The sequence below is a fragment of the Varroa destructor genome, unplaced genomic scaffold (genome assembly GCF_002443255.2).
Source record: "Varroa destructor unplaced genomic scaffold, Vdes_3.0 BEIS01000005.1, whole genome shotgun sequence".
Classification (NCBI taxonomy): Eukaryota; Metazoa; Arthropoda; class Arachnida; order Mesostigmata; family Varroidae; genus Varroa; species Varroa destructor.
In genome coordinates this window covers 13,171,212-13,459,569 of record NW_019211458.1, presented here as the reverse complement: position 1 = coordinate 13,459,569, position 288,358 = coordinate 13,171,212, and the positions used below count along the sequence as shown (strand labels likewise).

The following is a 288,358-nucleotide window of genomic DNA, read 5'->3' as shown; positions in this document are numbered from 1 at the left end:
GGTGAAGCAGAGAAGGAGTTGCGAAAGACATAGGGTCAATTATTCAGCTAAGTGGAATAGGCGAATAGTACGATACTTCTGACATGAACGACAAGTAGGCAAATTACCCAGAAAAATCCGACAAATTCTGACTCAATAAAACAACAGTAATTCATAAATTATTAGAAAGATCGCCATTCGATAAATCGTTAAAAGAGTATGCAACAAACTTCAGTTGTTCTATTCTATTGCAAATTTCACAGAGATCAGAAATGTTAACACGTGATACGAAACCCTAATAGAACATTTAGTATCATCAGTGCCTTTGGCCCTTTTCAATTATTTTCTGTTATTGCTAAGATATGCATTGTGCGCAGTTTTGGGAAACGGCAGGCAAATTATACAAACCAGATACCCTAATGAACCTGTGCACGTGGATCGGACCCAACGCACCGTTTGCCGCCCGGACAACTGTGGCAGCTTTTTCCTGCGTCTTTTTTTTTGCAACAGAAACAACGTAAGATGTTATTTCTACTTTATACTGTATATACCCGAAGTATCTGCTACTGAGGCTATGTGCAATCCACTAGAAATATCATATCGGAATCGTCTAATAGGGTTATGGATAATTAACTAAAGTGTTTAAAGTAGCGAAAGCCTTATCTAGATAATTCTAAATGCTTTTTTTGAAAATAGATGCAATTGATAACGAAATTATTAGCGATTCCGCGACGTTATGTAATGACAAAATACCAAAAACTCGCAGCGACGATAACAGTTAGGACACCATTAAATTTCGAAGGCTTATGCAACTTAAGTGGCTAAAAATTCCTTCTATAATTCGAATTGTCGTACTTCTTACCTTGTTACAAATATTACAGATACATTCAAGTCCAAACGAGCTTTTTCTTAAAATTATCTGTTGAGACCAGACCTGCTTTATACTATTTTAAGGATCATTGGAGGGAAAAGCATCAAAAAACGTGGCTTTCTTATCTCTGTATATTGTACTTTCCTCTAGAGCTGCGTACATTCTGAATAGAGTACGGTTCAACAGCTGCAAACCCCTTCCCCCTCATCTTTTTGGTTCATGGAATCTGCTGGCAGACAATGAGAATACCATTCTCAAAGGAATTAAGCACAGATCACGTTGACATGTCCTATTTTTAGTCCTTCAGTAAAGACCCGTTCAGCCCAAAAAAGACACAGGTGCCTTTTACTAGCGTATGCTGGGCCTGTTCGCTACCCAACAAACTGCATATTCTTGCGCCCATGGTATCTGAAGGCAACACTTCTATGATACATTAGGGTACATTTCTTATGTAGCAATACCGCCATCGCTGTTTCCGGATGGCAGCAGCATGTAGCGTCGTCTAAACACCCGCCGATTGAATTGAAGCGTAACAGGTACCTGTATTACAATGATTTTTCTCACATACCATGCAATGCATTACGCATTACTCACGCTTCACGACGGACCAGTGGTAACGTGCTTCCCTAGTGAAATTAAGGATTTGCGAGGTGGTCTGGATTTAAAGGCGAGCGTAGACATACTTCGTTTCGTGCTGCTAGCTGGCCGTCTGAAGCGATATTCAATAAGACCAAAAGTACTCCTATTCGACTTTTTTACACACTCTATAAGGAAGAGAAAGCAAAAAACATCATAAGCCAATATTAATTTTTATCATGTATTCAAAAGCAGAGTACTGTCGATATATGCAGTTGACATATCTCATCTTGATTAGCTTCTTGATACATGCCTATATAAAACCAGTAAGCATACGATACTATACGGAGGGAACATATTCCAAATACATATATGACTGCCCTATATAAAGGATAATATTATGCAATATTTCAGAAGCGAAATAGGATGCATTATGTTTTGAAGAATGCTACAGTATGCCTCTGTTATTGATAATTTTTCAATTTAGCCTTTTTTATGGACTTATTATGGCAGTCCAGCCTGTCTGAGGCCTATCTAATACATAAGGCAATATCCCAACTTCAACGAGGCTTCTTTACCGAAGGTAATAATTATAGTACATATCATTACAACTGTCAAGCTACACAAATTGCCTTTCCAATAATATTGACAAACGAGCTGCAAGACGGTGAAGAGCAGTATAGATTATGAACATTTCTTTACGTACAGCGTATGAAACTGGATATCTTTAACTCGCGTTTGACATCGAAATTGAATGAAGTAAGTGGTCCTAGAATACGATTTAGTTTAGGAGCTTATTAGGCCTGATTTAGGCATCGCTATCTTCGCTCTTGTCGTATCGCATTTTAGCGTTGCTTTCGTAAACAGTGCTTTTGTAACTCTCTATAGGGACAGGCAATACAGCCGCATCTAGTTCATAAATTTGAGAATTAAAGTTCATCCGTCATTTTTGGTAAGGCAGAGAATAGCCAAAGAAAAAGTTCCGCAGTTGTATAACCTGACATTTTTTTCATTGACAGATGTTCAGAGTTCAAAAACTTTCAGCTCTGGAATGTGGAATCGAAAAAAAAATACCGACATGATAGCTAGATCAATAGCTCACCTGCTTACTAATTACCTAGTGCTGATTTGGGTAAATGTGCATTTTGTGCATATGTAAGGTTGTCTGGGAAGGCACGCGCTCCGGGAACATCGTCTCTCTTTTCAAATACTTGCCATAAAGTGTCTGACATTGGCGGCTGTTCCACTTCTTGGAGCGCCGTAAGATTGCCGTCTACTAGTTTATATATTAAAAATCGTACTCTCCTAAGTGTTTCAAGAGCTGTCATATCCTACTCGACGGTACAGCTGGGTCGAACAACGCAGTTGTAACCGACGATCCATTGCGATTTATCTTTCTTCTTATTAAGATCATAGAATGGATCTCCCTAGATCGACTCGCATATATGAAGAGATCGTTGTCGACCTACACACAGATCATATGTGGTTACCTTCAATAAAGTTTGGTCGAATCTGCGCTTTTCTCAATATTTACAAGCTTGAAAATAGAATTTCTTCTATATTTCTTGGTTCTGAGCATTTTAACCTTTGTTTTGGTTAAATGATACCAATTTTCAAACTGCAAAAAGGATGAACGTATATTTCGAGTACGCCTATAAAGGCCTCCGCTCCAATCTCCTGTACCGGTACTATTTACATTATTTATTGTTTTACATCAAATACTTAATCTGTACTTTATTATTTACATGTATTTCTGGTGTTTGCTTAAATGTTTATCGTCTAACTATATTAAGAGATCAAAAACAATAGGAGGCTTTTTTTCTAGCTTGTACGTGTTGTAAGCGTACATGTAGGGCCTAATTAGATGTTCGTTTACGATTAACCGATGTGCAGCGGCTTACCACTGGGCCTGCTAGCAGTTTCTGAGGTACCTCAGAAACAATATTTGGCCACGAATCCACGTCAGTGTCTGAGTAAATAGAGCACAATATTCGTAGTTATTCATTTGCGAAGGATTTTATGTATCCATATAGAAACGCAAATGTATGAATTTCTCGAACAAGCCATTCTTATTACTGTAGTAACTTTTCTTTCTTCCGAAGCCTAGAGTGAAGCACATTTAAAAAAAAAACGACATATTCGAAATACCAGCACATCTTATATATTCTAATATTCATGATAAAGGTGTAATTTTCCGGTAAGATTAACGTACTCGCGAAGCGGACTGTTTTTTATTTTCAAAATGTGGGGTATATGAAACGCTTTCATTTTAGACTGCCAGTCTTCTTAAGCTTGTCAAATTATCCTAACTGAACCCCCGTCCATCTGTAAATGTATTGTGCCTTATGTATTGGTAACACGCTGCTTAGCCAAAATACTGTGAATTAAAAATGACCCTTTTTGTGAAATGTCAGTTTGGTAATAAGGGCAAATTTTAAAAAAATATGAGTGAAATTCAAGGTAAATAGCTAACTATTTCACTACGTATACTCATGGTTTCAAATGTTAGTTCAAGAATATTAAGAAGCATGAATTAGCGAAAAACGCTATACAATTCCCTTGCCTGAAAGCGCACTTCGACATTTCCCTGCCTATTGTAACTCGTGTGAGGTACCTCCTCAGACTTAACATATCGTTGAATCGGTCATTAGGCGACCTCTAATTTTACAAGTAGGTTTACAAGAGACACCTCAACTCAGTACGTTCTTTGATGAGACGCATTTTGTAAGTGGCAACAGACTAAAGTGAATCTCATTTGAGGACTGCAGGTTGCAATGTGGGAAAGTCTCAAGTTGAAAATACCAATACTTGCGACGTTTAAATTAAAATCGGTCTTATTATTTTTAAAATACAATGATGCATCGGCTAGGTAAGCCATCTCTACTTACCGTCTGATTTGATTGGACGGCTAAAAAGGCAGCGAAATGTATACTTTTATTAATCATGTGGATCATTTTTTCCTTAGAGACTTTGCCCGGTGGCATAGATTACTATATCAATAATTTATGTAGAAAAAGCGCGCTTTTTCAAATGTTGGCCCTCAGCTTTGTCTCTGTGACACCTACCTAGTACGAACTTCTTCGGAAAGTTCACTCTTAAATTTTGTAACAATTCTCACAAAATGGCAGAAACTTGTCTTCTTAACGGTGGCACATCCACCTTGCTTAGAGCAATATTTCCCATTTATGGAAAACTTCCTTGGCCAAGCTTACGGTGCATGGACTTCTAATTTCGTCCCGATCGGGTCGAGTCGGCAGGAATCACAGACTAGAAACGGGTTGAGTTAGTTGGACGAGTCAGGAGCGCCCAACAAGACCACTGTATCTTTAATCCCGTTGATACACAATGCAAATGAATAATAGACTTGGACGAAACGGTAGTCCGCGCGATTAATCGACTTGGGAAGCCACGGTCTCCAGCATTTTCCCTAAGCCAACTGCAACACAGAAATTCTTGTATATTTTTTCTGAACCTATAAACAGCATTTTATTAGGAAGAAACGGAGACGTTTAAATATCGAAACGATGTCTTTTGAACATTTAGTTAGACGTTACGCAAATCTGTGCTTTTACTTTACATGTTCTAAAATGGGACAGAAGAACACATCTGTAAAGAAAATGAATGTCATATGCGCTAGAATCTAGGAGTGCATCGTTTGACTTTATAATCGAAGAGAATTTGTAAATTCTTGGCCTAACTGTTTATTAGGCCATATTGAAGTTATTTTTTAAACAGCATAACTTCTAAAAACAGTACACCTAACACACTGTATGTGAAACGCATCTATGTTAGTTTGGAATAATATCAAATAGATCAAACGCTACACGTTTAGAACTTAATCAGTAAGTCTAAATTAGTTAATCCTCTAACCGGTGTTTCATTCATAGGTGGCCAAAGCAAATTTTTGTAGCCTCCCTGCTGGATTAGAACAAAGCCGAGGTTATACAATTTACTAATTATATATCGATGTTTTTTCTAGCGTAAAAAAGGGGCAAGGGACACTTCTATTAAAAAATCTCAAATACTCAAGAATTTCAAAAAATGACAGACGAAAAAATGTATTTGTCTTTCTTTTCTGAGTTTTTGTTGATGTATAATTAGAAAATGGAAGAAAATAAATGAACTGAATATGTTAAATGTATCAATAGACAGGTGCGCATAATTTCGCAAAAATAAACGTTTGATGTCCAACGTCTTCCAAAGCAGCCCAGCTTTTTTAGATAGCCGGCTGTTCTATAATTTCCGGTTATCAAAGTTCCGTACACACCGAAGGTATTGTATTAAGTTTCAAGCATGGCACGGTCGCGTAGCTCAAAAAACTTCATCGTGTTTTTTTTTTGTCTCACAAGTGAGTGTAAAACGTAGCCGAAAATGAACAGCTATTGTAATAGCTATCACACATGGTAACTTACGCGCGAACGTTACGTGATGATCCTCGTTCTAATAGACCTTATACGTACATTATGCACAACCAGCGCTAATGCTTAATTAACTATTATTCATACCTTACCCTTAGTAACACTGTAGCAATTCATTACGCACACAGCCATAAGTTTTCCGATCGAACAGCCTGCGTAACCATCACCATGGGCGACATACAGTTTTATAACCTCGTTTTATATCCCAGGTAAGTGAAAAAAGTCATCAAATATGGAGTAGGAAAAAATTCATGATGGACTTCACAAGGCATGGTGTAAGAGCAGTGGTTCCTGGGATCGATTTTGGAACGCTAAAAAATATTACGGTACGTTTTTTTTCTATATGCCAACAAAATATCTTGAAAATACTGTTTTTGGATTTAAATTGTTTCCTTTAGATTTTTTTTTATCGATTTATTTTTCTTTATTAGAGATTTTTTTATCGCGTAACTTTTCAGCAATGCCAACTTGATTTATATTTACGCATACAAACTTTGGCCGTCTTACCTATTTACTAAAACACTATTTCTTTTTATAGAGTTGTCTTTTCATACAGTAGCATAGGTTCTTAAAAGCCTTATAGGACCAAGAACTGTGTACAACATTATGACAGCAGGGATACTATGAGCGGTCCGGCGGTGCAATATTTGAGCTCCACAGACTGCAAGTGAAACGTTCCCTTTTTGTTCGTAACGTCGGCTTCGTTCGACCCAAGCGGCATTGTTCTATTGGCCTTGACCTTGTTCTGCGCTAGCCTAAATACTAAAACGAACCGACAAAGACGTATCGACTCAACCATCTTGTTATTCGCTGGTCCGCTTCTACAACAGCACGAATAGGTACACCATCTGCCCGCTTTCGTTTTACGAACGCTCATACCGACATTCCCACGTGTAGGGCTCTATTAGGGCCTAATTGGATAGCCTGTTAGACAACGCATCATGTACTTATTAATGCTGCTCGTACAGATTAGTAACATGACTATTGATCGGAAACCAAGCGGAGGCAGGTGACTCGTCAGTTGTTCGCATACGTATGTTGGAACCTAAAATGACTTCCCCGAGAGACAATGCTATGCGTCTTTATGGAGGCGATGGGTGGAAAAAGGATATGTTACTTGTATAAATTTCTTAAAAACACGAACATGAGTTCAAATAAACCCGGCCGTGAATTTACACCAGCGTAATTTTACCCTGTCCTTCCGAATACGCTGTGCATCTCTTTAAATTATTTCTTAAAAATCTTGCATACATTTGTCTATTTTGTCATTTGAATGTGACGAACTCCAATGATAGTAAAAATAATAATACATTATGGGTACTTCATGACTGATGTAAATGATGTACCTCGAAATAATTGCATTAGCCTGCAGTGGCCACTTATATGTACGTTTCATGGCTAATATATAAAAGAATCTCACCAGGATCTCTCACCAGAATTAAAGAGCCAAGCGTTATCTAATCATCAAATTAAACTAATCCTTTCAATTAATTTATACCATTATTGACACAAATATAGAACTGATAGTTCCTTTGCATATTCTTTACGTCAACAATTACATTTATAGTTGAGTAACGTTATTTAAGTTCCACACATTGTTTAAAAAAAAAAACTTCTCGTGATTTCTGTTTGGTGCTGACGCCGCAAAACATTACTTCGGACGGCTTGCTTCCAACGCAAGACCAACTGCGTACGCGCCTGGATTCGAACCTGAATCATTATGTGTCCCCAAGTCCAGCAGCCACAGACGTCACTCATTGCATATCGCGTGGACGGGTGATTCTTGGCTCTCCCTCAAGCAAAATCTTCGCGACGCAACGACAGGCAGCTTGGGTTACTTTGAAAAACCCTTTACAGCAGTAGTACACTGTCAACAAGCCACGTGTCAAAGGCCCCTGGTAAGGTGAAAGTGCAATGCCACGTCGTCAACTTCGTGGATGCGAATTTCTATATATCCTTATGCAAATAGCTGGTTTCGTAGAACTCTGTGCATATGTTACATGCCAGTTGTGAGTGGGCCTTTTCTCGAGAGAATAAAGTGGCAGTCTTTCGACGAGCTTTGGATCACCGAATTGCGTCCTTGTACGTTGGCAGACATTATGTTGCATTGAATAAAGCCAGCTTTGAGCGCTGATTTTAGGCAATACATTGACTTATGTATGTGCAGGCCATTCTTAAAAATGTACATCGCGGTGTTAATAATTTTGAACTTACTGCAAGAATCTGTCTTACCACTTATTCTGGAGGACTTTGGTAAAAATAGCGCGTTTCCGGCACCTAACACTGTGATGTAAAGGCACATCTTGACGACAACTTTTCAGTATAACTCGTACGCAAAGGCCTTATAGAATATCCCGGTTGATCTCGAAACCTGGCGCCAATGGATTTCTTCCTCTATAGACACCTCAAGGATAAATTCAATGCCCAAAAAACGACGGCAGTGGAGGATTTAAATGCCACAATTGAGCGAGGATGCGTTGCAACATCAAATGCATTTTGTGAATCGATAACCCATCATTACCAGTAGGTGTGTTCATCAGAACGGTAATAATTTCTGGAACGTTCTTCGTAGATTCCTCTACAATTTACATTAGAGTTATATATAAATAGAACAGAATTAGGACAAAAACACTCGAACTGTATATAGTTGTTTTCGAACACCTTGTATATCCGAAGTGTTGTTTGTGATCGATCTTTATAAATATATGAATGTAAATAAGGTAAAAGCATATACTCGGTGTCACTAGTGAAGCAGTCGAGACGATGAGGTCAAGACATTCACAAGAGTGAAGGAGCGCATGCATAGTCAATAGCTAAAATCAGATGACAATTTGGATCCCAGTAGTTCAGTGTAATGCTAAATGGACAACAGCAATCTGAAGTTATAGACCTCTAATCGAAATGCTAAATCCATTGATCAGTAATTTGTTGATTGTCCATCACAAGGCGTTTTCTTTCGAGAAGTCAGGTTTCATTCAATTAGCTATTTAACCTAACCTGAATGATTAATTACTGCTTAAATAAACGATGTGAACTGCACCCAAGCACTGACTGGGTCATAGACTTTTTCTTTACAGTCAGGAACGCACACTGTTCCATCTCAATGTGTGACATAATAAACGCGGATAACCAATCCATTAGTCAGTCTTCGCACATCACACAAGTTAGGGTTATGGAAAAGCGGCCTGTAAAAGAGGCCAAGCTTATACACTGTGTTCGCCACAGACGGTACCTAGATATTTGTTGTTATTCGAATAGGAGCCTGCGACTTGCATTAACGGACGTTAAATAGACTACCGCTTCGCTGATGTGTGGAAGAATTCGCGAACTACGCTAAATCATAGGTTGTCTTCATACAATCATGGTAACATTTACGGCCACAGCGCTATGTGGTGCCATCCTTCCTGTTCGCGATATACACACAGCTAATAAAAGTATACTCTATTATTTGCGTTAGACATGGAAACATGGCTTGGCCAGCGTAGACTTCCATTTTTTCCTACGGTTATCACCCTCTTAGCTGCCTTCCGGCGCTGGTTATGGCGCTGTCATGAACCGCAGGCGTTGTAAGACCTTTTGACGATGAGCCATTCAGGCGACTCTTTCTGAATATGTATCTAACAACGTAGTAGGATCCATTGTCGCTAACTCACCGTAACAATTTCAGAGGCCTCCAGGAACCATCATCGGCCTGGGAGCATAAGCGACGATTGTTAAAAAAGACTGGCATCAGCTTCTGCTAAACAGAACTTGTAACTTTTCACAAAACTGGCATTAAACCAGTTTTTAATTTCATTTAACAGACGTACTTTCACTAAAAACCATTCCCTTTGCGTACATAATTATTACTGCTTCCTGGGGTGTAATTTTCGTTGATTCAGAAATGTTTCCATGTTGATAGAAGAAGCAAAACAAAACTTGGGTTCTATGGTCTAATTAGGTCTGACCAAATGTACATGCAGGCTTGTCTGGGCCATTCCATCAGGGATATACAATTGCCTAATCAAATAGGTAGCTTGCTGCTTCCATTTGTTCTATTTTTATATAGCATATTACTTTCAATCAGCCGACTATATCACACACAACTAGTATTAATTAATGCGCTCTTCCGGCCTTTAGAACCACATCCTTATCATAAATGTTAGCCGGAAACTCTCCAATAAGACTGAGTTGAGATAGAAAAATTTAGGTCTTGCAAGTATGACATATATTTACCAATATCAGTGCCGACTTTGTTTAGCTGGTTCTTTTAGCTAAACCAGGATTTCCTAGGACAGGAAATAGCCTGTTTGCATCTTCGTTGCTCGCGCTTGTAGTTCCCCTTTATACACGCAAAAACACAGTTCGATTGAGCCTCGACAGCAAGTAAATTGGGTTACTTGTGTGAATTATTAGGGTAAAAGGTGTAGGTAAACTGCAGCCTATTACATTATTCTATGACGTGTCTCTCAATTTGCCCTGCAAATACGTTCCGAAGGGTGTGAGTCGTCTACGTATATTTGTATCAGCAGAGCCTTAAAAATCACCCAGCTTTTCCTTAGGTACAATAAGAAAATCGTGCGAGATTTCTACTATATATTACGTATAATGATAACAGTTTGACAATGAAATCAATACACATGTCTGCATATGGAAACACCTATTTTGTCGTGTACACCCAAGTACCTGACTGAACGTTTATCGGCATCGAGGTTTCTCTCCAAGTAGCGAACTAACATCTATTGTCACGCTTAATATCCAATTCAGAAGCGTTAGGCGTGTCGTAGTGGTTTTCGAAGGGCTAAATTGTGTTGCCATTACTACCAGTAGTCGTGCGACCAATATCAACACGAGCAGCAGCAATTTTCGGTGGTAAACAAAATGTCGCCAAAAGCATAGAATCATATTCATACAGGGGTTTGCATCGAGTCAATATTCGGCAATCTTGATTATATATATATATATATTATATTATATATTATATATGATTATATATATAAGTTATAAAACGTGAAAAATTATAAGAATATAGTCAGTACTATAAACTCTTTCATGGGGCACGTCTTATTCGTTTGATTCGCATATTCGCAAATTAAAGTATTAAGCTTCTGCATGTCTATAACGTTAACAACGAGCTCTGTCTTTCGGAATATTTACAATCTGTTAACGGTGCTATCGACAGGGACTTTTCTGTGACATCGATTCCTCGTTTAGCATGTCCGATATCGCCGTTAAGCATTCCTTCACACGATTGGCTCCCAGCAAAAAGCGAGGGGTGTCTATGCACGGGCTCTAACATAAAACACAACGAATCCCTAAAACTAACAGGCAAATACGTCACCCATTGAGGTATCAGGGGGACTGAAGCTTAAGGTTCCATTTTGGTAATAGTATTGCTTTCATTTCTTGCCAGGGTTAGTTACATCAACGGAAAAAAAACAGAAACACGCTGCGCCCCTCGTAACTGCTTCTGATTTTTTTTATTTCGACTGATCAGGCGTCTATTCACCTATAGTATGTCTACACATTTATCGGGAGTACTGACCAGAAAGTGATGTATTAGGCTGTTACAGAAGACACGAGTTTAGAAGCAAAAATATCTTCTAGTCTCAGAAATCAATCGACAATGAATGTGGCCCGCTACGTCGAGTTCTTCAAGAGATCCATTCATCGTTAGCAGGGCAGTCGAACACACGCACTCCGGCTAATGGATGACAGCGCCAGACCTCATCGCCGTGTCTCATTATGTCCTGAATTTTTGCCATCAAAGGAACGTTAAGACGGAATCCTAATACTATCAAACTTCAACAGCTGGTTGGATACACGAGTCAAGAATTTTGTGCAACTCGTATCGTTTCTTTCCCAAATTTTAAAAAACTTACCTATATGGGACAGTTGGTTATTCCTTCGCATTTCGTCAACTTTTAGTTGAGCAGTAAAGAAGCAAAGTAATTATCTGCTTTTCTTCTAACCATAGTTTCGTTCGTCCCTAACGTTTATGTTTATAGGCAAGCTGGAAGACAGGTGTTATAGAAGTCATTATATTGAGTTATATTAGATATTTATTATGGGGCCTATATATTAGATATATATTATGGGGCCATTGCATTTCGAGTGTATATGAACCCGAATTAAATTCTAAAATTCTAATTCGATACTGTCATTGAAAAAATTAAGTGGCCACTCAGCTTAGAGGGAGTCCTTATATATGCAAAGGTATCACACACACAGCTAACGAGTCGTATTTCCGCCCTCGTGATAACGCATATCATTGCCTACGTGGCGAATAAATATTTTATATATTTAGCCGGCACAAGGTACTGTTCGAATAAAGCAGCAAACATATCGGTGACCTTGCGCGAAATCACGATGATGGTGGCGTCTTCACTTCTCCAACGAGGTGCAGCTAGTAAATATGCCAGCATTCAGGCCATCTATGGACTACAAATAATCTAGGTTATTTAAAGAAGGATAAAGCGGATGAGGAATAGAAGTTAGAAGACTGATCCACAATGTTTGTACTGTTTGTTTTCCTGATAATTTATTTATACATGGCTCAAGCTATAGTAAATACCAATATCTAGCCTGCTCTAGTTATTCTAACCCGGTACTCTTCTGCAGTTATTTCATCAGCTTGTTCGCTCTGACGATTACTAGGCTTTTTTTAGCATTGGCTAACTGACATTATTTCCAGGGCGCACCTGAATAGGGTCAACTGGCCCCTGAGGGACGTACCTGAGTCAAATTGGCCCTTGGCCAACTATAATGGATATTGCGATCGCTAGAGTAGACGAACCTATTGACCATATTACTGGGATATTATCCAAAGCTAGAATTAGGCCTGTACATGTTCCATGACTTTATCTAGGCCTAGGTGTTTTTATTTCCTTATAATAAGTAGTTGTGTATATCAAAGATTTGATTTTACATCGTTTCACGCTTAACGTATTGACTTTGTCGACACTGATGTTTAAGGATTTGTTCATACACTTTTTTTTATTAATATATACTTTCATTTGTCTACTATTGACTATTTGATAAGCCTCGGTTATCATATCCGCCTTATATCTGGAACGATACCTTTTTCCCTTTTTGAATTATATTTTTTGATATTATTTTCATTTACTTTTTTGACATTTGGCATTGCTCCTTCAAGATAAAATAACGATTCCGTGGATGAAAGTAATTTCTACATTAATCGCTTCGATGTTCGAACGGACATCCATGGGAAATTCTCTCAAAAAAACAAAAAAGGAGTGGAGTTTTCTCTATTTTCACTAAGAAATGTCTATTCTAGGTATATGGACATGTATGGCGTCTTAAGTCAGCCAAAATCTTTTTACATAGAACACCATGTGAAGTTTTCCTTTTCCAAACAGCAGTTTCGTAAAAAGTGAAATTTACATAGATTAACATGTAATGTGTTCGATCCATGGAGAGTCCCAGATTACTATGAAGTCAAACCCTTTTACATATATTTCTATGTAAAAAAATCACAAAAAAAAATTAAAAAGTCTTGTTTATGTAAAAAATCAGCGTTCTAAACCGTTCTAAATTTACTCGAGCCGAATTTTCATCTTATCACCGTATGGGAGAAATAGCTACCATTTTTGCTTTTGTGTTTTTTGCGCCAGTAGATTCGTATAACGAATAAAAACATATATTTTATATTACTCAGCGTGTCGGGATCATTTAAAGAAGAATCTTTTTAACATGGATTTCCGTGTGTACATTCTGCTGCTATTTTTCTAGGAGAGGAAATGTTCAACGTGAATAAGCCCCTTTAACTTAAACTCTATCTCAGCCCCCACAACGTCCTACAGACATATATAGATGAACATTTCCTTTTCAGAATTACCTTCTACATTACTTATTGTAGAATGTAAAAAACTAAAGAGGCTGAAAAAACCAAACAGGTTTTTAAAACGGGGTGGGCATATGTATACGGTAGGAACAGGTGAAATAAACTCCTCCAAGAAAAGAAGCATTTATCTAATCAAGTTCCTGTTTCTAGGCGCAGATCTTCCCGGAATAATCGGTTTTGAGTTTGACAAGCAAGCTGACAAAGATAATTTTAACTGTATCTTTAGATAGATTCTCAAATCTGCGGACAGCTCTTTTCAAGTAGACAACTTCCAGTATTGTTACTGCATGAAAAACATCTTTGTGACTTATGTCCATATGATTATCATGAGTATGATACCTTCTCCATGTAATAAAAATATTTCGCCCGTATTTCGAATCTCTTCCTAACGTCTCTACGCAGCTGCGTATCTCTATGAAGAATCCTTTCATTTGCCATTACGGCTAAACGGTGGATTCCACGGTATCGCATGAATCAAATTATATGGCTAATAAAATAGCTTATACCAGTGCCATAGGTCATTTCCACTATGCGGTGGAGTAGTACACATCGTAAGTGTGACGAGACAATTCAATCTGATGATTCCTCAACTTAATTGTATGGATAGATCGTTATCTTAATTGCTAAACAACGCCTACTCTCTAACATTTTCAAAAATATAAAAAGCGCGATTTTGTAAGAATAGCTTTGTGTTCGCGATAATTCGATTTCGATGAAGAACCTGTTTTCGTACTGTACACAGAGGGACGTAACGTAAACAGAAAATGCGAAACGAAAGGGGTTTAACAAATTACGATCTAACACTTTGCGATACAGTTCAGGCTCGCCTTGCCATGTATCGTCTTAGAAGCAGTGAACTTAAATTACTTTATCGAGTATACTATACGAGTATCTCGAGTATACCTTTTTAAACCCAATACTCAGTTAAAAACAAGATATCACCGGGTCAAAATTTTAGATAAACGAAACATAATCTGTGGACTTCATCCCGTCGAAGAACCTGCTCCGCTCTGCGTGGGCCACATAGCACAAAGGCGTATGGTTCATGTAAATAATCTTTTAGAGTATGTCAGTACTGATAGACTTGGAACGTAGCCTTCCATAGTACTTATACCTCTACATTATAATGGAAATTACGAAAGTAGCATATTGTGCTTTTTGCAACTAATAAGCTATCTTATTGCAAGCACATACAGGTACTGTTTCAGATATCGTGCATAATGCACGTAACGCTCATATATCCTGCATGGTTATGACTTACAAGTGTCATAGCATGAGTAGTAGGCGGACAATTATATCTAGTATTCGTTATTGTCGGATGAAGATTCGACGATACGAGAGGTAGGTTATAATTGCGTGCAGTGGTGTTGTCGTCGTACTACCAGCGGCTGAATAGAAAACGCGCACGTTTAAGCCATCGGCCGTTCGACTGACCTGTGCTGGGCACGACAGCAGCATCGCTGGCATATTACACGTTATAGCAGCTCATATTGGCCGTTATCAAAGCCTGGAACTATTCGGTTCGTCGGTGACAAACGGCGATAATCGAAGACGCTGATAGTTCGCGACGGTTCTGGTCATGAGAAACTGGCATAGTCGAAAAAGCTCACCTCTCTTTTAATTAGCTGTTGACTCATACCAACGAATAAAAAAACTCAACAAACACGTGGCAGAATTTTTAACTCCGCAAACCTAATGGGTTATCACCCAGCGAGACTGATGCAAGGAACTATAGCGGTATCTGTCGAGGTAAACGGGTTTAGGAGACGGGGAGAGCTCTAGTAGAGATTAGGTAAAAACGTGAAGCTTATTGAAGCACCCAATATTCGTACTGAACTGGTTTAACAAACTAACAAATTCCTAGTAATTACTCGAAACTGGTTTTTCACGAGCGTCGCTCTGCCAGCCAATTTTGCCTCATCGGACCTCGGATCCTCGGCTAGACTAAGCAAGTAGAACGACACTGCTGATTATCCGATTCGTTACGTCGTATCCGGTCAGTTATTGTACAAGGATTGACTAGCGAATTAGTTGGAAAGCAATGGCCCTGACTTCGCCTACATCGCAGTAACAGCCATTGCTAAACGAGTGTTTTCGAAACAGGCTCACTCAGTCTGCCATCATCAAGTTACCGAAATCTAGAAATGGAATCACTGACAGTTCAGTGAATTGCTCCGTAAGCACACCTCATAGTTGGTAGTAAGCAAAAGCTTCGACACTTCGGACTAGTAGGCTGGTTTAAGTTAACTTAAATACGATTTAACATTAGTGCAGCATTTATCAGTGCATAGGTGTCGTGCAAGTTGACAAAACAATAATTCTGCCTTGCTGTACGAGGACTGCTAATTGCAGTTCTTACGTTACATATGTGAATTAGGATTATGACGATGTCTAATGGGCTTTCCCTTACGATCAATATAAACCATGCAACTTTCGACTATATTACCTTCGTCCGTAAGAGGCCCGTCCTGGGGAGCCTCGTAGTATTTAGCTTGTTTTTGGGAAAACTTTGCGATTGGATGAATAAAGAGACCGTAGAGGTAATGGACTACTGAGAACACGTATACCTACCAAGTTTATAATCTATGCTTGTAAAACCGTTTTTGTTTATAAGCCTAGTTATCCTGACCGCCTGATTGACGTATGTGTGGCTGCTGGCAGTAATACAAACTAACGATCTGTTACCGTTGAAAAATACAAGCATTTCCAGCATCTGGAGCTGCATGCGATAGGTGGAGGGAGAAAGGGAGGCGGAGTGGAGGGAAACATGTAGAAACGTTTAATGCAGTGCCCACTTCTTAATTTGATACGCAATACCCTCCAAATTCTGAATGTATATAAATCTTGCTACGGCCTAAATAAGCACATCACTCATTAGTATTTTTTATAGATATTTTTTAGTTGACGTTTACTCTTATCTACTAACAATATAGATAACAATATATTAAGGCCGATATGTATTAGTAAACATTACAGTGTCAGTCATCTAATGGTTCAGTCTAAGATGTAGAAGATCGATACAGATAAAAGCTCCGCTTGAAAACACTCTATATCTGACATGAACAAATTTTCATCTTCTTCTCACCTATATATCAGAAGCACATGTGTGTTGATTCGTGGTTTATGAAACTTGCTAGAAGCCATCTTGGGCCTCGCATGCTCGTGGATTTATTCACGTAATGATAATGGCTATCGTGCTTTCCCTACCATCTTTTAATAGATAGTGAAAATGTGTTACCGTCGGTACCATGGGCCACTATTTTTGCCATTCTTACTACGTCACAATGCGCATGTCTTATTATATTTTGATGCTGCCCTCGAAACAATATACTATCCTAATTTTTTTTGTCCGTTCGAAACGTTGGCGAGAGCTAGCCTCTTCGACCGTAATTTTCTTCTAGAAATCGCGGCTGAGTTGACGTCACAGCTGAGACAGCTGGCTGAAAACGACAAGGCAGCGTGATTTTAGGCAATACAATTTGTTTGAATGAAAAGACCTAATACATATTTACTCCCTGCTGAAGAATCGTTTACAGGGTATCAAAAGATCTCGACTACCTACATACGTAGGCTGTAATGTTTAAAAGTGATTTATTATTCTCGCAAAAAATGCTGCAACGGATTCATTGCCCAATAAAAACCTGTACAGTCCGTTGGCGGCAGTTTAAGGCAATGACGTTTTGTGACTAGATATTAATAAAAAAAAAAAAAAAAATAATTATATCATAGGACGCATGTCATCATAGTCTACATATGAAAATCGAAAGTAGATTTGTTGAAACATGTCACCGACAAAGTCGCTATCAGTGACGCTTACTCTTCTAGTATAACCAGCAAGAAACATACGAAGTTAGCCAACGACTTCAATCGTAGCCCAAACTCTGGAGAACTAAATGGCAACAATTTGTAACCATTTTGGTAACAGTTTATCGTGAAGGAGCACAAGGCCGGTCTTTAGGTGACAGCAGCTATACAGCGAAAGTCCTGCCTAGCGTAAATCGACACGATAAGATCTACTTGGTGGGAAGCGTTTAACGGAATGAAACTTACGAATTCCTAGCACAGTAGGCCAAATAGGACTATACCATTCTCCGCATAACGAAATGACCTGAAGAATCGGAAAAACTCGAACGGAGAAAGGTGGGAATAAGCACCTCCATAATCTGACGCACGTATCTTTCACATCCACGCAATTATGATTCCGAGCTGAACAGCTTGGATACCAGGACGTGCCTAAAAACAGCAGGCAGCGCCATCGCTTTCCACCGGACACGCTTTGAACAACGTAACATGAAATTGCTATTGAAGGCGGAAAGACATTAGATAGTTTACTCTGATAAACGAAACAGTTTGGTTTTTCGTTATCATGATTGCCCTCGAAATCAATCTTACAAACTATACACGTTATTTATTTCCAATCGTATAAATAGTTAAGTTCACCATGAAGATACTGTTTCAATAGAGTAGACAAGCTACTATTCATTTTTAGCGTATGGCCTAGATACTTGGTTGAGATCCCGCCGCGCGCGACGTCTGTATACTCATCGCATAACGTACAACGCTAATTACGCTAACGTGTATTAGGTAAACCTAGCTTTGTTAGTCATTGTTATTGCAGAGAAATAGAGCAACTGAGGACCAGCAGATAAATCTTACACATTCTGTGAACCACATTAAGTCTGAGATCATATTCGATAGCCGGTCTGATATAGAGTTAGGATGGCCATACGTTCATTTGTTTCAAGAGTTACATCAGTCCTCTCTTCGTTTTCTTCGTCTTAAGGACACGAAACTCTAGCGTCGCACATAAATGACAGCCGGTGTGTGAATCTAAAAAAAAAATACTTAGCATACATTGATTGAACCCGATCTGAAGACGCATAGATGAAATTTCTTTAAGTGCGGTTTACCTAAAATCATGACTCTCAAACGTCATAGATAAACATATCCTTCTGATAGATAATGGCCTGATCAGCTCAACGTATGTGTCCTACATAGCGCGTCCAACGTATGGGATCAGTAAAGATGAATTTATTATCTGACAGATTTCGACCGCAAAGAGCATGTTGTTTCAGGACAAAAGCATTAGATGATAAACAGAGTATGGTGATGTATACTTCTAAATACGAAACAGGCGTTTTTGCGTATGTATTTCATATTCTATAGTTCAAAAAAAGCGAGCACTCAAAGCTTTTGTATTCCACGGTAGCGCCCTAAAGGCGAACTATAATGTAAAATGTAATGGATACATTGTTGCATTTTGTAAGCGGGGCATGCGTGCAAACCTTTGGCAAAGTTTCACATTTCTTGTATTTTTATGAACGTAAATATTTACTAGAGGATAATAGACCTATCCCATGATGTAACAAGAAATGCTAGCATCATTCATGTTATTTTTGGTAAAAGCACTGAGCAGAGTTTAAGTTGACGACTCATGCTATATCTGCAATTGTTCTAAATCTAATTAAGCAATACTGGAACGTTTTCTGCAGAGTGACACCGGCAAGACCCCGTAGAAATTCGACTAAAATAGAAATTCTCTGTGTAAACAAATAATTTTTGCCAGATGGGCCGCTGGATGGTGTGATTCATCTACAAATGCTTCGGAAAAATAATACAAAGTCACTGACAATTTCTCTTGGAAAGCTCGCAAATATCAAAACTCGACGGAGCGTATGTGAGAATCATATGGAAAAATCAGCACCAAGTAGTTGTTATTATTAGATGGTCTATATTCTTTTTAAAGCTGGCAGTTCTTACTTGGTAGAGGCAGTCCGTAAGCTCACTGTCGCAGACAGCTTTCTTTACCAGACCAACTCCGCAACCACGATATCCGCTAAGTTCCAATTAGCACTTACCAACTATAGACACGCCTATCGTCTTCCTTTCACCGTCTTCAATAATTTAGTCTATCTAGTAAAGAGCGTGTATTAGTAAGGCATATAAATATGTAGATATGCTAGCATTTGTTAAAACATTCGCCTTGCTCGAAAACTATGGATAACTTATTATCATACTAATTTGCCTTAACTGCAATGCCTGACATGATATCTTACAGAACTTAATTTTCTACTACTTGCAAATACACTTCTTCCATGGCTCATCATACCTCTATGTCTCGCAAACGGAATAGTGAAATCTGTGCACTGCAAATCCGGTGGCTACATAATAGTTGTTTTTGTTAGAGCATATCTGATAGTAACAAGTAGCCACTGGCGACGTGAAAAACGTAGGATCGACTTTAACTTACGTCTATCTATGGAAGCATGATAAGTCAGTTGAACGTTTTATAGATATTCTCAGCGAATAAACTGTCGGCCAACGGACACGCTAGACCGTTTCAGCGTTGAAACGGCTAGCGCGTCCGTTGTCCGGCTACTAATTCTAGGAACACGAGTATCACTGCTATATATCGAATGCCAATTTTTCCGCAGATTACCTAAACACTGCAAATGGCAGTCGGTCCCATCTTCAAATTGGCTGTAATATTTATCGATAGCTTTCGCGGTTTTCCGACAAGGGCAACTGCTATCATCACTCTTCTAACTTAACATATGTCGGCTTAATTTTAGCAAACATGTGGAAGTACAGCATAACATACATCGGGAAAGATCATACCAGCTGTATGTGCCATTTTTTTTTTATATATCAAACGTGTCCCAAACTATAGAACTATAGAAAGTGTCTGCTTTTGATACCATGTTGTAGCTAATTAGATTTACTAAGAACGTGTATATTGCAAGGGTCAGTTCAGAGCTACCCCGCTTCAGACTGACGTAGGTCTATAAACGTGCTCCGGCAGTAGACTAAGTCGAAAATGTAACTGGCCTGAACACGAAATCTTCAGACAAATACAACATTGAACTGATTTGTACCTTGCATACGTCTGGGTACTGAATGAGCGTATTGCTACATGCAGAAACAAATGTATGGAGTGTCCAAGGTGAACAAGTGAAGGTTCTTTGTTTCCTTATTCTATTTTAAGTTAAAATATGGTGCAACCCGGGTTCCAGAACTGAAACGGTATTCAGAATGACCAAGAAGAAACCCTGCATTAAGCCCTACAATCTACGAAATAGAAATATCAAGAGACTTTTCACTTGAATCAAGCCTGAACTTTAAAGTATAACCTGGTATGCCAAGCTGTATGATTGTCTAGTAACAAAATGGAAAATAAATAACCACGATTATGTCAGCTCTAGCCCTCTAATGTGTTAGTCCAAATGTAGTGAAAGCAGACGTAGTTAGATCTGTACTTCAATGAAAAAAATAGTAAATTTACTTTTCGAGTACTCGCTTTTTACGTCGTCCCTCAGGATACGTCCAATAGCTGCGCTTAACCGATAATTTATCAAGCTTCCTATAATTTGATGCGGTTCCATTCAGCTTTTCGAGTGGGTATTTTTCAATCAGCTATACACAGAGAACTTTATTTATTTTAGGCTCGATCTGCTATTATTATTATTAGCATGTATCGGCCTGTCCGTTCATACTAGCAAGTTTATATTACACTAGTAAGTATACGAGCTCTAAATTGTTTTCAAGTGTTTTGAAGTGTTTGATTGTCCATTTAAAAGAGCCCGCTCAAGTGGCCTAAGCCCACATGGAAAACTAAAGAACTCTAGAGGCCCTAGGTAATAGATACGCAAATATTTAAAAATAGGTCCCAGTTGTGTTTTATGTATGGCTTTTCTTTTACTAGTAGTGTGTAGAAAAAACAGTAGAAAAAATCATCACACTGCAAACAGGCTTCTCATTGAAAAACGTACGAGCACGTCCGACTGAAAACAATCGTACTATTTTCCTATTTTGTTTCTCTTTTTTTTCTTCTTCTTAATATTGATTTTGTTCAAAGAAAGCATTCACTAGCTTGTAACTAGTAATACAATATAAATACAGAGAATTTGACTTGACTAATTATAGTCATAATTGGAGATCAGGAAGGCGAAATCCCTTCCGAATTGTTGTGATACTAGGCGCGTTAAGCCATTGCCTGTCAAATATTGTTGCCTTACGATTCTGTTTCTCCTCATATGTTCTGCTATCAAGGCTAGATGTATACATTTTACATAGAAGCCTTATCTAGAAACGGTTTAGATATAATTGTTTTTGCAGGCTAGATGAAAGTGTCTCTTCTCCTATCTTCTTGAGCCTATTTATGCAGATGAGTTTACTTCGAAGGACCCGTTGAGACGAACGAAGAGGTAAAAAACGATTTACGAAACTCAATCGAGATCATTCTTTATTTTAATTGGATTTGGTAACAATATATAAATGTAAATTTGTACAACATATTGAAGTTACAAAAAAATAGCTGCACCTGAAAAATGTTTTCGCTAAAAGCAAGCTAGTTTTATTTGCTCAGCGTGCATATTATTGGGGTGAGCCTTTTTCATTTAAAATTATGTATAGTGTATCAACTCTCTGCGGGTGAATCAGGGGCAATACAACGAAATAGTAAAAAGCCTTGCAAACGGTCTAGTATTTGGCAAGCATGTAAAAGCGTAGATCTTTGATGCGTCATCCAGAACCTCATTTCCTATTCTGAGACCTCTTTGGACATTACTATAGGATCCGTAGGGTGTGTGCTCGATTTCGCGGCCCCGCAGACTCTCTCAGAGTCCTTCCGGTCTTGTCGCGCTCCGACTGTTATGGCACAAGCCAAGTACCCCCCCGGCCATCTGTTAAGAGGTTAATGTGTAACTTCAGTTTGTGATTAGCGCGACTCGTTTCCAGGTATTTCCTAAAGAAGTCCGTGGATTTTAACTGCAATACTCATTAAATGTTCATCTATGGCGTCTGTATTTACTTTATTACTACATACTTTAACAAGTGCCACCTGGCGTTAACGCTTGTTGTCGTACCTAATATGCGGTATGCAGTATGGCTATCGGTTTACTGCATGAGACATTTTCATATGCTCATTCCGTCCTGTACCTCAATAGGCCAGAAAGGTCGTTTTAACGAATGGTTTGTACCAGAATTCCAGCTGACATGGCATTTCGTTACGAAGTTCATTATTTTCTACTTTCAGACGAATGCGATTGATGCCGGCGTTCGTTTTCATGTGACTTTTCACCTTCTAATTTCCTCATCTTTACTTGCGCGTCTACTGTGTTCTTCGAATTGTCTACATCGGTACAAATCATCGTTGTTCTAATTAGGTCATCCGACCGATGGCTATGCATTTTTTGCCCCCTTGCTTGGGAGTCGACTAGGGCCAAGCAAACAATATATATATATATATATATATATATATCTACGATAGTCGAATACCAGCTTCCGATAAAGCAAACTGACCCTGAATTCTAAGAAGCAAAGAGTTGTCGACCTGTATATCGTAACAGATGGTCGGATCGGACCCCCTGTAACAGTTTGCGTAACGTATCCTTATTCAAACATTGTTTTCGAGTAATGTAGCAATACACTTACGTAGATAGCTCAGAATAAACAATGATATTGTCTTGTCTGACTTACTATTATTTGCAGCCGATGTTTGTTACTCATAAGCTCTTCGAGCCAATATTCGCGTAGATACTTTCGCTAAAAATAACATAGAAATAAGTAACTTGCTCAAAGAGTTTAGTAACTGATAATCAAATCGGTTTCATTACGACCCACTTCTACGTCGCTGGTCGGCGTTGCAACTTAGTAGGGGGTTTTACTTGAATTATTATGAAAATTTACATTGGACGCTCTTTGATAAAGTTTGATAAAGTCGTTCTATATTTATTTACGATTTGAACTATATATATATATATATATATATATATATATATATATATATATGAATTGAAGCAAAGCGAGACCATCGACATCCAGCTAGTAATCGGTGGTTTAGCCGGCTAGAGTAGAAGATCATTAAAGCCTTAGCGACCGCTTTAGGGAAACTGGTAATTACTGTCACATAGCTAATTAACTAGTTTTAAATAGTGTTTTTTAATTTGACATAATTGCAATATATGTTCCTTAACCTCAAGGAAACTTTATTCTGACCCATCATCTATGCTAGTGATCTGAACGTGAGCATACTCCTAGTTATTATACGATTGAAGTGAAACAATAGGTGGGGTCCTTTAGTTGATACGGTCACCTATGGCTTATGAGAAGCTGATGTGATGAAATAGACGTTATCGTTATCCTATTGGTCGATAATTATTTCCGTTTCTGGAAATATTTTTCACTGTTTCGTTGTGAACGATATTCAGTCGGATATGAAAAGTCTACTCGTAGTGACGTATAGTGTATTTTCGAAAAACTTCGGGTAGACTATAGGGGACTAATGCGTGGAGTCAGCAATAGAGATCAGTTACAGCAAAGACGAAACGTAGATTTCATCATTTTGCTGATACTGAATAGAAAACGGCTAGTGAAGCGGCGGGCGCGTATATATAGATATGATCAGGGGGTAATTATGTACTAATCTAACAATAAAACATTAATAAATGTTACATAATAGTATGCTCGTTTGGCTATAAATGAGGATGCATCATCTTATCCATTACCTAATTCTCATTGATTCACAGATACTGACACAGAAAGATCCATGGCAACATTGACAGCCTTTCAAATGTTATCAAATTCACTTCCGACAAAGAACCAATATAGTATAAAATACTAAACAACATCTCTATATAGAGTTTTAGATAATCACACTGTGAGGTTCCACGTTCTTAGATACGTTTCGTTTCTTGAACGTTTAACACGTTGCTCAATGTTGTTATTACTACTATATCTTAAGTAAAAAAAAATAAAGCGAAACTTAAATACGTACATTTGCTAATTTAAATGATCATATGGTTGCCTATGCATAGCTCTACAATAGCTGTTTGTAAATATCGATCCTTTGCGCACCGTGTACTTCTCTGGGTAGGACTACATCAACAAATCCAACAGAACTACGCGCATGACTCAAAGCTGCACAACATAATTCACGCAAATGTGTTTACATACTATGTTATGGAACAGTCCAACTAGCCTTGATTAGAAATCTCTAGCTTTAAAGGGCCTTGCAAACTGTGGCGCCCGTGTCTGTCAACCCCCCAAGTGAGAATTAAATAAGCCCTCCGCTTTGCTTTGCTACTACGAGAGCTTCTCTTCGTACACAGGTCAAAACATGTTGTTTGAACAGATTACTGATACTCCACCGAATCTTACGCCAGCTGCCTTCCGGACGGTACAGTCGCTTGCTTCGAATGGCTGCCGTTTCTGTGCTTCTAGCCGCTAGTCGCCAGCTGGGCTTCAAGCGACAGTATCCTTCTTCGAACACCCACGTGTGCTGCTAGCTTTCTTCCCTTTCGCTTGTTACAACATTCAAACAATAGGCCTGTTACGGAATATTAGAAATATCACATGAAAGCGACATACACATAGTCCTATAATAGAAGGACGATTACGCTCGAACAGGTAGCGGTTACGAAACATCACGGGCGTCGTTAGGTGCGAGAAACTCGGTGTACTAATCAAAATGATCTCGACATAGCACAGTAGCTTTCTGTAACATTGCTATACACCGCCTGAATGGCACAGCTTCCGTGCAAACAGGGTGCAAAAAAACTGAGTATTGCTTATTGCCAGGCAGATGAAGCGGGAAGCGTCCTGAGGTCGTTGATGCGCTGGCGAAAACGATATTACATAATGATTTCAGATGCAATGGAGTAGAGTCTGCAGACATCTTGTTGAAGCCAAACAAGCAACGTGGGTTGTAACAGAGTCAGGAATCAGCCGCGTAACGATGCTAGACAAACGTTACTGAAACGGAGTGAAATATCAGTATAAATGTGGAGTTTTTTAAACCAGAGATGGTTTACCCTAATCTGCTCCCAACCTAAATGCTCATGGCTTGAATGCTAGATGTTGGGAAGCTATGAAATCATAGAGAGCTGGAAGAAACGGTGATTAACGAACCGGAACTTTTCTAAGAAATATCTTATACAACATTGATACGTGATAGAATAATAGAAGTGTTTCATACATGCTTACCTATACGTTTGTTTTTATCTTAAAGTGAATTGGTTCCAAGCATCTTCGGCTGGTCTTTAAAAATCGGACTACGAAAAAACCATGCTACTGTCAATACGATTTGTTTGTTAGCACAGACATTATTGCCCTAATATAATATTATTATCCGTCATATATTTTCACAGGTGTATAAACAAAATTCCGTTTTGGATGGGCAGATACGAACATTTTTAACTGGCACGCGGATAATAGGATAATGATGTGAAGTTACAGATGTTCACAGTTTAACAAAAGCGATGAATCAGATGATGATGCATACTAGTGTGATAACTTACTTTCCAGTTGATACGTTGCCGACGGAAATAGTACGTAAAAAATTTAGATTCGCTAATAGTTGACGCATTGCAGAACAACATACACAATGTTGGCCGCTATACCGTAACGTAACATTGATCAAGAAATTCTCCGTCCCTAAATTTGGAGAAAGAAACATACACTAGCTAACTATTTGTCTAGGCACAGCATGTGAAGGCATCAATTAATGTCAATTTGATAAACTTGTACGCTTCCTACACCCGGTCGTTGAACCGATACGAATGTGTTCCGTAACAGTCGGTACGACTGTTACGTTTATCCTACATGGGGCCTGATCTGATATAACAATCGACAGGACGAATGGGGCTGTCGAGTAGCTCCGCTGGATTTGGGCATCAGTAACGTGTACCAAATCACATTACACATACAACCGAACACGATCTGTCGACATCGGCATACTGCATAGAGCACCCGAGATGAACTCTGCACCACAATGGACGTTCAGTATAACGGGCAGATAGCCTGAGGTGACACGACCAGATATATGTAGAAATGGTCGTACTGATGAGCTACCCATTGTAGCAGCAAAAGTAACAGGCTTTAGCTTGTTTTCAACGTCCCTGACAGATGTCGACGTGAATTTGATCTGTCTTATGTTTAGCTTATGCTGTCTAGAATATTGGCCGTAACGAAATACCTCCATGCGCCCTGACATCTATGAATTGTCTATACTGTTATAACGTTCCCTTAACTTGGTCGAGATCCCATACGGGAGAAACAATTCATTAGGTTATGTACGACACATAGTGCTATAATTAGGTTGGCCCTGACACGGGAGCTAGTTGATACGGCGGCACAATGACTAGACAGTCAGCAAATTTCACAACAACTATCATTCCCCTTCTGACCTACAAAGGAGACAGGCCTTCGACCAATCGACTGTCGACATCGATGCTCAGCTGAGAAAACCGAAGCCGACCGGGCTTGTTTGTGCAGCGCCAAACGAAGTACTGTCACAATGTGTCCTTCACGCAGGGATCCATCGTACTTAGCTTGCCCATGCGGTAAAATGGTACGGTGAAGCAAAAAGAAAAACTTACGGCAATACATTTAGTCGAAACATGCCCCAGCTAAATAAATAGACTAATGCTGCATATCTATTGATATAAGCTGTATGTATAACTATGGATAAATGTTCTAGTGAACAAGCCGTGCATTTGAATAGATTCGAATAGGACTAAGGGTGCTGACGTTTTTTCTCCTTTTTAATAGAAACAGTAGTACTTTCCTGTTTCATATTTTTTCCTAACCGTTTTTTCCGAACTAACTTAGAGAGATAAGTGAGCAAAAATATTTAGCAGTAAAAGAAACAGCTAGGGGTCCATAAGCTTTGTATTTCCTATGAATGCTCTTTAGCTTATGCTGTACTGGTAGGTGATGTTTCCAATATCTAACGAATATTTGCTCGTTTCGACCGTTAGCCGCCTAGTCACCCAACACTTTACGGAATATTACGGTAGTTTATCCTGGTCTTCCAGGTCGGATTGGAATTGATTTTCCAGCTACCGGTAATGAATTCTATGGCTTGGGAACCGAGTAACTGTTACTAGGACGCCAAGGAAGATCTCCGGGTTTCGGGCTGTATGAAGAACTAATCAAGAAGATAATTTTGTTTGCTCCATAATCTGCCCTCGGATCGATCGACAAGATCAGCAAGGTTTTCACGTTCAGCGAGATTAATACTCATATCTACTAGCATCCACGAAAAAGTCGAAGACACGATTGACTTGCGTGTCTCTACCGTTCTCGTTTGTGCTTAATGGCCTATTCACCTGTGACAATATTTGAATCCAATTTCGATAGTGTACAATGGGTTTATGAATCTTTTTTTTGTTAAAATAAAGAGCCAACAATACGCGAATATACCCTTTTGGCTCGAGCGTATTTAAATAGAATCTATACGCAGCTTGGTTTATTTAATAAGCGTACAAATTCACCATTAATAGCTAGCTAGCTAGCTACAACGGACCAGTTGCCGTGAGAGGTCGAACGCTGTCATACAGTGCACGTGCTTTACCTCTCTGCACTAATCCTGCTTGCTTAATGCGAAGTTTCTTCGTCATTGTTTCTATTTGTTGTTGATAGAACGCTCGAGCCGTAGACGACGATACTAGACAACAATCCCATTAACCTACTGAATATCCACATACAAATGTAACTGTCTGCGATTATCGTAGAGAATCTATTTTTCACAATTTGGTGTAAGAATGTATTCGTAAAAACACGTAGAAGCCTGTTCAAATCGTGTGTCACATTTTTTTTTGCATTACTTGACCGATGTGAGCAAGTATGACTGTTTCTATATACATACATACATACATACATGCATAAAACCTCGATGGGCAAAAACAACTGCGCACATTGAGATAGCTCGGATTCTATCGCTACCCTCGACTCTTTATTACTCTGCTCCTCACAAAATGTCTAGCGGAACCCGTATCTGAGTACAAATATCCAACCTGGATCTTTTGAACCAGCGGCCTCCAGTGTTCCTACTAGTGGAACCTACATCGAACATAGAATTTATGGGGTGAGCTGTCTTCGTGCTTGTCGTTCCAGAACGAAGATGATAGGTGTAAACAGTTCGACCTTGTGATTTTTCATTGCTCACTACAACTCGATCGCTGAATGGCAATTGGCCCGTAAACGATCTCACGTCTTGAAGCGTGCATCTCTTTGCGTCCGAAGCGCAAAAATGAAATACAGTCATTTTAAAGGCTAGCTAAATATTCATACTGAACAACCTAATGCATTGACGGTAGCTCCTCTGGCTAATCTGGATAATATCGGATCTGTGACTAATCCCGAATATTGTGTCCACGAATAACATAATTTCCAATAGTATATCGAGAAACAACACTTTCGTAAACAAACGAGTCAACAACCTGTTAAATGTTGATTTAGGACAGGGTGCCGCGTAATTATGCCCCGCGCTATTATATAATTATTATGATTTTCAATGCAGCGATACTTGCGCGAGAGCAAGCGTACCAATTATTTGTATTCGAGCAATTCGTATTGATTATACGGTTCAGTATTACGAAGTCTTCAGCTAACTCAGCGTTTAATCCACTCCATGCCGAGTTTCTAAATGAGCGCCTCAGTGATGAATCTTTGACGGGTAGAGACGCGTTAACCAAGCCGCCAGGTCCGATTTCGACTATTTTTTTGCTTTTAGGCCAGCTTTCCTCACGACGTAGCCTGCTCAATATTAAAAAAAAACACACACACACATAGACTTTAGAAGCATTATTTGCATTTGGTTACGCCAACAAGGGCGAAGAGACAAATCAGTTTACAATTAAAAACGCACTTGAAAAAAGCTGAACAAATATGCAAGTGTCTACGGTCGTACACTGTTGATATAAGAGTATGAACAAGACCTGATATTTGTCGAAGCCAATAAAAACACAACTCGGACAGGCGCTACGAGGTGCATTGTGTGGATTTACATGCGCCTCGTCCATTGTGGTTTAGCCGTTGCATCTCTTGGCTCCACCGTTGGTTTCAGTGGACACACGCTGAACTATGTCCGCGCAGAACAGTAAAGGCACCCATTCACAAACAAGTATTATAGTTAAAGCAAAAGTGTTTCAAAATGGACCAATACTCACAGACATGCAAGTCATTTACGTTTGAAGCACCACGAGACACAAAGAAGAAGAGGGCTATCTTCATAGACATATCTGTATACGGTAACAGTAACCACATGTAACAACACAATTATCACTAAATCGTGTTAGATATAGACAAATTTATGTCAGTCATTTTTGTGTATGAACGTATCTAGGCGGTATATTCAAATTAATGGGCCTGGTCAAAGAAAATTCTCATTGAAGTACTGCAGTGTATGACGTTCTTCGGTTCCTGATCCATATAATACCACGTTTTGTACAGATGCACGTAACTTCTAGCAAACTAAAAACCTAACGCACCACGTAAAATACGGCCAAATCTAGATGCTGCAAAGCGCGCATATCAACAACACGGTACAGCAATGCTCTCCAGTTGAACACGAGCGTCTGTAAACATTTTTAGTGAACTTCAGGTAATTCATGTTGTGGCGCACGGAAATATAGAATGAGAAACACATTCTAATGACGGTTAATCAAACGTTCCCTGCTTATAGTTCGGTAAAAATTGCTTTATCGTACAAGCCTGAGGCTTCAACTGGGTATCAAAGCAACGTGGTCATAGATGCTCGGTGTCAATAGAACAACTGAAATGTCCGCCGACTTAGCTGTTCCGGCAGGTCTGAACGAAAGCCTCTTGGCATCCCTATTCCCCCATTGATGTTCAGCCATTAACCGAGTCTACATTCCCCAGTTCCCATTCAAGCCCCAACATACAGTAATATCGGCCAGTCCGCAAAGTAGTATAGGTCAAACTCGTTTGCGCTGTACACTTCCTTATCGTGCTACTATTAAGTCAAGTTATTATAGGCTTTTCGTTATCAAGATATTCCTGGTGATTAAAAATCGTCCGAACTAGGATCATAGCTAGGTCCTGTCAGAGGGGGATCTACGGAGGCTTCTTCGGCGACCCCAGAAATAGCTGCTTTTATAAGGGTATCTGGCTAAAGTAAAAATTAAAGCAACATTTTAATAATAGCTCGTACGATAGGTTAAAAAATAGTGCGTTATAGTTATTTCTGCTTGTGAGGCAAAACCCCACATGTAGACCCCGCTTTTAACTGCTAGGTAGGTGGTTAGGAAACCTTACGCACTTTTCCCCAGTCGATGTCAGCCACAAGTTTCAGCTGCACCTAGAAATAGGGTAAACGAATATACTTACGTCCTTGTATTCGAGTCCAGCCGTGTTCGACGACCTGTACAAGATCGGTTTCGAAAAAATGAAAAGCAGGTTAATTAATTATTCTAAGCTTTTACCGAATGTTTGCCTAAAATTTGGCAGCTTCTTACTTCTCTATTATCTATTTAAACAGGACAAAACGAAGCGCTCCTGTAATTCTCTGCTTGTCCAATCTTTGTCGCTCACCTAACATATACACACAAAGCCAATATTTTTTCGCAGTAACCTTTCTAGGTATAACATAACGAAAATAAAAACACTAAAGGAATCCAGCCAGGTAGAATCCAGGCCGGTCACACCACGGAAGCGGCAGCGGAAACAATATCCTAAAATAAGTAATAATAATGATAATAAGTAAAAAATAAAAATAAGTAATAAATAAAGCTTGTGACAAATCTCGCACTTTATGCAAATATCTAGCTGGCACCAGACATGCGAAGCTACTGAAGGCAATTTTCGTTTTTATTCCAGCTGCTTCGTCTGTCAATCTCCGTCTGCAAATATCTGTCAACACGTATCCATGCGGACCGAAATGTTTACCAACTATCGGCAGTCGAACATTGGCCGCGTTGTATACGCGTCGTGTACAGTGGAGCTGCTGCGGTCACGGCGGTAACAACGGCGCCAACAAATGCTACGAATTACTTTCTAAGCGCCCTGACAATCTGACTGCCAAGTACTAATACCAAAAACGTAGCATCTAGGCCAGATAAGTTTTAGTTTAGTCTGTATTGGCTCGTTTTGAGGGTCGGAAAGGATCGCTGTTAAATAATTAATACTCAATGTAAATTCCGGACACCTTCTAGAGCATTGACTAATTATCTAAATAACAGAGATAATTTAAAATGTTGTATTAACTCAAATGGGTAACCGGTACAGTTGTTCTCATAATATTGGTCGACAGCTAACGGACAGTCAACTACGATAGGTTGTAAATAATAAAGATTGTCAAGCGTTAAGGTAATAAGCGATTATATTGAACAACTATTGTTTGGTATTATGCCCGATTTGGACGAAAAAGTATGAATCAACGGGTCGCACTAATGGCCTATAGCTGTTCGTAAGACCGAATTTTCGTATAAGGAGTTGAATGCAAGCGGACTAAAAGCTGGCGGGTTCTGATCTTACAAAAAATGGGTTACACATTACTAACTAGAACATATGAAGCTCCATACCGCACATGTCGCGGTACTATAAAGCACGAGGCGATCGTTCACTGTACCAATAGCATTGTGATATAAACAACACGTAAAGAGATACACATTTGTTCGTTTCATCATTCACTAACGCTATACGTAATATTTTCCTCATCTTCGCTCAGATGATTCCGCATGTTCAATAACCCCCCTGCCAATTCACTTCTAAATGTTCCGCGCCATTTGAGCTGTTTCCATATCGAAATTCAGCCGGCTTAGCCGAATTTTTTTTTTCATTTTTACGCTGCGAAATCACGTTCACTATAAAATGAAAGAACTTTTATCGCTTGCCGAGAATCTTCATTAAGGAAAAAAAAAACTGAAGAGACACTGCTCTTTCTTCCATTTGTGTCAGTTGGCTTAACATATCAGGATGTCTCTTTCAGCTGGTTTAGTATGGCGAACATGGGGGTGACCAATGAGCGGACGGCTTTTCCTTATAGAAGTATATACAGCTTCACCCCTTGTTTTCATCCCCCGAGGCAGGCTATTACGTTTGGTTAGAAGGAGCTTTTTAGTAAAATATTTAATTGTTTCGTGTCGTTGCTGTCCACCTCACTTTCTTCTCAGCCGACTGCCAGCTTCGCAAAGTAAGCTTCCAGCAATGTACTTTCTTTAAACTAATAGATTTCTAGTTAAACCTAAATAAGCAGTCTTGTTGAGCATTTATGCTTACGTAAGGAGACTCAGGAACGTTTTTTAGCGATAATCATTATACAGGGGATCAAACATATATATATATATTCATTTGTGCTTGGAAAAGCACTTCAAAGTAATTAATAACAATACAATAATAATAAGAAAATAACTAACTCTTGTGAACACAAAATTGTAGTTTTTCCCGAACCAAAAAGCCTTTTAAAGGAGAAGGAAGCATATTTTTGCTGCCTTTTAAATCAATGGCCACACAAACGGATTTCTGTGACGGCAGTTGGCGGGGAGCTTAGCGTTCGCCGATGCGACATTTCGTTGGTTGCTCGGCTACTCGTAACTACGTCGATCCGATAGCTTAAGTTGTTGTCCTGTTCCGTTGTTCTCCTGCCAGCCGATGATGAACCTTGTTGTTACACATGTTGGCCCAAGAGGGGCACAATCGATGCAAGTGACATGTCGCTTTTGTTCTTCATTGTTTTAAATTATCATTTTTATTGATTGACTTAAATCGACGAAAAGTCTTTGGTACGTTCCTGCGAGTATACCATTTACAGTTCAACAAAACGGCTCGAAACGTATCAACGATATCTGATTTCTTACAACACCTTCCGATTATTCTAGAGCTGCTTGTTCCATAGATATTTGCTTGTGCCATTCGAAACATAAAAATTATCTTAATATCGATCCTCTTTACAGAAACCTTCTAAGTAGGCAAAAAAAAGCAAACCCATTTCAAATTCATGTCTAGAACTCGTGAGTCCTTTTAACAGAAAAGAAGCAGCCGGACCATCTTGGAGACGACGCCTTAGCTGAACCACTCTGCAGTATGCCAGAAGACAGTATACCGCATCGTACAAATCCAACCGTTCGCGCACGTCGACCGAGAATTTAACTATTCGCATCGAATGTGTCTCAACGCTCCCTATAAAAATGGCAGGCCTTGCCTGATTTCCGATTACTTTCCGTGTGTCGGATTTTACTGCTCTTACTTGCGTCTAGGAAATCGTATGCACACAATATTATGTTTTTCAATTACCAATCGCTTTACGATCATTGGGTCTTCCTTTCCCGGAGAGATGACAGAGCGGAAGTTTCCGCGCGCGTCTCGTGGTAGAGAAGGTTGCCTGGTGCACAAAAATTTGACCGTTAAGGTATGACGGCTGTGTACATACCGTAAAAAAAAGGCTGCGACGAACGCACGTGCACGCGTGCTTTTAAATTGGTTGCTGCTGATAGAGAATGCTGGTGATATTTACACGACTCTCTGGACCCCCATTTTACGGATGGCAGGTTTCTGCAGTTTCTTTGCTGATAGCGAATCTTACCGGAAATGTAAATGCGACATAAAAACAGCTCGAGCTTATATTAATGCTGTGTTGGAGAGATCTTGCGGAAACTGCCTGACTCTGTTTCTAGTAATCATTCCAATAGGACTTAACAGAATGATTATAATGATCACTTATGCTTGACGTACTTTAAATATAAAAATGGAAGAATTTTTCACGTTATGCGTGTTCGGGAAAAACTTCTTTCGCGCCATGGGCGCCTTCATAGCCGCAAAACAGAGTCGTAAAGCATTCGGCGTGTAGGGGTGCGTGTGATCTTTCAACCTTTCCATATACTAGCATTACATAAAACCAAACGCGTTCGAAAGTCAGTTCACTCGATTTTATTATGTAGACTAAAGAAACGGCGAAAGAAACAGATGCAGATTTTGGCAGTACACTTTGCCATCTACTCGAAGCCTCTCACCTACAGGTACACTAGAGGTCAAAGTGTCTGAGCATGGGGTAAAGGAACCGCCTTTGAGGAAGGGGATAGGCAAACTGGACCTACTAGAAAGGCGAGAATTGGAAATATGTCCGACAAAGAAGTTTAAGTAGAAAAAGATTAGCGCGTAACACGGCAGCTCTCATGTAGACAGTCGATGGAATCAGTGTACCCTCGATTCCTTGCCTACCTGTATTAAGATAGTCTTTGTTGTCTTTTACCGGTCCAGTTGCAGACAAGACCGTTCAAAAATTAAAAAATTAGTTTTTGATTTGCTGTAATTTGTGAGCGTACATGAAATACAATTTTTTCCCACGCATTTGTGCTGATAGGTTTCTCGATATGCGCGCAGGTGTTTCAGAGTGCTTCGCTCTTGCTCTCGGACGCTATTAGACGTATCAGGATCGGCATCAGTGTATCAGTCGTACGACACAGTAACGCAATCGCCAACAACAGGACCTTCGTCTGGTTGAAGTTTATGTAGAAAAACAATTAATAAGAATTCTTGGTTACACAGTTAAACAATTTGAGAATATTTGTCAATTACTGGATGATGGATAAACTATTGACGGTTTAGGCCGAAAACGCGGCAAACATTTTTTTCTATTTTTTTTTCTGTTTCAGAACAACATTATTTCGCCGCCTTGATTGGTGACTTTCTATCGTTCTTCTGACAAAAAAAACACAATTCCATCATTGTAGAACTTGTGAGGTTTTTAGGCGATAAGTGTTTTTAGCATCCATCCATCAATTGAAACTAAATTAGTACTGCTAAAAGAGTCGTGCGGAGACCCGATAGTGCAAAGCCAAAGCTACACGGCAGAAGATCTCATATTTTCCACCCAAGATTTCTATTTTTGCCAGGTAGCTAAAGCTATATGTGGTCAGGCATTATTACAATAAAAAAAGAACACCTTTTCTTTTTTTCTACTTCCGATCAGTTTCTTGTCGATGGCTTATTATAATCCTGTTAGTTGTTGACCGTGGAAGTCCGAATCAAGGCGGTAACAACTCTTAATACGTTATTCCTTTCTTCGACATCAGTCTAGACTTTGCCACAAGTTATCGAGCAACTTTTTTTCCGCATATTATTTTCACATATAATCTACCTTCCATCGCCCTAGAAATGGCTCGAATTTGTTCGTTGTTTGTTTGAAATGGACAATTCTTTTGCGTCAATTCGTATGGGACCCAAAATCGAGCTTCAAATGGTTGGAAACCCTTTACTAATAAATGTTTGATTCTTTGGCAATCTAGTCATATCTAGTCATGCGTCCTTCACCTGAAAATTCCCAGTACGACCGCGAGAGATCTACCTTTGAGCATATAAACTTCCATCGGCATGTAGATCTTTTATCGATCAATTTTCAGCGCAATAAAATTGTAAAACATAGAAAAACTTCACTCATCTTCGAGGCACTCAGGATTAAGTTTTGATGAACGCACTCCAGCGATTTTAGCCCCTCTACTACTGTCAAATCTCGGTCCTCAAACAACACCAACCCCAAACCCACGCGGCTCGTAGTTCCTAAGATATGTGGCTTTAAAACCATCTAGCCAGAGAAATTATTAATTTTTTTGACAACCCAATATTTGGATCGTCTATGAAACGAACTACTTTATCTGAGCTTTCTGTTCATTCTATGCTATATTTCTTTTATCGCAAATTTTTTAGATATAACTAGACAGCAAAAAAAAACAACGCAAACAATAAAAAAATATACTTTGAAAGAAACGTATGTAGCTATCTCTCACTAGTTACTTAGTTTATCCTTTAATAAAATCGCTTACACCTGTTTAACGAAAACAGGCTTCGATTAATAAAATAACAAAGCTTTTAAAATGAAACGACCGAGCGAGGAAGATCTTCGATTTGGATCGAGTCATCTCTGACGTTCTAGAATCGGCTTAGGCAAAGAACGTTACATCTAAAGTCTAATGTTCAGCCTCTTACGAGCCACTCCTTATCGTAGACGTGATGGCTGCTACTAGGCGTCATGAAGAAATGTTTGTTTTAATTATGCTTGATCTTCAGAGCAGTCGGAAGATCTAATACACGAATTTCCTTTCAACTATGTTGTGTCTAAAGATGATGATATGACGTATCGAAATGGCTAGAAATAAGATACGTACTATTGAAGAAGACGAAAACAACTGGATTGAGTTTTCCCGATAGGTCAAGCCGCAGATATTTTATCTATAGATAACATTATTAGTTCTACAGTAATCAATATTTGATGATTATAAACGCGTTCCAAAGTAAAACAGGTTAATATGGAATTGTCCCGAGGGGCGCTGTTGTGAGTAATATCGGTCAACCGGCCGTTATTAGAGTCATTAGTTAATTATCCTGGTATCAATATCACAGTTTGCAAATCATTACATGAAGTTGAACAGGGCATTGATTGATGCTATGATTCAGTATAGTGTGATTAGTCAGTTTTGCGGACAATTACTTGAAGAAATAAGCAAAGCTTGATATACCGTAGGGCATCTCTGGCAATAGTTATGATCTGATTAGTAAGGAAGGCACTTCTCAAAGAACTACGCAGGCTTATGACTTAATAGCTTAGTAGCTGAAAACCTAAGACATTCGACGGAACGAAGGCTCAGAGTCTGCTACGTGCATTCATCCATAACCTTGAATATAAACTGATTAGCTTTATCAAGAAGCGTTTATATGTCATACGCAACGGTTTGACGCAATACTGTTGATTATGGATAGATTACCTCTTAGAATCCCTATTCTCCATTGAAACTGCTAAAACTTATTTTAAATCTACGCAACAAACTCATAGAGAAAATCTTTAATGGTCTAGCGTGTAATTATAATTTGTAAGTAATGTACATAGATGCTCATTTTTAATACCGAAGTTGATGATCGGACCCATCAACACAACCTGTCTTCTGCTGAAGTAACAAAAATGTGTTACTATTTTTCTTAGCAGTAGTTAGTGGTGCGTTCTTGGCCTTTTTTTGTAATCAGCAGAACATGGGGCGAGGCAATCTTTATTCCTGCAGGCGGAGTATAAACACTAAATGATGTCAATAACAGATCTAGTTGCCACGATGTCTCTACGACTCTATAGGATACTATTTGGTACTGGCACAAATAAATCGATCTGACGCTAATATTAATGCCCACTCGTCGTTTGAATCTAGTAGCAGTTCTGCGATAAAGTCAATATATGTTCCTGTAATAGGGCGCATCACATGCAACTTTAATAGGAATGATGGAAAACAGAGTTTTTTTTTAAAGTTTGGCAATTTTTTCTTGTTGTCGAATGATTTGTGTGTGGCCTTGATCAGTCTAAGCGTTCAAAGGTATGTCGTGGGGGCTTGGCTGGCAAACGCTGGGTTTACTTCGTATAATGAGAGAATACGAAGAAAAATAGGAGGTCGAGGTACGCACTAAAAGACGGGAGACTGAGAGACGGGAAAAGGAACCAGAGGCCAAATGGAGAGTGTCGTTCTTATTCAAACAAAATTGAAAAAGCTTTGCGATTTTCTCTTACTCTACGAGGAACAACAACGAAAGGTGGTCCCTGGCCAAAATACTGAGCTGCCTATACTCACTTCTATCTCGTAACCCGGCTCCTTCAGAGCGGCATTGCGACGATATCCTGAGCCTTCTTCCTTTCACCCCCTTCATTCCTCTCTCTGCAGTGGCGCCTTACTCATCTCCTTCTGCCAGGTTACAGCGGCTTTCCCTTCGAGTACAAAGCAGGCAAAAACAAATAAATCGCGAACGAGGACAACCCGGTGAGAATGAAAATGCGAACAAGTCGCAAACCTGCTGCCTGTGTGTCAAGACGATCTTTTCATTTTGCCCTTATTTTTCAGTGATACAATTTGACTAGTAGATTAGAATAGCAAATAAGCTAAATATATCATTGATGCTATAGAGCAAATAGCCGATGAAAAATACTGCTTCGAAAACGCACTCCGGAATCTAAATTTGCTCTTCGCGTGTTTTAATAGAGAATTAGGGTCTAGTTATGTTGTGGGCTGTATGCCCTGTTCTTATAAAAATAGACGATACCAAGAACCTATCTATCAGCTTGATGGCCTAAAGCCGTTCGCAAGGCTAGCATGCTGTTACAAACCTAGAATTCTATATATATGTATATATAAGGGACGATGTTTGTAGGACTTGTAATTAAAAAACTTTCAACTGGTTCGTTCTTTGCTCCAAAAATTTTCCTAATTTGCACTTAAAGAACACTTTGGAAGATTGAAAGAGACTGACCCAGCGGGAAATTAGTTTCGTCTCGTCTTGTCTTACAGTTCGTTTTCTGGGGACGTTTTCTGTCGCATCTTGATTGTTGTAGCAGCAAGATGGAACCTTTAGAAGCTAGGCTAAATCTTCATAGGTTCAATAACGATTAAATCAATTTCTCGAACTATAAAACTAAAAGAAAATATAGCAGAGTAAATATCCAGCAAAGCTCCGCTACCGTGTTTTAACTTCAAGAGTTATACGAAAGATGCCTTTTCTTTAGTCTTTAGAATCAACCCAGATAACTGAGGCTTAGAAACAGCAAACGCTTATTCATTAGTCAATGTAAGAGTGAAAATTTTTTGTGCTGGGAGTTGTTCCTGCTAATAGAGCATCTGAATGATCGGTGCGGTGGCTTAAGTATCCACGCTAGCCACAGCATCTATTAAGGTCAAGTCAAAATAAAGTGTGGAGTTACCAGTGAATAAAAATATTTAATTAAATATATTTAATATTTGCTTCTTCATTAGTTTTAATTAGCATTAACACAGAAACGAACCGGCACATACAGGTCAATTTGTATGAACAAATAAATTTTTTTAAAAATACACTTACTGTATATATAGGAGTCGGCCATTTTTGTACTCTGAATTGAGTAAATTGAAAATTGAAATTAGCAAAGCGCTATTATTTTATATACTAAGTATGATGGTCCATATCTTAAGTAACTCTCTACGTTGCAACTGTTTCAAGCAGTTAGTATAGATAATATTGTCTAGATTAATAAGCATGTACTTCGATTATATATCATATACTCATATACTACTGATTAATCAGGAACTTGAGATTAATCACGACTTTTTCGATTATACATGTCATTGATACTAATCAGATTTAGAGACCCTCAATTGTATCAATATTTTGGATGTAAAACTCGAATCATGTTGAAATGAAAATACTGACCTTTTTTTTTTCATATTCAATAGACAAGGAGTTCTACTATGGATTAGTGGAGCAGGTTAAACTGAACGCTAGCTGAACCTAACACCGGTGTAGACGTAGCACCAAGTTCTCTAAAGTGTTCTATAATAAGTATAGACTCATCCTTAGGAGTGTATTAACGGTGACCATTTGGGCAACCATAACGGTAGCACCTTTGGGAATGGGATAATCGTGTCGTTTTGGTGTACTGCTTAGTAAGCCCGATTATTGTTCCTCGTAAACACAAGTTTATCAATAGTAGTGGGCGAACGACCCAATTGAAGGCCACTTGTGTTCAGTTCAAGAGAAATCGGTTTAGAACCACGTCATTAGTATATAAAATGTACATACAAAGTAGAAGAGGCTAAGCGAGGATTATCGCAAGCCAATTTTAGGTCTATTTCTATGTTCTCTTGAAAAAATTATTAGTAATTGAGCCATACCACTTGCAATCATCACTTACAAATTATAAGTAGATGTTTTTAAACCAAACATTTCAACTAAATTAGTGTTATCTTCGTTATATCTTAAATCTTTAGTCAGGGTTTATTATCATTAGAATACTGGAGCTGCTTAAAACTTGCGTTTTGTCATACAGGTTGTTAAGTAACTACTGAGCTATAATGGAGTATACTAATAATTTAAATCGTTCACGGGAAAGCAATTCTCCACGTTAGATAGGGATATGTTAGGTCATACAGTGCATCTGTTAAAGATCATACGATCTCGTTGAACAATGTTGCTTGATTGTCACTAAAGGTACAATCAGGTCTACACGATCTCTAACCCGTCCCAAGTGCACCAAATTTCCTTTCAACGTCATCCTTTCTTCTACGATTGTTTACGAATACTGTCCATACTTATAACAAATTCTGGTCTGCAGTGCCTCTTTACGCTATCCTCACATATACGCAAATGTACTACTCTAGTCCGTCTACGTAGTGCGTTCTACAAAGAAGAAATGCTTCCGTGTATAGACGTGCGCACTGCAATGCTTCCCTGCTGTTACACGTTTTCACGTATGCATTTACATGCTTATGTAAAAATGGAACAAAAATTTGAATGTTTCTGCTTATCTGCTGGGTGATTCTAGCAGTAGCGGCAGCTGTAGTCTGTGTACTTTATGTTTATGGCGATTTTCCAAGCAGAAGAGGCAGCCGTATCAAAAGGAAATGCTACTGCCGTCGTAGTTAATGCAGCTGTCGGTGTTACTACAAGTGAAGTGTCTGCGTATCTTTTTCCAACGATCGTTGTTGCCTCTTTTCTGTGCCTCAAATCTAGTCCTTCAATCCTAATCTTCCCCGTAGGCCCCTTTTGAGGCCATAGGCCGGTCTGTCATTCACAAAGAAAGAATTTGGTCTTATCCAGCTTTTCGTCAACTAGGCTTCTTTACATTCGCTTTCTGTTTACGCCACTCGTTTCCCCCGCTCTAACTGTGTCGTTACGTTCTCTGTATTACGATTTTTATTTCTTGTCTAGTTTTCCTCGTTCCTTGAGCTGTTTCACAGCAAACTATGTACTTTATCTCAGCTGTCCTGTTTGTTTAGGCGAAAAAAAAGCCTGATTCTTTTGTTCTGTCTTACTCTTCTTACTGCCTAATTTCTATCAACACTGTTTCAGCCCTCGATTTCTCTATCACCCTCTTTTAACCTTTGTTTTTTATGCTTCACTCACTGATCTCTCACATTCATCCTTGTGTGCTGCTTTTCCTTCACCAGCCAGCTCTCCAGCAAGTCCTTTGAGCGTCCGAGGACGCTGCTCATGCGATTCATTTCACCTACTGTTGCGGCCTTTTGTTCCTGTTCATCCCAAATCTGCCATTGCTATTCGCGTGACCTTCCAAACCTCCGGTTAGTTTTTTGTTTAGTCATACGGAAGTTTCTACAGGGGCTATGTATGCAGAGTAAAAGCATCTCGCTTGATCGTTACATACACATCTTATGCGCTGCAGTTCTGTTTGCCGCTTTGTTTTTTCCAATGTCCTGCTAGCAGCCCTGCCTCGTCGACTGCCCCCACCTCTCTCTCTATTTCCGTGTCTCTCATTTCTGAAGTTAGCTTTTTGCTAGCGTCAGCGACGCCGTCCGACATTATCTAACCTGCTAGCTCGGAGCGTTCTCTGGCTGCGGCCAGAGAGGCTGTAAGGAGACATGTTCGTCCAATCTTCATTTACCATCGATCCGCTGGAAGGGTCCTGGTGTACGCTAGCGAGGCTAAAATGCTAGTGTTGTGAGCTCACTTCTTTCCCTTGCTCCTCTCTGTCTGCCCCTTTGTTCCTTACATTCTTTCGGCAAAAACTACCTAACTGTATATTTAACCAACCTATGTGGGTAACGAAAGTTAAAGAAGGAAGGGACCGCCAAAGTAGACGGAATTAAGAAATAAGGGGTACCTGACTCTTTCCTTGTAATCCGCTTTCTATTACAAATATGACATTTATTGTGATAACATGCATTCATTTCGTTTACAGCAAATAATACAATCCGACAAAGTATTCTGATGAATTAAGTTGGACATATTTTGCAGGAAAAGGAGTTCTATGCCCTTTGTTCGGAAGTGTTTTTTTTTCTTTCCTGTAACTCGTTTGATTACAGTTCTCAAAAAGGACAAGCGATAAAAAAATGCCGGAATTTGCCCCTGTATGACCCGACCCGCAATATCAGCAGTTTTCCACAGAGACTCCTTTATCGACCATACACATTTTTTCTATTACACTCACAATGTCTGCAACATTCCGACCTATCAGAGAAGACAATCTTGTTTTCATGAAAGAAAATGCGGTATGAGCGATTCTCCATTTATCATAGGTCTAATTTTGTCGTGGGTTCATCGGACTTCACTTGACATGTATATGTTGCTGGTGGTTATTGAACTTGTTGCAGAGTTCAATGCGCGTATTATAGCGCTCGATCAGTACTAAAGCTGCACAAACAGTCTATGGTAAGTTTTTTTTTTTTGATCAAATTATCTATGATCCTGAAGCTAGAGTATAAGTTCCGGCTTTAAAGTAACTCTAGACACAGCTACAGACATTACTGCGTTCGCGAACCCTGCCTTGTAACCGCGCAACTTTTACAGGAGTCCCCCCGACTTTTTTTCATTGTCCCTTTACTGTGGAGATGTTGTCCTATGGAAAAATTTCTCGTGAGAAAGTTCAGATTCGAAGACGCGACCCAAGCAAACTTCGCCTATGATAGCATCTTTGCTATTTCCCTACCCATCATCAGGACCACTTAAGGCCATAATGATACCGAAGCTGATAGATGATGGCCTATGCAATGTTGGTGTTCTTATAGATTCTCGGAGTGCTAATGCGCATTTAAAAAAAAATCTCGTCTATCTGAGTTTTAGAGTGAGATATGATGAACAGTTTAGTTAATTACTTAGAATTTTTTTCGTATAGAGTGCAGCTCCCTAAATTTCAACAGTTATTATATAACCATGCTATAATCCGCATAATATAAACGTTAGTATGTTACTACTGTGCAAGAAACAAATCCATGGCGAGGGTTTCCGAGTTAACAATAATAATTGTTTACGAAAAATTTCCGATGTTCTTCAGCGGTGAACCCTCATTACGACCTTTGCTTTGTGATATTGTTTAAGCTTTCTTATGAGTTTAAACATGTGATCTCATAAAATTAAAAAAAACTAAATTATTCTAGTGTTCTACAGTCTTTACAAGGCTTTTAGAGTTACTGCATATTAAGCCTCGGTGTTATACTGATGACTAGACCAAATGACGAGGTGGGAATCCGTCGGAGAAAAGTGTTGTACCTCGTAATGAAAACAAGCACGTGTATATATATATGTAGAATGCCTGCTCTTCAAATGCTATATATTCGGCATTACATCCGTGGCCTCTAATGACCAGACAGAATTAAAATATTACGCACCCCAAAAACTTTTTCCTATCAAGTCTTTCGTCATCTAATATTATAACACGCCACTGGATAGCAAGTCATACCCAATTCTGCCTTTTGTAAAAATGCTTTTCTTTAAAAATGACTTGAGTAAAATTGTCGCCATTACAAATGATCTCCTCTTTGTAATGGAGACAATGTTAAGGTTCGGTACTTAAATCATGCCCACAATATGCGGTCATTTGCAGGCAAAAAAACGGGTTGACTCTGTAGCAGTTGCACATGCAAAAGGTCCTTCGAAAAAACACAAACCTTCTGGAAAGAGTCCAAGCCTTCCTCAAATGGTCAGCGTAACAAATAGTGATAAGGACGCTTCGATGACGCCCGTGTCGACCTTAACTGTTATAACACACTATACGATCGACTTCCTTTCTGATAATGTCCATCCAACCAGCATAACATCGACCGGAAGAACAAGGTACCGACTTCACTACACCCGTGGAAATGGTTGTATACAAATAAATCTATTAGACTTTATTTACAAGCGAGGGAGTTTTGCAGTGTCATAGAGTGAAGGTAATATATACGTGTATATATATATATATATATAGCCATTATAACTTAATATATATACATATATATATATATAAATGCAGCCCCTTGCATTTTAATTCATTTAGAAGCTATAGCATCATATAGAGGCAGGTATGCTCATTGTTGAGCATACCTGCCCAAGCCAAAAGCACCCGCAGATGTTCTTATCTGCGGGTGCTTTTGCCGTATACAGTAGTTTCGTTGTCATCTACGAAAAAGGAGATCAAAAGTAGCTTATACCATGTTTGGCTCATTCATGACTATGACGTAATTTTCAATCTGACGATTGATATAATAAACAATTTTTGAGAAATAGTAATTCTTACAGTGGTCAGCAATAACCGACTGACAGGAAAAAAGTTTGTTGGTCTACCTTTAATGTGAATAACTCGATTGACTGAGCCCATCGAGTATCAAGAAACGCCGGTAAATGCTCTTCTGTATAAGTAATTTTTTCCCAATATAGAGATCTTCTGCATTTTCCGCAAAAAGAAGTTTCCTTCAGCAACCTCGCGATTTCAGCTAATAGAGAAGTACAATATACGAGGGAGATTACACTTGAATAGATATTATCATTGCTTCTTTTTCGGTAAAAGGCTGACTGATCTAAAACTGCTTGTATGTCCTCAAGGGAACATGCCTAAAAGCTTGAATTTGCATGACTAGAAAATCAATGAGAGACACCTGACTATTTGGAAGAGAAAAATAAGTTTATTATTTACCGTCATCATTGTTATTAATGTTATCCGAGACATTATGGTTGTGTTTGTTATCACTTCATCTTCATCGTATCGTAGACACGGCGTTGTTGTTTTCATACTCTGTTATTAATATCAGTCATGTTTGTTTTGTTAGATTTGTTCTATTTGCGCTTGTGCTTGTCTGCGTCACACGCGTGTTCGCCGTATATATATATATATATATATATATATAGTATCATTATGTATTGACGCTGGTTTCGTTCTCAAGTTTTTCATTTATTATCCACCATTTTAGTTTTCCATATACCTCTAACTGTATGGGCTCGTATGGGGTTTTCTGACGGAAAATGATGGCTACAACATTACAGGAGATAGGTGCACCAGCTTGATGCGGATCGCTGCAGTGGCAAACGGTGTTCGATTCCCTTTAATGTATTATTATAATACACGGTACACGTGTCAGTATGTCTATTCCGCGATCTAGGACTCTTTCCCGTAATTGGGCCTCGTCTCATTTGGCCCATCGTATATCGACACACACTTCTACTTAATCAGATGGTTACGTTACTGACTATGCACAGAACAATTCTGTGCCTCTCTCACTACGACTGCCCGTTTCTCGATCTTCGGCGAGTTTTGCGTTTTATTTACTTTACCCTCGGTTGAGATCGATTTAATAAAGCTGGCTGTACGATCGGGATCGAACATTACTTGATTATATGTCATACTATATTTATGTAACAGAGTTTGCCCTAACGATAACGTAGAAGCAATTGCTAGCGCATTTACGCCTAGCGGAGATGCTGAATAGTTTACAGAAAAGTAAATAATTATTCTTCCATTAGGGTTTTGTTTTTCTATAGCATCTACAGGGTCTGTAAGTACAATTTACATAAAGTTGTTCACCTATCTGTGTTTACGAAATCTAGAAAGTTGCAATGTTTGTCGGTAAATAGTAACGTTAGAAAACACTATAACTCTCCTCAACGGAATCGATTAGGACAAACTCTCTTTTTCAAGATTTTCTGTCGCTTTTTTTTGCTTTTAATGCGAGCTAAATAAGGAGCACACAATTGAACACCATGTTGACCGTTTCAGTTAATATCTTATATTCCTCGGATATCAATGGAATAATAGTACTAACAACAGTAATAATAATAGCAATCATCATCACTATGTCTTCTCGTGATACTCATATTAGCATGTTTCTAAACATATATATACTGTCGCACTTCTTTGCCCCCCTTCTGTTCTCCCATGTAATAATAGTTGTTATGATTACTTGTTATGTCCATTACTTCGATTCCATCACAACTTACGTTCTACAACACTCTGGACGCCGTTGGATCACTCAACAGCCACGGACTGTGTTACCATCCGCTATACGACGATACACGTACGTAACGGCCAGACCAGCGTAAATGATTCTCTATTATTACCGTCTGTACATTATTACAGTGGATCTAGCTTATGACGACGCATACGAGACATGTTGATTAAAACCACAATACGGCATAATATATTGGACAAAATATCGTTTATAGCGAGCAACGATCGTCGACCGTTTCACTTGTGGGCATACAAGCCGTATTTAAATAATTTACCATACGAATACATAGATAACTCGTGTTGCTAGTTGCAGACATTATTTGATATATTTATTGTCGTAAGAGGAACAAATAGTAGCAGGCGTTATTTCGGAGTTTTGCATGTTTCCCTGACTATTTTTCAATGGGTAAGAAAAGAACAGATTACCTAGATCCTTTTTCTAACCAACGTCCCGATAGTAAAATTCGATAGGATACCTTCCCATCCAGTCTTTTGTTGTCATGTCTTTTGTGTCATGACGGCGACGGCACGCACTTTTGACCTTAAACAACTTAATCCTCATAGCTTCGAGCTGTTTGTTAGTAATATAGGATACTTATCTTACGCTGTACACGCAGTTACGCAATCGATATGTCGTTTACTGTGTTAATAACCAGTTGCAATATAGCAGGTAGCAGGAAACGTTGCTTTTCTCCTATGTAGGACCAAATATGCACGAAGGTCATACACTATTGCTTAATCACAAAGCCAATAGACAAAACCAGAAGAGTATGTAATTTGATTGGGAAAACAAAAACATGATCGACGTGGTATAAGTAAAATCTTCGAGAACGATTATATATGATAGTCTGGCATTTAAAACGGAGCCTCTTACGTAAATAATGGCCTCGTGCAAGGACATCTTTGATAGATTACAATGAACTCTCGCTGTTTGACGCAATCGCTTTCCACGACTACGATAAATGCTTAGTTAATAACCTTTGGTGCGGTTAATCTTTTCCCCTATAAATCCAACATAATGTATATAACATAAAATGATAATTATATTAGTAAAAACTTTTTAATATTTTTCTACGATAACTTAGACATTTCACGTTGTGTTGGAAAAAAACTATCAGCTTATACTTAATGCTTAACTAAGCAAGGTCTAACCGACTCACTCTTACACATTAGTAACTATGTTTGAATTAGTAAAAGAACAAAGTGCAAGAAGGGTTGTGGCCTAAGCTACATGTGCTCAGCTGTCAGACGGTCGTTGCAGCTGAGTTTGCCTGAATAGGCGGGATGAAGAAGATCCTAACTTAAGCAAAATTTGAAGTATATTCAAATTCTTTTTGTTATGACTCCAATCGCTCTTAGCTGCTTCGGTCGAGCTGAAGGTGCGACAACTAATGCAGTTTAGACCTATTTTCTCTCTGGAGTCTTTGGTTAGGTAATGTTGTTTTCGATACTGATCTAGCGACAGCATTATTATAACGCTGAGCTCTTGTTGTAGCGATAGTAAAATGAAAATTAAATTGCAGTTATATATCACAGTGAACGTTGTCCAAATCTTCTAGCCAAACCGAGAACCGATGGCTGTAGCATTCTATTTTAACCAACATAATGCGAAAATAAAGCCCTCAACAAGCATGTAAGAAGCAGTAGGGGCATGAATATGCCCTTAGGCAATCTTGGAACCCTAAGGATAGAATAAAAGATGCTTGACCATCTTCTACAATCCATTGAAAGAAAGATCTACAAGATATTTTTTTTATCCCGAGGGCGTTTCGAAAAAATGAGGCAAGCATTATCTAATGAAGAAAACCTTGAAGGTTCTTTTTGCTCGTTATGCTTAGAATCTCCGTCTCGATTGAAGACAATGTTATTATTGAGAAGGTTCAGCACTACTTTGCTCTTCACTTAGAGCTAAGTTGAAGTGGTTCCAATTGGCAATCACACACGCCACCACAGCGACACCTAAACAATGATCGAATTTCTTCACCACCTCGTTGGCTATGCTAATTCTGAAAGATAGTTCACGAACTAAGTTGCGACGTGTCTGCTTGGTCAATTTTTCTCATATAGTTCCACACGTATAGTTTCGAAAAACCGAAAATACCCATTCGCCGCCCACTTAGCGCCAGGCTTCGCTAACGTGCTACGCCCTGCTTATGATACGTTACGTCGAACTTTGCTAAGGGGCAACGATTCTGCCAAAATTAAACGCGTACCATTATTATGAATAATACATAGCCCCAGTCATTCATTTGATTACCACATCGAAACGTAATTATCTTATACTCGAATAACTGAAATCTATGTTAACCGATTTGTAAAAAATATCTGACGGTCGCATTTTTCTTTTAACAGATAGAATGATTAAATGTAGCAGATTTTCGATCAGCCTTCATTATACAGACTTTTCTAAGTATTCAGTGGAAGCAGCGTTTTTGAGGATGGTATCATAGTCATGATTACTATAGGCCGATACACGTAGTTACTGATATATAAAATAGCCGGTCTGACCCTATCTTCATGTTATACGACTCAGCTGGCCCTACGAGAAGAAAACCGTGTTTGAGGACCTACTTGATGTAAGTAACATAGGCTGAAGACTGCAGATCCTAATCAGCAGCAAAGTTTGTCCTGGATTGCATCACATTTGACTGTCGACTCGCTGGTGCGATCCTTGTACGACTGTTTTCCCTGAGTCGATCCTAATGACAGCCCGCACGTACGTTTATAAACGTTTCGTGTCAACCTGCTGTCAGCTTAACCTTACACCTTTATACGGGGCAATTTTAAATTGAACTGATCAAGATTTGACCATCTAGTTTCACACTCGGAATGTGTTTGTTTAAGTTAGTTAAAGACTGAGCATAATAATACCATATCCTGGCATACAGAACTTAATCTGCCTCGAGAACTAAAATTCACAAAAAACTAACAAAACGGTGGCTAATACTTTCTAAGCATTGTAACAAATTATAATTTTATATATCTACTATCTTCCTGCCTGAACTTAGCTAGAGCTAATTCTAAGTAGGCTTAGATCATAAACTTGTAAAGTCGTTTTCGTGAATTTCTGTGACAGTCGGCAATGTAGACCGCAAATCCGTCTGGAGAAATGACAATATCGTGAGGCATCTTGAACTCCTAAAACGATAAAAAGAAGCACGAAAACAAATAGTGCCGGTTACATTCAATTTCAGTGGTAACAAGTTAAAAACCTGAACCTAGAGCACTGCTGGACGTCTGCGCCCCGCTGATTCTGCATGAACACAAAAGGTCTGTGGCTGCTTTTTGGGTTGGATCTACAACGCCTAAATCCTAAATCTGCTCTGTATCGCTCATGACATTTGAAAACCTCGTGTGCACAAAGACTATATTACCACGAATATTGTATCTACGTTGCATTGTGATTATTGCAAAAGTTTTCGTTACAACTAGATCGTAGATCCACTCTGCGCATACTGCATCATACAGTTTACATCAACTTACGAAAACATCATTTGTAGTAAGTTCGTCTGCCTAAATCAGCCTGCTGCTGTCCTTACAACTAATTCTACGGTAATTGTGTGTTGCTTACAGACATCTAAATGATATAGGAGCTGCCCCGATTGAACAAGGTGCTTCAGTAGGATGCTACAAGAACAGCTTAACATTAACATTTGAATAACAGTAATAACTTGCGTAGCTGGAAGGGGGTTCAAAATGAGTGAACTCTCTAATTTAGTTTATTGTGTTTTTTGTATATAATACAAATAATTTTATTGTGTTTTTTGAATGAAATTGGAAGAAGTAGGCACTGGGGAATGGAATCACGAGCTTATGGCCCTTTTGACTTGGCCTTCAACTTCGAAGCATCAAAGCACAACCTGCATCCTGAATGTTCGAAGGGAGAATGAAATCTATAAGAGCAGGACCCTGCTAGAAGCTGAGTGAGTCAAACATATCTCGGTGGATCTTTAGATAGTATTCCAACTGCAAATGTCTGCAACAGAATAGTCTTGAATCAGGCGATGTTTATTTTATTTACAGGTATACTGCTACCGTTCCAAGCTGAAACAGAACGTAGCTTCAACAATATTTCAAAATTTAGGACTTCACAAACCCTTTCAACAGTTATGTGATAACGATACTTCCTCCGCTCACTAGAGTATGACCATAAAACACTATGATGCTTAAGGCAAAGCCCCGCTTTGTGAGCTTTCTTTATATTACATTTTCTTATTTACAAAATAATACATTTTTATATTGCTCGGTTGGAAAATTATGCGTTCAAAGTGTTTTTAATATAGCTTTTCAACTGATAAGGTAGCATGAATAGATTTCTTTCCGTGCATAATTCAGATCGAGAGGGAATAAACTCCACCTCAGAGAGTGGTTCGAATGCGATGATCTTGGCGTCTACTGTTTGCTGAGTGGTATCCTCCTGTCCGTTATTTTGAAGTTGTTCAAGTTCCCGTACAAATCCTGTTGGCGGCTGGAAAAGATTTAATCCAGGCAGCTGGAACGGTGGTTGATATAGGCGAACGCCGAATAGAAGTGCTCCTAAAGATTAGAACGAAAAGAGATTTATTTAATATCTGTATCTTTCTTTCTAACATGAATTTTTAACATTATTGAGATAAAAACGCTTATTGCTGCCGCTATGAGTAGGTAGAGAGGCGCATAAATGGTTAGTAAAGACGTTCATATCAGTACGTAAACGGAACAGAGCACCGTTAGCTATGAGGTTTTTACCAGGTCATATAACCGTTACGGTGACAAGGAAGATGTCGAAGGCATGCTTGTACGTAGCACAATAGATGGGGAACTCTTGGAGAGGTTGGAACAGCAAGAGAGCTATATTCGAGTGTAATTCACGTTGACAAATCACGACGCGGATAAGATGGAGTTGACAAATAAAATGATTCGAGAAGTAACCTCTTTAAAAGCCATAACCGTCCACCGAATATCCACGTAACGTGAGGGTATGTGGGTGTGTGTGTATGACTTATGTATTTTAGATTTTTGTAGCGAAGGGCAAACAAGCGGATTTCCTAGAAAGCGGCTGCAGTTATAAAGTGCACCTGTAGAGTTCTGAGTTATCAATGAAAACCAGCGACTTGCCTTGGCCTTTTTAAACCATGCATCGATCGACCCAGAGTGACCTAGATAGCAACAGTTATGGTATGTTCTTAAGAACGTCCTTCTGTTCTTCCATTCTTTTTTAAACAAGTTTAAAAACGGAATTCTAATTAAACAATAAAGGTAAATAAAGTAACCACTAAAGTATATTTAGAAACTGAAGTTCTACATGTGTAAATAAACAAAGCAATTGAGCAATTTATAGTGAGTCGACCCAAGCTGATGTCATTGTTCAGTCCTGATTAGGAAAGAACTTCGTAGAAGTGCTTGCCGAGGGCCGACACGCTGTCTTATTAGCAAAAAGATAAAAGTAGCTTGACCTTCAGCCGATTGCATTAATCATGCGCGCGACGTTAACTTCTACATTAAATTTCTTACGATTGACTTGATTTAGAAAATCTTTGAAAATTGAATTATTTTTGAATCATTGATTAGCACGTAAAAAAACCGCTGATTCAACACAGAAAAAGCGTAGTGTGGTACCAGTTATCGCATGCGGTAGAACATGAACTTTCACTATGTGACGTTTGTTAGGTGCTCAGGAGACAAAAGTAGGTAATTTTAAGTAAAACCTAGCCCATATTTCATATGTATGTAAGATATGTAACATACGTGCTATGCCAAACCATAGATGCAACTTTAACGTACTGTCGTTCAATTGTCCGTTCAATGATATTAAAGTTCTATTCTGACAGTATTCTCTCGATGAAAATGTTCGTTTGCAAAGCATTGAATTATATGCTTAAGCTAGAGGTACAATCTCGGAGGCAGGGCGTTAAGCCTTAGAAATCGCAATAGTACCCCTTAGGCTCGGCTCTCCTAACAGCTCTTCCACATATCGAAGGCCCAATTGGTCAAAAGATAACAGAAAAATCTCAGAAAATAACCCATCATTAATTTTTCTGTCCGAATAAGTCCATCACTTATCTCTTTCGACCATCATGCTTAAATGTAGATACGTCGTATTTGCTTCAATCGTTACAATCGACCTGTCCGGTGAATGTGCTAAAAATACGATCGTATCGACATCCGAGGGACATCTGCGTATTTTCGACACTTCTGAATGATATGTCGGATTGAAAATCCGCTATAAATGGACAAGTCGAAAGACGAGTATACATCTACAGACAAATCAAAATTACATACTTCAGATAAACTACTAATATTTTACCCTTTGCAGCGATGGCGTATGGCTTCTCTCCCTCATCAAGACTGTAGCGTCTTCTGACCCGTCCCATGTTTGTGAGGTTTTCGATGCCAGCGTCGAAACAGATAACACGACCCCCCTCACGATCAGCAGCGCAGATTGTATCATTTGCCTCCAGAAGTGTCAGAGAATGAACGACGAGCATGTTTTCTGTAACGACCGAGGTAAAATTACATTAATTTAACTAAAATTTATATCGAAATGTCAAGTACGCGTACACAGTCAAGCGATGATCCACCCTCGTTTTATGGCCGCCAACGCAACGATCAAAAAACGTACTTATTACGATTATACTGTTACATAATATTATGGCCTATAATGCATTTGACGAAGGGACGACGATTAAAGCGAATTTAATTCGACTAATGAAATGGCCATACCTTCCTGACCGAACGCTTTCAAGAATGTCCCATTTTTATGAAATGCGACAACTCGTTGGTTACAGTACCCGTCACTAACAAATACAATTCCTCGAGTGGTAACAGCGACGTCTGTGGGCTTACAGAAGTGCGTTTCGTCTGACCCGGGCACAAAACGATCTCCCAGTACGAGCGATGCATGATCCTTATAGCCGCGGCTGAACTTGAACACCTGCAAAATGTAATTGTCCACCAGCATAACCATCGATCGTATCGTATCCCATTAACAAGAAACGCCTAAGTTGACCATAATGAACTAAAACGTTTCTGTGATTGTTTTAGTATCGTGTACAGATCTAATAGATGAACCACCGCAAATTCAATGTAGCGTCTACCGTCATTTACAACTACGGATCAGATAGTACAATGTAAAGATTCACTGTGTTTTATTATCCCTGATAGAGATAGTTCTCATTTAGTGAGCCACAACAATCCCTAGCTTTATTATTGTACAACCTGTCAAACCGGCCATAGTTGATGACAGATCTAATAAAGTTACAGGAAAAGCGTCCCATTTATTTAGTATTTATTTTTTTCACCAAACTATCCGCGAACGTGGTTGTTAGATATGTAAAAGAGCGCGCTCCTCCAAAGGTCTGCTCATATTGACATGCAACAAATCAATGACCCAGCTCAACAGATAGTAAAGAAATCAAACGTTGATGATAATGTTCACATATGTCCATATATTCAAATATAGATAATTATATGCAATGGTTTATGAGGTACGCCGGTCTCATCAAATTCAAAGGAAATTAAACTTACGGATAATAAAGACCTATTTTGTGAAATATCTCATTTGTAATAAGTGATCGAGAAGGAATCATCCTAGAAATATGTATGTACGTATGTTTAGGGAGCTTTGCGGCTTCCTCATACTACATATAGTACCGCCTTTGCATTGCTACCAGCCTCTAGTGAGGGTCTATGCCGTATCACGGAAAGTAACTAATGTCACGCCCCACAATCCCCTGGCCCATGCGTAGAAAATGTCGAGTCGAACATTCAGAACATCTCTCCATCGCGTTTCTATGCATATGCATATTACGTAAGCTAAATACGGATCAAGAAAACATTGAGCATTTCAACGCTCAACGGCTAGCTTTTATACGTATGCAAGACACTTTACCCAAACTGTCACGTACCCTTGATTTAGGACCATAACACATATTTCATAAAATTAGCAACGAAAGCCTATATTGAATGATTTGATTAAACATGAAAGCTGCAGCTGTTACCTAATAATTGTACCCGACGCTGGGAAGATACTTGTGCGACTAACAGTAAGTATCTCCGACAATCTCGAAACTCCTCTTCATCGATTATATAATATGGTACAACACCAGAGGGACGCTGCACTACATGATTCGTTCTTCTTTTCTCTAGGAATTGCTTCCTCTAATGACTATACAACACTGCTTCCATCGGCAGGAATACCGTGAAAATATACAATATTTTATGTGTCCCTCAGACGACAGGTAGCCCCGTCGGTACTACTCGATACAGATAATATACTACCGTATTCGAAGGTACGCTCACCGGAGGCGCAATGAAGCAAGCGAAATAGACAAAGGAACAGATAGACAAATAGCTACTCCGTGTGAACAGCTTAGCCGATAGACCATCTTGGTATCCTTGTGTGATGCAAAAAAAAAGCCAAGAGAAAGCTGCTTACATAAGTAGATTCGTAGGCAGATGTATTTCGTCTTGTCGTACGCCCTCTCTGAAGTTGAGTAAGTTCCAGTTTTTAATGTATTCAATAGCTCATTAATAAATGACTACTGCAATTGCCGTTGATACAGAACCTACTTAGGTGTTTGCCGACTTCCTCAAGAGGAAATGAGGATCTGATCTTAAACGTTGTTGAACTTTGTGGCCGTATGTGACCGTTTATCGGACTTACATTTCACATAGGAACCTTATGCTATACGGACTTCGATGTACGGCCATGTGGTCTATACGTGGCAAAGTTACATTTCCGACAAGTCATTACTAGCGAATAAACACAGTAAAAAAAAAAAAGGTAAATTTAAAAAAAGTTTCATATTCCGTGGAAATACAATGTCTAAATTAGTCAACATAGTTGACGTGAGGTGCGGACCAAGGCTAGAACTATGTCGCGCACCTTCTTGTTATATACAGCCAAAAATGTTCCCTTTTTGTCAGCGTTCCCCTTGCTCAAACAATCTGGCAAGGCAGCAATGAAGGTGCGGGGCGGGCAGTTGAAGGATTAAAAACCTTTTCGTTTTTTGACCTCTCCATTTTTCATTTTTTAGGTCCTGCTGTTTTAAGTATATTAATTTTGTTTGTCTATAACAATTGTTTGTGAAACTGTTCTACATATATTTCCTAATATTGAGATGTGTTGCCAACTACTATTTATGAGCTTTTTGGCTATTACCAGCAAATCAAATAAAATTTCAGTGATTGAATAATAATGGTTGCCTGCATGTTCGTGATTTGGCTGAACCAGACTAAAATATCGGGGAAAAAAAAAAAGCATTGATTAGCGTATGTAAATGCGCTTGCATTTGATACGTATATTTTCTTCGGTACCAATGATTGCAGTCGTCATAATACGTTTTTTACGTTTAAAAGATACAGACCAGATTCGCAAGAAAGCTTTGCAAGCACCGAAAACAATGCTTACTTCACAAAAACAAACCGTTCCACCCTTTGTCGTCCGTATACAATACCTATTACTAATTTTCGTATCGTTCTTATCCAAACGAGATACCGTTTCAGGGAACTTCACTTAAGAACGTTCAACCTTGAAGATCCGTCGATTAAAAGATGTCAGGTAAAACAAGAAAAACCGTTCGGATGATTTGTGGTAAGCAATAATAATCGAATAGATCGAACGACGCTCACGAAGGCAAATCAATAACGACTTACCAGCCAATGATCATAATGTTTTCATTTATTGCTAACTGGGTTACGAACTAGCGTTCGGACCGTAAAGCTAATACAATATTGATAATGATCATTGTTCTATGCAGTAAAAAGGTGTACAGTTTATGAGAAATTTTCTTGAATTCAAGTTTACCCGAATACCTTTTTCAATGGTTTTTTGTTACCTACAACGAATATATGTAGAAACGAGTAAATAATTGTACACCGATGGGTACTAACAGAAGAACTTGGGCTTGGAGTTTGGGGGATCAAGTAAAGGTAGCTCGAATGACTAAAAAGCATTCAAGCTGACAACTAGCGTATGTAAGCTAACCAACATTACCTTTCCAAGAACATATATTTTTTTTTTGTTAATTCAAAATTACAGCAAGGAGATTGACTAGAAAAATCATTAATCGAGGCTGCTATATCGCCAGCGGTAGGTAAACTAGTAGCACTTGTACAATCCCAAACAGGCAAACGAGTAACATGTCAAAATTGTTTAACTTACACTAACTATACTTATGCAACTGCAAACAACAAAGTCAGTAAAGGCTATTAACTTCAACTTACAAAAATAGTGGCCGTTACCAACATAGTTTCCCGAAAAAAAAAATTGCCGGAAAATACAGCCTTATTTATTGATGTTTTAGAATCGTTATCCCCGGGCGACAATAGCACTACTTCTCTAAACGATTAAAAATCCAATGAGGCAAAATCATTGTTCGGTGAGAAAAATGTGCCAGACAAATTGCCTTTCAAGTCCTTTGCACTCATAACTGCCTAACGGTGTATATAAACATGTTCGCTGCAACTTACCTCGACTTAGACCGTTTAGCATATATATATATATAGCTCGCTCCTTGTCGTCACCAACGTTCAACAGCCATCATTTGGTATCCACCCCTCTAAATAATGCACAAGGAGAGTGAGGCCGTGCAGCACAAGATAACAGGCATGGCAGATGGCAAAATTAAAGACACAGCATTTACCTCGCTTGCTAGCGTGTGGCGCAGTCTTCTTAATCATCAATCGACCGCATCTTTCTCTTCCCGTTCTATTATACTAAATGAGGACCTAACCAATCGAGCCAACATTTCCTTCAGCTTATAAGGCTTCGCTGTGGCCCGCTCACCCTTTAGCGGAGCATCAGCCTGCGGCGTCGGCGCACGAAACGAAAACAAAAATAAAAAACCTTTCGACCTTAATAGTTTGCAGGCATTTCTGCCATATTCTTATTTCTAGTCAAGCCCCTCCCATGCCAAAAACGTCCGAACATCATTGTACAAATGGGTAAGACCTTTTCATGGCCCTATAAAGCAAGCGTGGTCTCATAAAACGTACGTAAACGCATCCAGCCAGTTGCGGCATGTTGTAATCATGCGTTTTACTTCGAACAAATTCGATTAGTCCCTTAAATCCCCATTCTAATTATACGTATTATAGAATACACTATTACATTAAATTAGGATGATCTTAAAAATTTATATTCGTTGCTACATGTTAACAGATTTTTCTGAGAACTAAACGTTTCCAGTGCCTATTTTTTCTTTTTGAGGAGCTGTCCTTATACGTAGAAGGATAGCGCAACAGTTGTCTTTTTATCGCCTATCCATAATGTATCTGAAAATTATTTTTTTCATTGTTAGACTGTCTATTTTTAGTCAGTTGAATTATAAGAGTTTGAAGGATTCTTAGGCAACGCATCGACCTGTCCTCGCTATTACAAAATGAAATATTATTTAACACTACCATTTTGTCACCATCCGAATCAGCGCCAGCAGAAGTACTCTTTTTGGATCTTTTAAGTATAAGCATTTTCTTCAATGTATACCAGCTCCTAGCTCTTGAAACTTTATCATTTATGTAGGGGCATTGTTCCAAAATATAATACGTTATGTGACCTAAAAGGCGCTCGATTTATTACGATCCCAAATGAGGTCGAAACGTTGCAGTGGATGATCTATATGCCACATTGGCTACTGCCAGTTGCTAGATCTAGTGTACGGAAGGGTTATCGTTGTGGTTAGTGATGCGGCTGAGGATGAAGTACATACAGTCTGAGATGAAATCGTATATCACGGACGACTATCTATACCGTTCTCGGGACTTTGTTGGGCGGCTAGTACTATGCAGCGCCTGGCAAAGCCATTCATGGAAAATATTAAACAACGGCATATTCTTTCCTCCTTTTTCTCCATCTCTATCCTCAATCACAACAGCTATAGGGCAAGACAGAAACACAAAGACAAAGGCAGCAATCGAGAATTGCGGTTGAGAGTTACGCCGGGGCACGTGCGACCTCCTGTCACGAACTATAGAGATAACATCGGAGGCTATACGAATCTGCGACGTTTTGAGGGCATGGAGTGACTGGATTATGGCCGTGCGAACTATATAATGAAAACCAAGTTGCCACGTACTTAGTCAGGTCTTCAAGGTTGTTTGAGGCTTAATAGGTATATTTATATGAATCAAGCATGAAATATATATATGAATATTAAAAACTATATACACGTCTAATTTTTTTAATAGTTCCTTCTTTTGCAAACGCGTGGGCAGAATAAGTAGGAAATCGTGCAGTGATGAATACATGGTTGTAAGATGCACACCCTTAAAATGGAGACATCCCGAGCTTATTGATTTACTGTGACGGATGGTGAAGCCCTTATCATGGTTTTTGGCTAACGGATTTTACATATGTTGATGAAAGCTACGAAGCTAAAGAATTTGTAGATTCATACTTCGGTACGGTGATACCAAGCGTATCCAAATCTGTATACTTGTCGTGAAGTTGCAGAGCATTACCTAAGTGGCAGCCTAAATAGACGCGGTTAGTTTCGAGCCCTCTATGCTCCGTTAGCGTCTATTTGTTTTAGCATTATGAACCCGGACAACTCTATCGTTTCGACTGCTGATTTTTTCATAATAAAAAAGAACGTTTGACATTTTCAGTAATTGTATTTTCTTGTTCTAAGATAGCAAGAACGACTTCCGACAAGGCGATTCGTCGAATACACGGTATTATGCAAAACAGAATGCGTTTCGCACTAGAAAACGTTAGGAGCTTAAAAGTGAAAATAGATAAATAGTAACATTCGATATACCTGATGCAATGCCACATCGGTGACCCAGATGTTATCTTCGAAGTCGATATACAGTCCGTGAGGTAGGATGAAGCGTCTCCGTCCAAATGCCTCCAAAAGGGAACCATTTCGCGGGTCCAAGACCAGTATCGCCGGCTCATCAACAATCTGCAACATTATGAATGAGAGTTGACATTTAAAGTTTAATACAAATCAATGTAACCAGTTTATTTTCGAGGTCATTGGTAAACAAAAGGCGCCCTCAAGGTTCAAGTGAATCCGCCCCCCCCCCCCTCCCCCACCGCTACCCGCTAAAAGCAGAAACGCTATATATACACTTTAGTGTCGTAAAGTAACAGTGGTTACTTCAACGCTTTTTCAATGCGAAATGAACGCGTTTAATGTACATATTAGGCTCTGATGGATTAACACTATGGTTTAAAAAATAGCGCTACGGTAGAAAAAATTCATCAGCGTGTATTTCAGATCTTCGTTAGCACAAATTGGCTCGTACAGACAACAGATGAAGGCCGTTCGTTGTATCGTTCAAAATACTTTCCTTTCGTTATACGTTGTGACTATGAATACTCCAAGACCGTTTCAATGTCAGTTGTTTACGGCAGGCCAGAGGTGCTTTTTCGAAAACTTACTTTTATTTATCTTATTTGCTGACGTGTATGTACTAGAGTTCAAAAACGCATTGTCTAGAAACTATCATATTCAAACTTCCTATTTTTAATCTTGTAAGTTCACTAAGTGAAATTTGCATCGTCTTAAGAAGATGGGAAAAACGTTTCATGCGCAAGCAGAACATAATTTACTTGGGAAAAGGCGGATGTGCCCCTGGCGTAAATGTGAGCCACAAGACTGTTACTGAAAATAATGATCATATAATCCAAATCGACGCTTTCTATATTGTGCGTGTTCGAGTCAGGTATAACGATGTTTGAGGCTTTCACGAAAACAGGCCGGTGATTGTATTATAGCGTTGTTCATCCAAAAACGAAAAATGGTAGTTTATGTTTGCGGTGAAGGATGATTGCCTGTGAAGTCTCGTTTGATCAGCGTACGACTGATGGCAGAAGCACTTTTTTATTAATCACAAGCAGTTCGATCGTTCTTGACAATATTTGGCAGTAGACACCCAGAATAAATGATTAGATTAAAGGCTACCTTTAAAGCTGATGAGCACCAGTTACCTTTGGCAAACACCAAACACCACACAGTATGAGGAAATTATTCATCAACCGGATGAGAAACTCAGTTCGAGGTAGAAAAAAAAAAAGCGTCCCTCACCATATATAGACACCGGAATCTTGTTAACTTATATTCAGTAAACCTTTAAAGCTACTTTTAACTTATTAGAATTGTTCGTTCGGTAACATGATAGATAAGTGTATGAAAGTGGTGCATGCTCAAGATGCATCGATAGCTTGTACGTAAATAACTGGGTTGCGATACTGGGCTTTCGCCAAGGTCGAACATAGTTAATGAAAGAGTGTGGGCATAGCGTTCGAGAAATAACCGGGAGCAAAACAGAGAATGCGAGCAAATCTTCTGAAATCGAGTTTTTTCTTTTTGTTTTTCGCGCGCTTGGCGTTGTTTTGATTGCTTTTAAATGGAGCGTATAATCTTCAATATGGAAAGTATACGATATGACCATTATTCAATCTTATCATTGATAAGTCACTAAGTTTTAGGTACACGAGTATTAACGCACGAAATCGGCAATTAGTTCGTTTTAATCATTCCATTTTTCTAAACACGACGCTCCGCAGTTAAAAGCGATCTTTCAATGCCGTTTGGTGTTTCCTCAAGGAAATGAAAAGGAGCGATTTAAGCGTTGACTGACCGATGCATTACTACCAATACATACACGAACGCATAAGGATTCAATCTTACAGCCTGCTTTGACCGTCTCTGACAAAAAACCGTCTGCCAAGTTAAGTAGATGATACGATCGAGAAATTACTATGAAAAGGTATCGTCAAAGCGTTCTGAAACCTACCTTATGGTTTAATCCATACCAAGTGAAAGCAGCGTATATATAAATGGGTAACGATCAAATGTACATGTACAAAGGGACATCTGTTGAAACTCAAATTGCATTGAAATTTTCTACAAGTTATTGGTATTTCAGCAAGAGGCTCGTTCACAGTTGTTGTCGTGCGCTCCCATCGTTGGTTGCTGTATTGACCTTAGTTCGGCATTGAGTTTTCATTGATACGCCCAGTGATGTTATAATTTCAGCTCATAAATAATCGTATGGATTAAGTTAGCTTTGCGTTAGTTAAACGTTTCGCGAAATAACATACAAAAAAAAATAAGTGGTACGCTCGACGGCGAGAGAGGCGCCTTGGGGAGAAAAATCATCGAACAACATAACCATCGGTTTCGAATAAGTAATGGGCTATGATACGAAATAGCAACATCTCATTATCATAGCATAGAACGAATGAAGTAGACGTTGTATAGGGGAATTATTTTTCTATTTCTATAGATTCTAACTTTTGATTGTAATAACTTGAATAAGCGTACATTGATTAGTACATGTATAAAGCTGCATTGGTCGTCAGTGGCCGGATAGTCAACGTTTTGCTGACTTACGTCTCGCCAACGAAATACGTTTCACAACGGTGTGCATCCTCTTAGTTCTGTGTGTGCAACATCCACTTCTAACAGCTGTACTATTTCGTTCGATTTCGTCAATGTTGTGAGAATCGGAAATTAATTGTGCAATCGTAAGTTAACATGATGACGTATATCACGTCATCATGTTAACTTACGATTAGAGCAAATAACAAGTAACTCGTTTTTTTTCCTCAGGATATACATTGCTCTATGCCAGCCGCAAACCGATGTTGTCTAAACTTTTCATCGGGTCCAGTATTTCAGAGTAACATATCGTTCTGTGATCAGATATAAAACAGTCTGAGAACATGATTCGAATAATATGACCTTTTTAGTTTCTGTTTGGAAGCTAATGGCTAACAAAAAAATTCTGCAAGAGGGCCCCGTCCATTGTGAAGGCAGTCTTCATTTTCCTGTCCTGACCTTCGGGGACAGGAAGAACCGTTTCTATAACGAGAACGTCCGCTTGCAGGCAATGCAACGCAACCACCAGCGCGTCTCAATGCCTATTGTTGCATCTAACAAAATGTAGTTGTGATATACAAATATACTGATAATTCAACTTCTAAGAACCAGGTAAAATTTTGTTCGAGAGATTTTCATGTAACGCCGATGCCACGCACTCGTCGCAAAGGGAATAACTAGTAGGATAGTATTGTTCGAAACACAACAAACGGCGACGCGAGATCGTAGTATGACTGATCATTTATTGATATGTAAACATATGGTTCAACAATAATGAGAACGTATTAGAGGCTAGCCAACGCTAAATATGTGATCCGATTTGCATTATCTACTTGTGAATTTTTCCAAGGCCGTCTCGTCTCACTGCAGTAAGAGCGACTGTACGATTGTTTTTTTCTGAACTCTAAGAGAGCTCAGAAAAACAACTTACCTACAAAGTTATAAGAGAACTTTGTTAAGTCTTTTCATCAGATTTATGTAGCGTCGTCGACGAATGACAAGCGACGCCTATGCAAATTCTGTACAACTTTATAGGGATTTAAGGTTCCCACTCGTGTTTCGACAGTCAATACCGGCGTATCAATGTCGGCGTTGTGTATCAATGTATAGAAACGACTATAGATGAGGCGAAGGCGTCATGTCCTACTTTTTGCTGCCCTGGTTCACTCTCCGCTTCTATGTGCAACATAGTAAGACACAAGTTCAACCAAAGGGGCTGTTGCGCCGCGAGTGCAATATCCGCGTACTTCTACAGTCGTCATACCCTAAGATCAACTACACAGACAGAACAGACCACAGAACCCCTCCGAACTAAGCAGACCTTCTAGGTTTCCTAACAATACTCAGCGCTACAGTCTACGAAAGAGAGAGCGCAAAACTATACCGCAATATCTACTCTATGGAATTTTCTCTGAACCAGCAAACCTGATAATGTACAATTCTCGCTAAAGACCAGGAGGCGCTGATGGACCGACGAAAAAAACAAGCGGAATGTTGAAACAACTTCCGATATAGAACTTTTTTCCTGCTGTTGCTTTTTGTCCTTTTTCCTCACCTCATCCAAACTAATGCCAGCGAATTATCGAAAGGATGGTCCAGCCTTGCAGTAACTAACTTCGACCGGTCAGAAAGACAACACCGGCGCCTCCATTGCTGATGCTGGCGCCACCATTGGCCGTCTACCATCCGCTGCCCGTAACGAGTGAAGGCATATTGTAGATTCGCGTAGAAGCAGCGGGAAGGGCAATATAGTAGCCGCAAACGCGAATTGTGACCGTAGGTATAGGCAGCAGGAATTTCCTTTTGCGCAGTTAGCAGAATTTACTCCTTTTCAGTTTGTTCGACGACGTGATGCGATACATGACCAATGTGCGTATTGATATTTGTGCATAGGATAGACCTTGTACAAGGTGTCGAGATATGAGGAACATACAGCAGTGCATATGTTTCTTTAACCTTATCGCGGTAAGATCGCGAATGGCTACTAGTGCAACTTCTTTGTGAAGCTATATTGTCAAGAAGGGCACCATGTAGTCGATTCCTAGAAGCTTTCACACCAAACATTCTCCTAGTTGCCCCAGCAACAGATGTTATTGGTCCTACTAAAGTGTACATGCATTGGTCTTCAACTAATCTGATATATCTTTAGGCGTACTTAACCCTACGTACTCTGTGACCACGTCAGCTCAAGATAGAGCAAACGGTTTAAATGGCCTCGACAATCGTCGGCCACATTGCAGAGCCGCCAATGCCACTTCCACCATCTCCTTTTAACTGCCTGATTCCTGAGAGATCAACAGACATATCCGAATGCTGAGACCAACGCGGAACCTGGCTATCGGAACGCCTGACTTATTGATTATTCCCCAAGGAAAAGCGTCTGAACTGAACAAACTTAAGGCTTCGTACATCTCCACGTAGACGGTATGGCACGAAGGCGACGAAGACGGCAATGGCAATGATAAGCTGCGTGTCCGCGGGTTAATGTGGATAAGCGTGCTCGCCGTTCTCTCTTCTCAGGCCCCCCCATCTAAATTGCATATCTCCTTCTTGTGGCGCCGCTGCTCTCAGCGAAAACGGAGTTAGCATTAGGTCTAAAAATTGACAGTCACCCCGGTAACAGTTGCTATTTGAGGCTGCAGACATGAAATCCAGTGGTTGTTCCTGAACTAAATAGACGAACTCATCGAAGCAGCATGGATGACTTGGCAAGCTTTCGACACGCGTAATTCATAATCAGCTCGGTATAAGGATAGTATCACTAAGCTAGGAGGTTCGATGGACGACGACGTGCCATTCTAACCGCTGATATTTGGGAGCACAACACGACAGGCGCTTCGTGTGCTCATGCAAATTTCTACCCAAAGAGCTGACCCCGCTGTCCGTAATTTGCTCATAGCCCATTAGCGTTCGAAGCTTCCTACTCCATCTTGACGTACCCTCGCGCCGCTGAATCCCCTTCACAACAATAGCTTTACCGAAACTGATAATGACGGTGATGGTAACGGTAGTCAAGATGCCGCTGCAATAGGGTTGCGTAGAAACCTGAACTCAGCTGACACTCGAAACTCCGGTCTGACATGAGTTCTTGCATGACTCCTTGGGTATAGGTGAACGGCCAAGAGGGATAAAAAAGGAATCGGGTAGCCTCAAAGGTTGTACGCCGCTGTCGCGCCGGGTTGGCTGTCGGTTACCGATGTACACTTCACGATGCATACTTGCAGCTGTTTCGGGCTGCACACGCAGTTCAGATAGCTGGATGGAATTGTTTGATTCTTACTTCAACGTACGATCTGCCTACTACTAGCACAGCGACAGAACTGGATGACCAAACAAATAGAGATTAATCTTTCGCCTGACGTAAGCCAATTTACAAAGCGGAATGAATGTCTATATTTTACCAGTAAACCCAGTAAAATTCTTTCAGGACGTTAAACCTGAAAGTTGAACTAATGCTAGAACAAGGTGCTGATACATTAAAAACGCACAGAACATGTCCCGCCTAGATTTATTTGCTTCGAAATGCACGAAGGTTTTTACACTCATCGTGTGCTGTAAATACCACTAGTAGACCCTTGACTATGAATGCTAGTTCCCTGCGTAGAATGATACGGGATTTATCTTAGAGCCGTGCATCATTGTTTATGAACAACGAGTATATTTTTGCCTTGTTTATTATTGATTGATATATGATGTATTTTTAGATGAAGCCAAGTGACTCGAAGCGGTTACCGTCAACCAGTATTTAAAAAATGTAACTCTATCCTGGCTAACGGTTTCACAGTCTGAATACATAAATATAGTTAATATAGATTTACTTTGAAGGACCTTTCGAAAAAAGTACTAGCCGTTTTTCTAGCTAGATGATTTCAAAGTCACATATCTCGCAAAGTAAATGTGAAAGATATTGCTCGTAGTGGTCCATTAACTAAGGAAAAATTTGATGAAAGCTGAGTAAAATCGCCACTTCGCTTCTATTAGATATTGCCATACAACTAAACATAATACCCCCTATTTTTTTGAAATTGTTTAAAATAATTGGAATTAAAAAGAAAAACTGTTCAACCCTTTGGAAAAAGCTGGCTACAAAAAGCTTTGGCCTGAACTTGACGTTAAAGAACTTATTCAATCGTAATTCCATTCGCATAGAAGCGTAACAAAATTAAGTCACGCGTGAGGGAACATGGATCTTGTTCGGCAATGTTATGCAAATAAAAAATGAAACCCAGACTGAAGCAGTAATCCTATCTGTTTAATGGGCTTGAAAAGGAATAGTGTAGGATCATTGCTGCCAGCTAGCAAAACGATTGACTCAGGCCTCTGCTAACAAGAATACAATAAGCCACTGAAAAAATTGATCGGGACCAGTGAGACCGTCGAGTTCGTTGTAATAATACCAGACAAAGTTAAGAGAACTTGAATGGAAATTTTTAATCCTCTGTGTAACTCATAATATCTCGTATCATCAAGCTATCGTCTATTTCGGTTCTCACAGAACTTCCTTAGCGGCGCTACTTTATTTTCACTTTATCGCCGAAACTTATCGCAGTCTTTTGCCCACGATCGACAGAAGTTATACAGTGGCGCAATTGGAGTGTTACCAAGAATGACAATTATCGATAAAAATTTTACTTCAATGGTATTGTTTTAAAATATAAAACTATATTTGTTTCCATTTTGGTTTGAAATGGATAGTACATTTTCCACAACCTGATATTAAATATTGTTGAGCTTCATCTATCGTGAGCAGCCCCTGTTTTTTTGGAATTGTTTAAAATAATTGGAATACACTTTACGGCAAACATCTTCTGCTTAATATTGTTTCTTCGCGACGGCCAAACCCATCACCGAAAGACCTTATGTCCGCTAGGCGCAATAGGTGCTAATTCGAGATGAGTATCGTGCACTGCATCATACAGCCGCTCTGAAGTCAGAAGCAGGCCAACCGCATAAGCGTCCTGTTTCATTTTTCCAAAGCGATTTTTAAATGCATGTATAATCAAAACAACGACCTAAAAGGCATAGCAACTTTAATACGTATTTTATAGTAACAAAGGAATCCAACATAGGACGTTTATGGTACATTTATTTTGAAAAGTGTACTTTGTTCGCGTATCGCTATAAAATACGAGGCATTTTTGGTTCTTTAGAGACATACGTAAACGCACCAAAGGAGCATATGCACCTTTTATATCAGCGTCGACTAAGCGTTTGTTGCGGTGGGTCCATCAACGCACCCCCCATCCACAATTACCGCTGTCCTCTCAGACTCGCATATGAAAGGGATAAGATAATTTTGGCGAACATTAGCTCCTTGATAACGCTGCACGAGAAAAAATGAAAGTAAGGCCGGCCATAGTTTTCCTGAACATAATAGGGTGCTGAAAATTTGTATAATGATGCATAGAAGCACTACACACATTCATATAGCGAAAAGAAGGGCTATGACATCAGTTAATAATGACGGCACGCGAAATGCCGAATTGTTTCCGATGGCCTTTCAAAGTCAATCGATGAGATGCATGCATACAATCCAAGAAAGTTCTTGGCGATAACGACATAAACAGGACTTGAGTGATGAAAAAACACGGATTGTCGCGTTCTGAATAAACTTTGAACAAATAACTTTTATTTTTCAAAAGACTCAAAACGATATGCCATTGATGAAGTGTATGACTTACTATTCCAAGCCAACATAATTAAGTTCCATCATACAAGAGCGTCTTAAATTCAAATGGTTTGTTTGATACGGGGTACTGTTTGTCTTTGATACATCTGTCTGTATCTGGTATTTGTCTAGAGCTTTATCGGTCCGCCAATCTGGCACTGAGTTAAATAGTACGCTGTGAATAAGAAGAGCCCATGGTTGGTTTATGCACTACAGTGATGCCCTTCTGACATTTGTTACTCATGACTGAATAGACGAGTAAACCACTAAATGACAAAGACTACAATTTACGTCAACGATGGTAGTGTGAGGACTCAGACGGGACGACGAAGCATGCACAGTAAAAGTCTTCAACTGAATCCCACGATAGTAACAGCTAGAAAAGCGGTTATAACAATAGTAATAATAGTTTCGTCAGGCAGAAAATAACAACAATCACGCCAATGGCAACCACGACCATGCCACATTCAGACGTCAACGTCCGAAATTACCACAAACCACCACTCCCTTGTTCCTCTTTCCGTTCGGCAAAAGAGGGTACTATTATGGCCTTCGGAACGATTTGTATCCTTTGGTGCGCGGCACACAAACATGGTATAAGTAACGGAACGTTTAATTATGCAACAAAAAAGTATAGACGGGATGGATTTTTCGGACAAGTATGTAAAACCGATACTCGTTCGCTCAATCGAAGGAGGTTTTTCTGCCGCTCGGTGACAGTTTCGTAGGGTTGATCCGTACACGCGAATTGAAAGAGATACACTGCAATGGGGTTATCGATTGCATGTAGGCTGCCGACTCTGCAGAGGAAAGATTCGCTGTTACTGTTTAAGCTATATTGTTATTATTGATTGACTCGCAATAGATACACACAGCGCGAATGGGCCCCGTGTCTTTCTCACAGTTCGTCGCTGATCATATTATTTAGCTGCTACTCATTAAACGGATAAATAATAGTTTCGTTTAAGTAGGAACGTTTTTTTTGTCTCTACTTCTTATATGGCTATATAAAGATCAGCGCAGTAAGGACAGAGTTTGTAGTCTCGATGGTGATAAATGATCAGCCGCTTAAATGAGCCTACTTTATCCTTTTCTCAGTTGCCTTATAAAGTAACTTCTTTTAGCTGCTATATACCTGTATAATGGCTAACGTTTAGAAGATTTAAGTAGAAAGAATATCTGATGACCTTTTCGCTTAGTAATACGCCGCTGTATATTTAAAGTTTATGCACTTAGGAACTTCTAAACACTTAAAACATCCGTATGATAAAGCCGTCGTTAATTTTTTGTAGCGTACATTGTTATATGAAAAAGGAATAGTATCTTGCATACTGTTTCCATCGGCGTAGCACAGAATACCAGATACCGAAGTACCCCCAAAATAAATTCGACCAATACGGAGCAATATCAGTCGGCAATGTTCGTTCTAGTGAAGCCAAAACAAAGCAATATCTTGTTCGTCTATTGTATGAAAGAAACGATATACGACGCCTCAGGAGTCCGAGATGATTTTTAAGCTAAAAAAGGTATTTCCCGTTTCACCCTTGAAGCTGTGATCGTCTGCTTGACATTGAGCATAATTGATACTACGCGTATAATTACCGAGAAGGACAAGTGCCTTGGCGGTTAACGTCCGCCGGGCAAAAGGCGACACATCAGAGCCTTCCCAGTGTCGCTCGACCCACAAATAGGCATCGTAGCAAGAAGTTCCACAAACCGAAACGAAAATCATAAGCGTATGAAGAATAAAGGCTCTAATGTGATAGGCCAGTTTTGCTATTTTATCAGAGCGTCAAATATGATTGTATGCACCGCATACAGAGCCAATAAATAAATGGATGTGCGGAAACAAACGCAACAGTATTCAACGTACAGGTTTTCCAGTGTTCGATACCACGATTCGCCTTATAATTTAAAGCGAACGTTCTGCAATCGATAACGTTTTAAAATGTCTGAAGGAAAGAGTATCCAAAATCGCTTTGTAACACACAGGACAAAATTAAAGCATTATCTCAATGAAACATAAGATAGCGAGTTTTTAACATGGCTTTTTTCTGTCAGGGCGTTCAACGTTAGTATCTCAAGAAAGTGACTTAAATCGGTTATTTATTTGTTTAATTAAAACAAACTTTTAATTAAGATTGCTCTCGGCATATAAAGGAAGCAACCGTCTACATAAAATGTATGGCCTGTTGTAGTAAAAAATGGTCGTCGCTTCGACTGTTTCTAGCTTAGCGCTCATTGCAACTAACCTTTAATTTATAGTGTATTATTTACGAAGTTCTTGTATAATATTCAAAAAATACGTTTTATGTATGAATAGAAAACGCGTTCACAGGCTAAATACGTTTTTTATTTGGTTGTTTTTACTATGTGAACAGGTTGCTGAAACAGCTTCTTGAGAATACTATCAAGGACTTGCCCCCTCCCCTTCCCCACCAAAAAGTCTGGTCGAGGCCGATTTTGCTGAACTTATTTGGTGTTTACGAAACGGACTGGTAAGCATACTTTATGGTAGCCATTTGCCAACGCTAAAATTGAGCCAGCAACGGCCACCCGCTCATGGCTACTATGGTAGCGCGTTTCAACAAATGCGCATTACCCCCAAATCAGGCTGGCATCAACCTATTTGGCTGTAATCATGTGCTACTTATGATACTCGCTAACAGCTTTTTAGTTTAGAGTATATCGCACCATTCCAGCCATACATATTTCACAGTAGAATAGAGCAGCCTCACAGTTTTAACTTTAACTGTTAAGTTGCGTTTAGACAGGCATATTTTAAGCGTGCAGATCGGAGTGCATTATACGTAGGCACAATACTGAACGAAGGCGCGTTTATTGAGGTATTCTTCTATAATAAGGTAGTCGCGCTTATATTTACTTACCTGTCCTGTATTAAGCAGCAGAATATATAGCGAAACACTTCTTAATCATATATATATCAGAGTTGATACACAAAATTTGCTCCTCCTTAATGTATGTATTGCTCGATATTATCCGAAAACAACTTCTACTTACACACAATCTACAACGATTAAACTATTTACTAGTTGTATCAAGTATAGCTTAAGAGATATTACTTTCTGCGCTTGCCAAATTAATTATCTATGACCTTCTGAGACACTTCATGTGAGCACAACGCGTTTATTTCAATTATATACTTTTACGTACATATTCGTTTAGATTAATTAAAGGGCCTCGACATACTCGAAGTACTTTCGGGCAAACTACTTCCTTGTGAATATCACAAAGGAGACGGCGGAGGCAAATTGCAGAAAGCGCTTGCTCCGAAATGGGCCCGTTGGGCTAATAATGAGCTTCTCTGGCAAAGTAAACGCTATAACGCCCGTCAATCTATACAGCGCCCCCAAAACGACGCACCCGCTAGTCATCTTTAATGCGAAACAATCCCGAGCAGCCTGTGAAACTTTCTAAACTAGTAGTATTTAAAGCACGCTAATGACATGTGCCCAAGTATAGATGCAGAGCTCTACGTGCGAAAACGTGTTCGGTTGTCTCGTGCTCCTGGCTTTTGTGAATGTCTTCCTCTGCCGAGATCTGCCATTCGGCAATGATACCAAATGCTAGTTTATAAGCAATTTGTCTAATGTTGAAGGCCAAAAAACGTTCGCAGCTGGCAGAGATTGGCTAGCAAGTTTTGCGCCTCAAACTGGCCTTACAGCTCTATAAAACGAGCCACAACTGTAGCTGACTGCAAGTCCGTTATGTTTGTCTCTAAACGGCTTGTCTCTACTGCGGAACGACGGATGTCCTCTATTTTCTAACTTCATAAACATAATAGCTTTGTAGTATTCTTAAGTTATGTAGTAGAGACCTTGCAGTAGAGACAACGTTTCTTATGACTCGAGCTGAAACGGACGCGCCTTTTGGGAACAACTTAACTATGGGCGAGCAACCGACGCTTTCTGAACGAGTATAATAAATTAAGATTATTAATAACACTGTGATAAGCAGCTCATGATATTTTCACAGTTTTTCGGTTGTGCTTTATAAAGCTACCTGCGAAATAGCATAAGCACTCCTAAACTAACTGGCAGTAAGTAATTTGCATCTAATGTACTAAAAACCGGCTTGTTATCCATATATATATATATATATATATATGTGTGTCTCTGTGCGCGTTCGCTTCTCAAATGCTTGAGACACTACGAGCAGCGTTACTTGCAGATTTTATAATAATTTCATATATTATTTCGTTTCATAGCACTGCTTTCTCGTCAAAAGTACACTTTGCGTTAATCACCGTTATCTGACACTATCGTTTTTCTTGTTATAGTAAGGTTATTGTGGATATGGAGATTTCTGACTGCACACGAACCTCCTGCGGCACCGGAGACGTATGCAACGCTTTGGACATAAATTATCGAAGTATTCGCCACGCTATCGAACGCTTTTTGTTGGATAACGCCATGGATTGAACTTCTCGTTGTAAATAGGTACTCACTACTATTATTCTTCATAGGATCAGTGAAAAAAAACTAAAAAATAAAAACATTTCATTATTGTTTAACATCATAATTAACAAAATAACACCATAACAACAACAATATTTGAAGAAACGGAAGCTGTTTAAAGTATCAAATATCAAAACTTGAAAAACAAACATTATATTATCGAACAGCAATGTTCTTTCGATACTCTTCAACCAGAGGCTTAAGAACAGACCCCTGTACATTTCAGCTAAATGTTCTACAATGACGGTACTATTCATCCAGAAGGCATTAAAAATCGCCTTCCACATGAGACAGGCAACAAACTAATAGCCTGCTTTAATATTTTTATAAGGAAAAAAGCAACAGGATGACTTTGGACTTATCAGACTTCCTTAAGTAAATCTCTTGTCGGGAATTTCAGGATTTACATCTCCTCCTCCCACACACACACAGACACACACACACACACACGCACACACCCACACGCACATCAGCTAAAGTTGAGGCGCAAATGCTCACCTTAGGAAACGAAATGTACATTTTTTTAGTTTGTTTTAGCAGGCGGTAGGTAAAGCCATCAAAGATTCAAGTTTCACATTGGGCATAGAAACTGCACATCTAAGCCGCGAACGAATCACTGCTCGATCGTTTACGCTACTGTGACACGGACAACGCGGATAAAATACGCAACGAATCCAGCAAACGTATATTCTGTAAATACGATAAATTACTCTTACTAAATTTGATACTACTACTATGTTTTATCTTTTCATGGTGAAAGGCTTTTCTAAACATTAGCTTGATAGTTACAATGACACGTAAAAAAAACAAATATCAATTTATAGAGATATTAGGTTAAATAATATCAGTTGAAAAACGTTTCATTCTGAAAGTCTCAAAAAAAATTGCCGCCCAGAGCTTACTTCTTTGTAATGTATTAGCTTAATCAAATGTTTTATATATGTTAACAATTAGGACGCCTCGTTCGTTAGGTCAGACCTGGATGTAGTGTGTTAGGACATGTGTCTTTAGTCAGCGAGGCCAGCGACTCGAACAAGAAAGGCAGCTTTCCGTTTTAAGTTTTTGCAGCGTTCTAGGATGGCTCCGAGCAAAAGAGACGCGGATTTTCTTCGGGGTTTAATTTTTCTAGATAAGATACGATAGCGAGTTAACCGCGGTCCTATATTTAAGTCAGCACAATCGACTACTACCGATGTGGACGGATACGTTAAAAAGGTAAAACGGAGTTTTATCAATCTTGCCAAATAACAATATCCATGAAGGATATGGTAGCTGAATTTAAACATTTCCTTCTTAAATCAGTACCTTTCATAGATCACAGCTTATAGCTACGGGTTAGTCTTAAGTAGTAATATAAGTTACCGGATTAGTTACATGAGATAAGTGTCGAAATTAGATCAACGTTTCAATTCTATTTAGTGTTGAAGCGAGATGTTGTGAACTTACAGTAGTGTCAAATTGCAATGACAAAAGAGACCCAAAGGCAAGTACCTCGATTTCAACTTTGTCCCCTAAGTGCCTCCCTTTTTCGCGAAGTAGCTTCTTGCGCTATAGATGCACTGACCGAAGACAAAATTAACAATTCTAGTAAAAAAAAAAAAAAATATTATTTAATAATAATTGTGCTAGTAGGACACCTGCCTGCGATCGATAACCGTCAAATTGGTTGGCACTGCCAATTCGTGTCGAAATAAAACGATCCCAGGCCCAGACGAAAATAGAGAAGGGCAATAAAAACAACTATCTTGTCAAAGAGGAAGAGTTCTCATACGAATATGACCATGTTGAAAACAATAGCCCGGCTAGGTTCAAACAATAATGATTTTCTGCCAATTGAACTTGAATCTACAAGGAATATTGGTGGTACGAGAGTCGTTTAGATCGCCGTAAACTATCCATGTTTAATCGCGGTTCCTGTCATTGCTACTAACGATTATACCTAAAAGTTGAGAAAGCGTTGACTACCAATAGCATCGCTATGAGAATTTTACAATCGACAATGTAGCCTGAAACTCCTATAAGGTCACTGTAAGGTTTTAGTTCTGAAAATTAGAGAAATCTATCACAAGAGAAACGTTTGCCGAATCTACGGAGTGACAACGTATATTGATATATAAAAGAAGTAATGCAATATTTAAGTATCAGTAATCTCAGTTTAGAGGTAACCTGATAGAAGCTTTGCATCATATAAAGATTTAAATGTCACAAGGAGACGTGATTCATCCTTCTTGGCGCCTAGTAGACGATTGTTTTTGAACAGTCGAAATCCTGGCGTGTTAATGATCAGCAACTTACTTTCATCGACAAAGTTTGCTGGCCATCACTTCTTCAAGATGAGCATCGCCACAATGATGATCCGTTATGACTGACCGCCATCTTATCAATATACAAAGCCAATCATGGTCAACTAGCCTAGTTTTATCCATTATTTAGAGAAAAGGCGAAGTAAGGTGCAACTATACGGAAACTCCTTTATCGACAATGTAACATTTGCATAGTTGTTACTACCGTTATCGGCGAACTTGTAATACAGTGGCTCACTTTTACAGAGCGGTGCGCCTCATACCCTGCGTTCCGAATAACTCGTAAAAGGCCGCATTTTCTTTTATAATGAAAAATTAGTCCTACACTGTGAACAGGCAACAGAAGATCAAGCCATTGTTGATGGCTCAAATATCAGTGTCGCGAAACAAAGTCATCATTGCAGGGAAGTATGAACATCGAGCACTGTGAGCACCAGGATTGCAACACAGGGGGCAAAAGATGCTGCTTCACCGGCGTTTCATAGACCTGTTGGAAGGAATTCAAGTGGGTTTGGCCAAGATCCACTTCTGCTAGACCTTTAGTAGGGGTACAGAGTTAATGCGGTATCGACGGGCCAGTACAAACAGCCTTGAATGTGATGAAAGGAAAACAAAACTTGAATGTAAATAATCGATATTTACAAGGCGCTAAGTTCACCCCTCTCTCTGACATAACACTGAAAGCATCTTCAGAATAATTATTTAAGTTTTCTTTTTATATAATTATCTCAAATAATATACGTACGATTATGGATGTTCGTGTCGAATATTTCAGCGACTTATTCGCACTGATATGGCACCATGCATGAAAATACCTACGTGTTTATATTGTATGCCTTACATTACAAAAATCCCTCAGTTATCCATTCGAGATTAAAAAAAAAACAAAACGGGGAGTTACCTGCTCTTTCCATAAAAAAGAAAGCTAGAACAGAAGTAAGGACAAAGTCTTTTAGAGCTGTCATGGTGTCGCCTCTCGCGCGTGCGTCGTATATCTTAGGAGCTTATAAGTACTTACCTGTGTTTGGTTCTGAAAGACGTTTTTGTAGTCGAAGCTACGCGGGTCCCAGACGTTAGATCCTCGATGGAAGACAAATACCTTGCCCATGGAATCGACGTGTACGCCACACACTTCGCCTAACAGCTCGGAGCGCAAAATCTCGGCATTCGGCCACGAAGGATCTTCACGGATGAAGTTCGGCTGGTCCTCTAGAACCTGCGACATAACAAAACGAAATGCAACGTTATAACGTCTCGTATCTTACCGTGAGCACTTGAGGCGTCTTTTCAGTCCCATTTTCAATATAATGAAACGTTCAAAAGTACGTAGGTGTATCAAGCGAGAGAAGATTTTTGCGCATTTATGTGCTTTTCGATGCACATACAAACTTTGAAATTGAATATAGAAGTGAAAAATAGAAGAAACAAGTTCGAACAATAATACAGTGTATTTCTAAAAGAGTAACAACATCAAATGATAAACGTTTGTGCCAGCCAACAATTATTGCTAAAATAATTTATGTCTCTATATCAACATATATAAATAGCCAATATTCAGTAATTACTATGCATTGTGATTAGTTATTTATTCTACTGTATTAGATGAATGAACCGACTATTTGTCTACGTTGTCATCTCGGCAACGACCATTACACACAGGAGTAGAAAACACAAAACCGTGTCGCCCGCCATTATTTAAGCTGAGATATATTCCTATATATTATCAAGCAAAGAGTTCTTATTTTGATTTTCGAGCTTTCTATCAGCAACATTAAGGCTGTCAGTGTCGACGGGTGGCTATTGTCTAATAAAAGCTATCTCGAACTCGAATTTTACTAAAGCCGATCAACAATCTACAATGCTGTAGCACCGATTTCAGTGTATTCTGAGAAAAGTTGCAGACCCTAAACGTCGTAATTATCCGTCGTATAGAGCTTCAAGTATGACTCCATTGTTTGTGACTAATACCAGTGAATACTGGGACAGGGTTTCGGTTTTGCCTTTTTTTGCTTGTACTCCTTTAACCGTCCGTATTCGTTCTTTCCATGTGTTCAATTTAGGCCATCACCTAGAATAAGGATGCTATATATTGCAGCCAGAAAATCGGCTAAAGCTTCAATCCTGATGCATACATAAATCTACACGTCTATTGTAGGCTTAAGTGTATACACGTGTATTATGAACCAAGCTCCTTTAATCTATTCCTGCCTCGACCGGCTCTGTGCAGCCCTGGTTCCCTGATCTGAATAGCTTGCAGCCTTATACTGTCGTAACCTAACGAAACATGTATGTTGACTTGTGCATTTTTTCTCTTATCATACGCCTTCAATATTGCTAACGCCGAAGCAAAGGACAGTATCAAGATGTAAGTTATGACGCGGAGGGTGTCCAGGTTCGCCAAGTGGAACTTACAGATAATCCTAACTTTTAAGATCAATTCCAACCACAAACTTTAGTGGACCGCAGTGACATAACTTTGGGCCCAAGGGAAATGGCAATCGAATAAAGTCTATTGGTATGATCAAGCAGCCCGCTATATGTGGCTGTACTGTTCACATGTGCATGTTTCACATTAAAATGCATAGCAAAATGTTGAAAGACAATGGAACAAAGGTACCGGCAACGCACAAACCTTGCCATGCTTAGGACCTTTTGAGCGATGGATGAAAATCGGACCATTTTTCAAGAGACAAAACAGAGGCCGTAGACGGAGAACAGCGAATAGAAGCCGACGACAACGAGAAGATATGTATTACATCGCACCTCGCGCATCATCAAACTCTAAAAAAAAACGGAAAACTACCCCCAGCATCGTTATGATGGTGCATGGGTAGCCCACGAACATCTACTGGCGTACGCATTCACCCAGTACTGGCGAATGCGTATCACATCACGGCAACTACGACTAACAAAAAGAGCATAATACGAACGGGACCGGAAGTCTGGGGCTCTGATCGGGCATCAAAGTCGAGTCGGCGAAATACATTTACATATTTATGTCGTTGTACAGGCCCTGCCGTTCGTAGAGTAACAAATGGCGGAGGGGAGGGGTTTTAGGGTTCATCGCGTAATGCAGAATAGAAATGGCATCTAGCGCCCCCGCTGTGCCAGCTATTTGGGCAAACCAGGCAGAATAGTCCACAAGCTCGGCAGGAAATTTTCTAGCGGAACTACTCCATTATTGTGTTTTGCTTTTATTCAGTCGGGGCACTGCTTCGTGACAGCCGGAGTAACGACCACAATGGTTAGCTTCAAATCGCTTCTAGCAAAGGAATAGAGAGGGAACTTTCAGTATCATTCCGGATAGACTTTTCTTTAGGGTTATTGCTCGATCCGGATTTTGCCGCAAAATTTTAAGGTGATGAAGGCGGACAGCAACGGCAGTATCAACAATAGTAATAGTGCGTTGGCAGTGATGGTAGAAGAAAGTCTTATTATCTGCTCCTAGCTGGCGAGAGAGCACGGCCAGTAAACAAAAACGGTCGCATAGAGAAAAAGAACACATAAATGATATTTTGAATTTCGCTAACATCAGCTTTGCAAAGTGACAGGAATCAAATATGGCGAAGCGGGATTTTTTGTGCAGTTCAACACTTATTTTAAGCGCTCAGTTATAAAGCTAATTCCAGTATTATAGAGGTGATATTCTTATATTATCCAACATTGAATCCATAGATGCTTAGCAAAAGTCAATGTCAGTCATTCCTCCATCAAAAGTTTTTCACGTATCAGAGGAGTACAATTAATTTACTAGCGTTTCAGGGTAATTCAATCAATTCTTACTGACAAGCATCGGTTCGCTTTACTCACGTCTCAGCTACTACCTGGTCCTCTTCCAAAAATATATACCCTGCACGAAAGTAACGGCTACATCGACAGGAACAGCTGCAGATACCTGCCGCCATTAACGGTGTACCTCACTGCAACTGCACACCATGCGGACAGGTGTTCAGTCGCACAGAAGTTCGAGTACGGGACGACAATAGCACGTACTGGTTATTTTCGATAGTAAAATGCCTCTACACGGCTGGTGCAGGCCAGACGATTCGTGCTTCCCTTTATCCTTTCGTAAAGTTCCGTATCTAGAGCGGAGTGAACGTGTGAGTATATCGAAAGTTGGCGTTGTGAAACGAAGTTGAGGTACGGACAAAAGACGTTTAAATAGACTTTAAAGCAAAATGTTTCTTGACTCCTTCGGAACTTAGAGGCCTACATTGCTCGCTCAAGCGAATAGAAACGCCCTACAGTTATTTCCTTTATCGATAAATCGACAACAGGGGTTGTTTCGACAACAACTAGCTTTGCCAGCAGCGCCTACTACTACTATTATTATTGTTACCCACGACAAAGATTCGACATTGAAAGACCGCCGAATGTCGGGAAGTTGCAAGGGCGAATGGGTGATCGAGAAATCGTGTAACGATCAAAATTGCGCTCGTACGTTTTCTACTCTCGATAAATGAAAACAACTACGGAGAAAATAAGAATAATAAGTATCGAGTTTATATACGAATACTAATGTAATTTGTATTCGCTTCTGACGGAGCTGTGCATTGTTGCGTAGTTCACCTGTAGTTTATGAGGAAACTGATACGCGCTACTGCCTTCGAACAGCTGTCGGTATATAAAAATTTATAATGCACACTCCTATGTGTAGACACTGAGAAAAGGTATAAAGCCAACGGTAAAAGACGTTCGAGAAGTTTTAGTTTGGCAACTCAGGCAGGGCATTTGCCAGTAGTACTTGTTTTTCAACTTTTTTTTAAGAGTTTCTTAGATATCACAGACAAACTAACTAGAGAAGTTACGAAACGAATGAACCCCACTACTTAGCTATTCTTTCAACACCTCTCATTGAATTGTGCTCACAAAATCCTCTCGAAGATATGGAGAATAGATCTCGAAATTTGGACTTCGCCACATCGACTTGCTATTTCATAAGTACAAAAAATAGTACGTGTGACGTCAAACCTATCAGATATATGGCATCATAAAGAAAGGTAAATGGGATCCTCAAAACATTTCTGGGGTAATTTCTTTAAACAAAAAAAACTCAGTTCCTCGTGTTGACAAACAAAAGACGTTCATAAAACTACTTTAACTATTCAGGTATTTTTTTTATGTCAGATTTAGAGATTTCGATATTTTTTTTTTCAAATATAAAAATATCATCGATAAAGCAAAAGGTTTCTAGAACTGATCATTATCACATATATTATATTGTATTCATTTCAACACCGTGACAGCAGTACGCGTTTACTGAGATATGAACCTGTGATACAATCCAACGAGTCTTGAATAGCATTATCAAGTTAGTGTTCTGATACATAGAGCTGACTGGATTCATTCGTTTGTCGTACAAATGGCGCTATCAATACGAGTATTTGTTGTGTTTCGCCAACTTGGTGATTGTGTCTTTCGTATCGAACAGGTAGGTCGTCCGAACAAAAAGAACAAAGAAGTATTTGGGATTGTTAGATTCCAAATATGAAATAGTACGGCTCGAATAGGAAGCTAAACAAGAAATAAAAGAACATAAAAAGCGTTGTATGATGTTTCGATACGGTATACGTATATGCCGGACGGAAATCAAACAGCGTCCAGATGCAGACGCACTGCTCTGGGTGAACAGCGTCGGGTCAGGATGTGTCGCAGAGTAGGCGCATCAGAGAAGCTACTACTAAAGCGGCACACAAATCTGGACCTTAGGTTCATGAAAGAGACTGCTGCGGAAGAACTGTCGCCTAGATAGACCTAATCAGTTGCGTTAGACTGCCTACTCGAGCAGTATCGACAGGGACATCAGCATCGGAACCAATGGAAGTAGATATAACGGGGATAGTCGCAGAATTAGAAACAACGGCAATGCTGGGCCTCCCTTCGACGCAGCAGTTCGTATTGCAGCCAATCCCTGAATAAATGTTAGGTGTCCGTTTTTTATAGAAACATTAATAGAAACCCAAAAGGCAGTAATGTTGCTTTCTTGGATGGACAGACAAGTAAGCTCAATTTCAGGCAACTGCCAAAGTGTATCAGTAAGACACGCGCCTGTCGGCAGAAAAGGCCGCTGAATAGCTCAACTATGTTATACGGGAAGTGGGAAAAAGAGACATCACCAACATAATCGATTAGGAAGGAAACAGCAATCAGCAACGAAGGAATAGCTACTGGAGATCAGCCGCAGTGGTGGTGGTGCCAGTGGTTGTTTATAGCGAAATCGGCGAGAGGACATAGATGGCGGGGAATACGAAATCGACCCGCGATGTTCTGACGTATGCAACTGTCTAGTTTAGCTACCGATTATCAGTTGCATTTCGGCTGTGAGCTGTAACGCTTAGTCGATGACTTCGTTGTATCGCAATGTTGGACTAGGGAGAAAAATAACAAACGAATAAACAATAGCGAAGCCGGTGCCGAGAGCAGATCGACGGGGTGCTAAGACAAAGGCAAAATACCAAACTTGTACCCTTTACGACTACAAGCGGCCTCTTGGTACAAATACTGCTGACTAGTTTGATAGTGTTTGTATAGAAGGATTCCGATAGGGCCCTTACATTTTACGCAAAACATATGCGACGAAGAAGTACAAATCAACAAAAAAAAAAGAGGCCGTACAAATCAAGGTCTATACATAACTAAATAGCTTTCTTTTCTCTAACCTAAACAAAAATTACCAATAAGCCCGAGAAAACTTGTTTGCTAATTTATCCAACAAAAGATATTTCAGCTTGAGCTAAAGCAAAACGCTATCCGTTCGCCTCGTGAATATTACTCCGAGATTCTGTAGGGAAACGAACCTGATTATAGGAATACACATAACCAGTATGCTCTAACGTTTTCCTGTACTATATTCATGCACAAACCTTAGACGGAATTCATGAAATCGAGTTGCTCGTGATTTTATGTAATGAGATGTGATGTAATAGTCCGCGTGTAAGATATCCTTCGGAGTTTTGACCTTGTAATACCAAAAAAAAGTCAACAAGGAGATCTGAAGCCAAGAAAAGGTAGCGGCAGTTTATAACACCGATACACTTTTTTTTGGCGGAAAACCTAAGCGTCTTATTGCAGCAATGACTGTCTATCGGTCGGCTTTTGGAAATAGCCCACCGATGGATACTTACTTGCATATAACTCGGTTCAAAAAGTGGACTAGGGACATTTGAAGGGTGCTACGCCCTTTTAGTTATGCAATGTTGCTTTGTAAAAGCAGGCTCTCTATCGGTTCTGCTACTGGAATGACCTACACTACGCGCTAGATCGTCGCTATAGAAAAGTGGCTTATAGAATACAAGAAAACTCGATTCAAATAGAATGGTTGAAAAAATTCGATTATATTTTGTTAATAATTCCCAAACACCCGAACAATTATCGTAGGCATGTCTGGAAAACAACGAGCGTATACGAAATCCAGGTGCAGGTGTCTTTGGGGGCCACATTATCGTTGGCCAGCGACAGAAACGGAAGTGGCCCAAGTGGTGGGCGGCAAACAAAGCGACACCATTAAGCCTCTGGTTTGGTACCAATTCTTATTAAAATTAAATTATTTCGGTATAGTATATATATATATATACTAAGTCAATGGACCTTAGTAATAATTGCTCCGCTTGAAGTAGGAGGTGTTATTCAACGGTTGAACAAGCATTAGTTGTCAATACAGCCCGCATGACCTATGATCCAATTATTCCTTACCTTAAATTATAAATAAATCAATGTAGGTAATGATAAGAAATAGATAGTGTATACCTTTCATGCACTTAACGGTAATCAATAAAGTTATGATGTGTATTCTTTCAGAAAAGTATAACCCGACAACAATATGGCTCATTTAAACTAGAGAGTTGAACGATGAGGGGAAGTACACTCGACATGTATAGCTTAATGCTAGAAAGAGAAACGGAAGACGTTCTCGTTTCGTTTGGGCAACTCTGAAGAAGCTCTGTTTATCTTTAAACTCACTGGACCATTGTCTGCTTCCGGTTGCTGACTGACTCTGGGGTCTTAAAAAAAGGTAAAATTATTCTAATGCCCTTACGACAATGTTAGAAAGTTGACAAAGTAACGGTAGTATCTCATAACTGCAATATATAGCGTTTATGAACGACAGGCTATATGAAAAATTTCCTGAAACGTGTTACTGGAGCAAATGGTTATATTTATACTTAACCCTGACCTTTTCAAAGGACATAATCATAGAAATAACATTTACCGTTGGTTAAGCACGGTAGAACCAGCATCTATTCGAGCTACATCAATTTCACAATGCTCATACAACAAGTCACCGTTAGAGCATGGGTAACGATTCCTACTGCAACTTCCAGACATGCCCAAGTTGCCTAAGGAATTGGAACGGTTGGTATTGGATTTCATTACAACAAAAACAAACACATCCCGCCTAAGTGGATTATTGGGAGGAAAGGAACTGTAGCTTTCTAACGGACGCTTGCCTTCGTCTGTAAGCATCACCTTGTCTACAAGTTCTTATGAAAACTTAAACGACCCTAGTAACTCGTCCGGTCCAGTAAACGAGTAACCAGAGAAGATAGTTCCGTCCACTGAGCAGACGGACGCCTGCAATTTTAACTGACTTGATTCTTGTGGATTTATGTTATCTAGCGGCCCTGTTTTTTGTGCTCGTATTTTGCTTTTTGAACGTAGGCGCAATGCAACTTAAACCACCTTTATTGTTGATTCACGGTGTAAAGCGGTCTTTACTTCTTTTTTAGGATAGTGGTAAACTAGTTTTTAAATTAGGCAAGCGGCGTATGATTGCAAAATAGCTGCAATTCTCTGGGTTCTCAACTGTCTGTGCAGCCACCAAGGTATTCCTGCAACGCTTTCAGTCAAGAGGAAAATGAAGCATTCATTGAATGAGAATAAAAGGTGAACCTATTGACATAGGCCAAAGGCCCGCCGGTTAGGTATAAAGCATCTCTAGCTGCGATTCCACCTGGTGTCCGCAATTTCGTTGCACCTATCTTTGCTAGATTCGTAATTAGCCCCATCCTTACGATTGCTATGTGGACCCGGTCAATGTAGTTCCTGTCCAATGAGGTAAGTTTCTTAGCAGGTCTGAAAACATGAAAAGGTTAAAGTCGTCTCCTCATTGTTTCGACACAGGAAAGATAAGTCTACTTCAACATCTACTGCTGTTCCATTAGCGTGCAGATTTGTTGCCAGAAGATTGACTACGGTGCTAGGGACATCTGGTTCGATTAAGATATCTGACACTTGATCTACAAGGACTGAGTTCAATACTGTCTTGAAATTCGTAGGAAAGATAAGATTTGCTTCGCCTTTTCGGGTCACAAGGGAAACAGGCCCCCTTCGTTGATACGGCATCTGCCCAGTACATAAGTACCAATAAGGCCATCTAGTGCGGAAATAGTACAATGGCAATTTTAGGGTACTCAAATTGAATCTGGTCTGTTCTCAAGGACCTATCGTTCCGTTCGACCCGGCCTACTCTGTCAGAATCGCCTAGGCATCCCAATAATATAATTGATCAAAATTGAGCTGATTGGATAAACTGTTGAGCTGTTCCTTCTCAAGCTTCATACGTGTCTAATATCTCAGTATATTTCAGTTCTAGTTAACACAATCTTAGGTGTTGAACAAAAAAATCGCAGGTGTTCTCTTGCACAGAAAGGTTTGCGGCACCCTGCCGAGAAGTTCGGCGATGCTATCATTTACCACCAGGTCCGTTTTTTGCCGGAGCGGAAGATCGGAAAGTTTATTATTGGAGATATCGACTAGCTCACTGTATCAGGTCACAGCCCTGAGTTACTTCTGTTTAACTTCAGGCTGGCCACTTGCTTTTCAAGCAGCAGTGTACGATGTGAGAGGGGCATCGCGCAGTCCACTGTTTGGGTTTCTAGGGCTTAACTATCCCCACACGTCACACTGTGTGTGGCAAAAGCTCTACGCACCCGATCTAGCTACCTCGTTACCCCGTTGGTCGTCGAACCCACTTCGTGGTTCGTATTGCAGAATATATGGAACACTCCATTAATAGTACTCGTCCAACCTCATTTCACAGCCTTTATAAACAAGCTCGCACAAGCCTGACTTGTTTCTTTGCGACTGCATGGGAGAAGTAGACGCGCGGGTGGAAACTTACGAGACGTTATTATGTTCGGGTAGAGGAACATCTGGTGTTATTTGTTGATACACAGCTTCTATTTGTGTTGCCCATTGTAGCGCAAAGTACATATTGTGGTCTGGGCTGCAATAAATATAACTCGTATATGGTTCGAAGGAATAATCTAATTCTATCAGCTTCAAACTACTCCAAAGTTCTTCAACGGAATTCTGTCCGTTTATGACAAATCTGTCTAAGGACTTCATACAAGGTCGGATCATGCTTTCATTGATAACATGCTCATAAGACTAGCACGCTGAAGGACTCGGATAAAGGCAACAAGTCCTGTTCACTCAACTGAGGATTTATAGTCGCTTAGAATTGCTTCCCTCACTTCGTTGCTCAACTCATTCGACTCGTGCTAATCACCGGCAGTAGATATTATAGAGTATTTGGCTGACTAGACCAAATCAATGTGTTGTCTACATTGAATACTCAAATCCGCTGTGACAGACCGCCAATCCTATTGTCGTTCTACGGTAAATATCGCTTCTGCATTCACAAAGGCAGCGATGTAAATAGTCATAGCAAGCTTCCTACATAGGTTGGTTATAGATAAAATTTCGACTGTGCATTGCGTGAAGCATAAGGTAGACCTACAGCGGTTAGGGCTTCTAAGATCTGCTTAATTCCTAAATTAATTCGAACCAAACGAAGAGAAATAAACTAGACTTCGTTCGATATGTCCTATAAAATTTCCTTAAATTACTAGAACTATTTAAGGCAAAAAAATGCTTACTTTAATCAAATGGTTAAACGACTGTTTAAATGTATAAAGTTAGCCGTACTAAGGTATGGCTATCGCGTATTTGATTTTTCTGTCGTATTCTATTGCGCCATACAGATTGCTATATATATATTTATTATATTTGTTCGTCACAATTGTGTAGAGGCACCCAATTTACTAGCTCAACAGGTAGCCCTGCAATAAATAATTACTGATTGGGTGATTACGTTTTTCCATTAAACTAATTTGTCGTGGAATTCGACAGATAGTGATACTTACCACATGGTAAATTTACATTTTCACAAAATGACAGTGAGCTTAGTGCGCTACTCCTTGTCATAATGAGATTTACTTAAAAAAAATAGCAGTAGTAGTTAGTTTTCTAGGTAGACTGTACATGGTTGCGTTCAGACTCTAACCAGACTGTCAACTACGTAACACGATGCATCTTTGCAGATAACAGTAGTATTAATACTCCGCACTGGAGGATATGCTTTAAATTGATCTCATAATGTTTAAAACATATGTTCTATGCATAGGGTAATAGATCCATATAGTATTCGTAAACGCAAAATCCATCCCGCTGCACACGTCATCAGTGGCGCTCGCGAATAGATCTTATGCTGACACACGTCTCACATATGAGAACTATATCAAACCGATGCGATATGAAGAAACGCTTTTTATATTTTTGAAGATTTTTGAATAAACTCTTATGGTACATCGTCTCAAATAGGAAGACCACCAAGAAGTTCTCTTTCAGAGTGCCCTGATCGCGTAACATTTGTAATCGATAGAAACCTGAAATTCGGTGATTTCTTTCTCTTCGAACCCTTATACGCCTGACAGCTTGTTATCCGCCTTCGCCGGTTGATTTTGACTTTCTAGTTTAATGCCATATGGCACTTGAAACCGTGTGTCTTACCGGCCGTCGTTCCTAAAAGTCAACTATGTCCCGGTTGTAAGCGGCGCTCGTCGCTACGGGGTTTACGATCAGTCGTTCGATCTGCATCTGCACGCCTATACCACACCCCACCTTCGAAATATCTGTTACTAATATTATATTACGTTATTAGTGTTCAGTCTGTGGAGGCAGGTGTACCTAGTCTATGTTTGATATGACTTAATGTATACATGCTGGGCAGTATTTACTTTTAGATTTTTCTGGTGATCGACCACCTTCTAAGCAATTAATTAGCTCGTATGACCTCTACTCACATTGCGCACAATAGACCGTAGACTCAGAGTTCGGGGCAACTGTCCTAGATCCTCATCATAATAGTACGCTGTTGTCAGGCCGGCCAGTAACGCGATGGCTATTGGCCAGAATTGGAATACCGCTGTTTCACCCCACATCACCGGCCGAATTTACTATACACTGGGAGTCGTATGTCACTATTGAACAGAACAGCTCGATAAAATGACGACACCGACGAGGATTATCAAGTATTACTTAGTTGCTGATCTAACTGGCACTAAGTTCAGCACGTGCGTGTTGGCCTGCAATACGTGACGAAGCGGCTGTGCTATTAACTCGCTTTTTATTTTTGCCGCTAACCTGATTCAATGTGCCGTTTTGCTGGCAAAACTGCCGACCTGTCATCTAATAATAACTGGTATGCTTTTGATGACGTTAGACCGCTTCTAGTCGACGACCGTTAACCTATCGTGATTTGTTCTCTGTTTTCTCGCACCTGCAACAATGGGAAAAATACTGTTCGTAGGGCACTTGATGCACAACACACAAAATAAAGCACGCGTTATTTAGTCCATGAACGGTTATTTTATAGTTTTAGTTGGTTCGTACACGTTTGTTTACCGGTCGTTTTCGAGCTTGTTGTAGATATTTTAACGGACGTCACAGCGGTCCGTTCAATGATATCATTTCTTTGCCCGGCAACTTGATTTCTACAGCATAACCTCTTGTCTGTTTTTAATCCCCGGCGTTAGTCGCTGTACTGGAGAAATTTCCAGTTGTGTATGGCCCGACAGTACGATTTTCACAAGGAAACGATGGAAAAAACAGCAAAAAACTCGTCACACTCAGACTTGTGCAGTTGTACAAGGGTTGCTGCTGCTGCTGCTGCCGCCGCGGCTGCCGCCGCTGATTCCCGTTTGGTCGAGAGTTGACCTGTTCCTACTCACCCTTGCCGCGTACACGCACGCATTCACAGAGCGCAGAGAAAAAGCTGTTGCAGCGATAGATATATGGCTGTGATATTACCGATAGTCAATTGCTGACCGACAACAGCCGCTATCGTAGCCGTTGTTTCGGGCTAGTGAGGTTTGCACCTAGAGCCGGGCTAAAGGAACAACCTCGACTGGCGTCTGACGCATCACGACCGACCAGTGAGTCGGCCACTCACTTGTGGCAACGTCAGTGCAAGGCTAAAAAGCAACCGCTACTCGGTTCACTTTGCCTTCGTTGTCCTGCAAAGGGTTTCTCTTTCCGTTGCTTCCGCCAGCTAAATTACCAGACTAGGCTGGACTAGTTTTGTTCGTGGCGTTTTCGTATCGGTTGTTCGGCGCAGTCCGGTTTGATGTGGGATACGACATCCGCAGGTTCTCGCTATGGGCAATAGCAACGGTCAAAGAGCTGGCCGACTGGTCTTTTCTTGTGTCTCTCAGATACAGGCAACAGCCAGAGTTTAACACAACGGCGAGTGATCGGCCATCTGTTGGAGCGCTTGACGTCACCGGACACCGATGTCAGGGAAGGGTGAGGGTGCTGCCGCCGTGCGACACCGTAGAGAAACACCCTACGGAGGAGTGCTCTAGGATCGTATAATGCTGTGAGATCTTCCGATGCTACAGCTGTGTTGACCTGTTGGGGAGGCTCATACTAATGTATGTTGCTAGCAGCAGCCGAAGTGTGGTAACCCACAGCGTAGGATTAAACAGCAACTGTAGCATCACTATACACAGCTGTGGCTGGCGACGTCGTCGCGTAGCTGCTGGCGCCACCAACAACCAACGATACCCTCGCCCAAAGTTGCGCGCGCACACTCGATGATACGCAATACATCAGCACCACATATCCGTGGATTTGCTTGGCGGCAAGAAGCTATTGGTTGGAGGGACGAAAAGATGGCGCTTATAACGAACTAATCGACGTTTCTCATTAGAAGCTCGTTAAGTACTGCCGCGGTAATCATAACACTGAATAAATATATTATAAAACGTATTCAGTCGATGAAGCATGCTTCATAATGCCATACCTCTAGATGAAGGATAAACGCTTGTTAACCATATACAATTGCTGAGAATATACATTGAAAAGTTGAACGAAAGTAACGTAAAAAAAAAAGCGTCTCGACGATCACGATGAGATGGTAATGCGCACTATAGCGTCCCTTTAGAGCGATGAAAAATGAGCGTGGCATACATGGCGTGCTTAAATCGACGAGACAGATCCTCCCGCAACTACTGATCCTCAACAAGCTGGATCAGTCATTGTAATATCGAAGGTTGCTCAACGTACAGGTATGCGAAAGAGTTGTCGTTTATCAGAAAATATAGTCGAGCATTATTGAGTGGTAGATTTGTTGTAGTGTTATCCAAGAACGAGCGAGTAGATTCGTCGGGAACCGTTTGCTTCGCTGCTTCCAACAGTGGTCGTTGCATGTATTAGAGGCTAGCAACCCTAGAAAGCAGCGCATGGATCTGCACCGCCGTACAAACATTTAAGGGACCTAGAAATACAACAAAGTTAAAGGGGAAGGGGACTGAAAAGATTAGGGAAGCAGAAATAAACGCAGGTCTGTTCCCTGCTTATATCATACAATCAAGTGCACTGCAGTCCTGTACTGCTGTCAGGATATGTTTGAAGATTGTCGCGCTCTGATGCCTGAAAAATGATAGTCTTGTGCTGCATAAATAGAAAGATCATGCTGACAGTAGCGTGATGTGACGATAATAGTAATGAAATGTATTTAGGGAAGCATGGGGAAATGTATTTCACGTTCATCATTGATTACGGCTGGTGATGGCCGAAGCGGCGATAGCGCGCGGTATAAAATCTCGTAGATAAAAAATTGATGTGAAGCAGGGGCTTCTGAAGCGAACGAAAATCTAGTACAAGGCAGGGAAGGTTCGTTAAGTGCGTTGTGGCCGAATGCGGAAAACGTGGAAAAATCGACCCGCTAGTTAATGTAGAATAATGATGAATTGGAGACATATAATACTGATGAGATCTATATTTACACTCTGAGATCCTTCGCGGTGGACGTCTGTCGGATTTTATTGGTTGGAAAAGGGATCTAACTGGTACGCAAGTGAATAGTTTAAGTCCGATAATATTCGTAATATACTGTATACTGTTGCATCCTATTGTTCTATTGAACCTCTTCAATGATCCCTGTTAACAACAAATCGATCCTACGAAAGCATCGTGGGATGTTTCATTGTCGATTTTGGCGAAAGAATCCGTTTCTTTCTTAATTTCAAGGAAGCCATGTTATCTTGGCGTGCTACCGACCCCAGTACGAGGTTTGCATGCCAATGTTTTCTATATCATCTATGCAGCAAATAAATACAAACAAAATAATCTCGTTATATGATCTTTTAACAAGAAGAGCGTATACCTTAAAACGGTGTGCTTGTGATCCGTGAGGTCGGCATTGGTGTGAATTAAAATTTCTTATGTATTGATATATCGTTTTAGCGGTACTGAACCTTTATTTTGAACAGTGTCCTGGAATAAATTAGAAATGCTAAATAAATTAAGGAAGCTCACTGATGGAAATAAGGAATACAGGAATAATCTATCTCGGATAATAGAACTTCCGAAAAAATTGAATAGGTATAAAACATATTTGATGAAGTAGAATCATCTATTTGTAAATAAGAGTTTAACAGGTACACGAAATAAATCGCAACACAGTGTTACTGTTCTTTCGACTTATCATGATGGGAAACGGGTAATTGATTCTTTCCTACTGAGCTGCCTAAGTCCTAGGTTATACTAGCCAACACTTAACTTAGGTGGCTGTAGCCTTAGCGGTTTTGTTTTCTTGGGTGCGAGGCTCTACACGTTGGCTATTGGCATCAAAGAAAAATCGTATGATCTTAGATATGCGCTTGGAGATCGTAAACGAAAGATCTCTAAGATCGCACAGTCATTTACAGCAAATAGGATTAATTTTGAAACGATAAAGAAGTATCCTTTTAATCTTCGCAACGCTGAACTTCACATTTTGCGCATCCTCTAACGTACGGAAATACTAACGGTTCTTCAGTCATAAACTGACAAAGCTGCATTTGTTTGCCGATCCTGTACGTCACGACGAATGCACAGAAATGATCTAGGATCCTTTATAGCTTAAATTGGCTATGTTATTTACAGCATTTGCTTTATAGCAGCTTAACATATATATATATATATATATATAATTCTGATATCATTTTCAGGGGGTAGATTTTAGCTGATTGATATATACCCTGGAGAGCAGTAGCGTTCTATATTCTGCTAGCGCTGATAGCAGCTTTTGCTGACTCAGGGGAAAGTCATATTTAGCTTTACGTGAGATCCCTATCCGCAGATAGCCGTCCAACAAGACTCAACAGATCCCGGCATAATTCTGGTTCTGTATCTTCCACTCAAATTTGCATGATCTTGAAAATGCTTTAAATAGGTAGCTAAACAACCCTTCATGGAATGTATAGTACAGGAATACTTAGTTATTCTTTCTTTACCTCAGCGCTCATAGGACCATTCAGTTGAGACTTCATATAAGTGCGTATTAAAAAACCATTTATTGACTTCTATGAATAATATGCTAATACACCCCATTGATTTATTTGTTTTCTCTACATATCGATATATTTCTGCACGTCCCGTCTTTTGCAGTATAAATACAGTATCATGTCACCTGCTTTATCCTTTAAAGAACTGGTTTCCTATCCAAAAATAAAAATTCGCAATTCTTTGCGAAGTTAACCAAGCACGCTTTGAAGGCTTTAATGAATTGTCTAAACTCGATTTTATCCATGAATTACAGATATGAGGCTGCAACGCTGATTAAAATATAACAGGCACTCTAGCAATGACTGATTACTCTTGCGCTTTTCAATATCTCGATTTATTGTCATATTTGAAATACTACCTATGGCGTTTGGCCGACTCATAGCGTGTACTTTAGCTAGTCCACTCTATCACCAGCAAATATCTTAGCGTACCCATTATCCGTTATGTCCGTGTCATTATCATGAAGGAGTTTATTATTTACCGTAGAAACTAAAATTCGAAATTTCCCGACGTGGTTTAATGAAGAAGAAGAAATGAATGAAAAGTTTCTCTTTTGTACTCAATAGAAAATTGTTGCTATAATATACTGTTGTAGCCGTTCGAACAATCAGAACAACGTCGAAACAACATGTAATCCTCTCAAGTTAAGATAAACCCAACATCATCATGGAACCGCCTACCTTACAAATAGCTTCTCGCCTGCTGCGTGTGCCGAAGTGTTCTGAGTGTGGCCTGATCTGAGTATACCTCTATGCAAGGGGAAAAATTAAAATGACAGAAAGAGAGATTACCACATCACATAACCAGGTAATTATTTACAAATGATTTATTCATTCAGAGCTTGTGCCTAAAAGGACTTGCTGCTGGAGTACCGGGCATTCACAAATAATAACACCTATCTCCATCGCTGTCCTTCTTATCTCTTGCCTTACGCAGACGCTCGTGCGGTGACCACGCTCTGGGGCAAACATCCAGCGTGCAGGTAGCCCAGTATGCCATTATCTGTATACCTTGCGAATATGCTCTAAGTACCTTATCCGTTTGCGAGATGTACCTTAGCTTCCGGTAGCACTTCCGCTTGCTCTGACTTGCGCTTATCTATTTCTCTCTTGACATTGCTGACGATGTAACGAGACGCAACCGCTTGCTGAAAAAACATAACATTGCATTTGAAAAGAAGGTGTACCATAATGTGCTCGTCAGAACAGGCGGTTTTCCGTAAGACCTTTTCCTGTTATTACACCAGTCACCATACAGTAAGTTCTTGACCAGAGTGTGGCTCAGATAAAAACGCCTTTGAGGCATGTAGACCAATCTAGTGCATTTGCATCAAAGCTAGTAACGTATCTGCACGATACAGCATTCTTTGCACGAATTAAGTAATTAGCCTGCATTGAATTGTCAGCCCACAAATGTTTTGGACGATGACGTCTTGTTCTCATTCAAGAGTTACTTTAAACTTTACTTAAAGAGCATCTTCTCGCTATCCAATTGCCGCTGATTTTTTTAATGACAGGATTTGTAGAGGATTTCCAGCCAAGGATCGGTCATTAAAGAGAAAACGATTTGTTGTGACGCTAATACTTAGGCTAATACTTAAGAGCCACAGATTTCGGGGTAGCTGGATTTAACTCGGAAGTCTCAACAGGTTTGAAGATTTTTGCACAGTAGACGCTTTCAAAAAAATATAGGGCGTTTTTTTTTATCGGCATTGTAAGAGTAGTGCATCGTGAATAGGTCATACTTCTGACAGTACCTGAAGCCTTAAATGACGTCTCAGTCAGAGTAGCGTTACATTTCAAGGTGCTCGTCTTAATGCACTTTTTTAAATAAAACATATTGTAGGGCGTTGTCAAGTATATAAGATTGCGTTCATACGAATGTACAAAGACAGCCATTTAATCGAAAGCAATTTTCGAATGACACCAAGAAAAAAACAGCTGAGTTTGTTTATGTATATTTTTCTTTATCACAAACTTGGTATGATTTTATTTAAATATAATATCAATAAAGTAGCTTCTGTAGGCTTTCCTCATTGTTGTTTTTGCCTCATTCAATTTTTGGCCAATTTTTCAAGCACATCTAACTTTATCTCTTAAGTGACAGCGCAAATATTTTCCTAAAGTTTGTCTACCGTCCGTGAGTTGTAGTGGACCGAGAATTCTTGGGGATATCTACAAAAAGGAGTTACAGCCTAGAAAACACTATCCGGTGCGGCATGGAGACTGGGGATATCATTGGCCATTTTTTTGACAAAACCTTTAGCCTGTAACTCTGTTCACTTGTAGGAAACAATCCCAGACTCTTTCGCAAGCCAAATTGTTGAAAGTTATAACTTGTTTTCAAAACATGAACTTTTAGCAGCATGATTTGCCTCATGTTGTAACAGATAGCATAATTGCGTCATTAATGAATGGCTTCGGTGAGCGACTGATCTCTAAACGGGGTAACGTGGAACGGTTCCCTAAATTCTGTGACATAACTCCCGCCATTGTATTTTATGGTAGCACCTAAAAAGCGAGGTGCACTACAATCTATGGACCGTGGATAAACTTATGTATATACGCATTTCCATTTTAGACATCAGGCTAGGTATATGTCAAAAAGAGGCCAAACTTTGAGTGAAGCCAATAACAGCTATAAAGAAAGGCAAGGAATCCCACCTTAGTATTTTCTAAACAATTTTACATTTAATTAACATTTTGAACGTACAAAGTTTTCAATAAAAACAAAAACATGTATTTTTTGCACGCATCATTTTGAAACAATTCCCGACTAGGCGCCTGCTCCTGCGTTTGTGTCACTGTCAAGTCAAGAAGCACAAGTTCTTTTTCCTATTGGTCAACAGAGATCAATGAAGAACCGATTTTTCAGCCTGGTTGCTCTTGTATTACGCGAAAATTATTTTTTAATTTGAATTTAACATCTCTTGACTCTTGAACGATTTCAACGACTCAGAACACTTGAGGATCTGAAACGAAGGATGTTCCTCGAAGGAAGCAAGGTGATTTTACACGAGAATTATGCCTAAGCCTCTACATTTCCCGCACGAAGCTTTCCGAACCAAACTTACATAGTGCGAACTGACACTCGTTAAAAGCTTGCTTAGTATTATCTTTAAAAGTACGTGAACATCTAAGTACATATTGGGGGCGATGTCTGTGAGTTGCATGAATCCGTTTGGTTTGACCTCTGTGCAACGAAAAAAGATCGAAGCCGTAGAAATATGTGAATTACCTTGAAGCACATACATGTAATATCGTACACAATAATTGCTTACCAGTTGACCTTAATTTATATAGCGTAATCGCCCAGATAAAACTGGCCTTTTTCTCGGAGGATATTCCTTATGGCTAATATTACGCTCCTTGAACTTCGTTTGTCCCCGAAGTATTTCTGATGAATCGTTTTCCTCCTGCGTATAGAAGCCAATATTTATGACAGAAAGGCCAGATTATTTATTTATTATCCTTTCATTTGTAAGAGTCCAGTTATTATAAAGGAAGAGGCACGTTATATTTGAAATCAGGAACAATACTGCTGATAGTTGTATCTCAAAAGAAACGTCGCCACGTAAGCTTGCATGATACAACCAAATTAGATCAGGCTAGCGCATAACAAAATGGGACGATTATCCTTTTACCCACTATGGTTAAAACATTTAGTTTTATATAGATTTATTATACAGAGTTTAGGCGAATAAAAGATACAAATAGAAAAATGTCTGTTAGACAGCAAAGTGGAGTTTGTCCTTACAATATACATCTTTATGATCGTTTTCTGCGCAACTGTACTGCTGGTTTGTGTGAAAACGTAATTAATTCTAATCTACAGAGTTTTCATGATACCAATAAACAAAGCTCTGGACAAAGAACTTTTCGCAACTGGACAAAGAACAAAGGACGTTACTTTGGATTTCAGTAAACATTTTGTGCTGTCTTGTTTTTCCATATCCACTTGCCTTGTTCACTGTTGAGTTCTGTGTCCTGTGGTTTTATATGTGGTTCTTAACGATCGATCTGTAGGCCAGAAAAAGGCCGACGATGTTCAGACAACGTTCCTCTTATTTCCCGCTGGCCTGTGGCCACCTTTCAGATGTTACTCCATTTCATCATTCACACGTCGTTGCCTATACCTCTACCTTTTGGAACTTATGATTGCACACAATAGCTAATGTGGGCACACGAACAAGCGAAGCACTTAGAAATGACTCGTTTTTTTAAAGTGCTTTTTGGAGGCGCTTTATCTTAGGTGAAAGGCAACCAGACGCCGGTCCTGAACTCTGAAGTCCAAGTAGCTGGCTAAATAGGCAGCAGGAGCAGCAGCAGCAGCAACTCCACTCAAAAGCACCTAGCAACGATCAGCAGTTCGGGCTGAGAAAATTCGCCCCATCAGCTGTTGCAACCAGCCAGTTGGTAACTATGGCAATAAATAGTACTAATACTTGTCGTGGCAGCAGCAAAAAGAATGTATCTTGGTAAATGTACCTGCTCTTTACTGCCGTTGCCGCTGTCGATGCCCCCTTTAGGGACGTTGCTACTGAAGTTTCTTAGGTGTACATCCTTTCGTAGGCAACGTACCGACGGCGTATTCACTCGAATGACGTCCAGTGAGTATTTGCTAAGTTCATATTAACCGATAGATGACAGCTGCATTTCTATATAGATCGAAATATCTCACTGTTTCGTTTCAAAGAAAATATTAACATGCGTGCAGTGCGAGTTTGCCAGAAAACGTTTAGCCTTGGCTAAAATCACGCCCACATTATAGCCGTTACATCTAAATTCCAAAAGAAAAGGTTTTTCCTTATAAATGAGAGGATTTTACCAGATCGTATGATAATGCTTGAAGTTTCTATAGTTTAAATTCTATTTAGATGCCGCTGAAGCCATATTTAATTTAGGAAAAGCGAAGTGATGTCTTCTAAAGCAGAATTATATGCTCATCGTGAGCGACAATGTGATACGGAATAATTTCTAAAATTAGATTGAGTTTACGACGCGACGATCCGTAGAGTTCTAAGTATATTTTCTAGGCTTTATTTTCAAGTTGCTGACTATCCTCTATTATAAACCTTCTTAACTAATTACTCAAGTATTCTTTGACAGTTCGGCCGCGGCGGTTCCAAGTTGATTCGAACAAAAGTGCAAATTATAATTAGATTGGGCAATATGGCGCACACGTTGGATTTCCTTAAGGATAAGTGAACGAAAGCTGTACAGAGGTATACTGTGAGTCGCAAAATCGTCGAGTTAATATTCAAGTGTATCTATTTACAGTCGGTTGCAAAAAGAGCAAATTATTAATTGGAGCAAAAGTTTTCTTTATACGTAGACCACGAGCGCATCGCTGCGAGTAGCGACTGGGAGACTCCTTGTCTGTTAAAACAACAAATTCGTATCCTGTTTACCTCTCTTCCATTTTCCTTTCTCATCAAACCAATGAAGCTGTCCCGGCCCAGGTATGCTACTTTTGATAAGCTGCGGCAATTAAATACCTTTATAGGCTAGGTGTATGACCCTACTAAACTGTCATACATTAATGACCTTCTCTTTAAACGACGATCGTTTAAGCTCTTCCTCTATCCATCTCTTTTTCGACATTTTGGCAGCAAACTCTTGTGAACCCCAACTAAGCTACCCGTCGCATCTTTTGTCCTTCTTCGAGCGAAACAAAATGTACCGCTGTCGCATCGAAATATGGTTAAATCCTTACCAAACATTTAGCCTCGCTGTTGATATATCCTAAATTTGCCGTCCTGATACGAGTCGCACACGAGTAAAACGCAGCGAGAAGCAACAGTTCGTTGGGGAGTAGAATGACGACTCACGTTGCGAGCGACTGATGTTGGCAACGATATCAAGGTTGATTAGAATATGGACAAGAATAGCAACGATAATAGCAACCACACTATAGTGCCGGCTACAAAAATACCAACACCAGGCCACACAACGGTAGCTTGCGTTAGCAACAAGTAAACAAGGTACGGAGATGGTAAGTGCATAAGTTGAACGACCACACCTATAAATTTGAATTGATTTCAGCTAATAATACCGTTAGTTTAGTAGAAGTTTTCGTGCATAAAACACGACGAAATACCAAAGAATAGCAGACGAAGTGAGCCAACACCGAAGGCCCATTGGAACCGACGCCGCCTGCCTTCAGAGCAGAGAGGATGGTTTATGCGACGCAGCTATAAAGGGCCGCGGACAACGTCCTGCGTGTTGCATAAAAGGCAGCTTGAAGGCTCGAGAGTAGCGAGCATGTTTGTTGCACCGTTTAGATTAGCGTAATCTGCGCCATAGCTAAATTTAATGGCGTAGTAGAGGGGCGCGGATATTGCGGATTAGACGATGCGATTGGACACTGTAAAGGGTTAGGCGACCGGACGACGGATGTGTTCTATACGGGATAGGGCAAAAGTAAACTTAGGATGGAAAAATACGTAAATTGTAGAGGAAAAAAGGTAATCTCTTAGTTCGAAAAAAAAAACGCTATGTTATTACTTGAATCTGATGCTGCTTCGACGCTAAACCCGTTCTGTTTTTAATGTAAGGCAATTATTTCTTTAGCTAGGTCTTTCCCTAGTGCAAGCTCGCTGTTGTTCGGCCTCGTATACATCCTGACACAACGGAGATTATTTCAACAGACCCAGAATTAGGTGCGCGCTAATGAGGAATACATAGAACTATATATCTATAATAATGTTGACAGGCGGGCATAGTAACTTAGTGATTTCCTGCCATGACTCATCAGCGCATTGCTGAGTTCCTTTACTTTATCTAGCTTGTGAAAAATTTAAGTGCCACCACGCAGACACCATGTCTCCGGCATTATTACAGACAAAATCGTTAGTTCGTTATATGCCAAGAATATAACTAAAAAAGCAAGCTAATTTGCGTTTATGAGGCTAACATCTTTCTTTTATCGTTCATTTGTTTTTATTATACTAGTTGTTATAAAACTTGGTCCTGTGATAAAACGCGAACACGTTTTGACGTTATATAGAAACAAATCGAGGCAAAATTAGTGTTACACTAACGACAAATCATTATGATCAAATCAAGGTAAGTCAATCTGTAAGGTACAGCTAATAGTTGATTGTTCCTCTAACCATTTAGAGTTTTGCGTAAATCATCCGTTAAAAGACTAATGTCAGTTTTTGAAAGTTTAATATAGTGGATTCTTCAAAACATTCATTGATACCGTTAATGGAAGACCTTCGTATTAGATGGATAGCAGCAGTGCGTTATGGCCAGTCAGGCAATGACGGCACACCTCAGCCATCAGTGTTTCTATTATTATGTGCGGATCTGTTCTCTGGGAACTCTACGGATCGGAATCATGAAATGTGCAAATCATTTGGGTCATGCAAAGCTATTGTTATTAGCTTATACAGTTATATTATGACAATCACGATTAACGAATATAAAAACATACAAGCATACTAACACATGCTAAAAACACAGCTGGAAAAGGTAGGTTAAAGCACACATATTCTAGGTACAAGTCGTTTTTTCAATATGGCTAAACATCCTTCCGAAAAATTAGCCTTCGGAGCCCAACTAATACGCCCTCGAAAAGTGCCAGTATGAAGTGTCTCTATATGTGTACCTGCAAAAATTGATTTTTAATACCAGCAGCATTTTTTCGGGGGTGTCCAAACACAACCTTGTCGAGCATGTCTCAGTTCTTGTAGTTTCCATTCACAGTACGTTTCCCTGAGTAATTCAGTCAAACATTTTGCGTGCTTAAATTATTATGAACTACAGGTCAAAGTAACGGGACACTTCCATTGCAGTTGTTAGTTGCATCGTTGCGTATGGCTTCGCTGACGGGACGCGGTTACTGATAAACCAAAATGGCTCTCTTGCGAACTCTACACAGACTGCACACACCTAACGAGCTGTGTTATGTGCTGCGACAAAAAGCTTTTTTCAGCTCCGGGTTGCGTAAACTGAAGATTAAACGGATGCAGTCAAAGATTATAACCAAATATAGTTTCATGCACTCTCGCAAGTGGCTCCATGCTAGCTGACGTTTTACGGGCAGAAAAGATAGAATGCCAGTACTACACGCTACACATGTTAGTGGCACACAATGATATACATAACTTTTCACGTGATCATCATGTGACGTGCTAGCTGAGGGTATCTGGACCTCTACAATGGCAATAAAAGAAACGAATCTGATTCGTTTTTTCGAGATAAAGACTCGTTAAAGGTTTCGGCCGATACGTAGTGAAGTGTCTTCCTAACTCTTTTACCCTGTCCTTATCGGTTTTCATTAGCTGCGAACAAGTTGCCTGTATCAATTACCTGCATCTGCAAATTGATTTTGATTCATCAAAGTTCTGCCCTTAATGCCATTCCTTCATTCCTAAAAGTTGACCTCATATATAAGGACCACCAGATAAAAACGCTCGTATAACTTGGATACACTTTCCTTTTACATTTTATTCCTGGTCATAATAAAAAAAAAAAAAAAAAACTAACTTGTGTAAGCAAAGTTGCACGTGATGGCAATGTTTTAGAAAGAGCCGCTTTAGACCTGAAAATGACTACTTATCCTTGTGGTCCTCAGTTTGTTTTAGTGTTTACCTATTTATTTAACATATGTATCAATATAAAGTATAAAATTGATATATCGATATGAAAATTACTTTAAAAAGATACTTTACTTTAAAAAAAAGTATCTCCCTTGCTTTGTCATAAGTGTTGCGCCAAAAACCGATTCGCTTTAGTATTGTGGACTGGAAATCCATATTATAAATTTGTTACCGTCTGGAGATTTCAGCCGCTGTGAAGATATACGACCTCGAACTAAATGTCTACAATATAGCATTACTGAGGACACCGAATGATTCACTGCAAAAGGCTTATAATCATTCAACTATGAACGACTATAAAGTCAAAAGGGAGCATGTTCGTGCACGTCCATACCGCTATTTGATTAGCACGATCAGGTTATATTTTTAGTGCGTTTTATCTCCAACGGTCAATAAGGCTTCGCACTGTGTATGTTTGCCTGCAGCTAACGAGGTGCTTCTTGTGAACAGCTTTATAAAATCGAGTTGATAGGCTCAATCGACCAACATTTTTGCGTTATAAAAAAGCATACTTGCGATACGGTTTACATTGAATCGCCTAATGGTTAGACCCGGCAAATAACTATAACGATGCATAAACTGTCACAGATAACAGCTATCCACAATTTGAACAAATCTTAAAATTGCATGACTAAAATCACCGATCGAAAATCAAGTCAGTCACTGTTTAAGTCGTACAAATGTGAGTTCAGACTACGAGAGAAAAAAAAAAATAAATTGTAGCACGTACCGCACGATCAGGTGCAAAATTAGATACGAGGAGCTTGTCATGGCCAACGAAACCAAAATTCTAGCCTAAACACTCACTCCGCACTCAGCCATTTTTGCTGTCGCCGTGTGAGGGATGCAATTGCGACCCAGCTAAACACAAGCAACAATAATGATTTTGACTATAAGAAGTGTTAAAGCGAGGATACGGATCATAGAACAGTGCAGCTAAAGTGAAAAAAGCATTTATGCAGACAAAATTAGCACAAAGCTCTATGATTTATTTTAATAGTTATTAAAAACGTGAACAAATTGTTGAATAAACGTTGTTAAAATTAGCGTTCATTCCAACCTCATCATATAAACTTTTACGAAAAGAGCGTACCGCAACTGTAGTTCATGATCCACTAACTCGGACAACGAAACTGATTAGGTAAGGTAGGATCTGCACTGAACGAATTGGCCCCAGGACTTCGCTTGCTAGCTACAGCAGATAAACAAATCTATGAGACATCTATACTTTGTTAAATGCCGAAGGTATCATACAAGTATGTCAAAACTATAGCTGGACTACTTGCATCTACCATTATTTATCAAGCCTTCCGCTAACAATGACTCTAACAGCCTAAAACGCATGCGGTATCGGACGTTTGCGCATCGGAAAAACAGCGCAAAACGAAGGGTCAGTCGGCCACGGCTTTTTGGTAGCGACCTGGATGTACACAATTAAAAAAAGTGGCCGCTCGTTGGTAAATCTTTCGGACACTTACGATCTGAAACTGTAACGGGGCCTTAGATACGTTCTACACCACGCACCATGAGACTGCGTCAAGAAGAAACGACTACAGAGTATGTCCTTAAACAAGCCACCGTTCACCATCTTAGGAAAAAAGACACATCGTCCATTTTTCAGAACCTTCATATATCGACACGACATATCCTAAATGCAGAAATACGCGATTTGTTCTCGCCCTTTCCGCGCTATCATTATCGCTCATATATCTAGAGAGCGGAGTAAAAACTCTGATAGTTTATTTATCGTCACGCAACGCAGAACTGGCTCAAAGGTAAATGTTAGACTTTGATGATTAGGCATGAGCTCAGAAGACGATCTGTCCCTTTGAAAAACAGCATGCGTGCTTTAATTATCTTTATTTTGAGAGCTTTTATAGTGCTTTTTTTTCGCACATTAGGTTTGTTGAGCGTGCAATTTCGATTAGTGCCGACAAATCTTTGAGGCTTATGGCCCTAATTTTCAGGGGCTCAGTCTATATTTCTACTGCGCCTGACTATCAACATTTTGCTAGATATTGGTAAAAACATTCAATATGCAGAGGTTTTTATATATTCATAAATCTGCATCCTGAGATTGTACAGTCATTGCTCTAGATTAGTCACGAATAGCTTAAACTGCTTGGCTTCCATCTGCTCGAGTGCTACAGGACGGAGCTGTGTGCAATTCCCGTCGATGAGGAAAAAAGAGTGACGATACGTTATCACGAAAATATATATGAAGCCACTATTTATTTTGACTTTCGTTCCAGCTCCGCTTCGTATGCGCTAGGAGAATCAACACAGGTTGGCCGTACCTCTTGAGCAATATAATTTTCACTCCTAATCCAATTAGGACACCTCACTTGCTCAAGCATTTCACGCATAGATGCAACGTCTATTGTACAACGAACGATGATGCTTGATGTAACTTATCACATACATCAAACTTAAATAGGTAACAAATTCGAGACAAATCGCATATTTATTATGTTTACTTTTCCCTAGACAGAATGACGGACAGGTATAAATTTTAACATTCGTTCACTTCACTGTAGTACACATGATAACGCCAACCAACTAACCGGACAACACCAACAAGGTCTAGACATTTGCGTTATGACGGCGTTACAATAGGAGAAACTTGTGACGAAATGATGGTCTGGCAGGAGTTAGAATTGCGAAACAAATATATTGAAACTAATCTGCTGATAGGGAGATTCATGACAGCCTAATATACTATTTATATTGTTTACGGCTGTTTTGTCTTCGAGCTGCTGTTATTATTATTGACTAATAATAATTAACAATAGAGGTAAGTAGGCCGATGTCACTTCTCTCCGACTAGGAAAAGTAACATATTTTGGCCCTAGAGATGTATTTTTATAATATTTTATCATATACAGTCACATCAAGTATCTGGTATCGTTCTGCGCATAGATCTTTTTCAACAAAGCATTATATTAAGCAGAGTTCTAAATGGAATTGAAATGCGTATGATACGGAATTAGAGCTAGACACGAAAATCGATTTTGGTACTATGACTGTCTGTCATCTGAACTCTGTTTATTGGATTGCTCTCAAGGTACATAACTAGAGATTTTTCTATACTGCTGAAAATGCAGTATGGTCAGAGGGACGAGCTTAACGCTAGACTGCCACTTTAAATCATGTAGCGGTCGTATCTGCAGTATTCGATGACTCCGATGGCACAAAAGTGTGCTGTTTCAAAGATTCATTCGGATAAAACAACATTCGAGCAGAAGACAGATAGATATTGATAGAGTAAATGTAATATAAGTTGTAAGTTTTAAAAATAGAACCGTCGATAATTTGAGGAACAAAAGAGGATTCGCTTAAAAAAGTTTATTGCTTCCATGGGGTTTGTCGTCAACAATAACTTCATCAAATGTATTGTCATTAATAAGAATCAAGTGCTGAATTACTGCATTTTAATACTACATTCTTCATGTATATGCATATTAATATATTAGTATGCATGTTACATACCTTTTTGATTTTTCAACCTATACATTGAAGTAATTGCTTGGTATTTGTTTTAGGGCACGCCAATAAAGAAGAGCAGATGCTTCGTTACGTTGCATTCGAGCGAAAGGGACGTACTAAAAGTAGATTTTGACCTATGATAATCCGTAAATTGATCTATATGATAATCAGTCTCTATCCGTTTCTAAGGACTCTCAAATAGTCTGTTCCAAAGAGAAACGATACCGTTACCTCACCGATGAAGAATTCAATCGATTGCCCAAACATGGAGAAATCTTTCAAACAGAACACTCACTGACAGGTTAATACAGGAAGTCTCTGAGCACGTAGAGGCAGGTTGGACTTGTTCGATATTCGGCCTGGGGGTGTACAAGTGAACATCGCGAGCACATCAACTTGTGTACAACTACTGTGTCAAGCAAATTAGATTGTGGACTATATGGCGAGTCACACGTACACAATGCTGGTTATCATCCTTGGCGTTTGTAGTTATGCGTTAATTCCGTAGTCGTTATAGCTGAAACGCAGGCGGTGCTCCTACTTTGTCATAGCCTGATTCTGCTTTTACGATGGGGTTTATGGCAAAATTACCAATGCAGAAGCTACGAATAACTCATTCGAACTTCTTTAGAGAAAAAAAAAAAAGTGCAACTTTATACGCATCGCAGTAACAGATAAAAGTGTTGCGGTACATATCTATCACTTGTGGTATGCTTTTGTACTTCAGGAAATAATGCAAACAGACCGAGCGAGGATTTTGTGTTGTTTTATAGAGCGACAGAAGCAGTTCACTATGTTCAAATATCGCTTTTTTCTATTGATCTTCCAACTGGTTTCAAACCAATTGGCACTGGTCACTGAAAATTTTTGATTACGTTTGTATAAATTAGGCAACTAATACAATTGAAATTGTTATTTTTTGTCTTTATACTATTACCACCATTATCATGCTTATCTGTTTGCCATGTAAAAATGGAAGTAAACTTAGTTTACGCTGGAGCCAGAAGTTCCAACAAGTTGTACAAGTCTTTACACCTTGATTTTGATTCTCCTATTTTTGATTGAACGTTGCTGAGAAATCGAAAGCAAACGCCCTTCTAGAGCGAGAAGGGCCATTGCATAACGATAAATTGACCTCCAAATACTTTTTCAGCCTCACTCGTTTACAGTCGATGGATTTTAGATGTCTGCTTATTAGCACGTCCGTAGGGTTTTTATGCCTCCAACAAAGCTCCATACGATCTCTCACATTCAATTTCGATATCATCTCATTGTGAAGCTAACTTCGAAAACGGTACGCTCATCTCGTGCAAACAAACGCCATTATATTGGCGGGCCGTTTTGAAAAAAGCTGATACTTTTAAAAAGGATTTTTTTTTTATTTCTGCTAGCCTGGCGGGGGTTACGCTAATAAGTCGGTCTGTATAGGGTAACTCCGCATTTCGGCGGCCGCCAACACTATCTTCTATTTGATTTTCTACATTTAGTGAAATATTGCCAAATCTACCTGGCTGTGTAAGCACCTTTCTATGTGCCTATAAGGAAACTTTTATCACTATCAAATGTACAGATGTACAGACATACACGTCTTGTCGCAAGGAACTACCATTGATACGTCGACGCTTCATATCCAAGAACAATGCGTGAAATCACGGAGTATTTATCATTACGGCGCAAGGTAAACGGACGTTTACTTTAACTGTCGCAGTAATACAATACGCATTCACATGATAGCTATGTGATTCTTTCCTCGCTTTATGGAAAATTTTATAAGCACTGATTTTGCAGAAAAAGCATATACTTATTATATTGGGATATACCTAAACAAAAGCCATTTATCTATACTGAATAAATGTGCTAACATGTCCTCTATTACCTACAATAACTCATTTTGTATAGGTAGAAATGCTATGTAATATTCCAAGGGTTTGTCTTGCTGCTTCGAAAACGAGTGATCATGCTCTGCTTTTACTACTTGGGAGGGGTGGACTTTGCATTTTACCTAGATAATTACGTATATTGCATAAAACCAAGTTTGCATTGACTTACTGGCCAGTAGATCGTTAATAGTCGCCGGGATGTTATTGCCGTAACATAGTTCTGCTTGCCGAGACTAACCAAATGATTTGCCACTCGGCCACTGTCGTCGTTCGTAATGACGTCTTCTAACTAGAGTTTTACTGCGGGATATCGTTCCATCTTGGAGCGGGACACCGGTAAAAGTTTGTCCTGTCGCGGGTGGCCTCGCGGCATCATCAACTGCTGACCGTGTTCGGTCAAATCAAACTACCAATGTTTCAGCTGGCTAAAGCAATTTCATTTTTAGAAAGGTCCGACTAATACACGGACCCACATATACATTTACTGACATGGTAAGTTGCCGGTATGTACAGAGGCAAAGGAATGGACAAGACGATAACGGTTTCCTGTTCCGGCAACAGTTTTTCTTCTTATAGCAGGATGATATGTAAATAAACTGACATTTTTTTCTTTTATTTGACTGAACTTATTATTAATGACTGTTTTTTCTTTTAATGTTGAGTTACGCTCTATCGTATACGTCAGGCTCATTATTGGCCTTATAGTCTTACGGGTTATTACCTCGAACCAGCTGATGTAGATGAATCTGGCCTAGAAACCTGAAATCTGGCTCTATATAACAGCAATCATAATAATATTAGTATTTCTGCTTGGTATAAACGACATTTATTAAACTTTTGAGTAATACATTTTACTTTTATTATTTGGCGTCAAACACAAACGTTTCCGAACTCAAATGATATGGATGCGAACTAGGACTATCGATGTAAGTTAGTCTTTTGCAAATTCAATAAAACTAGGAGAACCAAATTTGAGCCTATCTTGGGGGCTAATACATGCTGTCAATTTTATTCATTGATGACTGCCGCTGCTGCCGCCGCTTGAAACCTTACTTCTTTTCGCCTTAGGCTCTAGTAAGTCACAACGGACAACGCACCGCCCGGAGACAGTAGTTTTCATACTTTAGCGACCAGAATGTGCAGAGGTTGTTAAAACCCACATTTTCTTACTAACGTTGACACCGCAGGAAAGGGGCGGTCACTGGGGGTGCTCTGTTCTGGAGACACCCCTAGTTGTCCCCTTTCTGTTTTTTCTCCTACTGCGCCACTGACGGTGTAACCGCTTGCACCAGGAGCATCTTTTAGCCAAGCGAATGGACGCCTAACCGTCTTACTCCTCAGTTCTTTTTCTCTCTCTCAATTCCCGTTTGGAGCGACGAGCAGTTCTCCTTTGCTTGGCAGCAGTTTGTCCTTCATTGACAAAATGGTAGGCAGCGACGGGCGAGTGCTAGTGACGTCCCATTTCTCTGGAATACCAGCAGCAGGCGCACCACTAGCATTGTGGTCCTATGTGTGCGTGTGGCATGCTTGCTCTGGTTCTATCCTACTGGCCTGCATCGTGTATAAGAGTGACTCTGTACGCATTTTAGTTTGTGTGTGTTTGTTCATGTGGGCGTCTGAGTATCTAAGTCGACTGGGAGCGGTGGTGCGATGGTAGAAAACACGCTTGGTCCTCGGCGCCGCCGCTTTCTGCCGCTGCCTGACGTGTGCTCGGTCCTAGAGGCCACCAAAACAGCAGCAGCAGCGTGGAAAAGTCGGTCAGGAATGGAGAAACTGGAAATAGCTGAGACCTGAACGAAAACGACAGGCAGCTTGGGTTGCTGAATGGGAAAGAGGAGAGCACGCAAGTGGTCTCGAACGACAGTCGAATCTACCGTCCCGCTGAGATCCTTTCCTGTAGCAGCCCAATAAGTGTGCCTGGTGGCCGATAGTGGCTACCCGGACGCTGGTTGGCGCTCGATTGCCTCTTTCTCGAAAAAGAAGCTAGTACAGACTAAGCAATCGAAGAGAAAAAGGGAGTAGGGGCGTTCAAGGACTCAATGAACGAAAGAATCCTCTGAGCAGTAATGGGACGTTAGCAAGCCACGAAGGGGCAGAAGTAAACAGGGAGGACTGCACTCCTGCAGTAGTAACGGGCATCAGTTGCCTTTAGTTTAGTGGTTAATGTATGGGGCACTCTGGGCTTCTGACCAGTATTGTGCTATAAACTACTTACGCGATGTCTACTAGTGGTCAGAGGCTCCGCCGAAATTATTTCATTAGCCGTTATATCTACCGTAAATCTATCTTCAGACGAGGTCACCGTTCAGCGCTACCATAACGACTACAAGATTCACAGCCTTCGGTAATCGAATAAGAATACGTTCTTTTCTTTTAGTAAGTCTTCCTGAAGAAGCGGCGTCTTCTTCATCACAGCCTATAATACACTCATAGTTATAGGTAGGTTGACGAAAGATCCATACGAGCAGATGCGAACTGTCGCTCACAACAAAGTTTTTACAAAGTCGTTACAATATGAGTGAGATCGATGTAGCCGGGAAATTTATGGAGTGCCCTCGTTTGCGTGTATTTTCGGCCCTGTCACACAAGCGTTTTGTGCAAATAAAATGCAAAGCAAGAAGGTTGTATTACGCGACGTTATTGCATTGTGCGTGTCGCATTGAGCTGATTTCTATAAATCAAATTTTAAGTAAGGAATTACAAGCAAGGTCACAACAGTAACGCATTTTTTTTGATAACCAAAACGCCCGCAGCGTGCGACTTACTGTTTCCGCAGCTGGAGGAAAAGCTTGACCATACAACCGCCAGAAGGTTGCGTCAACTAGAACTATATGAGTCTATACTTGCTTAAATATGTAACAGATGCCTCAAGCGTTAATAGTTTTAGCGCGCATTGACCTTCGCACGTTGAACGCGGGTGGCTTCCGAACGAACCGTAACACAAAAAGGTACTAGACATAGAAACTCTGCATAACTTTACTAATTACTACTTCGAATAGAATTAGCATCTATTTTTTGCTATGTTAGCAAAATCAATGCAGGGAAGGCAAATCCGTTCTGTTGAACTACTACAATGGCTATATTTGTACATTGGTTCATCATTCGTAGCGATAAAGGTTTACTGTTAAAAGAAGAAACGTTTGTAATTTGATGTAGTAGGTCCAAAGCACAACTGGGGTTTAAACAGTTTTGACTACGTTCGTTGAAATGGTGGAAAAGGCGGAGTTGATTTTTCGAAACAAATTTCTAAGACGGAGAATTTTTAACGGAAGTGTCGACGGTTAGACGAATGAGACAGCAATGTTTCAGAGGTTTATATGAGATTTTGGCTGGAAGAACTTCTTCCTCGTCTTGCGAATTTTTTTTCTTTTTCTTTCTTTTTTTTTCACAGATCCCAGAAGAGTTGTCAACAAAATGAAATGCGGGAGTAGAAGTGGCTCTAGCGGTAATGAGCATTGTAAGGGTGAGTGGATCCCAAGGGGTTGGTGCCGTTAATCGATTTCGTTTCAATAGTTCGGTCTAATCCACCGTCAATATCTCTGCTCACTAACTGTCGTATAAATGCAATACTCTATTATTTGAAAAATCAGATGTAAATCAGCCAGAAGCACATGTAGATACTAAAGAACCCAAGTTTAAACATTACGAGTACATCCAACTTTTTATGGCGAATTTTTTTGGAGTTTTCAAAACCGATATTATCTATAGCGCAAGCAGATGTGCAATTATATGCCTTTCATTATTATTCTGTTAGTGTTACCTCCTAGTAAATAACATCGTAAATATTTAATCAACTATATTCTCAAATCGAGATATCTTACATTCCCAATGTTTTTTTACATTTACGGACATGGCCCGCTAAATTAAATTAAAACAGAGGAACAAAGCAGGTTAGTGTAAGATAATCATGTTCGTTCAGCCCCAGTAGAAATACTTCTGCGACCGACCACGGCTATAAAGAAACCCATACGTCATCTAAAGATGTCTGTAGGGTCATTCAATAGAAATTAGACTGGTATTATATTAGTACATATTACTTATGCAGAACATCGCTGTACGACAGGATTACGATAACTGGTAGGTAGTCTCGAGTCCTCGGCACAACATACACGTGTGGAATAATATATATATATATAAAAACCAGACGGGTAGCCCTATGCTTGGACATATGTCGAAATTGGGTCCACTAGTAACTAGTGGACCTAGTTTCGCTAAATAAAGATAAAGAACGCTAAAGTCGTACTTTAAAGTACAAGAAAATATTTCGTACTTCGTATAAGAAGTATTTTCTAGATATTCCGAAAGTAAGATTTTGGGAAATTTCCTCCATTTTCCTTCTGAAGGACTTTCAGTATCCCCACAAATTAAAAAAATTAATTGCATCCGGCTCATTCTCGAACATACTTATCGCTGAAGTGAACTTCCACTGCCCTAAAAAATATTTATCCTTACAATAGCGCGGTAACGCCGAAAAATTCGTAAGAGCCACCAGCAGTGGGGGTAGTGGTGGTCGGTCATCTGAGATTATGCCGTATTGACCATACATAACAGATCTGAAATTAAGCAAATCAAAACGTTTATCTAGCGATTAGTCAAATCCTATACTTGCGGAGGGTGAGCTTGTTAGTGAACGGAATTGCGTATTTTACGGAAATTAATATGCTTAGAGATAGGGTTGTAATACGTATATGAATAATTCCGTGTTAACGAAATCGGAAGCTCTTCGTTTAACACAGAAGAGAAGTATGGCTTTGGGGATCTTCCGTACGAAAACTGATTTAAATAGAGTTGGAGTTCATAGATTACCACACCTGGCCATTTCTCCAAATGTCTTCTTATAACTCTTTATATTCTCCTCATTAAACGATATAGGTCTGCCGTCGCCGGGTTTCACGCCATCAAGACGATGCCTGGATAGAAGGTGGATTGCGCGGAAATCACGCCAGCGTGGGGAACATGCATTGTAAAGTACCGCTCGTAAATCATGAACGCCAAAATCCCACGGAACCCTGAAGCACAAAACGTGGAAGACCCATATGATAAGCATTATAGTGTTCACTGGAGCGACTTAGTATCCTCCTGAGCATTTGAAAACAGTTGAAACATTTTTTTCTTTTCATTTACTATAAATCGGAAACCATCTGCAATGGTAAAAAAAGTCTGGAGATTTTCACTGGAAATTATTAATATTTTTTACGAGAAACGCGGATATTATGGGACACGATATTATTCGGGTGATTGCAGATGCATAGTAATTACCGAGAGAAGCGCCAATCTAGCACTAAATGAAGGCACTCACGCGTGAACAATTGTTGGTTTTTTAAAAAGAATAGATGTCGTGGGAAGTTCTCCAGCATTGTAGTACCATCGGTCAGGCTTGTAATATCGATACGATTCAAGCCATAGGCGCAGAAAACGTGATGAACGATGTCCTACGATAACCTGAGTACCAAGATACTGTTTTGGTGGTACACCTGTCAAAATATAACCCATCCTTGATATGTTTTCAGACTGGTTCTTGAACTTAAAAGTATGCTATTCTAACTCGTGGACGTACTTTAGTAAACATCCTGGCTGGCAGTAACAATCAAGAAATTACAACAAGATAAGAACAATCAAAACATATACAACGCGAAAGTAAGTAAATGTTTTAATCTGTTACGCACTACGGTGTCCAAGGACAGTATGGCATGAAGTATGCTATGCCCGACTTTGGAAAGGAAGAACAGAATAAGGCAAAATAGCGGTATAATAAGTATTTTAAAAAACCAACCGATGGCGAGTTCAAATCGTCTGTAGAAGTCCAAGTGTTTAATTAGAAACACATCGGTATCGAGGTAGATGCCACCGTAGCGTTGCAAAATCCGTATGCGAAGTACATCAGACGCGTGATGCAACGAGCTCAATTTTCGACCCCACACATGCGTTGGGACACTTACCGGAACGAGGTTAAGGTTTGGAATTCGGGTTACTTGAGACCAATACTTCCCGCTCTGGAAACGGTAATTAAAGATATGAATAGCTCAAATGGCGAGATCGTGTAGTACTTTCGTTGACTATAATTGCACTGGCTGCGAATTGAATATAGTCGTGGTTACTCCATTGAAAAAAAGAAAGACTAATCTTGCCTTTAAGTAATCGCAGTAATCACAGTGTATGAGAATCCGCTCTGGTTTTTGAGCCAACCAGGCCGCTTTGATGCAGACAAGTTCTTCGAAGGTCAAGTCGCTTTTGTTACCGATCTTGATGAAGTGAATGATGTTTGGCACTATAGGGAAGGCAGCACCCAATACATTATCGAAATTATCAAAATCTATGCCGAAGTCACCGTTCAACAGTAAGTAATTTAACCAGGAGTTCTGAAATGTAATTATCAAACATAATGACAATGATACTGTCATCTCACACTTTGAACTAGTCTGTTATAAGCATATCACTGATCTTAATGATGCTAAGTAGTCCGCTTGCAGTTATTGGCGTATGATCGGAAATAAATTTATCTACACGCACTACTTTTTACTTCTAAGCTTCCGAGGTATATATATTAGCTGCTGCTTCTCCTAATTCAAGACTCCTAATTTTAAGTTGTAAAGGGATAGACCCAATACGCTTAGCTTAGGTAAAAAGAATCAACAAAATGCACCCGAAAACTAAAATTACCTGGTTATCCCATTGACGTAACACGACGTAAACAGTGGCAATCAGCGTAAGAGCTATAAGGTACCTTTTCCAGGGTTTAGCATGAACTACTCTCAATAAACAACAAATAATCCTGTTTTGGAATTTACAAAATATTCGAGAGCTCATCGCTTGTGACATAACGTAATACCGCGAAAACAGACCGTTGTTTATGCATAGTCTAATCAAAACAGAAATTGCGATAACAAAGCGTTATTCAAAAACTTCAGTCAATACTAGGCATATAGCCATTGTGCAACACTGCTACTGGGCCTTGGAGGTGTTTCATCGTAACAAAACATTGGCTCAATGAACACAACTTATTCACATCATTTTTGTTAAAGTATAGTTACTTCCCTGCTAAATACATTTGTTTTTTGCTGTTCGTTCATACAATTTACCAATAACTAAAGCAATGAGACAAGGTAACGTATTGTTCTTGTTACTCGTAGTAAACAGACACAAATAGACATTAACGGAGTAAGGTAGTGTTTCAAATTTATAGCAATATCAAGCGTCACGCGATTTTTATAGCTTGTCTTTGCGCATATTCGTATGTGTTTGTTATGGCAGGTTGTGTTCTGCATGTCTTTTGTTATGATTTCGCTAGTTTCTGCGTGTTCCACCTGCCGCTTTTCGTGTTCAAGTGTCGGCTGGTGTTTGGCGACAACTGTGTCGTTTCCTCCTCGCCACTGAACGACGCTAAACTTATCGAATGCTACAAGCAGAAAGTCTTTTCAGTCCGCCAACGACGATATGAAACAGTAATTTCATTGGCTCTTCTGCTTCGTCTACACCAACGACAGAAGACGTCTTGAGGGAAGAGAGCCACTTGTATTATTTAATTGTATTATTAGAAATTTTTCTTTAAAGATTCTTTTCCTAGAAAAGTTTATAGACCAACAACTACATGACAGTATGGTGTTGATCGTTTACTTAATTAAAAACCTTCTTTGTCCATACAGGTTATGTGGTTTAATTGCTTATTCGGGAGTACGGTTTGAAAAGGTTTTTAGCCTTAAAAAAAAGTATGATTACTTGGCTAGATAAGCATGGTGCTACTTAGAGATTACTGATACTCAGGATCTATTTGACGATGATGAGGATTTAGTACTAGGATAACACACAGTATTCTGTCCACCAGCATAGCATGTATTGCTGACACTGGTGACTTACGTCAACATCGGTACGATGTGTTGAAGTGCTACAGTACAGAGAAGTTTCTGGGTGTTTATAAGGTATTGCTGTTATTTCAGATAATTAAAGCAACGCCTTTTATTACAAAGCTCTCGAGCTAGCAACGTAACCGTTTATAAACACAAAACGTGTTATTGCGGAAACACTTATTTCAATCTTCTGCCACCAATTGATAAAGCATTGCAAGATGTACCCCTTTACTTATTCTAGTTACTATACTGATACATGATAATAAAGGTAGATCTTCTTTCTGGTTCTATAGATTTATTTCTACTTTTTCTAAATAAAAAAAAAAAGGTTTTGTTTTACATTTGCAGTTTTCGCAATTTTTCGCAGGGTTGCCCATTATCGTCACACGTTACGAATGAGCACGAAATACCTCACTTCTCGCATCATGTAAGGTTTCTTTACAAACCCACTACCAGCTATTTAGTGGACTACTATTAGATTAATACAGACTCTCCTTAAACCTAATATTAGATAACAGATTGTGCAATATTTTCAGTTTGACGAAACTCCCGGTAGTTTTTTATAGGAAGGCATAATCACATACAGTTCCGTTATGAACAGCGCTCTGGTTGTAGGATTATTACTACTCAGTAGGCGTAAAAAGAAGAACCGAATCTGTTATGAAATAAAAAGTATTATAAAAAGTTTACTTTCGAATAAAAAGCATTGTTTGATAAGATAAAGCGCTATCATATTGCAAAGCAATCGAAACATTCGTTTTTTTTTGCAAAAATGAATCGATCTGCGCTTCTAAGGACCTTGTTCTTCTCTGAAGCTCAGTTCTCTTATCTTTCATAGTCAGGGATTGAAAATGTCGTTTCCTCTATACATTCAACGTACTCGTCCACCTATAGAGATTAGTAGCATCCTTATTCTGCATGAGCCTCTTTATAAATAGATTACGTTTCCAAATCTTCATTGAAGGTTCATCTATCACAACAATTAAATAACAATGAGCAATGTTTACGGTACTCGCGCTGGTGGGGCTAGTTTGTGGTCATTCAAGACCAGCTCTGCCGTACTGTATACCAATTGCGCTTATTTCCCAACTTTTTGCCATGAGCTAGTACTCGTACAATATCTACTACGGTTTAAGCATTTGCACACAAGTCATATACCATTAAGCAATGTACGTAATGTGCTCAAGGCGCCTTGTTTTGTCGAACAGATTTGGAAATGCAAACAAAAAGCTGTGATACAAAAATGTCGTGTATACGTAATTTCCAAACTAAATCAGCCGTCCCCTAGTAGAAAGGTATCCCTGACATCCGTTATCGCTTTCCGCAAGGTTTCACTGACCCGGAGCGCTTGTGTGATTTTTTTGGAAAGCATAATATAAAAATTAGACAGAAATATTTTCTCAGAAGGTAGTCGATATATAAATAAAAGCAGTCTATTGAGACAATTGGCTTAGTTTACACCTTAGTAGTTTGTCTTTTGTTAGCCTAATGAAATTTGCGTTTAGTTTTGTGGAAATGCCCACTTATCTCGTGCAACTTAGTAACACTGTTTGACAAATCAACATAGTAAAAACGGCTACGATACTTGCGTTAAAGAAATAATACTGTACCTTCATAACTTAAAGTTATACAGCTGCTTTATTCATGTAGAGATTTTTTTTTAGCTGAGAGAACTCGTTGCGGCACATGGCTCAACAAAAGCTCATTTTTTTATACTAGTCCAATCGTATTTTCTCTTAGTGCATAGGACACAGAACACGTTCTTTTGATAACTACGCTGATGCTAGAGATAGCTAGTGCATGATTATTTTATAAAACTGAGTTGACTTCAGGTACAGAACGACAGGCAATGAAGAGCACATTGAATTATTTACATGTTCTTTTACATTACAATCGGCATTTCATATCTTTTAGCGAGTTTTAGGAGGAGGAAAAAGTTTTGAACCTAAGCCAGAGATAGTTTTTGTAAACTGTAATAAATTTTAGATGTAACGTAACAAAAAATTTATTGTAACTTGTTGTGGTACATCGACATCAAGCGTTACGCTTAATCCGATGGGCACGTAGATTACTGTAATCAAAAGTTTGAGAGCCTCATTGATGGAGACAGGCGTAGCAAAGGTTTTGATACCAGTTCGACATGCCACAGTACATATATCTTAATTTCTTATTTTACACTTTTATTCTCATCTCGACGATACATCAAAGCAAAAAGCGTAATTTGAAAAAAAGATAAAAAATGAGCTGCTACGATTTTTAAATTTGCCTCAAAAACGTCTCTCATAAGAAAACAAAGCGTAAATTAAGGTAATATATTGAGAACGACATATAGGTAGTAACTTATTTGCAACCAGCAAAATCTTCCCGATCAAGAGTGCCATTTTTTGAAACCGGGGCCAAAAATAAACGCAAATCTTATCGCGCGCTCGTCATTTCGCTAACCGTTCTCCCATACGTTTAAACGTTAAGGAACTCTCAATGATTCACTAGCAGATGGGTTGTACCAAGATTACGACTTTGGAAACTTTGGAAAACAGGCAGCGTATAGCAGTTCGGTCAACCAATGCACTCTAAACTCCCATGAATTTCAAGAAAAAAAAAGTACACATTTGTTTTCTTAATTTTCGGGCAATGCAAAACCATTGAGATGCTGGATGGCTTCAGAAACGACGCAGTTAGTTAATGGCCATACTATCGCTGACTATAATTTGCCAGCGAAAGAATCGTTAAAGCGCACGCTGCCAATGTAAATTACTAAAAAGCAGATATATTTCCTCCTTCTGGTCCATACGAATGTGTGTACGTTCGCAAAATTTCAAATTTTTATTTATTATACTATCAAAAGGACAATAAATACACCATGTCTTCCGTCCACACTTATTCATGTATATAGATGAAGTATCCAGCTGCTTATCTACACACGATAGATAAAACCCAGAGCAAAGGCAAAATATCTTTATTTGAAAGGCAACGCTATGATAAGCCATGTACTCACGCATACGCTACGCGAGGCATTTGGAAAAGAAATCACATCCAAGATATTTCACCGCCATTGTAGCACCATTTTTGAGGAAGGTACATTCGATGTGACTTATAATACAGCTTCAAGACTCGAGCAGAGTGATGACTTGATTGCCCATGTAATTATATGTGACACACCTTAAAGCACAAAATCAATGTTTACTTATAAGATTGCGTTTATTATAACCTGAATAACCTAAAGAGCCCTCAAGGCATGTCCGAGCCTTTTTCAGGATATATTTTAACCTTTAGCCCTATTCATAGCTAATCTTTCTATTTAATCTTCTGAACATTTGGATTATTCGAGGCCATCTACCTGTGTTTATATGAGTTTCATAAGGTTAAACAGTATCGCTTCGTTATGAATGGCCGGTGAACAAAACGACCGTGAATTCAAAAAGTAATAATAAACTGCTAATTATATATTTTTGAAAATTTTATATGCAGAGTACGTCAGCTACATGACACACATCTTCGATTTCCAAATCAAAAATGTTTGTAGAAGCAGTTGTCTCATTCAAACAAATTCAACATCTAGGAGATCTTCCGTTTTTGACCAATATTTTCTTTGCTTATAAATCAATATATTCTAGCATCTCGCGAATAGACCAATGCTCCTTGAAACAATATCATGGTAACGCTGACGATTAGTATAAGTATCACACTGTATCATAAAAGTACATTGTGTTTTCACAAATAAAAATGTGTACTGCTACAAATGAGGCGGTCCATAGACTGACATACTTATTCTTATAAACGATACCTACCGATATTTTTCAGTTTTGTACTCGGATAATATTCGATGGAAATAAGGAAGGGAGCATAACTCAGTCTAATTTTCAATAATGCGGCGAGACCTTATTTTAAGATCATTGCAGAAGTCGCAGTGTATCAGAATCCGTGTCAACGAGTGAGCCTTGAGGTAGATCAGATCCATAAGTAAAGACTCAGTTTGTTCCGTAATTCTGATGAATTATAAGATATTTAGGTTTATAGGGACACGCAATCGTAGGACGCTACTAAAAGCACTAAAATTCACTCCTGTCGACGGGGAGCTCTATAAAAACCCAAATTAATTTTTCATTATTAACCATTTTTATTGTTTGTTGGTTAGTTGACTTTCAATTCCAAAGGTCTCACGATTGGCTTATACCATTAGCAAGAATGACCTAAATTGACTCAAAACCTTTGAAATCTTTGTTCCGACAGACATCGTGCTCTCTATTGTTTCGTAGCTCCTATTCTGCCGCAAAATAAGGCAAGTAGTTAATTTTGAGAGATAACATCATAAAAACCTAATTATCCCGCCTTAACGAGACCTTTCTTAACGGAAAGAATAGACGTAATAGTACAGCATAAAAGGACGCATTATGATCTTACCTGTTTAGTTTTTTAAATAGCATGACCATGGCATTGAAGACAGTCAGACGTAAGTTGAAACGGAAACAGCGCAACTTCCTAGAAAAAGGTAAACCTCTCCCTGTACGTTTAAAGTAACTTGCTACATGGATTTAGCGTTCTACTCGATCTGTGCACACGTTGCAGCCTGGAATAATAATTCTGTTTTACTCAGTCAAATTGCGTCCCAAGAAAATGAGGTGCATTGAGACCATTCATGAAAGTGGCGATGTTCATGATAGTATTATTACTGTATGTTGCCGGATATTGAATGCAGCAAAGGCCAATTGATGTCGTGGCTAATGGCTCGTGGCTAACCTTTTTAGGTTGTAAGCCTTGTTTATATCATGCCAACTCACGAGTTAAGCAGTTAACTTTGTTAGGTTACTGACTAGTGCGGCTATTTCAGATGCTCTTGGGAACGCCTTCTACTTATCTTTATTTTATATCGGAAGATTATGTATAATGCAAAATGATTCTATATAGCAGATGTTACTGTATGATGATTACCACGGGTGGGATGGCTGCAAGACGCGTGTAGATTTTGAAAGCTGGGTCGGTTAGATACTTTGTCAAACCTAAGGGTTCAATCTGCTAACATACTTATCATTGATGCCTCTCTGGGCGCTTTAAGTTGTTGACAGGATAGCTTGTTTATTGAACAACTGTCAGTGGCTGAACTGCCACTGAGCCAGCTTCGCAACAGGAATCGCAACGGCTGGTTAGAAGGAAAACCGAACTTCGAATTTTCGAGGTTCAACATCGATGTTCACTCACCTCATTAAATTTTAAAATGTCCTTTGTGTTTTATAATGTTCACTCACCTATTATATTTCATTAGCGTGAATGCCAGTGTCATACTCGCAAATAGTTAATTCTTGTGGTACCAGATTTGCTCCATGCAATCCATGCATTATGGCATTTAAAAATATCCTGAAAAAAAAAGACTTTTTTTCCAGATATATCCTAATTCTTATAGATTGCCACTGTTGTACACTGTACCTGTTGTTATATCAGTGGTATAGCAGCTCGTGTTATGCTGCTAATAGCCATTCATCTGCAGGTCATGGAAAACCGGTCGTGATTCACTACATAACACACACCCGTAATCATTATGGCAAAAAAAATGCACACCACTTTCTTTACTAGCGCGCGAAAAAAATTAAGAGGACTTTAGCATAGGAAATTTAAATTAGAGTAGTTAACGAATGAATTCGATCTTGAAATGACAGTGGCGGAAACAGCTCACCGTGTGTAAGTTGTATTCGGTGGAGGATCTACTACAAGAAGCACCGTGAATCATCGGATTCAAAAATTCTAGGAAAGAAATTTCGAACCCAAAAATGAATTTTGTGGCAGGACCCATGCGATGGTGAGTAGTGACGTGTTCTGAATTGTGGTGGGAGCCGAATTATTTCAAAAGTTTCAGTTTAATCCATGTAAAAGTGCCGTCCCGTTTACCTTGTTAAACTACTAAAGTAAAAAAGAATGACAATGGGTGCCCCATAATTTAAGCGAGGATACAGAAATGAAAACCCAGAGATGCTTGATTCTCTTTCTCGTCGTGTTACAGTGGTAACCCATTCTTGCATTAAATCGCATTTTATGATGAAAATGAGTCTTTTTACGATAATCGTAAACAGTTGCATCAGTCAATGACGAATTGAACCAGTCAGAAATGACAATTAAGCAAATGTACAGTTGCAATGGATGCTATAGCGTCTATCCGGTGGTCTTGTGCAGGTGTTATCCATCTCGCTTCGTGAGTCCAATTACGGGTAAAGCAAGAATGAATCTTGGACGGGGATAGAAAAGAAAGCAGTTTTATAAACGCTTCAACATCGTATTTCAAGAATCATTATGGCCAAAATTTAAAAGCTAAAGAAATCTCAAAAAGTAATATCGGCATTATATGTTGAGATTAAAATTTCGACATTGTACCGAAACTGCTTTGCCACACTTGACTGAGTATCGTATTCCAAGTTTTTGTAGCAGCGGACCCTTCAGAATGGCAGGATAGCACTGGTGTAACCACTATATGCTTCGATTAATAATAAAAGAACTACTTCTTGCTAGTGAATGAAGTTCGAAAAATTAAAGTTACCTATCACTTGTTACGTACTTATCGACTCAACAAATAACAGGATTATTAAGTCTTGAGGTGGATAATAAATAAATGAATAATTAATCCAGTATTAACAAGATTGTATAATAGTGTATAATCAAACGTTATGTAAGCTCATAAATTTACAGTTTATTAAAAACACCTGATAGGTATTACGTTGATCCATACACAACCCCATTTTTTGTATATTCCCATTTTTGTATATAGCCCATTTGAAGCCGTTACAGAAGCTATCAAACAGAAGGGCGTCGACGAACGAGGCAAGATCATCTTTGTCTACAGGAATTCCAGGCCTTAAATAACAAGTATTATAAAAGCTGTTCTATCAAAATTCGAGTGGATTGTTTTACGCTCAATATATTCTACAGACCTCGCGCCTACCGATTACCACGATTGCCAATCGCTCGCAAATAGATCAGTAACCGTGCGTTTAAGACACGAGAAAGTCTCGGACGAATTCGTCCACATCAGGCGTAAGAATTTGTGATAAAAAGAAAATTAATAAATTAATTCCAAACTAAGACAGCGTTGTGGAAAGTGGTAACCAATACATAAATAAGACATCATACATTAATTCGCTGCTAGAATTCGGGTTGAGAAAAGGTTGAAAATGGTCCTGACGTATGTACCGATCTTAGAATTAATATTATGATGAAATTTAGACAAGTGCATACAGAATCTCGCTGTCGAAGCGATCAGGTCGCCGTAGCTTCATATATTTACTATTACACTTTAATAGTAATTTTAAATTCCTAGGCCTTTTTACGTCCCTTTTATAATTTTGAAATCTGTTATTGTGATACTTATAACGTGAAAATAAGCGATATTAATATCAATTAACAGTAAAACTTATCAACATTACAAAGCACTGACTTCAATAATAAACTGCGCAGCCAGCTAAATAAAAGCTATATTTTGAGTAGCGAAGTGTGATGCCGAATTGGTTTTGGGTAAGTATCCGAACCGTCTACAGTTCCTAAAGTTACCACGGAAAAACGTCGAAATCGAAATAGATTCTGCTGAGATCTTAGAATCTCTATCTTGAAATATATTAGGCGCGTCCAGTAGGTCTCCAAATACGGATTACCATGTGCGGGTAGGCACGATTATTATGAACAACTCAACATTTTACATGCAAGATACTCCAACTAGTGTTCAGTAGCCTGTAAGCGTTGTTATAGCAATGATAAGATGGGTCCCGTGAAGTCAATGCATTTCAAATATACCTGGTGGTCATATGTCCACAGGCAAGCCGCTAGCTACCACGAATATTTAACTGATATTGGCTGGTGGTGAACCCAAGAAAGCAGTTTAATACATTTTACTTTGGAGATGCGTGCAGTGTACTCATGAAAATTAACGGCTGTGCTCGAACGGGTAGAAGAAAAGCAAACTAATGATCTTACTTTTAGGCACTTCGATAAAAAGAATACTACTGGGTTGTGCTTTTCTATTTTCAAGAAAAGCCCTCAAAGCGTGATTATGAATCAATATCTGTGTTTTTCGTAGTCAGTGCAAAAGGTTGAAAATGTTTCTATTCATTTATATATTCTTCTCTGTCTCACTACTAATAATCCGCTGATCACACACGTAGCTGTATATGAGATATAAGTTGTACTCGGTGACATGGAAGCGTACACAAGCAGACGTTGCCAATAGGTGAATGACGAGAACAGATTCCGGAACAACTAAAACTATTCTACATTGTTCATGCGATTATGCATAATTAGTATTATCAAGTCACTATGACCACCTTCTAAAAGAACCTAACCTTTTCTCGCCACCTTTGCCCTATCTCTTCTTAATTGTACATTACCTTTTAAGTCATCCTAAAACTTCAAACGTGTCACTTTGTTATACAACTTCTTAATTTTCTTCACGTTATCGCTTGCAAGTATAAAAAGTGCCGACGAGTGGAGTATACAGAAAGGCAGTGACGTACACAAGTTCCAATGTAGACAAACAGTGGTGAGTTTGCTCATATAAGATATGCCATAAGATACAAAAAACGCTGGGACACTAAGTAATCCGATGAGACACTAATTTCCTACTTTGAAATATAGGAATTACGGCCGTGTACAGATAACAAGAGGTGTCTCTAGCCCTAACTTGTCGGAAATAATCGTTACGTTTCGGCTCATAAAAAGAGACTCAAAAACGTCAAACTAGGAACTTGCAGGCCGCATCTTTTGTTAGGCAGTGTTATACGCTAAAGAAGAAAAAGCGTTCGAACACTTTGCATTGCATCTCTAACTGAAGTAATGTGCGAAGCCGCAAGAACCGTGCTCAATAGTCGATACACCATAACTTTTATCTAGACGTCCTCACCTCTAGCTGTTATCACGACAATCGTTATGTTCACAAAATAGAATAAGAATGAAACTCATGAAATTCTAGAAAATTGTGAAAGGTTGTCTAAAATCACACTACCTGTTCCATCTGCTGTTTTTGTTATTTTCTTTAGAAAAACCAGCAAGACAAACACCAGTAACGATGATTTTGTTGCATTAACTATTCGTGAAAAATTCCGCCCTAGGTAAGGAGAGCTTCCAAATTTTCCGTTTTCCAAATACCGGTCAGCTAAAAAAATGTATTGAACATAAACATCGCTAACTAATTCTCGCTAAAGGGGTATTGATACGATAAATCCAAGGGTCTCTCTATGCCGAACTTTACGTCCGATATCGCCGTTAAGCATTTCATTAGACGCCTGGCTCCCAGCACGAAGTGAAGTCTTTCTATGCTCCGGTCCAGACCACAACGTGTTACTAAGATCGGCAGGCAAATACGTTACCTGCGCTATCAGGGGACAATTTGAAGAGGCTACAATACAGCTAGCATTCCTAAACGTTTTTGTCATTAGAGGCTCAATAGGAATCTTTTTTCCCCTATATGTCTTTCTTACAGGCCAGATCTTTAATTAATTAATACTACAGGCTGTTTGAAGGCACTAGTGCCTGCCGGATTCTTCGCTCATCGTCCAGTCAGCCTTACCGTAAATAGCCTTTTTTACCATTAGGAGTTCTTACACCAACCTAGTAGCTCTACCCCAGCCAGTTATCTTGTCATGAGGCGATGTGGTCTGGTTGGCAAATGTGTTTCTCTTTGAATGCGTTGTGATGGTGCCCATAACTAACAATGGTGGAACCACGGTGGTCCACATTTTAGCGGTGACGAAAATGTTTATCAATATTCAGAAATAAAAAAAATGAAGGGGAGAAAAGGAATTGGCGAAGATACGGTATCATTTTCAAGGTTAGTAACTGCTTATATGGTTGCCGTGCCGTTTCTTAGGTCCCAGATAAGTCCAGCAAAAAATACTGCAGTTAGGCTCTTGATAGGGGCAGGTCCTTAATACTATACCTAAAATGGTGATTCTGTTTGGCATAAGCTAAAGCTAGTAGTGTTGCAAAGCGTCATACCATCATCCAAAGAATCCCTTATACATTACAATGATTAGGTGAACTGAGCCGCTAGAGTTGTAACAACTTTTGTCTTTGACTGGTTCATTCGTGCATTCTTGGCATTTAAGACAACAAAAGACTGTTATTTACCCACCACTGGGTGCGAAATTCAGCCGATAGGGATGCGCCCAAGTGAGGGAATATGTGCCTGTGCTGTTACGCTGCGTCAAACTTCTACAATTGCATATCTAAACCCAGTTGTTCCCGTGGCGTGGAATAGAGAAAGCGTGGGTGTGTTCCGTAGTCCTGGGGTAGAGTCTAAAGCTAAAGCACCTCCTCCTTAGTTGTGCTCCAATGATGATTAATTTCATTTGCCTAGACGTATTGATCTTGGGATGCACTCCATATGTGACAACGGATTATAAAAGACCTTTTGATACTTTTTAAGTAGTCCTTCCTAGGATAATCCCATCATCTCTGCTCGAAAAGGTTTTTATCCTATGATTTTGACATTATGTATGATAGGGCAGACGTTCTTCTAGATGTTCTTAAACAACAACAGGTCAGCAGAAGAGAAGTTGTTTAGCTGCTTATAATAATAGCAAGGTTATATTCCTTGTAAACTCTTTCCCTAACTTTCGGTCTCTTATTGATCCTGACCGATTTTTTTTTTACTTCGTTCGCGACTACTCTCATCGGTCTAAGGATGTGATACTATCTTCCTTATTAGTGACGGAGCGTGTATCGTGGTCGCCTATAAGGGAGCAATCTGAATTCGAGAGCTACCTGCACCAGAAATGCATCCTTTCCTGGAGTAGCTGAACTTGAAAGACAAAAAGCAGTGAGAACTCTTTTAGGTACTTAAGAGTCTTTTCCAATTTCTTAGATAATTCTTTAAATCGTTCTGCCAGCCCGCCCCGTAAAGTTCATTTAACTGTTTTTTTGCCGTCTTTGGCTAGTTGCAAGGGGCAGCTTTGAATCATGTTACCAACTAATTGACTGTGTCTGAGAATTTCTATGGGTAAAAACTTCTCGAATAACGTTAGAAGCTTATCTATCAAATCGCTTTTATCAGTTACTTCGAAAATGCTATCATTTCCCCTATTGTATCGATGTCAGTTTCCTCGAGAGTTAAAATTGACTAGATGAATTTCCGATCTTTCTCGCCACGGACTTCAAAGGCGGGTACGCGTGCTCGTAAATGCGTCTTGTCGTTTTAACCAGTCGTGTGCACTCCCGGACTTCATTCCTGATGTTATTGGGACAAATCTGAATTCCAATGTGGACATTTTCATGAATGTACTTCCTAACTAGATGTGTTTCATCTGAGAGAATATGTAGTTGCCCGGTCAGCGTTATCATACAGTTCACTTGGAGCTCTATTTTTGCTTCTATTGGACTAGCCCATTCACTTCTGGTTTATGTCCGAGGTGTTTTGTGTCCTAATTCATGTAGCACGCCTGATATCTAGTAGTACCATTTATAATTATTGTTATAGGATTCTACTAGGGGGTCCATCATTCCTGTCATATTTTAAGTCTCTCACTTATACATATTTAAGTAATAGAACTTGTAAGTAAAAAATGACGATCCATCTTGATTATGAAGTGATAAGGAAAACATCGACGATATTTTATGGCCCTTTATTACTGACCTCAGCATATTCTTTACACACGGATCACAAGAGCCTCCTTTTCGTGTTACTGGACCAATGTTACTGGTACAGCCAGTCTGTTTCTTCAAGAAGGGCTCGATATGAGCCCGTTTACATTTTCTGGAACTGCTTCTTTGTTCCGGGCGCTTTTGTTACTTTGAGAACGTTGAAGCGCACTGTTTTTGAGAGGGGACGGCACTCTCCGACAGTGACAACGTCGCCCAAGGAAACGTCACGGAAGCAGGGCGAGAGGTGCACAGACATGTTACGATGCCGACGCTCGAACCTGTAATTTAGATAAACAAATAACGGAACCATTAATCAACTACAGATGTACCATCTTGGCAGAATTAATTCGTATTTATTCGTTCACATAACAATTTGCGAGGCATCGTTTTCTATTATGCAGTATGTTCATTGATATTTTCATCGATCACTATGAGTCCAAATAAAGTTGTTCCTTATGAACATCAAGCCAATGCCTATGAACATTATAGTTATAGCTATACCATCTCAAAGACGCAGACTATAACATAGCGATGCCTTTACGAAATACTCCGTATTTGGAAACAAGACCGAACTCATACTTTGCCAAGAATAAAGCCCCTAGACGAATGGGCTAGCAATACTATCGCTTGTCCACTTTCGAACCAAAGAGTTGAGAACGCTGTCAGCGTTTTTTGATTTTTAAGAGATTCGCAGGATTTGTTTGCCTTAAAATGTGATTGTAGTTCGGCTACCATCGATTTACCCACATAGCCCCTTTGACGACAAACAACTCGGTTTGCGAAGGCTATCATAGGATGTATTGCCAATTGTAAAGTCTTAACTTTCCGTTTTGCAAAAGATAATATACCACTGGGCTTTATTCCTCATTATTATACTCACTAATACTTTTACTTAGCATAACCTCAGCTTCAGAAGGGACTGGTAAAAAAAATCAAGCAAGGTTGTCTGTTCTTAATATATTTACCTGTTATATTTACGGACGTAGTGCAGATAGTCTCTGCGGATAACGATTGTCCGTTGCATTTTCATCTTGATAACAGTTCCTTTAAGGATACGGCCACGAATGTTGACATTGCCAGTAAAGGGGCACTTTTTATCGATGTAGGTACCTTTCAATGCTTCAACTGGGGTCTTAAAGCCCAACCCTACGTTCTTCGAGTACCTTTAAGGCAAAACAGTCGCTTTAATTAATCAGTATGATGTATGTGCATATATAACTAGACAATATTTTAAGATAACAATCACACAAATCATAGTAGAAATGAAAATTTTATACAAGTTTAGTTTTAACAACTGTTATATGCTACCTTCCTTTAGTGACAAACATGCGTATACATACGATTTCGACCTAGCGCTTAGGCACCTCTCCAGTGTTTAAACCAGTGACGCACGTATGTTGTAGCAGAACAAAGAACTATGAAGCAAACTCCGAGAAAACTGCAAATCTTCTACTATAACATAGCTTTCGAAATCACGTACGTTCAGTAATCGAGCGACGTACAGAAAAAACTAAAAGCGACTTACTCAATTGTCAACATACGACTAAATGTTTGTTTAAAATACAAACCTAACATGGCGAACGGTGATGGGCTTACGCGCGGACGTAGCCTTACGATTAAGAAAAACTGTTTCCTGCTTCTGATACGCTCTCTCGTTCTGCACATCCGCCATAGTGGATTTTTACGCTAAAAAACAGCATGAACAACAACACACTTCTTGTAGTAACATATACAACCAACTGAAAAACACATTACATTGTAACAAATAAAAACCACACTGACATTTAATCAAAAAAAGTTTATTGAGCTCCGATTTAAATCTAAGTGCGAAGCCCGTCACTGTAAATTACAAATACACCTTTTTTAGTTAATGCTATGAACTTGGTTTGAAAAAAATGATTATGCTCGGTGTCAAACAAGAAGAAGAGCGCACGGGAACAACTACTGTCTGGTGGTACAATAAACTACGTATGAAAATATTAAGCCGTGAAGTCAAATTCCAACAATCCAATGTGTCGAGTTTTCGGCATAGATACCATAGGTACCGTTGACTGATACGATTTTTATCACAGAGCTAATAATTGGCCTGAATATTGTATTAAGATTGTTAATAAATGAGCTTATATAGAGGAATGCCAAATCAATCCAAACATGCCGGGCATTGTCCAGCACAGCGCTTAGAACACCAGGTTCATCATTAGATTGGCCTAGATTATGCACGTATCTTCAACTCAGTGGCACTATTACGATTTTTGATTCTGCCCAGAACTTCATTGGAACAAAGCCACACTCAAAAATCACACAAAAAAAACTCACTTTCTTACAATCCACGTGGAAACCTACCAGCACTTCTCTGTGTACACGGGAAAAGACCGGAACATGCGCAGGCCTACACCCCGAGGCGGTTTTTCGAAAATGAGCATAACCATATATTAATATTTGTTTCAAAAGACAACGCCCGAACGAAGCACTATAACCTGTAAAATTAAACCTTAACAGGTGAAACAAATGTGACAGAGAAAAGCATAGATCTACCTTATAGACAGGAATAACTGAAAATATAAATCTTGAAAGGAAGTGATCTAAGGATGACAATTTCGAGGAAAACAATCATGATCGTTGCCGAAACCCGGGAAATTTCAAATGAACAAAACCGATGTTTTGTTCACCCACACACAAAAGCGTTCACCCGCCAATTCGGGCTGTTGAGCTTAGCGTTATATTTAGAAAGTATGCCTTGCTATACGTTTTAATGTAGGAACTGTAAATAGGTTCTTTTGCAAAGTAAAAGTATCAGGTTAGAATGCATATGTCATAACTATGATCAATTGTTGTTGCTTGTTGAATTCAGCGAAGAAACCATATTACTTGAAACTTTCGGCGAAAAAGAAATACACAATTAATCGTAATCGATGCTTTTCAGCAATCATATTTGGAAGTAAAATGTTGACCTCATTTATTGTTTTTCGATAAAAGAACATCGACAATAAGTACATCTGTATTTATCTAAGGATAGACACAAATATCAAAAATTGTTAGGTGAATTAATCTTTAAAATTTGTATTAGTTTTATGTAAGTGTAATCGTATGTTTTATTTACTTCTCGCTGCAACTACCCTTTATCAATTACAATTAATAACTCAACTTAATTAACCTAACTGACAATCAACTGTGATGTCTACAACATAGATAAATCGTAAAAGAAAAGAAATTAGTTGAAAACTTATATTTAGATTAACATATATCGATCTTTAGCTAGTTGTGCATGTCTTTTTGCCTAATTGTATATTTACAGGGCAATCTCCAGATGACAGAGGATCACATCAGCAGGTCGAATTAATAATGTTATTTTTTCGGAGATAGCATTGACACTTTAGCAGATCTATTTTCTGAGTAACGTAAGTTGAATTTGGTAATGTATTTTTTACTATATTTGTTGGCGTGGACAATGCAATATGCATAAATTTAGTAAAACTGTGTTACAAGAACTGGGCTAAAAACAGATATCTAAGAGGTCTAGTGGAGCTTGAAGCGGTACAGAGACCGGTTTCATAAGCTGATTTATCATAGCTCGAATCTGCATATCTGTGTGAAGGTTTTGTCGAATGGATGGGTAAACAAAACTGCAGCTAATGACGCTAGGGCCACATATGGAAACCGCATCGCTACGGGCTCATGACTTCTGATAATAGTGTCCAAAGGATACCAGAGCCAAAAAGCTACGATGCATTCAAAGCTGAGGATTGAATAGAAAAGGCTTTTTTTTTAATTAAGAAACTTAGAAAACATAAATAATGTTAATAAATAAACAGTGATACCATTGAAATATAAAAAAATCAGGGTGTCTATTTTTTAAAAATGCAGCATCAACACTTCACTGTTAGTTAATCAAACAAATTCTTATTCAAACGTAAAATTATGCACTATATAATTATGAATAAGGAAAATTATATAACTAAATACGTGTCTATGGCAGATCTGTCAGTCTATATATTGACCTACACTGATGCTAGCTGCAGTGCAAGTGTTTCTTTGAGTGAACCTATCTCTCTTAATGATCGTATCCTTCCTCCATAGATGCAGTTTTCTTTCATTTGTGAGCCAACAACTGAAGTACTGCCGTTCGATAAAAATAGCTTCGTTTTGCTGAAGATTCTCTTCTCAAACCAGTATCGTTGCGTATTTTTCATTATAGATAAAACGCATGGTATATGATAGATTAATAAATAAGAAAATACAGAATTTCGATAAGACAAAGCGTAATTAGGGTTCCTTAGTTGATATAATAAATAATATGTTCACTTTAGTTACCGAATTGGCTACAAATCAAGACAGGACGAACATTTATTCAAGCCAAAAATTAAGCAGATATAGATTCCGTACAAAACATTTGTTAATCTCGGGGTGTGTTCATGCCTCCCCGTAGCTAGCTTGTATATTATATAAAATTATATAAAGCTTGGGGGTATTATATAAGATAACCAGGGTAGGATAAAATGTTACATACACTGACAATAATATGACGATACGCTAATCCCCCAGAAGGATAATAAAATGTTTGTCTACTAAAACTAAAGACACGTGGGGTGCTATAAGTTCAAAATACTTTTCGCGCTGGGAACCAACTCTGGAAAGAGCAATTCCTAACAGCAGCAATGAACGACAATTTGAAGTATGTAGTCATAAGCTAATCTCATAGTTTTTTTCAACCTCGGATATGCAGTGCAATAAAAGCATGAGAACCAAATCATACGCGTTTTTATGTAGAATGGTAAAATCCAATTGCTATAATGATATATATATATATATATACATTTTTGAACAAACGAAATGGACTAAAAGTAGGACGAAATTTATGCTCTCTATTTAGTTTCGATGACTAGCATGCTATGTGCTAAGGATGCCTAACGTTAATAAATAACTTAGCTTAAACATTTTCTTCAAATATAACACATTCCTTTGTGAGGTAAGATAGAAAAAATCATGGACTATACGTACGAGATCTACGCTGGTAGCTATGATAACATATATTTATTTGTTTAGCTAATAGTTTGCACTCTGATTGTACCTATGTACAGATTCTAGTCGTTGCACTATTACAACAAAAGTTTATCCATATTATAAAAAGAGTAGTCCTACGGATAATTAACTTACCATATTCAATCTGTGAGTACATGCTAGCTGTTAAGTTATTGACTACTTTTAGTGTACAAATATACTCTGCTGAATGCAAATCAGTGTTAGATCTTCAGAAAAAATGGCAATTAAAGACCTAGGTAGACTCTAGATATAGCCATATCAGGACCAACCGGGTGCACCAAAAAGAGCGGGCAATTTTGCTCTCCCATCGAGTATCACTTCTCGGTAATGCCACAAGTGACAAATTAGCTTTGATGTCGTGAAACCGATAGCAGTTTCATTGCAAAGGGTGCTTGTCGTCACACTTTATTTGCACGTTTTGTAAAAAGTCGATTACAATAGATATGCCGTTTGTTTTCCCGATTCGCGAAAATTCCAAAGAAATTAATTTTTCAAAAAATGGCATGAAGATTCTTTCGGAGCCAATATAGACCGTAGAAAAAGTAGCTCTACCTGTGAGCACACGTCCACACTGTTAAATGGTGTGTTCAGCCCCCGAACCGCTATCAGGGCTCTCGTGGGCGCTCTATACGAAGAATCCGCTTTCTCCAAGTCTCATAAAGTAATATATACCTGATATGCTACTTAGGACTTTTTTGGACAACCGTTTTATTCAGATATTAATTGTTAAATATCCTAGATTATTAGGTGACCATTGTATCGGATCACATTGGAGCTCTTGGAAACTTTAATACGAAACCAGTTTGCATGATGCCTATCATATCTGCATATGTTATCGCAGATATTTGCGATTGTATCACAAGTGGGCTATCGGCGAGAACAAAAAGTTGTTTTCCAAAAAGTTCCTTTCAGAAGTTTACATTTATTGTGTTGAATCTATTACGTAACACAATTTCTATCGGTAGACAGAAACCATTAGAAATTACTTCAGTAGGTAAAACTATAAAATACTGTCAGCTAGGCTTATGATCAAAGGTCAAAATAGGATGTTTATCACCGTATTGTGACCTTTAAACATATATTTGTTGTTGAAGCTATTTCTTGAATATATAGCAAATTATAGTTAAAAAATTTTATATTTTTTATATGTCTATTTTTGTATAAGTTTTTTTGTAGTTAGCTTTCATATTTGGTATTCTATGTTCGATCAAGGTTACTTGATATTTTCATTGACTTTGTGTGTGGACCAAACCGTTTACTTCTTTCGATTACATCCGGTAAAGCAATAGACAATAGGAAATAACTATAATAATAATAATAATAACAATAGGAAACTTGAAAGGGTCCGCAAAATTTCCAAATTGCATTAAGATAAGAGGACAGATCTTAAAAAACAATGAACTGCTCTATGACTTTAATGCTTTTTTACAACCGATTATACAATTTACGGTAGCTGCTTCCTTCTCCAAAATCTGCTGAGCAATGCAAAAAATGTCTGAGAGACTTTGGATATGTAAAGTTGTACCGAAGTATTTACAATATAAGAGCTGCAAAATCTCTAAAGATCTGGTACCGATGAAACGAAATGTGACAAACACCTTGTCCGTTGTCGAATTCCTGTTAATCCCGCAGGCCGTGACGATAATGAGGTCACAAACGAGGCAGCTGGCAGCCATATACAGTAAAAAATACAATAATCTGCTCTAAACCATGCATGCTGGGCTCATGTAATTACAGAAATCAACTAATTGTTTCTCTTTGTCCTGATGGATATTCTGCTAACTGTATGACGCATCCTACTGCTCTTACGTTTTGACGTTATCTGAGGCGATGGTTGGTTAGATTGTCGAGGCGAAACAGACGAAGACAGTCATTCGGAAAATAAGTATGTGAGCCTATTTAGTACTATGCTGATTTTGTGTTTTTGGGCGTATCGAGCATTAAAGTGTATGCAGTGCGATTATGGAAAATGCAATTTCAGCCTTAGGACAGACATCACAGGCCGTGTTTGTCCATCGCACGCTTTAGAATCAGATGATTATGAGCAGCGTTCCGTAAATAAGATTACTGTCTAACGCTCCGGATACCGTTATTGGATTGTTAGAAGGTGGCATTGACAACGCTTCAGTTGGCTGTCATTTTAGGGACGGGTGCATTCTGTTGTATTAGAACGGCTATCGAAGAGCCGATAGTTGTTCCGAGGCTGCACATGCTAACAGACAACAATTCGTTCTTTCGAAATTTTCGAATTTATTTCTCTACAAATCTTGACTACGGAGTAAAAATATTGAGAGAAAGCGATTCGAAATTTAAATATGCTCATCATTTGTAGTGAATTGTTAGTAGTTCAGAAACAACTGTTTATAGAGGTGAGATATAGGTCGTCGTTAAAAAATGGCAATATCACACTGACCATTAACCATTTACTTGATTTGGGTTTTATTCAGAGACAGTGCCAAAGCTTAATTGGCGCGTTTAAGAATAACATGTAACCGAATATGGTTGGTTCCAAATCCTACAGTAGCAAAGCGGTACTTTCAACATAAGCAACAGCTGTTATCTACACTAAATAAAGCACGTGAATTGATATAGATACGATAATAAATGACCACTTAACAATGTGCCTTTGGCTAGCACATCAGGTATATATTATGTTCTCTGATATCATCATACAGTGATGTTCTTCCCATTTGTTTTTGCTCTATGCTTCGACTTTTTCATTAGTGAATGGCTGTTTCGACAGAGACAGGTCTACATGGCAGCAGATCGCAACAACCTTAGTTGTGGGTCCGCTAGTTAATCAGTTGAATTAATTGATTGACAGAAAAGTTTCGAAATACGTTTTTAGCTTCAATTTTCGTCATCTACGTCAAGTGCTAGTTTCATTCCATCATATAAACGATCATATGATGTATTATTGTCTGTTACTTGATTTTGATTTCGAGTATCGTGCCCCAACGTATCCTGGTCCCCACCATGTTTGGCTGCTGATATTCCTGAGAGCCGCCGGATTCCTTGGGGGTCGGGAGTTCCCTCAACCATATCGATCCACTGAGCGTTGAAGTGGCTGAATTTAGCCGCTCGGGCTCTGGCTGCCCAGTCGGACCCAGTTTCAGATAGAAGGTCCAACGCGGCGTCGCATACTAATTGGACGCCCTGTCGATTAAAATGTCATATTAGCATAGAGAACTAAGTGGTATTATTTTGTACCATAAACTAATATGGCCAGCTTTTATTCCTAGTCCTTCTTGTTAATTAAAGTGGTCCCTTTACTGAAATCTTGAAGACTTTAGTATTTCAGAAATAGAGTAGTTTAATTGGAAATAACGTCAGCATTTACGATTATTGAAAAATCAGCAGCAAATAATATCATACAAGCGGCCTTATAGTAATACCTTATTAGCATCGTTTAATAAGTCTAGCAGATAATTAGCTAGGGGCGTTTTTGCAAGGGCAGCTTCGCGTGAAGGCCCATGTCGAAGTAGACAGTAGAAGACCCAAAGAACGTGAAAAACGACGGTATCGTTTTCCTATATTGCAAATTAGGAAATATAAGGCGAATATTAGCGTAGTTAATATCCCTGCAATAATGGTTAGATGATATACATGACTCACAATACTTTTTGCCAGTATTATGCGGTCTTGAATAGCCAATTGAAATCTATTACGCTTCAGACGAAAGGAGTGAAAATAGATACCGTGCAGACGGCTTCAGTTACCTGGCATGCGTTCAGGATCGTTAACAGCGGCTCAGCGTGTTGCCCGTCGACGAAGGCCAGCGCAACTTCAGCATCATTCTCTACATAAGTGGCACAGAGAGTAAGAAGATCGAGCGTTGGATCGTCTTCTGCAGTGAATTTGCCTTCGACAGAAAGCCGAGATGCCGCTTCTCGGAGTTGGTGGTTTAGCCAAGCCAATATACCGCGACGATTTACCTGACGAGAGACCTGACGATGACGACATCCAAATCTGTTATTCCACAAATTTTTACTACTCTTCCCTTTTGAGATCATTTGGAAATATCTTTTTTTTTTTTTTTTTTTTAAGATATAGAATCGTCACTTGCTCAAACGATTAAAATATATAAAATGCTTGCGCAAGATGAAACTTCAGAACATGAAAAGGCAGTGAGAATATGACGGCTAGGGGTCAGATTAGTCTTCATCTGAAGCTCTAAAAATATCTAAAAAACCCTCTTTGCTGTTTCGTACTTCTCGTTAATTAAGAAACTTGCCTTTTCAGGAATTACGATATACCGACCTGAAAGAATTCAGTTTGATCAAGATTGGCTAAGATTCGTGCGCACTCTAACGCCATCGGTGAGCAGAGTGGCGATGTCAGCGGCTCGGTTTGCATAATTAGCCTTTCGGTAAATTTGTCCACGTGCTCCAAAAACAGCTGCTTACTTGGGCCTTCATGCATAGAGATGTTTCGCACCACTGAAATGGTAGCATTGTCAAGATTATTCATACACTGCAAGCTCTGAATGTCTCGATGTACTGGATAAATGAGTTTGTTACTAGCACATAAAAGTACATGCTCCATTATTATTAGTTCCTTATAAAATACCTTTAAGTAGACGAGAGTCGTTGTTCTTCAGAGCTCGCTTAATGAGAAACTTAAGTCCATTGCGTTCGCAGATAATTTGGGCGCAAGATAAATTTGACGCTAAAGCTTGGGCTACAGCAGCCAGTTCAGCCGAACATTGGCCATCAGTTCCCTCGCCTTCCAGAATCAGGCCTAGCACCTGCACGCATTGTCGCTCAGTTAGTTTATTTGCCAAGCATGATATTCTATTTGTTTTCGTTTATTTATATGCACTTATAAGATAAGGAACCAAAACTTCCCTAAGTATTTTCTCTTATTAGTTGTTTCTAAGGCTATCTAGACTAAATTTGATACTTTGCACGCACTAAAAGTGTCAGTCCTGATGATCATGTTCATTCAATATAACCACTGTTCTACAATCGCAGCTTCGATTCTATCAGCCATTTCAAAGTATTCTTTTTCGAATTTGCAAATATAGTGGGGCGCTGAAATGAGCTGCGTAGCAAAAGTTACAGCGGAGTCAAATGCGGGCTAAGAGCGGGCTAAAAGTTTTCGAAATACAAGAACTCGAAACGGTCAAAAAGCTCAAGCGGTAGTTTAATCTAATCTCGAAAAGACTACATCATGGAGTTTATCTGGACGGCGAATAGGCGTTTGAAACTCTGCTCTCCAAAACAGCCGTTAATTTTTATATAAAAATTATAGTTTATTCAAACTATATTTCTAAGCCATTTTATTGAGTTTTTAAGCATTTTAAATCTAAACTATGTCAAGGATCGTTTGATTGTCATAGAAATCTTTCTTATATCTCTCAAAAACCTTATGAAGACTGGCAATAGCGTAGACCAGCGATTTCGGGTAAAAAAACTACGATAGTAAGGTTTTGCCCCGCGCGAACACATTGGGTACTACCTGATCTATGCCTAAATTAAGAAAACAACGTACGGGCTTCCGCAAATGATCAGCCTTTTTGTCGTTCTAGATAGCACTGGCTTTCTTCTAATGCGAAGAACAGCGGCTGAAGGCATATCCGCTATGACGAAGAACCCATCGATGCATGGTCGAATTTAGATGCCCCTCCTTATCTCTACTCAAATGTGGGCTGTATCTTTGATAAATAAAATGCTCTACTTTGTAAATAGTTCGTATAAGCTTGTTGTATAAACTTGCCAACGTTGTTCTATTACTCTCTTTAGCAGAACCATGCAATGAGGATTTCGAATATATGCACAATTTCACAGAAGAAAATAGAGTCTCAGCAGTCAACACATCTTCTATGTATGTCACCGTGACAAGAGCTACTGTATTGCTACTATGTACAATAGAACTATATTGTTTACTAGCATAAATCTTTTACTCACATGTTCTAACAAATGAAGGGGCTGTACACAAAACAGATTTAATATTCAGACAACTGGAACTTGCGTGTCGAAATTAATTAATACGTATATAGTCCCTAAGAAAAGATTACTTTGTAAGAGTTGTACCAGTTGCCCCGCAGCGGGCAGTAATGGCTGTGACACCGCGAGGACCGACTCCGTATACAGTACATTTTTATAGCTATGATATAGATTTAATAAAATTAATTAAAATAAAAAATATTAGTACAATAGTATCGATTGAGCTGAAAATTTGCCATCCGATGTATCATCAAAGACGCCAAGCTTTGTACCACGTGTGCAGCATCCGTGTACGCGAAGTGCGCAATGAATCTACTGTCTGCAGCGATAAGTAACAGTATTCGAAGCACCTAAAAGATGTGCAAAACGGGGCAAATACGGATTCAGAAAATTCGATTTGGTAGCTAGTAGGGTACGGTCGTCGTCATGTACAGTTTAAATTAAAAAGCGTTCAATGTGACATATTTATAACTATCATCCTGTGTGTTCGTTACGAAAACGCTGTATATATACCCGAAAATGCATCTGGGCATATTTTAAATACAATATTCATGGAAGTTTACATTTTCAAAGAGAGCGCATTCCCCATTACCTGGTTTCGTTGAGATGGTTTTTCGGAAGATCCCATATAAGTGACGAGTTTCGGTAGAAGGCCACAACTGACTAGGGCACAACGGCAGTCGGAGTTAAAGCTCAGGTTGTGAATCAGCCGAAGCGTCTGTTCGGTTTTAAGATGTAAAAAAAGAATACGTTGTGAGCGCGTATAGGAAACGGGGGAAGGTAACTTCTATGCGTACCACGCTTCAATGTGGAGTCAGTCCTTCGCGGCAAGGAACATTTTAAAATTGTCTCGTTGTAAATAATATCATGAGCATGTTATCCGCAAATATAACACGTTATTATTTAAAAAAAAAAAAAAAAAAGTAATAAAAAGCTCTGCGTTTGCACTTTGTTTCCTTCTTCAATGAACCTAGTTAAAATATTTCGCTATTCGCTAATTTCTGTTACAGACCATGGATGCGATTTCAGTGTCGTCCGTCGGTATAATTTGGCAGACCTTATCCAATGCCGCAGGCTGGCCTATATCATGTAGGTTCTCCTGGTATATGCTCAATTTGACCAAAAACGTTAAAACAATGAGCAGCAAAGATCGACTCTTTCGGTCTAGGCATGATGTTAGAAGTGGAATAATACCTGTCAGAAGAAACAGTTCACGGAGCAACACAGTAGGGTTGGATTATTTATAACAAGACAATATGGAAAAAATAATTTCCCTTTTTTATCATCATACCATTAAAGGAGTTCAGATCGAGTACCTTTGCATCTAAAAATATTTGTAAATCCACAGACAGTCTTCTTCACTAGCATTTTTTCCTCGGTATACCGGCTATGTAGTAATGTGCTTCCTGTCACTTTGTCATCCTTGCCTACATGTTTGGTTTCGATATGACCTTTGTTCCTTTCCTCGCTAGCTGTCCCTTCTTAATCTTCGTTAACCATAACGTTGTCAAAAATTAGTTCCTACGGTAGCCCTTCTTCACCTGACTTAGATCAGTAACGGCTACCTGGCCTAATTTGCGTAACATGTCGTCACCGTTCAACTAATGTTCGTGTTGATCTGGTTGAAGCCATGTTAAGGTGTTAAAAATATTGTTTCCTTTCTATATAAAGCGGCTTTGAATCTTACTTTTTTTGAATATATTTTCAGGGTTCAAAAAAGATTACTGAATATCATCTCATAATTCATTTTTAAACCTAGATTACTGATCAATACGCCGCCGAACAAATACGTGAACTACTTCCACAAGAAAAGCCAACTAAACTAATACAGATAGTTCAGGCAACCGTTTTACTATCGGTTAATGTATAAGAAAATAACAAGAATAACTGAATGCAACCAGAATAAAAGTATACGGTGCATAAGCTTCGATATTTTTGCTACTAAAAGCTGACCATAACGGGTCTGATTTCCATAGATAACGGTTTGCGCTGAAATGTAGAAAACAACAACATTTAGGCGACATTTGTATGCATTAGCACATATTTGTTAAGATTGCCTTGAGGTTTTTCCATATTCTCTTTTAGATTTTAGATAAACACGAATAACTGAATAAGTAGTACCCCTGTATATATGCTCGTTCCTCTTTATCTAGTTTGACATCTCCTGCACCCAAAAGCTTAGAATATGCTGTTCGTTAGTGTACCGCTGGGTGCTAGTTGAGTATGCATAGAATTAGCTGAAATATACCTACAAGATGATGAAGGTTGTCCGTATTTCTCAAATATGTACCTTTATTGACGATTCGAGTTTCGTTTTTTAGTTCCGTAGAAATATTGAGCAGTAGACTAAACGCGGCAATGAGCATTGTGTCCTGCTTATGCAACACGGCAGTGTAGCTCTTCGTTAGATTCTCAAACGCCTCGAGATCGTTCGACAACTGAGATTCCTCCAATTCGTGCAGCACCTGAAAATGGCGAATAGCGATATTAAATATTGTCAAAAGACAGTTGATTATCGAAGGCGCGTGAAGACATATCGCATACGTCGACGGGCTTGTTTGAAGACTATTCCATAATGCAGTTTTTCAAACAAGCGATTCGTCTCTCTCCTTTTTGTCACTCTTACTTTGCCATAGCAATGTGGACTCTAATTGTATCGAGCGCTGATGATGCAACGGAGATCTAAAAGAATCCAATCTGGTTACCTGTTGCGTTTTGGCCATTTCGCCCTGAAGGAGTTCCATGGTGAGCGAGCCGACCTTGTGGTCGGCAATTACAGACGCAAATGTAGTAAATCTTGAAAGACACTGGAAAAAATTGAGTATATTCGAGGCAAGCGAGTAGTTCCTGTGTCCCTCCTCACGAAGCGTGCGCGCTAAGGCGCCTAAAAGGACTTCATGTTTTATTAACGCTTCCAGGTTCTCCGTATTCTGGGCAAGGTATAAAATCTTTGATGATGCGTCTACCTGCAAAAGTGAAGTCGGACAACTTCGCTGCTATTGCAATCTCATCGTACGTCACGGATAAACAAATAGATGTTAGTTCAATCGAGTCGAGCGTTGAAAAAAATTTGTGAGCTCTGAGAATTTAATTCACATATTTTAGAAATTCGACATTTCAATTGGATTGTTGCTTCTAGGAAGATGTGATGAGATTCAGGACTGCTTCAGCTTTTTTTTTCGCAAACAGTAAAATTGAATTTAAGTTGAAGAGGGCCCAAAAAATGCCCCCTAGCATAAATGTTAGACTAAATCTGCATAATCTGATCAGAACTTGCGCTGAATACGTTAAAGTACTTCATAGGATTATGCATAGTGTTTTCGACGCTGTTACGGTGCTCCGACAGGTCTTAAGATTGCTTGTTTTTGACGAATTAATCTATATAATATGATGGCACAAAAAACAATCGTAGTATAATTTGTGTGTCAGCTCTTAGCTTTCTTTACTCCATTGTCAGCGTTACCATGTTTGCGTTCGTTACCGAGTGAGCTGTGTGTTTTTGAATAGGCAATTGGCTTGCTGCGTTTGCACTTTCGCCTATAAATAACTGAGTTAGAGTTACCTTTCGTTCGTCTTCGTAAAGATTGTCAACGTAGTTGTCAAGCTGGCCCATGCTCACCGATGGCGGTTCTCCATTTTTCGGACTACTGACTGCGCACTTTTCTCGTCGTGTCCTTAAGTAGTGTAAGAGCTGTTCAATTTCACATAAATTTTGAGCTTTTGACAACAATTTTGGATTTTTCTCACATATATCCTCGGCCAGCATAACCATATCAGTGTCCTGAAACACGTCGCGAAATGGGTTTTATCTTTTTTACAACTTTTAATAAAATCATATTTACGTTTGTAATTATTATTAGCACGCCTTGTACAAAATTGATTCCACAGATGCACGAGAGATCAATAGAATTGTGTGCCGTATTATCCAGATGCGCAGTACCCAAAATAGTTGAGCTATAGACCTTAGGACATGACTTGATCTTCTATATTCACAATAACAGGCAGAGCGTTTGTGATAGACGCTCATAATAATAATCAAAATTCAGTCGACACTCATTATAACCATGAATTAAACGTTTCAAAATGAAGTCTACAAACTAAACGTGTTTAAATTTGTCTTATGTGGCACTGGAAGATTCCTGAGGAGCGTATTGGCCTTGGTTTGCCGTTTTAAAAAGGCGACGTTCCTTGATGCTAGACCTCCGCTAGAGAATTTCCTGTTGTTTCGAAAGTATGCCTGTCCTGCTAAATTGAACCAGGACTACGTCGTCTACGTCAATGCCATTTGTGCCAAATGTATTGGGAGCAGGGTGTCAAGCGGTAATCTGCGTCGGAGCACAGGTACGCCGTTTGAGCACGTCAACCTTAGGAACTAACACTTCCCTTTGATCGTACCCGAAAAATTGGTGCTATACAAGCCCATGTGGCCGGCATTGTAGCTAAATAAATCTTCCGAAATTGCTCTCTAAAACGCAAAAAGTGATAGTAGTGAAAATATGTTTTTGACAAAAACATTTTTATGCCATAATCAAAAAGGACGATAAAAGGTTTCCATATAGGACTAACGAGCCTACATTATTTGTGGATACAGTAAGTTCAATGTAGCTAGAAATTAATGACTTAAGTAGTAATGTTAAAGTAGTAGCAAAGTAATGTTAAAAAAATATATTTCTTATTGCATCGACCCACGCTCAAGTCCTTGTCATCAAAGAACAATGTTCAAAAGCGTACCACCGCATACCTTAGTAATTAAGTGATCCAAAATTCGCAGAATAAAATGTTTTTCTAAAAACCACTCTATAAATGCTGCGAAAGCCGTGTACTAACGGTATCAAGGTTCCTAATACGAACGGTCCTTTGAAGAAAGGCAGAGTCTGTAACGATTTCACCTGCCTCCGTAACAGCGCATTCCAGTTCGTAGCTAATAACAATTGCACGTTCGACGGGGTGTACATCTAATTGGACATTGCTTATTCGCCGACGCACCCCACTACGTTGTTGGCCAGCTGGCCCAGACGTAATGCCGAACGACGACATTTTGTCGACACTGTTGTTCCTAATATTCCCTTTGTCACAGGAAATCCTAAAAAAAAAAAAAGGTAGTAAAGCAGACGTAAGTGTTCGATTAGTTTTTGTGAATTATCTTATAATCTTCAATAGATATACAAAGATGATACGCGACGCAATAACTATATTTGGTTCCCTAGAATTTATACCTAATAATATATTTAGTAACGACAAACATTAAAGGAATACATCGAAGCGCTCGTTTTGTATATATCGGACACACTGACTGAGCGCCCCACTGCCGTGGGGTGGTGATCATTTAAAAATGCTTTACTAGCTAGCCAAGTATCTATTCGTCGCTATCGATTCCCTTAACATCTGGAATTGAAACAACAGCGTAAATATTAATCTTGGTAATTACAAATATTGTCAATGGTCAACGAATCTGTTACATGTGTCATGATTACCTACCATCCTTACACAATGTACCATAGAATACTGTGACGAAACTGTACAGGTTTCGTGACTTGGGTACCGTATTCAGAATTTGTTCTGCTTTTCTACCCGTTTCGTCGACGCTGAAAATAATGAACCGCCGTCTGATGGTAGTAATTTTCAAGGGAATCACAAAAATGCCCATCAACAGGACAAAGGTTCCTTGTCAAGTACCTTAGAGCGCTTCGTCTTCACTGTCGAGATGAGCTAGTTTTTATAAGCTGTTTCCTAACGCAGTCAATCGTTGACTTTTCCGATTTACTACGAATATTTGAAGCTAGGCTGTTCCACAATAGACAATTTAATACATTTGAATTTAAATAGCATATCTGAATTAAATGAGTCTTGCAATTTCAATAGCTACTTGTAACGTACAATACGATTGTTATTCTATTACGTGTTTGAGTATTTCACTCAGATATTAATTGGTGGCAAAATCGCAAGGAATCTTCAGCATATGTGTATAAAAAAAAATAGAAAATCAAAAGAGAGCTAATATCTCGATGGGATTTTGTTATTCAACATAAGTAACGGGCATATCTTGGGTCCGTGTACAGCATCGACAGAATTGCACTGTACGAAGCAAGGGAACAACGGACTCAACATTACAAAAAAAATTATTGTTTTTACAAAACGTCTGGGGTCATATGCATACTGCATAAAAACGCGCTTGAAAAAATCCATAACAGGGATAATTATCATAAGTTTTGAATAGGTTACATCATTAGAACGATTATGTCATTCTTTTTTATTGTTTGAGATCTAATACTGCTGCGTTTTGTAAAATTCAGAGGGATACCTTTTTAACTACGTGAATACGATTGGTATGACCAAATGAAAACACAATATAAATAAATTTAATCAAAAGGAAGCGAAGTATACGTTTGTTTTCGCAGTATACGCAAGATGCGCGACGTGTCCAGATAAATAACTTTGTTACAATTGAGTTTAAAGCTTCAAAAACTATAAGTTCGCAACACGATGTGTCACAGCGATATAATAACGCGATTATTTGGACGAATCGTTTTAGCGTGCGTTTCCAGAGCGAAAGATCAGATTGGCTTTAAAAGTCTCTGCACACAGGAATCACATGGAATTGTGTGTGTCTTCGTTATTCTGGATAAATAGTTGGTAAGAAAGAAATTAACACTCATATTAAGTTACCTTTGTTAAGTTAATTTCAAGAGGAATTTTCAGTTTATTCGCGGGATGGATGGATGGATGGATGAGCTCCTGATGGCAAAAAGAGCAATTCAAGGAAGCAAAAATCCATTTTATAAAGGAAATTTAACGGTTATGGTGAACTGCGCCATCATCGTTGTGCGAGCTTGGCACACGAGGCTATGGGCTAAGACGAGAATGTAATAAAATTACGCCAGTTTGCATAGCACTAAAATGAACCACTTCTCCATGTCCTCTAATTAGATCTATTTAAGTTAAATCCTTTAAGCTAGAGGTACAATATATCAAGCTTTTTCTTTGCCCGGACCTCGCTCTTCGTCGCGTTCATTTTCACCAGAATAATCTAATTTAGTTAATCCTATTTCTATATGTTTATAATTTTTTAGCTTTCGGTGACGCTTGACGAACGGATGTACCGAGTGTTCCGTGCTAACGAAATACATTATACACTGAAATAATGTCATATCGTTTTAGCATTCAAGAAAATCTGACTGCGAATGATATGTTCAGTTGTGAGCTCAAACTTCAGTAACACTGTATAGACGTCGCCGTATAATTTCGCTTTGCGTGGATCAATACGAAACAACTATGACGTTTTTCATTGTTTTCGGATTCACAGTGGTTACCAAGGTTAACGAAAATTTTATGGCCATCTATTCAAATTCGCTAAACAGGACCAATTAGATTCCAGGTAATATGATTATTTTGAAGAATACTATCTATATAGTCTTACAGTCAATAGTCGAACAGGGGTACGTGGCCTTCCTCTCAGGTTAAATACATAGTTACTAAACATTATCGATGTCCTTTAAATAATCCTGGTAACAAGGCATGTTGACCGTGTAGCCAGAGTAACATAAAAATTTGCCTAGCAACCATGTAAGTATCGCGTAATACAACTGGGAAAGCATCCGATTTTTGGAAGTTATATGAATGATGGCCAATACCCTCTAAATAATATATTAGGTAAAACGTTTACTATTCGAATTGGAGAAGTCTCCGAAATTGAGAAGGAAACATTGCCGTTCAGCACTGAAATTCTTTATTGTTAGCTTAGCTGTACGTTCTTCAAAGATTTTATTTAAATAACTTAACTCTGGTTAGCTTACGTCGTTTAGAGATCGTCGTTTATAATAGATTTTTTCATTTAACCTAGTTTTCACAGGTGGCACCGACAAATCATAGATAAGCTCGCCTGATAACGAAAGCCAGACATTACTTACGATGAGATTGAAGTTTCTATGAATCTGTTACTAATTCAACTTGATTTTCTCATATTTTCTGAAATAATACGGAATTTCCAATGTAAACCATCCAGTTCACTAAGAGTCGCTTATTATTTGCATTCAAGCTTGTTTCTTTAGAAGCTTCTATAAACTCGTTTCCTTCAGAATTGTCAGTTGCTAACATGAATGAGCTCAGCAGGCGCCATAACGACCTTTCTTTCCTTGTGCAGCCTAAATTAGCTAATAATAAAAATAAAAGTAAAATGTAAATATCTACTTTGTTGTGCTACACATCGTATCAGAATGCATTCAACTTAGCCTATGCCAGCCGATTCAAAGCTCAATGCTTTGATGAAGGTTTTTCGAATTTATGCCATACACCGTTTTTCGAACTATTGCTATCTTATATCTGAATAATAGTTTTGGAAACTTTCTCTTGTTAAATAAACCTTTTTTTCTCACCGTAATACGAGAATTGATATAAACGTAAACGAAGTTTACATCCGGTATAAAACGAACGTTTTTTTTTTTTGGCAAGATTTACTCTAATTAAGGTCCGCAGACAGGAGAGTACATAAAGGCCGTCTCCGTAACGGTGCAGTGCTAACGTGTTTGCTCAGAGGCGTGTCAGGTAGTCTCGAACTGAAACGCTTCGTTTCGCGTTGGAAGTTAACTGGATGAAGCGTTCAAAAAGATACTTCGGTGTACATGATACAGGATCGAATTCTTCCAATGGCCGCCTTCTATACAACTTGTTGTGTACATGCTTTTTACTTTAGCGCAACTAATTATGCACCCTGCCCAAAAATGACTCCGTTAAAAGAATAAGATACTAAAATTAAATCATCGAAATTTTAATTTGTCAATATGTAGCAAAAGTGATAAAATTCACACTGTTTTCTCCCCGCTGCTTTTTAGGTTTCCGTCCTAGGCGTTAGTGTAATGGTATAGTACCTAAATGGAAATATACTTAATGAATTTCGAAAATTAATTAATCAGCCTAATTTAACTGTTGTTAGTTTTGCTACATGCTTGAATGTAAATTAAACTTCTAACCGCTAGTGGATTGATCACAAAGCCTCATTTATTATAGGAGAATATTTTGATATGTTGTGTTTGTTAAATGATGAAAACTATTTAGTGCAACTTAGATAACTTTCGTCGTTCCTAAACGACGACCAATAATTTATTGAGAGAATGTATTATATTAAGAACGACGCTTAAAATACATGTAACCTTTTACTATTCATGTCATATATCAAATAATTAAGTATTTAATCTGTTCTGTTAAGTTAACTGATCAATTAAAAAAAAAAAAATCAATTTGGACTGCTTACCAGCACGAAATGGTGAAAACCGTCAGAAACGACGAAAGTTATTCAAGTGGCTGTAACTCTTTAATTGTCACTTCGATGATTTAAACGACACTGCGCTACATCGGTTCGTATATGGACAAATATCACCCGATATTTGGAGCATGTGACAAACATGGCTATGCATTCGGCCACATGTCTCTTGTTAGAAATGAACCTTTGGCTCGCTGACGCTTTTTTTTTCCTATTCGACCTGATTTTTTATCGCCAACTCTGTATTTCGATAATTCAACCTCCACTCGTTCGTGCCGATTTACTAACTCAGCTGCTTAGATGGCAGCGTGCTTTCGTTGCCACAGTAACGGCGCAGGTGCGAGAGGAGTGGTCTCAGGAGACCTCGTCAGAGGAGTGGGGAGCCAGGATCACCATGCGGGAGATTCAGTCTGCTTTCGGACCAAAGCAAAACTTTGAGCCGAGCTGCGTTGGAAAGGGTCTGCAGGAGGAAAGGGCAGATATCGAAGCTTATTACTGAAGAAGCTTTGCGATCATCGTCCGGAGCTCTGATCAAATAAATACATTAACATAAATATGTTATTGGAACTTTATTGTCTTAATTGAACTTTAAACAATTTTCCACGCACGCTTTCATCCAAATTTTAAACTAAAAAGTACATGCGTTCTGTGGGAACATTATTAGAGAATGCGTATATAACAACCGGCTTTTAATAACCTCATTATTTCTGAAGAGCTGTTCGTTTTCTATATATTACGGTAATAAAACGATATTGAACTGAAGCTAATATACATATGCGAGCTATCTAATCTAGATTGTTTGCATTTGGCGGATCGTAACAAATGTGATCTATTAGCGTTTCCAATCTAAATGGGAACTTTATTTATGCTTGAAATGCAACTTCCCCTCGGAGTCGACCGAAGCTTTATACTTACCGTCGACAATATAGCCCTTCAATTTTCTGTACTTAGATTTATGTTTACACCTAATTTAGCATTAAACCTCCGATTACAGAGAGGAAAAATACGAGTTCTACTATGCACATTAAAGAACGTATAGAAATTTGCACTTGTGCCCGCTTTACGCCTCAAGCGGTTCGCTACGATTTATAGCTCAAAGACAGGGAAAAATATTCGTGTCGCTAAAATTTTACGTAACTTTCTAAAGCAATGCTTAAAACTGAAACCGTTGTTTCTGTATATGATGTAGTTGTGCGATAAGTTACACTTGTGGTTCATTCCCATTTCTAAGGGCAGGTATCATAATGCCTTTCCATATTTTATTTGTAAACATTTTTTAAGTTATGAAAAATAGTTCTCGCTAATTAAATATGCGTTCAAATACAGAAAATGATTGTATGGCTGGAATTAGTTCGTTATTATGCAATGCTTTTTAAGTGGTAAAATTTTTGTTAACAATTCTACCTTATAGTAAGGTTATGTACGTGTCTCTCTGTTTTTTTTTAAAAACTACAGAAGAAAATGTATGTATGTATGAATCACTATCAACTTTCGTAAAGTTATAGAATGTGCGAGCCACGACAGGTTGTTGTTGCTTAGCACAGTACTCTTCTTGCTATTTTGCTTGAAGCGATTATATGGCAAAGACACGGCGCCTATGACCTAATGACCTTATGATCTAATATCAAACCTTTAGACGAATCTCTACCGCTGGGCTTATTAGTTAGAATAGCCTATTAAGTCCTAAATCCGTCTACGATCCCTTCTACGAGCATAAAAAGAACGCATTGAACCATGCATAACTACTGAACGGGCGAATTCTCCTGGCAACCGTGCTTCAACGGCATTGTACTGCGAATATCGAAAAGATCTGCCCAATCTAGAGAAAAATCACATACCGAAACCTCTGAAGACTTAATTTTGTATGAAATGTCCCGATGAACGAGACTAAAAGCGTGATTTACGTATGAGTCATGTTCCTCGGAAAAAGTGCGGATAAGGGATAATGTAGGACAACTAGCATTGATCCCAACATTATTGAGAAATTCCTTAGTGTATTGATACTTGACCTGAAACATTTTTTAATTGACAATTTATGTTTTTCACCCCCCACAGTCGTACCGTATCGAACTCACACAAATAATGCTGATATACTGTTGTTTTTGCAATGACATAAGTAACAGACTTGACTAATTGCCCCCTTGTGGCTACTGTTAAGAAGATACAGCTTTGATTTGCTAATTTTCGAATCTAAGATCAAGTTCATTGAATATGAAAAGTTAACCGGTAGTATAATCTCTAAATTCAAGTAAACCAAAGATTACATGGAATTAATAATAATCTAAGGATAATATTAGTTAAAGCAGTTCAGAAAGAAATACGTTTATTATATTTAAATAATCATGATATAGCTTGAAAAACTTTCGACAATAACGAGCGTCTATCCCTACCGCAGTGAATAGTTAGGAATATTTTTTATTTAAAAATTACGGAACTAACAAGGCCAAAGCATTCCTGTTATGTTGTGGCATGTACGAGCTTATTAGTTGCTATCTGCATGAAGGATTTGACCGGAAAACAGGTCTCCGTTGTTACTTACGTTAGCCGAATGATGCATTCTCCTTTTTAAAAAAGCCTTTTTTTTTACATACTGCATATAGAAACTACAGGGAAAGACAATTTTCGATTTCACTTTTTTAACCTCTACGATGCAGCGTTCAGGATGTTGGTTTGGTAAATCAAATTGCCTGCCATTTTCATCGATCGCGAGTTATTTGTATCTAGTTCCGCAAATGATGAACTTTGTTTAGCAATATTTAGTGCTCTGCCAGAAATATCTACATCATCCAATACCTTACGAAAACAGTGTTCTTTTTTCTAGTTATTGTACTGATTATTTGAAATCGTTTAGAATGTTATGTTTTTTTTTGGACGAGCTAAAAACTCTTGGAAACTGCTACTGGTTCGCTACATGGATGAGTATTGCTTAGAATAATAATTAGGACGCATACCTTCATCAGAAATATCGTATCAGAACCTTGGCTTCGGCGATGATAAATTTCTTAAGTTCTACTTAAAATAACCCCACTTATCATGGTTGACATCAAATACAACGTTCACGTAAAACACCGGGTGTACAAGTTATGTACTAATGCAAATAATGATTCTGAGCGTATACATCTACGTTTTTCTTACCCACTTTATACGATTAAGAGATTTAGCCGATCTTTCGGTACAGATCTCCAGTGAATTTGTTCCTGGGTAAGGTATTAGTTTGGAGGATTTCACATTTCACATACCACAGCGGGTCGAGGGGAGGGTAAAGGGACGATCCACATACTCGTGTCTGAAAGCTTAACGAAAGGGTTTAGACGTTCGTCAGCTCGGCAGCTGAAGCAGTCTGAGGAGTCTTTCGCTATCTAAAACTGTGCTAAAAAAGTACTACAAGCGTTGACGTCAGTTTTAGTTCTACTCGGAGACACGAATGGTACAACGGGCATTGGCTATTGAACGTTTGAGCTGATACAAAATGATCTAAAACAGTCTGTTGAGATACGTTTTCTGAGATGATTTTTCTAGAACTAGCCAGCTTCCTTGCACTCCGTAATTTACATTACAAGATCTAGAAAGTCCTCTGTAACGTGTAACGTAAAGCTTTTTAAAAATCACAAATTGCTTCATCTAATATATTTAAAAACTCTGAATATTTTCCATAGTTTATTGATTTGTGTGGAATCGAAAATTATTCTCCCTTGAGAAACATCAAAGCTTATGGCTAAGTTCACACGAATATGTTAAATTATCATTTTCGCTCTATGGGTTGAAGAACACGTATTGGAAGTTGTTGAAATTCAAGGTAACGATGCACAAAAATATAAAGGCAAGTGTTTTAGTTTAGAAGTCTAAGAAAAAGAAATATGCAAAAAATACAACCTATGTGTTATTTCGTTGCTCGGACTATCAATGTTTATTGCGAGCGAAAAATTAATGACATGGGGAAATACAATATAACAGCTAGGGGTTTACACGACGACAGCTAAAAACCTAATGTTTTTTGTCAATTCGCCCGCATTGTTTGTGGAGGAGCGTTTCGCATAGTGCAGGCCATGCCGAAGCAGTGTATGTCCTGAATCCGACGAATATTTGGCTACTTTTCCAGTATCAACATATTGGTTAGAAAACTAAACATTAGTGAGCCGTGTTTATGTTTGTTCGATTTTAATTGATAGTAGAGCCCTCACAGATTGGACCTTATTCATTCAATAGCAGAATGTTGCGTCTCTAAGGCTGGTGAATAACCTGAGGCAAAGATTGCCAATTTGGTAAAGCCGTTTTTAGGATTTAAGACAATGTGTATGGAGGACCGATCATTACGCTTTTAATAACTTTACTGAAGTAACGTTTACTTCCCATTTTTAATGTTTTGTGCACTATTTATTTTTCGCCTGTCTGTGTTTATTGGTCAGGGGTGTTGCATATTTGTTCGTTACATATGTTTACAACGAGTCAGTAGCGTTATGTTTACAGGGAGACGATCCATTTATCTATAATCATTTTCTGCCTTACATATCGCCTGCAGGCCTTCTGTAGATTGAATAGACACGGGTTTCATTGGATTTCCCTTCAAGTCGTCGAGGCGTTATGTGGGTATCTTATCGTTTGCATACGCGTGGCATGTTGCTACATCTCTTCGAAGGTCTACACCAATCCCTAATCCTATAAGTAAAAAAAAAACGACAGCTATAGTGAGCACTTCCTTATTGTACTAAGACAATGCTGTTATAGTGATAAAATGGTAGAACAAATGATTCGCTTGTGAGTGCTTTTAAGTCCACCTTTTCTTTCAATTATAATCACTTTAGAAACAGAACTTATCGAACATAATAAATAAAACGTACATATAAAGTAACTCAAGATTTTGATATTTAACTGCCATTCAGCTAAATCTTTTCTGATTACGCCTTTTCCACTTACCGACTGAGACACTTAATTTAATTTTAGTTATATTTAGAGTTATATGGAATGTTTGTAAATAATGGATAATATTTGCTGAAGACCCGGTTCGATACCTTTAACTCTAAACTAGAATTAAACATGCCGTCAAAGTGGCGCAGGCCATCATCAACAATAGGACGATACGATAGTAATTTTTGAAAAGTCGTTTACGGTAGAAGAACGTACAAGTGCTTTGAAACAGTATATTGAATCTGGTAGTGACAGTACTTCGCTAATATAGAATCGGAGCTGTTCCAGATGTTATTAGCTGATAGTCTGATACGCTATATCGTGAAGCCTGCCACAATTTCAAGTACATACTGCCTTGTCACTCTTATGGCCTCCTCCTTATATAATTTTAACTTTCTTAAATTGTTTTTTAAATTTTTTTAATTTAAAAATATAATAAATTTAAAAAACACACACACAATTTGTCAAGTTCAGATTGTGTTCTCGGTGAACTCTATAACACCTGATACTATTTCCTAATCTCGCTTCACATAAACCGTATGTATGCACTTTAGCCATTACTTTAGCATATCCTCGTATGCCACTACGTATTTCCACGAGAAAACAATTATCCGGTAATAGAGATTTTTGAATGTTCCTCTTGACGTTTTGTCTCTGAGCTGTTACAGCAGGCCACTATTACCATATTAAACAGCGAATCCTACCTTACAGCGTATACTCCGCACAATCAGTATGAGGACAGAGTTGTTATTTTTTTTTTAAATTAAAGTAATTTTATCTTGTATTGCATTTTCCATCCTTTTTTCGTAACATCTAGTTTTCACTTCGGGTGTTTGGGATATATTTACGTCAGAATTTGGGTTGACAAGCAGGTATTTTTCCAAATAATTTAGTCTCCGATGGACACTGAGGAGCGCCCTTATCCATAACGAATGACGTTTCAAAACCCAGTCTTGTAAAGATCGAGCGATTTTGAAAGCCGATAGAATAGTGGTTCTCATAAATGCCACCTTCGTCACGTGCACTTGTTTCCGCAGCCGAAACATCATTTCGCTTTTTTGAACATGCAAAAAAGCATATGTATAATATGTACGTGCCTAAATTGGACGTATTAAAGGTTGAAGACTAATTAAGGAGAACTGAAATTGATATCAACCAGACGTCGGTCTGTACTAAGGATTCACAAAATGGTGCGTTCCCAAGCGCACCTAAGTATTATTGGTCGGAATATCTTCAGGATCCCTTCGTGCAGATAAACATGTAACGTACATAAACTTACTAGCTAATTTGGATTCGTGCTGGTATTTCAGTGTAGTTTCACTTTTTGGAGCCTTCCTATAATAGTAATTTACACGTTCGTATTTGCCGACCGCGGTTTCAATGGAGAAAATCGACGTGGGACAAAACAACGTTGCCTGCTTATAGATAATATTAGTTAGCGTATTTATGTACGCCCTGTTGATTATCTCCGTATCGTTCATACGGCCTGGTGGATTTCTAACGACGAGAACGAGGGCGGACACTATAATCGTACGCTGCCGAGTAGTAATAGAGACCGCGTCGCAGGTGTCGCGTTTTAGATCTGACAAAAAATATTATTGACATAATAATCTGGCGCAATATATATAACTGACGAATACGTTAAAATATTCGAAAGGCGTATAATACATGGAGGCGTCCCGTATAGCGTATGTGACGGGTAGAGCGCCGTCTATAGGAAATACCATTATTCAAGATCTCAATTTAAATAGATAAGTCAATCTTAGAAATTTGCACAAACGTATTTTCTAAACTTGATATATTCATTTATTGTCTATTCTAGCTAGAGTCCCGTCTTCTCGCTTAGCTTCAATCTATCTCATTGAAAAACAAAAGAAAAATCTATACTTGTAGGTGTAGACTTGATTGCTTTTTTAGACAGTAACTTCTTTTTTGCGAATTCCCTTGCGAAGATCCTGTTCTATACCAATGGTGTAATCTTCAATATTACTCGCTTACCTAAATGAGGATCTGGGTACATGATAAAGTGCCTTCCGTACTGCCTTAATTATTAAGTGTGTATGTACGGCACTAGAAAACCTTGAAGTAATAAAAAATTCTTTTTAAAAAATAGGTGATATGAGAATTTATCATTTTCGTTATATTTTGCAAACTGTTTAGTAGGCAATTTTCCTAAACGTATTTTATGTTGCTGAACCATCAACTTTCCCTGATTTTTTTTTGTTATAGCACCTTACTCGCTGTATTGCCTTACTTCTATATTTTTAAAGAAGCTTATATGTGCCATGTATTAACTTTCTAATAGCATATGCATGGCCAAATGATAACCGTAAGAGGCAAACGATATGAACGATAAACAGCATCATTGGACTGTGCCAGTTTTCGTTAGAATAGTGCTTTACAAGCATTTACCTTAGCGCCATATCTGCGATGTATACGTACCGTAATAGTAAACCAAGCATATATGTGGAAATATAGATTAATTTTTAATTTTTAGAAACTTAGAAATAATTAGAGACTTTTACTATCCAAGTTGACCATCAAGTCAAGTTACAAAAATCGTATGTTCGCCATAGGTGTGCATGGATTGGCTAACCAAAGAGATGGAGATACACAGGAACGTGTCCATTGTGGCTACGAGCATTTAGTCCGTAAAAACTTGTGCCAGGCACTGTGTCTGGACCTCTACACTTTTATGCAGGTCAGTTATATCGCATTGATGAATCAATTGGAATTTCCCTTTCTTCTTAACCAAAATAAGGAAAAAAATCAATATCTAATATATAATTCGTTGAGTCTTTTGCGCAGATGAACAGACGAATACTGGCACTTCCCATGCAAACTTGGCAGATTTTAAGGCTTCACCTTTCCATATTATCAAAACAACGGGCTGTGATATCTGTACTCCATGGGGGACATGTATTTCACAAGCGTTTTCGCCAAACTTCATACTTATTTAGTAGTAACGTTCGTGTTGTCAACAGAAAGAAATCTGGAAAGAGAGCGCCCTAGATGCTCGATGGGTGTCATAAAGCATTCGTTGAAACTGCAGTAGCTCAGCTCCTCCTACTCCCGTTAGCTCGTTCCTACTCCACATAAGAAATGTGAGATCACAATATGCTTTCGTTCATAGTAAAATATATCCTTCAGTATTTCAGAGTGTTCCTAACGTTCTTTTCAGGTGAATTTCGAAAGTAGCTTATTTTTTAACTTAGTAAATATATAATTTAGTAGGTTTTCAGTATGGATCCATAGGACAGCCAGTTGGACCCAGCGTTAAGGTTCGCCTATACCTCAACTCGAAACGTCCTTGAGAAAACGAATTTAGGCCAATAAAATGATGATTCCTGAAAAACGAATTCACCACAATAACTTTATCAGCTATCATTTTCTCCTTAATTAGTTCTTAGTTTTCTATGATTGCGTCAGGAAATAACTGATTGGACATTCAGCCGTATTGAGTCACTTCCGCAGAACGCATGTAAGATAACCCATATGCTTCGCTTATTTTTTTTATCTACAACACACAAGTATTCTACGGCAGGTCGATTCTGCCAACCGTATTGTAAAAAGCGCTTTGTAAACTTTCCACCTATAAGAGATCGAGTTAGAGAAAATCTTAGTCTGAGCTGCAATCAGGAACGCCGCTTGTGCTTGTAGATATGTCTATATTTTTTACGGAACTAGGCCTTTTTTGGTCAGCTATCGCGGACAACGTGAACGGGTTAGTCTTGATGCTAGATATTTAGTCTCTTTCTAAGCAAGATTTTTATTATTCATCCCGAAGAAAAACCTGTGTATTACGATGAAGCGTTCAACTGTGCAGGTATTTTAATGGTCGCAGCTTACATCCATCGGATTTGTTTTCGAGAGTAACCTATTTTCGATGAGAAAATAGCAAACGAGCTTAAGTACATAAGTCTCGCGAAAACACAAGTTCGGTATTTCTGCTTTGCTAACATCTATTAGGACTGACTGATTATAAGGGTCATGATTTGTCAAAAATTGATGTTATCCTACCTAATCTTTCCTTCTGCTTGTCGCTAATTTTGCCAGGAACTGTTTACATAACAGAGTAACATTTCTAAATTTCCTAGTAAATCCATATTCCTCTTGTATAATAAGTAGTTGTAGAATGAATAGTTGTAGTCGTTGATGTTTTGGTTCCGGTATCACGGTTCACGTTACGAATGTCTCTTTTTAATCATAGGCTCGTACAACTGAAGATACAAGACGACATCTTAAAGTTACGTTGTTTAGAAAAATGTGCACGTTTTAGTGGGCTATAAACACAGTCTCCTGCTATTTGTGGGCCGTTTTCAACCCGACAGTTGAAAATATGGGCTACTCATTTTTTGTTCATTTCGTGAGACCTTCAGCTGTGTGTGTTTAATTTAGCACCACTAGATCAATCGACCAAAACGTAATTCCAACTGCGTTTATGTGCTTTTATCGTTTAGTGCCTACTTTGTTGCGTTTCAACAGATTGAAATTTTTTTCGTTTCTACTGGTGGCAATAAACAACTGGTAACGATCGAACTAGACCTTTTCTCCAAGCTAAACATAAAACTGTTTCCAGCTCATTAATTACTCCGGGACATTTTCTTGTTACAACTGAGCAACAATAAACTGAAAAAAAAAGTTTCTAGGTAACTCACAGGCTACTTTTAACGTCCAATACGGACAGGCAAAAATTCTGAGGGCAAAATTTGCCTATTTATCTATCTATCTATCTATACAAAATATGGAAAAAAAGTTGCAAGAGAGACGTTGTGTTTTTAAGAGCTAATACTGCATTATCTATCTCCGCGCGCCTCAATGTTATCACCCTCTATTTCTTGCTATTGCTCTATTGCATATAACACCATCAATCAATACATAATAATAGTGAATGAAAGGAACATGCCGTGTCATGATGTGCGCTAGTCAAAAAAGGGCGAGAAAAAAAACACACGAGTTTGACTTATGTGCTGTTTTATTATGATGATTATTATCATTACCGAAAACAAAATGATAGATATCCTAGATGTAGATAAATACTGGTTAAGGGCTATTTCATCTTTTAGTGTTGTGTAACAATAGCCAACCAGTTCGACCAAGGCCAGTCCTGTAACAATGAAGATTTCACTTATCAAACGTAAATATTCCGTATATCCGTATTCCTGTATTCCGTCCACTGTAAATTTGATTCGGGCTTTTAATTTTAATTAATAAATTTGAATTAAATCATAACCCCATTAAAACTATTTGTCTTTTTCTAATTTAAACAGTCGTTTGCGATCCTCGCACAAGCTAATTTTCATCGGATAATGTTTTTTGCTAAACGAGAGTAAAAATTACTACAGTCTCTCTCTTTATATGGTTGAAGCTAGAAGAGGACAACCGACTTTACCTGCTTAAAGCAGTTTCAGAGCTCTTGTAGCACATTGGGTTGACAAAAAAGAAAAAACTAATGGATTTTCAGATACTCAAATACAGATTTCAGATGCAGAATTAATAGAGAATTTAATAACTGCATACATTTTCACTAAAAGATTCTCTTTTACAGCTAACGGTGTCTTGGGAGTAATTTTACGTCACTTTGTCAGCTATGAGTGTGCAACATATGGGCAAGCGATATATCGGAACATATCCAAGGACCATTTAATGAAATCGATCAGACCTTTCGAAACGCGTATCTTATTTCACTAATACTTTTGTACCATATATTCATGAAAAAAATAGCATAGAAGTAGCGCAGTCAGTGCAACCGATAAGAAGGTATACGCAGCGTGCAAAAATGCTGTTCTCCTCATCTAAAACCTTATGAAAAGAGCTATAATAACACGTTTAAACATTGTCAGTTATCTGTGGGAGATAACAAAAATAGAGAGTGGACTTTCCAGTCAGGACGAATTAGAGTATCGATCTTTTTCTAAAGACGGCTTCCAATGCAACTATGGGACTTACTGAGGTCACGCACGACGGGAGTGTCTGGCTGTTTCTTCCAGAGTTAAAAACGTGTTTCTTAAAAATGATTACACCAACTTGACGAGGACTGTGCTTCAGGACGCGATGTTTAGCGGGGAATAGCAAAATGTGCAACCGGCGCTTCGATGAGCCAATGACATCTATCAGGTCACTCAGCCAAATCCTGCGTAAATCAACCCTCGCAATCTACGCTGGTTACAGCAAAGATGATGTCTGACCACTCCGTCGTGCTCCCTGTGGTTGGAGCACAGAACGGCTGCACTTCAAGCAAATATGGCTTTTTTCTTGACTATGTGACCGTAAAAAGTATTCAACTTTTGCCTGATGGCTTCTCTCGTATTATAGGCCCATGTTTTCAGTCTCCGCAAAAATCCGCTATATTGCACAAGACGACACAACGTTCTATTTGTGCCATACCTGCCACATCTGACAGCGTTAAAAGCGAAGGGTTTATACCAAGCTTTATCTATATTTTATAAGATATTAGTATAATATTATATAATACAGCATTCAAGTATTAACAGATGCAGATGAATCAACCTGAAGGAAATTGAAAAAATCCAGCATGATTCCTTTTTTCAACTAGCATTAACCTGCGTTCAAACGTTTATTTGTACCGTTATCGTGCTTTTGACAACAGCTCCAGCAGTTGATGTTACTAACTAATAATAAGCAAACATAAAAAATAAGGTCCGTTATTAAATGAAAATTTCTTATTTGAGACTTCTTACAAAGCGGAGTAAATATTAAATTTTCAAAGGATGAAAGTTTTGAGTTTTGCTATCTAGTAATAGTCTTATAAGAAGTGGTATGGGCCGAAAGTTGAAGGAGAAAAGATCTTTTAAAGATGAATCATTCAAGGTCATGACATTACTGATTGCAGACACTGGCTAGTGTTGATGAACGCATCAGTGAAGCAGTTCCTGCTAAGGGTTCTACACTGAGCTCGGTAGTTCAAGCGCTGAAATCAACACATTGCCAGCATGCGGCCGACAATCAGGGTTCGCCATCTTGATCTGTTTCACAATATTGGGAAGATTTCCATATTCATTTTTCTTAAACGATTATTTCGACGGTTCAATCAATAAGAGGAGCCCAGATTGAAACGTCCGACGTTTAGCTAGGACTGTTCTTCAAAAACTGGTAATTTAAAGTAATGTTTATTTTACAACTGCGCACTGTGGTTGACATCTTAAAGTTTTATGAACTTATAATTTACAGAAAGAGCAATAACTTTGTTGACTTAAGTCTGGAAACAGCTTTAAAGCGACATTTTACTTTGTTGGATTTTACTTAAGTGAACATCCGATTTGTACAAGTATTAGTATATGAAGTTCTAAGTAACAAAAGAAGTGAATTCACGTCAGTCGAGCAGAAGCATCTGTATTAACTGTTTCTGGCAACGTACTTTTTATTTTCCGTCATTAGCTCATCTTTCTTTTGCATGACGTCTTAACGTTGCCATATCGCTGGAAAGGCTCCATAAAAGAAAGAATCAGTCGATCAATGGGACCCCACATTCTTGACTATGTCGAGATATTTCTGTAGCTACCGCGTTGCTAAACCCGAGGGGTGATTACGTGGGAAACACCTCGTCGTGGTGTAACATAAAGCAAAATTCAGCATTAGAAAACAGCATTTAAACAGTTATGCTCTGACGATCGAGTGGGGTACTTGTGCGTTGTCAACTGTTCACGCAGCGTCTGCGAACGTCACTAGAAATGAAGTGGCTGTGTCCTCGGTGATTTAGATAGACATATTTGGCTACACGTAGCAAGATTGTTCACATATGATGTTAGAATAATCCCAGAGGCTGCTTAAACAAAAACTAGTGTAAATATAACTGAAACTTATGGTTGTAGACGGAGAGACGCGAAGTACTACGGTGTTGGGAGCTCCGATAAGATAAGAAGAGCCATAGATGTTCAAAACGAGGTAAGCTTTGCGCCCCGCTCTCATGTAATATGAACACAATACAAACAATCATCAAGGCTTTTAGAGTCGACTTGGAGCTTAGATACTCAGGGCTTAGACCTGACAACATAACCAGATATTAGCGACAAAAGTTTATTTAACATGGAACTATAAAATAGCCAACGATGCACACAGGAACCGATTTAGTGGAAGAATCCCGCATCAAAATATTATTTTCGAGGCTCGAAATGCAAGCTGTGGAGAACTGCTGGACTAAATAATTCATAGCTGTAAGCCGTTTGGGACCTTAAGGAATTAGAGCATTGGCTAGAAAAAAAACAAGAAACTACTTCACAAGCATAATCTACTTAAAGGCACATCTTTTCTAATGGAACGGTATTCGTGCAAGCCCTAGGTCTAGCATTGCAACTTAAACTATTCCCCTCGAACCTGATCGTTGTCCCCCCTCGCCGCTTTCTCCTCCACTTTTCGGTTGTCACGGCGGTTGGGGACAACGGAAACGGGTCGCACTAACTTTAGCAGGTAATATCACGGAGTACCATCCTTTTTTTAGACTAAACAGACTATTTTCCGTCAGCATCATCAAGAAAATGTACAATACAATCGATGGTCTTTCGAACTAGGCTAGCCATATTTTTTATATCGTGCCGACGAGCTTTCGGATAAATACACGAACCTTTTCTTTTGTGCTTCAGAAAAGAAAAAAAGTGCTACTTTTGAAACATTCAGACAATTTCCTACTAGAGAACAGTGGCGTCGAACTCGCGTAGCGCGCTTGCAATCGAAGATATCTAAATATTGAAAGCTTGTGTGGTTACCCTATGGAGGACAGAAATTTACAAAAGTATAGTTTAATACCTATTTGGCCTAATTTAAGGTGATTAGCTAAAACATGGTTTGTATCGAGTGACGAGTCACGGTGCTTGACGGCAGTAAAACTTTTGACTTAGCGAAGCCAATTTACTGGTGTTGTAGAACGATCAAGATTGAACTCTCGTTTTAATAAGGTAGTCGTAATTAGTTGGAGCGAACTAATTCACGAAACTTCGTTAAGTTTTTATTCATGCAATATGTATTCATACAATATATAACAGCTCTATATATACACAAGCGAATCCGACACATTTTATCTTATAAACAAACTGGTCTAGAACGACGATTTTTTTGAGATGATGGAAATGCGCCTTTCTATCTTCCACACACTTGTTCTAGCGTTCTGGAAACCTATGGACAGCCATATAACCACTACTTGCATAACGGAAAAATCGCGGAAAATTGATAGTAAGATACGTTTGCAAATTAGTTGCCATCTTTTTTTAGAGCCCCATTATCACAAAGACTCAGACTGGAAGAGTAAGTTGGTTGAAACCAATGCTCCATACGTCTTTGCTCTATTTATAAAATAATTTAATAAGCATCGTGTGCCGTTGTCATGAAGTAACGAGAGTGTGTGCTCTCAACTGTCGTGTCAACGATCGATGAGTTTTTCGAAGAACTCCAGATGATACATTGCATTCTCGGCAATATCGTATCAAATGTCTTTGATATCTATTGAAAGCACTACTGAATTGGCACCAAACCCGTTTTCTCTTCAGGGCGACGTTGCTTCCTTATCTAATTTCTCTCCGACTGGGAAGTAGAGACCGAATGATGGTCTATAGAAGTCGAATGCTCTAAACGGGTTGATTGAAATACTGCAAAGTGCATTTCCAACTGGCCGAGAGTCAATGTAGGAGGAGACGATTTTTCACTCAGTTTCGGCAACTTCAATAGCTGAGTCATAATTCCCAATGGTTCAGTTGAAGCTAAAATAGGTTTATAATGAACGATGTCATACAAATTTCCGTTTTAAATCTATATAGCTATCGCACCACGCTACTGCCGTTCTATGTAAATAGTGTAGCACATCGGATGAGCCTGTATTGTTGCGCTGTAGCTTCGAGGCCGCATTGAGACGGATTAGATCGACTTTTTTAGCAGCAATTTTTTAACGATCTATTTAATGTGTTTTTGAAAGGAGCGCTAGAAGCGTTAAACGCCAACCTTCAAGAACTGACAGTGCCTTTAACAGGACACAACTGTGCCTTAACAGACAAAATCTGAATGTGTTTTAACCAACCGGTTTAAATGAATTATTCTTGATCGAACGTTTAAGGTGCATATTACTCGCGGAACAGCCTTCCGCTACGTTAACTAGCTTTTCATCCATAATTGTCAAATGTAGGCCTAGTTCAGTCTTAGTTGTTTTTTTATTATATATCTAATATCCTCTCTATCACGTAGCTGTCGTGCTAATTTCGGCAAGCAAAAATTAGGTAGTGTTAAAGCTGACCTAGACTAGGTGGCAAGATAGACGAACCATGACCTCTGCTTTTTTGGGTCGACCGAGTGCTACTGACCCTGCGGACGGCCACGAGAAGCAGGAGAGGAAAAACTCTAGGGGATTCTAAATTGCGACGGCCTGTTTTGGTCCTGGTCTCTTCCCATCCTACTGCGATGCGGATGATGATGATAATAAAATGTTGTTCCATGGTCGTTGAACGGACGTGATGCTACGCGTGCGTATATGTATGAACGGAAGCATGATGCAAGGCGACGTTGGCTCGTATGTCAGACTATACCCCACGACTATGCGTAACCCAGCAATCTCGCAGTGTTCGTTGTTTCGTTGTACGTTACGTAATGAGTGACGATTTCCTCCAGTTGATCTATACACGAAACATAAGAGGTTCTGACGATGAAAATTCAAATTGCAGTTGCGACTAACTCAAAAAAAAGGTAGCAGCCGTATGTTTTTTCACTTTCATTCTTTGTCACTACATATAATGGCAAATGGGACACGACCAGTTTGAGTGAAAGTCTTTTTTGATCTTTACAAGAGCTGTTTAGGTGTAGGAAGGTTTTTCGTTTTAGTCTACTGCTGTATATTTTGGCCAATGACAGCTGCCCGAACATGGGTTATATTTTTTTTTATGTAATATCTTTACACAGATTGTATTGTGCAACCTGTTTTAGAAACTAGTGTTATCAACACATTGAAGCAGACCGAGCTTTGCTCCTTATTATGTATAACGTACAGGCCATAGGTAGCATTGCTAGATGCGCCATTGGCCCGTATTATTTGCCGACAACCTCCGAAAGGAAGTTATCGCCGTAAGGCTATCAGGCGAGGTACGTGGCAGAAAACATCACATACCGTCGAACAGAAATGTGGATGATCAGAAGCTTTAACACCGGCAAAAAATAACCATCAAGAACTACATCATCACAAGATTAAGCTCCCTTGAGTAGACTCAATAAGGTATAGAGTGTTAATGAACCTGTGGATAATAACAAACCCACTATATCTATAATACTTTCTATTGAATGAGACTAAAATGCGATCTTTCGGTTCACCATTGTGGGAGCAGAGATCTCCACGCATCCGTAGCGCAATGCGTAACACGAGTGTTCTATAGAGTAGCAGAGATTCAAAGAAGTCATGTATGACAAGCGCAGGATTTTCGTACTTCAGTTTGCTTTAATGAAATTACAATGGTCTCCAAGGTTTTTACATTGATGAAATTACGAGGTTTTTAATTTAAAAAATTTTAAATTTTTATTAGCTAATAATTACGCAAAGGGACCCCTTTTTTGCGTGTGCTTTCTAAAATTATGTAATTCAGTTATAGGAACAAGTGTGAGCAATCCTGAGGTTAGATTTGAGATAGATCATTTCTAAATGTGCTAAAATAAAATATAACTTTTAACTGTCAATGGCGTTCAATGGATCAATTTAAGCAAAAATTATCGGTCACATTCGGTCGGTTGCACCGGTCACACACAGGAAGCCCTATATGTATAGAGATACGCGTGCCTCTGAACTCATACATTAACTAATTATGTAAAGCATCAAAAAGCAAATCACGGAGGATGAATGTATCAAGATGTACTCAAAGGTCCATCTTTTTCACTACAAGTCAGTGGTCGAGACTGGGTACCTGCAGTCTACCGATATAAGGAAGAAAATGTTTTCTCACTCGCTTTGTAGAACGACTGTGTTTGTGATGACAAATAGACGACCATCCGCAAGCTGCTTCGTAGATTGCCGTATTATTTGTTTCCACAAGTGACTTTTGCTTTTATCTATAGAGTAGAACGTTCAAATCAGTATGTGATAATTAATTCCGGAAGTTCGCAGTAAATAGCACATGCGTAATATATATCAGTCGAATATCACTGCAAGCATATACTTACATTAGCACAACTCCACTTGACCAAGTTCATAGTTAACGTATGCAGGCATTTGAGTGTACATCATAGATGGTTTTCCTTCCTCCTGCCTTTGTTGCGCTCTCTTTTCGTTCGTACGGCGCCATCGATCAGTTTCAGACGTTGTGATAAGGAAGAACATCATCGACGACGATATCACTCAGTAATCGTCCTTCCGCTGGTGGATCTCTAGAAAATGATCAAACGGATCCAAATGCCACTTGTCAATGGAACGGAGGACTGACGGCTTTGTGCAGATCTGTATTGTAGGCATTCCTCTTTAGTTATAGAGCCCGTAAGCCATGACGTCGTTGCCTCCTTGCTGCCACCGTCAGATAAAGGAAATCGACTGACGAAGTCTCAACGTAGCTGGGATCCAGGCTGTACACTTGTATTCCAGCACTCTGCTGCCCGCAACCGGTCCATGGGTTTCTCTAGTACGCGCTGGGTTCATTGTCACATTCTTTCGTCCATAATTGACTTAATACCACGTTGTGCTGCATAAACCAGAATAAAGTGATCCTAGCGTAAATTAGTCACCGCCTTTTTTAGTCAGTGCGAAAATCTCTTAATGCTACTGCTCGACAGCAGCACTTTGCCGAGAAGGCCTGAATGTTCACACTCTGTCTGTGATGTAACAGATGGGAACGCAAGAGAAGCGAAAAGCAAATGAAGGAATCGAGCCCAGATTACGATGAGTAGTGTTTTGCATGCACGACACTTTTGGCCAGAGTTCGAGTTGGGACGGTCATCTGATGTCCTTTCACCACTATATGAGCACCCCGCCCGAAATGATTGGTCACTGATTGTTAACTTGCCTTTCTTAGCTAAACGGTATTTGCAGTTCCATATTAGTACAATAGGAGGGGGGGAATCCACTCGCCGATATAGATCAATACCTAAATTAATACTATTTACTGTTAGTCAATTAAACATATCTGTGAAGCGTCTGCGAAATCGGTACCAGTGCGTCACACCAGTACAAATGCTATTTATTTGCTCTAGGACCTCCTCTTTACGTATAGATTAGAAATGAACTCGACCGCGCTCGATCTACACAGATACACCATTTGGGTCGATGTGGATTATCTGCTGTGCAGCTCTCGAGATGTCTGCATGCTGAAGTAGCAGAAAATGACACTGGCTTCAATCTGGATTCGCGTTATCCGCAACAGCGTGATGTCTTCTTTGCTTCGACACAGAAGCCCTCTAAAGCACCTGGCCAATAGCATCTGTCCTTGCGTCAAATCTAGTGGTGATTTCGTTCAGACGAGGTTCTACCCGTAACATGCTTTCGGCATGAACCACACTCTCAGTTCTATACCACTATTATGAACTTAACAACTGGCTGTATTCGCTTTGGGACCCTTAGCTTCGAAGCGACTGCACACCACCGCAGACATAGACGCCCGACGTATTGCGCACGCTGGCTGATTCTGGTGACGATTTGACCTCAGGTATATAGCGGTGTATTCGGTAGCCGCGTAAGAGCCGTAAAGTCAAACGGCGACGCCACAGGTAGATGGTCCTAGCTACACAGGCACGATTCCTTGAGTTCCTTCAACTCGGAGGACAATCTGACACGCTCCAGCAGAAACTGTTTCTGGTTAAAGCGTATAAGCTTTAATTACGTGCGTAGGATTTTTCGATGTATAAAATTTTCGCGTAAGATGCTGTTTTCCGTGGAAACCGCACGAGCGGACGAGCTTTCAACTTACTTTCATGTCACCTTGTTTCCCACAGCAAATTCGAGCCAATACGATGCTGGATCTGGCAAAAGTCCATAAGCATTCTCGGATCGACGCTTACGCGTGAGGACACTTGTTACTGTCACCAAGATTTTGACTTTTCGTTTATATTTCAAGCCATTAAGGAGTAGCAGTTAACAATATCGTCATTCCCTCCATTCTACCAAACGCTTCATCGTAGATCTTAGTCTTGCAGCTTCGCCGACCAACTTTCGTTGGACTAGTCAATAAGTCTGCTGTTCTCGCTTTTTGCTGCCGGCAATTCTAGTGACGACCGACTAGTACAGGCGCAAAAGCAATTTAATCGTTCTACACCTCGTACTTACATAGCATAATTTCATGTACCAAGATAATGCCATTTTGCTCCAACTTGCGACACTTTATTTTTTTAAAATGTGAGTCTGTTTACTTGGATGTGTCTTCGGGACTTTCAGCGGGCGAGCCGTAGTGAGCTACAGAAGATCAGAAAATTCGAGTGATTAATAAATTTGAGGTTCATATTGGAGCTATAACGGCGGAAAGAGCTCGCCTTATATCACTTGTGTTCCGTGAGGGTTTGTCTGATAAAAAAAAAAGGGCCAAGAGCAGTAGAAAAAGCTGAGTCATCTTAGCGTGCACGGGGGGTTAGCACCCAGGTCTGATATAGGCGAAAATACCGTAACTGTTCACCCTGGTCAAATCAATAAAATGGAAACTTGATAAATTGGTGCTCCGCGATTCAAGCGAAGAAATTGTAACTTCTTATAAAAAAATTAATTCTATACGATAGTCGTTGACGGTCAGCTGATGGATTCAACTGTACCGGCGGAGTATCACCCTGAAACAAATGCACAGCTTAAAAGTTGATGTGTTTGGCTTCATCAGCTCTAGTCAGTCGATTACGGCTGGGGAGCGCTATTCATCGTTGAAGATGATGAAAAAACTTCGCATCAAGTAGCCAATATCCGTGAACCGATACGAACCGTTTTAATTACACGACGGTGTTCGACCTTACGCCGCAGGCATCATAGCGCGAAAATGAAAGAGTTTTAGTTCGAGGCTGTTTGTTGTCCACTATGCTCTACAAACACTGCTCCCACAGATTATCATAATTTTCTTGAAAAATTCTCAACGAAAACATCATTCAACATGTAATTTTGTTTATGTCGATATTGCTACCCGAGGCTTCATAGATTCTTGTATCCTAGACGTCCACAGCAGCGGGATAAATAGGTCCATCCAAACGGCAGACTGTCATAGATAATAAGCATACTTCAACTGCAAATAAAAGAATATGCCTGTATAAAAGGCTTGAAATGCTTACCATATCCAGTAAATGAAGAGAATGAATCGCGAATAATTAGAAAGAAGAAAAGGTCATCTATAACAGAACGCCTGAGATTATGGAGCTTAGTATGAATGAATAATTTCGAAAAATGAAATCGGCTGCGATGTGAACTATGGGATTTCTACGAAACAGCATGGTAGCCAGCTGGAAAGCACTTGTCTACGTTGAAAATTCAATCAGCCCGCAGTACTGCCTGACTAGCTACCTGTTACTAAATATAACGGGAGCAATACAGCCGTTAATATTTTATAGCGCGTATTTGTCAATCCATCACAGAAAAAGTATTTCTTCTGTTTGTTTGCACTCGAGTCTCAAAATTACCCGGACCAACAATTATATAAAGAAGAGTCATCTGATGCGAGAACTGGTGGAGGGATATTCAACTATGTCAATGAAGTGAAATGAAAGAAGCGAGCCAAGTGAATCATACCGTTAAACGAATTTATTCAGATCTTGACGGCAAATAAATAGCCATTGCATAAACACAAAACACTTTGTATCAATTAAATTAAAAAAGAGACGCTAAACGTTAATAGCCAATACTGGCGGATTGATTGGATACCCTAATAGAAACGATATAGCCGTCCTCAAAGCTCCTGCAGCGATGTCGGACGAACCGCTTCACTCTCGCTCTAAACACCGTCTCGTAGAAGCGGTGCAAGGACCGGCACCGCACAGCGTCGGGCGAAATTGAGATATTCTTAAGCGAATCCATGCTGGCAACACGTTAGACGACGAGACCTCTCAGGCTCAAGGCTACCTCAGCAGCAGGACAGCCACAGTTTTCTTAGTGATCGTGACAGGGCATTGCCACACATTAAGCAGAAACAAATACGAATTTATTTCTAGCGCTAAATAAATAAGCGAACGTTCGACACCCGAAATGTTATTCAAAAAAAAAAATACTAGTAGAGTATAAAGCATTGCAAAAACGAGCATTGGTCACGGCCAATTCATCACCCCGGAATGACCACAAACAAATTCTATCTGTCGACCCTCGTACGTCCCTATATGCTTGATATAGTAATTCTTGTTTTTCGTCGATGCGCACAAACAGAGAAACGAATTTCTTGTTATAGAGTCTTGGAAATGGAACACATGGCCCGTAAACGCACTCTACTAGTGAAACGTGCAGCATAATGCTCCAACGCAACGCATTGGTCCAACGCAAGTCGAAGTCCTGGCGTCCGACACACGGCGAGAGTTAGGACAACGATATTAACACTATAATTGCATAAATAAAGCAAAATAACTAAACGGAGCACGTCACAAGACCCAACAAAATCAAAAATAGAATAAGGCAACCAGGTGTGATAGTAATAACAACGATAAGATAATAGTGGAGTGGACAAATAATGATGAATAACTACAGTAATATAGTTACCTACTGATATACAAGTTGTTGTCCACATGTTATTTGTACTTCCTCAATTCCCTTTCGCCAATAATTCGCGTAAAAGATTTGGGCCTGTTACTAGGACACCCCAAGCAGTATAATATATGAAACTTGGCGTGGTGAGGAGAAATTATTAGCAAACGCGTACAGCTTTAATCAAGATACCATTTTTTAAAGTCATAGATACTTTTAACAGATGGGTGGTTTTGACCGCACAGTAAAGGTTGTATCGTGTTTTTGTCTGGCATTTCTCGTATATGTCAACAACTATTCGAATGAAACATTCTTGCAGATTGGCCATCTCATTACCTCGCTGGTGTGATTCGAAATTATTCCAAAAAGGCGAATCTGGAAAGAATGCCTATGGTGGTACCAAAAGTCGTCTGGAAAACAAAAAAGGTGAGTATTACTTGTGAAATATATAATGCCAGTGTGGAACTCTCTGGGAGGTCCGAGCACTGTCTCAGGAAATAATTATAGGACAAGTGTAACAATAAAAAATACCACCTAACCATTAATTTCAGAGCAGTAGTTCGAAAGAAAAAGAAATGATTACGCATCTGGTGAATGACGTAGATCGGTGGCGCCTATGTATATCATTTGCATGCATTAACTGGGAAGATTTTTAGTGGAATCGGCGGTCCGCTCGTTCCTACCAGAAATCTTAGCTCTGATGTATTACCACTCTTACGAGGTGAGACACAGAACTGGTGCTTTAGTGTATAGGCATGGGTAACTGTATACGAGGCTTTATAACATTGATCACACTATGAGGTCTAGTCACGCCTCTCACTCGAATAGGACACAGAGCTCACCATCGATGCGAATACTTTTCGACGAAACAATGTTTCACCTTAGGAAAATAGCACAATGCCGCAGGCTCGAATTAGTTTGCTTCCAAAAGCAGATTTGACGTTTCCAGATATACCTAATGTTATATCTATTCTGTGTATGCCACAGAAAAGCGGTATCTAAATCTCAGCTGTATCTTCAACAACAAGCCTTGAGCCAAACATTTGTCCAGGGTAGAGCACTCACTACGAGTGGTTATAATGTTACTAAAAACTTCTCTCTTGAGCGGAATTATACTGTTGAATGTGTCTCTGCCCAGGCTCAAGTCACCTGTTTGTTTTTCCGTTTCGTCATTAAACTGACGTTCAGTTCGAACCTTCGAATAGATTTCTGAGGCCTACAGGATTCTATTTAGTCGTCATTGTCGAAAGGTAAAATCACATACAACAGGGCCGTCGCCACAGATTCTCTCCTGCAGCTGCTTGCCACTACGATTGTACGCAAACTTACCACCCTTAAATTCAGCCTAAATGTGTAGCGTACTAATGCGACAATTTGTCTTATAAAAACTCCACGATTTCGCTGGTAAACTTCAACCGTTGTTTGTTAATTTGCTTTGCGTCAACCCTTGTAGTATGGTAACAGACTGTTATTATTAATCTTACTATATCCAGATCGGCAAATTGCAGGCGACCTTTGTACAGAATAACATAACCGGTGATTCTGCCGAAATTCAAAAAATGTGTAAATATGGCGGACCGATGTGGCAAGTTACGCAGATCCTATCAGCGTCCAACTGCTATTCAATTTTGTGCAAAGGCAAATTTTGATACTACATTATTAAATTAATAGACGATTGCGAGTTTTATACGCAATCGTCTATTCATTTATTTCTCCAATATCTAATCCTCTCCATTGATATGCAGTACTAGGGCCCGTCCTTCGGAATACGCATAGCGTGTAAACAGGATCGCTGGTCCTTTGCCGTATAGCCGCAGCTAACTAAGGACTAACAGAAACAGCAATATAGAACAATAAGAATAAGAAAAATACTCGTACATTTTAATTGCCACATTAAAAAAACGAGAACGAAATAATGGAACGTTATAGTTGTGTTTCATAGCAGCGAACGATAGGCACGTCGTGTCTTTTGTTACTTGAGTATTGAGTGTCACTATCTGCCGTCATTGGTCCATGCAGTCGTTACTCAATTGTAAAGGCCATACGTTCATTGAAAACGAGTGGATCTACGCTGACAACAGTCAATTTATTCAGTATCTGACAAACTTCTTGACGTCAGAGTGCGTCATGTCGTTAAATTTTGTTAGAGCGGCCATAGCTGTTTGTCTTTCTGGATCAGGTATATTTGGTGCAGCCGGTTCATCATGTCATAACGCGCAAATACCGTATACATACAAATCCCCAAAAGGAATCCAATGATCACTGTAATTAAATATTCATATTTAGTATTTTATTGTGAAATAATACCGATCGACAGATACCAAATTCACATCGGAAGCCTACGTTTTTAGTTAGAAAGCAGCGATTCACGGTAGGCGCGTTACGTCCCACTGCTAGATACTAGAGATTCTTCCTTCACCTCTTTATAAGCTTTGGCAGCATACAATTACTCGGAAATTACTACTTAAAACATCTAATCCAAGCTAATCGATAAGAATCGGTCTCTTCGCTAACACTTCCGCTAGGTTGCTATCTTTCTGCCGGTAGGAAAAGCATAATTGCCATAAGAAAGGATCCCAAAAGTCATTCTGATCGGTCCTAAATAGAACCGTTCCCAGAGGCCTGCCGCTTTCGCTCTTTCCCACACCAGCCATGACGGTACACGGCTAAGGTAAAGTAAGACAATCACACACAGAACCCTAAAGCAGAACTCCGTTTGGCAGTCGACAGAAATAAAGTCCTCTTTCGATATATTGTTCCTGTATTATTTTGATATGTACGTATTATTTCTACAAAACCCCATTTCAGAACATGTCCGGCCAAGCTGGGAATCTTCAATAGGAAAAATGCATAATATCTTCGACCTGAAAACCGATAGATTAATTGATCGTGGCTTAAGCTTAAGAGTCGGAGAAGGCGTTGTTCGCTAGCTTCTGGCGTTGGCTACATGGAGTCTTCCGTAATAGATATGTGTAATAAGCGTCGCTATTGAATGATTGATTAACATACGCATGAAGAAATGGCTTAGCCATTGGCATCCACGTTTGACGGGTATCGGTGGCGACGGTGAGCTAGCAGCACTTTGCGATGGACGATTTTGCACATTTGACAACGGGGTGACGGTTTCCAAAGGCGGTATAGTCTCTTCAGTTGAACTAGGTTCAGATCTTCTGTAATATAAAGAACGAATAACCCATGTATGGTGCCTCTGACGGCGGTGAAGGCAGATAAACAGTTACGAAAAGCACCACACGAAAAATGAAAGCAAAAAGAAAAAAATTTCCAATGACTGAAGGTACATAAACGAACCATACTGGTACATAATGATGAACCGGAAGAGAGAGGGTTAACGCTTTCATTTGTAAAGCACGCAAACAACGCGTTCATACGAACCCTGAATAGCGTGGCACATCGTGCACAGAACAAGCTATGTCCCATAAATGGTAGTCTAGGTGAATACGGTAGTATTCACCTAGGACTACCATGATGTAGTTGCATTGACACCGCCAGATCTTCGCGAAGTGCTATCGGCGTTCAGAGCTAATGAATACACCTCGTTTAATCGAACACCGTTTGTAAATTCATAGTTCGATTTACGATATGTTGGCACTGCTAATTCTGGACATTTAACTGCCATTGTGCCATAGTCGATCGTAATTGTTATTTTGTCTCTGAACTATAAACAAAAACACGAGCGTAGAACACGTGCTGGTACCGCCAATTTAGACATTGTTCAATTGTACGTTTTAGCTTCTCAAAATATAATCACGCCCGAAGTAGCTATCAAATGATAATAAAGAACATATAATAATGCGGAGTTTTCTATTTCTAGTTCTGTCTCGTTCAGGACAGCAGGCGTTAGCCCCTAACTAGTAATAGGCCTAACTACAAAAAAACGCAACAAAATTTACTGCCGTAAATTTTAAAGTTAAGCCGCTTGCGGAAAACAGTTGCCGCTTTAAAAGGCTGATGTATAGCAAACGCAGTAGAAAATACAGATATATCGAAGGCAGTGATCTAAAAATCGGCAAGAAAATCCCAAATACGCTTTCAGCCACTATAAACGACGCATTTGAACGCTGACTGATATCAGAAGCCTAGCGCTTCCCTTTGAATGCAACCGAAATGTTCTTGTATAGATATTAGATCGTACATACGGTCTAGCCATTGTTTTGTTTTTAACACCGCGCATTATCAAGAAAAAACATGAAAGGTGAATTGTACGGAAGACATTGAAAACCATCAAACCGGACTAGTCTTCTATAGGTCAGATCATTTGCTGATCATATACATAGTCGCGAGTCGTAATAAAGTATAGAGCAGGTAACTTTGGTTGTTTGAGAACCCGCTGTTTCAGGCGTATCGTTATAGAAACCAAAATTTAATAATTTGGTTTTTAAGCATAAAATCATAGGCCCTCTTCACAAGGTTCCATCGCCGCTACAGTGCATAAGATCTATACTTGCATATAAAGCCGATGTTTTCTTTAAAAACTATTTTTTTTTTTAGAGAGTGTAAAGCGTAACCTAACGATTCGTGCGCCATTTATTTCTACCCTATTCCACTAATATTTCCCAAAAAAAAATGGATAGCAGACAAGTAATGCCATTGAGGAAAATGGTTAATTTATCATTATCTGTTACTATCAGTAGGACGAGTCAGTTAGCCTGAGCCGGCGTTGTCGGCTTAGAAGCTCGTCGAAACACTCGTTTGAGATACAACGCATCTCACCGTTTTCGGTATACCAGCATTGTAGAAGTTTTAGCACAAAAGCTACAATCTTTTACAAATGTTTTAGCTTGAATGGTTCGGCTTGAAATTTATGGATATTCTCGGCCGATTTTTTCTGCATTCTGAACAATGGTCATCGTCGGGAAATTAAGTAAAAGAAAAACCTCCACTTTTACACTTGGGCCAATTTAGTCGAATGAGTAGCACTAAATCCCTGTCCCATACTCCAGTTGCAGATTTATTTCGACGATATCCGAATTGGAAAAAAATTTCTTCGAACAGGTTTTTTTTACTTCTTAATTTGACCTAGACTGGCCTAGGCGGAGTTGTGCACGTAGCGTTTTACTTGATATTCAACCACTGTCGTGTAGAGAGCACCAGAAACTGTACACGTACGTCCTGAATTCCCAACATGAAATCAACAAAGGCTTTAGTATTAGGCGGCATCATAACAAAAATTTACTCGCTCGAAGCCATAGCCAGACAGAAGTGAGCCGACCTGTTGATGAGCGCAGTGATTCACTAGCGCCGTGGTTTCCGACGTAGAATCTGTTCACCATAGGCGTAAAAATCATGGTTTTTTAGAAAAATAACGTTCATTCGTCCCCTATTTTTTGCCGAAGATTCATATAGTAATAGCTATTATGGTAATGGCCTAGATTGAGCTATGCCACGGGCGTTGCACGTAATCCTTTACACTCTACTAATTCTCCATATTTAGAAAAATAAAAGACCTTACTTCTTGAAGAATTTCCACTTTGGCTTCAATTTTGACAGTTTAAGTCCCCACGGCTTTGATGTATCTAACGATTGGGTTGACGTCACTTCGCTTATGTCACTTTCGACGATCTTGTTACTTCGGTTCGCGCTGGGCCTCCGACTAGGTGGCCTAGTATCAACCTTTGGCCCTTTGCTAACCTTACTGGCTTCGCTGCTAGTTTGACTTTTTTTGAAGAACTTCATTTTTGATGTAACAGATTCGTTGGCCACTGGTGGTGTCAATCTTGTCAAGCGCTTTGATGTTTTACTTACAATTTAGACGTCGAGCTGCACAAAAGAGTATTTTTAGTTCAGCGTTCTGCATATATATATATATATATATATATATATATATATACACACATATAATATATATATATATGTATATAAATATATGTACATATATGTATAGCCAAGAGGCCTGAAGATTTTTGGTCTTTCCGGCGCGACACAGGTTGGTGGGATTGAGTGGAGCCTGCATAGCCTGCCTTCAGGATATATATTTGTTTCGTATGGTATATCGCTACCAGCCTCAACCTATACTACTTTCAATTTAGGAATAACACGAAAAAAATCGATTGAATTGCGAAACATGCCATTATGTATATTTACCACCCGATTTGTTAGTCATTAAATATCATCATCGTCATCCGTTACGGGAAATTGCATGCAGAATGACTGGTACGGGACCCGAGAGCTTCACCGTACAGGTGCACTCTGTGTGAATATCTCAATTAAAAACTGCCGACTGACCTTATTTCCTTATTACATCATTTGTGCTTATTCGACTCTGTCACAAGCATGTATATTTACAAATAACAAACTGACACTTACCGAAATGGAGAAAATACGTATTCCTGCGCCCTGCGACCTATCAGTAGTATCCATAAGATGAGATTGCTTCGTTATTTAGTCATTATGTCAAAATAAGAACATTTCTAAACTGTAGTAATGAAATACTTGAATACCGCGACGTTCGCGGCTGACCTACGTGTTGATCTTATTAGAACCGCACGTCGCGGCACAAAAATAAACCATACTATTTAAATAAACACAATTCTTCTTCAATACATCAGAAGTGACGTTTGGTACTGTCTTAATTAGGTGTTGTTTTAAACGAGTGGCTACCAGCTCAAAACGAAGTGTGTCTAAAATTCATTTCGAACATAAACAACCTTACGTCGAAAAAAAAACAGAGAAATTTTCGGTAAACTGCCCGTTCCGTTGACGCTGTTAGCCATCTGATTCATATATAATGTAAGACCTTTATGTTAATGTAGATATCGTTCGACTGAAAGAAGATCGGGTACACTTTTACGCTAGTACACATAGCTGTACTGCGGTAACTATACTACCTTAACTATATTATATATTGGATAGCACCCAGAACAGGAACGTACGAATTTTGGCCTACCAGGAATAGGTTCTGTTGAAAGGCGCGTATTTTCGCACTTTACAATTTAACTACAATTGTTTCAGTATTAAGTAAGACAACATCTAGCCAATCAGTTTTATTATTCATCACACAATAATAATCAATTACAATTGTGCTGTTTGGTGAAAGCTAGTCATTTGTAGAAAGTCATATTTCACGAGCAGACGCCATAGGAACCACAAGATGTAAGTCTTCATATATTCATTAGACGAGGAAGTATTCGAAAAGATCTAGGCGAAATCATTGATACACTACCTTCTGGGAGATACTTTTTACGTAGAATTCAAGGTTCTATCGAATGTTCTCAAAAAAAAACAACTGGTCGTCTCAAACTTCTACGGGTGTATGGTGGACTGATGTAATTGCCATGACTGTACCTGGAAAAAACAAGAGTCCAATGTTCATACCCGCAGGGAATACTATTACTACCGTTTCTCTCATCCTACCCACATGGGCACACAACATACAGAAACAATCCTCATCACTCATCTTGCCTCCGAGCTCAATTATCTATTCCAGCATCTAAGCGTTGGCCTACAGGAATGTATATGGATAGAATTACTGGCAGGCAGTTGCACAGAATTTCCCTTGCATGGCCAATCTTACGCTTCATATACTTCTATTAAGCGTAATTATCATCATATCGTATTATTAACGCATCATTTTTACAAATGAGGATAGAGATCAAAAGCTTCCTGTTTTTTTTTCATTTACCTGCTAGAATATATACATATATATCTTTTTGCTTTTTCTTCAACGGTGATTCACGGCATCTTTCCTTAATGTTCCTTCATCTTTCTATTTCCTTATCCGCCTTTCTTTCAGCTATCGGGTGCGTTTTATTTTTAGTGAAGCTTTGGGAATTTCCTATTACAGGTAAACTCTATTGGATTAAATGTGCGCTTTCATGCTTTTATACAGTAACTCTGTTTATATTAAAAAAAAAAAAGTGCAGGTTAGGTACTGCTTTGATCATGAAATGCATCTGTCCTTGGCTAAAGAAACGGGTGACAGGCTACAAAATACTTTTAGAAAGTCCTTGTTATTCGATGATGATTAACTACCTGCGTGCCATAGCCGCTCTCCAATAATGGCGGTAGTAGCGTTAATCGAATAGCGAAGCCAAATGCCTGTTTCCATTGACACTGCTACGTTTTGATCTTCTCCTCGTCATTGTTCCGGATTACAGAGTCCCCCGAAATGAATGCCTTTAACGATATTAATGAAAGAGCAGCGGTAGTAGTCGTTCACCCCGGCTGGGTATGTTTGGGCCTGCGGAGGACGCGACCACAAAGTCAGAGACCCCAAATCCGCAGCTCTAAGGAAAAATATCAACGTGTAGTAAAAGTGCGGCCGTCTCGTGCTATGCAGCAATGGTAAACAAATGGTAAGACTATAGCTCAAATTGGACGGCTATCTGCCTGTTAGACTTTACTCCAAACTGGGTAAGTCAGTGAAATATCTTCCAGTCCTATAATAAAAAAAAAGACTATTTAATCTAAGACAATGTTTCTAACAATCTAAATTGCGTCGCTTCGAATGACTACATTGAAGAGTAAACATGCAATATATAGCAAGGTATAAATGTTTAATATTTAACCGTATCGGATCCCGACAAACGCGCTTAATATGTCATTATATAATTTGGGCAATATTAATACATTAAGTAGGAAGCCATTATTATCAATTATAAGGCAGGTAGAACACTGATTTATCTAAAGAGGCTTTCATTTTTCGTCCGTATTTGAAAGTTCAGAAGAAGCACCACGCTAATCAATTTGCCTGTCCTACGCATTGCAACATGTCGCTTCTTTATGCGCTGTTTCGCAGATCCATATAAATGAACAGCCTACTCGAAAAAGAAAGTCATCGTTCTAGATTTTCTTTGTGAGAATATACAAAATAGGCAGGTTGATTAACATTGTTCTGATGTACATCTCAGTGCATCTGGAACCTTACAAGTTTCATTGCATATACAACTTATTCACCCGTGCTTGACAAGTTCTGGCGTTCGTGCTCATCAATGTCATGTTCACAGTAACAAGCGTCTAAGGTCATTAGCGTGAAGCACAAGGCTAAAAAGGTACAAAACAGGTTACCAACGAGTGGTGTCCTAGTGGCCAATACTTGCTTTATTTGTTCTATATTTCGCAACTGAATTTAGCCATCCTATGAGCGTGTTACGTCGTTCCTTCACACAAATTGCTGCGTTTACCTATCAAAAATCGTGCCGTTGAAGTGCAAGTCATCAGTGGTCCTGTTCCTCACAAGTTATCACACGATTTGCATGGGGTGTCATGACGCGTTTCTGAACCTGCATCAGACAAGATCCCCAACAATTTGCATATTTCTGTGTGAAAAAATTTTCTAATCACTTTCGCAAATCTAACTCCTCACCATCAGGTTTAATCCCTAATTTAGCTCTACCTTAAAGCTCTTTTAAACCCTCTTATCTTGGCACCTCCCCTCATTCTTTCTTGACCGTTAGCAGCATACGTTAAAACATGGAACAATGATGCGTCATCAGTCACTATTCAATTTGAGACATGGACAAATATCTTTTGCAAAAGAAGGAACTTTTCCTATCGGTCAATTGTACGCAACATGCTTTTGGGTGGCCTTAGTACTTCTGTAAGGATAATAGTAATAATATATCAAGTGTGTCAAGATGCACGTTGATCCTCAGCTGAAGTATCTCTCTGTAGCCAAGAGAAAAAAAACTATGACGCCGGATCATCGTAGAGCACTTCTTTTTCCATCGTATCAGCCCTCGACCGACGACTGTGGAAGTGCACTGATGTGTGAACAATTCAGTTATCTCGTTGAGAAAGTTTTTGACGCTTATTGGATTGTATACGGGGTGTAGTTTAGGCAAGCGCCGCGCTGGGACAAGCGATCTTTTTCACTGTGGTTCATTGGTCCTGTGGGGTTTCTAATACAGTATGCATGCTAACTCTCATGCTGGTTCGTTATACGACCTGATGGTCTCGTCAGATGATCGGGCCCTACAGTACAGGCCGAGCCAGTCTAGAATAGGAAAGTGACCAGCTCCTACGTCGACTCAGTGCCTCGCGAATCCAAACCCCAATCTTATGATATAGGATACCAGAAAACGAGAAGATCGCAGCTTGACGAGCTATTTCTGAAAGCCACTTATGCTAAACGGGTTCATATGAATTCAGGGCCGAGTTTTTCTCCTTCAAGGAAGACTCTGTTGTTTTTGGGTTGTTAAGTATAAAATTGAGATAACTTGCATTGTGTAAGTGAAATTGTTTTCTGAACAAAAACAGGTATACGAAGCCAATGCTACTTCGAATGTTATCGCTGCAGGATTAGCACGTTAAAATACATCAAGTGGCGCAAATATTCTATATGAGAAAGATTAATTGTCTGCGTGTTACTTAAATAGGTACGATTTTCGTTAATGTACACATTATATATGCGGTACAATTTTCCATAGCAATAATTACGAAAGCCACACGCTTCGCAGGCAATATAAACTACAACCAATAAACATTTTCGTTTATGCTTTAATCGTTCTTACCTGTTTATCTCCACACCTCAACCGCAGTGAATAGTATTCAACTGCTGAATAGAACTGTAGAATGTATGAGCTCTAAGTTTTCTCAGACAAGCAAATAACTTTTAAACAGGTTTACAATTTAGATGCACCGTATTCATAACGAATCCTGCACTTTTTACCTGGTTCAAGTTGAAATTAGCCTTAGTGACATCCTCGGGGGAACGAAGTTACGTGTGTTAAAAAATATTTCACGTAATTCTAACGTATGGTTAGCAAAAATAACGTCGTCGCCATTTCATTGTCGGCGTTATTTTGGGTTTGTTCCAGTTATCTGCGGGCAATATGCGGGTCAAGCAACCCCCAAAAATGAAATGAAGAAGCGCTTATTTTGGCGACAGGCAGAATTTATGCACTGCTAAATTCGAATCTGACCCATTATCATACAATTATAGGAATACAATACTTGCATTCTAGGCGCACCTAGATTTTCAGGTATCCTTTGTCAGTAGTACGGAAGCGAGCTTGCCATAAAAAAAAAAAGGCCAAACGCAACATCAAGTTCAAGTGGAGACAACATACAGAGTAGCGACGATTCAATGAGCACGCCGTCTTTCTCTCTAAGATAACCTCGCTTAGTAAAAATATGTTTTTATTCCGAAGCACATTTTTCCTTACCCCGCCAATATTTTCGTTTTTTTTTTTCTTTTTTCATCAGCTACCCACACTGTATTTAGATGTATAATGTCAAGAAATATCCTATTGTCGTTCAGATTTGCCTTGCCTGAAAATAATGTCTATCCGCAATGCGCAACTTCTTAAGTGTGTCTCATTTTCAGAATGTAGGTATTGACAACGCTTAATTTCTATGCAGCAAAAAAGACGGCACTACCCTTTCTTTGGATCAGCATTTTTTGTTAAACATGACTTTTGTCATTTCCTAAACAGAACTGTAGAGTAGTAACTGCTGTGACAAAAAACCGTTTTCGGATTTCTTCCAAATGAGAAAAATAGCTTTGAATTGTCAAGCGAAAATTGCGCTCGATCTTGTTCATTGTTAATATTGCATGAAGTTCGAACCACTGTTGTGCTGTCAAATGAGACGAAAAAAAAATTATGAAACTAATGTTCGAAACTGATAGCCAGTATTTTGCAGCGAACATAGTTTTTAACAGCCAAGCTATTACCGAAAACACGTTCTAGCTAGGCGGTATTTAGTAGCCTGCCAAAAACGAGTTTGTTTATCAGGTACCTGTAAAGCTGTAAAACTTTTAGGTAGAACGAAAGCGAAAGCGTTCATCGATTATAGTTCACGGTCGCCCGTTTTCAAGTGGAGGCTACGCGGCATTTTTCGAAATTCTTCCTTTCAAACAATTCCACATAATGTACGTCGCTATCCTCTACTCGCTTTGGAGCAGGGTAAAACATCTGAAGTCGAACTAACGATCAGTATGCTTCCTTGACATACCTTCGCTGTTCGTGTATTCAGCTACAAGTTGCTTGTGAAGCGAACGCGAGCGCCCAATTTAATCCAGTTGTTTCGTCTTACTAGATGTCCTGACAATGGCGCTTCTGCAAGGAACAGATATGCTACTTAGAAGGATACACTCAAGGTTACGTAAAAGACAACTGTTTTTCTTAGTCCATTGATGTACTTTGCGCTATTTGTGGTTTGTGGAAGATTCTGGAAAGGAGTGAACGTTGAGGAAAACCTCTATTAAGCCCAAGACGAGAGTTCAACATCCAGAGTTTCATTAAGAGTTTTTCTAATTTATTAACTTGAATATACAGTGGTAACCGAAAGTTATTCAAAAAGTCACTTAAAAGTACCTAAAAAGTGCTCCAATGCGCTTGAAATTCGAATGAATTGAAAACGAACCGTCAAATCTCAATGAACACTTATACATGTCTTTCATTTTTGAAAAAAATGTATTTTTCTTTTCGTGTATTTTCCTTTACTTTTTTTCACTTACACACTATTGTTTCAACTTTTATTATTGTTTTTATGTCGGTATGTGTTTGCTACACTGCGAGAATTACCTATTGCAATCCATTCCTAAGAACTGAATGGACTTCAAAGGAAAACAATGTCGGTTAGATGAAGGCACGCTTATTGTTCCCTGGATTTACGTTTGTGGGTAATACCCTGGACAGATTTTTATTGAATACGAGGATCCTCGGTTCACAGTGAAAATTCCAATGTTTGCATGAACGAAAAATGTCACTCAGATGAACAACGGCCCTAATAAATCGCAAGCGTCAGTCTGAGATTAATGGGTTGGGGCGGATTTTAGAACGCTAAGCCACGCTTATATTCTGCTTGCATGCGATCCAGCACTATCAAAAATGGAAGGATGTGAATTTTTCGGTCAAAGATTTATGACGCCATTATTATAACATTATTAGATCTAGGACGACGGTATCTTCGAAAATTCATGATAGGTACCCTTGGGTTAACAAATGTAAAACTCCTTGCCTAGCACCAAGTATACACGCTGTTCTGCTTGTTAGCTAATGAGTATACGGTCGAAATTTCAAGCAAAACAAATTAACTCTTTATTTGTTTTTGGTCGGGAAAACTGAATATCATACATTTTGGATATGCAAAAACTCTTTTCATTATTCATCATTTGTATATCCGCATGACATGAAAGCAAACAGACAAAGATTTCATTTTATCAACGCTTTTCTTGAGAATTTCGCCAGCTGATAACAATTTCTTAGACGGAAGACAATTGAGAATTTAAGCGGTCAGATATAGTTTGCCAGTTAACACAGACGAAATCTATTTAGCTAACTAATTCAATATTTTCCCTTCGACTAACATAAGCGAGGTATCAATATAAAAACAATACTTCCAATGACTCACAAAGCACTTTTATTCGTCCATTACTACCTGGACTGCGGCTATAACTACAGGCAAGTTCTTCGTGGGTACAAATATTTGTCGTCACGATCTCGTCATGTCTCGCTATAAAAGGGCTCCCCAACAGCATTTCATTTTGGACAAAGGAACAGAGATGTTTACCTCCTATACACCGTTTCCAGTGATCAGAAGGGATATCCTGTCAGGAACAGCTGAACTCAAGCTAACCTTTAGATGTCGCACGCCGCAGATTTATATACAGACTGTGTACTGAAAAATATGCAACGTAATCAACTTAACGGATTAAATTCCTTCCAAGTGCAGCCTAAGACACTTGAAAGTACGTTTGAAAGTATTACAGATCAAACTGATTTTCTGCAAGCACTTTTCTGCCGCTTACGAACACACAGCTCGTCTTAGACTAAAATGATGGGTGAACGGAGGACCATTAAATGCTGAAGCATAGTGTCGTAGATTCTCGGTTGGATATTGCCCTTGTACTACAGATTCCGTCGCCGCTGTGTTAATGGTGTCAACAGACCTCGTAGATTGTCTCGATAGATTCGAGCATCTGTACTACTACGACCTCTTAAACTCCATTCTTGGACTAGAACATTCGAGTCTAAGGAAACTTGGGACTAGTTTGCGCGTAGTGCCTTTTGGCAGCACGGAAGTATCAATGTCAAAGAGATGTACCTTCTGAGCAAGGAACTTACGCGGCCCTGAGGGGCCTTGTTTACAGCTATAAGCTGACTCCGCAAATAGCTTCGACCTTTTCTACTAACTAATGAAAGAATCGAGCAGAGGCCAAGAAGTACGCCTCTTTTCTTTCTAGCGTTTAATGGCGAAACCCTCAACACGGTTACAAAGCGTCTTAGCAGTGTAAGACTGCTTTCGTCATTGCAGACGCATGGCATAATTGACTCTAGCAGAATATATGTTGCGCACGACAAATCATAAGAATTGCCAATCTCATGCGGATTTTTGTATGAGCAAAGTATCTGATGAGAATTGTGTACTGAATATCTGGTTGGAAAATAGTTAGGCTAATTTATTCCTGATGTATCAGTTCTGAATTGTGCTTTGTGCGAAATTTGCTTTTGTGCATTATCATACTACGAGCGGCAATTTTTGCCGTTGTTTTAACAGTTTTATATATTATTGAAGTATATAGCCTCAAGATTTCTTTATAATGGCGTATCGAAACATGTGATTTTCGATAACTATTTTACCTAAATCAGGCGTAATTACCGAAAATTTCATACCAATACACTCTTCCAGCTTTATGGACTTGTGTTTTCTAGGCTATGCGGCAATAAATACGGACCCAACAATCTTAGACCTTCGCAGAAGGAGGCGTAAAGCGGCTAGGAGCTGCGTGCTAGTTGGTTATTACATAAATTGATGTAGTACGAACCTTTGTACAGTGGATCCCAAACAGCATATGTACTATGATTAGACTATTCTTAATTGGATCTTTTTGACAGTATAATTATATCATTTACTTGGTTTCACTGCAATAGTTTCATTTTAGCCTCGCTTCTGGGAGGACCCTGGTAAGAATAGCATATTTTGTTTTCCTCATCATGATGTACGAGTGCATCTTGAGGAGAGTCTTTCGAATAAATTGGATGAAGAGATGCGATAAGATATCCTGCCCAATCTCCAGACCTGATGGTAATGCGCCTGTTTTATGGTTATACCTTAAAGATGAAGTCGACACGAGGAAATAGAAAACAATCATAAATTTAAAAGCCGCTGCTAAGATTGTAAATCAACAGGCCAATTATCAGTAGTGTATTATCAGAATAGCAATAATTTTTAACACCTGCGATAGAGGGACATGTTATACCTTTCATATAACTTCTTTTGAAATTTAATTACTAATTATATATAAATAAGGAGCAAAGTTATAATCATTCACGTTTTGGGACACTGTGTATTTATTTAGTACACCTCAGCTGCTGTAAGCTTATCATTCTTCTTATAAAACAAAAAAAATATTTTACCACTTTATTATTAAAGGAAATGGCCGTACATGGAAATGACCGTAGTTTGAGCTCCTCACGATAGGACGATGCTTCTGGCACAAAAAATTGATAAGGGCAAATGCTTCATGACCATTTTGCCCGAAAGGCAAGAATACTTACCCTCCTTATTACGAGATAGACTAGCCTCCTCCTGAACTTTCAGCGAGCCCTACACGATAGCTTTCAGGGTAGGTCGCTTATAACCAAAATGATTGGATCATCCGAATATTAAGGCAGGTGCCAAAATGATCCCTTGTGTAGCTTTGATAAAATGGGTAATTTAGAAAGAAAAAGTAAGTTGGCTCTTCGTGTCACCTATAACTGTTATATTTAGAAGTCGAATAATGTGGCCAACATTTTTTAGATTTAACCCAAAAAATTTATTACGAATTTAAGTCACTGCGCTTTCCGTTAGTTATCAATTGAAACAGCTTGACGGGCCCGTATTATCTTAACGTTTATGTTCGACTTCGAAAGAGTGATTTCGTTTTGTCTTCAGCTGTAAGCGAAACTGATTTTATAGTTTTCTTTAAATCTTCTGCATTCGGCACGGTTGTGACAACCGACCGCGATTTCTGTTGAATTACGTAAAAGATCTATTTCAGCCATAATGTAGCTTTGTTATAATTGTGCAGATGAAAGTATATAGACGGCTTAATTTATGATCCGCAGCGTCCAGAAGATCGTCCTAGGCTGGGGTCTGGTCTACCTTGCAATCTATCACAATACGACTTCGTTCACCATGACCATTCTAAGTATGCAAGCAAGCATAACCTGTCTGCGTTCGGAACAGACAGGCTAAAGAGGACTAATTGTTCAATGAAACATATTTTGTCACACAACTGAATAAGCTACCCATATAAAAGAATATCGACTTAAATGATAAGCTTATTTCACTCTGTTAGGTCGAACCCTAATAAATAGTTTGGTCAAGCCAGCCTACTCCTAAGCCTTTCCACAAGGACGCTGAACTTTAGGCATTAAGGCACGCGCATTTTTAACAACGCAACCACTATCTTGCTACAGTGGCTCTTCATTGTGTTGCTACTGTTCCTCCATCTTGATCCATTTATGCTCTTAGCTTGACTGCTCCTGGACTGGGTATAGGTAGCAAAGATATCGAGGTCCGCCTCGTCCGTGTGACCTTAGTCGCACCTCCGAAAATAAAGCGTCAAATGCAAACGACTTTCTGTACAGTTGGTGTGCCAGTTCCCAACCTAAATCAGTAAACTCGAACCCAGTCGGTTTTTAATGGCGGTTTAGAAGATGGTCGCCGTTTACAGCGTTTTCACACCGCCTACGTGCACCAAAACTAGTTTACCAGCAAACAGCATGAACACTGGCACCGAATACAGAGACACTCAACTGCCTATGGCGAGTTGCATGGGCGCATAATCGGCTCGTATGATCTTCTTGGGCGAAGTGGGACGCGAGTTGTGGTTCCTCCATGTGCACCTGGGCGTCCCCTTTCCCCCTCGGGGCTTTTGCGGATATAGAGCACTGAATGATACCGTCATATAAATACTCACAGCTCACAGATTCGAGCGCAGTAAGCGCAACGTTTTTTAGGGGTAGCGTCTGCGGCAATCGCCGGATTGGTCTACCGTATTGTGGGTTATCTTATTCTACAGTATACTAGCCCGTAGCACCGTGTAGTGACACGCTTATAAAGTGACCGTGACTGTCATATGGGTTAAATTCATTTGATTCTTTTGGAAGATACGTGACCATGCTCGTCGGCAATGGTAATATATATTAAAGAGCTATTTAACAAATGGCTACAACTGCTTTTAGATCGGGTCGGAAACGGCTAGTAAAAATATGTCGACCATTTGCGAGCTGCAGGCTATCATCCATGAACACATATATCTTTGTGTTGCTAGATTAGTGTACTATTTTTAGACATGTAACGTACGTAGATATATCAATCGCAACGTTCCTAGGTAGGTTGAGCTTGAAAAAAATAAAGAACGTATTACGTATTAGTAAAGATTATATATATACATCGAGCTTAATGCAGTTGCATCCATTTAATGGACTGACCTTCAGTGACGACCAAAAACGTAGCTCGTAACATGTTTACATTCGTTGATCGTTTTAGCCTTAGGTTTTATTCGACGTCCGTACTTCTACCCGCCGCTAAACTTACTTGACAGCGGCACTTGTCGGAAAAGTCTGCACTGTATATTTCAAAACATATCTTTCTCTAATTTTTTTACAGAACTATGGAAACGACAGTTCCATAACAATATCGTATGTTCTAGTATTATCTTGAAAACGAGTTCAATTTTAAATTGTTGATAAGCTTTATTGGTATACGTAACGATAGAACGGCATACGTTATAGGAGTTTAGCGGGTGCTCAATGCATTTCATCAAGAGGCATAGATCACTATTTAGAAGACTTGCAAAGAAGCGCATAACGATCGAAATTCGTGTCAAATACACGCGATCACAACGTGGGGTGCCGCTGCATAAATCGATTTGTTTTACCCCTCGCAAGCAAAATGTGGCGCAATAAGTCAAAATTGAAACATTATTAAGAAGTATCAAATGCTAAAGTCGAACAAATCTTCTCCGAAGAAATCTCACAGATTTTATTCAAGGTTCTCATTATTGTTGATTTTTTTTTCCTTTAACAGTAAATCAATACATATTTATGGCGTCGTTAGCGTTATGATGAAAGGTTTCAGTCTTTTCATGCAAAAAAAATATTACGTTACTGTTTATTAAAATATTATGTGTATATTGGCGGAACTATGTGGTTATTTTGTATGATATTTAGATAGTATAGCATGTATGATATTGGCAAAAGTGTTCGGGAACTGAATATAAATATTGTCCACACTTAGATTCCTGTGTTACTTAACGCTTCTGACACTTTAGAAATTAAAAACGTATTCAAAATATGCTTCGGCAATTCTTAACAATCTGAAGACAGTCATTTTCACCATGGTAACCTCTGCTGCTGTGGATGTCTTTGTATGTATTTTGCGACATAGCTGCTCCCAGGCACTTTCCATGACCACGAAAGGGTTGCCACACCATATAACAATGAGAAGAACATCTTCGCGTGCGTACGGTATATAATTGCGTCCGTATCAAGTCCTTCAGACGAATAATAGTAGTATCTTTATTTATGTAGTGCATATGAAGAACACACCTAAAGAAGGACTCTACAGAATGCTTCCTGGAACCAAATGGTCCCTTGATGAGGCACAATAAGCCTATCATGTTTTATAGTTCTATTTAAAACAACCCATTATTTCTAGGACCTATGGCAATCGGACTATGTAAAAACAGCCCCTAAACAAGTACAGTTCTCTATATACGCTGCGATATGATCAGGTACGTCGAATTACCATTGCAAAGTAACTAATCCAATATTCCCTTCTGTCTGACAAGGTCGATCAAACGCGTGCTGGTGGAAAATTAGTTAGCAATGTTATTCCTGCAATTTTTTATTGTTTTCGTAGATGTTGAATTAATGGGAAGATGAAGACAAAATAATGTGTTATGCTACCAGTCATCTCGGCGTCTTCACAGTTTAAGTTACTTCCCCCAGCCTGTCCGACAAGAGTCGCATACACTGATAAACACAACACACAAATAAAAAAACAACATTTAACAACGAGATCGAGTTCATATGTTCCGTAGCAATACATTAGAACGCAAAAAATATCGAATATATATGAGACCGAGTGCAAGAGACCCTTCACTTCAAAGAAATCGTAGGGTGAAAGATACAATATAGTCGCAATCTTAACGGAAGCCTGCTCAGTCATATAGGATATATGTGTTTTTTTATATGTAAGTACAGTGTACATCACTCATGGCCATTTCACGGAGACGTTTGCAACGGAACGCACGCGTGCCAGGAGACGTTTTCCTGGATAAGGTTATAAGGTGACTGGAGCGCACGCCGACCTGTCCCAATACAAGTGACTTTTGTAATTCATTTGATGAGCCAAAAATCCTATGGAATCGGCTTTCGTAAAGACTTTTTGTCTGCCTGTCGGTCCGTCCGCCATTGCTCGATGTGCACAATGGCACTAATATAGTTTCCCTTCCCGTTAGTACAACGTACATGCATAAGGGAATGGCAGACATGTGCATGACATAAAACATCAGTTTCAAGGTATCTGCATGATATGGTCCCCTCAAGTTTTCGCTACTTTTGCGACCCAAAATTCTGGCTACTGCACTATGGAATCATAGTAGATAAATTCACGTTTGGGTAGGGGGTAGAAAACAAAATAGACAAACTTCGCAGACACCATTTGCGTCTGTAATCGCCTGTTGCGAGGGGATCGGTCGGATGACCAGCGACAGAAGATAATCAGACTAGCTGAGAGTTTTTTAGGGTTTTAATACTAACTATCGTTCTTTCTGGCAATGTAATGATGTAAACTAAAATACTTCCTCTAGGAATGAGATAGATCGAACGCGAGATTAGTCTAGACAGATTTATTCGTTTACTCAGTATGTATTATAAACAAAAACCTTAGTATGAGCACCCCTTGATATTTTCATATACCGATAATAGGGGATACATCCGCTCTTGTACAGGAAGCGGTGTCTTGTACCAGCTTTTGAAAACAACGAATAAACACGTGGGTGACAAGACGGAGTTACGGACGTTAATATTCAACGAGGCGGTCAAGCCGGCCCAGTGGACAAGCAAACCATACGAAGGTTCTTAGTGGAACGAGACAGACCAGCAGATCAGATAGTGAGTTGACCGCTGAGATGCCCGTAATGATCAACGAAGGACGTAATTTCGGAGAAACGGCTCTCAATAAAAAGCTAAACCAGAGCTTGGTCGTCACTTAAGGTACGAAAGGTAATACATGTTCCATAGCTATACGTAGGTTACCTACAAGCTGTAGTTTTATACATACCATGCAGGATTAACATTTGGACCGTAAGGGGTTCATGTGTCCTTGTCTATGGGGCAAAGTACATTCTGGCCTTCGGCGACCATGTGAAGGGCATGCTTCAACAATATATTCGTGATGAAGGCTGCAGTATCGAATTAAATTTTCTAGCAGGAGGGTGTACCTGATAGAATGATAACAAATCCTGAAACAAATAAGTGTTGTTCTATTGATAAACATTATCAAACAAAAACGATACCGTTCTTTATACGTAGTTACAATTTATAGAGCATTTGACAATCACATGTCAATCCACGATTTATAATAATTTGTGCTAAGAAACTCAATGAAGGTGCCCCCTTAGTCGCAACTTCTGTTTGTGATAGGTCTATTCTCGCGGTCCTCCTCAGGCCTTAGATCAATGGAACGCTTCGAGAAGCCGTGGCAATAGAGATGGGATGACATAGGCATTTTGTATTGCTTAGAATCATGTTAAGAACTATATGGCATTCGGGAAAGCACTATAGACCTCACTCAGGCCCATTGATTACTCTGAATACGATGAAAAGAACGTTTGACTACAGCCATTTTTCGTCATTTATCCTCAGATCATTCGAGCCTAACGCTTGCGTGTGTTTGTGACGGAGCTCTATGGTGAATGGGTAACAGATAATTGCAATTTGTGTACTTATAAACGGGCTGTTATGTTGGTAACCAGGTTGCTGGCTTTTTCCTACACTGTAGCCGTTCTGTTTGTTCACAATTTCCGTGGGTATGCGTCGGAGAAAGCTTTAAAAGACCAATAATAATTAAAGATAAACGTTGATGCTGACAAGTTTACAGTATATCTATTGGGAAGACGAGCGCTTTTGGGTGATTGTATATCGCCCAATTAAGTGCGCCTTTAATGGAAATTAATTCTTTAAACCAAATGCGAACTGTAACAGCGATAACGCTAGTTAATTTGTGCTCGTGGTAAAGGTGAACCCATTTTAATTTCCATAAGCTTTTTGAACCTTATGACTACGGCTTACGATAGCTATGGTCGAAGTTTCTCGTACACAGACGCCAACGCAGCCCACACGTAAAATAATATTACATGTAAAGGTATACACAGTCATTAAATTCGTAGAATATCTATTAGAAGTATCAAAGCTATGCACTGTTTTCAAAACATATATATATATATGTATATATACATAACACCGTACTGAAATCCGATTGCTACTTTGTTAGTTTCTGGTATGGATAATTTCTTTGATATGGACGTATTGTTTATAGTTAAGCCAATGGGAAACAAAAATAATTTTCGGGCACAAACAAGATTCTGTTCTTAGAGCCTGTACTAAAAAATCTGCAAATCCATAGATTGGGGATTTAGGGAGAGAGCTCAAGGATAGCTACGATGTGCATATAGAAACTCAAAAAGAAAAGGTTGCGAGCGCTACATCGCTCCGCGAGCGCAAGGTGCACATGTTTGACGCTCAAAGAAACAGATATCACACCAGGGGGGGGGGGGACTGTGAATATCACTGTCCATAAGGATAGTATAAGCAATTAGTTGAAAAAATAAACCTTGAAGAACATATGCGAATAGAAAATTTAACTTAATCGCTCGTTGAACAACCGTGTACAGGCTGTTTCATCCCGATTGCAATTGACCGCTAGCAAATGTATCAGTGGCAGCAGAGGGTAGGTCATAGAACGAAAACTAATTTTACGCAAAAAGAAGAGACTAACTGGTTTCAGACTAACCCTTAATCCTGGGGGGTAGCGCCCAACAACAAGCACATGTTGCAATAAATCGGAAAGCAGGTCTCCACATCACTGATCTGAGTAGAGAAGAGGGATGATCTTACGTTAATGTAAGCTCTATGCTTGGATAAACTAAAGGGGTACCTCGACACTTAGAAAAATGTTTTTAGAGATCATATTGCATAATAACGTGAGCGTCAATTTAACGAGCAGTCTATGTCTACTCATGAAAAACCGCTCGACAACAGACGCCACCAAAGCGATCCTTGTGTGAGTGACTGGGGCAGGAATAAACAAAATGAAGTGAGAAAGAAGGCTGTGCGCTGTTGAGGTTGTCTATACTAGAGTTAGTTTTGAACTCAATGTCACGGCAGGTTTTCAACAGAACTACGGAGAAAAAAGGCTGGAACCCATTCTGAGATGAATAATCTTAGGCTGTTTAAAATATGCTTTTATACATGACGATGACGTTTTTAGCATGCCTGGGGGACGCTCCGAAGCTCTGTACCTGGTCCTTTGCTTTGGAATCTTAGCTACAATTGGATTCTTAAGCTGCCATTTTTTGTGGTCGAACTAGTGCCAGTCGTCATTCACTAAAGAACTCCAGGCGTATGTAGACGATACCTCCGACCTGGTGTGTTCATGGATCAAAAATCATGGACTAGAGCTGGTTTCGAAGTAAACTGAATTATTTTTTTTATCATTATACTATAAGATACTCAGGCATGATTATTGTATTATTATATATAATAAATGATTCAGAAATTTTCTATGAACAAAGTCTCAAAAATAATTAACAGACTCGTCAGAGTCCTTTCAAACGTTTCCGGCCCGAGCGATGGTCCACGCAGGGTATTAGCGTCCGCGCAGAGCTCAATTACGTTATGTGGAACGCCAATCTAGAATGAAAAATAAAGCAGTGCTGAGGAGGACTTAAAGACAGATGGCGATAAAGGCGAGTAAAGCCTTTATAATTATCTCTTACAATGCGGTAACAGTTATAAATAGACAGGTGCTTCGGGACCTGCTCATGAAGGAAGAATCAGAGAACCTTCTTGATAGAAATCCAAAAAAACTACGCTTTGCTAAGCGACATTGAACGAATGGCAGATAAGATAACAGTCCGAAAATACAAGCACAACACAGTTCATAAGACAAATTATTAGAGGCATTGGTCATTTGACCATCTTAGTCGGATGCTCGATAGCCTTCCATTCTTTGGTGACTATAAACTTCGTATGACTAAGTCCGTGAGTGACATTTCTAGTTTCTGTAGTTTGGCGGCAGAACATTTTTCGAGAATATGTAGCTTTGTAGAGGAGAGGAACGAAGTGGAGGGGCGCGCCGGGGGTTTTTTGACACGGATCAGCGGATATTAAAAATACTGGCGTCTAGAGAGAAACGGAAGGTGATGCGTAAATTTGGTGACAGTGTCTTGGAGAAAAATAAACCCAGAAATATCTGGGGAAATACCTGGGGCGGATAAGGAGTGAGCCTCTGGCTCCTTTTCAATTCTGCGCTTTTACTAAACCTTATTTCTCCCTGTTTCTCACAGCACTCGTCGAGACTATGTTTGAGCAGTTGTGGTTTTTTCGGCTCTAACCACTTATTCACCGTTTCAAATGGCGAATACTTCTTTGTGCTTATTTATAAACTAGACTTCGGGAGGAAGTGGTTTCAGTGGGTTAAAAGAGAAAAAAAAATTAGGCCACGGTCTCGAATGACCGACACTAAATCCGGCACTAGTTGGGTAGAGATAGACGCGTTGCCGCCACCAGCAACTTCCAGAGAAACTAAATAAAAACAAAGTGTTCATGGATAAATTGACAACTTTCACTGGCGGGGTAGAGTTTAAGAACGCACTTTAATGACACGAAGTTTACATAACCCTACCAGAAGAACTGATCTGTTGTCAAAGGCCGTTGGATCAGCGTGGTACCAAAATCATATGCTAGGTTTGTTTTTTTGTGCAATCAAATCTACTAAGAACAATAAATTTCTTCGCATTTTTCTTGCTCCCCATACTTTTTTCACTATAGCACTTTCAGTTATTCTCTCTATATGAACAAATACTCGAAATACAGATATAAGATATAACATTAGACATTTGCCCCCTTTAGAAATCTAAATTGGTTCTTGTTGGACTTCTTCGATTTTTCGCCAGTGATACCTATGGAATGAGATGGCTCTCATTCATAACGTTAATAATTTTCATGTTCCTGGATACTACTTGGTCTGGTAATAACGTTTGTCGATACTGAAAGGTGAGCTACTGTAACTGTATGTTGGTTAGTTAATAGTTGTCCTGGCAACGCTTTCAAGAGACCCACTAGGCACCAAAACCACCCATTAGACATCAACAGCTATTCATTACTGCAGACCTCTTTTTGTCCTTTTCTTATCACTATATACACATGTGACAGTAGGTGCATTATATTACTGCCGGCAAATATTGGTACGAATATAACCCGAACACATGTCGGGTGGAGTCGGTTGGAGGGCTAGAGCTCTACAATAAAAACCAACGTAAATAGAACAGTGTATAGTAAATAACACCCTTATCGTTTGAACATTATCTTAGTGACAAATACAAACATACTTGACGTCCTCTTTTATATCTTGGATATTGTCAATAGCAAATATAGTCATCTCATAAGAGATAGACATTGTAGATTACCATACACATGTTTTTGCACAATGCATAAAACAGCACAAGAGAAATCCATACAGCTAAAACTCTGGAAATCATTTTTTCTCTGGACTTTGCTTTTATACAAAGAGAAAAAACACCTGAGAGTTTCAGTTTCTTTGGCGGAACCGCCATCGGAATCAGCAGCTAACCTTATTTTTCATTAGGCAATTAAGTGGTATGCCCCCCAACCCTTTGTGTCAAAAAGACAGTAGATCTATTTCCAAAATACAAAGTCAACGTTTCGTAGAGTTTCCTAATAGAGCTTGTAGAAAATTTGTGCGATGTTTAATTTACGAATGGCCCAGACGTATGTGTGCCTGCGTTACTTTGCTAAAAGCAACGATTTCCAGCCCACTGAAGCTTTTAGCTATTTTTTTTTTTTAGCCAGCTTTAGTTACGCAGAATACAGGTACATGTATCAAACAATACATCCGACATTCTAAAAATAGAGGCACTAATTCAAATGGGAACTCCTTAGGAATTTTTCACTTCCTTATCGACATATCGGTCATATTTGGGAACGTATCCTTGAAAACATACTCGAAACAAATCTAATCGAGATCGAGATCGATGAAATCGAGAGAATCAGAATCCACTGGCAAAATGCTTACAGCTTCTATATTAATAGATTTCTCTGATCTCAGGTATTCCCGTTTGCTTAACGGTTGCATTCATTTCACTGAAAGAGCCTGCGGCAATTTTGACAGCCTTGCATAGTGCCAGAATGCTTAACAAATTGAGAAGGACATAGAAAATTGTGTGTATCAGACAAACTGTCCCTTTCAGTTCTCACATACTAAATTAGCGCAGCACTTTGCTAAAGTCCGACCTGCACGTAACCAAAAGCGACAATACGTTAGTTATAAAGTATTCCACATGTTATACCTATAATTTTATTTTAGATTATTAAAATACTAACAAAAACGAGTGTAACATGGAGCGGAGGAGAACTGCTCCATGCTACACTCGTGTTACGCCATCTACTTTCGATTGATTGGAAGAGTGCTAGGTTAACCTATTCTCTGTAGAACATAACCTTATTATAGAGTATATATAAAATCACTTAAATATTTTTGTCTGAGAAAGTGCTATGATTTGACGTGTGTTAGTGACTTTAATTTAAAAATAAAAAAAAAAAAAAGAAAAGCCGTACGTAGTGATACACTGCGTTTAGTATTTAATGTCTATGTGCAATCGCTTTAAGCGAACTTTGAGAACGGTCTTGAATTGAAACAACAAAAAAGAGTCAACATTTTATTGGACATCCCCTTTATCCAAAAATCCATAGAAGAGAAAATCGACAAAAAAAATGAAGGCTGTGATACCCTCCTTTGTGTAAAGGGTCTAAGTATGCCCTCGGGAAGGGTCTTCTGGTAATTTACAGCTTGGATGGTGGATCGTTTGGAAATTTTCCTTTGGAAACGTTCTTGAATGAGTGGTTTGAACCAAATCGTAGAAACACGCTTTTTTTAATTGTTTCTTTTAATTGGATACCGTCGCACGATCTTCGTCGCTAAAGACGTCCACGTACTTTGTCTTGCCAAGCATGAGAAAGCCTATCAATCAATCTTCGCCATAGAACGAAGTAGGAAGTGGAGTTGGAAATTAATTTTAATAATGGATTCGTATAGCCAACGCATTTAAAAGCAAACTAGCGGCAACTCTCTGCTTAAAAAATCGAAATAATTATTATGCCCATGGTGATTTTTATTTAATTTTATTTAGAATGATTTCTATAGTTCCTAGAGGCCATCGCATCGGCTCAATTTTTGAATCCGTTAAGTACAACGCTTAACTGCGCTCTTATGATTTCGGAATTGTGCTAAGTTACCTATTTTTGGTGGGTTAGATTTTTTTTTATTTAGCTGATTGGGACAGAGCAGTTTATTTATCCGGCTAAGATTATTCCTCGAACATTCATGAACTGCTGGCGTCGCTGTTGCCCCACTTATATCAACAGGTAGACCTCTTATTATTGCTGCAATTTATTTATGCAAGGCATTGAAGTCGTTTGGTAAACGAGGATAATTTAGGTCAGTTCCGTTCGTCCCAGCACTATTTCAATGTTGCCAACTCTAAACTCCAACTTGACTAAAGTTCTACTAATCAACTTCTACAGTTTAGATAGCAAGCCCACAAGTGCTTTCCCATTGCTGTCCGCACTTTCCAGCTAGATATGGTTCCCATCTTGTTTTGGTCGGCCTACTTTTCGATGGTGAGCTTTTTCACTTAACGGAGTTTTGAGGAAACGCGCTACCAAATATAAGAAGCAGAAACGCGGACAGAAGCGGGGCGACTGAGCTGGGCTAAGAACTACAGCCCGCTGCAGCAGCAGGAACAGATACAATAACGAACAAGAGAACTGCGATTGTGTCTTTTCAAACCCCCACAGGATCGCTCTTCCTTGTCCTTGTGTTCCTTGCCCGGACCAACTTTGCTATTGTAATTTGTAACCGCTGAGGAACTCTGGTATCGTGAATGCGACCGTTACCTGCGGAAGTGCGCGCTGCCTATTTCGTAATCGGAATCCCGTCTGACAGAGTCTTTGGCTATCCCCGCGGTTAAATGCTGGGCAACCTACTGAAATAAGACCCCGCAAACTAGATGGTATTGACTTAACTCGATGTGACATAGTTTCTACGCCAACGTTTTTCGTGCTAAAGAAAACAAGAGACGGCAAGACTGCCAGCAACCAAGACAGTACACAAATGGAGGGTCGAAGGGCACCAGACATTTGTTTTATCATGAAAACATGTGTACGTAAGTGTTTATAAAGAAACGTAAATCAATCTAAAAAAATGTATTTGGTAAACGCGAAATGAGAAGGGTAGTTACACAGAAAAAAACGATGGAAATTTCATTGAAAAACCATTATCCGTTCAGTAAAAAGATAAATACTGTTAAAAATTGTCGGGAATATCGATTACTTAATGTATAGAGACCAATCTATGTAAAAATCAACGTAAGCTAAAATGTGACTGGCTATAACACTTATCAGCTTACAGGGTCGTGTAACACAAGTGACCAGGCAAAGTTTGGCTTGTTTCGTTAAGACCACGCTTTGCAATAGTTCTGTTTTGCGATTGATATCGAGACAGGAGGCAGGTGCCTTTTTAATGGTTGCCTAACATGTACTTTTAATTCATGCGGACATTTCAGTCAGCGTCCAGAAGCTTTGTATCACAAAGTCGACCACTTTAATCGATCGATGCGGTTTCCAAGATAAGCGTTAAAAAAGTTTTGGCAGAGTCGAAAAGTTGCCAAAGACCCTTGCTATTTCTTAATTATGCGAGAGCAATAATAACATGGAATTTACATTTTACAAAAACTTTACAGTTTCTGATCATTGCCTACTACCCTACCTACGTATGCATAACAAACCCACATAAGTATAAACGAGATATATTTGTCACCATGTTCCTATCTAGCATTTTATTATTCATTATAGAAAACAAAGTCCTTGATACAGTTTTGTAATATATATAAGTAGTTTCATCATGTTAAAATACGTAAATAAGTGGCGGGGGCCTAAATGTGAAAATGGTAACAATATGAAAACGTAACGTAAGATACTTTTCGTGTCATACGAAGCACCCTACTTACCTATCATGTGTAACTATATTAAAAAAAAAAAAGCCTGGTAGACTATTAGATGAATGTGAGATTGCAGCTAGTTGTTCTCCTATATGCTCAATCATGTATAATTATTCAAGAAATAGTCAACGGGTGATTGAAAGTTACGATAGTCTCAATAGTTCTGTATACGCTATGAAAAAAACAAAAAAGGCAGCTTATATATATATATATATTCCCTGTTTTTGTCCTGTCATGCGAATTAGACCTATTTCTAATTGTCATCGCGTTCCAAACGCAGCCGTTTGTTCGAAAACAAACGAACGAACAGTATCCGATATTTGGCCTACATTTCACCGTGAGATTAACGTCTGAACGTTTTACTATCATCACATTGTACTCGTCTAATGGAAACGCTCGAAAATATCACATTGCCATATACCTTTCGTATGATTAAGTAAAAACCAGTGTTTTGGCTCTTTTTACACAAAACATAGGCGCTGATGTAATTATTTTGGAAATCATCTCAGCAAAAAACAGCAGTATGGTGTTTATTGCTGGTTTCCAGCACTTGAATATTCAACTGCTTATTGGTAAACACGATAAAGCTTCGGACAGGATAAAACCAACAAAACTACTCTTGGGGCTTGTAGAACAGGGTTAACAACATTTAGGTCGCTAGGTTATTAAACAATGGACGACAAAGCATTTCATTAGGTCTCGGGGGTAAACGTCTAGCGTACACATAAATACAATACTTGTATAGTGTGAACTTCTCAATGTCTAGGGTTGTTCGGTGTTCAGTGCTGCAACTCTTGCTAGAAGTATTTAAGTTTTTTCTTTTTACTAGCTTTCGAAATAACGGATCTATATCACAGTATATTGCATCATGTGTTTTTAATTAAAAAAAAAAAAACGAAAATTTCGTCTTTTTTCGAAACCATGGAACAGTCGTGTTCTTGGGACGGTTTTTTGCCAGCTGCATAGACCTTTAATTGCAGCTATCGATGACAACAGTCAAAGGGAATCAAGCCGTTCACGAAATAGTTAGAGGTCTAGCTCTCAATAGCGATTAAAGCGAATACAAACCGATATTAACATCAGTAAAGGGGTGAAAGATAAGTTTCTCACCTCTAGTGAAAAGATACGACGCGATATTTAGGCCAAATTCTAAAAGTATCAGACCATTGTTTTATAAAGCCTTCAGGCCCTTTCATCGTTCAACATCATCAAGCACCCTGTTGAATTACTTTTTCGTACGACGCAGTGTTTAGATCCTGTGTATCGCCCACCTCTATTTACAAGCTGAAATCACAATTGACGAATCGATGGTGCAGGACCAGAGGCATGCGAGGACAATGCGAGACAGTTCTTGTATGAATTTCATGAAGCGGAGGATCTCTGTTGTGATTTTCAAACAGTAACTCTAGGGAAATAGATATCTATATATATCTGATTTGGCTAAGATGGGCGTCAGACATTAAAATAGACAGCGGTTAGGCTGTGCATTGTCCAGGCTGGCCAAATGAAAAAGTCATTTCTTTTGAACTGAAGCTATATTGCGATTTATCCGCGATTAAGTCCATGCTAGCCTGATCTCGTATCGCCAGCCAAGCAGTATCATGGTACCCCAAAAACACAGTGCCCCTTAGATTTTATTATAGCTAATAAATAAACTATCGGGATGAATTTTACAGATTCTTTTAGGAGATTATCTTTTATTGGAAATGCAAAAATGTAAAGCTTCGGGTGATGAGTTCAGGTGATTCAAATACATTTTTGACTATCCAGTCCACATCTAGTTTTTCCAGAGAATATTGATTGACACGACTAGTCTCCTACTACGTATATTATACATCTGCTAAATAGTAGCAGTTATGCTGGGCGTGTTGCCATCGCATACATATTTCAGGTTGTAGCATTAGCCTAGTAGGTTCGGCATAAAGGAACCTTCCGCCAAATACTTCCGTTAATATGACGTACTTATATTTGCTACGTAAACGCCTTTTTTTTTAATGCAAAACGTGGATCACCGATTGCACGCAAGATTTTTACTAACTGAGTGGGTTAAGTATTTTATCATACGCCCTCGCATTTTAAGACCCGCACATGGTTTCTTCCGGACCAAAAATGGGCACGCTAAACAGGTAAACACTTCGACACGCGTTACTATTGCTTTTCGGTTAAGCCTTGGAAAACTTCTTATTCAGTCATAGGTAAGACCTTACGAAAAATACAATTTGAGATAATTATGGCCAAAGATGGCTGAAAATCAATCATCGACTTTAAATTGTCTTAAATTGACTTTAAATAGAAGAACAGGTGTGAGAGTATCTTTCGTCTACAGATAATAGGTTGGCTTACATGAGTTTCAAGGGTACAGCGAAAAAAAAAAGCCTTTTTTGTACCGCGGTCTTGAGAACGGTTGCCGTTAGAAAAAAAACGAAGGCCAGCAGATTCAGCTATATTCGTTTGTCACAGTATATATTTTTTAATGCTACCGATCTCGATATTTGTGGGACACTTTTCTTTCTATGAACAGGAAATATAAAACCAATTTCCACTTTATTAGATCTTTAAGCCTTACGCAAATCGCGTTCTGATATACGATGCTACCAAATTTTATATTATTGACGATAACCGTATTGACATTTATTATGTATAGTAGTTTTAGTATTAGCTTTTCCTTGGCCGACTTTTGGCCTGGGAAGCTTTACGGCTTCCGGTCGTGGAGTACGTTTGGACTCTATTAAGGAAGCTGTGAAGATGATTAAAATAATTAATAAATAAAAAAAATAAATAAAAAAGCAGCGATATACATGTGCTGCAGCTATGCAATTTTCAAGCGTGTGCTCCTCTGACGTTGATGCTATACGACTCCCTGTGGAGGCGTTTTTTGCGCGGGTTTCGAGATTCTAGCACGCGACTTATCCGAAATAGATTCGTGATACCAGCCGCTCTATGGCATCAGCCATCTTGTGAGAATAGTAAATCAAACTATTTTTTAAGTAAATTCTATATAAAGCACAACCTCTCACTATTGTTTGCATCTAACAGCTTTTTTCATGCTTAATCTAAAAGCATCAGTTTTGAGTACAGGGATGCATACGTGTTTATGCCTCTGACAGGTTATCTTTTCTAGCAATGTTCTTTCCAGTCGTTATGTAGATTTAAAAAAACGCTACTCTGATGGTGTGTAGTAAATTTGCGTTAAATTTTCAATATCTTGCAATTTTCAAAGCTGTAAAAAAAAATAGCTTTAAGAATTAGCATGCTATGAAATTCTTATAGGTATCTCAAATTTTTTGTTTTCATGAAGCGAGTGGTCTGAAAAACGTTTTGCAATAGTTTTTTGTTACATTAAACTTCTCGAAGCTCCACTAGTAACTATTGTGAGCTTGCCTTAGATTTTATTTAATTAACACAAAATATTAAAGCCAATTTGCTGTTTTCATTTGTACGGCATGCAACAGCGGCAGCGACCTTAGAGTGGCATAAATTATAGCACTATGCCACCTCTCATATAGCTGCGGTTCGAGGCTATTCAAGCTTATTTCCTTACAGTTTCAGTATTTTCGCGTACCTATTACGTCCAGTATCCCCGTTAAACACTCGATCACACAGCCGGCTCCCAGTACGAGACGAAGTGTGTTTCTGCCCGGCTTCGAACCCACCCCGTTACGCATCCCCAAGATTAGCTGCAAGCATATTACCCACTAAGCTCTTGATATCCGCGTAACCGCGCACAAACTTGTGTCATAGAAAATAATAGAACAAATACATGCCGAAGGCTACCAGTTCGACATTGCAAATCCCTAGGGTAAAACTCACCTGTAAGCCTCGAATTTTTTTGTACCATGCACGTTCTCTATATATTAACCCATATTATTTTAACTCAATATTTGCTATAGGCTTATCTTGAATTGCGTTTACGTTCACGCCGATTACATAGTTTACTTAGTCGATCCATAAATGTCCCCTTTCGAGAAAAGTATATCCATTCAGTGCGGCATTTCGACAATCGAGTGACCCGTTTACTGTCTTTTACACGCTTAGCTGGAAGGTACGTACAGGTCTATGTCACTACCGCTTCGTAGGAACAATTACTTGTGCTGCATTTGCAATTCGTAAGTTGAATGCTAGGGCTAACTTATTACTTTGTTTTTACTTGTCCATTCATTACCGTTTGCTCGATTTATTTGTTTCGTCTGTTCGAGTTAAAAACCAATACAATTAATCATAACGACGTCATTTATTCAGCAACAGCACACGGAAATTGGACATCTAGCGATTGTAAGTGTGCCGCATTCGGTCTGCTGCCGACATCTAACTTGGTGCAATTGAGTTAGTTTATGACCACTTACACTGATAACCTTACGGACAAGAGAACGGTTCATCGATTCCGACACATGTGCACGTGTGTAATGCATTATGACCCTATCAAGAAATTTTGAACTTAGAGTGTAACTTGTTTGATTAGCTGAATTACGCTGATCTAGTCGTTAATTGTCATGGCGTTTTGTTCGTGTTACCAGTTCCGCTTACTTGGGTTACCTAATATCATGCTGTCACAAGCGAACCTCGGGATCGAACAACTTTCCATTTACAAGTCATTAGGAAGTTAGTTAATGAATACCCTTCAGCATTCGATCTTCTAGTGACCCCTGAACAAAAGCCCATATAGCTTACATTAGGAAAAGAAAGAGCAGTTTTTAATATCAAGAATCAAGGCTCAGTGCGCAAGTTGTTGTCCTTCGAAAGCCACAGCGCTGCGCCATTAATACATGATTCGTATAATTATGTTGGCCTGTAATATGGGTCGTTTGAACGTTCTCCTATGGGAACATCCTCAAACGAGGACAGTGTTGTGCGTTGCATTAACGAAAAGCGGTAGATACGATTTTCGTTGATGTAAAGAGGTGTCTAATACTAATAGAACGCTTTCGAGCGTCTAGCTACGAAAAGTCATACACACGTTTGTTTAATCGCTGCATTGGTGTTGAGATTTTCGTTTTTTAATAGTGACAGTCGCATAGCCAAGTGGACAATATTAAATACTAGAGAACGTATCGCCTTCGTCTGGGATAGCAGGTACCACTGAAGTAACATTTTACAGGCAACTGGGCCGTCTAAGGATCACTCAGTTGCAGCAGACGACTGCTCCTGCGTTTTTCAGCTGCGATCTCGCCTTGAAATCTGATTGGCGTACCACATATGTATATTTCTATATACCAAAGCAAATACTATTTATACCGATTAGAGTTTTGATCGATTTACGTCGAAGAAGTACGGCTTAGTCTGCCAATACAGTCATGCACCTATAAAGCAGACGCAATCAGATATTAGCTATGACATTGCTTCGTACGCCCTAGATATATAGTACATTACTATCGCTAGATAAGTTTCCAGCTGATTCTGAGGATTTTTCGAAAAAATTGTACAATAAATAGGTCTGTTCCTAGCATTGACATGTATGCATGTACCAGCTTTGAATGTTTAGTTGAAAATCAATGATTTTTAAAAATTATTACGCGATTACACCGGTGTTCATATAAAAAACCACTTGTATGGCAACGCCAAGCACCTTAAGTGCACTCTGTACGCGTCCGATACAGCCTCGTAGTGGAAAAAAATCAAGCTGTTAGTGAGCTGATTAGTGTCGCTGAGAGAAATACCCATTGGCGACCAAGTGCACTCATAGGGAACTATAGGCATTTAGCTACTAAATATACATAATTGTAAACCCTAAGTAATATAGGTTTAGGGAATACGTCGTATTTCATTGAGTATTCAGGCATTCAATTTACTTATTTCAATGTGACTATGGTCATCAAAATAATGTTCATTAACCAAATGAAAAGAGCTTTGTAACGTAGTGCCTTTCCCTGGAGCGGAGGAAATAAATGATATTTCAACACATGAAATATTGCTTTAGATAACTATTGAAGATAACTACTTCACTGTAACTTTTGCTGAAAAAACCTATGATTTTTCAACCCTTACAAATTGCAAAAGGATCACTAAGAAACAAAGGTTGATTTTCTCTAGTTACAGGTAACAATACTCACAACTTAGATCGAGCTTGAACAAAGCTATTAAGTTTGTTCTCAGCCGTGCCAGCTATATTTACCCAACAGTTATGAACGACCTAGGCTCTACACCTAGGTATTACTACACATGCATCATTTAAGTTAGGGCTACTTCTACTGTGTGGAATATTATCTAACTTAGCGACGTCCAAGGGTCGATGATGAACTGATTTATTTAAAATTGAACACAATCTCAAATTAATCATTTTCGGTTGGAGGTCTTCCTGATCTTCGCTATCGATATTGCTACGATCAGGTAACAACACTATTACTATATACTCAAAAGATTGTTTGCACTTGTCCCGCCAATGCCAATGTTTACTATCCATTCTATGGATATATTTACGATATGAGTATTTTTACATGCAAATATTTATTTTATCGATAATGATTTTTGTTAGTTTTTGATACAAAACTCAAAGTACAATGGCAGATGTAACATATAGGGTCCTAATATAAAATAAACGTAATTTGTAATTAGATTGAACGGCTCCATCAAGCGCCTTTAATCTAGCCGCTTCAGGAAAGCTCAAGCGGACAGATAATACTATTGCTATTATTTTGTATAAACTAAATATATTCATCTCTGACAGCTATAATCATCCAATTATATTGCTAACTTACTTAATAACGATAAAAAGTCAAAAGCGAAGTCGACTTACATTCACGTGACCCTCATAACCTAGACGTTATTGAATAAATGCCTCAAATAAGGCCTCGCCCGGTAAATAGCAGGTGGAATAGAAAGGTTGACACAGAACAATTTGTGAGCCTTCAGAAAACGGCGTCAGCCAAACTATAAGAAGACGATTTTACCTTAACCTTTGAAAGAACAACACACATTTTATAAGGGGATCAAAGTACGGAGTTGGGCGAGAACAATATTTGACAGAAACCAACGTCATACCAAAACAGCCACCTTCTGCAATTACAGGGTAATCCCACACGCGCTTTTACAGTACGTGCCACTTTTAACATTGAATGCTGTGTCCTAACTAGTCTCACCGTAGCCCTAAAATGATGGCTGCCTTAGAGCTACAGGTTTTTTGTGCAGGATCCCTAACCTTGATCCATTTTTTCGTCCTTTCTCTTCAGTGTCGCTGGCCTATTTTAGTAAACAATGGCAGCCGTATCGTGACAATTTTAATATGCGGTTAATGTCACCCTATATCTTTTTAAGGGTCAGCCAATTCGCGAGGGCCTTGTGGAAGGGGTTCATGCAATATGTCGGGATTGTGTATAAACATAGCAGTTTTTTTCTCAGTTAAACCAGTCCAAATTTATGACAGGCTTAACGGCTATCTCTAATATAATGCTCTAACCAACGCATCGTATTCGATGTTACGTCTATAGATCCGGACATTCGTTGAGTTAGTACATACTTTTATCTAACTCTTGAGTTTTTCGGTGAAAGCTTTTTTATGACGGGTGTCTCAGTGATAAACTATTGTCGCCCGAGACTCGATATCATCTCAGGCCTCAACTATTTCTATTTACTACCTTTAGACCCTTAAACCAAATGCAGGTTGCCTCACTTCGTATGTCATGTTTGCAGCTGTATATGTACAAGAAACGCAACAAATTACGCCCTAGGCATTAATCATCAGGTTTCATTCACATAAATGTTAGCGTACCAGATCATATTTGTCCGATCCTCTGATTGGAATCATTTTAATTTGTGTCCATACCTTGGAATCAACTAGCGAGCGCAATTTGGGCGTTTCCTACGATACCACTCTTTCCCAAATTGCGGCTCTCTCTCTTTCTATATATATATGTATATATATATACATTTTTTGTTTGTGTGATAGCTGACTAAATAAAGAAAGAGGATGAAACCTTAAAGTCGGACAAACTTACGTTGTCTGTTTGTCATGTAAAGTTTGCGCCTGTCCGCTACTGCTGGCACTGGAAAAACCGATCCGTTATGAAATACGATAATGTCAGTATTGCGAAAATAAAATTTCGTTTTCGGAAATTATCAAATATTCTAGCGCTGTGCGAGTTCAAATCACTATAACTAGCTTTGCTTTTGTTCGACGTCCCCTGTTTGAATTTTCGCGCGGTTTTTAAAAAATCCGAGGATAACTAGGCTTTCGATATAGATATTAACAACCTCGAGAGAAAAATAATTGACAATTGAATCGTCCAGATAAGCTCCAACACTTAGTCTTCTTGAGGTTTTTGCCCCTTTGAACTCTGTATGCTGTTTTTTTTGCTGAACTTTTAGCCTGTTATCAGTCGAAAATATAATTCCGTCCGAATTTTGTCTATGTCGCCTATTCGAGTGACACTTTAGCGAATTCAAACGTACGAATCTGCCGGTACGGTTCTTTGCGGATTAACCGACGATTATTTTGAAAATGATAGGTCCCGACTTAAAGCTGTGATTGTTGTCAATGGTGGCTATATTTAAATGAACATCTACTAAATACAGAAAAAAGTGTAAAAATCTCATTCATTTTTGTTTAGCTGCTATCTGAAATATAACTTAAAAGGAAGGCCTAAGTTTAGACAACCCACTTACGTATAACTGACCTTTAAGTTGCAAAACAATCTATATAAAATGCATAATTTCTCCTTTGACCATATATGTTCAAAATGATTACTATTTGAGTCGATGCACTGCTGTTAGATTGTTCATTCATTAACTTACAGCGGTAAAACTGAAAAGCTTAAAAAGAAACAGCGGTACAGTGCCCTCTGTTACCTTTTAAGCCGATATGAGCAGATGTAACGTTTTTTTAACAATCAAAGCCCTAGCGACACCTCACTCCTAGATATAAGTTAAATGTTATTAGTGTACATAACAACTCAAGCCACTGTGTACGGTTACATTGCAAGCGTATCACGGAAGCACGAGTTTCGGCGCTCGAACCGTTGTAGACCATAGATTTGTAGAGCAACAAATCGATACAAGTTCCTCTTCCCTAGTAAGACGTTGCGTTACGCTGCAAGATTACCGACTGTTACTGGTTGAGACGTTTTTAACATCTGACGACGGCAGGCCAAGGAGCCTGTCGCCGGTAATAAATGATAGCAGTGCAGCGAATGCGACACGCCTACTTCGTTATACGTGCATATGATATTAATATGCACAGAATAATGTCCTGGCATAGGCTGAAGAATTCGATGGCGTGTGAGACTCACGGCAGAACGTACGAAATAAAAATTGTAAATATATATGTTGTGCTGCATGCGCGTCCATGTAAAACGTTCACTGGCCCTGTAAAATTGAAAAGCCCAACATTTATTTGAGTGCAGTAAGGTATAAAAGTAGACTTAGGCTCGTAATCTATTGATACCTGCTCGCCGCGCTAAAATGGCGGCGTTTATAGAATCGATGACTGCATGGATTAGCAGTGTGAACCGAAGCTGATCGCAGGGTCTTCAGTCAACTCCATAACATCACACCCGACCGACCCTTCGAACATATTACGTGTGTGTCGTGTTAAATGATATTAGCGCTGACTAAACGTAATAATACGGTGCATTGCAATGAAAAGTCACTTAGTTACATCAAACTTGAAACTTCGTAGTTTCACTCACATATCCAGCGCGGCAGTTTTTAACTATCCTGTACGACATGTATTTCACAGCTTCATCTGTGTTAGTTCAATTAGAGAAAATAGGATCGCTTTGGGCCTCCTAATCGATAAAAATGATACAACAGCTAACAATATCCACGTATCTGAGCAAAACAATGAAAACAATACATTCAGGTTGACGGGTATAAAATCTATTTTATTTGAATATAGAACTACACTTCGGTTCTTGATATGTCAAATCTGTGATTATTTTTTTTCGTCATTATTATTACTATCATCATTAATGCAAGTTGTATTATTGGTATACGGGTGTTTTTTTTTTTTATTGTTTTGTATTGAAGAGACAAAACTCTACTTCGAGTAAACGCTATTTTTAAGTATGTTTTTACGTGTAGGAAATTCTGTGACTCTTTACGAGGCACCGTCACTCACCGGCTGTGAGCGCAATCTGCCTCGTGCGTTCAGCATCTAAAATTATCGCTTGTAGTTTTCGTTTTTTGTCATCCTCAGACCTCTCGCTGGCTACGTATTGCTTTTAAGAGGATGACAATGGGCCCGCTCGCCAGACCTGATGGCTGGCTATACCTCACAAATATTATAGTCGTCAGAAACGTATTCATATAATTGTCATGGCGATAATGGACGTCGTGCCCAATGGAGCTGACAAATATATAGAATGTACGGAAAATTATTAGACCTCTCCGTATAGTCCTTTTTCATCCTAAAAATTTTAAATCCTAATTTCGACAAGGTGCTAGTTCATGCTGATCGACGACGACAGCGTTACGCCAGCACCGATTACATTATGATGGATGAATTCTGTGAAACGTGACTTCGGTGACTAATTACGCCATAGCACTGTTATTTCGTTTGTTAGACATCTTCGTATCGTCATTGATCTGTTTATCTACAGTCGATGCTCTGTCTCGTCGTGTATAGTGAGGACACTATCTACTCGTTGATAGTTTCCGTTAATGATTTGGCCATTATTCCCTGTCGACTATGGCTTGTCATTATAGCCAATAGTACATAATAAATATAAGCGATCACGATCATAGGAAAATTAGCGGCTTCTATGACTCAGATCTGATATTTTAGCCAAGTACTTATCGTTAATAGAATTCAACTGCTACCTCCTCTTTCTAATAATGTTAGAGCGTAGATTGACTTTTTTTTATTGATTTTGTTACTAAGCGTGTTGCTTGAAACACTTGAGGACAGTTGATTGATATCTGAGTTTTTGCTATCGATCTTGTCCGATTTAAACGTGTCCAGATTTCCTTTTTCAAAATTTATTTAGCGCTATTTAATTTCCTATCCGCACAGGTCGTACAATTGGCTGTTGATCAGTGAGCGGTCTGGCTGTATCCACTAATTACATAACGGTTATTTCAGCGCGTTTATTTATATATATATATAATCTTATTTTTTATAATGTTAAGGGCTCGTAAACAGGATATGGCCCCTGTCCTTTGTGCTAGCTAGCATGGGGCAGTCGAATGGTCGGTTGAATCTGGCCGATCATCAATAACTAATATGGTACTAAGCTAGGAGGCGAACGAATTTTAGCATCACCGCATTACAGCTTTTTGGGAAAATTTAGAGGCAGGCTAAGGGGCGCCTAGATAGTTTTCGGTAGAGTCTATCGTTCCTTAATAAATCGTGGGATGTTTGGAGCTAAATGGCAAAATCGCAGGATTGTTTTTCAGCCGAGTTTTAGTTAGTCGTCATCACCTGCATTTACTCCCCTTCATTCGCTCCCATTGATTTGTAGCCACTATTTCAATTTGACGACTTGTCATGATAATACGTAACTCGCATAAAATTTGTACGTACAAAAGCGACCTATATGCGCTTTGTTTTCATGCAAGTTTCCAGGCTTGTTATCTCCGAGTAGAACTTATCTTTTGGTTTTTGCTAGAACTGTGTACAAATGGTTAAAACTAAATCTATGATTTTTGAATTTGTCTTTGTTAAAATTGGCGAGACTGAGGGAAAAGAAAAAGGGAAGAATTAGCTGGAAATGTTAGATCGATCTGCTCGTTTATGATGAGTTAGCTAGAGCATTCGTTTCCATAATCGCTTTGTCTCTCATCGCTAAAGTAGCACCAGTGCACACCCTGTTTATATACTCTGAATAGCAGTATCACACATACAACCACGTCAATTTTGCCTGCCGTTCAGCTGTCTACAACAGAAAAAGCTCCGAAAAGCATTGCCCGCACAGATTTCCGTCCACCATCTAAATCCTAGTGATAGTCACTTTCCAGACTGAAAAACAAGTTAAATAAGAGGTTTATTATTGAGTGTTCGGTAATCTTTTTATTCTCTTACACTGAATAGCTCGATGTGTACACCCACACATCTACCACTCTTAAGAGATCCGTCCTTCCAGAAAAAAAAGTCAAGTGCGTGAATTTATAAATATAGTCGTTCCCTGAGTTATGCTTAGGCTTAGACCGTATGCAAGGATGACGATTTCTTAGAGCCAGACCAAGTTGGGAACCTGAGCAAAACTTAGACCGTTCTAATTAACAGCAACACTATTCATTTGATGCTCGATTAACTGTTGTAAACGTTTGTTATTGTTATTATTCGTGTTGATGTTTATCCTGTTACTACTGCTGTCTGCTCGTTCCTTGTGCCTCTCCGTTTTTCCCTCTGTCGCTCCCTTTTCATTTATCCCAATTACGAGCCGTTTCTGCTTTCGGAGTCAAATTCTGCAAACAAACTCTGCGTGGAAATTTCAATATTTGATTGTTTATCTAATTACAGTATATACATATCAGTTCAGAGCACATGTATATATACTGTCCGTCGCTCATCCATATACGCTACGCTATCACCAGTAGCGACATCTCCTTAGTGGTGTCACTACCTTGATACAACGGGAAACAACATATTTGTAATTAATGACTCGGCGCCAATTGTATAAGTTTCAATAGGCAAGTCGTGTCGGGTGTTATAGCTTTTATTGAAGGTGTAATCTGTTTATGCAATGGACTACACCACACTGGCGTGTCTTCGTATCCGTCCGAGCTTTGTCAGACAGTGTATCGAAGAAGCTACGCGAATCTGTGCTGAAGAAAGCGGGATGCCAGTGCCTTTGTTCTGTTTGCTCTTTTTTGTACCACGCTATGGGAATTAACTGCATTAAAACTTGTGTTGTCTGTTTAAGTTTTGCCATTGCGCATACGGAATCAAAGAAATGTTACAATTACAGTAGGTTGGCTGATTTCACTACTGGTATTGCATACGGTTTTGGATGCATCCAACGAAAACGCCCAACGAAGTCCCTTCAAATTATCTGCTATACCATGAATGAATGACTTTGGTGTTTATTTACCTAAGATAAACTGATCCAGGGAAAAAAATCGTTTTTCTACCATGGTCTGTTCACGTCGTAACGGAAAAGCATCAAGTTAGTGTGTACAGACGCTTGTTATTTTTATAAAATGGTATTTCCCTGACAGGAAGCTGATCCTAGTTACACGAAGAGAACGTAATAAACGTTTTGACTATTCGACCCACCATCGTCCGTTTTCTGCCATCGGCATCTTGTAACTGATTAGCATAGAGTAGTGCTAGGTTTATCAGTGTACAGTTACCCATAATTACAGTGTCCCTGATGCTCGTTTTGGTTACTGAAAGCGACTGAAGGTTATCTTTCAAAGCTTCACTGGTGAAGATCAAAGTCTTAGAATTCGCGTGTAGTAGAGAATTACTGTTGCATACTCTTTTATGTTAATGCGCCTTGTTTACGTAGTTTTACCATTATACTGTGTCCATGATGCTTTTAATTAAAGCTGTCTTTGTTTACATTATAATTTCACTTAGGGTATATTTTTGAATATATGAAAATGTTCATAGAACTGTGAACTTTATCGTCCAACTTATTTTTACGATACAACATTCGTTAACTTCAGCAGTGTTTTATTTTCTATCTAAATTTATGGCGCCTGCTATTGGTTCGTATTTTGTTTTTCTCCAAATTATATTAAGCTGTTACAAGCGAATCCATTAGACTTTGAATTTGAATAGGTTTGGAAGTACGCGTCGCTAGCAAATGAAAGTTGGCTGCTAAACACTGAAGTCCCCTGGAAGCATTTGAATTAAGGATAAGTTAGTTATGGAAGATTAGCGAGTCCATGACTAGATATCGGAAGCTGAAAAATACAAACGCCTTGCTGTGATCGATGACGCTTTCGAGCGATGCGTAGGTTAGTGTATAAGAGCTGTTTGGGCCAGAGCTGATATATAACGTAGGATGTTACAGACTTATAAACCAAATACTGAGATGCGAAAAAATGAATATAGGTGGATCCCTGTGAATCGAGTTCAGGCCAATTGTAAATGCTTGTGAAATTTGCAGAAGATCAAAAAGACAGTTCTCGAAGGTAACATACGGTTCAGTTTTGATCGCTGATAGGAGAGGGACGAGACGAAAACATCACGTCGCCCTACAGACGCTTCGAGTTCAGTAGCAGCGTTGAGTAGGTTCCGACGGGAAGCGGCGGACGTACTTGCAATAGATATCAGGGGCATCTGCTATTACGAGATATTCGCAGAAAGTGAAGTAATAAATGAAAGTTATCTCAAGCTCAAAAACTCATAGACCGTTCGGATGGCACTCGAAAGCATTGATAACAATGCAAAACATCGTTGCCTCGATATCGGGCAAAAGAACATCGGGCAATGGCTACAATGCACTTATTCTCTCGATCTAAGTTCATATAATTACGGGGCTTTCCATACCCTAGAAAGCCACATAGTGGCCCATCGATAGAAAAATGATAGGGAGCTAACATATGGGAACGCGAATGGTAGATATATGGCTATGCAGAAGCTGGTAGAGCGCTGAGACGAATATGTAAAAATAAAGCAAACTATATCTAAGACGTATTAAAATATAATCGTACTAGCCCAATCAGCTCAAAATTTATTATATTTCAAAGGCTGCCAAATTCGCTTGAAGTAGCTTAATTTTTTTGCCATCATCTTTACCCTTTAACCCACATGTTAAAGAATATTTTCTCGTGGAAAAAAGCTCATAGCACGGCCATAACTCAAATGATTACCGCTACCGAATAACAGTGCTAGCTAAGTAATGAGTTAGCTCATCATCATTATAACCATTTGCCACAAGTCGATTTTTACGGTTACTGTTAGTTATGTTTAGCAACATGTTGAGGTCACCTATATCTCAAACATCAGATCACTTGCGTTTGTCGTATAGTGACCACATTTGTCGATAGCTAGGCATCGATGTCCTTCTTTCTATCTCTATGTGTACCTATTTGAGAACACTATCTCAATTTCATCAGTTATAATCATCATCGTTAGTGTCGTTATAACCTTACATCTCCTCGTTAGAGTACGTGGAGATCATCGCACGATCGAGTTCTCACTGAGTCGCATTTGGTCCAAAATTTGTTGATGAATCCGCGCGCCTTGCAGGCGATGGAACGAGCCACCGAAGGTCGGTGGCCTTCCGCACTATCCGTCATAATTGGCGGAAAGGCTGATGTTGATAGGGATGCCCGGTGTCCATAGCCGTGTCCAGGCGTTGGTTCGGGACTGAGGGAAGCTGCCCGGGAGCGGATGATCGGAGGCACATCAAGTGTGCACCAGGCGGGCACGGAGCCGGAACGTTGCTTCAGGCGGATCTGTTTGAGGGTGCCAACAAGCAGCTCGTCTACGTTATGGCCAATACACGCAGATGTTTCGATAAACTTGCATTCGTATTTTTTCGCTAAGGACCGGCCCTCTGCAAAGAAGAAAGTGTCGACAAAGGCTCAAATTAGTCAGGACTGATTGTCGTAAAGAAATGTTTTAGATGACAATACGAATAAATGGTACATCCTTTGTTGAAAAAAGAGCTATCTGTGTTTTATATTCCTATATGTGCAGAAACAGAACTTAGAAGCTCGATATTAAGATTTGATTTTCGACAAGTTTCGATTACTACGAGTATGTCGCATTTCTAAACTATACACTTTACGAGAGATGAGATATTTGTTTTTTCTTTCGACTTTAATTTTCTTTTGCGAGATTTGTAGATTACGTGGACCTATCGGACTTGCGTGTTCTCTGTACAGACGCATGTACATTTGTATCGCGGAAACTACTCTAACCAGAACAGTCCCCTTCTTTCACATACCATCTAAGGTATTTTGGTGCAAGTGTGGTCTGGTTTTACATCAAGAGGTATCTGTAAAGCCATTGTTTCCTTATTCAGTTTTAAATAAAACTGTAGCCTTAAGAGGGAACCAGAAAGATAGGACATAGATAATAGCACGTTGCAGTTTTATGAACGTTGGCGGCATAGTAGGATGACTACTTTCAAACTAGGACACCTGTCTGGAAACCCAATGCCATTTTGAACTACCACCTGAAAGTCGTATTTTATGCTTGCCTTTTATTACAACGGTTCAATTCGATAAAGGCGGCCATGATGCGTCTTGTCGTCCATCCACTTGCCTGCTTCGTCGCCAAAGCTAACTGGCCCGCGAAACAACCCCACTGCAACCCTTTTTTTTTTGTTGATGATAACATATTGCGCTGTAGCAACTCGGCAATCGATAAAAACATAGGTCATGGGTGCAATGCGAGGCACTTCTTCGAATCGAGAAGAACACTATGTACACCTAATGATCATATCGAAATGACAGAAGCAAGATCTATCTGCGCATGCTGCCCATAGAGCGATGATGGTATCCTAAAATATTTATACTTTATTTATATACAAAGGGTCAATTGACCCTTTTCAGTGCTTGTTGACAAAATCGTTGACTTTTAATTTTAGACAGAAAACTTTGAAGTTAGTGACCTCTCTGTAATCATTTACCCTAGTCTTGCCGTGCCCGAGGACTAAATCACTGAATTTGCGTAGTGTCAAGGTTAAATATATGCCTGCTGGATTTGATGGTTTCTGTCGACCTGTGTTCGCCTCAGCATCTGAACGGTGATTTTATATGAAACGGTTTTACAGCTCTTGCCACACTGTAGACGGGTGTAACATATTTTTTTTTATTATCTTGGAACAACAAAAGCCTGAATACGAACAGTTCTCCTACAGTATTCACGTTTATTGTCACCAAGGAGTACGCAGCGTTCAGTTTAACGTTTTACACCGCATATTCAGGCCAGCTTTATACGCACCATAAATACCGTGCGCAAATGTAGCCATTTGGTTGAGATCGAACACATCTTTTTTCTTCACTGAGTCAGGACGTATAATTGAGGACCATGTAATGTTACATATACACTGAGTGACACAATATTTGTTTTGGGGTTCGGAATTATTCTTCTGTGAACGATACTACAAGAGTGTTATGTGGCGTACGCAAACAGGAACAGTGAAGGCTTCAGCACATCAAATGCTTCTCATTGTATTTCCGGGAAGCGGCAGACATGAAGATCGTTTCGAATACTCAGACTGAATGTAGACGTGTTTGCCATGAGCCCATCTGAGCGGTCTGCAGTGTCCTTATGAAAAGCTTGTTTTTTTTAACTTGAGGTTGGCGCTATATCAAAAGAACTGTTTATAGACGATGATAGATTCGCACATCTTTTTTTTTTGATGAAAAGCGCCCCGTATATAATGGATTATCAAAAAAGTGTTGATCGTTTTTAAGACCAGATTGAATCGATAATTTTTTATATTTTTAAACAATATTACCGATGCTTTTCTGCTGCTTTCCGCTAGCACCATAGCCCCACCATTGCAGGACCTTTGTTGTCCCTAGGCGAAAAATGATCTTTAAGTCTCTCTAGTAAAACCAAATGAATACTATCAAGGAAATCCTGCAGATGCTGAAACAGACGATAGCCTGATAATGCAAGATCGAGACTATGCGGTGCATGCATTAAAATTTCCTATCCAAGCTCTTTTAATTTTTGCCTGGTAGCAAAACATATATGTAGTCTGGCATTATCATAGTGGAACACGGCGCTTTTTTTTTTTTTCTCACTAGTTCAGGGGGATCTTTATCAGAAGCTTGTTTTAATGTTATTAGGTGTTGACACAGGTAATCTGCGCGGCGACGGTGCATATTTCCTTTCTGATCTTATTGGTCAGGGCTTCGGCACAGTTCATGGAGCGCATGTTTTTCCTTTTTCTTTGCGTATTTTCCTATGTGGTCCATCTTTCATCGCTCACTTTCAGCCAACTGCTTTAGCAACAGTTCGATCTTGTTGTATTTCTGTGGGTAAAGGGAAACACGGTCGAGTAAATCCATTGATGTAACATGCTTTTTTTTTCTAATGGTTTAAAGCTGTCTCGTTCTTCGTAGCTGACATCGCTATCCGCATATATTAACATACGCAATAATTCCCTTTTTCGTAATGAATCGACCAATAGTAGAAACGTTCTTCATATCGGCATCTTCAAAACGCAAACGATAGACCATACTCAGCTCGTTTCTTCTAATAATTGTACCTCGATAACAATTAGCGTCATTTTCTTTAATCGCCACATCGTGACAAAATTTCAAAATCTTTGTAGAAATTTCACCTACACATTTCGATAATTTCAGCACGTATATATATATTTGTCCGCGCCTCAAAGCGAGTGGCCCCGAGGCACTTTTTTCCCGACCACGAATTCAACATAGCACTTATGGCTTCACTGTCCTGCATTTTGATAATCTGATAAAACTACATCGAACTGTAGTTCCTGTTGAAAATGTTTACCTAAAGCTAGACGGGTCCACGCTTTGTCCCGGCACTGTTCCATTATGAAGTACATCTTCCTTGTGGCGTGTTGCTCGTTTATCAGTTCGGTAATCCATACTGTTTCACAACAATAAGCGGTCACGCTTCTCAACAGGTCCGCTTTAGAGTAATGGCAAATTTTATCTGTTCTGTCATTGTCTGTTGGCGTGTGTTTGCGTTAGATTTTTCCAAGCTTTCGATTGTCAGTGTTACGTCGACTATCTGTTTCCACTGGCGTTTCAATGGCTCTATTTGCGTCTCTTGAGCACACGATTCCAACCGTCAATATCTATAGGCGACAGCTATAGTATAGATTTCGGTGTGTGTAATATATGTAGTTATTACGTATCTGGCTACAACGTTAGAACGGTAACTTTTGTGTAAATATTTTTTACTTATAGTTCACTTTGTCACGTAGTAAAGTTCTGAACTTTTTGAATTTATAGAACAGCTCAATTTAAGCACATTGAACTGCTATCACATAGTTTTAGTAGAGTGGAAGTGAACGATGCAAGTAGTTTAGTAATATATTAGACTGAATGTAAAACGGGTACAGTTGGCTTGATAATTTACCGGAAAAAAAATCCCGGCTCGTCTCTTCAATGCTTCGATCAGAAACGGCTTTGTTCTAAACGTATCGTCAGAGTATGCCAGCTTGAAGTAGATCCCTTCCTCGATACTTTAGCGGTTTACACAGCTTTTTCAAGTGGGCCTTGCTGCGAGCGACGTGTATTATGTATAGAGAAACATTAAATAGCAGGAACTTCAGTTTCTATTGTATTAGTCGCCCTTCTTTCGAACCAACTCGATCCAGTTGATACGCTCAGATATAGTAAGGATTTTCTATTCGTACACGCACCTAGAGAGTAGTTTTTTTCAGACGCAGATTGCGGCTCTGTCTGTTCTACGTGGTTTATAAGTTTGTCCGTTCATGCTATTTGCTATGCATAGGGTTATTTGGATGTGACACATTACGCATTAAGGAGCACTCACTCGGACCTATCAGCTGGCTTCAGTCGCTGTCAGATCAAGTTGTTTTTGCAGACGGATATACATGTCTTTCGACCGACGATGCTGACACAGAAATATTTGATCATTCCGCTAAAAAAACATCAAATGTAAACAATTGAACAATAAAATAGATTGTCATTATTTTTGCAGTTACTTTAGCAGGAGCTGAACCGACTTGAGATTTTTTTAATTTAAGCGAATTTTAACCGAAACGTTAATAAGATCGGCCGTTGACCGATCTCTGAGAGAGGAGTATGATCTGAATCGGTCTTTCAGTAGACGTTGCGATTAATATAGCCAACTAATCTGCTTATTCATGTTAGGTAGGAAAATCGATTTCAGGTTTGGGTGCGTATCTATTCAACTCTTCATGATCTATGGATTGTTGTCAGGAAGATCCGTTACGCAGAACAGTATGCTAGGTTTCTATCTTTCAAACGGCATTTTGGTCTCGACAACTGAGATTTACGCATGTAGATATTGTATTGCTCATGTTCGACCCAGCTCATCGTGAGCAGAAGCAACTTTCCTATTTAGGCTCCCATGTTGCTACATCGGATTTTTTGCCTTTCTTACGCCGGAGTATCACTTTTATCTATGGGAAGATTGCTGCATCTATACTTAATCAAAATCTGTCGATTAGCGTAAAGAAGGGACGTCAACAAAAAAAGGTTCGATATTTTTTGGAAAAGAGTGCAGCGGATATCCCGGAAAAGAAACAAAATAATAAGTAAAAGGTCAGTCGTATTAGATGCCGCAACTTTTCAATTTAGACTTATAAAAAATCCACTCTAAAAATACGCTAAAGTAACGCGGAACGCATTTTCACCCTATTATCAAGTCAGCAGAGTGAGCCCCTCAATTGATTTTTGACCATTTTCACTCCAATGTCCATTTTAAGTATAGGGACGTGTACTGCACTCTTACTCAGCACCGTGGAGATCTCTCGATTGGCGTCGAGAAAAAGCATCCTTACATAGAATGTCATGTTAAGTTTTCAACTTTAGGTGGACATTTTTAACCTTTAAGCTGAGTTTTGGGTGTAGGGGCATACATTGTATTTTGACTTGACTTGGCGAAGGCTCTCGATTGGTATCAGTAGCAATTACCCGCTGCATAGGCCTCCATGTAAATATTGGGCTACGATATTCTCAATAGAAAACAAACAAAAAACGTACTCAAAAAAAAAAAATAGCCCACTTCGGTCTCTATAACGTTTTCACGGATATGAAAAGCGAGCAATACGATGGAAGCACCAGCCCAACATGACCATGTTGAGGGATCGATCTGTGTCAGAGATACAAACAAAGTAACAGATACAGATTTTTAGCAGTATATACATAGAAACGTAGATGGATAGAGGCGCGATTCGTTTGATGAGATATTAATGTGACTGCATAAATAGGCAAACAGAGCAGAGGTGGAAATTGAAAGAAATGAAAAAAAGTGAAGCAAATGAAAACTTTCTCCACAAGCCGAGTCAGAACTAGTATATGTTTGCAATGTCGTTCTAACGACGGCCGTCGGCCTTCTAATGTAATCTACTCAGTGACTTTGTTCCACATCGACAAAATATTTACTTTTTCAACGTTCAGACTTTCAGCCGCCATTAATGATCGGCGTGCACACTCGATGAAGGCCTGTCGAACTGTCGTTCCGCGTCGCATATCGTTCTTCATACTATGTGCTATGCCTCGTTTAAGATTCAGCGTTGACTGCTGCGGAAGCAGCGCTTACGACATCATCATGTATTCTCTATGGCCGCCATGAAAGAGAGATTCGTGTGTGACATAAAACATCCGATGTTTCATACCTAAGGTGTTCATGCGATACTGTATGAGACTTATTGCCTGGTACTTCGCTCACATAGAGAAAAGAAAACAGTAATTTACCGAATCCTTCTGCACAAACAACAATTCGATAGATTCCTGAATCAATATGAAAACTCTCATTCTTCGACGTAGACAGCTGTAAGAAGCATCCCGGCAATTTTGTTTAGGTGTTGAGTCCGAATTGCCTCATTGAGGAAGAGGGCAATCTTCGAACTATTGAAATTTTATAACTAGTAATAATGATCAGGATATGTAAGCTCGTAGTGTTATTAGGTCCGCCATGTGCATACCAAGAGAAATACCGAATTTAATACGGAATTAGCTAGCAATTTGAAGTCCGTTAGACCAGACGTAGCAACCTTATGAGACGTAACGAACTGTATCGTTTACAGGTTTTCATTTCATGAATACGTATATATATATATATATATGTGTATATATATATATATATATATATATGTGTATATATATATATATATATATATATATATATATATATAGTCACATACGAATTGTCTCATATTCCAGTATTTGTTTGCAATGCAAAGTTGTTTTTCAAGTTAGATCCACCACGCAAATGCGAAAAAATGCTCGACTTAGAAGTTCTTGAGACAATTCACTAAGTTGTATCATATTCGCCGCACCTCATCATAGTCTGTATAGTAAAAATATTTCCTGTCCCCTAAAATGCCCCCCCCCCCCCCAGAAAACATAAGTTTTTTTCTTTCATATATATATTCATATTGTATATGAATAGAATATATATTTATATTATATATGAAGTTATATTCAAACTAGCATTCGTGAATAAAATACGTATGTGTGCGTATTTCGAGAACGAAAAGAATAGGTTAGAGTTCTAATCGCGTTGTTCGTAATCCCGGTCGTTAAATCTATATGACGGACCTGTAAACTCGGATTGATGGCATGGTTTTACTCAATGCAGAATAGCATACACGAATACGCGTACGTTTTGGTTGCGTTTGGTCTGCGTGCAATCGATAGAAAAAAATTTGAAATATTTAGTCGAAGACATTGGCATTTCCGAGAAGGAGCTCATTTCATTTTACAAGGAAAAATACTAAATCAATAAGAGCTATAGCGTAGGTCTGTGTATGTACGAACATGTGGAACATGCAAATAATCCTTTCCAATTCTTGGGCTAACTTCGACAGAGTTGTCGTAAAACAAAACCCCCTCTTTCTGTAGGCTTCGCCTCCTTGCCTCTATGTATCGAGTTCTTATGGCTGGAAACGAAGTCTATCTATGTTCGACTTCGAACCTAGGTTACAAGGTGTCCCTAATATTAGCACGCGGATACGTTTCCTTTCAAGTTACAACTTCCCTCTCACAGGGAATCCGCCCTTTTCCCTAATTTGCATGAACTGCCCGATCGTTTTGTTAATTCTGATGCCGTTAAGAATCGCTTTTCATTCGGGGTTGATTTTTCGAAAGCAGTGCTTTAATGGACTTCGGTGCTTACAATCGGATCCAAATGTCCGGTGCCTGAACTTCTAGAGGATTTATTTATTCTAAACGCACTAAGTGTGCAGTACAGTCTAATATATATTTAATTTTTTTTTTCAATGTTTTGAAAGGAATGTATCGCCATCGCTGGTCCTCAGAATTGTATTAAGAATTTCCTGCATTTTTGGGACTAAGCAAATTACGTTTTTAACGAAAATAGTCGTCCCATATTAACCTCTATGGAATCCGTTGCATTATTCACAACACTTTTCCTTTTCTTTATTCAAAAATGTCTTTGATCCATTACACTTGGCTCGTAGATACCTTTTGGATGGAGGTTAAGTTTTAGCCTGAGCGCTGGCTGCATCGCTTAGATCTTAAATTGTCATTTGTAGACTTCTGAAACCACTCTAGAAGGTATCGTTTAACGATCACGTCCTCTTCACAAATGCCCTAGGCTTTTTTGGCAGCGTTTGGTGAAAGGCATCGTAAAGTAGGCCTCGAAAATGTACCTTTCAGGGCTAACCATGGTGCACAATTTGCTCTAGAAGTAAAAAAACAATGTCTAACCTTCACACGCAGCATCTTTGAATGATAGCTTAATTTAGCTACGGAGCTAAATGGTAAAGGAAAGAGGAGAAGTAAAAAAGAGAAAAAAACTGAAAAGCTAACTTAATAACAACGATTTCGATTATGATTAGAGAACAAGCAACAAGTGAAATCTAACTTCAACTGTGACATCTTACCGTGTCGCAAAACAACGGGTAAAGCTGCGTGTTTTTTCCGAAAGAAAATAACTCAATAAGCTTCGATACATTGTTATAGCTATGAAACAGTTCATGACCAGTTTATCTGCCGATTGTAAGTTCCGCCCGTTTATACACGTTCGCCGAATTATAAGCCGTGATTAAAAATTTCGACTTAGAATAGGCGATTACAGCTCAAATCTAGGCCTTTAGTCTACTGAACGAGACGGAACTAGGCACGATTGTCTAGAATATTTCTAGCAAATCATCGCAACGTAGCTCCCGTCAACAACCGCTCAAATGGGACAAGTTCTTCTATTCCAGGACTAGATAGAATAAATAAATGCTGAATTCAACTCAAAGAGAGGGTTCACATCATGGCGCACTAAAGCTTGGATTCTAAAATGTAATTTAACACGTGACCAATATCTTATAGGTCCATAATGTATTTCGTATGTTTAAAGTGGCAACTTCAATCGACAGTGCTGTTTATTTATCGTGCTTTATCACTTGCTAAGTAAGTAAATGCTAGAGGACATGTATCTTCATTTACCCAGAATTTATTGCATGACCTGTTCCAGGCCCTGCCTAATTAGCAAGGCGCATTCCTCAGTTGGATACCTGAAAATCTCTATACAATTTCCCAGAGTCGTGCCCTTTGTTCACAACCTGCTAGTATACCGGGATTAAATCATACTAGAGCTAGCCAAATTGAGTCCCATACAGTAGCAAACTGGGGGGGGATCTTGAGCAACATGGTGATTCTAACATCACCATGTTGCTCCATGGTTGGCGGATACAAGTAATTTAGGCTAGTTATCATTTATTTTCTAAGTTATTCTTATCGTTCGTACCTGCGGGTCTGAATTAATTTTTATTGGTTTCCCTCAAAGGTTGCATTTGGAAGGGGATGCAAGGTCGAAGTGTATTGAAGCTTCATTGAAACCAAACAAATATAATCTTGATTCTATGAATGATGGATTTTATTTTAATTAATTACTGACGCGTGTTTGTGACAGCTTTTGGCGCAACAGTCAACAAATCGTGAGAAATGTTTTCAAACGAGCTTAATGACAGGGCCAATATCGGTGTGAGACTCACTAGACAGATAATTAGCAGCAGTATGAAATAATACAGGCGATCGAAGCCAGCGCAGACGCTTACTTTGAAACATAATCGTGCTTGGTTAGATTCTATAGATTCTTTCACTGCCTAAAACTATCACTAAGACGGGTATTAATAATGATACATTCCGTGGGAAACTTTTTTTACGTGGATGTCAGGTTCACAGTCTGAAAATCGTGTAACCTGGGCAAGGTGTCCCGCACCTATATTGTATCTGGGAGCCTATTCAAACCATTGGCCATAGAGGTGATATTCGGCCTTCAAGGTAGATGTTGACATGATTTGACATGGGCTACAGTCATTCCTGCAAGACAGCTTTGCATAATGAACCTGTCTTGTTGAACCTATTTAAAACGGTAAAAAAAAAAACTAGTATAAAACGAGAGACGCGTGGGAATCGTACTTCATACGATTATTATTGACAATAGACAAAGTGATTACCTTCGACGGCGGTACAATAATGTCACGTCCACCTGTGTATTTTTTCACGATTCCAATTTAAAACCAGTACAAGGATGCAAGCGAGAAAGTGATTAATATAGAATGGACGCTAAAAGCTGGAAGTTATTGAGCAGCTGAGAATTGCCCCGCGCAGAAGGCTTCGTCCTGTCGAAAACGTAATTGCTATCTCTATCGAAACACTCTCGAATAGGTTATTAAATTAGAGCAGTAAATGAAAGTTACCGTTCTGTCAAAAAAAAGGATGATCCAATTAAATCATAGTGTATACATTGTTGAAACATAATATATAATATATTAGATAAGAAATGGTAATACAGCTGTTTATATTTAACGAAATTCAGCTATGCGCTATATAAATTATCTCATTAGTTAAACCCTATCGCTACCACCATTGTTGCCGTTGTTTTCGTATTTATAACCACGTGCCCACCCATCAAACTCTGCTGCGTGGATCCAATAGAACCTTGAGGCGACCTGTTCGCTCACGTCTGACCCGCTTTTGAAGTTGCTCAAGCTACGTAACATATTCATTACTTTTAGAAAACGAGCATTTACAAAACAGAATAGTCTGGCCATAAGAAGGATGTTCTCCAAGGTCTAGCGGTGTAAACCAGCAGAGGACGTATCTTACTCGATCTGTAAGAAAAGCTCGAGCTTCAATAATGCAGCGACCTATCTACAACATACTGTTTTAGTCACATTAAGATACTGCATACATTGAAATAGGATGTTGGTTAAAATGAATTTGAAAAAAGTGGGCGTCATGTTATCGCCCGCTGCTTGCTAGTTTACTTCACAAGATAGTACAGCATCAATACCGTACTGGCGAGCTTTATTACTGTCGACAGCGCCTGCTGCCAACACCAACAGCTTGCAGGTAATAGACCATATATAAAGATGCGTGATCGACAAAGCGGTTTAGGCCCAAGTGGAGCCGAAGTGAGGGAAGCTATCTGCTGTGCTACAGCGGCGATCATTTATCTGGTTGTAGCGGGCCCATTGTGACGACCTTAGTAAAAGTATATACGGCATAAGTTATTGCCGATATCGCAAGAAATGCTCATCGAAATATTGGCATTGTTTGTAACGGTCTTGATACACAATAGTTAGCGTATGGGGTTGGACTGAATCAACACTTTAAAAGAGCTTTAAAAGACAAACGGAATCCTATAGCAAGTTCTATAGCATTTTTTTTACAACTTATGAATATGAGAAGATTTCGCAATCCACCCGCCGATTCGATTGCTTGAAGCATCTAATTGTTGTACATCAAACGTCGATCCCCAAAAGCGAACGCTGCGTATGTTTGTCGATACATTAGTAACACGGAACGCAGTCAGCGAAACGAGTTTTTGCGCGTGACTATTTCTGTGCGTGCGTGCGTGCGTGTACGAGGAACCTACATATAAATATCAAAAGGATGTTTGCTTGATGCGACCGGCCTTGAAGCTCTTCGTGACGGTAATCAACACCAATACATTCGAAATGCAAATGTATCTACCTAGCTGTTTATGTATATATATGTATACACAATGTAGTGAAAGGGATTGCTAGACAATAACCATCTCTCAAATGTATCGGCGGTACCGGTCGTACTTGGCATAATTGTTGGCGTGATGTCCGTCCGGCAGCGTGAAAATTTGCCGTTGCCACTATAAGCATACACTATGCCCAGTAGTACTCTTCTCCAGTTAACTCGTGCAGCGCACGTACTTGGCTCATATGTTGCTATATTATACGTTGCATGTGTATAAAAATTAAAGCAATGAATAGCTTTTCAGGGCCTACCCATTAATAGCAATAAAGAAAACTGGTCAATAATGTAATCTTCAAATAGTGAAATCGTTGAGGGAGATCAACCCCTACCACAGTGCTGTATCTAAACGGTATACTTTTTTTACGGACCGCAACTTGCCTAACATTGAAGAGCATGATACTTCCTTCTACTTACATTTCTAAAATAAGTTATTGCCATGTGCCACTTATCGACTGCGGCTTTTGTGCACACGGACATCTTCACAGCATCTTATCACTACCGATAAAACCTTTTCCCAATCATATTCACGAAATTATTTCACAGAGCTATTGGGAGCAATTGATTGGGTCTTTGAGCTTCTGTCGTGCACTGTTAGTTTGTAAAACATTTAGCATGCAACCGCGTTAAACTTTACGATTTCGTGATCTTCTATAATCTCTAATGATCCATGAGATTTTGCCCTCTAGATTGTGGTTCATCCAACATCGGAATAAAAAACAATTTGATATTCTATAGCTAAGTACGTTTTAATCTTAAACACTGAAGATATCAAGTCATAGTAATCAAACCAGCTACCAAAAATACAATCATCTTTAGAAAGTTCGACAGAATGTCACTTTCGCTTTTAGGTTTTCTCTCGTTCTATTGTGTAAAGGGGTTATAGTGTACGAAAATAAAGCCCAATTGTATCATTTAAAGGAATACGATGTCTGGCATTCCTATAGCGAAATTGTTTCAATTTTCCCTTTAAAGAGTACCGTACGGCACCACTATTAGTCCACAGCTTCATAGTTAATATCTTAAAAAAAAAAACGTTGTGTGAGTAGAAATGTGTTATAGATTCATTAAAGATTGTTTTGAAACAAAGATAGATTTCGAAAAACAGAGATGGCCTGGAGGGCTTAAGAGGTTTATTCTAGAATTTCAGTTTGCAATCTGAAAGTTCGAAGATAGGCTGTCTAGGATAGGGCTAATACACCTCCCTGACAATATTCAGTAGGTCCAAGCATTTACGGTTGACGCCCTTACGACGCTCATTGCAATGCATTACGGCCTGATACACTGCCCCCCAGAACGTTTCGAGCGAGGACACACGAAAACACTATAGCAATAATATCTATGGCCAGCCAGTTAGTCACCATATAGATACAGGCCCCTGGCGTTGTTTGCATCTACTTACGAGCAAATAGCGAGCTTTTTGCGACTTTGTGCGGACGAAATCTTTCGCAACAGGACGGTCATGGCCACTGCAAAAAAAGCTTCTTGCGGAAGATTGGTGTAAAACTATGTAAATATCGACTAATGCTGGCCTTTATCGAGCTGTGTAAAAAAGATTGATAAGAATTGGCGCACAAAGGCAAACAACATTCTAACGGCCGTCTTTCCTTACAATCTGTGTGATATGTAAATATTTTCCCGCCCGATGCCACATAGGGTTGCCCGTCCTGCCTTCCCTTCTGCCTTTCGGGGATCTATGTTTTCGTTTTCAACAACAAGCAATAGAGAAATTGACACACATTTTATAAATGCATAATGTACACAAATGATTCATTCACAGTCACATGATGACCAACTACGCAAGTCGCGAACTTGCAATTGAAATAAGTAGTATTCGGTACGTGCAGTCTGTCGATTGGCCATAGCAAAGAAACATCGTATAAACGTCATTTAGTCCACTAACCGCGGGCGCCCATTGACAGCTTGGGCTTGTCGTCGTGCGGTTGTTGTTTGCGAGAAACATGTCAATCGCTTTATACGATATATGTTACTCAAACGTCTACCCTTGTTTGTTCAACTGCTACTTGATAGATGAAATTAAATAGAAGCTGATCTTCTGGTGAGGAACAGAAGCTCGAGTGCTACGTAGATGATGATGCATTCTAACATCTTCTCTAAATACTTTGGATGCGTCCGGTAGCAATTCATACAATGCAAGTGGACTGAGATCGGATCCGTAACCAGTCTGTCAACGAGACAAAAGGATCTGTGTGGCTGGCAGGTTTGCGCTGGAAATCCAAAGGTGTACACCAAATTGCACAAAATGCCGTATAAAAATACAGTAGTTCTCTATATATTAGTTCGACAATTTTTAATGTCTATTGTATTTCTTCCGCTCGCAGCCTAATTGTATTATATCGTACATAATTAAGCAGATAGAGTTCTATAGACTAGTTGTTTGCCTTAACGGGAAGACCACACATGCCAGATGAGTAGTTCGCCATTGGGGAAGTATCGCTTTCAAGGCTCGCGTATATATCAGTTTTCCAGTAGGCAGCCTGTTAAAGAGCACTCTCAAGATGTCCACGAGGCATATTTAATATATTAGTATTTTTTTACCTAATATTGATTCATCTAAGACCTTTGTCGCAGTGTTTACATGGCATAACCTATTTAGATGTGGATTAGTCTAAAATATATATTTAAATCATTTTCATCCTTTTTCTACCTCTGTACGTATAGGTACACTACAATTGGTGGTGCATCAACATGTGCTGAGTCGTATACGGATACTTTCCGTAGACACGGTCAGCTAATTCACGACCAGTTAGAAACCGTTTATCTACCAGAGAGCCGTATAACATCGTGACACAAAAGTGCCTCCACCTGCACGGACTTTCAGGTTATCTCGCATATAGCCTGTACTAAATACGCGCAAATGGGGGATACGAAAGAACAGGCTAGATTAAAGGTTATTGACGAGAAGGACTTGTAGGCTCTATTCAAGAAAAAAGCAAAATGAACGACCTTTCGTACGCATTTGCAACCGAAGTCAGCGAAACGTCGAGGAATTTGGAGGGGCGCACCTTGGGCGACGAGCCGAAGGGAAAAAGCGGTGTTGGTTCCGGACGAAAACGGAAGTAAACATCACTGTTCCATTTGTTGAAATCAACTCGGCTACTGTCAGCCGAATCATTATTCAAAGGAGTAAGAAAACGTAAAGCGTTTGGAGTTGCTGATCCAGTTCAAATCCTTGTCTAAAAATAGCGCGGACAATAATAATTTAGCTAGTTCGATGCGTGACCGTATTCTACAATACGGAACAGCTCCATACACAGCTGTCCCTACGGCTTTTTGGCTTTTTTTCTTAGTAGAACGAATAGGAAAAACGAATAATCTCAATAAAATACATTCTGGTCGATCCTCGCAAATATACTACGAGCTAGCTCACTGTTACAGCCTATTCACTTTTCCAATTTCTAAAACTTATATGAATATTCGCAGTAAGTGTTCGCGGTACTCAAATGTGGTACCTCTAATATTAGCTATATTTTATTAACTAACTTGATTATGTATCAACTCTCTACTCTTTGTAATGAGATTCCATCTATCTACAATACGCTTGTTTCCTTTTTGTTGACAAGTTAAGAACTGTTAATAGCTTACCTTCTGTTGATACGCATCTTTTCCTAGCTAGATCGGCCTTATTTGCTGCTAAGATGACGGCTTTGGTGATGGGCCTATTCAGGAGGCCGCCTAGAGTCGCAGTAGCCGAGGATCTCCGTCGACCGACACCTCCGCCCTTCTGATGTCCGCATAGAACTCTCAGCTGACTAATGGTATCCTCGGCCAATTCCAAACTTTCCCTGTCCGTGACGGAATAGACGACTACAAAAGCGTCTGCCTCTTCTAAGTGTTGCTTTGTTACCTGTGTGCGACAACAAAAAATACCAGTTCACCTTAGAGGACCATCGTGAACAAGTGTTCCCGTACGATTCTTTTACTTTCAATTGTAGTTAATAAAAGCACTGCTCTCGATATTATTTTATATATCCTGTTTTTGCTGATATTTGGTAGAAGCTGGAAAACATACGATAATAGAAATGAACAGGTACAGAATACAATGTGTATATGCACAAGCAGTTGTCAATCTCAGTAATAATAATACTTTAGTTTCCTAAATTGCGTATTTTCTTTCACTCCTTTCTTTCTTGATTGTTAATATCTAGTAATTTATGTAATTTATCTAGTAATAAATGCAGCATGCTCACTAGTTACGACGTTACCGTATTAACGCACTGAAAAAGATGGGCGTTAATCATCCAAATTATGTCGCCCTTCAAAGCCGAAAGAGGGAAAACATGTTAAGCGACAATTGTACATTTCGCAACCAGTCTAATCGTGCAACGCTTTCTATAGACTGTGATATTATATGTCTGGACTCCTTTCTACAATAAACATTGACCGCACAATGTTCCAGCTTGAAAAATGCGATAGAAACGACGACACAGACACAGACTTACCAGGCAGCCATGTTGGCCATTGCTCAGTCGATAACTGAGGACCCCTCTTACGATTGCAGCGTTCGCCGATCTGGCCCTCTTTTTGGCATACCGTAAAGCGTGGCAGCCGTATCCGTTACGTCAGCGAATGCAGCGCACTGGGCACTGCACGATATAAGAGTTGGATTTTCAGCAACGGTTATGCTTGCCAGCACCTATGGCAACAGATAAGCTAAGTACAACGTAAAGCCTCTCTTGGTATCATATTGTTTTTCGTGCTCAAACTGAGCCCTTTTTGCGCCGCGAGGTATCTTTGCCTATCTGCTCCCTACAAAAGTCCGCAAAAGGTGCAACGCCACAAACGCAAGCTAATCCGCCATATAGATCCTTTATTCATCTATATATCGAGTAACTCTAAATGGCCAAAATTCGAGGAGTTCTTCCACGAACCCAAGATGCAAGAAGTATATTTGATGCGCACTGTCTAGCTTCTGGCTTTGTTAATCGGTGATTCAGTCGTACTCGTTACGAGACAGGGTCTTGGTGTTGGCTCTTTTCCCTCCTATAATTACTCAGGATAATGTAGCGCTACGTTTTACTAAGAGCAAAGATTATATTTTGCTTTTAATTCATATATATATATATATATATATATATATATATATATATATATATATATATATATATGCTGCACTTCTTAAGCTGATCTTTTCCAGCTGTATGTATGTATGTAGAGAATATATTATATGTTTGAGATCTTATGTTCGGTTCTAGAGCTAATTTTTCATTGGTTTGTCAAAATAGGTCCTTTAGCACTCGGATAGAAATGCCACATTCTGTGGCAAAAATCATATCAATCATCTGATACGGCTCGCATCATCCGTAAAGGAAGGCACTCGTGGTAGAAAAGCAAATCAGAGCTCATTATTTTCATGGGCGTTTGCCGCCACAGTTAAACAATGTGAAACTCCCTGGGGCTTTGAAGTACTATAGCGGCAAATTTTCTATGCAATAAATTTTGTCCTGATATGGCTGCTGAAAATACACCGCTTTAGCATAGAATATCACCGTGTTTTTTTGCTTTCTGAACGTGTTCTAGAAGATAAATAGAACATTGTATAGGCCGCTGAATGAGCTGTTCTCTAACATAATAGTGCTATTGTTATCATTACCACCACGGCTATTTGTGGCCAAGACACGCGTAGCGAATTCGAGCCACCTAATTTACTATAATGTAATAATAACCTATATACAACGAGAACGTGTAGCAAAATAACCGTTCCTCGTTTGGGCCGTATCGCGTTGACAGCTGTTCGTGTCTCTTACCGTACGCGCTAGCCTTTACGTCGCAGTTTAAAGGAAAAGTTCGCCGTAGATATGTCTATGCAGGACGAAACAGAAACAGAAACAGAAAGACTATCAGAGCTACTCCTGTGTTACTAGCAGAAATCCCAGGAGTAGGATTACGAGAACATGATGATATCTATCGAATGAACGGAGATGTCGGGCCGTGCAGTTCGCTCGCGAATGGATTGAGTGGTCCCACTTCTGAAGATAGAGAAAGCTACGCTTTGTTTTTCGGTGAGCACGTTCGTATGCGTAATATCATCGAATCGGTATTCAAGCCTGTGCGAGACGCTGACGTATATCAAATCGAAGAAGGGAATAGGTGCGGGACGCAATCAAAAGAAAACGGCTTTATATCTCTCTCTCTCTCTTTTTAGATCTTGTTATCTTTTCTGTCTCTGTCAATATATAGGCTATGAGCCTATCAAGTCTAGCGGCAGAGAGAAACAGCATTTCATCTGCCGGCCATAACATTACTACAGATCAATACAAGATCATCCATTACGATCTACATGGGCTAGAACTTGAAAAATCTTTCTGTCTAGCATGTAATGCGACTAGGTTTGTCGTATACTAGATAACGCTAACCACCACCGTGATTACGATCTAGCTGATACAGGGAACAGTCTGATTTTAAACGCTCAGCCTGATCGCAGGCAATCATATGACAAAAAAAAAAAAAAATAGCTGGTTATTGGATGAAGGAAAGCAATCCGATAACAAAGAGCAGATTGTGCAACTTGCTAATTATTTAGCGTCGCGATAACGGTTTCGTTGTCGTACTAAATAACTTTAGCTTACTTATTGTTTGGCTCCTCAAGGATATCTAGGCATACACGTGGTGTTACAGTTTCTATCCGGGTGCTTTGTTTAGCTCGATTGTACCAGTAATAATATCGAACGACCTGCAATACATGAATAGGAATAGCAATATGCATAGAAATATACACGTATACGTACTTTCGAGTAAACGCTACTCCGTTAGTTATCCACTGAGCGCTAGTTGCGCTGTTAGTTCGGAATTGCTCCTATATCAGTTTCGAATTTATAGAATTTTCTACGTAGCTTGCCTGCCTGGTAAGCCAGCATGATGACTGGACTCTTCTACTTAACCGGTCTTTTGCATTGCGTAGTTTTCCAAGCACAATCCTATGCCCTACCATGTCCTGAGCACGACACAGGCTACAAATGTTTTACACACACGAACAGATCCTCGCACTCGAAAACGTATATCGGTTGGAATATACCTAGTCCTGTAGATTCACCCTATGTAATCGAGCTGAAGTTTGTTTGTTATGAATGAAAATTTATTGACAATGCGCAAACAGCGCAAGATAACTGGATGCCATGTCATATCGTTATTCAAGGAAATCGAACTTTGTCCGTAACACAACAGAGCACACATTGGCTAGCACGCAACAACAGGACAAGAGCTTTGATCTGTCTTTCTTTTTTATGTTGTTAGCGATAGCCGAGGGTTTCTGTGTCGCGGAACTCGTAATCTGGCTGCAACCGCATGTTCTCTTTTCTTCCAAGTCATTAAATTCCCAGTTCGTAGCCAGTAAATAATTGCTGCGGCAACAAGTAGGCTACAGGTCTGTGTAGGATAAATTGCAACCTGAGATGTTTGCTAAGTCATAAGTTGTCGTGCCTTCATATATGCAATTATCTTACATAGTATAGTAGATACATTTAGTTCTAGAGGCTTCACCTTATCTTCGGTTTAGAAATGAAGCTTGGCAAAAAACCAGCACGCAGCTTTTGAGCCTTATCAGGTTCAAATATGGGCAGGCAGCTAACGAGCACATCAAGCGTTTAACCGTCATATTGGTATGTCCATATTTTTCATAACATCAGCTTGCAAGCAGGACGTAAAAGAACTGGATTCCACAAAATCAGCAACTTCATACGAATGGATTTTTTGGGCATATGTGCGTAACTAAGCAAGGTATCGAGCATGCGCGAAACACTGTTTACCCAAATGTCAAATGTACGATCTAAAGTAGGTGATACAATTGAAGTACGTTCGAATCCAAATTCGAGGGCTAAACCTATTTAACTCAAGTTCAGTGAGGAACCTGAACCTGTCGAGACTACAACGTTCGCAGGGTGTACTTTACAACAATATCATGATAACCCTATTTTCTCAGTAAAAAGCCGAATTTCAGTGTCCTCTCTGATTTTTTAAGAATAGCATTCCCTACCGGCTATGATATTTTTTATCGTTGATAGTAGCCAATTTGTTATAACAATTTAGATTATATCAAAACAAATTACCTTTGACCCTCACACAGACTCAACAAACGTATCTAGTGGGTCAAGGGTGCATTCACCGCAACAGCGTCAAATAACCCAGGTTTCAGTCATGCCAACCCTGAGAGAACCTTGTCGTTCATTATGGATCAAAAGGCGGAACTCCCCAAGCCTCCTCTACGTAGAATAACACAGCGCCACTAGACGATAGTTGTACGACGTATCGAAAGTTTTCGACGCAGGCACTGTCACTACACATCGAGACGCTGACAAAACTTTTGATCCTAAGTTAAGCTAGAAGGCGAATCTGCTTGGGATAAAAATCCCTTTGAGAACTTCTCGAAAGCCCTGTTGTTGGGTTTGCACATTCACACAGAAAATTATTAATTTTAGAATCAATTAGACGAAGCTATGAAAAATTGCTAAGATCACACTGAAGTTAGTGTTTATCTCTTCTACTACATTTTTATCTATAATGCACATAATTATCTAGTCAAAGCCCATACATGGCATAACAATGTATTTCAATTTTTACGTACAGATAATTCTCTTTTTTTTTTTACCGATTTTTCCGTATGGTTATACCGTATAGTTAGTCTCGACAACAGCTCTGTGAAGCATACAAGAGTCTCGCTTGTTAATTAAGGTTGACGTACGTAGACATCTTGAGTACAAGCACATTTTATAAGTACGAGCGGCAAAAATCACGCGTCTTGGCACAGTCGGTAACTGCATAGGATATGTATGTAAATCCAAAATAAGCGATCTACTTTTAAATTATAGGCCGTATATGGCTAATACCGCGTAACAGGATAACTCACGTGGTAACTGCATCGTTTTCCCTCGGAAGGTTTCCCGTTCATAGGCATTGTAAGCAACGTAACTGATTTAACACTCTGTCGAGGCATCTATTTTGGGTGTCTGTAACGTAATGCGCTATTCAATTGCGGCAAGCTTGTAGCGATCTTTGGTCCACGAACTCCACCCTTCCTAACTCTTGATGGCCTTGTTAATTGACAGCCGTAAAAATGCCAGACTGTGTATTGCGGTGGACCACAACGTTAAATCATAGAATTAATTTTACAAGGCTATCCCTATTAATAAAGAAAATTTACTGAATAACCATGAAACGGTCCGCAATCGGAGTTTTCTAATAGCATTGCCCACGCCTAAGAAGTGTTTCAGTTTCAACGAGCGCCAATTCATATCCGCTTTCACTAATGTGTGCAATTAGTTTAACGACATAAAGTAGGGAAAAAAATTGCTTTTTTTGGATACCGTTAGTAGGACAGTCTGGCAGGTACAAAAAGCGCCTGGATGACAACATAGGACCGTGCCATCTGTTCGATATAAAGAGGCCTTCCCGCCCATGCACAATTAACTTTAGACATTGATAATATCTCTATTAACCAGAAACAGCAGCCTCCAAGGATGATCGAGGCGTGATGTGCAGAACTTTTTCCCGATTGTAATACCATCGTTAGCAGTTTGCTCTACAGGGTCAAACGTAACGAAAAAAACGATCTTGTTATTTTAGCGACATGTTCCTGATTCCTAGAACGTGGTCGATGTCGTCCCTTAGCTGTAGGCCAATGTTACCCGCTCATATCGTAAATGCAGTCTCATTTTAACCAACACAGCCTCAATGGTACAATGACTACCCCATCGAGGTAATATTTACGTACGCGAGGCCGTGGCTATGCCGTAGTCATTTCTGGAAGCGTCTTTCTTTGTTGACTCTACAGAGCAACAGATCGCAGTCCTGGAAATGGCCTAAGTTTGCATAGCTGTATATTTGGGTATATATAGAAGCAGAAGCTGGACACCCGGCAACACCGAATGAGGCAAGACAGGAGCACCGAAACCGCTTTCTCCAAGGTTCAATAAAAGTAAAGGGTTTATTACATTAGAGGAAAGATAGGACTAGCATTTCTTATCATTATTATTTCCTTCGTTTTAAATTTTCGCAGCTGCATCCTCAAACCGAATCGGTCGGTGTAAAATACTCTAGAGCTCGGGCTGTTCTTCTATTCATTAATCTGAAATTCTCATTATGATTAATGTTTATGCTACACGATCAGTTCAACATATTATTAGAAGCGAAGTGATGTAGAGAAATTTGTTTTAGTTTAATTGTATTTAAAAAGCGTGATCAAGCTATAATGTGCGACCACTGAATAAAACGTGTCATCTTATGGTAGAGTTAGGTGTACGTCGTAGAACAGTATTCGGTCTTCGGCGGCGGCAAAGTATTTATATTCTATGACCTGTACTGGATTACGCGCTTTCCTCATGTGTCAATTATGAAGGGCTGTTCACCGCCGCGGACGAACAGGGATCAAGGAAGATAGCTTTAGGTAAGCAAAGCTTTTTACGGCTTTGTACGAAAAATGCAAAACGTAATCCTATTATGATTTTATCATTAACACTCTATTAGCAATTATCTAATAATCTTGGTAACTTTCAATCTTAGTTCTAGTCAACTTCTGCTATGCATGACTTATTTGATTTGCACCATATAAAAAAACAGCAGAGACCGACATAGCGTTAATATGAACGTATTCTTTGAGCTAAGCTGATACATCACTGATAATGAATGCAAATAAAAAAACGTTATTACTGTTATACTATCACTTACCACGTGATCGGTGGTCTCGTCGAATTCGGCATCAAACTCCTCGCCGTCCAACATTACGCGGGTCGTTTGCACATCGACACTGTTTTCCGCTGACGGCGGGGGCGACGTAACTGATGAAGATAACATGTGGTCACGTCGTCATGAAACGCAGACATTATCAGTATAAGTATTAAAGAGCGAAGAATAATCATTCTTGATCTATAACGCGGACAGATACATACGACTTGATCAGTTGCACGCTTAACTACTAATAAAGTAACAACAACGTAATAGAAAAACACGCATTTGTCTCAGTTCGCGTTTATCTTTAGTAAGCTTTATGAGAGAAAGCGGATTGTAAATTGGAAAATGGATTATTCTTCTGAACTTAATGTCTTAGCTTGGTCACACACTTAGTAAAGCAAAATCAATGCTTTATTAAGGGTCTCTATGTGGTTTTACGGTGTTGGCATAATGTGTATATGAGCTGCGTCGTTGTTAGGCAGACATCGCACGAGAAAACGCGTCCCATCCTTTGGCTTGGTATAGCTACTCTGACTCGACCATCACGATTGCAGTATCGGAGTAATTACTCGAGTACAAAAAATGTCGATTCTAAACGGACGTGACGACTAAATTATGCACAAAATAGGCAAAAACGAAATATCCGCGATCAGATTACTACGTAATAAAAGTCCGGCCGTATTGTAACCGCTGTGCGGCCTGCGATGTGCGTATAAGGATAAGGCTTAGTCCAATAGAATTACGTTCACGTTTGCTGGATCTCTTACAGAACCTGTGACGAGGAACTTCTCTCGTATGCATTTTAGGCAAATTACCTAACGCTCTTTTTGCTCAAACGCACTACAGCCATATTTTGTAATAGCAGCGTCAAATAATAACAACCGTATGGACATCCCTCATATAATAACTAAAATTGTCTTGGCTGACATTTAATCGATAACGTACTTGCCCTTATTTGGAAGGGTGCATTGAAGTTATCCAATATTATATCTTTACAGAAAAAAAAAAAAACACGTTTGCACCCCTTTTATGAAGCAGTGTTCCAGCTTCATCATTATATATCTTATTATATCATTTCATGCCAGTCTAGCTTTATCTGAGTGACTGCAATGGGACTCCGCGGTCGAAAGCCAAGCTCAGGGAACTGAAGAAAGAAAAAAAACCGTGTAGTTTTTTTGTAGATGGACACAGTCGTATTTAGTCACCCAAAAATTGGCAATATTATGAATAGGTAATTTTGTAAGAAAGATATACGTTAAGCAGATCTGTTTCTTCTTACATCTTAAAAAACGCATTATTATAACGGTTTAAGCTACCTGCGCAAATCGTATCGCTGCTACAGTGGCACATGAGTATACGCATGCCGTTTCCCATGACGCCATTATGTACGGAGCGTCGAGATGCCACACTACGCCATTTTTTATTTACTTATCTTTAAAAAATATAGCGAATCCGTGTGCTATTACCGTCAGGTAATTGTGAACGAAAATGCGAGCGACTGTAGGGGGACGGACAGTCGATTATAACGTAAACGTGGTCCTGACGTTGATTCAGTATCAACATCAGTAACCGCAAAAAAGTGGAATACTTTTCTTCTCCATGTGGGAAATTGTCAGGAGTTAGCAATCTGCAGCCATTCTCTCGTCGCGTTTCCTCTGTTGAATTTCCTATTGAATGAAATGGGAGAAGATAGCGGAGAGCAAAGTAGGTCGGCCGCATATTCGGGCCGATTGTTGATTTGCATTGAATATATTTCCGTTCTTTGGCATTGACTCATTGCGAGGAAATTAGTAACCGTAAGTACCCCGCACATATCGGACGGTAATAACAATAATAAAAATAACAGCCGTTACATAATCGCAATAACGCGCCCACTCAAAGCTGTTTATATAACTGTTGGTTGAAAGATACGCACTGATTGAAAATAATGTTGCTAGAAATAATGAAGTGAGAAATAGATCCGCTGAAAACGGTAACCGTGTTTGCGTATTGAGAATTGGCATATTCTCCTGACATGTCCTTGACGAAACCCTCCAGCAACAAATCAATTACAAAGTAGTTAGAATATAAATAAATATATATGCCGATATATATCGAAACGCAATTGTGTTCGTTTATGGGTCCAATTTTCTCGAAGTGGTACTCCTTCTAAAAACCACAGCGTGATCGTTCATATAATTGTAACGTGTGTAGAACGCAGGCCTTGGTAGTTTCTCACAATACCGTGTTGCAGTACCACAATATGGCAAACACGATCAACTATTATCACTAATGATTTGGTCTTTCTGAGTCTGAGTAATCACCAACACAGATCCTCACAGCAGATTTTTGTCAACTGAAGTTGAGCAGGAAAAGCTAGTATATGCGAATAATTTACTACAGTCAATGATTCGCTTGCCTATATGTGCACAATATATGAAGAAGTCCTATATATAACCTCGTCGGAACACATTATTGCAGAACCTGCATGAATTATAGTTCAGAGGAATATTCTTTGGGGTTAAGACGCCCATCGCACACATACTAATTCTGCCAGTCAACTAACTAAAAGAAACCTTTTTTAAAAGCGAATTTCTGCATAAAGTATTTAATCCGTTATGGTAATACTTTAGACGAATAGCTGCGAGCATGAACTTGAACCAGCACACAATTCCTTAGTTTAATAGGTAAAAATTCCACTACTATTCCATCATAGGAATAGAACGAATCGTCTGGCTCTTTCTTATTTACCCGCCTTTACGGAATAAGTTGGAAGTCATGTGCCAGGATTGAAATATTAGATGAAGTTGTCTCGATCAATTAGCAATTTAAATTTCCAACTTATGATTATCCTTGACACAGTAACTAGCAAACCATTTTAATATTCTATTATTTTTAACAATAACTATAGAAAACTCAGTCTGTGCTTTGCTATGTGAATTTACCTGATTCTACTAGTACTTGTAGTAGAAACACCCTATAATAACTCATTATAGCTAGGCTGGCGAATGTAAGCAACCTAGAGGGATCTATTATGTTGGGCACAAGGGCTGTTGATCATGTCCTTTATGATAGTATACTAAAAACCTCCTAGAAAAACGAGAATTCATGTGTGACCCTTGTGTGTGTACACTTAAAAACCCCTTCGCATATATCACACGTGTTTTGCATTAAAGAAATAGCGGTACTTTACTCACTAATCTCCAGATGTCCCTCTTCGTTGACGGTGTTGGCACGACCTTCGATGAATTGTTGCAATAGACAGGATTTACCAACTCCGGGTGCTCCTAACAGCCTTACACGCACAAGTGGTGGGCTAGGATCTTCAGGGGCATCAGTACACGACGATACTGACTTGCGCCGTTCATCAAGAGCATTCGTGAGTACAACGTCGCCGAGATTTAGAATGTTGCCCTTAGGTGTGACTGAAAAGGATCGGCACCGGTACGCGCCAGGTCCTGGAGGTGGATCGACGGCTTGTTGGGGGTAGCGGGCCGTAGCCAAGCCCGGCGATCGTTTCCGATGGAATTCAGCCCACGGGTCCTCCTCTAACTCTTTCCACAAACTTCGCCCATTCGGCGAACGACTACCTGGAACTCCCAACGATCTCCGTCGACCCTTTTGGTACTTGACGCGATTGCGCGAGATTCGATTTGGGCTTCCTGAGGTCGATGAGGCTGGCGATCGATTGGGCGGCGTCAACGCCTGTTGCTGTTGGTCTAACGACAATTGGGCTACCCCAGGAGATACGTCTGAGCAGAATTCGCGGAACAGCTGGTGCGGTGAGGCGCTCAGGTCGGGCACCGACAAGCAGTGCAGCGATATATTGTTGTTATTGTTACCACTATGGCTAATACCATTAGCATTCATGTTTGGTACAATAACTGTGGATGATGGCACACACAGATTCTGACACAATGGCAGTTGGTATTCCGTGTAAGGTTCACTATGCCGCTTTTTAGGTTCCATGACGGGCGAAACAGCTAGGTCGACGTACATTTTGGCAGTCAATGTTTGCTTTGCTCGTCGTTTTCTTGCTTGATTGAAAATGGCCGGACAGTCAGGGAGTTTAACGTAATGTTAAATCACTTACTTTATTAAGGCTGTTCGTAGGTAGATTATTGGTGTTGTTTTAGCGAAGATGCCAGCAAGCGGGTATTATCATTGTGCAGTTGTTATTACCACAGTATCTTAAACAAACAACTTAATCATTTTTGTTGCCTGTGAAATAGTAATGTCAACAGTTCGATACCGATAATATAAAGCTTGTAAGTTAATGGACAACTAACTAATGTCGTCGTACAATACGTTCGAGTTAGCTTGAATAGAGCGACAATATAGTGTACGTGGCATATACGAATAATGGTAGCACGAGTCCAACACAAAAAATCCAAAACAAAACAAGGTAGCTCCAAAATAATGGAGTCTACCGACGCACCAGCACGAGTCACACAATTAGTCCATAGGAAGCAGCGATATCTCACCACACATATACTCAAACAGTAACACTGACCTGATTTGCTTTCCCGGGTTTACCTATATCCTAAAGGGTAAGAGAGAGAAAAAGGGTCCTCGCCACCGGCAACGGGGGAGGGTCGCGTTTTACGTGGGAAAAGGAACCCCACCAAGAGAAGGCGAGGAGGTTCCGTATTCAGTAACGGTTCCTCCGCATCACCTGAGCACCACAATATCCTCTAAGGCAGCTCGTGTTCCGATTCATGCACCCTAACCTGAGTGATTAACACCACGACTGCCGGCTAGTTCACCCCTATGCGCCGAGTCAGCTGAAACACATTGAAGCATGACATTTTGGTATTTCTTCCTGGATTCGATGGCGAATCCGAGCGGGCGGGCGCGGAAAGACAATAAGACGTAATAACCAACTAATAGTCTGTTTGAGTGTTGTTTGCAGCTAATCTGGCGGTCTGTAGGGGGCGGACAAGGTGAAGCAAGGCAATTTGCTGGTTTCGCAACGCGGTAAATAAGGTAGGCAGAAGCTGTATGCCAACCATTTGCTCCTACACGGTCTGGCCATGTCTAAATTCAGAATGCTATATAGGCCAGCAGCTGACGCAATACAAGAACCTGTCTAGCTCCGATGAAATACGTCATCATGCTATGTTTCGTCAGACCTAAAGCAAGTAAAACAGCATGGTCTGTCGTAAAATAAAGGCTATAGTCTGTCAGTATCTTCTGGGGAGAATGTGTGTGCCCCTTTCAAAAAACTGTCTGGCTACATCGAATAATAAAAAAAAAACATAATCCATAATTTAAATGGTCGATCGATAAAAGCAGGCAAACCTCAAGGATGGGAAGTGTATTTCTTGGCTACAGGCCACAACTAGATATCTGGTATACCTTAAGGTGAAAATCATAATTTTGCAATTACCTTTCAAAAAAATATCTAAAAATCTAAAATCTTCTGCAATTCTACACAATATCTACAGGCCTTTGTTAGTCGTCAAGTCACAATAGCTTACTGCTGGATTAGTCTATTATTAACAAAATCGTAGTACTGCAAAATACAGTATACGATATTAGAGAGTTGATAATCTCTGGCATACTACTTGTCAATAAGATGAAAAAGTTAAGCATAAGTTCCGCTACAAAGTTGCTGAAATACCCTTTGGAACAAAAAGCCACACGCACACCAAAAATGCTACGCTAAGCTTGTTGAAATAGCAGTCTCAGTTCTAATTTCTGGTGACAGCTGAAGGCTTTCAGTAGTTATTTCGCCAAGGTAAGCCTTTGTACGTCAGACGTTAGCAAAGACTCGACGTATAGTAAAACTGTAACTTCGATTTTACAAGTTTTCAAAGATGTTGTATCCGCCTGGATGTGTCGTCGACGTTATAAAACAACACGAACCGCTCTATCGCTAACTAAGAGTAGCGAGTTTTTTTCTTTAATTCGGACATAACAAAATGTGCCTTGACATTCGAAATACTTGGTTTAGGATGAAATCGGTTGACTAGACAGCCGCGGTTAAATTTGCTAAAAAAAAAAAAAAAAAAAGAAGGCGCGTATTTGGAAACTAGTAGGGTACACAGTGACTTCGAACTTATTTCGTCTCACTCAAGATATCAAAAGGAACCAATTATAACTAAAGATTATAATATTTTATTGAGAGGTTATTTAAGACAATCAAATAAGCAGGCGAGATTTAAATAGTTGTAACTTTCTCCCGGTTTGCCATACGTAATATGCAATATGAGTAACTGCACAGGGTTTCCCTAAATCCGAGAAGCTACACGGGTATCCTTCGTATTCTAAGTTAACAGATAACCCAGTTTAAATCCACAGCATTACATATCTAGAAATAGCTTCGTTCGTGCACTACTTTCCATCTACTACTGCTACAGAGAGTTCGTTGAAGTTGATCTTCCCTTGATACGAAGACAAATATATTAATACGTTCAGTATAATATGGTCTGCTCTATACAAATTAGTACAGTTAAACGAGAGTCTAAATTGGGCTAAAATTTTCACTGCCGACCTTCTGTTTATCAGACTTTATTTATGATATTTCTAGAACATTGATTTTTAAGAAGTGTTCTATTTATGCCTGCTGCAACGTTCTTAGAATAGGATAGACGGTCTAGCTAGATAAAAGAAAATACGAATTGTACTGTCTGTAAATCTGTGTACTCTCTTGTACGCCAAATGTTCTGGACCAACTAGAATAATACTTCTAGGTATCTTCCTCTTAATCAAGTTCGTTAAAAATAAGAAAAAGATGCTTACAAATAATGATTATCTATGATCATCTATTGTTTATAATCCAATTCTATACATACCGTTCAATTATCTAATTTAATTTACGATGTTGATTCAGCTCTAAATTAGGGTACTGTGACTTTGCTCTAGGACACACTGCCTAAGTTAAACTTGTTCGCTGTAGGACGTTTTTATTCACGAGGTTAATGTAGCTCGAGCATTCTGATCCCGCACGCTTCTTCAATTAAATTAGCTATTTGCAGATCTAATTTATATGTTGGAACATCTAATTAGGAAGTTATGGCATTTTTTTGAGGATGTAAAGATAGCAAAAGCTAGCTATGGATCATTGGGTCCTGTTTGGAACCGTGATCCAGCAGATGTTTTAGTAAACCTTTCAATATTGCAGTAGATTTCTCGGTATTGTGTAAATATCGTGATACAATAGTGAATGTTTCGGAATTATAGCGTATCGCTACAGCCTCAGCTCCCGCACCGTCGTCAGGCGTTTTCTCAGACAATGGCAACGGAGCACTACTGCAAATGCGATTTGTTCGCTGGACACTTCGTCGCTATACAACAATAGAACGAAAACTGCAACGATTAGGACTTAATATTGGTACGCGCCATATTACTCGGTTGTGTACATACGGTCTAGAACGGTATGAACATCTTGACCAGTTTTCAAAACGTCGAATCTTCAGGGCTGCTCTACATAGCATTCTGGTACCGTACCTGGAAACACCTGTTTTCTTTGCTCGAACCGAATCGCTTCCCTTTCATAACAACTCCGTTGAACCTTGCACGTACACACCTCCGTATTTTCTGAAGCGGATCGCCTCTAATTCTAGGTTTCCTCTGCACGCGCCCATAATTTTTGGCAACGTTGACGCCGAGCCACCAATCTTTTGCTCTGAGAGCGATCGCTGGAAATGACATGGAAGCGCTTCAAGACCCCATTTACAATTCTCCGAATGCCTACATGCCCACGCGTCTACCCGAAGTCACAGAGCAGGATTGCGGCTCCAGCCTAGACCCAGTGGCAACAGCGCATTATTTTCTTTGACTTGGCATAGGGACTCGTTGACGAAAACCTACTAAGGAACATCCATATCAACTCTGATGATGATGTCACTCAGACGAGGTTTGCCGGTTACATTCTTTTGACATCTGCCACTCTAAGACCACCTAACTTTATGACAGGCACCATCAAGAGTTTTGCATACGACGTGGATCCTTTGTTCCAAGCCGCGCGAACGCAAAACATTTGGCTGCTGTTAGCGCGAGGATGTTCAGCGACTTCGCACACTACAGCAGACATAGAAACTTGGCCCACTACGGACGCTAACTGGGTTTAACGACGGTTCCTAACTAGCTGTATTCGATTATTGCGTGCGAGTTTCGCAAGCGCCGTGAAGTGAGGCAACGACACTGCAGTGTGGCAATTTATGAAATCATCACACAGATACCATCCTATGATATCTGTTGGGAACGCCTTGAACTCAAACGGCAATTCGACACGCTTCAACGGACACCGGTTTTTTTGGGAGAACGCGTTACAGGTTTTCGTAAGTTCCTCGGACTTGGATAGTAATATTCTTTCACTGCTCGCATATACGAGCCTTGTACTTATTTTACGTCGCTAGTTTATTTAGATCAGTACTGACTTGGGTCTGACAAAAGCCCATAAGCGATCCTAAAAAGTCGCTCATACGACCAGCCGTAGACACCTGCTAAGGCTCGGACACGTTGCCCAGACCTCAAGTCGTAAAGAAGTGCTAGCTTTGGCGGTCACGCGACTCCTTCTACAACCCCTGTCAACCGCCCCACCACGGCCATTTTTGATTGGCTTATTCTTTTCGCTGTTCAGCTTCATTTCATTCTCTCTGGCATAAATCGCGACTACACATTAAGACAGGCACGAATACGATTTGTGCGTCCTACATTTCTTCCTTATATAGCAATAGCGATTTAAAGTATTACTGGTAGACGCCGTGTATATATATATATATGTTCTGAGCGCTTTTTTAAGTGTAGCTCTCTATTTAAATGTCTTAACTCGAGTCGTCGTCCTGGTATCAAGTAACAAATTACAGACTAAGCTTAATCAGGTGAGATCCTACCTAATGTTCTCCAGCGCTGGAAGGTTTCTTATGGTCCCTAATGCTCTTTAGAACTAAAAGAGAAAGCCCTAGTTTAATTAATTCTTGAGTTAATATAGCCTTTGAGAATTACCAGCATGGTCTAAAAGGTATCGAAGCTCTTGATGAAGTTATGCTCTCTATCAACCGAGCCAGATTGAAGGAAATGCCACTAAGTACGTCCATCTTTTCTCTATCCATTCCAACAAAGCAAGCTATTATTAACTGGCGAAATAAGTTCGCGAGCGCTGATGTCGCTGCTAATATAGGTAAAGACAGACGTTCTTATATCTTCGATATACGTCATTCTGCGTACCATTAGTGGTTAGTTTGGACGTAGTTCTCAGGCGTCTTAAAGGGCTACACAGGTCTGGAGAGGATTTAAGTATCTCAAGTGGGTTATCAGTATACCTATTCGAACTGTATGCCTTTTTGTTTGGAAGCTATTTGCTTTGTACCGCCAACTTCTAACCATCTGTTGAAATGATTGCACAGCATATTGCAAATGTATTCCTATCTACATGTTCCGTCTAACATTGTAGTAAGAAGATGTTTCGGCACCGAAGTGGCATGTCTACCGTGCCAAATTGCCACAAGTAAAAAGGAAACATAACAATAATGTATGTTAAAGTCCTCTATGAAACTGAGTTTTCAGTGTGAGTTATGTAGCTTTACGATTACACTGGTCGAAACCCAATTGGCACAGGAAATCCTATTTAAATGAATAAATTATAGATGATACAAGTGGTCCAACGAGAGCAATGTATGACATCTCAATTCTCCGACGGTAGCAAATTGCCCGAAGAAAAAATTACCTAATAATACTGCTTTCTTCAACTCAGCCCTTTTACAAAGATCACGAACGATTAATCAGTTTTAGGAACGTTAAATCCTAACAAGCGGAATCTAATGGATCACCTATTGTTTTTTAGTGGTTCAGTGAATTCAACTTAGTCATAATGCTGTCAAAGGCGGAGCGCATTAATAATTGCTTTCTGAAGGCGTCGATACAATAGGTGCCGCTCAACGAACTTTCGAGATTTAGTCTCGCTTTTTTCAATATTTTGTTTTGAGGGCAATCATACTTGACAAGCGCGAAAGGTTTCGAGAATCCAGATTTTCGATACGTACGATTGGCGCAAAAAGTTCTGCTTACCTTATCAATGCGCAGGCGCTGCATGAATAATAATAATACATCGATATCTATTAGATTATAACGTGGCGAGCGGAAATTACGGAATTATTATTATCACATAAGTATATATATACTACAACACTTGTTTTACTATAAACTATTATAACACTTTTTTTTTTACGAACAACATAAGTGCTGGCTAATTAGCACGTCAGATAGAGTGGGAGAAAAATTTTTGCTAAAGCCGCCCGGAGGAAACGTTCCGTTTCATGCAGAGTCGTCACTAAGAGCCTCATCAACATTCTCGATGATGTCAATATTTATTTATATCGTGAACAAATGCAGGCCCCACTGACACTAAACAACTTCCTGTTACACCGGTACGTAGGTTGCTTTGCAAGTTCTTATACAGATCTCATTATGGGATGCTACGCAACTTTGGACAATCTGAAGAGATAGCAGGCATTAACTTGGATGTTCATGGAATTATAACAATTTTTTTACAGTTAGCCTTCCTCGCGTACTAGATAGAAACCATATTCAAATCAATCTACTAATCTCAATATACGTTCGAAGAAAAGGAACATTGAGATGCTGTGTAGCCACGCCGTTAACTCTATATCTGAAGTCTACAAACAGAACACAGTAACAGAATTAGCCAATTCTATGCACTGCTATATTAGTCACCGCATCGTGCTACAATTCCTAATTTTCGAAAAGTCATTTAACAGCGTTAATATTCCACTACCAAACTCTTTCTCCGAGAGATCGTTTGCTTTCGTAAGCAGTCATCAGTGCGATCCTAAACAAGTTCGGCCACAGATCTAAATAGATGTTTCGAGTTTTACGCTTGAAACTACCGTTAAGCATTGCCTCGGACGGCTGAGTTTGAACTCTAGCACGAAACGAACGGTTTGTCTACGCCCGACTTCAAATCTAGACCCCATGTGCCTTTAGGCTTTGTAGGCAAACAGTTTAGCGGCTAGAACCCAAAGCTACAATACGTGTTCTGAATGCTTGTACACTGTGAATCTATTGTTACTATCAGCAGGGTTATACTTCATATTACAATCCTATTGGCATTCGTTTATGGATATGCAAAAATATGGATTCGAGGAGAGCTTACTTTTAAGGCTCTATTGTGCTATTCTTTCCTTGAACTACCCCCGTGTTCCTGTATCTTGTTAAAATGTAAGCATATCGGCATACATTGAGCGAAATAAGATTTCCCGAATAGCTAGCTGTTTGCGGGATCACGCAATGGCGGTGTGCTTCGGGCCTTGTATAAAGAAAAGACAGACCCGTACATGCCATTACAATATCTAGAACTGGCTTGTAATGTATCAACTGCCATTTGTTGGTAGCCATTAGTTTCCGCCTAGATTATGGGCCACAACATCGAACAACGTCCAGTCACTTAGATGCCGTCAAATCTCATTACTTCGAACTAACGAAATAAGCTCGCATAACGTCTATATTGCACAAATGACATATAAGATCTAGTAGTAGACGCCTCATACCTATAATATACGTTTACCCTGTAAAACTATGCATTACGCGTTAAGCTCCAGCCTTTGCATTTCGTTTGTGCTATACAAGGTTTTATGTTAACTATATACATATGCTTATCATCAGAACTCGGGGACTTCTTATGGTACATGCAGGTGTCTATATATGCCGGAAAAACTACGCTATGCAGCATATCAGCTAGCACAACCGTATTTTCTGAAAGCACGCTGTTATAAGGGATCGGGCGGAGCCTGTGCACGCTTTTGTTTGCCTTTACGTAATGTACCATAGCTTTTTCTAAGTGTTTCGCGGCTAAAAAAGGCGGTTTGGGCTTACGGGTAGTATGCTTGAAAAAATACCCTGCAGTATGTAGATTTAATAGGAATTCGAGAGAAATGTCTAGATGTTTTTTAGTGTAAAAGTCTTGAATTGAACAAGGCTGAATTATAACATGAATTTTATTTGAAATGACGTGCACCTTCGGTACGTCAAAATGTAGCAAGTCCATTATTAGCTGGAGACAGTATCTTTAAAAAAGCAAAACGGTTTCAATATTTCATAGATAGTTTGATTGATTTCATCACGATTATATTTTCAGGCAATACATAGATATTTGAAGGTCCGATTCTCTCAGATTATCATGCAAACAGGCAGTTTTCCAATAAAACGTATTTATCATAGCCTCTGTGTGCTTGTGCCAGACAAGTGGAGCGTAGCGACACCGTTGCAAGATAGACCTTCGCCGGAAACGAGAATATGAGCGATGTCCTCCTAGTCGGCCTGATGAAAATGCTAACTGAAATGACATACCTGCTATAGTAGATTCAGGAAGAAAACTATTAGGTCAAAAGGATACCACTATCAGGCGATTTTTTACGCGCTCTTTTAGATAGATTAATTAGATTTTAATAGATTATCCTTACCAGGTGAAGAGTGGGGCTCCGCTAGGGGCGTGCAGTATTGTTGGATATATTTCAGCCAAAGCCGAAAGAAGAGCGAAAAACTTCTCGCTAGCAAGGAAGAGTGGTCAATCATATTCTCCAAAATGTACTGTTTTCCGCACACTGACAGAAGCTTACCTGCTTACCTAAGAGCCCCTGCAAAGGACCAGAAGGTGGACTGCATTCATGAAAGGGATCGATAGACTTCTGAAGACTGGGTTAATATAACATCTCACCTTTCATTAGGCTCCAGAAAGTTACCAGTTACAAAAGCGCTTCGCGTTATGATACGTGACACGCATAATAAGAGGGTGACGTCGTCGCTTTTCCAGTTATCTACACCTGTAATCATCAGCTACGATTCAGCCTGGATCATCGCTAACAAGTTTCTTAACGGGATGCATCCTTGGCAGTTGTGCGAGTACGAAAAGTTGACTTGCGTAACACCTAAGTTGCTCATATTTATTATGCTGTTAACATTTAATAGATACTGCACCTTCTAGTGTTTTTATACGATGGTGAGATAGAAACATCTATCGTTTCTACCTACGTTAATTATGTCCTATGTCTGAATTGCGAAATTGTGATGGTCAATGAAGACTTCGTTTACTAGATTTTGCTAGTAGAATATGAAACCCGAACCAGTCTATGCAAGCCATCTTTCTCTGAAGCCTGCGGATAGAAGGACGTGACAGCATCCATTTCGCGCTATATCAAGCGCCAGACGGTCAACTAACTAACGTGACGATGTCGATTTGCCCGAACAAGCAACGGGTGGCAAAAAAAACCCCACTAGAAAGCACCAGTAGCTACAGGAGTAGTAAGAAACAGCCGGACTGCGTAGAGTACTAAGAAAATAATATCAGAAGCCGAGTTCAAATCAAACAAGAGAAAACTTACTAATAGATTTTATGGAAGTTTGAATACCTGAGAAGGCGGGCGAAACTCGACGTTTAGTAAATGAATCGATCGTATATGACGCGGCTAATTCGTGCTATTACTCGTGCTCGTAATAAACGTCGCGCCACGTGGGGCGTTCTTGGTAGGGACGCGCCCAATTTACTCGTGAAACGTCATGCATTTATAACAAGAAATGTAGATACAGCTTAGATCAGCACTTTTAAGGCGCGTTTTTTATACGTTTTTAGAATTTTAGAATTGCCCGTCCCGAGCTAATGTTTCGTCGTCGACTCGTCTGGCCACAGAATGACGAGACCCGAAATTTTAGTAAATATTCTAAAACACAGGTTAGCGCATAATACAATTATCTGTGTCGATATTTAGCATTCGCTGGTTTATTTTGAATAGATTCGTCGAGTATCAAGTTAAACGTAAATAGTCCCATTAATTTGTGCACTTACGCGCCCACAAATGCCCACGATGCAGAAGAAATAGCTCTATCCCCTCTTCTCTAGTGATTAAGCGTATTAAAGGTATTCAGTCTGACGTGTCTCTCCGAACAGGGACTGTTTCAATTTTAGGTGTACTGAATTAGACTGTCTTGCCGCTTTGCTATTTTTAGATGAAAGAAATATTGATGAGTTGAAGGAACGGGTTAGGTTCGGACACTCTGTTTGTCTTTGTTTTCGTTTCAGCTTGCGAAAACTTCACACGTAGCTTCGCACTATTTCAGTTGGCTTCCTAGCCGCTAGCGGTACGAGGAGGCACTTCGTGTTACACGTGATTCGATCAAATATAATGGACTCAGAGAAAGGATCCCGGACTCGCGTAGCCTGCTTCGGAGCTGTCCCGAGAGAGTGGTCTACTTATTGTCATGTTGACACAAACCACGGCCACGTTGCGAAGCTGTCCGCTCTAAGCATAGGGAAATATTCGATTATCCGTTGCCCGAAATGTCTGCTATGACTTTTCTGCCTGCGTATGCCGTAGTATCGAGCAGTTCGCGCCGTAAACAGTTTCACAGCAGAAACTAGCAGTAATCGTTTAGAAGTACAGAGGACGAAGCATGTTCAAACACACTACTATCATTCATTAGGCTTAGATTCACATATAGAGCTAGTGATGTAGTAAACTTTGCTTGTTTGACTGCCCTCGTTTATAACTATTCAAAAACTTAATAGCGTCCAAAATGCTTCATGGGGCACGACAAGCTCTGGCTTGGATTCAGAAATTCTCTTTAAATTTACGCGTTGAGGGCCATGTGTTCGTGTTATTCGTTCGTAATGGAAATACACAAAGAGCTACTTCGTGCGAAAGTTAGCTACCTAGTAAGAAATAGATAGCTTAATAAATGTTTGTAATTAAGAGACTATATAGGTGAGCAGTGTAGGAATAGAGAATTGAACTACCTCGAGGTAAAACGGCGTGCCAATTTCCACTGTCGATGGTCTTACTTTAACTTAGGGTAACCGCAGAAATTTTCAAGCAACCCTTGGGTACCTATATAGAATGATACACAAGCAATGATGTGACAATATTGACAATTTTATGATGAATCCAACTAACCCGGTTCACCTAGCTATCGTTTTCTTATAATAGAAAAACTGATTGTCCTCCGATCTTTTTATGGTATCCTGACCAATTTAAATAAAAAGTCGTAATAGGTCAGACAAAATCTTACTCTTTCAGTATATTCCCTAAATATGTAAAAGTCGATCTTTAAATCGACGTTCATATTATTTAATAGAGACTTGGTCACGTAGGATGTATATCTACACTCGGTAGTCAATATTTTAGTTAAATATTGCTGGCCAATTCAGCGCTTATGCATGTCTGCCTAGAAGGGTGTCAAGATAATAATATCGCAAAAACATAATATATATACATCACAAAAACGATAAAATACAGCAGAACGACAACAGCGCTACATCCTTTCTCGTGATTAGCTTTAGAGAAAGATTTTCGGAATTCTGAGATGGAAAAGGTATACGATTTTGTGCAGAAACGATCGTATTCATAGAACATAAGTAAAAAGACATCGGTGAATTTTCAGTTGCTATGTAAATTAACCTCTCTTTTTTCTTGCAAAGACCTTGTTATAGACCTAGTCAGCCCTGGATGCAGTAGAACTCGTTCAGTAAAATCCGAAATACGTATAGTCTTGCTGTCTAGACGTGGTACCCATTTAAAAGCGGGATCGTACTTCCAATTAGGATAGATTACGTCTTAGGAACTACTAGGGCTAAGTCTCACATTTTGTTTCGATGGACGATCGACGAAACAAGCGTTACTCGACGCAAACGAACCTTGCCACTTACCTTAAAAAGTTAGTTATCACAGCAACAACTAAGTAACACTGCAAGAAATCAAGCAATTTACACTTCGACGTATTCGACGGTTTCCCGTGGCCTCTCACTTAGTCGTAAGAGGCCACGAGAAACCAAAGTAGGGTTATGGGGGAAGTATGGTTGCAAAGCTGAAACTTAAAGGAATTGACGGAAGGGCACCATTAGAAGTGGAGCCTGCGGCTTAATTTTACTAAACACGGGAGGACTTACCTGGTCCTGACACTAGAAAGACCAAGAGATTGATAGCTCTTTCTTGATTTGGTGGATGGCCGTTCTTAGTTGATGGAGTGATTTGTCTGGTTAATTCCGATAACGAACGAGACTCTAGCCTATCAAATAACACACGGAATCTTGTCTTCCGTGAGGTTCCTAAATGGGATCAAGTGTGTTTAACGCTTTGAAACAGAGCAATAACAGGTCTGTGATGCCCTTAGATGTTCGGGGCCACACGCGCGATACATTGAGAGACAAAATGAGTTTCCCAGCCTTTAACGAGGCTGGTAATCTTTGAATGTTTTTCTTAATGGGGATAGGGGATTGAACGAGGAATTCCCAGTAAGTGCTAGTCATTAGCTAGTACTGATTACGTCCCTGGCCTCTGTACACACCGCTCGTCGCTACTACCGATTGAATAGTTCAGTGAGATCATCTGAATAGACGGATATGTACTTTGTACGTGTCTGTATTGCAATGAAGATCAAACTTGATCATTTAGAGGAAGTAAAAGTCGCAATAAGATTTCCGTAGATGAACCCGCGGAAGGATCATTACTGATTCAAAATTCATTCATTCATTCACTCACATAAGCGAATGATCGTTGTATGATGTCTACGTCGTGAACGCTTTCGAGTCGAACATGGCGTTTATAGCTGTATGTTAAGGATCACGATTTTACTCGTTAGCAGAGTTTGTCGCGCGTCGTCGACACTGTTCGATTCGACAGTATGTTTTTCACAGTTGTGCTATCGAGAAGAAGACATCATAAGGCTCAATATGGGGGATCACTTAGTCCTTAAATCGAAGAAAAACATAGTCATTTGTGGAAACTGATGTGAGCTGTTTGAGTATTATGTTTTTGAACGAAAATTTTAGTATGGATGCACTTGTATCTATGCTACGTTTGTGTCAGTATATAGACATGCAGTACGTAGTTACTATTTCTTAGTAGTAATAGTAAAAATTATCTTTGATCACAAGGGTGATATGATAAGATCTCTATGTTATGTTATGCTTATCTGAAATCAAGTGTGACTACCCGCTGAACTTAAGCATATCAATAAGCGGAGAAACAGATATCAAATGAGGTTTCCATATCCTGCGTACTTAATGTTTCTACGCGACCATCAATGCACAGAGGAAGAGCTGTAAAAAAAAAAGGACAGAGCTGTGTAAACGTTACAGGGTGGGATAGTAATTAACTTCAAAGGAAGAATTCGTCATAGTTAGCTACTGTTCGACACTTTGAAGAACCCGTTTATTAGCTAGGCATTTGGCAGGTTGGGAATAACGTCCTACACGTACTGAAGAACGGTCAACCCAAGTACATACTACTATTTTTGTTAACGTTTGATCTCATTTTCAAATCTGCCGTTCATTATAGTAGTTTCTTTCTAGTCGAAATTTCTAGCGAAACGAAAGAGATAGAAGCGTCTTTGGTGCGTTTTTTTGCATAACACATTTGTCGTCAGAAAGGGCACAGTTTTCTATAAACCTGAATAGCATTTGTGACTTGATAGTAATAAAGTTATAAGATCTAGAGAATCCTTGCAGAAATTTCATTCATTTTCCACACGCTCTCTCTTAAGTATGATTTTTTTATATACAAAATTAACGGCCGTCTTGAGGAGAACAATATCTGTTGCAAATTGTGTCGTACAGATGAACTCCAACGGTTAATCCTTTTGAAGCTTTGGCATCTCAGGAACGACTCAGAAAGCAAGCTATACTTGTGTTGCCTTTACAAACTTCCACGAACGTTTGCATAATCTATCAAGGACTCCGTGTGGCGCGCTTGAAACGTTTTTGATGTTTCACCTCAGATAATTTGGTCATTTTGTACATCCCAGATCATCATCATTATCATCGTTACGCATTATAGGCGATTTAATTCTAGAACAGCCATTTAGGAAAAAGCGATTTCCATCCGTTTTTACGTGCGTTGCAGTTTTCACAGCATCTTTTAAGCCATAAAGTTCCGAGAAATTGTGCGCAGCGCGATGCCGTTAGTCGTCTACTGTTTGGCATAAAATATACGGCTCACAATTCACTCGTCGAATCGTGTCTCCATCGTGTGCTCTATCATATATATGTATATATATATATATATATATATATATATACAGAGTTGCAAATACTAAGATGCGAAAGGGTAACTATATAAACTTCACGATTTTGAACCACTGATTTTCAAAATTTCAGTTCATCAAGATTAGCTACCCACGAAAATCGGCATATCTATTGATTTTAAGTGACTTTAAGCGGTATGATACGTTTATGCGTAAGTTGAAACACTGATCTAAAATTCGACTAAATATGACGCTTTCTTGCAAAAAAACATTCACTAGAGGCTTATTTTTTGTTCGGAGTTCGCTTTTTTCTTAAAGCTCATATGTACAATTGTTCTTATTCTACCAAGTTGGTATGTTCATCCTGAGTGGCATTCTCAGCCGACTACATTTACAGCAGCTCGTGGCTCCCCTTTCGCCCTTCAACCGAAGTCTGAAACGGTGTGTAGTCTCTATTACGTAGCGAAAATGGATCGCACAAAAAGAGTAGGGGAAACGTATCAACGGTGATGAATTCTTTCAGCTCAGTGGTGGTGACGGCCACTCGTGTTGTGCTCTTGCTTCACTATGCGAGTCACAGTGGTAACGGTAGTATAACTGAGTCCTTTGCCGTGTCAGTACGCAAATGGTAAGGTGTGCGGTTTCGGGAACTGAATGGGATCCTGCTGGCTCTGGCCGCGTTGGCTCTAGCCGTAGCGGTAGCAGCGGCTTCCCTGGGGCTCGAAAGTGGGTCAAACGGGGCATATGCTTAGAGTGGGCTTTGAAAGGGGGTGCGATCAAAGGCTCTCCAGGATGAACGAGAGCAAAGAAGGTCTAGCCTCTAGACTACCATAGTCTGGGAAAGGGACAAACCCAAGCTGAGTCGGTCGCATGACGACATTGGAGGAACGAAAGAACACGGAGCGTTGCAGTTGTTGACGTTACATTGCCCATCCAACCATAGCGACCGCGATGGTGACAACAGTAATACTACAACAACAAAAAAGCAAGGATATACTGAGACCTACCCGCTCAAGCAAATCTAAGAGCGAAGCACTCAGTGGCTGCATCTTGCATTGTAACCTTCGACATCTACGTAAGCCGTAGCAAAAACAAGCCCCAGCTGTATTGTAGCAATTCATTAAAGTATCCTTCGTTCACGTTTTACTAATGTACCACATAGCGCCTTGCGATAAGTGATATCGTAACATTTTGCCGCTAAGCGCCAACGATTTTGAATAAGTGAACGTGGTCGTTTCGTAGGGGAATTTACGAGGGTGGAGCTGGGGAAAAAAATTACCACTAGGAGGCGCTGGATCTAGAAGAGTCGGGCACTCTTTTCTCCAAAGGATTTCTCAAGTGATCCGATAGGAGTGGAATTATTTTCGTACTGGACTCTTCTTGCAATCCCCATAACTGACAATGTCCTTCATGATGCGCTATTGCGAAATAACTTCAGTTAAATACACCTGTATCTCGACGTCCGCTGACACTATAAGAGACTTGTTTGCCTTTGAGTAGCCAATACATCGAATACAATATGAGCGTACTCGAATAAAACAGTTTCCACCCTCTGCATATTAGTTAAGAAGAAATCTCAGGATGTTGATACCCTTTTTAAAAATTGCCCCTTCATTGAATCCGAGACCACAACGATCGATGCGCAAACAATATCGATTTTTCCAAATGTAACGAACTTTTGTTTTTAGTGCGGAGCAGACATTCGACAGCGCAGTTCTAGTTCCGAACCACGAGCAGAGAATTCATAGAACATTTAACTGTTTTGGCAATCGTTGCCATCATCGAAGTACGAGAACTGCACAGATTACGTTGAAAGCAAGATTTGTGTTAAGTTAGTTCCGTGGGCGTAATTTGTGGGTATTTTAAAACAAACTTCCAGTTGTGAGTAGATGTGTATTCAGTATATCGCCCCGTTATAATGTAACAATGAGTGATTTAGACTTTTCTAGTGTATTTGTCGTGCAGAGGAGTGTGCGCAGATACGTAGAATCAATAGTGAGGGAGGGAAATCTGAGCAAGACTTGATCTAAAAAGGACAAGACAGAAGAAAACGTTCCATTTTGAGAACTATACTTGTAGCACAACAATCATTGTTCTGCTACTTGATTGCACGAAGTCTCGTGCCTTTCCTAAAGGAGTAGCGGCATAAACTATCATAGGCACGATAACATATTATTGTCACTTCGCCCTCAGTTAAAGTTTACCTTTCTGCGAAAAGTTCTGTTGCAAAGTAACCGTCACAAGGGCTTTGGTTCGGCTCCGCTGAAAATTTCCAGTGAATTAGTGCTTCTCCTTATACTTAAAGTGACAAGATCGTTTCAAATGTTACAACAGTTTGGCTGACGGTCTTGCTGCACGACTGCGGCATGAGCCGTAAAGGCGTTCCCTGGTCAACCAAGGGAATATAAATAAAAATTGTTTATATATAGCTCAATCACTGGTACCGATCGGCGAGCTTGTGACAGTTCGTAACAATATATTAACAAGTATTGTTTCATACTGTCAGCGTACCACGACGGAAAAACTATTTTGCTTAGCCCGTTTGTTGCAGCTAACTGCAACGTGAACTGGGTGAAGGAGCAAAGGCTAGCACCGGTAATCGTAACTATTGTTTAGGATCGGGCAGCCAGATGAGCATGATTTGCTGTTTTGCAAATGAAAAAAAATCAGCAGACCATTAAGCGGAAAAGGGTTTGGCATTAGATTTTTGTCTCTGGAACACTGGACTGGATGATGCAAGATTGTAGGCTGTGGTTGTCAAGATAGTTTAGTCTGCACAAAATAAGGTAGAGGGCTCTGCGGCAGTCGTTAGGATCGTGAGCAGAATAAGGTTGTGACTCAGGAAGCATGCGGATGTAACGAATAATGATCGTCGTGATCAACGTTCCGCTCTACAGCGCCTTATACCAAAAAAGTGGCGTGATATGTTGAAACAGGAGAGTTACTGATTCTTGGTCTACGACATTCTCAGGCCTTTCGTATAAGACTATTCCAATTCGAGCGAGGAATTGTGATCGCTCTAATCGTGAATGATGTCACTAAGGGTATTTTGCTGATGACTTCCTGAAAGCTGTGCGAGAACTATGCGAAACCGATTGCGCGAAAGGGACGGATCGACCGTCGGGAGTAAAATTATCGTTGCGTGTGCGGGGTACTTTGAATGAGCCCCGGCGACGAGAAGATCACAAGACCTTGACTCTTTTTGTTTGACGCCAAGGAACTGTAACTTAGGCTGGCCTTAGCGGCGACCCAAAGCGATAGATGCAAGTATGGAGTTCGGTTAACAGGTGTGGGATCGGTACCGCTTACAGAGGCCGGTAAAAAGGACCGACGAGCGATGGGACACTTGGTTGGTAAGTAAAACAGGTGGGACCGCGGTTGCTTATAACAGCAAATCGGTAAACATTTGATCGAAGGCGGTATTTCAATAAGGCAAGACAGTGGTCTGATAGCGACTGACATGACGCCAGCGGCAAGGTTGACCGCGCTCGAGCGGTTTGCGCAGCCCGGTGAACAGTGATAAGTCGAAACGCTAACGAGGCAGCGATTATGTGGACAGGTATGCCTAGAGCTGAAGGTTAACTTCGCATGGCAACAATACTCATCGGGCGATTCGTTTCGTCAGCGCCGCGTGGTACGTTGGCCGAGAGGATGCGTACTGCTTGGAAAGATGTGGTTAATTTGTGCTTTTCGATTGTGGCAGACAGCCACGAAGGCGGTGTGTGCTGACCGTTGGCGTCGGAAGTTAGAGCGGCTTTTGATGGAGCGGCTAGAGGAAAATCAACGTAGGCAGGCGAAAATCGCTCGGTGATTGCGGTGTCGTTACCTTAGTAAGCTACGATCCAAGTTGCACCGCTCTGTTCGAGTAGGAGACCTGGGTGATTTAAGGTTAGGTTAGGTTAGGTTAGGTAGGAACCTCTTCGCGGTGAAACTGCAACCCATTACAATATGCTTTACTATAGCTTTACAGTAGTATTGTTAGTGTATAATAATACATCTTTTTGCTTCAAATGCTGGCGAGTGATACAATGAAGAGATCGTTGTATGTTAAGGGAACACTTGTGTTTTACAAGCACTAGATACGCTGTGTTTACTCTGCAGCAACTACGATATGAACGAGTGTCGTTGATGATACTAATAATTATGCACTGTAACAATCACAAGTTTTGCGCGGGGCTGAACAAGCGTGCTACTTAGTAATGTTAAGAATGCTCCTGAAGATCTATGTTCAGCTGATGTCGGTGCTTAGTCGAGTGTTTCAACATGGAATGTCCAGTTCCCCAAAAGAGGAGTGCCGTTCCGATTTATCATTTTTGAAGACGGCGAACAAACACGTTTTTCCTATGAGTCAACGAGCTCCTTAGAGGCTAATAGCAGTACGGTATCTGATGAGTTTTCTTTGCGGGTTTCAACAGCTTAGCTAGCTGTGCAGGCCTGGGAACAATACTCCCTAGCGCATTTCAACGAGGTGCCTCGAGCCGATTCTATATACAGATTCTCCATGCAAAGGTTAACTAAAATCGTTGCAAGCAGAAGTTTCTTTTCGATTTGCTGACTGAGCCTTTAAAGCATTGCAACAGTATATTAGTGGCTCGTTTAAATGCCGACGGGCCATCACGCACACAACTATGTGCCTATGATTCCGTTAGATAAATTATTAGTTTGCGTTAACAGAACCTGGGCCTTTTTTTCAGTACATTTAATTTTACTTCAGATTAGAATATTTGCATGTCTCAGTCTGAAAGGAAGGCTCCTATTTAACTTAAACGAGCACAACTTTGTTTCTCTTTATTTCAATCTCCAACGAGAAACACTGACACCCATTTAAACATAGAAAGTTCAGTACTAGCCATATGCGTACCTTTATACACTGACGCAGAGAACAGACATGGACAGCAGGTAAACTGAACTATAAAAGTATCACTCAACAACTCTTCTAATGATAATATTAGTCTTGGAAGAATCGATTAGATTTGCTAACCTATTGTTACATTATTATATGGTTCCATGATTAAATAAATAGATTAGAGTTTTCTTTTACTTAGCCGAATTTACTCATTGAGATCACTGCACTCGAATCTGAAAGTGTGCTCATGGTAGAGTAACTTTGGAGTAGTAGAGTAACTTAACATTTGGCGACACCAGAATGATGCTTGCGTTCATTCTGGTTTCGCCAAACCTCAATTCAAACATCAACAGAAGACATCGCAATGGGAAAACGCGGCTTTATTAATCACCAGGAGTCGTGCGTTCTATCTGTTAAAACGTATGTGTTTGTTGACGCATATGTATCGTTTAATAGAACATTCAGTAAAAGGGACGTATTCTCACGGCCTGCTCGGACTAGAAAGATCCGTTGAGCGCGAAGCTCTGTCTTAAATTTGTGGATAACTAACAAAAACTATTTCTCCCGTATAGTCAAACCTATATGCTGCCTGTTACGAGTCAAAAGGGTTAAATGATAAATCAATTGAATGCTACGTTAGTGACAGGTCGTGCTCCTTTCAATTGTCGCGCGTCTAACGGACGGCGGCTAAGCCAATCAAAACAAACGTGAAACATTTACTTGCGCACTGGCGAACTAGGAACATAATGTTGGCTTTGTACGTCAATTGTTGGCTGGCCGTATATGTCCTCATGGAGGTGACACTTGAAGGAAACGGCAGTCGATCCTTCTCATCAAGCTAACACGATTCGAGTACAACGACGACGAAGCAAAGATCCTATAGTAATGCACACTAGATTCTGCCATCTTTCATCATTTTGCCAGATTTCTATCAAACAATTGCCAGCTTGCTCGAGCCAGCTGCGGCTAGATCGATTTTACATTGTGATGTGGCATAGTTATCATTTTGTTGAAGAGAAGCTAAGCTCTATGATTCATTGACATGTATCGCACAATTTTAGCGCATAGGCCTATTTAAGGATCGATATTAGATATCCGTAGAATACCTATTGCTTCAGAACACATATAGAGCCCCAGACAACATCGAACGATCCAATTGTAAACCGATCTGGGCGCCGTCAGCCAGATGGTTACGAAGAGATCGACTGTGGCTTGGCGTTACCCGTTCCATAATAGAATTTGGCCTCATATAGCACGCTACCATATGATCCCGCACGATCATGTAAAAGGCAAACGCTGCTTAAAGCACCCGCCTCAAACATAGCGAGCGCTATGCACTTCATAAGTATCCGCCCTTTAGCCACCATTCATGCCACTGTAAAGCAATCATCAACTTATTATATCGTATGACTGTCACCGCGTTTGTTTATATATAGCTTCTCAATAATATAAATAACAATAATATATCGGCAGGAAATAGAATTTTTTTCCGTGGCTTCTTTCGTTCGCGTTTTGCGTGTCACACCTGCAACCTGCTATACTAGATATGCGTTGCTATGGAGAAATAGTAGTCAACAAAAGGAAGTTACTCGCATACGCGTGTACCTAATAAGCCTGGATGTATGTAAGAGCCATAGCTACATGGGACTGGGCTAGGTAAAGCACCTCTATCTTACTTACAATTGCATAGTGTACAATGGCTTGACATAGAACGTATGTGTTTGCTGGTCTATGCAGAGGAATCAAGCAAACGCTAATGGCGGTAACGTGTCAGTCGATAGCCCCTTCCTTTCCGCCGTAGGTTTCTGGTGGCCGCTGTCTACTCTCACATGAAGATTTTTTGAAAGTTGTCATTAAAAAACAATTTATTGTGGACAGCTAGGCTCATAAATGACAAACAAATAAAAGGCACACTGTTGTCAAGAAGTATTGTTATTCTTTTCACGAAATTGCCGTGAACACCTTGGACAGCCTCTTTAAATGACCACTACTCAGTGGATAATAATGAGGCTAACGCATGGAGCTTGTACTACGTCTAATTCGAGCCTATAAGACTGTTAAGCTAGAACGACTGGCGGTACTTTGAACATTATAAAATTGTCATGCGATGAAGTATACAAAACAGCCTGTACATATAGAATTATTAAGTAGCATCTTGGCGAAAGGCTGCTTGGCAAGAGGTAGACAAGGGAATTAACTGCGTTAGATAACCTGATTGACTCCAATATAGTTTTTCTAATAAATGCATGGCCACTTTTTTTGTTTGCTTTGTAGACAGACTCATTCTTAGCGTGTTCTACCCGCTATAGGTGTAGCTCACACCTTGGCACTGGAACACACGATCTACTTTGCCACAAGCGATTGGCGAGTATGTCCATGTATGTACACTGATTTACTCGCAAGCTCAAATAGTTATCATGCGACCTGCGTACTAGTAAATTCCGTAATGCGACATGCGCATGTACATGCAAGTTTATCGGATTTCTTAGTTTTGCCATTCCATAAAAAAACATACTCTTCTATATAGTCCCGCAAGGATAACATATTCATACGAACGCACAATAAATATATGAATCAGATGAGAAATGAGAAGTAAATAGAACTTTCCTCTGATATAGCAAGACGGTTCTGCAGGAAGGACTCCATCTTGACTTCTGAAAGCATATCTCCCATTCGAATATTTTTAGAAGTAAATGGGACATTCATTACATCTCCTCTGCTATAGTAAGATAGCAATGCAGGAAGGACTCCATCTTGATTTATAAAAAGGTACCTTCCGTCTATATATTTTCAGGTAAGTTCTCAAACCACAAGCTTTACCTTGAAATCAAAAAACATGCGAGATCGCCTAAAATCTACTTTGAGTAGTGACAGCATTCGTTAACAATACGACCTGTTTGACCTGTTTGTAGCAATTTAGAATCTGTCATAGAAAAAACTTAACTTAATTTAGATAGCACAAATATAACACTATTGCTTTTACTAGCAAGATCTTCGCAGCATTCAGATACATAATAAAAAGATGTCTTTTAGTCCAATTGATCACCTCAATTGAACTAAGGGACTGCTTCCCTGTTCTGGTGCAAAAACTTGTAGTACATTTTTGTAGTCAATGCGTACGCTTAAAGTAGTAGTACGCATCTAGAAGTTCTGAGTATAAAAAGTCCAGAACCGAAAAAACTAAATTAGAACTTGTAAGCTTGTATGTTGCGCCTTGCGAATCTGTCTGCTCTCAGCTATCTTTGTTCCAATAAGTTTTTCAGGCGCTTGGTAGAGGCAAGCCTGTTTTGTAGTGCCTCAAAGAGCTGTTTGCAGTTAACGACAATTTGAATCCTTTAGAAAAAATATGTGGCAGAGAAAGCCTTCAGCAAGAAATGACGAACATGTTCTTGGTTTCCAGGACGTTCTCTGAAATACACAGTTGCACGCATCGGGAGGAAACGAAGACACTGCTTGGAAACTATACGTTAACTAACGTGCACACCTTTGTGGACACCTATCCGAAGCTACTGTTTTTCGAGGACTACCCGTATAAAGCAAACTCGGGTAGCTAGGTTTCCATTAAATGTTCAATTGTTACCAAAGTTTAGCAACTAGCACGCTACTTTGTTAGAACAGAATTCTCGCCGCTACATACAGCGAGACGATTCTGATCATACAGCCTGATTCAGGTCTATAATTTTTTTCTTCAGAGTGGAATTCATTTTAGGTGGCTTCAAAATAGGTCGCGCCATTTTTGCTGAGCGTGACTTTTATTTTTTTTAATCTATATGGTACATGTGCTTGAGACTTGCTGTGGCGGACATAATGCACCGGAACTACTGGGCTTGTGGTGCTCCCGCGTAGGAGTTAAGTTGGATATAACGTCTAAAAAAAAAAAAAATGTATTAGATGTACGACATTTCTCCTTTAAACAAACGATTATGAAACACAAACGTAGCCTGCGGTCGAGGATATTTGACGAAATTTTCCATTTCATATTTAATATTCAGGTGATGAATAGTTGTCCACAGCAGGTGTCCGCAGTCTAGGGCATCTGACACAGTTTTCGATAGAAGATACTATCTGGTGAAGCTGAAAATATTCCTATCGTCCGATATGTGTACAATGTCATGTTTGCACTGGATCGCAAAAATCGTTATACAATTATGCGTCTTCCACTCGTTGGAATATTATTCGCATGCAGGTTGTAGATAGAGGGATATGATGAGGGAGGTTGAAGGCGGCTGTAGGATGTTCCGCACTCTGCCCGGCCGTCTCTAACTCTAAGAGGAAGTTGGGCTCAAACTAAAAAAAAATTATGGATCCTACCTAATAGGACATGGTGACTGTTGTAACGGGTATTTGCAGGCTGAGCCAAAAAAAATTTCCCTATGATAATGCATTCAGTTACGGTTTTCTGACTGGCGTCAGACGCCTTTCGATGCATTTTAAACTCACTTCGAAGTTTTTATAGTCTTTCAAAAGCGTTCGACGACAACGAAATTTGACGAGAATTCATATGACTGAGAAAAAAACATTCATGCATCCGTTCTGTCGGTGAAAAAACATATAGGACCGTTAAAAGAATCAGTTATTTTTTAAACTAGATAATTTTGTAATTGCATTGTAGTCACAATGGGCTAGCTTTAATGTCATTTCCAAACTGGCATTTTGCACTAGTATATGCGCTAAAATTGTTGGGGTACCTTTATTCAGATCAACGATGAGCAAAATCTTTGCAAAAACACCATTTCATTATATTCTCAGTTTTATTATGATAAAGGCACCAAGGCTGCCAAGGCCCATAAGAGTTTTATGCCCTTTACGGCCGAGATGCGCTATCGGAGGAAACGGGTAAAAATGACTCCGAAGCTTTTGTTTTGGAAATTTTGATTCCGCTCGTAGTGGTCGACCAACTGCGGAAAAAGTGAGAATATGACATAGTATTACATGATAAAATTGTTACAAAGATAAGACAATTATTACAAATATTTCTGATATTGCCGAGGAGCTGAACGAGCTGTTCTAAATCGTCTGAAGAAAGCTGGTTACAAAGAGAGCTTGATGTTTGGGTGTCGCATGAATTGAAACAAAAAAGTTTGATCGATTGAATTTTTATTTGCGAAATTATATAGAACTCCAAGTCACTTCTGAAACGCTTAATCACGGACGATAGCAAATTTATGACAGAGGACAATAACGTGTAAATAAAAAAAAAACACGCTTTGCAACCTGTGACAAAGCCTAGACTGACGCTAAAGAAGGCGATGCTACGTGTTTGGTGTGATCCAGCTGTCCCCTGGCAAAGCGATTAATTCGGATCTCTATGCTAGCAACTAACAATTAGGATCGACAACAAATTATTGAAAGAAATCGACCGGAATCAGTGAACAGGACGAGCATCGTTGCCATGACAATGCCAAGCCACATACATCGTTAGTTACTCGAAAAAAGTTAACTAGAGAACTTAAATCGCGTATGTGCACCGTAATATTTCCTGCAATCGGTCATGTCTATAATTACAGGTTTTGGTGAATCGAAGCGAACGTTGTAATATGTGTCTTCTGGTTCCTAGGCTTCAGGCGTCGATACGGAGGGGTCACCTTTCTGATCTGGGAGTTATAGGCTGGCGCCAACATGAACTTCGACGTATGTTGCAATTTAAACAATGTAAGGTCAGAGTTATATACCTGTGTTCACTGATCTTTCATTCATCTCCAACTAGTGACAATACACCCCAGCCGATAATCCACAAACCATGGAGCTGTAAAGAATTACACAGATACCATGAGCTTTTACAGCTGTATATTTGCCTTTCCTGCTCGTTCAATTGCATCCATCCATTAACGTGATCGGCTACGTAGAAGACTACTGTTTATCACAAGTCACAATTTGATGCAAGAATAGGTCCTGAGAGCATCTCTAACCTTGTCTCTTTTCATTCCTGCTTAAAGAATTAACTATAGTTTTTTAACGTCTTTAATTTTTGAGGTAAACGAATGCAATGTTTTTGTAGACGTTAAGGCTGGATGGTAATACTCGTGCACTTTCGACCGACCGGCGTCCACCGCAGTCAACACGTTCTCAGGGGTTTTTTGTGAGACTTCTTTGTTCCCTTACTACAAATTTTTACACCAACGGCCCTCGGTGGTACCTGTAGTATTCCAAGTTTTTCTACAAGTTGTCTCCCCCGTTTTAGTTCCAAGACGAAACTTGTCCCATAAATCAATCGAATTATTCGACTTTTTATCATGTACTGCAACTCGCCAGCCAAAATGAATCCTGAATGCGGTATAGATATATATGCTCTGATTCCAAAGTGTATGAGTACAAAGAATTATCACAAAATGGCGCACTATTCTAAAGTAGGAGATCAGTGCTTGCCGCATTTGCTGAACGATTATGTGCATACGTACAGGTGTACATAGAGGTCGTGGAAGGCGCTTTTAGATTCCAGTAAGCATAGCTCGACAGCAAACAATCTCAACTATAAATAAAATAGATAATGTTTTAGCTTTCTGTCAGAAAAGTGCTTTGAATACGTAAATACTCCGACAAGAATCAAGCGCATGCACACACTGTAGATGGACGAAAGGCAAGCGTTACGATAATCAATAGGAGGAAACAAATTTTAAAATTGAGACATAATTTAAAGGCCAAGAAGAAAGAACCACTGACGCCGTTTAAATCAAAGCGACATCATTACGTAATGGAAAAAATGTTGATGGTCAATATTTATTTAGCTTGTTACTGGATGTTGATCAAATCTTGCCATCAGCAAGATTCATCTTTACGTCACTTCTTAGTAATAATAACTTCAGTTCATCAATTGCACTCAATCGAGTTAACATAACCCAAACCTAGATTTTGCCCACATCGATTTATCGCAGGCATATATACACCGCAGAAAATTCAAATCTTGGCTTAAATGTAGGATTTGGTTAATTCTAAGCCCTGCAGCGTATCCAGGATTCAGGATTCTCACGCAGCGATCAATGTCAGATTTGAAACAACTTTCTCCCAGTGAAATCAGCCTCCAGCCAACAATGTTACCTATTCGAAAGCATGGGGTAGATGCTAGTTTTATGCTGGATTCGACATACATTACTAATAATTCGACGATCTGATAACCTTCCCTGATAAGCCATTCATGTTTTAACTTAATGTGTTTCAGGGCCCACGGCCAATAGGGAAAACACGATCTGCAGTCAAGGAAGTTTTTCACGTCAAAACTTACATATTTTTAAAATAAGCATGATCAATAAACTTCAGCCACAGTTGATAAAAGGGGGACATTCGAGGTGGTAATTCTGCCTAGCATGCACCAACAGCCTTATTCAATCTGTAAAGTTGGAGTTTATGATGTAAGTTCACATTTATCACTGCTCAGGCAATGTTCATAGCCAATATTCACTTCTGAAGTCTTCGTTGATCTGCCTGCCGGCAGATATATGCATGATACCTGTACGCATGTACGTCAGACACTATTATAGACTTCGACGAAATGAAGTGCTTCAGGAAGTGCGAGAAAACGGCGCGTGAATTATAGGGGCGATATTTCCATTGGAGTCTGTTCATCATCTTTGCAAAACCGCTGCTGATTGTCATACTGGTATTTAAAACGCCATCCACAGGACTATTTAAGCCTGTCAACTATTAATATTGCTATAGGACATGTTTTCTTACTTTTAACAGTTAATCCGTTACGTCTGTCATGTACACGGGTCTTAGTGCACCGACCCGAGTTTTTCCCCAACAGATTATGGAACAGCCATAGCAACTACTTGAAATCGGAATTAGCGAGGGCTGCGTGCTCATATTAGTTACTACGGTGACGCGCTTAAAGATCTGCAATAGTCCCCCCAGGGACATTTTGTATCAAAGAAGAGCGATTAAATAAAGCTACTGCTTTCACAGTGCATTTTATTATTTTAATATTTATTTAGTTTATGTTGTTTATATATAATATTTATTTAGTTTTGTATGTACCAAAGAGAACGGCCTAGAGTTTCAAAACATATTTTTGGTTAGACATAGGTACGAATACGGCCAATATATTTGGCAAAATTTGCTAAAACTAAACGTTGTTGCTTTTACCAAATAAATATCCGTCTATATCTATTAACTACATAAATGTTATGTATACTTTGGCGGATATTATCCTTCGCTTACATCTCGCCTTTGAGGTGGCCCTAACGAGGGTACAACTTCCATCTACTACCCACTTATTGGGGAACTAATTCCAAAAAGGTGCAAAAATAGTGATTGCTTTAGTTAGTTTTAGCTTCCACAAATATTTTTTTTTTAATAAAGATTTACACATTGACCATTTACAAATACTCCCTTGAAGCTTTGTTTCAATTATAACATGATGTATTGGGGTATTTGTTGTATATTTGTAACGTAAAGCTTTAAAACAGCTTATTCTATGAACAAGTCCGTCACATCCAGAGAGTTTTTTTTTAATAGTATAAACGTTTTACTTAGGCGAGGCACGTAAATCAATAACGGCAGTGAGATGGATAGACTATGTCTATTCACGCCCGGAAGCGCCTATAAAAAAAAATCAAAATATTGTTTGTGCTGGCGACAATCACTTTTATTTTATAGAATAAATCGAAACTGTAGAAGCCAGACGAGCATTCTTTTCTTTTCGTCTTCAAACTCAAGAAAAAGCCACTTTGGCTAACCAATCACCACTATATTTGATCACCCAATTGGGCAATTGCCTATTAGATATTAAAACACAATAATATTGTGAATCTATTTAATGTCCGGCTTTCGAAGACGACGGAATGTCTTCACTAAACCACAATTATGTCCGCTTCGGGAAAACCCAGATAAAGAAATTATAAGTGCTTCTTATCGCGGCCCACCAAATTACTCATGACATTGTGGAGCTCAACAATGTTGAGAGACAATCAAGAATGAAATTGAATTTCTACGTGATGCTCTTTAATCCTCTTTAGTACTTGCGGAATCGTATAAAAACATTGGCCCGCTTACTCGCAGAGTTAACGTGAACTGTGCACTAGACCGCATATATGGCCAACCACGAGTTTATAATGTAGCATCCAAACCCTACAACCTTATAAAATGTTTACTCTTTACGTGTTAAAGTCCCTGACTTCGTATCTAACGCCTTGCTTCGTGTACAGTCTGTCTTCTCCCATTTGAAAGGATTACAATTGTATCTAGGTCGCATAACACATGGCGGCCTGTAGATACCGCCATTCTGGTAAGTACAGTTAATGTCTTGAGTCTTCCGAGTGTACCACGACTGCTTATCTTAACATAGATTAAGGTACGGCTTTGTAAAAACCTATTGTAACTGCTCGTCCCGCCCTCGGCTTTCGTCTTCCGGCCGACTGTTCCGTCTCTTTTAGAATCTTCCTCTTGCCTAGTGTAAATGGTGCTGTGTTAGTAAGCTTAGCATGTAAGGTCGAGGAAAATCGTCTATAGGCGTGACCGTCCTCATAACCACTCTATCGCACCTATCACTCTTTAGAATGACAATGTCTAGGCTGCAAAAAATTCAGGACGCAGGCTACAGCCCACATATCCGGTTATCATGTCCACGTACGAACACGATAGATACCAAAATCATAAATAAAGAAATATTTGAATATGCTGTACGAAGCGTTGTGGTATAGGAAGTTTTGACGTAGACCAAGTCGAAATTATATACTTGGTGTCCCACTGTCAGTATCGACTTTACTCAGCTATTAAACGACAACTGATAGAAAAGTAAAAAAAAAACATATTTTTCAGCAGCTAACCATAGACCTTTTTCGAGCCTCTCGTTCCTCCTTCTATGTTAATCAGGATATGCCGGTTGCATTTTTAGACGTTCACCCAATCAGATCATCTGTCCATATCTTCCCACCGTTTTTCTGTTTTTCCCTGAGCTTTTTTGCTGTCCTTTTGTTCTCTACTAGTGTGTTCACTGGCATCTAGGTTACTTACCTTATATGACACAGTAACACCTTCCGTCGGGACAACCAGTCAGTCCTATTGATCCCACAGCTAATTCTGCAAGCGCTAGAACAGAACACAACCGAGAAAGTAAGCATCGAGCCGTTTTTGCTGCGTGCGTTGCACGTCGTGTCACCTGTCGACGAATGCTATTCGAATGATGTTTGTACTATGCGCTGACCAAGCCAATGCTATTACGTCTGCTCCTCCTGATAATCACAGTAAGAGGGAATCTAGCTCTGGCAACTCTTTCTGCTGAATGCTGTACGCGTCTGCAATGTGCCAACGGCACAAAGGACCTCTTGTCCTTCATCTTGCTTGTTCTACATTGTTATATTTATGGAGATAGATGCGGGTGCGGAGCGAACCAGAGAGTTAGAAAACACCATGACGTTGTACTCAAATACAGCGCAGGCACTACGTATAACACACAGGATAAACATGTGACTGTTGTCCGTCCTCAGCTTCTAGGAACACGCACGACTTTTATGTCAATAACTTTATATGAAATGTTAAACATCCAATATGTTAACAGTGGGAAACTTATTAGGTTTGAGTTAAAGGAACAATAAAGGACAATGAGTTTCGGAATAAAATCGTGTTATACATGATCACAGAGTGGTGCAGAGTTGAGAAATGTTTATTCCTTATTGCCGGGACTGGATCTAATCGAGTAAGTGCTAGAGGTAGCAGTCATATTTATCAAACCTAACCATCATACAGTTTTAACTGCATATAAAATCTTCAATTTAGGACCTGATCCACTAACTGGTCGTTTTAAATGCATTCCTTCTTAAATGTGCAACTAATTTTTGATAGCAACTGTGATATTGGTAGGCTTAAAGTGGTTAGAGTGTCGTTCAAATATGTCACATTTCAGTAGAATTACAAAAATCCCAATAGAATTCGATTTCAGGTTGGTAGCAGGCCAAAGATCCCAAATGTGCGAAGGCCCAAACGGCCAAGAAGTTCGAAAGGTGCAAGAAGGCTAACTGCTGAAGCTAATCTGGACGACCCGATCATCGATCACCGATCAACACTTTTCTTTCTAAAACGGCTGTTAATTTCTATATCAAGGATATAAATGTTTCGAAGACTGTTTGTAGTCAATTTTGGTGGATTGTTGAGCTTTTTAAATATAAACGCTATTGAAGATCTTCTTGTTTGTTAAGTTAAGACTTTCCTCGGCTTTTCAAAGGCCGCGTGAAAACTGCTAGTAACGTTAACCGTTGATTTTAGGCAAACAAGGAAGTTGTTAGTTTTTGTGGACCTCGTTTAACTTAGAAAGATTGGAGTATCTCGCTCGAATCTCGAAAAAGGCGTACTTTTCGAGTCATAAAGAGTTTTTTTGTTTATATTAAAAAGAATCAGTAGTGAATAGACGCACGTCATTATTGTGGATCTATGTAAGATTTCTCCGTATGAACATCATCGTTGAACTCTTTACTTTTAATACGGCAAGGGCTGTTCTATACACGCTATGGTAATAACAGCCGAATTGTAATAACCGCTCTCTGCGTATTTTTTTGCTAATTAGTAACTGTAAACTCGCCTGCCCTTCGCTTTTATTCAGTCCTCTCTTTTCCGGATCGTAAGGCTTTTGCCTCCGTATAAAAATTAGTAATTTTTTTTGTCCCGCTTGTAAAATTCGCTTTAGCCTAGTTACTGCCTAGCTAGCAAAATGAAATTCTTGAAAATTATTTTCTTGATGATTTATTTGACAAATGGCATTTTTAAAATTTCAGTGATAAAGAAAGATAACGTGCGGTGGGGCCCATACAGAAATTGATCATTTTGTAGACGGAGCTGCAAATGTAATTGAAGCAAATATAATGTGATGTATTTGTGTGTAATTTACTTACTATTGCGTCCGGTTCCTGTGATTGGACACAGCCTATACGCTATTGTATCGGAGAGCATGCTTAAGAAGATCAACAATCGACACTTATATCAGAAAATTTCCTCAGGGAACGAATTTCAAAAGACTCTATATGGCCTCAACTCTTCATTATTAAACGTCAGTCTTCTTCATGTACTCAATGCACCTCGCCTGTAAGTCTGACTTTCGCATGAAAATATTTGCACGGACTTTTGAATCGTCTACGAGGTGAAGACTTTGGTGATAACAGACATATTTTTTTCGACGTTTTCCGTGTCACGTCCGAATATCGGCATCGCTTTCGATCATATTTAACATACACGTTCTTCTGCATAATCAATAGATTTACGCAGTGAAGCTGTGGGCAAAATAGTCCTGCGGGGCTAGCAACTTATCAGGCTTAGTCTTCGATTGCTGTCTAGCCTGTAACAGCAAATGGGCTGCAACTTTATTATTAAATCATATAAATCAATTTATTCGAGTGGAATTGTTCCGTACAGATAGTTCAATGCTGTACTGCTGCGTGGAAGTAGTCGGCATCGATTCAGACATAACGTAAAGAAGGTCAGCCTTAACTTAACCCGCTCTCTGTCCCCACTCACGAAAGATTACCTCATATATGGACTGTTATTATTGCGTATACATTCACTGGAATGCTGGTTGCGAGCCTGAAATTAGATGGAGGTTGGTACCCTTTGTAATTTGCTTTGAAGTCACCATAGGGAACTTCACGGAAGCATTATGCGTGAGTTCACGTTGCTCGTACATTGTTAACTTGGGATATTTTTAGCTGCGCGCGGTTTGTTGGTATACGAAAAGTTTTCGCGTTGCCGAAACAGCGTTGGAATATTTAACGTCACAACTTTTCGACCCTGATCAGCCATTCCGGTGAATTACCCTAATATCAACAAACTGCATACAGTTACAAATGCAGCGAATAGCCAATGTATGCAAACTGTGATCCTTTGACATATCGTTGGAATGAAACGCAGTAGGTACATGTATGCGTCCGATTACCTTACTATTTCTATAATATCTTCATAAACAAGGATAGAGCTCTCGCTTGCGTAAGACCTTCCTGGAAAGTGCTGGCGCCAATAAATTCGTCGAAGGACAATTGTATTGTGAACGGGATATTCTATACGCTGGCTTTCTGCGCGCGCAACTTTTTCTAGCCGAGACATTTTTGCGAAAGATTTAAGCTATAGGCGATTTTCAGCGATTGGATGACAGAGTTAACGCGAGTAGACTAACTGAGAATTAGGTCTTCCGGATGGTACGTCGCTCGGCATATTATAAGAATCACAATACACTCGTGCCAAGATCGCATAAGCTCGTTTAGAAAACGGCAATAGTCAGCTACTTCGATGTGCCTCGCTTTTATATAGATAGTTCGTAAATACTGAGAATGTGTCCAAAGATGCTACACGTATAATTAGCGTCCATTAAAAACCTATTCTTGGCACGGTGGTGACTCTGGCATTGATGCATGTTCAGCCAAAGGCGCCCCGATCTACAAATAATGAAGAGTTCCGTCAAATATTTGTATTTTAAACTTTAACAGAGCTAAATAGTCGACATCTTTATCTTTAAACCTTTTGAAATTATCGGGCAACAGTAAAATCACATCTCATTGGATTAACGTTACAGAATCGATTGAACGTGAACCCAATGAGACGCATGCCTATTGTTACATAAGATGCTGTGAAATTAAAATTTAAGAAAAAATATACGTATACGCAAAAAGGTCCTGTGTCAGATATTTCGAACTGGCCAGAGAACAGCTCGAATTATACCTATTGACCGTTGAAGCTAGATTCGGCACGCTGATGAGGCTGCATGTTACGCTAGTAATTAACGCCTTAAGTCCTAACCCCTAAAGTCATGAAGGGCGGGTAAGACATAAATCAGCAGCGATTGCTGTCTCTTGTAAAGCAGTACAATCTAACAGTGGGGAACACGGTTCGTACAAGCGGTTCTCTCTAAGCTGGGCTCGAAAGGGTTATACGCCCCGAAAATCAATGTTTGGGTCTTACTTCCGCCCCGTTGGGTAGTTTCTTGAGCTGCTTGAATTTCGCTTTTCTAACTAACTCGTATTTGATAGTGCTGAGCGTTTACCAATCATGAGCTGACCAACAGATGACACATGGTAAATCTACTATGAAATACTACATAGTTAGAACATTCCACTTCTTATTCCATCAGTTCGCATTCCGCTCCGTTTACGAAAGTCTAAAAAAAGTACCTAACCTAAATTCGAAGGAACCAATCCACGACACATTAACAGGAGAAACGCGCATGTGTAACTATTAGTGGTCTTACAGGGTTAGACAATGACGGAGCCCCAGCAAAAAACGAGTAGTGGTCCGCTGCCGCGTCTTCGTTTACCTCTTGTTGTGGTATAAATTAACCGTGACGATTAAATTAACCGACACACAATCTGGTATTAGGTTTGTCTTTCGATTATAAAGACAAAAGTTGTTGAGGAATTAGCAACAGAACTGAAGGAGCTTTAGATTCGTGATCGACAGTTGGGGCAAATAAGACCAATACACTCAACAAGGTTCATGCTAGGTCAGCAAAAAATAGTATGTTGCTCTAGATTAATCTTAACATGCAAGCCATACAACCGTTACCTCAAGGATATTTAAACTAGCATATTGCACACAATTTAATGGTCGAATGCGTAAAACAGTAAATAAAACAAGAGAAAAAAAAGCAACACACTGTTGTGAAGCAGAATTTATATACAATCGTGCCTGCGGTCTGAAAGCAGCTATACGCCGTTAGAGTTATGGCGGTTTTTCCTATAGCTGTGCAGGCAGCTCTGCAAATAAATATGAAATTTATCTATCCAATGAATGTGAAATAGACTTATAAAGCAAGGTACACGTTCATTGTATGTAAAGTTTTGGTACATATAGTCATATTTGTAACTTTGCACGCCGGATTGAAGTGCTTAAAGGATTTCGATGTTAGATAACTGGACAGCCGTACCCCCATCGACTCGCTCGTCTATTTAGAGCTCCAGTAGCATAATATTCGTTTTCCCATTGACTTCACTAACGACCTCAACGGAAGATTCACGCGCAAATAAACACAGCAAATTCGTGAGGCTGGGTATTATAACCAGCACATAACATGTTTATCTGCTGTTACCAACAAACACTTAAACACGTGAGCTACGATCAGACGATGTTCGATCCATTAGTGGGCCAGTGTTGAAAGTACGAATAAAACGTAGATTAGATTTACTATTTCTATGTTGATTTCCAAAAGTCCACTGCCGAATCAGTTCAATAACACATCTTATCTTCTAGATACAAGTCTTCCACTAGTCACTTTCGACTCATTTTAAGAAAGTGTAACAAATTGACCAGAGCGCCTGGGGTCTGACCATACCGAATCCTAGTTGCCCCAATTCAGCCGGAATGAGAGCAGGTGACACAGACCAAACTCGATTTGACGGTGGGCACATTGTTGTATTTGGGTAGATCGATCTTAATAAACAAAATCGATCGGGGCTATCAATTCCTTTGTAAATTATCAAAACGCAGTTGAGGTTACGCCTGCGCAAATAAGTAGACTGATATAGTTCTTGGCATCATTTTTTTTAGCTACGAGTGTAGAACAAACGGCAAACTTAAGTGAGTGATCCTAGCTTAGAATGATTCTCTCAATCTAAAAATGTTTGCCCCCACTGCGCCGCGATGTCTGTATGCCAGGGTCCTATGTGACCCGAGTTTTGACTCGCAGAGATCATTTCCAACGGGCAGTGAAAATAAGGCGAGCTGGCTTCGTCAGGGAACCGACCGCTAATCACAGCCAGCGTCAACTTTCCCTTAGGAATTGAAATTCATGTTAAGAACTTGATGATGCGGATGCAAACGGCTCGTTAGAAATCAGCGCTGGTCAAAATGGTAACCTCTTCTGTACAAAACGCGGGAAATTTATCGTGAACCGAGCACCTGCTTTCCAGATGCAATAGTGACGGAGGTTGTGTTAGGGAACTGTGAAATTGATGGGCGTAACGATTAACGAACATACGATTCGCAGTTTATTGAGCTGATGTCCTTTTGCCTGCAATGACGAAGCTTAAGTGCGGGCTAATTCCCTTCGGCTGCAGCCAGATCCAAAGGTTCTGATCACTGTTCCAAACATGCAACTAATTGACTAGCCAGACAAATGAATTCCCGCGCAAGACGAATAGGGATAGGCACCCAATGAGACAAAAATCGATGTTACATCTATAGCATCACCTTCTCTTTGAAACGTGTGCGATAGCGTTGGCTTTGCAGGGAAGCCGTTCTTCGAGATCCCTTTAATCTATACTATAATCTCCGTTTCTCACTTAACTAAATTCGTGCTAAGTGAGAAACGGATCCGCTCAGTAACCGATACATTGGCTTTCTGACTTAGCACCATGCAACAAATCATAATAGTAATGAACCTCAATCAGGCGAGGGGCAAAGTCGAAATTAATGTATTTGAAAACATTTCGATAAGTCACTCCGGGATAAAAAACAGCGGATGTCGTTCCTCGAGTTACTTTAGTAATCCGAATGCAACGGGTTTCAGTATGTTCACGCTTTCGCTAAAACCTATGGAAAAAAGGATGGGCCTGCGCGAGCCCCGACTGCACGCGGACTCAAGCGATGTTATCAGAAGTGATCAGAAAATGTATGAGACTGAACAGGAGCGACGAAAGGATCGTCCGTTTTCCGAAAGTTTTTACCGATATAATCAACCGTGTTGTTCAAGTTAAGGCGATGCATGTGCATGTAAGTGCGCTTCGTCTACAAAAACGTCTATTGGGTGTTTGGATAGGACATAAACATATCTGTTTAGTGTCGTATATAAGAACACAAATAAAAACATAACATCAGGCTTAGAGTACTTATTATGTATTTGTTTTTTTTTCTTAATTCAATTATGCAGTTGAACAATTGTTACCTGAGTTAATGATACCTTAAAGCAATTTAATAAATAGTTCTTAGAGACTTCATTCCCCTCTGACACTGCAGAGAACCTTGGCCTTTTTAAAGCATTCGTAATGTTCTATTCGATTTGAGGGAAATAAATCATTAAGTCCGTTAATATATAATATGTTGTTCCCGACGGTCGGTGGTTTTTCGATGGTATATAAGGCTAAAAGCTTTGAAATTTAATGGCTTAACCCTGGGAAATTTGTTTTTCATTGCGTTCCACTTTCGTTGCGCTACCCAGCTATAAACCAGAAAGGCATGATGATTGCATTTCTTCATATCATAATTTATTAATATACAAACATTTGGCTTCTGACAAGCTAAAATAGTCTTCAACCATATACATATCTATATCTAATAAACTAAGGTTACAGACATTATAGTACATATACATTTAGGCCTGTCTCTTCCTCGGTATCACCTATTGACTAGTCGAGAGAAACGGATATCAATATAGGTCTGCTATCTGCTACCAAATTAAATTCATTAATGAATTAATAATAAATGAATTAAGAAAAATATGTAACATTTCCGGTAGTACAATTGGCAGCTTCTATCTTATTTACGTCACTATAAATATAGAGCATCTACTCAGCCGGCAAATTCGTTACTGTGACAAGCGGCATTTTTACGCTGAAGTTAGTGATGACCCTTTAGAGGTCCCATCGAATAACAAAACACACTTTTTTTTCACGACACAACAGTTTTACGACAGAAATTACCTGCCTGCTACCTAATTAATTTTTTTTTTCTTCGAATAGCTACCGGACCATAAATTGATATGAGTACTGTTATATTATACATCTATTCGCAGTCTTCTATGCTCATAGGCTGCTGCTAACTCTGATTTAAGTTTTCTGCACAGCCGTTTTCGTTAAACGCAAACACGCGCTTTACTGCGAAAACGTGGTCTATAAATCTGAAACACAGAATCCTCCTCAAACCATATCTTCAATATTTTTACTTACCGTAACTTGATTTCGCAAGTGGCATTACCTGTGTATGAATTTTCTTGCCTATTAAAAGGATAATTAACGTAGCTAAAAGTTAGTCTATGTGCATTTAACTTTTTTGCAGCTTTATAGGGCCAAGTTTTTAGTATAAAGCCTTAAAAGTTAACTGTCGATGGAGGGTTTACACACAAAGTATAGTTAACTGACGAACTTGGCAACGGCCAAACTTAACAGTTAAAGCTGTCGCAAAGAGGCCATAAAATATCCTTCAAGTTACCAAATAGCCAGTGCATTAGAAATGCGTTGGGAAACTAAGGCCAAAGGTGTTGCTAACTTACCAATTAAGTAATCAACATTTCAATCAACGACAGGCTAACAGTGCAATGTTGCATGTTTCAGAAGTCAATAATATATTTTTACAAATACCAGTACTCTCTCAGGAGACACGGGTTATCTATTTTCAGTTGACTTATCATAACAGCAGTAATGTTAAAGGTATGTCGTAATCGCTGGCGTAAGGCCGAGAAAAACAGACATCAAATAAAATATTCTGTAATAAACTAAAGTAACGCCAATAAGGTATGCGTTGTTTGTTTACATTTCTGAGAGATAAACAGTAATAAATACAACAGCTAAATTAAATTTAAAAGCTTGATTTTTTTTTGTCTCCATTTGTTGTGTCCAAACCGACTGGTTTATAGTGGATACACTTTCTGTTTGCCCGGTTAATTTCGGCTAGAGCAAGAACTGAAACTAGTTTCCATAGAACTAGCTAAAACGTAACAGCTAGAGATAGTACCTCTAGAGTGGGGTTCCTGCCTTTCTAACATATTAAAACCTAATCTATTAGGAATTGAGGGCAGGTCTCCGTTAGTGGTATTCCGTGTTCTGCATTCGTCTTATCGCCATGAAGCTGATTCCCGTTCTATTTTTCTGCTTGACGTAAATCATCATAAAAGCTACAGGCCGTTAAGTCTCTTCACTATCAATAGTTATATCGAGCTAAAAAAAAAACGTTAGGTGTGACTGTATATCCAGATATGGCAGTTTAATCTAACTGCTATACCAACATCAGTTAACAGTATCTTTTCAAACGGAATGGAATAGATTTGCTGAGGTGTAAGGCTAATCACCATAATATAATTTCGCCCTCAACGAGAACAGTTTGTTTGACCTTCTATTTTCAATACAATTGCAACATCACAACAGACTGTCTACACGTTAGTAGCACGGCGAGAGGGCACTCACTATTCCTTCATGCGTGTCTCACGTAAACTCAATTTAAGTGTTCCTTTTTCGGTAGCCATGTTGGTTTTCTGCGGGTCTTCTTGTTGTTCTAGTTCGTTGGTCTAACGACAGTGGTGAACGCAGCGTAAAAGAACAACGTTTAGATTGAAAGCTAACGTGCGATTTATAGGCAGTCACTACCTGCAATTGCGTTGCACCGGCGTACGGGTATCTAGCTCCTTTACTTCAGATGCCTTCACGCGCGCTGCAGCAAGTACTTCGGACGAACACTGCGCTTGCCAGGTCTGCTGCAAAGTGCACTGGTTCTCATACCATAAAAATATTACTCAAATAAACGTCGTGTAGAAGAAAAGGGAATAGGACCCTGCGTTTCGAAGCTTTATTTTGCATCACGTTTGTCCTGCGTGACCTAAATTTGCGGAAAAACTGTCGTCTCGTTATCCACTTGTCTGGGAAAACAAACAGCCGGAAAAATGATGATATATATAATGCGGAGTACATGTGGATAGAAACCAACTATCAGTTTCTACAATTTACTGCTGTAATCAGTAGTACAGCCCTTTTCAGTAGTAATTTTCTTACCTCAGTCTAGTTAATACTTGGAGTTTCCGAGACCGCTTTATATATATATAAACAGCGATATATCCCTTCGTTCTGGTGCTTGTAGTTTGTAATCGACAACCTTTTTACTGTTGTTCATCCCTATAAATGATTCAATTGCTCTCATTTATTTGACCTAATATATGCCCACTCTCTTAATTTTTAGTTTTTTATCTTGTTTCGGTGAATAGCTTGGTCATCAGTGAAAGCTATATTTAAGCTTTGTTGCATTTACCGAATTTCTCGATTTACCGAGCATATTATTACTAGGGCCTTTAAACTCTGTTGTTAACTTGTGCCTTATAGGTAATAATTTCAGAGCTCACTGTACTATTTGAAATTCCGTTCGATTTTGCCTTTCCGGAAGCCCTCGGGCGTAAGCATGTACTAACATGGCGTTTTGACGATTAATGCTTGTCTTCGTCCTTATGCACCTCTATCCTGACTCAGGCACGTCAGGATACGCCTAGTATCATGTGTCTATTCTCCAGATGGCCGAAGCCTCGCCATGATGACCGCTAGCTTGAAACTCATACACTTCACTTCCTAAGCTGTTATCCTTACCAAAAGGTTTACGCTTTTTGCCTCTCTTTTAGCTAGGTTGTATTGTTAGCAAGCCTAGATAATGTGAGTCATTAATGTAATTTTAATAAGCCGAGCAACTGACGATATCATACCAAGAATCAAATGTATATTGTGCGACCCATCTGCGCACCGTGTCAATGTTACGAGCCGACGAACAAAACGTATCACTAAGCGGAGCGTGCTCTGTATAAATTTTTTTGCAACAAGAGGACCTTTTTTCAACGAGGCTTTAGAGCCAATGACCACTGCGAGGTCTTAGATATTACGCACTTGTATTGAAATATATTGACCTAGGGTAATTGCCTGTTAGCCGGATATAATGTTGCCTACCTTTGGCACTGTAAAAGACTAGCATTTTTGAAAGCTAACTCAGTCATCTATAACACAGGTATAGGCTAGGCTTATGTTTACGTATTCAATATGATATATGCGGGTACAATGAACAGACTGCACATTATAAATACTGCTTGCTGCCACAAATCTACAAATTACGTTGTGCGCCTTCCATCAACAATTTGCTTAGAAATTGAAAATCCAATGATGTACAAATATACGTAGTGTTTAAGCGAAGCGTACCTTGACCTAAATCGAGCCTTACGTAGGGCTTCCTATGTTTCCTGTACCTTTCAGCTACCGAGTTATTAGCATTCGATGTGCGTGTTCAGAATGTTCTCCCAGGTTTTATCAAGGCAACACTGAAGCTCCCTTTTGTGTTTCTCTTTGGTGCGCTTGCCGTCGTTAGCCATACTCTAGCTTATCTTTAACATGGTGTCAGCATTCTAGCAGGAGCTACTTATCATAGAAGGTCAGAGACGCTCTCGGTGCTTTCAGATGCAATCTCTAGTCAAATTGCGTCGTTCTACTATGCACCATTTCTGTGCTCTGGTTGTTTATTCGACATATACGAATAAAATTGCTGTTAAAACCGGTCTAACATGTGGAACTATTGAACCGGAGATACTATTTCTTCTAATCATTGTCGATGCCAAAAAAGAAGTACAAACATCGCAAGCATGTCATTAGTGTTGTATTTAGGCAGGAGCTGCTCCTTATGCCGGTCTATCAATACCAGGTCAGATTATGCTCTCGGTTTAAGCACTTCATAGAAATGTTTCAATGGAGCAAATGCCAGAGACATTTTCCTCCAATGTAAGTATGGCTTAAAACATCCATTAAGTATCATTCGAATGTTATACTAGCATGAAAACATGTCCGATATTTGACTTCCACTACTTAAAAAAAAACCATCTATGCTGACGGATGCACTTTCTAAATAAGCAACCGTCGCAGATGAACGGAAAGAAGAACAGTGACGAGGGCCTAGACTGCTGCTGGCCTGACAATGGCTTAGTGTGAATGATGCACTCGTATGCGAGTACTCGAGTTCCAACAGAGACGACGAAAACGGTGAGCAGAAAGAGAGGCGAGTCGTTTACAAACAACGAGGAAACACTTAACGAGTGATATGAACAACAGCGAAAGGCACCTTCCTATGCTACACCGGGAGTGTTTCCGTACAGAGGTGCCTACTCCACCGCACTTCATATACTTCAATTTATCGTTCATATGTGCTAAATTCGCACAGTCGTGTAAATAGGAAACAAAAGTCGGAAGTGGATAAATATTAATAGTGGGAATAAATATGGTCTATATAAATAATCCAGCCAATCGCACTTGCACCCAGTTTTGCTCCTCTAGAGGGGCATCCTGTGGACTAAGCACAGCGGAATCGTTCGGTGAAACGTGAAATATAGGTTTGGTTCCCGGACATCATTTTGGTAACCTCCAGAACAAATTTCATAGAGGATGTTAGTGCAATAATTGAGACATTTTTGTGGGCGTATATCCGCTCCTTATGCTGCTCTTGTTTTGCATTAGCAAAAGGCTGTAAACATTTTCCTGTTAAGGGTTGTGTGAGGAAGTAGAAATACCCTGGCTGACACTGAAACACCGCCCGGTCGGTACATACCTCGACTTTTCGGCAACAGTCCGCTTTAAGAGAAACGCAGATTTTAAAGCAAACTTCGAGCTGTCAGAACTTGGAAAAACCTGGCCAACAGTTTAATTCCTAACCATTAACTAAGAAAATAGGATTGTAACGTAAAAATTATTTCCGCCTTCTGAGCTATCTCTGCGTAGTTGAATGATTACGTTGTATTAACTGTTCTTTCGATTCGTCGATGTGATCCTGATTTTAAATTAAAAATTAAACAAACTAAAAAAATCCTGATTTGATTATGACAAAGGCCGCAAAACGAGACCAGGTTTCTTGCTTTTTCGCCTGTCGCTCGTATGTTTGTGTTTTCAAAAAAGTCCACTCGTTTACATTATTTAGAAGTTCAGTCCACGACTTTCCTTTCAAAAGACGAAATCGAACGCAATTTTAATACCGTATATTTCCATATATATCCGTATATTTCGATTTCAAGAAGCCGTAAAATTCGGCCACTCAACGTCTCGATTTAATAAAAAGAACAGCTCCAGATAAGACGAGCTCCGTCTGATACCTATCTACAGATATGGAATTCAATGTACATAGCTCGATCTGGTAAAAATCTGTTCACGAATACTTCGAATGAACAATATTTGCTATTGGCAGGTGCATATTTTTTAAGTATTTCAGCGAACCGATTTCGCCTCTTTGGATATGCCATGTTTAACCATCTGGTACAAATTCAGTCACCAAATCTTCGAAGCTTGATGCACCATATACTTCGATGGATGATACGAGACAACTTGACAACATACGTATATCAATATTTCTCATCTTCCACAATAAAATTGGTTTTCACTGAAATTTACGGCCTGCAACAGGAGCTCAGTGGAGACGTTAATGCTGACTGATTCACGCGGTCGCTGAAGACCCTAGTATTTTAATTTCGCGTTGTCCATGGAATCGATGAAGCAGAAAATTACTCAGAAGTAAGAAGAAGTCATTCGGACAACTGTCTCTGCGTAATAACCAGCATTTCGAAGACTGTCGGTATTCGAGTCATCGTTTTACGCACGTGTCACACGGATGCATCGTCTCAAGTGTTTTAAATGATATACTTTCCTAAAGGTTAAACTAAGGACTGGTACCTGAAGGAAGGCTGCAGGTTAAGCTTGCTTCTGCTATTAAGGTGACCTAGCAAAGTTTAGCAGAAAACAAGCTAGCTAGAACACATGAATAGTTCATAGGTTTAGTAAGCAAATCCGTTGTCATTGAGTCGATCATCGCAGTGACGGGCCTCATATCTGTGCCTTATAATTGTTCAATCGTGCCGTTGTATCGTATGCTAGTCACTGAACAGTCGTACCAAAAACATGGTTTAAGAGAAAATAGGAATATAAAATATGCATTGGGCTAAGCATCTGAGCTTTTGCTGAATGCTGCAAATGCACTGATTTCAGTTTCTGACTGTACATCCTACTGTCATTATTAATATGGCTCATGCATGAAGGTTTTGACATGACGGAAACGTTTCTGCCATTTGCTTTAGATTAAAACGATGCGCATCTAAATGATATGAGAAATAAACTGTAGATTAAAATTTGAACACTTCACAGTGTTCAGCTATGTTATGCATAGATACTGTTACGTCAGGCACTCCTTTAGGCACTTGGTAGTCCAAGTGCTGGCATTGGGGTAGGGGCAACCGCGGTCGTAGTATAAGGCCTGCAATCAAAAACTCCCTGAAATTCGCAGTACCTTAATGAGTTTTGCAAATTATTTAGCCTTTTAATAACAGCTCAGCATGCGGAAACCGATTTCGGAACTGCTCATATAGCTATACAATAAATATATAGCTAATCACAAATACCCCAAATCCATATCCGTTTATTCTTAAGAGCGGAAAATATTGTAGCCATAAAAATTGGTATATTTTCCTTTGTGATAGATTAATTTTGGGATGAAAATTGAAACAGTGTTGTATGCTCTTTTGTGTTCATTCAAGCACATGTTTTTTGTATAGTTACGGCTATATGTCTGTTACCAATACGTATGAATATATACCATGAACAGGTGGAAGGTGTGACGCGGGTACTGCCTTTGAGCCTCTTGAGGATGTTGCAGCCTGATACTGTGGATGCAGCGCAATACTTCCGTTCAAAACTGACTTGTGAATCCCAGAACAATGAACAAAAATGTCATATAGGAGCATCTCATAGGGATTTGACAACGTGCATACGATTGAAAAGGATTTTCGAAGCAAAGGCCTTCTTGCCATGTTGACGCGTTAGGCCTGGGCAATACATAGTGTATTTAATGATGGCTTTCATTTGCCGAGGGATATGTCTCGGTAAAGCTTACCGTAATAATAATTTGGGCTAGATTGATGCAAGCTAGTGCCCCTTCTACCCACTGATTCAAACATGTCAGTGGGTAGAAGGGACAGACTTGTGAATGTTACCTTGTGAAGGTAACATTCACAAGTCTGAGATGAGCGCTAATACGTTCTAAAACGGCTTTAGACTGAAAACTAATAAAGCAAATTACAAATAGCTTGAGTTATCTGTTGTTCTCAAATATTACTTATTATTTATTTTGTTTTGTCGCTGATATTAGGTTTCATCGGAAGATGCGTGTATCTATGATTCAAATATACGTGTTATAAAAACGTTTCCGGGTCAGAAGCAACGTTTGAGGGTGAGCGACGCTGTAAGCCTTGTGGTCAGACGAATGCAGACAAATGAATAGCCAGCAAAGATAAAACAGTATCGTTTTACGAATTAGAGTTTATGCTAAAAAGTTCGCGTTCGACGTGCTGACCTAGGTTTGCAAGAATTCCTTATAGCTTAGAAATCTATTTTCTTTACGATGCCCACTCGTCCATGACCACAAACGGCATCACAATACAAAAACAATATGCCTAAAGGCACATTCGGGCAAACCTTCATTTTAAAAATAAATCGTTTCCTTACCTTCCTATATATATAGTAACACTAAACGGAGTGAATGTTTGATCGGCGTACCTACCGCTAGCAACCGATTTACATAGACTTGATCGTCCTACTTTGCTTCGTCGTTGTATACTTGGTCATTACGGTTTGAACTTAAGTGCTATATTTCATGCCACCAGTGCCATAAAATGGCGCAGGTATTAACCATGTACTTGACACAGCGCGCTCATAAACAGTGTTCTGTCAGAACGTTACCGAATAATCGAAGACATTGTTTAAGGTCGCCCTTATCAGTGCGAAGAACGCTGACAACTAAGTTAAAGTTAAAGACGCATTAACTCACGGCTGCTGCCACGAGATTCCGCAAAAGACGTCGGCCACACAAACGTATCTCAATTGACCCATTTTCCAATCATTGTCAGTGTTGACATTATTATGACCCAGGCTAGTTGACTGTTTATTCTGAAATGCATTATTCTATCTAGGGCTAAAAGGAACAAGTGTGATAGATTTATGTTGTACGCCATAAGCTAAGAGGCATTGACGCAATATGTCCCAGCTGCAGTAAGGATAAACTCTGCCACAAACTTGTCTTTTATCGATATTTCTATATAGGTATGTACGTTAAAAACGGTTCGTCAGAATCTCCCAGTACTCATGTTAGGGATCGTAACGATGTAATAAAGCATGATAAAAAAATTATAATAATACTGCCTCGCTATTTTTGGGTTGTTTAGATGAAGAAGGCGGCAAAGAACAACTGTAGAATTCCGCGTCGTCAACTGTTATTAAGTGTTGGAACTGAGGAGGCCATATGAATTGTTCTGTTTTTGTCTAACAGCAGAACGTTGGCTTGAAAAATGAAGTCTATTAATCTTTTAGTGTATTTGAAGTGTACACAAGTCGGGACTTGAAAGTGAAATTTGAATAGCTCATGATTTTTAGCTTAACTTCAAAATGTCTGCTGTTTAATTCAGCCAACAATCTTTTCGAAATTTTATTGTCGTGATTTTCCATCAATAAAAACGCGAAGTGTCTAGATATTTTTACCGTGATTTCGTCTGCTCTCGATGGGCACAATGTGTCGCGTCTGCGTGTAGATTGTCGATGGATCGCCGATTACTGCCATACGTCAAGCAGGATTGGTAGGTTTGTTAGGTTTTTCTAAAAGATCACCATAGTGGCCTACTAGAAATCGCATGATGTAATAATGTTTTCCCGTTAGCCCTTCAACTAACCTATAGGAACTAATACCGACAGGGTGAGGAGGACTTTTTCCATTATTACAGGTGCTAGCCTGATATATTTTTTGCGAAAGGTACGTGTGCGAAATGCGCCGTGCTGTTCTTCTCTAAGGAAGTCATCTTTGAGATTTGCAAGCGACACCTAACGTAAGGCGGTGCGTCCGTGCTCACGACACTGCCATGAGAGTGCGTGCGCGCCCCCTAGGGAGCAGCTTACGACTCCGTGAGGCTGAATTTCTGGACCGTCAGGTATTTATGTTTGTTTAGTTATACGGGCGGTAATTTAATGTCGTCATGTTTCACATAATAATGCCAATGGCTTCACAAAAATACGGCTGAAAAAAATTGAACTGACTTTGACAAATTAAAACCTCATTGACAGGAATGGTCTGCCGAGAATTAACTCTCTCTCAAGTTTGCCGATTATGACGAACGCGTTTTCCGGCCCGTCATGGACCAGAACGCTAGCTATCGTCAGAACAGCCGATGGAGTGTGTAGAGCAGCATATAGGTTCATGATCTTGACATATCCGGTGTTCAAAGTTTAGCCACGAATCGCGGAGAAATTGCATATACGTCCGTCTTTTGGTCGGCTGCCGTAAGGATTTTCGCTCAGCGAAGCGTGACCTCATTGAATACGACTAGGTCATCGATTTTGTTTATGCAAGCAACTGGTATTCGGGCAGAGTTGACTTTCTGGCCGCACTGAATCCTTAAAATACCTTCGCTTTTTGCAGTTGAAGCATGCTATTACGGACGTTTTCACAATCTTCCCTGCCGAACTGTACGTAATACCGTTCACGAGTTCAGAGACCCTCTCGTATAGTACCGTAGAGTTTCGATGTACCAGAGCGAGCCGTCTAAACGCACAAAAATCGCAATAGTCTAGTCGACAAAAAAAATGACGGTCGCTCCTGTATATTCCAGGGAAGTTTCGAAAACAGATGGTCACCCTGTTCATCACAAGACGTTTCTACTAGACGAAAGTATAAAAGTCTTGTTTATATATATCAACCAACCTTAACTAAGCTTACCTATTTGTGCGGTCGCTTAACCACAGCTCGAGAATTGTTCTATAAGGAACTAGGGTCGCCGTATGCCACGACGCGCCGTCAAGACTAAATAATAAGTATTTTATTGCTTATGTAAATTCTTTACGGCATACCATTGTATACGACCACACCATAGCCAGAGCATATCACGCCTCGGGTCCTAAATATGTCGACTTTAACAGCAAGTACATTCCTGTAGCTGATTAATTCGTGTCTGTCGAGAATGCTCTACTATTCCTCTAAGACTTCAAAATTACGCTGTAGAATATAACGAGATTTCTATCCATTATCTTTGAGAGCGAACCGTTTATCAATACCAACGACCTGTTGCCTTCCGTGGATCATTTTATTAAGTTAAATGCTAGTTACTCCAGGAAGGACTAACAGTTAGTCCGGGAAGAAAGACCAAATGTTCCCAAATGCCTGCAACTTCTTGGGCGGTCCTTTCTTCCATTTGTGTTATAGACCATAGGCATCTAAAATATCAGATATAGCGTCTATATCGTTATGCAAAGATAACACACTGTTTAGAGAAATCTTGGATTTAAACTATTGTACCTGGGTAAAACACCCAGGTGCAATAGTTTATACAGTGTGAAAGGAGGTTAATTTCGACGTCAAACCTCCATTATCGGGGCGAATTTAATGCGATGATATCACGGCAGCCAATAGTTTTTAACAAAAACATGCCAAATATAAATGTTCTTGATTGCTCGTTCTAGCGCTCAAAAGGGGTACAGTTGCGAGTCCTTGTGAGATATGATAGTCAAGCAAGGAGAGACGAGTTTGGTTCAGTGCGCCATCAATGATCGACGACGCAATTATGTGTCTAAATCTTACTATCTATTCATGTATGGTCACAATTGTACCTTAATTTAGTTCTTCTCAAACATATACTTACTGAAACATCGGCCTGTCGATCTCACCGCCAATTGTTCCTCTAATATTGGTACTAGTACACTCTTCGTTAAGAGATGTTACCGACCTTTAAGGGAGATTCGCATGAAGGAAGCTAATTAGTGGAGATCAATAACAATGTATGTTTAACAATGCGTTCAGGTTGGATAAACCTTTGGGCTGTTTTGTCGTAACGTAATGTTCAGGTTTAACAGATTTGGAAAATCGTTTGAAAATCGAAAAGAGCATTTTTGGTACATCTAGATTTGTGCTATAAAAAAGAATAGTTATCTTGAGAATATTAACGGCCAATTGGGTCCTCTAGATGACCTCCAAAGGTTACTTTTTGCACCTTTCCAATTGTTTTGTCGTTTCAAGCCCTTGTGCATCTTCGGACCCTTGACGTGTCATTAACCTAAAATCTCAGATTAGAAATCATTCGTCTGTAACCTATTTGAACAAAACTTAGAAAAGAAAGTCCAGTAAGAAAGTATATATTAAAAAAGACCACTGTTTATATACCGAGTCGAATCTGTAACAGCGACATGCATTTGTTATATTATATGTTGCTTGTTTTCATACAGTTTTATAAACAAAGCATCATTAATTCAGACGCGCTATTCAGTGCTTCAGGATAGAAAGCAAGTATACAAACCAATACCTAACAAGCTTACTAAGGAAATGTTTCTCTAAACATTTAAATAGGGATTGATATTGTGTTGGCTCTAAATTATCAAGCAATCTCATTTTATATTTCTCAATTACTTGCTTGTTTGCGCTCACCGAAGTACATCCTATTCCTGCTATTATTTATTACACATAATGGAGCTCTGTTCAAAATGTTTAAAGACCTAAAGAAATTTGGGCAGCAAACGAGAATTTCTGGTTGAGACAAAACATTGTACACGGGTACAACAATATAGTGCCAGCATGGCATATTCTCCATATTTTAGTTTACGGTATATCGTTTATTACTTAGTTGCTTTGAAAATAACTATCGAAAACAGGCCAGCTAGCTGGTGGCAATCCTGCTTTGTCCAAATAAACTCCATTGATTTACACACAGCCCGGGAAGACTTTCCGGTCTGTAATAGAATTAATGCGATAGGATTAATGCAACACTTAAATACATTCGTACTAATCCAATGGCGTATATTGTAATTTATGTCATTTTTATGTCAAACGACATTTTTAGGGAATAAAATTTGCTGATTATACGTTGTTTTTAAAACTGTAGTTGAACAAAAGTAACTATTTCAACGAAGTCTTTCACTTGTGCTAGAAATGTTGCTCCTGACGCTCACGACTATTCAATAACACCTCAGTCCACGACGATTACTGCTTCAGCTCAACATCCAAACTATTTAATTCGAAAATAACGTTTTAATAGTAACCGTGCGTCTAGTGATGCTGCCAGACATAAATTCGTCAAAGTGTCTCTTTAGTATGTTATATAACAAAAAAATTCAACGAAACTCAATTGTAGGCTGATAACAGGTTAAAAGTCCTGAAACTGCAAGGGCTCGAAATGGCCAAAGAGTTAAAAAGGTGCAAAAAATCTTAAAAAGAAATAAGCATTGAAGGATGTCTAGGTGATCCAATCGGCACCGAAACGGCCGTTTATTTCTGTGTTGAAAACCTATCATTTATGGCCGCCATCAAAAAAGGTCTTTTGGGCTTTTGGATAAATTTTCGAGTCATTTTGGATAACCACTATTTTGGATCTTCTGGTGAGCTTCAAGGAAGTTTTTTTTTGAGTCCTTCAAACGCCACATGAAAGCTGGCAATAATGTAAACCGTCGATTCAGGGTAAAGAAGGAAGTTTTCAGTATTAGTACGGATTCGTCCAACGCATTATATAGTAGCTGATATTTGCTCAGAAAGCGAAAACGACGTAGTGCTATTCGCTATGAAGAGTTTGTTCCTTTGTTCTGGGGAAAACTGGTTTTCGCCCCACACCAAGAACAGTGGATAGACGCCTGCCATTAGTGGCAAACAGCCCGTCATGTTTTTCCTAAATTGAGCATGCGACCTCGCCTTTCCGTAGGTAACTTCCACGCCATATGTGGATTAGCTTATCTTTTGATAGGTCCAAGGTAGTCGGCACAGCTAGTTAAGTTTCAGCAAGTTATGCAGAATCAGGAATATGGAATATAAAAGTTTTAGATGCCTTTTAGTTACCATGTTAAGGAGTACGCTCAACAGCTGTGCAGCGTTATAGAAACAAAATTGGGACATTTTATTATTTGACTAGTTGATCTATATAGGTAAACTAATTGTTTTCATTTTGAGTACGATTCTCATGGAGTATCCGACAATGGTGATTTGTCGCATAGCAAGTTGTTACGACCGTCATCACACGTCTCCAACCTCAAAATGTTCGTGTAAAAACGTCCAAATAATAGAGTTATTTAATTTTAAAAAGGTAACGCAACGCAAGGCAAAATTACCGGAAGCCAGGAATTCTTAGTTAGTTCTGAAAACGTTTCCCGTGCACGACGATCGAGTAGGATCGATAGAAAGAGAGTAGCGTATTGGCGTTATATTGGAAGCACGTACTCAATAACGTTATATATTATAAAGTTTATTTAAAACATCTTTATTTAAATAAAGTTTTCGTCTTTTAGATACCTGTTTAAACTAAAGACCAGATCAGCCAAGAACGACGGTAGATGGCAGCTTTTATAAGGTTAGAGAATTATTAGAATAATCAATTGGGAGCTCAAATGCTTAACAACGTGCCACCTTATCAATGGCATGTCAGTGCAATAGAAACCTAACTAGTACCTCTGAACCTCCTGAAGAGGTACCTCTGAACTCTTTTAATGAAGGTCACGATTAAAGATAATCGAGTGTACCAATTAAAATGAAATATACGCTTTCATAGACTAGAACCGCTTGCGTTCGATTAATGGGTTGCAAGTACCATAGTAATAACAAGTTAGTTGAAAGTAGATTTGCGACCCTAAAAACTTAGACGATAAGTCTTGGACTGTTTAAATACGTCCATTCATTTTTTTAAGTACTATAGATTTTACGTTAATAAGAAGAGGTGAAGAATCACCGGACGCCGTCATATGGCATTACAATTCTAATTATCGCTAACTCCTTTTTTCAGGTTAGAATTGTTAGTGGGGTATACGATTGGGTCAGGGGAACCTGATGTGTAAGAAGCTAGTTGCATATATACATACATACATGGAATACACAGGTACTGAATTGCGAGGTCTGATTTTCGCATATGTATTAATTAGCGACGCTCGAAAATAAATTGTTGTTTGGATTTTTTTTATTTTTACGATTTAGTTCATTATTTATGGTATAAATATTACATTATTCATAAGTACATTAAAATTTGGTGTGAAAAGTGGGCCAAGAACATGACTCTAAGTTGTCAATTCTGCATCAGGAGAGATAAACACTTCAATAGAACCACGAAAGTAAAAGCTTTATAGCTGCATGCTAAAGATAAAATAACATTCAACAATACAGTAGGGACAATGTAAAGGAAGGTCATGACTGATGCGTTGCCCTATTTGAAACATTGTCTAACAAATAATTCAGAACCGAGTAATCTTGTTTGAATTTTCCCGCGAGGACACGTTTCTCACATCATACGTAAGTCATCATAAACTGTATTCAAAGAATGTATATTATGCACATTAAGGCTCAAAAACTGAATTGTTCCAAAATACGTAGGTTGATATAATTTTTGATTTGGCATTTTTTTAGGGTCGCAAAGAGCTTTTGATGTCTCTGCTCCAAACTACATTAGCGCACGTAATTATCGGGTACGTAAGAGATGTAGATACACAATGTGTTGAAAAAACCCCAATGCGAGGACTGAATAACATAGTGATTATAGAGGAAATTTAAGGGAACGACTAGCGCGGTCCACTTTTTGTCTATTATTAATAATAAGCTGAAAGCTCTTACTGATAAATTTTGACTGCCCCAATGGAATTGCTCGGAATGTCAATGAAGCACTGAGAAAAAATGAATTGTATCTTGTCTAGGTTTAACATTGTCTGGTTCGGTAGATTTCGGCGCTGGGAAACAATTTACGGATGGATCTTGAGAGAATAAGGTCGCCGGCCAAAGAAAAGCATACAGCGTATTTTCACATGATTAAATGTGAGGACCCATGCTATTATTGTAGAAAAATTGAACAAATATAAATAGTACGATGGTATTTAGCGAGAAATTCGAAACTTCAGTACAAATGCGTACAGTTGAGAGACGATCGTAGACTTTCACAAAGCGAAGCGGTAGGAAAAAAGCCAAGGTGGGACGTATAAAAACATCGTGCTTGCCTTCGCGGCATCAATTGAAAATATTAAGAAGGCGTTACATCTAGCAGGAACAAGTGATACGGTTAGAGATGAGACAGAAAATTAGGCCACAGGACTAAAATCATATTGCGAATTAGGAAAATAATCTATATCAAAAATATAAATCTCAAACCGATGTCTAGCATTTTTCTAAAAAAAAGTTTCGCACAGAACTGAGTTACAGCTATTAGTGAATGGTTGAGTTATGACTGTTGCCCTTTGTTTAATAAAAAAAAAAAAAAAAAAACTAATTTGGAAAATTCTACGCGATGAGGCAAAAAGTGGATTTTGCAGAAAGAATATGAACGTCTGTGATGACAGGCAAATAACTGTATGCGAAGATTTCGGATTAATTTTAGATGGCTGAACAGCAAGCGATTCAGTCAAGTCTAATCGCATACACGTAAGGCCTTCGAGAAAGTTCTTCAGTAAACGTAAGAATGAAATAAAGAGCAGAAAAAGCGTTTTCGGGGGAACTACTCTACTAGTAACAGGCCCAGTTTCAAGGGACCTAATACAATGAAAACATTTTTTGCGTGAGGCGAAATTGAGTACGAACGCTAAGCAACCCAAAGCAAATGCGAGTCTTCTTGTTTTTCGTATACTGTCTATGTCACTGCCAATGATATAACATTGTATATATAACATGCTATAAAAAGCTATTCTATAACGAAGCTCGCTGAAGATGGAGGGACACCTAAACAAACCCATGTTCTTTTAGCACATCGAAACTAAATTATTTATACTTTATATATATATATAGTACTAGGTTCACTAATTAATACATGTTAGTTATATGAAGTGGCCAAGTGTTTTGCGTTACACACTTCAACATAGCTAAGTAGCTCAACATACCTTTGACAGGTACGCTATCTCTAATAAAGCTATATGGTCCAAGAACTAAACTGACGGCGTTTTATTTAGTGAGAAATAAAAAAAAAAATAGGATAAATTTTATGGTATCGACTATCATGATGTCATTTTGTCTACTCACCAATTATCCAATACGTTTCGCGTGCATATTAGAAGCAGATCAACAGTTACAAGGGCCAAAGTTGGATTAAGATTTCTCCTTTTCCCTTACAGTACATAACAGTGGTTCAGCAAATACTTAAATTTACTTCAGTTAGCCAAAAATAGTGTATATATAAAGCATGCAGTATTCGAGTAAGGTTTATCTGGGGAAAAATTTTCGAACGAATCTTTTTTGAAAACTTGAACGAAACCAGTGTTTTATCTAACATTTCACAGTAGCATTAATGCGTCGAAAAAGTCAGCTGGTACTCAACAAACATTCTAGTAACATAACTCTTGAATTTAGCTCGTTTTAAACGTAAAATATGCTCTTAAATATTATTCAGGTAGGTCCAGTTCCATAGACACACTGGTCTAAAATCCACTTGCTCTCCTGTTAGAACTAAATTTATTCAGGCTTATTATAACAGCCGGGCTGTTTTTATGCTTTTCAACATAAAATCTTTTGACATTATCAAAGTGGATACTGTAAAAATACTGGTTTCAGGCTTTTAGGCGTAGCAGATAGGATCTTTGCGTACAGCCTACATTGTAGAATGTAAGCCTCGGAAGGCCAATACGGGCGGCACCGTAGTTTGTAACCCAAGTCGAGAAAGCTGAGGTGCCACCTTCTTCTATTATTAACCAGGTTACTCTCAGAACAATAAGAAGCTTTTCAGCGTCCAGCTCGGCAGGTCGGCGACTTGGCCACAATCGATAACAAAACGAACCCTTTAGGTAGCAACGTTGCGATTAGTTGGTCTTTAATACCCTTCTGTTAACGAC

At 39.3% G+C, this 288,358-nt stretch overlaps 8 protein-coding genes, 4 long non-coding RNA genes and 2 pseudogenes across 34 annotated transcripts; 6 read left to right on the top strand and 8 right to left on the bottom strand.

Moving 5' to 3' along the window:
- Positions 1 to 21,912: 21,912 nt before the first annotated feature.
- On the bottom strand, positions 21,913 to 48,849 carry LOC147755306 (uncharacterized). Of its 10 annotated transcripts, XM_086989665.1 has the most exons (6): positions 48,711 to 48,849; positions 38,032 to 38,165; positions 30,818 to 30,851; positions 29,015 to 29,224; positions 25,984 to 26,119; positions 21,913 to 25,438 (listed from the first exon to the last, which is right to left on the bottom strand). In XM_086989665.1, exons 2-5 carry the CDS (start codon positions 38,105 to 38,107, stop codon positions 26,080 to 26,082), a joined length of 360 nt encoding a protein of 119 aa, XP_086845791.1. In that variant the 5' UTR covers positions 38,108 to 38,165; positions 48,711 to 48,849; the 3' UTR covers positions 21,913 to 25,438; positions 25,984 to 26,079. The 10 variants fall into 10 exon arrangements, 5 of the variants coding, with proteins under 5 accessions (XP_086845791.1, XP_086845792.1, XP_086845793.1 ...); XM_086989666.1 differs by lacking the exon at positions 25,984 to 26,119; XR_015328008.1 differs by lacking the exons at positions 21,913 to 25,438; positions 25,984 to 26,119; positions 38,032 to 38,165; positions 48,711 to 48,849 and adding exons at positions 29,638 to 29,709; positions 29,959 to 30,045; positions 33,722 to 33,821 and having other exon boundaries at positions 28,385 to 29,224.
- LOC111250696 (peptidylglycine alpha-amidating monooxygenase-like) lies at positions 44,799 to 87,683 on the bottom strand. Of its 2 annotated transcripts, XM_022806306.2 has the most exons (8): positions 85,989 to 87,683; positions 74,921 to 75,118; positions 58,880 to 59,026; positions 52,842 to 53,052; positions 52,426 to 52,611; positions 50,497 to 50,675; positions 49,183 to 49,277; positions 44,799 to 48,838 (listed from the first exon to the last, which is right to left on the bottom strand). In XM_022806306.2, the coding sequence occupies exons 1-8, from the start codon at positions 86,124 to 86,126 to the stop codon at positions 48,778 to 48,780; spliced, it is 1,215 nt and encodes a 404-aa protein (XP_022662041.1). In that variant the 5' UTR covers positions 86,127 to 87,683; the 3' UTR covers positions 44,799 to 48,777. The 2 variants fall into 2 exon arrangements, with proteins under 2 accessions (XP_022662041.1, XP_086845789.1); XM_086989663.1 differs by having other exon boundaries at positions 44,799 to 49,277; positions 85,989 to 87,682.
- A 3,633-nt stretch (positions 87,684 to 91,316) lies between these two features.
- Positions 91,317 to 111,309, bottom strand: LOC111251485 (uncharacterized). 5 transcript variants are annotated; one of them, XR_015328317.1, is made up of 9 exons: positions 111,151 to 111,309; positions 110,619 to 110,849; positions 110,264 to 110,483; positions 109,790 to 109,964; positions 109,302 to 109,499; positions 105,212 to 109,043; positions 104,660 to 104,869; positions 93,797 to 93,931; positions 91,317 to 91,663 (listed from the first exon to the last, which is right to left on the bottom strand). XR_015328317.1 is itself a non-coding variant. In XM_022808090.2 (7 exons), exons 1-7 carry the CDS (start codon positions 111,307 to 111,309, stop codon positions 91,611 to 91,613), a joined length of 1,137 nt encoding a protein of 378 aa, XP_022663825.1. In that variant the 3' UTR covers positions 91,317 to 91,610. The 5 variants fall into 5 exon arrangements, 1 of the variants encoding a protein (XP_022663825.1); XR_015328316.1 differs by having other exon boundaries at positions 104,660 to 109,043; XR_015328319.1 differs by lacking the exon at positions 104,660 to 104,869 and having other exon boundaries at positions 108,943 to 109,043.
- A 12,601-nt stretch (positions 111,310 to 123,910) lies between these two features.
- On the bottom strand, positions 123,911 to 126,350 carry RpS11 (ribosomal protein S11). Of its 3 annotated transcripts, none has more exons than XM_022808859.2 (4): positions 126,261 to 126,350; positions 125,513 to 125,630; positions 124,910 to 125,107; positions 123,911 to 124,222 (listed from the first exon to the last, which is right to left on the bottom strand). In XM_022808859.2, exons 2-4 carry the CDS (start codon positions 125,614 to 125,616, stop codon positions 124,048 to 124,050), a joined length of 477 nt encoding a protein of 158 aa, XP_022664594.1. In that variant the 5' UTR covers positions 125,617 to 125,630; positions 126,261 to 126,350; the 3' UTR covers positions 123,911 to 124,047. The 3 variants fall into 3 exon arrangements, with proteins under 3 accessions (XP_022664594.1, XP_022664595.1, XP_086846263.1); XM_022808860.2 differs by having other exon boundaries at positions 126,288 to 126,347; XM_086990137.1 differs by lacking the exon at positions 126,261 to 126,350 and adding an exon at positions 125,981 to 126,002.
- A 122-nt stretch (positions 126,351 to 126,472) lies between these two features.
- Positions 126,473 to 127,803, top strand: LOC147755305 (uncharacterized). Its single transcript, XR_015328379.1, has 3 exons — positions 126,473 to 126,741; positions 127,240 to 127,342; positions 127,540 to 127,803. It is a non-coding gene; the product is annotated as an uncharacterized LOC147755305 (long non-coding RNA).
- Positions 127,804 to 131,393: 3,590 nt separating this feature from the next.
- Positions 131,394 to 143,151, bottom strand: Kap3 (kinesin associated protein 3). The gene is made up of 14 exons (XM_086990136.1): positions 143,120 to 143,151; positions 139,760 to 140,015; positions 138,495 to 138,713; positions 137,638 to 137,898; positions 137,223 to 137,397; positions 136,886 to 136,921; positions 135,945 to 136,126; positions 135,525 to 135,650; positions 135,205 to 135,282; positions 133,554 to 133,731; positions 133,245 to 133,423; positions 132,704 to 132,931; positions 132,380 to 132,514; positions 131,394 to 132,140 (listed from the first exon to the last, which is right to left on the bottom strand). The coding sequence occupies exons 1-14, from the start codon at positions 143,149 to 143,151 to the stop codon at positions 131,835 to 131,837; spliced, it is 2,391 nt and encodes a 796-aa protein (XP_086846262.1). The 3' UTR covers positions 131,394 to 131,834.
- A 13,518-nt stretch (positions 143,152 to 156,669) lies between these two features.
- On the top strand, positions 156,670 to 224,072 carry LOC111251409 (uncharacterized). 5 transcript variants are annotated; one of them, XM_086991751.1, is made up of 4 exons: positions 156,670 to 156,998; positions 166,013 to 166,119; positions 173,808 to 174,005; positions 209,025 to 209,162. In XM_086991751.1, the coding sequence occupies exons 1-3, from the start codon at positions 156,985 to 156,987 to the stop codon at positions 173,996 to 173,998; spliced, it is 312 nt and encodes a 103-aa protein (XP_086847877.1). In that variant the 5' UTR covers positions 156,670 to 156,984; the 3' UTR covers positions 173,999 to 174,005; positions 209,025 to 209,162. The 5 variants fall into 5 exon arrangements, 4 of the variants coding, with proteins under 4 accessions (XP_086847877.1, XP_086847875.1, XP_086847874.1 ...); XR_015329473.1 differs by lacking the exons at positions 156,670 to 156,998; positions 166,013 to 166,119 and adding exons at positions 172,319 to 172,440; positions 173,444 to 173,494; XM_086991749.1 differs by lacking the exons at positions 156,670 to 156,998; positions 209,025 to 209,162 and adding an exon at positions 223,142 to 224,072 and having other exon boundaries at positions 165,792 to 166,119.
- Positions 167,759 to 172,172, bottom strand: LOC111251407 (uncharacterized). Its single transcript, XM_022807963.2, has 4 exons — positions 172,018 to 172,172; positions 171,164 to 171,471; positions 168,703 to 168,863; positions 167,759 to 167,955 (listed from the first exon to the last, which is right to left on the bottom strand). Exons 2-4 carry the CDS (start codon positions 171,385 to 171,387, stop codon positions 167,837 to 167,839), a joined length of 504 nt encoding a protein of 167 aa, XP_022663698.1. The 5' UTR covers positions 171,388 to 171,471; positions 172,018 to 172,172; the 3' UTR covers positions 167,759 to 167,836.
- LOC111251408 (uncharacterized) lies at positions 178,671 to 201,258 on the bottom strand. Of its 2 annotated transcripts, none has more exons than XR_015329476.1 (3): positions 200,682 to 201,258; positions 185,935 to 186,115; positions 178,671 to 180,707 (listed from the first exon to the last, which is right to left on the bottom strand). It is a non-coding gene; the product is annotated as an uncharacterized LOC111251408 (long non-coding RNA). The 2 variants fall into 2 exon arrangements; XR_015329475.1 differs by lacking the exon at positions 178,671 to 180,707 and adding an exon at positions 183,112 to 184,622 and having other exon boundaries at positions 200,682 to 201,256.
- Positions 203,737 to 264,116, bottom strand: LOC111251406 (GTP-binding protein REM 2-like). Of its 2 annotated transcripts, XM_086991746.1 has the most exons (8): positions 263,892 to 264,116; positions 243,801 to 243,906; positions 243,547 to 243,720; positions 235,635 to 235,905; positions 234,319 to 235,342; positions 231,140 to 231,249; positions 224,066 to 224,327; positions 203,737 to 209,334 (listed from the first exon to the last, which is right to left on the bottom strand). In XM_086991746.1, exons 5-8 carry the CDS (start codon positions 235,118 to 235,120, stop codon positions 208,937 to 208,939), a joined length of 1,572 nt encoding a protein of 523 aa, XP_086847872.1. In that variant the 5' UTR covers positions 235,121 to 235,342; positions 235,635 to 235,905; positions 243,547 to 243,720; positions 243,801 to 243,906; positions 263,892 to 264,116; the 3' UTR covers positions 203,737 to 208,936. The 2 variants fall into 2 exon arrangements, with proteins under 2 accessions (XP_086847872.1, XP_086847873.1); XM_086991747.1 differs by lacking the exons at positions 243,547 to 243,720; positions 243,801 to 243,906.
- Positions 246,921 to 247,574, top strand: LOC147755304 (small subunit ribosomal RNA; annotated as a pseudogene; the record flags this gene model as incomplete).
- On the top strand, positions 247,798 to 247,946 carry LOC147755303 (5.8S ribosomal RNA; annotated as a pseudogene).
- Positions 255,145 to 262,584, top strand: LOC147755302 (uncharacterized). The gene is made up of 3 exons (XR_015329477.1): positions 255,145 to 256,321; positions 256,562 to 256,737; positions 257,344 to 262,584. It is a non-coding gene; the product is annotated as an uncharacterized LOC147755302 (long non-coding RNA).
- Positions 264,117 to 264,282: 166 nt separating the features above from the next.
- LOC147755301 (uncharacterized) lies at positions 264,283 to 270,680 on the top strand. Its single transcript, XR_015329474.1, has 3 exons — positions 264,283 to 264,573; positions 264,817 to 265,952; positions 270,358 to 270,680. It is a non-coding gene; the product is annotated as an uncharacterized LOC147755301 (long non-coding RNA).
- Positions 270,681 to 288,358: the final 17,678 nt, after the last annotated feature.

What these genes read in the sequence shown, in the direction of transcription:
- LOC147755306 (XM_086989664.1), bottom strand. Translation starts at nt 38,107, where the DNA reads ATGAAGGGGGTGAAAGGAAGAAGGCTCAGGATATCGTCGCAATGCCGC. An exon ending in AGCCGGGTTACGAGATAGAA is followed by an intron (nt 30,852 to 38,031) that starts GTGAGTATAGGC and finishes GATCTTGTACAG; the next exon opens with GTCGTCGAACACGGCTGGAC. An exon ending in CTGGACTCGAATACAAGGAC is followed by an intron (nt 29,225 to 30,817) that starts GTAAGTATATTC and finishes AATATTGAGCAG; the next exon opens with GCTACGTCGTGAGGAAAGCT.
- LOC111250696 (XM_022806306.2), bottom strand. Translation starts at nt 86,126, where the DNA reads ATGTGGGGTGAAACAGCGGTATTCCAATTCTGGCCAATAGCCATCGCG. An exon ending in TCTTTCAGAACCAAACACAG is followed by an intron (nt 59,027 to 74,920) that starts GTAAGTACTTAT and finishes ATAATGTTGCAG; the next exon opens with ATTGTTGATGAGCCGGCGAT. An exon ending in TCACGAAAACGACTTTACAA is followed by an intron (nt 48,839 to 49,182) that starts GTTTATGATCTA and finishes GGCTGTCATTAG; the next exon opens with GATCGACTCAGGGAAAACAG.
- LOC111251485 (XM_022808090.2), bottom strand. Translation starts at nt 111,309, where the DNA reads ATGTCACAAGCGATGAGCTCTCGAATATTTTGTAAATTCCAAAACAGG. An exon ending in TACGTCAATGGGATAACCAG is followed by an intron (nt 110,850 to 111,150) that starts GTAATTTTAGTT and finishes ATTACATTTCAG; the next exon opens with AACTCCTGGTTAAATTACTT. An exon ending in TTCGGCGTTACCGCGCTATT is followed by an intron (nt 91,664 to 108,942) that starts GTAAGGATAAAT and finishes ATGTTTTTTCAG; the next exon opens with CAAGCGGTTGCGTCTCGTTA.
- RpS11 (XM_022808859.2), bottom strand. Translation starts at nt 125,616, where the DNA reads ATGGCGGATGTGCAGAACGAGAGAGCGTATCAGAAGCAGGAAACAGTT. An exon ending in ATCACCGTTCGCCATGTTAG is followed by an intron (nt 125,108 to 125,512) that starts GTTTGTATTTTA and finishes TTTGCCTTAAAG; the next exon opens with GTACTCGAAGAACGTAGGGT. An exon ending in TACGTCCGTAAATATAACAG is followed by an intron (nt 124,223 to 124,909) that starts GTAAATATATTA and finishes TCTAAATTACAG; the next exon opens with GTTCGAGCGTCGGCATCGTA.
- Kap3 (XM_086990136.1), bottom strand. Translation starts at nt 143,151, where the DNA reads ATGCATTCTGATACGATGTGTAGCACAACAAA. An exon ending in AAATGGCCAAAACGCAACAG is followed by an intron (nt 137,398 to 137,637) that starts GTAACCAGATTG and finishes CGCCATTTTCAG; the next exon opens with GTGCTGCACGAATTGGAGGA. An exon ending in AACTCGAATCGTCAATAAAG is followed by an intron (nt 136,922 to 137,222) that starts GTACATATTTGA and finishes TCTACATTTCAG; the next exon opens with CGCAAACCGTTATCTATGGA.
- LOC111251409 (XM_086991749.1), top strand. Translation starts at nt 165,978, where the DNA reads ATGTCAACAACTATTCGAATGAAACATTCTTGCAGATTGGCCATCTCA. An exon ending in TCGTCTGGAAAACAAAAAAG is followed by an intron (nt 166,120 to 173,807) that starts GTGAGTATTACT and finishes TCCGGATTACAG; the next exon opens with AGTCCCCCGAAATGAATGCC.
- LOC111251407 (XM_022807963.2), bottom strand. Translation starts at nt 171,387, where the DNA reads ATGAAGTTCTTCAAAAAAAGTCAAACTAGCAGCGAAGCCAGTAAGGTT. An exon ending in AAGTGGAAATTCTTCAAGAA is followed by an intron (nt 168,864 to 171,163) that starts GTAAGGTCTTTT and finishes TTTATATTACAG; the next exon opens with AAGATCTGAACCTAGTTCAA. An exon ending in GCTAAGCCATTTCTTCATGC is followed by an intron (nt 167,956 to 168,702) that starts GTATGTTAATCA and finishes ATTTAATTACAG; the next exon opens with TGATCATTGGATTCCTTTTG.
- LOC111251406 (XM_086991746.1), bottom strand. Translation starts at nt 235,120, where the DNA reads ATGTACGTCGACCTAGCTGTTTCGCCCGTCATGGAACCTAAAAAGCGG. An exon ending in AGAGGGACATCTGGAGATTA is followed by an intron (nt 231,250 to 234,318) that starts GTGAGTAAAGTA and finishes TATCTTCATCAG; the next exon opens with TTACGTCGCCCCCGCCGTCA. An exon ending in AAGATGCGTATCAACAGAAG is followed by an intron (nt 209,335 to 224,065) that starts GTAAGCTATTAA and finishes TCTTCTTTGCAG; the next exon opens with AGGGCCGGTCCTTAGCGAAA.